Below are 288,358 nucleotides of genomic sequence, written 5' to 3'. Positions count from 1 at the left end.
TGTGATGCCCTGGTCCCTTCATGGGATGATCTCTGATGCACTGGTCCCTTCATGGGATGATCTCTGAAGCACTGGTCCCTTCATGGGATGATCTTGCATACCTCTAATCATAGTGCTGTGATGCACTGGTCCCTTCATGGTATGATCTTGCATACCTCTAATCATAGTGCTGTGATGCACTGGTCCCTTCATGGGATGATCTTGCATACCTCTAATCATAGTGCTGTGATGCCCTTGTCCCTTCATGGGATGATCTATGGGATGATATCTGATACCATGATCCATTCATGGGATGATCTCTGATGCCCTGTTCCCTTCATGGGATGATCTCTGATGCCCTGTTCCCTTCATGGGATGATCTCTGATGCCCTGTTCCCTTCATGGGATGATCTCTGATGCCCTGGTCCCTTCATGGGATGATCTCTGATGCCCTGGTCCCTTCATGGGATGATCTCTGATGCCCTGGTCCCTTCATGGGATGATCTCTGATGCCCTGTTCCCTTCATGGGATGATCTCTGATGCCCTGTTCCCTTCATGGGATGATCTCTGATGCCCTGTTCCCTTCATGGGATGATCTCTGATGCACTGGTCCCTTCATGGGATGATCTTGCATGCCTCTAATCATAGTGCTGTGATGCCCTGGTCCCTTCATGGGATGATCTCTGATGCACTGGTCCCTTCATGGGATGATCTCTGATGCACTGGTCCCTTCATGGGATGATCTCTGATGCACTGGTCCCTTCATGGGATGATCTCTGATGCACTGGTCCCTTCATGGGATGATCTCTGATGCACTGGTTCCTTCATGGGATGATGTCTGATGCCCTGGTCCCTTCATGGGATGATCTTGCATACCTCTAATCATAGCGCTGTGATGCCCAGGTCCCTTCATGGGATGATCTGATGCACTGGTCCCTTCATGGGATGATCTGATGCACTGGTCCCTTCATGGGATGATCTGATGCACTGGTCCCTTCATGGGATGATCTGATGCACTGGTCCCTTCATGGGATGATCTGATGCACTGGTCCCTTCATGGGATGATCTGATGCACTGGTCCCTTCATGGGATGATCTGATGCACTGGTCCCTTCATGGGATGATGTCTGATGCACTGGTCCCTTCATGGGATGATGTCTGATGCACTGGTCCCTTCATGGGATGATCTCTGATGCACTGGTCCCTTCATGGGATGATCTCTGATGCACTGGTCCCTTCATGGGATGATCTCTGATGCACTGCTCCCTTCATGGGATGATCTTTGATGCACTGCTTCCTTCATGGGATGATCTCTGATGCACTGGTCCCTTCATGGGATGATCTTGCATACCTCTAATCATAGTGCTGTGATGCACTGGTCCCTTCATGGGATGATCTTGCATACCTCTAATCATAGTGCTGTGATGCCCTGGTCCCTTCATGGGATGATCTCTGATGCACTGGTCCCTTCATGGGATGATCTCTGATGCACTGGTCCCTTCATGGGATGATCTCTGATGCACTGGTCCCTTCATGGGATGATCTCTGATGCACTGGTCCCTTCATGGGATGATCTTTGATGCACTGCTCCCTTCATGGGATGATGTCTGATGCACTGCTCCCTTCATGGGATGATGTCTGATGCCCTGCTCCCTTCATGGGATGATCTCTGATGCCCTGGTCCCTTCATGGGATGATCGCTGATGCCCTGGTCCCTTCATGGGATGATCGCTGATGCCCTGGTCCCTTCATGGGATGATCGCTGATGCCCTGGTCCCTTCATGGGATGATCGCTGATGCCCTGGTCCCTTCATGGGATGATCTCTGATGCCCTGGTCCCTTCATGGGATGATCTCTGATGCCCTGGTCCCTTCATGGGATGATCTCTGATGCCCTGGTCCCTTCATGGGATGATCTCTGATGCCCTGGTCCCTTCATGGGATGATCTCTGATGCCCTGGTCCCTTCATGGGATGATCTCTGATGCCCTGGTCCCTTCATGGGATGATCTCTGATGCCCTGGTCCCTTCATGGGATGATCTCTGATGCCCTGGTCCCTTCATGGGATGATCTCTGATGCCCTGGTCCCTTCATGGGATGATCTCTGATGCCCTGGTCCCTTCATGGGATGATCTCTGATGCCCTGGTCCCTTCATGGGATGATCTCTGATGCCCTGGTCCCTTCATGGGATGATCTCTGATGCCCTGGTCCCTTCATGGGATGATCTCTGATGCCCTGGTCCCTTCATGGGATGATCTCTGATGCCCTGGTCCCTTCATGGGATGATCTCTGATGCCCTGGTCCCTTCATGGGATGATCTCTGATGCCCTGGTCCCTTCATGGGATGATCTCTGATGCCCTGGTCCCTTCATGGGATGATCTCTGATGCCCTGGTCCCTTCATGGGATGATCTCTGATGCCCTGGTCCCTTCATGGGATGATCTCCGATGCACTGGTCCCTTCATGGGATGATCTTGCATACCTCTAATCATAGTGCTGTGATGCCCTGGTCCCTTCATGGGATGATCTCTGATGCCCTGGTCCCTTCATGGGATGATCTCTGATGCCCTGGTCCCTTCATGGGATGATCTCTGATGCCCTGGTCCCTTCATGGGATGATCTCTGATGCCCTGGTCCCTTCATGGGATGATCTCTGATGCCCTGGTCCCTTCATGGGATGATCTCTGATGCCCTGGTCCCTTCATGGGATGATCTCTGATGCCCTGGTCCCTTCATGGGATGATCTCTGATGCCCTGGTCCCTTCATGGGATGATCTCTGATGCCCTGGTCCCTTCATGGAATGATCTGATGCCCTGGTCCCTTCATGGAATGATCTCTGATGCCCTGGTCCCTTCATGGGATGATCTCTGATGCACTGGTCCCTTCATGGGATGATCTTTGATGCCCTGGTCCCTTCATGGGATGATCTTTGATGCCCTGGTCCCTTCATGGGATGATCTCTGATGCCCTGGTCCCTTCATGGGATGATCTCTGATGCACTGGTCCCTTCATGGGATGATCTCTGATGCACTGGTCCCTTCATGGGATGATGTCTGATGCACTAGTCCCTTCATTGGATGATCTTGCATACCTCTAATCATAGTGCTGTGATGCCCTGGTCCCTTCATGGGATGATGTCTGATGCACTGGTCCCTTCATGGGATGATCTCTGATGCACTGGTCCCTTCATGGGATGATCTCTGATGCACTGGTCCCTTCATGGGATGATCTCTGATGCACTGGTCACTTCATGGGATGATCTCTGATGCACTGCTCCCTTCATGGGATGATCTTTGATGCACTGGTCCCTTCATGGGATGATCTTTGATGCACTGGTCCCTTCATGGGATGATCTTTGATGCACTGGTCCCTTCATGGGATGATGTCTGATGCACTGGTCCCTTCATGGGATGATCTTGCATACCTCTAATCATAGTGCTGTGATGCACTTGTCCCTTCATGGGATGATCTCTGATGCACTGGTCCCTTCATGGGATGATCTCCGATGCCCTGGTCCCTTCATGGGATGATCTCTGATGCCCTGGTCCCTTCATGGGATGATCTCCGATGCCCTGGTCCCTTCATGGGATGATCTCCGATGCCCTGGTCCCTTCATGGGATGATCTCCGATGCCCTGGTCCCTTCATGGGATGATCTCCGATGCCCTGGTCCCTTCATGGGATGATCTCCGATGCCCTGGTCCCTTCATGGGATGATCTCCGATGCCCTGGTCCCTTCATGGGATGATCTCCGATGCCCTGGTCCCTTCATGGGATGATCTCCGATGCCCTGGTCCCTTCATGGGATGATCTCCGATGCCATGGTCCCTTCATGGGATGATCTCCGATGCCCTGGTCCCTTCATGGGATGATCTCCGATGCCCTGCTCCCTTCATGGGATGATCTCCGATGCCCTGCTCCCTTCATGGGATGATCTCCGATGCCCTGCTCCCTTCATGGGATGATCTCCGATGCCCTGCTCCCTTCATGGGATGATGTCTGATGCCCTGCTCCCTTCATGGGATGATGTCTGATGCACTGCTCCCTTCATGGGATGATGTCTGATGCACTGGTCCCTTCATGGGATGATCTTGCATACCTCTAATCATAGTGCTGTGATGCACTGGTCCCTTCATGGGATGATCTTGCATACCTCTAATCATAGTGCTGTGATGCCCTGGTCCCTTCATGGGATGATCTCTGATGCACTGGTCCCTTCATGGGATGATCTTGCATACCTCTAATCATAGAGCTGTGGTGCCCTGGTCCCTTCATGGGATGGTTGATGCACTGGTCCCTTCATCTGATGATCTCTGATGCACTGGTCCCTTCATGGGATGATCTCTGATGCACTGGTTCCTTCATGGGATGATCTCTGATGCACTGGTTCCTTATGCACTGGTTCCTTCATGGGATGATCTCTGATGCCCCGGTCCCTTCATGGGATGATCTCTGATGCCCCGGTCCCTTCATGGGATGATCTCTGATGCCCCGGTCCCTTCATGGGATGATCTCTGATGCCCCGGTCCCTTCATGGGATGATCTCTGATGCCCCGGTCCCTTCATGGGATGATCTCTGATGCCCCGGTCCCTTCATGGGATGATCTCTGATGCCCCGGTCCCTTCATGGGATGATCTCTGATGCCCCGGTCCCTTCATGGGATGATCTCTGATGCCCTGGTCCCTTCATGGGATGATCTCTGATGCCCTGGTCCCTTCATGGGATGATCTCTGATGCCCTGGTCCCTTCATGGGATGATCTCTGATGCCCTGGTCCCTTCATGGGATGATCTCTGATGCCCTGGTCCCTTCATGGGATGATCTCTGATGCCCTGGTCCCTTCATGGGATGATCTCTGATGCCCTGGTCCCTTCATGGGATGATCTTGCATACCTCTAATCATAGTGCTGTGATGCCCTGGTCCCTTCATGGGATGATCTGATGCCCTGGTCCCTTCATGGGATGATCTTGCATACCTCTAATCATAGTGCTGTGATGCCCTGCCTGGTCCCTTCATGGGATGATGTCTGATGCCCTGGTCCCTTCATGGGATGATGTCTGATGCCCTGGTCCCTTCATGGGAGGATCTCAGATGCCCTGGTCCCTTCATGGGAGGATCTCAGATGCCCTGGTCCCTTCATGGGAGGATCTCAGATGCCCTGGTCCCTTCATGGGAGGATCTCAGATGCCCTGGTCCCTTCATGGGAGGATCTCAGATGCACTGGTCCCTTCATGGGATGATGTCTGATGCACTGGTCCCTTCATGGGATGTTCTCTGATGCCCTGGTCCCTTCATGGGATGATCTCTGATGCCCTGGTCTCTTCATGGGATGATTTCTGATGCCCTGGTCCCTTCATGGGATGATCTCTGATGCCCTGGTCCCTTCATGGGAGGATCTCAGATGCCCTGGTCCCTTCATGGGAGGATCTCAGATGCCCTGGTCCCTTCATGGGAGGATCTCAGATGCACTGGTCCCTTCATGGGAGGATCTCAGATGCACTGGTCCCTTCATGGGATGATGTCTGATGCACTGGTCCCTTCATGGGATGATCTTTGATGCCCTGGTCCCTTAAAGGGATGATCTTTGATGCCCTGGTCCCTTCATGGGATGATGTCTGATGCCCTGGTCCCTTCATGGGATGATGTCTGATGCCCTGGCCCCTTCATGGGATGATCTCTGATGCCCTGGCCCCTTCATGGGATGATCTCTGATGCCCTGGTCCCTTCATGGGATGATCTCTGATGCACTGGTCCCTTAATGGGATGATCTTGCATACCTCTAATCATAGTGCTGTGATGCCCTGGTCCCTTCATGGGATGATCTCTGATGCCCTGGTCCCTTCATGGGATGATCTCTGATGCCCTGGTCCCTTCATGGGATGATCTCTGATGCCCTGGTCCCTTCATGGGATGATCTCTGATGCACTGGTCCCTTCATGGGATGATCTCTGATGCACTGGTCCCTTCATGGGATGATCTCTGATGCACTGGTCCCTTCATGGGATGATCTCTGATGCCCTGGTCCCTTCATGGGATGATTTCTGATGCCCTGGTCTCTTCATGGGATGATTTCTGATGCCCTGGTCTCTTCATGGGATGATCTCTGATGCCCTGGTCCCTTCATGGGATGATCTCTGATGCCCTGGTCCCTTCATGGGATGATCTCTGATGCCCTGGTCCCTTCATGGGATGATCTTGCATACCTCTAATCACAGTGCTGTGATGCCCTGGTCCCTTCATGGGATGATCTCTGATGCCCTGGTCCCTTCATGGGATGATCTCTGATGCCCTGGTCCCTTCATGGGATGATCTCTGATGCCCTGGTCCCTTCATGGGATGATCTCTGATGCCCTGGTCCCTTCATGGGATGATCTCTGATGCCCTGGTCCCTTCATGGGATGATCTCTGATGCCCTGGTCCCTTCATGGGATGATCTCTGATGCCCTGGTCCCTTCAAGGGATGATCTCTGCATACCTCTAATCATAGTGCTGTGATGCCCTGGTCCCTTCATGGGATGATCTCTGATGCCCTGGTCCCTTCATGGGATGATCTCCGATGCCCTGGTCCCTTCATGGGATGATCTCCGATGCCCTGGTCCCTTCATGGGATGATCTCCGATGCCCTGGTCCCTTCATGGGATGATCTCCGATGCCCTGGTCCCTTCATGGGATGATCTCCGATGCCCTGGTCCCTTCATGGGATGATCTCCGATGCCCTGGTCCCTTCATGGGATGATCTCCGATGCCCTGGTCCCTTCATGGGATGATCTCCGATGCACTGGTCCCTTCATGGGATGATCTCCGATGCACTGGTCCCTTCATGGGATGATCTCCGATGCACTGGTCCCTTCATGGGATGATCTCCGATTCCCTGGTCCCTTCATGGGATGATCTTGCATACCTCTAATCATAGTGCTGTGATGCCCTGGTCCCTTCATGGGATGATCTCTGATGCACTGGTCCCTTCATGGGATGATCTTGCATACCTCTAATCATAGTGCTGTGATGCCCTGGTCCCTTCATGGGATGATCTCCGATGCCCTGGTCCCTTCATGGGATGATCTCCGATGCACTGGACCCTTCATGGGATGATCTCCGATGCACTGGACCCTTCATGAGATGATCTTGCATACCTCTAATCATAGTGCTGTGATGCACTGGTCCCTTCATGGTATGATCTTGCATACCTCTAATCATAGTGCTGTGATGCACTGGTCCCTTCATGGGATGATCTTGCATACCTCTAATCATAGTGCTGTGATGCCCTTGTCCCTTCATGGGATGATCTATGGGATGATATCTGATACCATGGTCCCTTCATGGGATGATCTCTGATGCCCTGGTCCCTTCATGGGATGATCTCTGATGCCCTGGTCCCTTCATGGGATGATCTCTGATGTCCTGGTCCCTTCATGGGATGATCTCTGATGCCCTGGTCCCTTCATGGGATGATCTCTGATGCCCTGGTCCCTTCATGGGATGATCTCTGATGCCCTGGTCCCTTCATGGGATGATCTCTGATGCCCTGGTCCCTTCATGGGATGATCTCTGATGCCCTGGTCCCTTCATGGGATGATCTCTGATGCCCTGGTCCCTTCATGGGATGATCTCTGATGCCCTGGTCCCTTCATGGGATGATCTCTGATGCCCTGGTCCCTTCATGGGATGATCTCTGATGCCCTGGTCCCTTCATGGGATGATCTCTGATGCCCTGGTCCCTTCATGGGAGGATCTCTGATGCCCTGGTCCCTTCATGGGAGGATCTCAGATGCCCTGGTCCCTTCATGGGAGGATCTCAGATGCCCTGGTCCCTTCATGGGAGGATCTCAGATGCACTGGTCCCTTCATGGGATGATCTCTGATGCCCTGGTCCCTTCATGGGATGATCTCTGATGCCCTGGTCCCTTCATGGGATGATCTGATGCACTTGTCCCATCATGGGATGATCTTGCATACCTCTAATCATAGTACTGTGATGCACTGGTCCCTTCATGGGATGATCTCTGATGCACTGGTCCCTTCATGGGATGATCTCTGATGCACTGGTCCCTTCATGGGATGATCTCTGATGCACTGGTCCCTTCATGGGATGATCTCTAAAGCACTGGTCACTTCATGGGATGATCTCTGATGCACTGCTCCCTTCATGGGATGTCTGATGCCCTGGTCCCTTCATGGGATGATCTCTGATGCCCTGGTCCCTTCATGGGATGATCTCTGATGCCCTGGTCCCTTCATGGGATGATCTCTGATGCCCTGGTCCCTTCATGGGATGATCTCTGATGCCCTGGTCCCTTCATGGGATGATCTTGCATACCTCTAATCATAGTGCTGTGATGCCCTGCCTGGTCCCTTCATGGGATGATGTCTGATGCCCTGGTCCCTTCATGGGATGATGTCTGATGCCCTGGTCCCTTCATGGGATGATGTCTGATGCCCTGGTCCCTTCATGGGAGGATCTCAGATGCCCTGGTCCCTTCATGGGAGGATCTCAGATGCCCTGGTCCCTTCATGGGAGGATCTCAGATGCCCTGGTCCCTTCATGGGAGGATCTCAGATGCCCTGGTCCCTTCATGGGAGGATCTCAGATGCACTGGTCCCTTCATGGGATGATGTCTGATGCACTGGTCCCTTCATGGGATGATCTCTGATGCCCTGGTCCCTTCATGGGATGATCTCTGATGCCCTGGTCCCTTCATGGGATGATCTCTGATGCCCTGGTCCCTTCATGGGAGGATCTCAGATGCCCTGGTCCCTTCATGGGAGGATCTCAGATGCCCTGGTCCCTTCATGGGAGGATCTCAGATGCCCTGGTCCCTTCATGGGAGGATCTCAGATGCACTGGTCCCTTCATGGGATGATGTCTGATGCACTGGTCCCTTCATGGGATGATCTTTGATGCACTGGTCCCTTCATGGGATGATCTTTGATGCCCTGGTCCCTTAAAGGGATGATCTTTGATGCCCTGGTCCCTTCATGGGATGATGTCTGATGCCCTGGTCCCTTCATGGGATGATGTCTGATGCCCTGGCCCCTTCATGGGATGATCTCTGATGCCCTGGCCCCTTCATGGGATGATCTCTGATGCCCTGGTCCCTTCATGGGATGATCTCTGATGCACTGGTCCCTTAATGGGATGATCTTGCATACCTCTAATCATAGTGCTGTGATGCCCTGGTCCCTTCATGGGATGATCTCTGATGCCCTGGTCCCTTCATGGGATGATCTCTGATGCCCTGGTCCCTTCATGGGATGATCTCTGATGCCCTGGTCCCTTCATGGGATGATCTCTGATGCACTGGTCCCTTCATGGGATGATCTCTGATGCACTGGTCCCTTCATGGGATGATCTCTGATGCACTGGTCCCTTCATGGGATGATTTCTGATGCCCTGGTCCCTTCATGGGATGATTTCTGATGCCCTGGTCCCTTCATGGGATGATTTCTGATGCCCTGGTCTCTTCATGGGATGATTTCTGATGCCCTGGTCTCTTCATGGGATGATTTCTGATGCCCTGGTCCCTTCATGGGATGATCTCTGATGCCCTGGTCCCTTCATGGGATGATCTCTGATGCCCTGGTCCCTTCATGGGATGATCTTGCATACCTCTAATCACAGTGCTGTGATGCCCTGGTCCCTTCATGGGATGATCTCTGATGCCCTGGTCCCTTCATGGGATGATCTCTGATGCCCTGGTCCCTTCATGGGATGATCTCTGATGCCCTGGTCCCTTCATGGGATGATCTCTGATGCCCTGGTCCCTTCATGGGATGATCTCTGATGCCCTGGTCCCTTCAAGGGATGATCTCTGCATACCTCTAATCATAGTGCTGTGATGCCCTGGTCCCTTCATGGGATGATCTCTGATGCCCTGGTCCCTTCATGGGATGATCTCCGATGCCCTGGTCCCTTCATGGGATGATCTCCGATGCCCTGGTCCCTTCATGGGATGATCTCCGATGCCCTGGTCCCTTCATGGGATGATCTCCGATGCCCTGGTCCCTTCATGGGATGATCTCCGATGCACTGGTCCCTTCATGGGATGATCTCCGATGCACTGGTCCCTTCATGGGATGATCTCCGATTCCCTGGTCCCTTCATGGGATGATCTTGCATACCTCTAATCATAGTGCTGTGATGCCCTGGTCCCTTCATGGGATGATCTCTGATGCACTGGTCCCTTCATGGGATGATCTTGCATACCTCTAATCATAGTGCTGTGATGCCCTGGTCCCTTCATGGGATGATCTCCGATGCCCTGGTCCCTTCATGGGATGATCTCCGATGCACTGGACCCTTCATGGGATGATCTCCGATGCACTGGACCCTTCATGAGATGATCTTGCATACCTCTAATCATAGTGCTGTGATGCACTGGTCCCTTCATGGTATGATCTTGCATACCTCTAATCATAGTGCTGTGATGCACTGGTCCCTTCATGGGATGATCTTGCATACCTCTAATCATAGTGCTGTGATGCCCTTGTCCCTTCATGGGATGATCTATGGGATGATATCTGATACCATGGTCCATTCATGGGATGATCTCTGATGCCCTGGTCCCTTCATGGGATGATCTCTGATGCCCTGGTCCCTTCATGGGATGATCTCTGATGCCCTGGTCCCTTCATGGGATGATCTCTGATGTCCTGGTCCCTTCATGGGATGATCTCTGATGCCCTGGTCCCTTCATGGGATGATCTCTGATGCCCTGGTCCCTTCATGGGATGATCTCTGATGCCCTGGTCCCTTCATGGGATGATCTCTGATGCCCTGGTCCCTTCATGGGATGATCTCTGATGCCCTGGTCCCTTCATGGGATGATCTCTGATGCCCTGGTCCCTTCATGGGAGGATCTCTGATGCCCTGGTCCCTTCATGGGAGGATCTCAGATGCCCTGGTCCCTTCATGGGAGGATCTCAGATGCCCTGGTCCCTTCATGGGAGGATCTCAGATGCACTGGTCCCTTCATGGGATGATCTCTGATGCCCTGGTCCCTTCATGGGATGATCTCTGATGCCCTGGTCCCTTCATGGGATGATCTGATGCACTTGTCCCATCATGGGATGATCTTGCATACCTCTAATCATAGTACTGTGATGCACTGGTCCCTTCATGGGATGATCTCTGATGCACTGGTCCCTTCATGGGATGATCTCTGATGCACTGGTCCCTTCATGGGATGATCTCTGATGCACTGGTCCCTTCATGGGATGATCTCTAAAGCACTGGTCACTTCATGGGATGATCTTTGATGCACTGCTCCCTTCATGGGATGTCTGATGCACTGGTCCCTTCATGGGATGATCTTGCATACCTCTAATCATAGTGCTGTGATGCACTGGTCCCTTCATGGGATGATCTTTCATACCTCTAATCATAGTGCTGTGATGCCCTGGTCCCTTCATGGGATGATCTCCGATGACCTGGTCCCTTCATGGGATGATCTCCGATGACCTGGTCCCTTCATGGGATGATCTCTGATGCACTGGTCCCTTCATGGGATGATCTTGCATACCCCTAATCATAGTGCTGTGATGCCCTGGTCCCTTCATGGGATGATGGTTGATGCACTGGTCCCTTCATGGGATGGTTGATGCACTGGTCCCTTCATGGGATGGTTGATGCACTGGTCCCTTCATGGGATGGTTGATGCACTGGTCCCTTCATGGGATGATGGTTGATGCACTGGTCCCTTCATGGGATGATCTCTGATGCACTGGTCCCTTCATGGGATGATCTTGCATACCTCTAATCATAGTGCTGTGATGCCCTGGTCCCTTCATGGGATGATCTTGCATACCTCTAATCATAGTGCTGTGATGCACTGGTCCCTTCATGGGATGATCTCTGATGCCCTGGTCCCTTCATGGGATGATCTCTGATGCCCCGGTCCCTTCATGGGATGATCTCTGATGCCCCGGTCCCTTCATGGGATGATCTCTGATGCCCCGGTCCCTTCATGGGATGATCTCTGATGCCCTGGTCCCTTCATGGGATGATCTCTGATGCCCTGGTCCCTTCATGGGATGATCTCTGATGCCCTGGTCCCTTCATGGGATGATCTCTGATGCCCTGGTCCCTTCATGGGATGATCTCTGATGCCCTGGTCCCTTCATGGGATGATTTCTGATGCCCTGGTCCCTTCATGGGATGATTTCTGATGCCCTGGTCCCTTCATGGGATGATTTCTGATGCCCTGGTCCCTTCATGGGATGATTTCTGATGCCCTGGTCCCTTCATGGGATGATTTCTGATGCCCTGGTCCCTTCATGGGATGATTTCTGATGCCCTGGTCCCTTCATGGGATGATTTCTGATGCCCTGGTCCCTTCATGGGATGATTTCTGATGCCCTGGTCCCTTCATGGGATGATATCTGATGCCCTGGTCCCTTCATGGGATGATCTATGGGATGATATCTGATACCATGGAGCCTTCATGGGATGATATCTGATGCCCTGGTCCCTTCATGGGATGATATCTGATGCCCTGGTCCCTTCATGGGATGATCTCTGATGCCCTGGTCCCTTCATGGGATGATCTTGCATACCTCTAATCATAGTGCTGTGATGCCCTGGTCCCTTCATGGGATGATCTCTGATGCCCTGGTCCCTTCATGGGATGATCTCTGATGCCCTGGTCCCTTCATGGGATGATCTCTGATGCCCTGGTCCCTTCATGGGATGATCTCTGATGCCCTGGTCCCTTCATGGGATGGTCTCTGATGCCCTGGTCCCTTCATGGGATGATTTCTGATGCCCTGGTCCCTTCATGGGATGATTTCTGATGCCCTGGTCCCTCCATGGGATGATCTTTGATGCACTGGTCCCTTCATGGGATGATCTCTGATGCACTGGTCCCTTCATGGGATGATCTTGCATACCTCTAATCATAGTGCTGAGATGCCCTGGTCCCTTCATGGGATGATGTCTGATGCTCTGGTCCCTTCATGGGATGATGTCTGATGCTCTGGTCCCTTCATGGGATGATGTCTGATGCTCTGGTCCCTTCATGGGATGATGTCTGATGCTCTGGTCCCTTCATGGGATGATGTCTGATGCTCTGGTCCCTTCATGGGATGATGTCTGATGCTCTGGTCCCTTCATGGGATGATGTCTGATGCACTGGTCCCTTCATGGGATGATGTCTGATGCCCTGGTCCCTTCATGGGATGATCTCTGATGCACTGGTCCCTTCATGGGATGATCTCCGATGCACTGGTCCCTTCATGGGATGATCTCCGATGCACTGGTCCCTTCATGGGATGATCTCCGATGCACTGGTCCCTTCATGGGATGATCTCCGATGCACTGGTCCCTTCATGGGATGATCTCCGATGCACTGGTCCCTTCATGGGATGATCTCCGATGCACTGGTCCCTTCATGGGATGATCTCCGATGCACTGGTCCCTTCATGGGATGATCTCCGATGCACTGGTCCCTTCATGGGATGATCTCCGATGCACTGGTCCCTTCATGGGATGATCTCCGATGCACTGGTCCCTTCATGGGATGATCTCCGATGCACTGGTCCCTTCATGGGATGATCTCCGATGCACTGGTCCCTTCATGGGATGATCTCCGATGCACTGGTCCCTTCATGGGATGATCTCCGATGCACTGGTCCCTTCATGGGATGATCTCCGATGCACTGGTCCCTTCATGGGATGATCTCCGATGCACTGGTCCCTTCATGGGATGATCTCCGATGCACTGGTCCCTTCATGGGATGATCTCCGATGCACTGGTCCCTTCATGGGATGATCTCTGATGCACTGGTCCCTTAATGGGATGACCTTGCATACCTCTAATCATAGTGCTGTGATGCCCTGATCCCTTCATGGGAGGATTTCTGATGCACTGGTCCCTTCATGGGATGATCTTGCATACCTCTAATCATAGTGCTGTGATGCACTGGTCCCTTCATGGGATGATCTTGCATACCTCTAATCATAGTGCTGTGATGCCCTGGTCCCTTCATGGGATGATCTCTGATGCCCTGGTCCCTTCATGGGATGATCTCTGATGCCCTGGTCCCTTCATGGGATGATCTCAGATGCCCTGGTCCCTTCATGGGATGATCTCAGATGCCCTGGTCCCTTCATGGGATGATCTCAGATGCCCTGGTCCCTTCATGGGATGATCTCAGATGCCCTGGTCCCTTCATGGGATGATCTCAGATGCCCTGGTCCCTTCATGGGATGATGTCTGATGCCCTGGTCCCTTCATGGGATGATGTCTGATGCACTGATCCCTTCATGAGATGATCTTGCATACCTCTAATCATAGTGCTGTGATGCCCTGGTCCCTTCATGGGATGATGTCTGATGCACTGGTCCCTTCATGGGATGATGTCTGATGCACTGGTCCCTTCATGGGATGATGTCTGATGCACTGGTCCCTTCATGGGATGATGTCTGATGCACTGGTCCCTTCATGGGATGATCTTGCATACCTCTAATCATAGTGCTGTGATGCACTGGTCCCTTCATGGGATGATCTTGCATACCTCTAATCATAGTGCTGTGATGCCCTGGTCCCTTCATGGGATGATGTCTGATGCCCTGGTCCCTTCATGGGATGATGTCTGATGCACTGGTCCCTTCATGGGATGATGTCTGCACTGGTCCCTTCATGGGATGATCTCGCATACCTCTAATCATAGTGCTGTGATGCCCTGGTCCCTTCATGGGATGATCTCTGATGCCCTGGTCCCTTCATGGGATGATCTCTGATGCCCTGGTCCCTGCATGGGATGATCTCTGATGCCCTGGTCCCTTCATGGGATGATCTCTGATGCCCTGGTCCCTTCATGGGATGATCTCTGATGCCCTGGTCCCTTCATGGGATGATCTCTGATGCCCTGGTCCCTTCATGGGATGATCTCTGATGCCCTGGTCCCTTCATGGGATGATCTCTGATGCCCTGGTCCCTTCATGGGATGATCTCGCATGACTCTAATCATAGTGCTGTGATGCCCTGGTCCCTTCATGGGATGATTTCTGATGCCCTGGTCCCTTCATGGGATGATTTCTGATGCCCTGGTCCCTTCATGGGATGATTTCTGATGCCCTGGTCCCTTCATGGGATGATTTCTGATGCCCTGGTCCCTTCATGGGATGATTTCTGATGCCCTGGTCCCTTCATGGGATGATTTCTGATGCCCTGGTCCCTTCATGGGATGATCTCTGATGCACTGGTCCCTTCATGGGATGATCTCTGATGCACTGGTCCCTTCATGGGATGATCTCTGATGCACTGGTCCCTTCATGGGATGATCTCTGATGCACTGGTCCCTTCATGGGATGATCTCTGATGCACTGGTCCCTTCATGGGATGATCTTGCATACCTCTAATCATAGTGCTGAGATGCCCTGGTCCCTTCATGGGATGATCTCTGATGCCCTGGTCCCTTCATGGGATGATCTCTGATGCCCTGGTCCCTTCATGGGATGATCTCTGATGCCCTGGTCCCTTCATGGGATGATCTCTGATGCCCTGGTCCCTTCATGGGATGATCTTTGATGCCCTGGTCCCTTCATGGGATGATCTCTGATGCCCTGGTCCCTTCATGGGATGATCTCTGATGCCCTGGTCCCTTCATGGGATGATCTCTGATGCACTGGTCCCTTCATGGGATGATCTTGCATACCTCTAATCATAGTGCTGAGATGCCCTGGTCCCTTCATGGGATGATGTCTGATGCTCTGGTCCCTTAATGGGATGATGTCTGATGCTCTGGTCCCTTCATGGGATGATGTCTGATGCTCTGGTCCCTTCATGGGATGATGTCTGATGCACTGGTCCCTTCATGGGATGATGTCTGATGCACTGGTCCCTTCATGGGATGATGTCTGATGCACTGGTCCCTTCATGGGATGATGTCTGATGCACTGGTCCCTTCATGGGATGATGTCTGATGCACTGGTCCCTTCATGGGATGATCTCTGATGCCCTGGTCCCTTCACGGGATGATCTCTGATGCACTGGTCCCTTCACGGGATGATCTCCGATGCACTGGTCCCTTCACGGGATGATCTCCGATGCACTGGTCCCTTCATGGGATGATCTCCGATGCACTGGTCCCTTCATGGGATGATCTCCGATGCACTGGTCCCTTCATGGGATGATCTCTGATGCACTGGTCCCTTAATGGGATGACCTTGCATACCTCTAATCATAGTGCTGTGATGCCCTGATCCCTTCATGGGATGATGTCTGATGCACTGGTCCCTTCATGGGATGATCTTGCATACCTCTAATCCTAGTGATCTGATGCACTGGTCCCTTCATGGGATGATCTTTCATACCTCTAATCATAGTGCTGTGATGCCCTGGTCCCTTCATGGGATGATCTCTGATGCCCTGGTCCCTTCATGGGATGATCTCTGATGCCCTGGTCCCTTCATGGGATGATCTCTGATGCCCTGGTCCCTTCATGGGATGATCTCTGATGCCCTGGTCCCTTCATGGGATGATCTCTGATGCCCTGGTCCCTTCATGGGATGATCTCTGATGCCCTGGTCCCTTCATGGGATGATCTCTGATGCCCTGGTCCCTTCATGGGATGATCTTGCATACCTCTAATCATAGTGCTGAGATGCCCTTGTCCCTTCATGGGATGATCTATGGGATGATATCTGATACCATGGTCCATTCATGGGATGATCTCTGATACCATGGTCCCTTCATGGGATGATCTCTGATGCCCTGGTCCCTTCATGGGATGATCTCTGATGCCCTGGTCCCTTCATGGGATGATCTCTGATGCCCTGGTCCCTTCATGGGATGATCTCTGATGCCCTGGTCCCTTCATGGGATGATCTCTGATGCCCTGGTCCCTTCATGGGATGATCTCTGATGCCCTGGTCCCTTCATGGGATGATCTCTGATGCCCTGGTCCCTTCATGGGATGATCTCTGATGCCCTGGTCCCTTCATGGGATGATCTCTGATGCCCTGGTCCCTTCATGGGATGATCTCTGATGCCCTGGTCCCTTCATGGGATGATCTCTGATGCCCTGGTCCTGTCATGGGATGATCTCTGATGCCCTGGTCCCTTCATGGGATGATCTCTGATGCCCTGGTCCCTTCATGGGATGATCTCTGATGCCCTGGTCCCTTCATGAGATGATCTCTGATGCCCTGGTCCCTTCATGGGATGATCTCTGATGCCCTGGTCCCTTCATGGGATGATCTCTGATGCCCTGGTCCCTTCATGGGATGATCTCCGATGCACTGGTCCCTTCATGGGATGATTTTGCATACCTCTAATCATAGTGCTGTGATGCCCTGGTCCCTTCATGGGATGATCTCTGATGCCCTGGTCCCTTCATGGGATGATCTGATGCACTTGTCCCATCATGGGATGATCTTGCATACCTCTAATCATAGTACTGTGATGCACTGGTCCCTTCATGGGATGATCTCTGATGCACTGGTCCCTTCATGGGATGATCTCTGATGCACTGGTCCCTTCATGGGATGATCTCTAAAGCACTGGTCACTTCATGGGATGATCTTTGATGCACTGCTCCCTTCATGGGATGTCTGATGCACTGGTCCCTTCATGGGATGATCTTGCATACCTCTAATCATAGTGCTGTGATGCACTGGTCCCTTCATGGGATGATCTTTCATACCTCTAATCATAGTGCTGTGATGCCCTGGTCCCTTCATGGGATGATCTCCGATGACCTGGTCCCTTCATGGGATGATCTCCGATGACCTGGTCCCTTCATGGGATGATCTCTGATGCACTGGTCCCTTCATGGGATGATCTTGCATACCCCTAATCATAGTGCTGTGATGCCCTGGTCCCTTCATGGGATGATGGTTGATGCACTGGTCCCTTCATGGGATGGTTGATGCACTGGTCCCTTCATGGGATGATGGTTGATGCACTGGTCCCTTCATGGGATGATCTCTGATGCACTGGTCCCTTCATGGGATGATCTTGCATACCTCTAATCATAGTGCTGTGATGCCCTGGTCCCTTCATGGGATGATCTTGCATACCTCTAATCATAGTGCTGTGATGCACTGGTCCCTTCATGGGATGATCTCTGATGCCCTGGTCCCTTCATGGGATGATCTCTGATGCCCTGGTCCCTTCATGGGATGATCTCTGATGCCCCGGTCCCTTCATGGGATGATCTCTGATGCCCCGGTCCCTTCATGGGATGATCTCTGATGCCCCGGTCCCTTCATGGGATGATCTCTGATGCCCCGGTCCCTTCATGGGATGATGTCTGATGCTCTGGTCCCTTCATGGGATGATGTCTGATGCTCTGGTCCCTTCATGGGATGATGTCTGATGCCCTGGTCCCTTCATGGGATGATCTCTGTAGCCCTGGTCCCTTCATGGGATGATCTCTGATGCCCTGGTCCCTTCATGGGATGATCTCTGATGCCCTGGTCCCTTCATGGGATGATCTCTGATGCCCTGGTCCCTTCATGGGATGATCTCTGATGCCCTGGTCCCTTCATGGGATGATCTCTGATGCCCTGGTCCCTTCATGGGATGATCTCTGATGCCCTGGTCCCTTCATGGGATGATTTCTGATGCCCTGGTCCCTTCATGGGATGATTTCTGATGCCCTGGTCCCTTCATGGGATGATTTCTGATGCCCTGGTCCCTTCATGGGATGATTTCTGATGCCCTGGTCCCTTCATGGGATGATTTCTGATGCCCTGGTCCCTTCATGGGATGATTTCTGATGCCCTGGTCCCTTCATGGGATGATATCTGATGCCCTGGTCCCTTCATGGGATGATCTATGGGATGATATCGGATGCCCTGGTCCCTTCATGGGATGATATCTGATGCCCTGGTCCCTTCATGGGATGATATCTGATGCCCTGGTCCCTTCATGGGATGATATCTGATGCCCTGGTCCCTTCATGGGATGATCTTGCATACCTCTAATCATAGTGCTGTGATGCCCTGGTCCCTTCATGGGATGATCTCTGATGCCCTGGTCCCTTCATGGGATGATCTCTGATGCCCTGGTCCCTTCATGGGATGATCTCTGATGCCCTGGTCCCTTCATGGGATGGTCTCTGATGCCCTGGTCCCTTCATGGGATGATCTCTGATGCCCTGGTCCCTTCATGGGATGATTTCTGATGCCCTGGTCCCTCCATGGGATGATCTTTGATGCACTGGTCCCTTCATGGGATGATCTCTGATGCACTGGTCCCTTCATGGGATGATCTTGCATACCTCTAATCATAGTGCTGAGATGCCCTGGTCCCTTCATGGGATGATGTCTGATGCTCTGGTCCCTTCATGGGATGATGTCTGATGCTCTGGTCCCTTCATGGGATGATGTCTGATGCTCTGGTCCCTTCATGGGATGATGTCTGATGCTCTGGTCCCTTCATGGGATGTCTGATGCTCTGGTCCCTTCATGGGATGATGTATGATGCTCTGGTCCCTTCATGGGATGATGTCTGATGCACTGGTCCCTTCATGGGATGATGTCTGATGCACTGGTCCCTTCATGGGATGATGTCTGATGCACTGGTCCATTCATGGGATGATGTCTGATGCCCTGGTCCCTTCATGGGATGATGTCTGATGCCCTGGTCCCTTCATGGGATGATGTCTGATGCCCTGGTCCCTTCATGGGATGATGTCTGATGCCCTGGTCCCTTCATGGGATGATCTCTGATGCCCTGGTCCCTTCATGGGATGATCTCCGATGCACTGGTCCCTTCATGGGATGATCTCCGATGCACTGGTCCCTTCATGGGAAGATCTCCGATGCACTGGTCCCTTCATGGGATGATCTCCGATGCACTGGTCCCTTCATGGGATGATCTCCGATGCACTGGTCCCTTCATGGGATGATCTCCGATGCACTGGTCCCTTCATGGGATGATCTCCGATGCACTGGTCCCTTCATGGGATGATCTCCGATGCACTGGTCCCTTCATGGGATGATCTCCGATGCACTGGTCCCTTCATGGGATGATCTCCGATGCACTGGTCCCTTCATGGGATGATCTCCGATGCACTGGTCCCTTCATGGGATGATCTCCGATGCACTGGTCCCTTCATGGGATGATCTCTGATGCACTGGTCCCTTAATGGGATGACCTTGCATACCTCTAATCATAGTGCTGTGATGCCCTGATCCCTTCATGGGAGGATTTCTGATGCACTGGTCCCTTCATGGGATGATCTTGCATACCTCTAATCATAGTGCTGTGATGCACTGGTCCCTTCATGGGATGATCTCTGATGCCCTGGTCCCTTCATGGGATGATGTCTGATGCCCTGGTCCCTTCATGGGATGATGTCTGATGCCCTGGTCCCTTCATGGGATGATGTCTGATGCACTGATCCCTTCATGAGATGATCTTGCATACCTCTAATCATAGTGCTGTGATGCCCTGATCCCTTCATGGGATGATGTCTGATGCACTGGTCCCTTCATGGAATGATGTCTGATGCACTGGTCCCTTCATGGGATGATGTCTGATGCACTGGTCCCTTCATGGGATGATGTCTGATGCACTGGTCCCTTCATGGGATGATCTTGCATACCTCTAATCATAGTGCTGTGATGCACTGGTCCCTTCATGGGATGATCTTGCATACCTCTAATCATAGTGCTGTGATGCCCTGGTCCCTTCATGGGATGATGTCTGATGCCCTGGTCCCTTCATGGGATGATGTCTGATGCACTGGTCCCTTCATGGGATGATGTCTGATGCACTGGTCCCTTCATGGGATGATGTCTGATGCACTGGTCCCTTCATGGGATGATGTCTGATGCCCTGGTCCCTGCATGGGATGATCTCTGATGCCCTGGTCCCTGCATGGGATGATCTCTGATGCCCTGGTCCCTGCATGGGATGATCTCTGATGCCCTGGTCCCTGCATGGGATGATCTCTGATGCCCTGGTCCCTTCATGGGATGATCTCTGATGCCCTGGTCCCTTCATGGGATGATCTCTGATGCCCTGGTCCCTTCATGGGATGATCTCTGATGCCCTGGTCCCTTCATGGGATGATCTCTGATGCCCTGGTCCCTTCATGGGATGATCTCTGATGCCCTGGTCCCTTCATGGGATGATCTCTGATGCCCTGGTCCCTTCATGGGATGATCTCTGATGCCCTGGTCCCTTCATGGGATGATCTGATGCCCTGGTCCCTTCATGGGATGATCTCGCATACCTCTAATCATAGTGCTGTGATGCCCTGGTCCCTTCATGGGATGATTTCTGATGCCCTGGTCCCTTCATGGGATGATTTCTGATGCCCTGGTCCCTTCATGGGATGATTTCTGATGCCCTGGTCCCTTCATGGGATGATTTCTGATGCCCTGGTCCCTTCATGGGATGATTTCTGATGCCCTGGTCCCTTCATGGGATGATTTCTGATGCCCTGGTCCCTTCATGGGATGATTTCTGATGCCCTGGTCCCTTCATGGGATGATTTCTGATGCCCTGGTCCCTTCATGGGATGATTTCTGATGCCCTGGTCCCTTCATGGGATGATCTCTGATGCACTGGTCCCTTCATGGGATGATCTCTGATGCACTGGTCCCTTCATGGGATGATCTCTGATGCACTGGTCCCTTCATGGGATGATCTTGCATACCTCTAATCATAGTGCTGAGATGCCCTGGTCCCTTCATGGGATGATCTCTGATGCCCTTGTCCCTTCATGGGATGATCTCTGATGCCCTTGTCCCTTCATGGGATGATCTCTGATGCCCTGGTCCCTTCATGGGATGATCTCTGATGCCCTGGTCCCTTCATGGGATGATCTCTGATGCCCTGGTCCCTTCATGGGATGATCTCTGATGCCCTGGTCCCTTCATGGGATGATCTCTGATGCCCTGGTCCCTTCATGGGATGATCTTTGATGCCCTGGTCCCTTCATGGGATGATCTTTGATGCCCTGGTCCCTTCATGGGATGATCTCTGATGCCCTGGTCCCTTCATGGGATGATCTCTGATGCACTGGTCCCTTCACGGGATGATCTCTGATGCACTGGTCCCTTCACGGGATGATCTCTGATGCACTGGTCCCTTCATGGGATGATCTCTGATGCACTGGTCCCTTAATGGGATGACCTTGCATACCTCTAATCATAGTGCTGTGATGCCCTGATCCCTTCATGGGATGATGTCTGATGCACTGGTCCCTTCATGGGATGATCTTTCATACCTCTAATCATAGTGCTGTGATGCCCTGGTCCCTTCATGGGATGATCTCTGATGCCCTGGTCCCTTCATGGGATGATCTCTGATGCCCTGGTCCCTTCATGGGATGATCTCTGATGCCCTGGTCCCTTCATGGGATGATCTCTGATGCCCTGGTCCCTTCATGGGATGATCTCTGATGCCCTGGTCCCTTCATGGGATGATCTCTGATGCCCTGGTCCCTTCATGGGATGATCTTGCATACCTCTAATCATAGTGCTGAGATGCCCTGGTCCCTTCATGGGATGATGTCTGATGCTCTGGTCCCTTCATGGGATGATCTCCGATGCACTGGTCCCTTCATGGGATGATCTCCGATGCACTGGTCCCTTCATGGGATGATCTCCGATGCACTGGTCCCTTCATGGGATGATCTCCGATGCTCTGGTCCCTTCATGGGATGATCTCCGATGCACTGGTCCCTTCATGGGATGATCTCCGATGCACTGGTCCCTTCATGGGATGATCTCTGATGCACTGGTCCCTTAATGGGATGACCTTGCATGCCTCTAATCATAGTGCTGTGATGCCCTGATCCCTTCATGGGATGATGTCTGATGCACTGGTCCCTTCATGGGATGATCTTGCATACCTCTAATCATAGTGCTGTGATGCACTGGTCCCTTCATGGGATGATCTTTCATACCTCTAATCATAGTGCTGTGATGCCCTGGTCCCTTCATGGGATGATCTCCGATGCCCTGGTCCCTTCATGGGATGATCTCCGATGCCCTGGTCCCTTCATGGGATGATCTCCGATGCCCTGGTCCCTTCATGGGATGATCTCCGATGCCCTGGTCCCTTCATGGGATGATCTCCGATGCCCTGGTCCCTTCATGGGATGATCTCCGATGCCCTGGTCCCTTCATGGGATGATCTCCGATGCCCTGGTCCCTTCATGGGATGATCTCCGATGCCCTGGTCCCTTCATGGGATGATCTCCGATGCCCTGGTCCCTTCATGGGATGATCTCCGATGCCCTGGTCCCTTCATGGGATGATCTCCGATGCCCTGGTCCCTTCATGGGATGATCTCCGATGCCCTGGTCCCTTCATGGGATGATCTCCGATGCCCTGGTCCCTTCATGGGATGATCTCTGATGCCCTGGTCCCTTCATGGGATGATGTCTGATGCACTGATCCCTTCATGAGATGATCTTGCATACCTCTAATCATAGTGCTGTGATGCCCTGGTCCCTTCATGGGATGATGTCTGATGCACTGGTCCCTTCATGGAATGATGTCTGATGCACTGGTCCCTTCATGGAATGATGTCTGATGCACTGGTCCCTTCATGGGATGATGTCTGATGCACTGGTCCCTTCATGGGATGATCTTGCATACCTCTAATCATAGTGCTGTGATGCACTGGTCCCTTCATGGGATGATCTTGCATACTTCTAATCATAGTGCTGTGATGCCCTGGTCCCTTCATGGGATGATGTCTGATGCCCTGGTCCCTTCATGGGATGATGTCTGATGCACTGGTCCCTTCATGGGATGATGTCTGATGCACTGGTCCCTTCATGGGATGATCTTGCATACCTCTAATCATAGTGCTGTGATGCCCTGGTCCCTTAATGGGATGATCTCTGATGCCCTGGTCCCTTAATGGGATGATCTCTGATGCCCTGGTCCCTTCATGGGATGATCTCTGATGCCCTGGTCCCTTCATGGGATGATCTCTGATGCCCTGGTCCCTTCATGGGATGATCTCTGATGCCCTGGTCCCTTCATGGGATGATCTCTGATGCCCTGGTCCCTTCATGGGATGATCTCGCATACCTCTAATCATAGTGCTGTGATGCCCTGGTCCCTTCATGGGATGATCTCTGATGCCCTGGTCCCTTCATGGGATGATTTCTGATGCCCTGGTCCCTTCATGGGATGATTTCTGATGCCCTGGTCCCTTCATGGGATGATTTCTGATGCCCTGGTCCCTTCATGGGATGATTTCTGATGCCCTGGTCCCTTCATGGGATGCTCTCTGATGCCCTGGTCCCTTCATGGGATGATCTCTGATGCACTGGCCCCTTCATGGGATGATCTCTGATGCACTAATCCCTTCATGGGATGATCTCTGATGCACTGGTCCCTTCATGGGATGATCTTGCATACCTCTAATCATAGTGCTGAGAGGCTCTGGTCCCTTCATGGGATGATGTCGGATGCTCTGGTCCCTTCATGGGATGATGTCGGATGCTCTGGTCCCTTCATGGGATGATGTCGGATGCTCTGGTCCCTTCAGGGGTTGATGTCTGATGCACTGGTCCCTTCATGGGATGATGTCTGATGCATTGGTCCCTTCATGGGATGATGTCTGATGCACTGGTCCCTTCATGGGATGATCTTGCATACCTCTAATCATAGTGCTGTGATGCCCTGGTCCCTTCATGGGATGATCTCTGATGCCCTGGTCCCTTCATGGGATGATCTCTGATGCCCTGGTCCCTTCATGGGATGATCTCTGATGCCCTGGTCCCTTCATGGGATGATCTCTGATGCCCTGGTCCCTTCATGGGATGATTTCTGATGCCCTGGTCCCTTCATGGGATGATTTCTGATGCCCTGGTCCCTTCATGGGATGATTTCTGATGCCCTGGTCCCTTCATGGGATGATTTCTGATGCCCTGTTCCCTTCATGCGATGATCTTTGATGCACTGGTCCCTTCATGGGATGATCTGATGCACTGGTCCCTTCATGGGATGATCTTGCATACCTCTAATCATAGTGCTGAGATGCCCTGGTCCCTTCATGGGATGATCTCTGATGCCCTGGTCCCTTCATGGGATGATCTCTGATGCCCTGGTCCCTTCATGGGATGATCTCTGATGCACTGGTCCCTTCATGGGATGATCTCTGATGCACTGGTCTCTTCATGGGATGATCTTGCATACCTCTAATCATAGTGCTGAGATGCTCTGGTCCCTTCATGGGATGATCTCTGATGCACTGGTCCCTTCATGGGATGATCTCTGATGCACTGGTCCCTTCATGGGATGATCTCCGATGCACTGGTCCCTTCATGGGATGATCTCCGATGCACTGGTCCCTTCATGGGATGATCTCCGATGCACTGGTCCCTTCATGGGATGTCTGCACTGGTCCCTTCATGGGATGATCTTGCATACCTCTAATCAGTGCTGTGATGCCCTGGTCCCTTCATGGAATGATCTCTGATGCCCTGGTCCCTTCATGGGATGATCTCTGATGCACTGGTGCACTGGTCACTTCATGGGATGATCTCTGATGCACTGGTCTCTTCATGGGATGATCTTGCATACCTCTAATCATAGTGCTGAGATGCTCTGGTCCCTTCATGGGATGATGTCTGATGCTCTGGTCCCTTCATGGGATGATGTCTGATCTACTGGTCCCTTCATGGGATGATGTCTGATGCACTGGTCCCTTCATGGGATGATGTCTGATGCACTGGTCCCTTCATGGGATGATGTCTGATGCCCTGGTCCCTTCATGGGATGTCTGATGCCCTGGTCCCTTCATGGGATGATCTCCGATGCACTGGTCCCTTCATGGGATGATCTCCGATGCACTGGTCCCTTCATGGGATGATCTTGCATACCTCTAATCATAGTGCTGAGAGGCTCTGGTCCCTTCATGGGATGATGTCGGATGCTCTGGTCCCTTCATGGGATGTCGGATGCTCTGGTCCCTTCATGGGATGATGTCGGATGCTCTGGTCCCTTCATGGGATGATGTCGGATGCTCTGGTCCCTTCATGGGATGATGTCTGATGCATTGATCCCTTCATGGGATGATGTCTGATGCACTGGTCCCTTCATGGGATGATCTCGCATACCTCTAATCATAGTGCTGTGATGCCCTGGTCCCTTCATGGGATGATCTCGCATACCTCTAATCATAGTGCTGTGATGCCCTGGTCCCTTCATGGGATGATCTCTGATGCCCTGGTCCCTTCATGGGATGATCTCTGATGCCCTGGTCCCTTCATGGGATGATTTCTGATGCCCTGGTCCCTTCATGGGATGATTTCTGATGCCCTGGTCCCTTCATGGGATGATTTCTGATGCCCTGGTCCCTTCATGGGATGATTTCTGATGCCCTGGTCCCTTCATGGGATGATTTCTGATGCCCTGGTCCCTTCATGGGATGATCTTTGATGCACTGGTCCCTTCATGGGATGATCTCTGATGCACTGGTCCCTTCATGGGATGATCTTGCATACCTCTAATCATAGTGCTGAGATGCCCTGGTCCCTTCATGGGATGATGTCTGATGCCCTGGTCCCTTCATGGGATGATGTCTGATGCCCTGGTCCCTTCATGGGATGATCTCTGATGCCCTGGTCCCTTCATGGGATGATCTCTGATGCCCTGGTCCCTTCATGGGATGATCTCTGATGCCCTGGTCCCTTCATGGGATGATCTCTGATGCCCTGGTCCCTTCATGGGATGATCTCTGATGCACTGGTCTCTTCATGGGATGATCTTGCATACCTCTAATCATAGTGCTGAGATGCTCTGGTCCCTTCATGGGATGATCTCCGATGCACTGGTCCCTTCATGGGATGATCTCCGATGCACTGGTCCCTTCATGGGATGATGTCTGCACTGGTCCCTTCATGGGATGATCTTGCATACCTCTAATCATAGTGCTGTGATGCCCTGGTCCCTTCATGGGATGATCTTGCATACCTCTAATCATAGTGCTGAGATGCTCTGGTCCCTTCATGGGATGATGTCTGATGCTCTGGTCCCTTCATGGGATGATGTCTGATGCACTGGTCCCTTCATGGGATGATGTCTGATGCACTGGTCCCTTCATGGGATGATGTCTGATGCCCTGGTCCCTTCATGGGATTATCTGATGCCCTGGTCCCTTCATGGGATGATCTGATGCCCTGGTCCCTTCATGGGATGATCTGATGCCCTGGTCCCTTCATGGGATGATCTGATGCCCTGGTCCCTTCATGGGATGATCTCTGATGCACTGGTCCCTTCATGGGATGATCTCTGATGCACTGGTCCCTTCATGGGATGATCTCTGATGCACTGGTCACTTCATGGGATGATCTCTGATGCACTGGTCCCTTCATGGGATGATCTCTGATGCACTGGTCTCTTCATGGGATGATCTTGCATACCTCTAATCATAGTGCTGTGATGCCCTGGTCCCTTCATGGGATGATCTCTGATGCTCTGGTCCCTTCATGCGATGATGTCTGATGCACTGGTCCCTTCATGGGATGATGTCTGATGCACTGGTCCCTTCATGGGATGATGTCTGATGCACTGGTCCCTTCATGGGATGATGTCTGATGCACTGGTCCCTTCATGGGATGATGTCTGATGCACTGGTCCCTTCATGGGATGATGTCTGATGCACTGGTCCCTTCATGGGATGATGTCTGATGCACTGGTCCCTTCATGGGATGATGTCTGATGCACTGGTCCCTTCATGGGATGATGTCCGATGCACTGGTCCCTTCATGGGATGATCTCCGATGCCCTGGTCCCTTCATGGGATGATCTCCGATGCACTGGTCCCTTCATGGGATGATCTCCGATGCACTGGTCCCTTCATGGGATGATCCCCGATGCACTGGTCCCTTCATGGGATGATCTCCGATGCACTGGTCCCTTCATGGGATGATCTTGCATACCTCTAATCATAGTGCTGTGATGCACTGGTCCCTTCATGGGATGATCTTGCATACCTCTAATCATAGTGCTGTGATGCCCTGGTCCCTTCATGGGATGATCTCCGATGCCCTGGTCCCTTCATGGGATGATCTCCGATGCCCTGGTCCCTTCATGGGATGATCTCCGATGCCCTGGTCCCTTCATGGGATGATCTCCGATGCCCTGGTCCCTTCATGGGATGATCTCCGATGCCCTGGTCCCTTCATGGGATGATCTCCGATGCCCTGGTCCCTTCATGGGATGATCTCCGATGCCCTGGTCCCTTCATGGGATGATCTGATGCCCTGGTCCCTTCATGGGATGATCTGATGCCCTGGTCCCTTCATGGGATGATCTCTGATGCACTGGTCCCTTCATGGAATGATCTCTGATGCACTGGTCCCTTCATGGAATGATCTCTGATGCACTGGTCCCTTCATGGAATGATCTCTGATGCACTGGTCCCTTCATGGAATGATCTCTGATGCACTGGTCTCTTCATGGAATGATGTCTGATGCACTGGTCCCTTCATGGGATGATCTTGCATACCTCTAATCATAGTGCTGTGATGCACTGGTCCCTTCATGGGATGATCTTGCATACCTCTAATCATAGTGCTGTGATGCCCTGGTCCCTTCATGGGATGATCTCTGATGCCCTGGTCCCTTCATGGGATGATCTCTGATGCCCTGGTCCCTTCACGGGATGATCTCTGATGCCCTGGTCCCTTCATGGGATGATCTCTGATGCACTGGTCCCTTCATGGAATGATCTCTGATGCACTGGTCCCTTCATGGAATGATGTCTGATGCACTGGTCCCTTCATGGGATGATCTTGCATACCTCTAATCATAGTGCTGTGATGCACTGGTCCCTTCATGGGATGATCTTGCATACCTCTAATCATAGTGCTGTGATGCCCTGGTCCCTTCATGGGATGATCTCTGATGCCCTGGTCCCTTCATGGGATGATCTCTGATGCCCTGGTCCCTTCATGGGATGATCTCTGATGCCCTGGTCCCTTCATGGGATGATCTCTGATGCCCTGGTCCCTTCATGGGATGATCTCTGATGCCCTGGTCCCTTCATGGGATGATCTCTGATGCCCTGGTCCCTTCATGGGATGATCTCTGATGCCCTGGTCCCTTCATGGGATGATGTCTGATGCACTGGTCCCTTCATGGGATGATGTCTGATGCACTGGTCCCTTCATGGGATGATCTTGCATACCTCTAATCATAGTGCTGTGATGCCCTGGTCCCTTCATGGGATGATCTCTGATGCACTGGTGCACTGGTCACTTCATGGGATGATCTCTGATGCACTGGTCATTTCAGGGGATGATGTCTGATGCACTGGTCCCTTCATGGGATGATCTTGCATACCTCTAATCATAGTGCTGTGATGCACTGGTCTCCATGGGATGATCTCTGATGCCCTGGTCCCTTCATGGGATGATCTCTGATGCCCTGGTCCCTTCATGGGATGATCTCTGATGCCCTGGTCCCTTCATGGGATGATCTCTGATGCCCTGGTCCCTTCATGGGATGATCTCTGATGCCCTGGTCCCTTCATGGGATGATCTCTGATGCCCTGGTCCCTTCATGGGATGATCTCTGATGCCCTGGTCCCTTCATGGGATGATCTCTGATGCCCTGGTCCCTTCATGGGATGATCTCTGATGCACTGGTCCCTTCATGGGATGATGTCTGATGCCCTGGTCCCTTCATGGGATGATCTCTGATGCCCTGGTCCCTTAATGGGATGATCTATGGGATGATCTCTGATGCCCTGGTCCCTTAATGGGATGATCTATGGGATGATCTCTCATGCCCTGGTCCCTTCATGGGATGATCTCCGATGCCCTGGTCCCTTCATGGGATGATCTCCGATGCCCTGGTCCCTTCATGGGATGATCTCTGATGCCCTGGTCCCTTCCTGGGATGATCTCTGATGCCCTGGTCCCTTCATGGGATGATCTCTGATGCCCTGGTCCCTTCATGGGATGATCTCTGATGCCCTGGTCCCTTCATGGGATGATCTCTGATGCCCTGGTCCCTTCATGGGATGATCTCTGATGCCCTGGTCCCTTCATGGGATGATCTCTGATGCCCTGGTCCCTTCATGGGATGATCTCTGATGCCCTGGTCCCTTCATGGGATGATCTCTGATGCCCTGGTCCCTTCATGGGATGATCTCTGATGCCCTGGTCCCTTCATGGGATGATCTCTGATGCCCTGGTCCCTTCATGGGATGATCTCTGATGCCCTGGTCCCTTCATGGGATGATCTCTGATGCCCTGGTCCCTTCATGGGATGATCTCTGATGCCCTGGTCCCTTCATGGGATGATCTCTGATGCCCTGGTCCCTTCATGGGATGATCTCTGATGCCCTGGTCCCTTCATGGGATGATCTCTGATGCCCTGGTCCCTTCATGGGATGATCTCTGATGCCCTGGTCCCTTCATGGGATGATCTCTGATGCCTTGGTCCCTTCATGGGATGATCTCTGATGCCCTGGTCCCTTCATGGGATGATCTCTGATGCCCTGGTCCCTTCATGGGATGATCTCCGATGCACTGGTCCCTTCATGGGATGATCTTGCATACCTCTAATCATAGTGCTGTGATGCCCTGGTCCCTTCATGGGATGATCTTGCATACCTCTAATCATAGTGCTGTGATGCACTGGTCCCTTCATGGGATGATCTTGCATACCTCTAATCATAGTGCTGTGATGCCCTGGTCCCTTCATGGGATGATCTCCGATGCCCTGGTCCCTTCATGGGATGATCTCCGATGCCCTGGTCCCTTCATGGGATGATCTCCGATGCCCTGGTCCCTTCATGGGATGATCTCCGATGCCCTGGTCCCTTCATGGGATGATCTCCGATGCCCTGGTCCCTTCATGGGATGATCTGATGCCCTGGTCCCTTCATGGGATGATCTGATGCCCTGGTCCCTTCATGGGATGATCTCTGATGCACTGGTCCCTTCATGGAATGATCTCTGATGCACTGGTCCCTTCATGGAATGATCTCTGATGCACTGGTCCCTTCATGGAATGATCTCTGATGCACTGGTCCCTTCATGGAATGATCTCTGATGCACTGGTCTCTTCATGGAATGATGTCTGATGCACTGGTCCCTTCATGGGATGATCTTGCATACCTCTAATCATAGTGCTGTGATGCACTGGTCCCTTCATGGGATGATCTTGCATACCTCTAATCATAGTGCTGTGATGCCCTGGTCCCTTCATGGGATGATCTCTGATGCCCTGGTCCCTTCATGGGATGATCTCTGATGCCCTGGTCCCTTCACGGGATGATCTCTGATGCCCTGGTCCCTTCATGGGATGATCTCTGATGCACTGGTCCCTTCATGGAATGATCTCTGATGCACTGGTCCCTTCATGGAATGATGTCTGATGCACTGGTCCCTTCATGGGATGATCTTGCATACCTCTAATCATAGTGCTGTGATGCACTGGTCCCTTCATGGGATGATCTTGCATACCTCTAATCATAGTGCTGTGATGCCCTGGTCCCTTCATGGGATGATCTCTGATGCCCTGGTCCCTTCATGGGATGATCTCTGATGCCCTGGTCCCTTCATGGGATGATCTCTGATGCCCTGGTCCCTTCATGGGATGATCTCTGATGCCCTGGTCCCTTCATGGGATGATCTCTGATGCCCTGGTCCCTTCATGGGATGATGTCTGATGCACTGGTCCCTTCATGGGATGATGTCTGATGCACTGGTCCCTTCATGGGATGATCTTGCATACCTCTAATCATAGTGCTGTGATGCCCTGGTCCCTTCATGGGATGATCTCTGATGCACTGGTGCACTGGTCACTTCATGGGATGATCTCTGATGCACTGGTCATTTCAGGGGATGATGTCTGATGCACTGGTCCCTTCATGGGATGATCTTGCATACCTCTAATCATAGTGCTGTGATGCACTGGTCTCTTCATGGGATGATCTCTGATGCCCTGGTCCCTTCATGGGATGATCTCTGATGCCCTGGTCCCTTCATGGGATGATCTCTGATGCCCTGGTCCCTTCATGGGATGATCTCTGATGCCCTGGTCCCTTCATGGGATGATCTCTGATGCCCTGGTCCCTTCATGGGATGATCTCTGATGCCCTGGTCCCTTCATGGGATGATCTCTGATGCCCTGGTCCCTTCATGGGATGATCTCTGATGCCCTGGTCCCTTCATGGGATGATCTCTGATGCACTGGTCCCTTCATGGGATGATCTCTGATGCACTGGTCCCTTCATGGGATGATGTCTGATGCCCTGGTCCCTTCATGGGATGATCTCTGATGCCCTGGTCCCTTAATGGGATGATCTATGGGATGATCTCTGATGCCCTGGTCCCTTAATGGGATGATCTATGGGATGATCTCTCATGCCCTGGTCCCTTCATGGGATGATCTCTCATGCCCTGGTCCCTTCATGGGATGATCTCCGATGCCCTGGTCCCTTCATGGGATGATCTCTGATGCCCTGGTCCCTTCATGGGATGATCTCTGATGCCCTGGTCCCTTCATGGGATGATCTCTGATGCCCTGGTCCCTTCATGGGATGATCTCTGATGCCCTGGTCCCTTCATGGGATGATCTCTGATGCCCTGGTCCCTTCATGGGATGATCTCTGATGCCCTGGTCCCTTCATGGGATGATCTCTGATGCCCTGGTCCCTTCATGGGATGATCTCTGATGCCCTGGTCCCTTCATGGGATGATCTCTGATGCCCTGGTCCCTTCATGGGATGATCTCTGATGCCCTGGTCCCTTCATGGGATGATCTCTGATGCCCTGGTCCCTTCATGGGATGATCTCTGATGCCCTGGTCCCTTCATGGGATGATCTCTGATGCCCTGGTCCCTTCATGGGATGATCTCTGATGCCCTGGTCCCTTCATGGGATGATCTCTGATGCCCTGGTCCCTTCATGGGATGATCTCTGATGCCCTGGTCCCTTCATGGGATGATCTCTGATGCCCTGGTCCCTTCATGGGATGATCTCTGATGCCCTGGTCCCTTCATGGGATGATCTCTGATGCCTTGGTCCCTTCATGGGATGATCTCTGATGCCCTGGTCCCTTCATGGGATGATCTCTGATGCCCTGGTCCCTTCATGGGATGATCTCCGATGCACTGGTCCCTTCATGGGATGAGGTCTGCACTGGTCCCTTCATGGGATGATCTTGCATACCTCTAATCATAGTGCTGTGATGCACTGGTCCCTTCATGGGATGATCTTGCATACCTCTAATCATAGTGCCGTGATGCCCTGGTCCCTTCATGGGATGATCTCTGATGCCCTGGTCCCTTCATGGGATGATCTCTGATGCCCTGGTCCCTTCATGGGATGATCTCTGATGCCCTGGTCCCTTCATGGGATGATCTCTGATGCACTGGTGCACTGGTCACTTCATGGGATGATCTCTGATGCACTGGTCACTTCAGGGGATGATGTCTGATGCACTGGTCCCTTCATGGGATGATCTTGCATACCTCTAATCATAGTGCTGTGATGCCCTGGTCCCTTCATGGGATGATCTCTGATGCCCTGGTCCCTTCATGGGATGATCTCTGATGCCCTGGTCCCTTCATGGGATGATGTCTGATGCCCTGGTCCCTTCATGGGATGATGTCTGATGCCCTGGTCCCTTCATGGGATGATGTCTGATGCCCTGGGCCCTTCATGGGATGATGTCTGATGCCCTGGTCCCTTCATGGGATGATGTCTGATGCCCTGGTCCCTTCATGGGATGATGTCTGATGCCCTGGTCCCTTCATGGGATGATGTCTGATGCACTGGTCCCTTCATGTGATGATCTTGCATACCTCTAATCATAGTGCTCTGATGCCCTGGTCCCTTCATGGGATGATCTCTGATGCCCTGGTCCCTTCATGGGATGATCTCTGATGCCCTGGTCCCTTCATGGGATGATCTCTGATGCCCTGGTCCCTTCATGGGATGATCTCTGATGCCCTGGTCCCTTCATGGGATGATCTCTGATGCCCTGGTCCCTTCATGGGATGATCTCTGATGCCCTGGTCCCTTCATGGGATGATCTCTGATGCCCTGGTCCCTTCATGGGATGATCTCTGATGCCCTGGTCCCTTCATGGGATGAGGTCTGATGCACTGGTCCCTTCATGGGATGATCTTGCATACCTCTAATCAGAGTGCTGTGATGCACTGGTCCCCTCATGGGATGATCTTGCATACCTCTAATCAGAGTGCTGTGATGCCCTGGTCCCTTCATGGGATGATCTCTGATGCCCTGGTCCCTTCATAGGATGATCTCTGATGCCCTGGTCCCTTCATAGGATGATCTCTGATGCCCTGGTCCCTTCATAGGATGATCTCTGATGCCCTGGTCCCTTCATGGGATGATCTTTGATGCACTGGTCCCTTCATGGGATGATCTTTGATGCCCTGGTCCCTTCATGGGATGATCTTGCATACCTCTAATCATAGTGCTCTGATGCCCTGGTCCCTTCATGGGATGATCTTTGATGCCCTGGTCCCTTCATGGGATGATCTTTGATGCCCTGGTCCCTTCATGGGATGATCTTTGATGCCCTGGTCCCTTCATGGGATGATCTTTGATGCCCTGGTCCCTTCATGGGATGATCTTTGATGCCCTGGTCCCTTCATGGGATGATCTTTGATGCCCTGGTCCCTTCATGGGATGATCTTTGATGCCCTGGTCCCTTCATGGGATGATCTGTGATGCCCTGGTCCCTTCATGGGATGATCTCTGATGTACTGGTCCCTTCATGGAATGATCTCTGATGTACTGGTCCCTTCATGGGATGATCTCTGATGCACTGGTCCCTTAATGGGATTATCTTGCATACCTCTAATCATAGTGCTGTGATGCCCTGGTCCCTTCATGGGATGATCTCTGATGCACTGGTCCCTTCATGGGATGATCTCTGATGCACTGGTCCCTTCATGGGATGATCTCTGATGCACTGGTCCCTTCATGGGATGATCTCTGATGCCCTGGTCCCTTCATGGGATGATCTCTGATGCCCTGGTCCCTTCATGGGATGATCTCTGATGCCCTGGTCCCTTCATGGGATGATCTCTGATGCCCTGGTCCCTTCATGGGATGATGTCTGATGCATTGGTCCCTTCATGGGATGATGTCTGATGCACTGGTCCCTTCATGGGATGATCTTGCATACCTCTAATCATAGTGCTGAGATGCCCTGGTCCCTTCATGGGATGATCTCTGATGCCCTGGTCCCTTCATGGGATGATCTCTGATGCCCTGGTCCCTTCATGGGATGATCTCTGATGCCCTGGTCCCTTCATGGGATGATCTGATGCCCTGGTCCCTTCATGGGATGATCTCTGATGCCCTGGTCCCTTCATGGAATGATCTCTGATGCCCTGGTCCCTTCATGGGATGATCTCTGATGCCCTGGTCCCTTCATGGGATGATCTCTGATGCCCTGGTCCCTTCATGGGATGATCTCTGATGCCCTGGTCCCTTCATGGGATGATCTCTGATGCCCTGGTCCCTTCATGGGATGATCTCTGATGCCCTGGTCCCTTCATGGGATGATCTCTGATGCCCTGGTCCCTTCATGGGATGATCTCTGATGCCCTGGTCCCTTCATGGGATCTATGGGATGATGTCTGATGCCCTGGTCCCGTCATGGGATGATGTCCGATGCCCTGGTCCCGTCATGGGATGATGTCTGATGCCCTGGTCCCGTCATGGGATGATGTCTGATGCCCTGGTCCCGTCATGGGATGATGTCTGATGCCCTGGTCCCGTCATGGGATGATGTCTGATGCCCTGGTCCCGTCATGGGATGATGTCTGATGCCCTGGTCCCGTCATGGGATGATGTCTGATGCCCTGGTCCCGTCATGGGATGATGTCTGATGCCCTGGTCCCGTCATGGGATGATGTCTGATGCCCTGGTCCCTTCATGGGATGATGTCTGATGCCCTGGTCCCTTCATGGGATGATGTCTGATGCACTGGTCCCTTCATGGGATGATGTCTGATGCACTGGTCCCTTCATGGGATGATGTCTGATGCACTGGTCCCTTCATGGGATGATCTCTGATGCACTGGTCCCATAATGGGATTATCTTGCATACCTCTAATCATAGTGCTGTGATGCCCTGGTCCCTTCATGGGATGCTCTCTGATGCCCTGGTCCCTTCATGGGATGCTCTCTGATGCCCTGGTCCCTTCATGGGATGATCTCTGATGCCCTGGTCCCTTCATGGGATGATCTCTGATGCCCTGGTCCCTTCATGGGATGATCTCTGATGCCCTGGTCCCTTCATGGGACGATCTCTGATGCCCTGGTCCCTTCATGGGATGATCTATGGGATGATATCTGATACCATGGTCCCTTCATGGGATGATCTTTGATGCCCTGGTCCCTTCATGGGATGATCTTTGATGCCCTGGTCCCTTCATGGGATCTATGGGATGATGTCTGATGCCCTGGTCCCTTCATGGGATGATGTCTGATGCCCTGGTCCCTTCATGGGATGATGTCTGATGCCCTGGTCCCTTCATGGGATGATGTCTGATGCCCTGGTCCCTTCATGGGATGATGTCTGATGCCCTGGTCCCTTCATGGGATGATGTCTGATGCCCTGGTCCCTTCATGGGATGATGTCTGATGCCCTGGTCCCTTCATGGGATGATGTCTGATGCCCTGGTCCCTTCATGGGATGATGTCTGATGCCCTGGTCCCTTCATGGGATGTCTGATGCCCTGGTCCCTTCATGGGATGATCTCTGATGCACTGGTCCCATAATGGGATTATCTTGCATACCTCTAATCATAGTGCTGTGATGCCCTGGTCCCTTCATGGGATGCTCTCTGATGCCCTGGTCCCTTCATGGGATGCTCTGATGCCCTGGTCCCTTCATGGGATGCTCTGATGCCCTGGTCCCTTCATGGGATGATCTCTGATGCCCTGGTCCCTTCATGGGACGATCTCTGATGCCCTGGTCCCTTCATGGGATGATCTCTGATGCCCTGGTCCCTTCATGGGATCTATGGGATGATGTCTGATGCCCTGGTCCCTTCATGGGATGATGTCTGATGCCCTGGTCCCTTCATGGGATGATGTCTGATGCCCTGGTCCCTTCATGGGATGATGTCTGATGCCCTGGTCCCTTCATGGGATGATGTCTGATGCCCTGGTCCCTTCATGGGATGATGTCTGATGCCCTGGTCCCTTCATGGGATGATGTCTGATGCCCTGGTCCCTTCATGGGATGATGTCTGATGCCCTGGTCCCTTCATGGGATGATGTCTGATGCCCTGGTCCCTTCATGGGATGATGTCTGATGCCCTGGTCCCTTCATGGGATGATGTCTGATGCCCTGGTCCCTTCATGGGATGATGTCTGATGCCCTGGTCCCTTCATGGGATGATGTCTGATGCCCTGGTCCCTTCATGGGATGATGTCTGATGCCCTGGTCCCTTCATGGGATGATGTCTGATGCCCTGGTCCCTTCATGGGATGATGTCTGATGCCCTGGTCCCTTCATGGGATGATGTCTGATGCCCTGGTCCCTTCATGGGATGATGTCTGATGCCCTGGTACCTTCATGGGATGATGTCTGATGCCCTGGTACCTTCATGGGATGATGTCTGATGCCCTGGTCCCTTCATGGGATGATGTCTGATGCCCTGGTCCCTTCATGGGATGATGTCTGATGCCCTGGTCCCTTCATGGGATGATGTCTGATGCCCTGGTCCCTTCATGGGATGATGTCTGATGCCCTGGTCCCTTCATGGGATGATGTCTGATGCCCTGGTCCCTTCATGGGATGATCTCGGATGCCCTGGTCCCTTCATGGGATGATCTCGGATGCACTGGTCCCTTCATGGGATGATGTCTGCACTGGTCCCTTCATGGGATGATCTTGCATACCTATAATCATAGTGCTGAGATGCCCTGGTCCCTTCATGGGATGATCTCCGATGCCCTGGTCCCTTCATGGGATGATCTCTGATGCACTGGTCCCTTCACAGGCTGATCTTGCATACCTCTAATGTACATGCTGTGGTGTACTGGTCCCTTCATGGGATGATCTTTGATGCACTGGTCCCTTCATGGGATGATCTCTGATGCACTGGTCCCTTCATGGGATGTCTGATGCACTGGTCCCTTCATGGGATGATGTCTGATGCACTGGTCCCTTCATGGGATGATGTCTGATGCACTGGTCCCTTCATGGGATGATGTCTGATGCACTGGTCCCTTCATGGGATGATGTCTGATGCACTGGTCCCTTCATGGGATGATCTTGCATACCTCTAATTATAGTGCTGTGATGCCCTGGTCCCTTCATGGGATGATCTCCGATGCCCTGGTCCCTTCATGGGATGATCTCCGATGCCCTGGTCCCTTCATGGGATGATCTCCGATGCCCTGGTCCCTTCATGGGATGATCTCCGATGCCCTGGTCCCTTCATGGGATGATCTCCGATGCCCTGGTCCCTTCATGGGATGATCTCCGATGCCCTGGTCCCTTCATGGGATGATCTCCGATGCCCTGGTCCCTTCATGGGATGATCTCCGATGCCCTGGTCCCATCATGGGATGATCTCCGATGCCCTGGTCCCTTCATGGGATGATCTCCGATGCCCTGGTCCCTTCATGGGATGATCTCCGATGCCCTGGTCCCTTCATGGGATGATCTCCGATGCCCTGGTCCCTTCATGGGATGATCTCCGATGCCCTGGTCCCTTCATGGGATGATCTCTGATGCCCTGGTCCCTTCATGGGATGATCTCTGATGCCCTGGTCCCTTCATGGGATGATCTCTGATGCCCTGGTCCCTTCATGGGATGATCTCTGATGCCCTGGTCCCTTCATGGGATGATCTCTGATGCCCTGGTCCCTTCATGGGATGATCTCTGATGCCCTGGTCCCTTCATGGGATGATCTCTGATGCCCTGGTCCCTTCATGGGATGATCTCTGATGCCCTGGTCCCTTCATGGGATGATCTCTGATGCCCTGGTCCCTTCATGGGATGATCTCTGATGCCCTGGTCCCTTCATGGGATGATCTCTGATGCCCTGGTCCCTTCATGGGATGATCTCTGATGCCCTGGTCCCTTCATGGGATGATCTCTGATGCCCTGGTCCCTTCATGGGATGATCTCTGATGCCTTGGTCCCTTCATGGGATGATCTCTGATGCCTTGGTCCCTTCATGGGATGATCTCTGATGCCCTGGTCCCTTCATGGGATGATCTCTGATGCCCTGGTCCCTTCATGGGATGATCTCCGATGCACTGGTCCCTTCATGGGATGAGGTCTGCACTGGTCCCTTCATGGGATGATCTTGCATACCTCTAATCATAGTGCTGTGATGCACTGGTCCCTTCATGGGATGATCTTGCATACCTCTAATCATAGTGCCGTGATGCCCTGGTCCCTTCATGGGATGATCTCTGATGCCCTGGTCCCTTCATGGGATGATCTCTGATGCCCTGGTCCCTTCATGGGATGATCTCTGATGCCCTGGTCCCTTCATGGGATGATCTCTGATGCACTGGTGCACTGGTCACTTCATGGGATGATCTCTGATGCACTGGTCACTTCAGGGGATGATGTCTGATGCACTGGTCCCTTCATGGGATGATCTTGCATACCTCTAATCATAGTGCTGTGATGCCCTGGTCCCTTCATGGGATGATCTCTGATGCCCTGGTCCCTTCATGGGATGATCTCTGATGCCCTGGTCCCTTCATGGGATGATGTCTGATGCCCTGGTCCCTTCATGGGATGATGTCTGATGCCCTGGTCCCTTCATGGGATGATGTCTGATGCCCTGGGCCCTTCATGGGATGATGTCTGATGCCCTGGTCCCTTCATGGGATGATGTCTGATGCCCTGGTCCCTTCATGGGATGATGTCTGATGCCCTGGTCCCTTCATGGGATGATGTCTGATGCACTGGTCCCTTCATGTGATGATCTTGCATACCTCTAATCATAGTGCTCTGATGCCCTGGTCCCTTCATGGGATGATCTCTGATGCCCTGGTCCCTTCATGGGATGATCTCTGATGCCCTGGTCCCTTCATGGGATGATCTCTGATGCCCTGGTCCCTTCATGGGATGATCTCTGATGCCCTGGTCCCTTCATGGGATGATCTCTGATGCCCTGGTCCCTTCATGGGATGATCTCTGATGCCCTGGTCCCTTCATGGGATGATCTCTGATGCCCTGGTCCCTTCATGGGATGAGGTCTGATGCACTGGTCCCTTCATGGGATGATCTTGCATACCTCTAATCAGAGTGCTGTGATGCACTGGTCCCCTCATGGGATGATCTTGCATACCTCTAATCAGAGTGCTGTGATGCCCTGGTCCCTTCATGGGATGATCTCTGATGCCCTGGTCCCTTCATAGGATGATCTCTGATGCCCTGGTCCCTTCATAGGATGATCTCTGATGCCCTGGTCCCTTCATAGGATGATCTCTGATGCCCTGGTCCCTTCATGGGATGATCTTTGATGCACTGGTCCCTTCATGGGATGATCTTTGATGCCCTGGTCCCTTCATGGGATGATCTTGCATACCTCTAATCATAGTGCTCTGATGCCCTGGTCCCTTCATGGGATGATCTTTGATGCCCTGGTCCCTTCATGGGATGATCTTTGATGCCCTGGTCCCTTCATGGGATGATCTTTGATGCCCTGGTCCCTTCATGGGATGATCTTTGATGCCCTGGTCCCTTCATGGGATGATCTTTGATGCCCTGGTCCCTTCATGGGATGATCTTTGATGCCCTGGTCCCTTCATGGGATGATCTTTGATGCCCTGGTCCCTTCATGGGATGATCTTTGATGCCCTGGTCCCTTCATGGGATGATCTGTGATGCCCTGGTCCCTTCATGGGATGATCTCTGATGTACTGGTCCCTTCATGGAATGATCTCTGATGTACTGGTCCCTTCATGGGATGATCTCTGATGCACTGGTCCCTTAATGGGATTATCTTGCATACCTCTAATCATAGTGCTGTGATGCCCTGGTCCCTTCATGGGATGATCTCTGATGCACTGGTCCCTTCATGGGATGATCTCTGATGCACTGGTCCCTTCATGGGATGATCTCTGATGCCCTGGTCCCTTCATGGGATGATCTCTGATGCCCTGGTCCCTTCATGGGATGATCTCTGATGCCCTGGTCCCTTCATGGGATGATCTCTGATGCCCTGGTCCCTTCATGGGATGATGTCTGATGCATTGGTCCCTTCATGGGATGATGTCTGATGCACTGGTCCCTTCATGGGATGATCTTGCATACCTCTAATCATAGTGCTGAGATGCCCTGGTCCCTTCATGGGATGATCTCTGATGCCCTGGTCCCTTCATGGGATGATCTCTGATGCCCTGGTCCCTTCATGGGATGATCTCTGATGCCCTGGTCCCTTCATGGGATGATCTGATGCCCTGGTCCCTTCATGGGATGATCTCTGATGCCCTGGTCCCTTCATGGAATGATCTCTGATGCCCTGGTCCCTTCATGGGATGATCTCTGATGCCCTGGTCCCTTCATGGGATGATCTCTGATGCCCTGGTCCCTTCATGGGATGATCTCTGATGCCCTGGTCCCTTCATGGGATGATCTCTGATGCCCTGGTCCCTTCATGGGATGATCTCTGATGCCCTGGTCCCTTCATGGGATGATCTCTGATGCCCTGGTCCCTTCATGGGATGATCTCTGATGCCCTGGTCCCTTCATGGGATCTATGGGATGATGTCCGATGCCCTGGTCCCGTCATGGGATGATGTCCGATGCCCTGGTCCCGTCATGGGATGATGTCCGATGCCCTGGTCCCGTCATGGGATGATGTCTGATGCCCTGGTCCCGTCATGGGATGATGTCTGATGCCCTGGTCCCGTCATGGGATGATGTCTGATGCCCTGGTCCCGTCATGGGATGATGTCTGATGCCCTGGTCCCGTCATGGGATGATGTCTGATGCCCTGGTCCCGTCATGGGATGATGTCTGATGCACTGGTCCCGTCATGGGATGATGTCTGATGCACTGGTCCCGTCATGGGATGATGTCTGATGCACTGGTCCCTTCATGGGATGATGTCTGATGCACTGGTCCCTTCATGGGATGATGTCTGATGCACTGGTCCCTTCATGGGATGATGTCTGATGCACTGGTCCCTTCATGGGATGATGTCTGATGCACTGGTCCCTTCATGGGATGATCTCTGATGCACTGGTCCCATAATGGGATTATCTTGCATACCTCTAATCATAGTGCTGTGATGCCCTGGTCCCTTCATGGGATGCTCTCTGATGCCCTGGTCCCTTCATGGGATGCTCTCTGATGCCCTGGTCCCTTCATGGGATGATCTCTGATGCCCTGGTCCCTTCATGGGATGATCTCTGATGCCCTGGTCCCTTCATGGGATGATCTCTGATGCCCTGGTCCCTTCATGGGACGATCTCTGATGCCCTGGTCCCTTCATGGGATGATCTATGGGATGATATCTGATACCATGGTCCCTTCATGGGATGATCTTTGATGCCCTGGTCCCTTCATGGGATGATCTTTGATGCCCTGGTCCCTTCATGGGATCTATGGGATGATGTCTGATGCCCTGGTCCCTTCATGGGATGATGTCTGATGCCCTGGTCCCTTCATGGGATGATGTCTGATGCCCTGGTCCCTTCATGGGATGATGTCTGATGCCCTGGTCCCTTCATGGGATGATGTCTGATGCCCTGGTCCCTTCATGGGATGATGTCTGATGCCCTGGTCCCTTCATGGAATGATGTCTGATGCCCTGGTCCCTTCATGGGATGATGTCTGATGCCCTGGTCCCTTCATGGGATGATGTCTGATGCCCTGGTCCCTTCATGGGATGTCTGATGCCCTGGTCCCTTCATGGGATGATCTCTGATGCACTGGTCCCATAATGGGATTATCTTGCATACCTCTAATCATAGTGCTGTGATGCCCTGGTCCCTTCATGGGATGCTCTCTGATGCCCTGGTCCCTTCATGGGATGCTCTGATGCCCTGGTCCCTTCATGGGATGCTCTGATGCCCTGGTCCCTTCATGGGATGATCTCTGATGCCCTGGTCCCTTCATGGGACGATCTCTGATGCCCTGGTCCCTTCATGGGATGATCTCTGATGCCCTGGTCCCTTCATGGGATCTATGGGATGATGTCTGATGCCCTGGTCCCTTCATGGGATGATGTCTGATGCCCTGGTCCCTTCATGGGATGATGTCTGATGCCCTGGTCCCTTCATGGGATGATGTCTGATGCCCTGGTCCCTTCATGGGATGATGTCTGATGCCCTGGTCCCTTCATGGGATGATGTCTGATGCCCTGGTCCCTTCATGGGATGATGTCTGATGCCCTGGTCCCTTCATGGGATGATGTCTGATGCCCTGGTCCCTTCATGGGATGATGTCTGATGCCCTGGTCCCTTCATGGGATGATGTCTGATGCCCTGGTCCCTTCATGGGATGATGTCTGATGCCCTGGTCCCTTCATGGGATGATGTCTGATGCCCTGGTCCCTTCATGGGATGATGTCTGATGCCCTGGTCCCTTCATGGGATGATGTCTGATGCCCTGGTCCCTTCATGGGATGATGTCTGATGCCCTGGTCCCTTCATGGGATGATGTCTGATGCCCTGGTACCTTCATGGGATGATGTCTGATGCCCTGGTACCTTCATGGGATGATGTCTGATGCCCTGGTCCCTTCATGGGATGATGTCTGATGCCCTGGTCCCTTCATGGGATGATGTCTGATGCCCTGGTCCCTTCATGGGATGATGTCTGATGCCCTGGTCCCTTCATGGGATGATGTCTGATGCCCTGGTCCCTTCATGGGATGATGTCTGATGCCCTGGTCCCTTCATGGGATGATCTCGGATGCCCTGGTCCCTTCATGGGATGATCTCGGATGCACTGGTCCCTTCATGGGATGATCTCGGATGCACTGGTCCCTTCATGGGATGATCTCTGATGCACTGGTCCCTTCATGGGATGATGTCTGCACTGGTCCCTTCATGGGATGATCTTGCATACCTATAATCATAGTGCTGAGATGCCCTGGTCCCTTCATGGGATGATCTCCGATGCCCTGGTCCCTTCATGGGATGATCTCTGATGCACTGGTCCCTTCACAGGCTGATCTTGCATACCTCTAATGTACATGCTGTGGTGTACTGGTCCCTTCATGGGATGATCTTTGATGCACTGGTCCCTTCATGGGATGATCTCTGATGCACTGGTCCCTTCATGGGATGTCTGATGCACTGGTCCCTTCATGGGATGATGTCTGATGCACTGGTCCCTTCATGGGATGATGTCTGATGCACTGGTCCCTTCATGGGATGATGTCTGATGCACTGGTCCCTTCATGGGATGATGTCTGATGCACTGGTCCCTTCATGGGATGATCTTGCATACCTCTAATTATAGTGCTGTGATGCCCTGGTCCCTTCATGGGATGATCTCCGATGCCCTGGTCCCTTCATGGGATGATCTCCGATGCCCTGGTCCCTTCATGGGATGATCTCCGATGCCCTGGTCCCTTCATGGGATGATCTCCGATGCCCTGGTCCCTTCATGGGATGATCTCCGATGCCCTGGTCCCTTCATGGGATGATCTCCGATGCCCTGGTCCCTTCATGGGATGATCTCCGATGCCCTGGTCCCTTCATGGGATGATCTCCGATGCCCTGGTCCCTTCATGGGATGATCTCCGATGCCCTGGTCCCTTCATGGGATGATCTCCGATGCCCTGGTCCCTTCATGGGATGATCTCCGATGCCCTGGTCCCTTCATGGGATGATCTCCGATGCCCTGGTCCCTTCATGGGATGATCTCCGATGCCCTGGTCCCTTCATGGGATGATCTCCGATGCCCTGGTCCCTTCATGGGATGATCTCCGATGCCCTGGTCCCTTCATGGGATGATCTCCGATGCACTGGTCCCTTCATGGGATGATCTTGGATGCACTGGTCCCTTCATGGGATGATCTTGGATGCACTGGTCCCTTCATGGGATGATCTTGGATGCACTGGTCCCTTCATGGGATGATCTTGGATGCCCTGGTCCCTTCATGGGATTATCTCTGATGCCCTGGTCCCTTCATGGGATTATCTCTGATGCCCTGGTCCCTTCATGGGATTATCTCTGATGCCCTGGTCCCTTCATGGGATGATCTCCGATGCCCTGGTCCCTTCATGGGATGATCTCCGATGCCCTGGTCCCGTCATGGGATGATCTCCGATGCCCTGGTCCCGTCATGGGATGATCTCCGATGCCCTGGTCCCGTCATGGGATGATCTCCGATGCCCTGGTCCCGTCATGGGATGATCTCCGATGCCCTGGTCCCGTCATGGGATGATCTCCGATGCCCTGGTCCCGTCATGGGATGATCTCCGATGCCCTGGTCCCGTCATGGGATGATCTCCGATGCCCTGGTCCCGTCATGGGATGATCTCCGATGCCCTGGTCCCGTCATGGGATGATCTCCGATGCCCTGGTCCCGTCATGGGATGATCTCCGATGCCCTGGTCCCGTCATGGGATGATCTCCGATGCCCTGGTCCCGTCATGGGATGATCTCCGATGCCCTGGTCCCGTCATGGGATGATCTCCGATGCCCTGGTCCCGTCATGGGATGATCTCCGATGCCCTGGTCCCTTCATGGGATGCTCTGATGCCCTGGTCCCTTCATGGGATGCTCTCTGATGCCCTGGTCCCTTCATGGGATGCTCTCTGATGCCCTGGTCCCTTCATGGGATGCTCTGATGCCCTGGTCCCTTCATGGGATGATCTGATGCCCTGGTCCCTTCATGGGACGATCTCTGATGCCCTGGTCCCTTCATGGGATGATCTATGGGATGATATCTGATACCATGGTCCCTTCATGGGATGATGTCTGATGCCCTGGTCCCTTCATGGGATGATGTCTGATGCCCTGGTCCCTTCATGGGATGATGTCTGATGCCCTGGTCCCTTCATGGGATGATGTCTGATGCCCTGGTCCCTTCATGGGATGATGTCTGATGCCCTGGTCCCTTCATGGGATGATGTCTGATGCCCTGGTCCCTTCATGGGATGATGTCTGATGCCCTGGTCCCTTCATGGGATGATGTCTGATGCCCTGGTCCCTTCATGGGATGATGTCTGATGCCCTGGTCCCTTCATGGGATGATGTCTGATGCCCTGGTCCCTTCATGGGATGATGTCTGATGCCCTGGTCCCTTCATGGGATGATGTCTGATGCCCTGGTCCCTTCATGGGATGATGTCTGATGCCCTGGTCCCTTCATGGGATGATGTCTGATGCCCTGGTCCCTTCATGGGATGATGTCTGATGCCCTGGTCCCTTCATGGGATGATTTCTGATGCACTGGTCCCATAATGGGATTATCTCTGATGCACTGGTCCCATAATGGGATTATCTTGCATACCTCTAATCATAGTGCTGTGATGCCCTGGTCCCTTCATGGGATGCTCTGATGCCCTGGTCCCTTCATGGGATGATCTCTGATGCCCTGGTCCCTTCATGGGACGATCTCTGATGCCCTGGTCCCTTCATGGGATGATCTATGGGATGATATCTGATACCATGGTCCCTTCATGGGATGATCTCTGATGCCCTGGTCCCTTCATGGGATCTATGGGATGATGTCTGATGCCCTGGTCCCTTCATGGGATGATGTCTGATGCCCTGGTCCCTTCATGGGATGATGTCTGATGCCCTGGTCCCTTCATGGGATGATGTCTGATGCCCTGGTCCCTTCATGGGATGATGTCTGATGCCCTGGTCCCTTCATGGGATGTCTGATGCCCTGGTCCCTTCATTGGATGATGTCTGATGCCCTGGTCCCTTCATTGGATGATGTCTGATGCCCTGGTCCCTTCATTGGATGATGTCTGATGCCCTGGTCCCTTCATTGGATGATGTCTGATGCCCTGGTCCCTTCATGGGATGATGTCTGATGCCCTGGTCCCTTCATGGGATGATGTCTGATGCCCTGGTCCCTTCATGGGATGATGTCTGATGCCCTGGTCCCTTCATGGGATGATGTCTGATGCCCTGGTCCCTTCATGGGATGATGTCTGATGCCCTGGTCCCTTCATGGGATGATGTCTGATGCCCTGGTCCCTTCATGGGATGATCTCGGATGCACTCGTCCCTTCATGGGATGATCTCGGATGCGCTGGTCCCTTCATGGGATGATCTCTGATGCGCTGGTCCCTTCATGGGATGATGTCTGCACTGGTCCCTTCATGGGATGATCTTGCATACCTCTAATCATAGTGCTGTGATGCACTGGTCCATTCATGGGATGATCTTGCATACCTCTAATCATAGTGCTGTGATGCCCTGGTCCCTTCATGGGATGATCTCCGATGCCCTGGTCCCTTCATGGGATGATCTCTGATGCACTGGTCCCTTCACAGGCTGATCTTGCATACCTCTAATGTACATGCTGTGGTGTACTGGTCCCTTCATGGGATGATCTTTGATGCACTGGTCCCTTCATGGGATGATCTCTGATGCACTCGTCCCTTCATGGGATGATCTCTGATGCACTGGTCCCTTCATGGGATGATGTCTGATGCACTGGTCCCTTCATGGGATGATGTCTGATGCACTGGTCCCTTCATGGGATGATCTCTGATGCCCTGGTCCCTTCATGGGATGATCTCTGATGCCCTGGTCCCTTCATGGGATGATCTCTGATGCCCTGGTCCCTTCATGGGATGATCTTGCATACCTCTAATCATAGTGCTGTGATGCCCTGGTCCCTTCATGGGATGATGTCTGATGCCCTGGTCCCTTCATGGGATGATGTCTGATGCCCTGGTCCCTTCATGGGATGATGTCTGATGCCCTGGTCCCTTCATGGGATGATGTCTGATGCCCTGGTCCCTTCATGGGATGATGTCTGATGCCCTGGTCCCTTCATGGGATGATCTCTGATGCCCTGGTCCCTTCATGGGATGATCTCTGATGCCCTGGTCCCTTCATGGGATGATCTCTGATGCCCTGGTCCCTTCATGGGATGATCTCTGATGCCCTGGTCCCTGCATGGGATGATCTCTGATGCCCTGGTCCCTTCATGGGATGATGTCTGATGCACTGGTCCCTTCATGGGATGATGTCTGATGCACTGGTCCCTTCATGGGATGATGTCTGATGCACTGGTCCCTTCATGGGATGATGTCTGATGCACTGGTCCCTTCATGGGATGATCTCTGATGCACTGGTCCCTTCATGGGATGATCTTGCATACCTCTAATTATAGTGCTGTGATGCCCTGGTCCCTTCATGGGATGATCTCCGATGCCCTGGTCCGTTCATGGGATGATCTCCGATGCCCTGGTCCCTTCATGGGATGATCTTGGATGCACTGGCTCGTCATGGGATGATCTTGGATGCACTGGTCCCTTCATGGGATGATCTTGGATGCACTGGTCCCTTCATGGGATGATCTTGGATGCACTGGTCCCTTCATGGGATGATCTTGGATGCACTGGTCCCTTCATGGGATGATCTCGGATGCACCGGTCCCTTCATGGGATGATCTCGGATGCACCGGTCCCTTCATGGGATGATCTCGGATGCACCGGTCCCTTCATGGGATGATCTCGGATGCACCGGTCCCTTCATGGGATGATCTCGGATGCACCGGTCCCTTCATGGGATGATCTCGGATGCACTGGTCCCTTCGTGGGATGATCTCGGATGCACCGGTCCCTTCATGGGATGATCTCTGATGCACCGGTCCCTTCATGGGATGATCTCGGATGCACCGGTCCCTTCATGGGATGATCTCGGATGCACCGGTCCCTTCATGGGATGATCTCGGATGCACCGGTCCCTTCATGGGATGATCTCGGATGCACCGGTCCCTTCATGGGATGATCTCGGATGCCCTGGTCCCTTCATGGGATGATCTCGGATGCCCTGGTCCCTTCATGGGATGATCTCGGATGCCCTGGTCCCTTCATGGGATGATCTCGGATGCCCTGGTCCCTTCATGGGATGATCTCGGATGCCCTGGTCCCTTCATGGGATGATCTCCGATGCCCTGGTCCCTTCATGGGATGATCTCCGATGCCCTGGTCCCTTCATGGGATGATGTCTGATGCCCTGGTCCCTTCATGGGATGATGTCTGATGCCTGATGCCCTGGTCCCTTCATGGGATGATGTCTGATGCACTGGTCCCTTCATGGGATGATGTCTGATGCCTGATGCCCTGGTCCCTTCATGGGATGATGTCTGATGCCCTGGTCCCTTCATGGGATGATGTCTGATGCCTGATGCCCTGGTCCCTTCATGGGATGATGTCTGATGCACTGGTCCCTTCATGGGATGATCTTGCATACCTCTAATCATAGTGCTGTGATGCCCTGGTCCCTTCATGGGATGATATCTGATGCCCTGGTCCCTTCAAGGGATGATCTCCGATGCCCTTTCATGGGATGATCTCTGATGCCCTGGTCCCTTCATGGGATGATCTCCGATGCCCTGGTCCCTTCATGGGATGATCTCCGATGCCCTGGTCCCTTCATGGGATGATCTCCGATGCCCTGGTCCCTTCATGGGATGATGTCTGATGCACTGGTCCCTTCATGGGATGATGTCTGATGCACTGGTCCCTTCATGGGATGATCTTGCATACCTCTAATCATAGTGCTGAGAGGCTCTGGTCCCTTCATGGGATGATGTCGGATGCTCTGGTCCCTTCATGGGATGATGTCTGATGCACTGGTCCCTTCATGGGTTTATGTCTGATGCACTGGTCCCTTCATGGGATGATGTCTGATGCATTGGTCCCTTCATGGGATGATGTCTGATGCACTGGTCCCTTCATGGGATGATCTCGCATACCTCTAATCATAGTGCTGTGATGCCCTGGTCCCTTCATGGGATGATCTCTGATGCCCTGGTCCCTTCATGGGATGATTTCTGATGCCCTGGTCCCTTCATGGGATGATTTCTGATGCCCTGGTCCCTTCATGGGATGATCTCTGATGCCCTGGTCCCTTCATGGGATGATCTCTGATGCCCTGGTCCCTTCATGGGATGATCTTTGATGCCCTGGTCCCTTCATGGGATGATCTTTGATGCCCTGGTCCCTTCATGGGATGATCTTTGATGCCCTGGTCCCTTCATGCGATGATCTTTGATGCACTGGTCCCTTCATGGAATGATCTCTGATGCACTGGTCCCTTCATGGGATGATCTTGCATACCTCTAATCATAGTGCTGAGATGCCCTGGTCCCTTCATGGGATGATGTCTGATGCCCTGGTCCCTTCATGGGATGATGTCTGATGCCCTGGTCCCTTCATGGGATGATGTCTGATGCCCTGGTCCCTTCATGGGATGATGTCTGATGCCCTGGTCCCTTCATGGGATGATGTCTGATGCCCTGGTCCCTTCATGGGATGATGTCTGATGCCCTGGTCCCTTCATGGGATGATGTCTGATGCCCTGGTCCCTTCATGGGATGATGTCTGATGCCCTGGTCCCTTCATGGGATGATCTATGGGATGATCTCTGATGCCCTGGTCCCTTAATGGGATGATCTATGGGATGATCTCTGATGCCCTGGTCCCTTCATGGGATGATCTCTGATGCCCTGGTCCCTTCATGGGATGATCTCTGATGCCCTGGTCCCTTCATGGGATGATCTCTGATGCCCTGGTCCCTTCATGGGATGATCTCTGATGCCCTGGTCCCTTCATGGGATGATCTCTGATGCCCTGGTCCCTTCATGGGATGATCTCTGATGCCCTGGTCCCTTCATGGGATGATCTCTGATGCCCTGGTCCCTTCATGGGATGATCTCTGATGCCTTCATGGGATGATCTCCGATGCCCTGGTCCCTTCATGGGATGATCTCCGATGCCCTGGTCCCTTCATGGGATGATCTCCGATGCACTGGTCCCTTCGTGGGATGATCTCTGATGCACTGGTCCCTTCGTGGGATGATCTCTGATGCACTGGTCCCTTCGTGGGATGATCTCTGATGCACTGGTCCCTTCATGGAATGATCTCCGATGCACTGGTCCCTTCATGGAATGATGTCTGATGCACTGGTCCCTTCATGGGATGATCTTGCATACCTCTAATCAGTGCTGTGATGCACTGGTCCCTTCATGGGATGATCTTGCATACCTCTAATCATAGTACTGTGATGCACTGGTCCCTTCATGGGATGATCTCTGATGCACTGGTCCCTTCATGGGATGATCTCTGATGCACTGGTCCCTTCATGGGATGATCTCTAAAGCACTGGTCACTTCATGGGATGATCTTTGATGCACTGCTCCCTTCATGGGATGTCTGCACTGGTCCCTTCATGGGATGATCTTGCATACCTCTAATCATAGTGCTGTGATGCACTGGTCCCTTCATGGGATGATCTTTCATACCTCTAATCATAGTGCTGTGATGCCCTGGTCCCTTCATGGGATGATCTCCGATGACCTGGTCCCTTCATGGGATGATCTCCGATGACCTGGTCCCTTCATGGGATGATCTCTGATGCACTGGTCCCTTCATGGGATGATCTTGCATACCCCTAATCATAGTGCTGTGATGCCCTGGTCCCTTCATGGGATGATGGTTGATGCACTGGTCCCTTCATGGGATGGTTGATGCACTGGTCCCTTCATGGGATGATGGTTGATGCACTGGTCCCTTCATGGGATGATCTCTGATGCACTGGTCCCTTCATGGGATGATCTTGCATACCTCTAATCATAGTGCTGTGATGCCCTGGTCCCTTCATGGGATGATCTTGCATACCTCTAATCATAGTGCTGTGATGCCCTGGTCCCTTCATGGGATGATGTCTGATGCACTGGTCCCTTCATGGAATGATGTCTGATGCACTGGTCCCTTCATGGGATGATCTTGCATACCTCTAATTCATAGTGCTGTGATGCCCTGGTCCCTTCATGGGATGATCTCTGATGCCCTGGTCCCTTCATGGGATGATCTCTGATGCACTGGTCCCTTCATGGAATGATGTCTGATGCACTGGTCCCTTCATGGGATGATCTTGCATACCTCTAATCATAGTGCTGTGATGCCCTGGTCCCTTCATGGGATAATCTCTGATGCCCTGGTCCCTTCATGGGATGATCTGATGCCCTGGTCCCTTCATGGGATGATCTCCGATGCACTGGTCCCTTCTTGGGCTGATCTTGCATACCTCTAATGTAAGTGCTGTGGTGTACTGGTCCCTTCATGGGATGATCTCTGATCCCTTCATGGGATGATCTTCGATGCTCTGGTCCCTTCATGGGATGATCTTTGATGCCCTGGTCCCTTCTTGGGATGATCTCTGATGCCCTGGTCCCTTCATGGGATGATCTCTGATGCCCTGGTCCCTTCATGGGATGATCTCTGATGCACTGGCCCCTTCATGGGATGATCTCTGATGCACTGGCCCCTTCATGGGCTGATCTTGCATACCTCTAATGTAAGTGCTGTGGTGTACTGGTCCCTTCATGGGATGATCTCTGATGCACTGGTCCCTTCATGGGATGATCTTGCATACCTCTAATCATAGTGCTGTGATGCCCTGGTCCCTTCATGGGATGATCTCGGATGCCCTGGTCCCTTCATGGGATGATCTCGGATGCCCTGGTCCCTTCATGGGATGATCTCGGATGCCCTGGTCCCTTCATGGGATGATCTCGGATGCCCTGGTCCCTTCATGGGATGATCTCGGATGCCCTGGTCCCTTCATGGGATGATCTCGGATGCCCTAGTCCCTTCATGGGATGATCTCGGATTCCCTGGTGTCGTACTTTGATATTTGGGACCGCGTAGGAGACAGGGCCCTACCCCTGTTTATTCATGTATTAGCAAACCGCGATTGGTCAATGCGGTATTTACAAGCGCTTTGCATAACGTCCCATTGCCAAATGCACTATGTATACGTTATTATACATTGACTCCGTGGGTTCCATCTTGGAGCGGTGGCCATCTTAATAGTTGCCCTCACATAGACAAACACATTATAAGCAAGTACGGGCCTTTAGAATACATGTACTTTCTGCTTGACTTCTCCATGACCTGGGCAGCTGGTCTCCGCTGCCCCAGGTCAGTCCGATCTCACGAGCTCCCCATCCTCCGGCCACCTGTGATTAGCATCAGGGCATGACACACCATAAAACCTTTTTCATCCCACACAAGCCTCCGGCTAATCTTTCACACCTGACTGTTCCTGCTTTATGGCCTGTTTTTCTAAACAGGAGATGCCCGTGTTCAACTAGGGCCTGTTGATATCTGATCTGGGATCTGAGCCTTGCTGGGTAAATAATTGCGGGCTGGCTTAACTGGAATGTGGGATGGTCATCATGACTCTGCTCTTTCGTTTGTAATATATACTTTTGAATGACCATACCATAAACTGAAGAATGTGTGCCTGAAGCACAAGAATGTGTATATAAGGGAAGACTGTTTTTTGTTCTGTAGACTGCCTCATTCAGTTGCTAAGGCTTCTGTGCGACATAGTCTCACTGATTTGAGTTTAATAAAGATTTATTTTCATATTTCAGCTTCTGTTGCCAAGTTCTTTGTGATATTATCAAGATATGCAGAATCTTAAAATACCACATCAGGAAGTACTCGAAGTCATAGGGTGCTACCCCTAGCACCTCTGGGGTCTCAAAAATTGGAGTACTTCACTGGTCCCTTCATGGGATGATCTCGGATGCCCTGGTCCCTTCAGGGGATGATCTCTGATGCCCTGGTCCCTTCAGGGGATGATCTCTGATGCCCTGGTCCCTTCAGGGGATGATTTCTGATGCCCTGGTCCCTTCAGGGGATGATTTCTGATGCCCTGGTCCCTTCAGGGGATCATTTCTGATGCCCTGGTCCCTTCAGGGGATGATGTCTGATGCCCTGGTCCCTTCATGGGATGATCTCTGATGCCCTGGTCCCTTCATGGGATGATCTCTGATGCCCTGGTCCCTTCATGGGATGATGTCTGATGCCCTGGTCCCTTCATGGGATGATCTCTGTTGATCTCTGATGCACTGGTCCCTTCATGGGCTGATCTTGCATACCTCTAATGTAAGTGCTGTGGTGTACTGGTCCCTTCATGGGATGATCTCTGATCCCTTCATGGGATGATGTCTGATGCCCTGGTCCCTTCATGGGATGATGTCTGATGCCCTGGTCCCTTCATGGGATGATGTCTGATGCCCTGGTCCCTTCATGGGATGATCTCTGATGCACTGGTCCCTTCATGGGATGATCTCTGATGCCCTGGTCCCTTCATGGGATGATCTCTGATGCCCTGGTCCCTTTATGGGATGATCTCTGATGCCCTGGTCCCTTCATGGGATGATCTCTGATGCCCTGGTCCCTTCATGGGATGATCTCTGATGCCCTGGTCCCTTCATGGGATGATCTCTGATGCCCTGGTCCCTTCATGGGATGATCTCCGATGCACTGGTCCCTTCTTGGGATGATCTTGCATACCTCTAATCATAGTGCTGTGGTGCCCTGGTCCCTTCATGGGATGATCTCTGATGCCCTGGCCCCTTCATGGGATGATCTCGGATGCCCTGGTCCCTTCATGGGATGATCTCTGATGCACTGGTCCCTTCATGGGCTGATCCTGCATACCTCTAATGTAAGTGCTGTGGTGTACTGGTCCCTTCATGGGATGATCTCTGATCCCTTCATGGGATGATCTTTGATGCTCTGGTCCCTTCATGGGATGATCTCTGATGCACTGGTCCCTTCATGGGATGATCTGATGCACTGGTCCCTTCATGGGATGATCTGATGCACTGGTCCCTTCATGGGATGATCTCTGATGCACTGGTCCCTTCATGGGATCATGTTGCATACCTCTAATCATAGTGCTGTGATGCCCTGGTCCCTTCAGGGGATGATCTTTGATGCCCTGGTCCCTTCAGGGGATGATCTTTGATGCCCTGGTCCCTTCAGGGGATGATCTCTGATGCCCTGGTCCCTTCAGGGGATGATCTCTGATGCCCTGGTCCCTTCATGGAATGATGTCTGATGCACTGGTCCCTTCATGGGATGATCTTGCATACCTCTAATCATAGTGCTGTGATGCCCTGGTCCCTTCATGGGATAATCTCTGATGCCCTGGTCCCTTCATGGGATGATCTGATGCCCTGGTCCCTTCATGGGATGATCTGATGCCCTGGTCCCTTCATGGGATGATCTGATGCCCTGGTCCCTTCATGGGATGATCTCTGATGCCCTGGCCCCTTCATGGGATAATCTGATGCCCTGGCCCCTTCATGGGATGATCTCTGATGCCCTTGTCCCTTCATGGGATGATTTCTGATGCACTGGTCCCTTCATGGGCTGATCTTGCATACCTCTAATGTAAGTGCTGTGGTGTACTGGTCCCTTCATGGGATGATCTCTGATCCCTTCATGGGATGATCTTTGATGCTCTGGTCCCTTCATGGGATGATCTTTGATGCCCTGGTCCCTTCTTGGGATGATCTCTGATGCCCTGGTCCCTTCATGGGATGATCTCTGATGCACTGGTCCCTTCATGGGATGATCTCTGATGCACTGGTCCCTTCATGGGATGATCTCTGATGCACTGGTCCCTTCATGGGATGATCTCTTCATGGGATGATCTCAGATGCTCTGGTCCCTTCATGGGATGATCTCTGATGCCCTGGTCCCTTCATGGGATGATGTCTGATGCCCTGGTCCCTTCATGGGATGATCTGATGCCCTGGTCCCTTCATGGGATGATCTCCGATGCACTGGTCCCTTCATGGGATGATCTCCGATGCCCTGGTCCCTTCATGGGATGATCTCTGATGCCCTGGCCCCTTCATGGGATGATCTCTGATGCCCTGGCCCCTTCATGGGATGATCTGATGCACTGGTCCCTTCATGGGCTGATCTTGCATACCTCTAATGTAAGTGCTGTGGTGTACTGGTCCCTTCATGGGATGATCTCTGATGCACTGGTCCCTTCATGGGATGATCTCTGATCCCTTCATGGGATGATCTCTGATGCACTGGTCCCTTCATGGGATGATCTCTGATGCACTGGTCCCTTCATGGGATGATCTCTGATGCACTGGTCCCTTCATGGGATGATCTCTGATGCACTGGTCCCTTCATGGGATGATGTTGCATACCTCTAATCATAGTGCTGTGATGCCCTGGTCCCTTCATGGGATGATCTCTGATGCCCTGGTCCCTTCATGGGATGATCTCTGATGCCCTGGTCCCTTCATGGGATGATCTCTGATGCCCTGGTCCCTTCATGGGATGATCTCTGATGCACTGGTCCCTTCATGGGATTATGTCTGATGCCCTGGTCCCTTCATGGGATGATGTCTGATGCCCTGGTCCCTTCATGAGATGATGTCTGATGCCCTGGTCCCTTCATGAGATGATGTCTGATGCCCTGGTCCCTTCATGAGATGTCTGATGCCCTGGTCCCTTCATGAGATGATCTCTGATGCACTGGTCACTTCATGGGATGAGCTCTGATGCACTGGTCCCTTCATTGAATGATCTCTGATGCACTGGTTCCTTCATGGGATTATGTCTGATGCACTGGTCCCTTCATGGGATGATCTTGCATACCTCTAATCATAGTGCTGTGGTGCCCTGGTCCCTTCATGGGATGATCTCTGATGCCCTGTTCCCTTCATGGGATGATCTCTGATGCACTGGTCCCTTCATGGGATGATCTTGCATACCTCTAATCATAGTGCTGTGATGCTCTGGTCCCTTCATGGGATGATCTTGCATACCTCTAATCATAGTGCTGTGATGCCCTGGTCCCTTCATGGCATAATCTCTGATGCCCTGGTCCCTTCATGGGATGATCTGATGCCCTGGTCCCTTCATGGGATGATCTGATGCCCTGGTCCCTTCATGGGATGATCTCCGATGCATTGGTCCCTTCATGGGATGATCTTGCATACCTCTAATCATAGTGCTGTGGTGCCCTGGTCCCTTCATGGGATGATCTCTGATGCCCTGGTCCCTTCATAGGATGATCTCTGATGCCCTGGTCCCTTCATGGGATGATCTCTGATGCACTGGCCCCTTCATGGGCTGATCTTGCATACCTCTAATGTAAGTGCTGTGGTGTACTGGTCCCTTCATGGGATGATCTCTGATGCACTGGTCCCTTCATGGGATGATCTCTGATCCCTTCATGGGATGATCTTTGATGCTCTGGTCCCTTCATGGGATGATCTTTGATGCTCTGGTCCCTTCATGGGATGATCTCTGATGCCCTGGTCCCTTCATGGGATGATCTCTGATGCCCTGGTCCCTTCATGGGATGATCTCTGATGCCCTGGTCCCTTCATGGGATGATCTCTGATGCCCTGGTCCCTTCATGGGATGATCTCAGATGCACTGGTCCCTTCATGGGATGATCTCTGATGCACTGGTCCCTTCATGGGATGATCTTGCATACCTCTAACCATAGTGCTGTGATGCCCTGGTCCCTTCATGGGATGATCTCTGATGCACTGTTCCCTTCATGGGATGATCTTTGATGCACTGGTCCCTTCATGGGATGATCTTTGATGCACTGGTCCCTTCATGGGATGATCTTTGATGCCCTGGTCCCTTCATGGGATGATCTCTGATGCCCTGGTCCCTTAATGGGATGATCTCCGATGCCCTGGTCCCTTCATGGGATGATCTCCGATGCCCTGGTCCCTTCATGGGATGATCTCCGATGCCCTGGTCCCTTCATGGGATGATCTCCGATGCCCTGGTCCCTTCATGGGATGATCTCCGATGCCCTGGTCCCTTCATGGGATGATCTCCGATGCCCTGGTCCCTTCATGGGATGATCTCCGATGCCCTGGTCCCTTCATGGGATGATCTCCGATGCCCTGGTCCCTTCATGGGATGATGTCTGATGCCCTGGTCCCTTCATGGGATGATGTCTGATGCCCTGGTCCCTTCATGGGATGATGTCTGATGCCCTGGTCCCTTCATGGGATGATCTTGCATACCTCTAATCATAGTGCTGTGGTGCCCTGGTCCCTTCATGGGATGATCTCTGATGCCCTGGCCCCTTCATGGGATGATCTCTGATGCCCTGGTCCCTTCATGGGATGATCTCTGATGCACTGGTCCCTTCATGGGCTTATCTTGCATACCTCTAATGTAAGTGCTGTGGTGTACTGGTCTCTTCATGGGATGATCTCTGATGCACTGGTCCCTTCATGGGATGATCTTGCATACCTCTAATCATAGTGCTCTGATGCCCTGGTCCCTTCATGGGATGATCTCTGATGCCCTGGTCCCTTCATGGGATGATCTCTGATGCCCTGGTCCCTTCATGGGATGATGTTGCATACCTCTAATCATAGTGCTGTGATGCCCTGGTCCCTTCATGGGATGATCTTTGATGCCCTGGTCCCTTCATGGGATGATCTCTGATGCCCTGGTCCCTTCATGGGATGATCTCTGGTGCCCTGGTCCCTTCATGGGATGATCTCTGATGCCCTGGTCCCTTCATGGGATGATCTCTGATGCCCTGGTCCCTTCATGGGATGATCTCTGATGCCCTGGTCCCTTCATGGGATGATCTCTGATGCCCTGGTCCCTTCATGGGATGATCTCTGATGCACTGGTCCCTTCATGGGATGATCTCTGATGCACTGGTCCCTTCATGGGATGATCTCTGATGCACTGGTCCCTTCATGGCATGATCTCTGATGCCCTGGTCCCTTCATGGGATGATCTCTGATGCCCTGGTCCCTTCATGGGATGATCTTGCATACCTCTAATCATAGTGCTGTGATGCCCTGGTCCCTTCATGGGATGATCTGTGATGCCCTGTTCCCTTCATGGGATGATGTCTGATGCCCTGGTCTCTTCATGGGATGATGTCTGATGCCCTGGTCCCTTCATGGGATGATGTCTGATGCCCTGGTCCCTTCATGGGATGATGTCTGATGCTCTGGTCCCTTCATGGGATGATGTCTGATGCCCTGGTCCCTTCATGGGATGATGTCTGATGCCCTGGTCCCTTCATGGGATGATGTCTGATGCCCTGGTCCCTTCATGGGATGATCTTTGATGTCCTGGTCCCTTCATGGGATGATCTCCGATGCCCTGGTGCCTTCATGGGATGATCTCCGATGCCCTGGTGCCTTCATGGGATGATCTCCGATGCCCTGGTGCCTTCATGGGATGATCTCCGATGCCCTGGTGCCTTCATGGGATGATCTCCGATGCCCTGGTGCCTTCATGGGATGATCTCTGATGCACTGGTCCCTTCATGGGATGATCTCTGATGCACTGGTCCCTTCATGGGATGATCTCTGATGCACTGGTCCCTTCATGGGATGATCTCTGATCCCTTCATGGGATGATCTTTGATGCTCTGGTCCCTTCATGGGATGATCTGATGCTCTGGTCCCTTCATGGGATGATCTGATGCTCTGGTCCCTTCATGGGATGATCTCTGATGCACTGGTCCCTTAATGGGATGATCTTGCAAACCTCTAATCATAGCGCTGTGATGCACTGGTCCCTTCATGGGATGATGTCTGATGCACTGGTCCCTTCATGGGATGATGTCTGATGCCCTGGTCCCTTCTTGGGATGATCTCTGATGCCCTGGTCCCTTCTTGGGATGATCTGATGCCCTGGTCCCTTCTTGGGATGATCTCTGATGCCCTGGTCCCTTCTTGGGATGATCTCTGATGCCCTGGTCCCTTCATGGGATGATGTCTGATGCACTGGTTCCCTTCATGGGATGATCTTGCATACCTCTAATCATAGTGCTGTGATGCCGTGGTCCCTTCATGGGATGATGTCTGATCCTCTGGTCCCTTCATGGGATGATGTCTGATCCTCTGGTCCCTTCATGGGATGATGTCTGATGCACTGGTCCCTTCATGGGATGATATCTGATGCACTGGTCCCTTCATGGGATGATCTTTGATGCACTGGTCCCTTCATGGGATGATCTTGCATACCTCTAATCATAGTGCTGTGATGCACTGGTCCATTCATGGGATGATCTCTGATCCACTGGTCACTTCATGGGATGATCTTTGATGCACTGGTCCCTTCATTGGATGATCTCTGCACTGGTCCCTTCATGGGATGATCTTGTATACTTCTAATCATAGTGCTGTGATGCCCTGGTCCCTTCATGGGATGATCTCTGATGCCCTGGTCCCTTCATGGGATGATCTCTGATGCCTGGTCCCTTCATGGGATGATCTCTGATGCCCTTGTCCCTTCATGGGATGATCTCTGATGCCCTGGTCCCTTCATGGGATGATATTGCATACCTCTAATCATAGTGCTGTGATGCCCTGGTACCTTCATGGGATGATCTTGCATACCTCTAATCATAGTTCTGTGATGCCCTGGTCCCTTCATGGGATGATCTCTGATGCCCTGGTCCCTTCATGGGATGATCTCTGATGCCCTGGTCCCTTCATGGGATCATCTCTGATGCCCTGCTCCCTTTTTGGGATGATGTCTGATGCCCTGGTCCCTTCATGGGATGATGTCTGATGCCCTGGTCCCTTCATGGGATGATGTCTGATGCCCTGGTCCCTTCATGGGATGATGTCTGATGCCCTCGTCCCTTCATGGGATGATGTCTGATGCCCTGGTCCCTTCATGGGATGATGTCTGATGCCCTGAATGATGTCTGATGCCCTGGTCCCTTCATGGAATGATGTCTGATGCCCTGGTCCCTTCATGGAATGATCTCTGATGCACTGGTTCCTTCATGGGATTATGTCTGATGCACTGGTCCCTTCATGGGATGATCTTGCATACCTCTAATCATAGTGCTGTGGTGCCCTGGTCCCTTCATGGGATGATCTCTGATGCCCTGGTCCCTTCATGGGATGATGTCTGATGCCCTGGTCCCTTCATGGGATGATCTCTGATGCCCTGGTCCCTTCATGGGATGATCTCAGATGCACTGGTCCCTTCATGGGATGATCTCAGATGCCCTGGTCCCTTTATGGCATGATCTCTGATGCACTGGTCCCTTCATGGGATGATCTCTGATGCACTGGTCCCTTCATGGGATGATCTTGCATACCTCTAATCATAGTGCTGTGATGCCTTGGTCCCTTCATGGGATGATCTCTGATGCCTTGGTCCCTTCATGGGATGATCTCTGATGCCTTGGTCCCTTCATGGGATGATCTCTGATGCCTTGGTCCCTTCATGGGATGATCTCTGATGCCCTGGTCCCTTCATGGGAGGATCTCTGATGCACTGGTCCCTTCATGGGATGATCTCTGATGCCCTGGTCCCTTCATGGGATGATCTCTGATGCCCTGTTCCCTTCATGGGATGATCTCTGATGCCCTGTTCCCTTCATGGAATGATCTCTGATGCCCTGGTCCCTTCATGGGATGATCTCTGATGCCCTGGTCCCTTCATGGGATGATCTCTGATGCCCTGGTCCCTTCATGGGATGATCTCTGATGCACTGGTCCCTTCATGGGATGATCTTGCATACCTCTAATCATAGTGCTGTGATGCCCTGGTCCCTTCATGGGATGATCTCTGATGCACTGGTCCCTTCGTGGGATGATCTCTGATGTCCTGGTCCCTTCGTGGGATGATCTCTGATGTCCTGGTCCCTTCGTGGGATGATCTCTGATGTCCTGGTCCCTTCGTGGGATGATCTCTGATGTCCTGGTCCCTTCGTGGGATGATCTCTGATGCCCTGGTCCCTTCATGGGATGATGTCTGATGCCCTGGTCCCTTCATGGGATGATGTCTGATGCCCTGGTCCCTTCATGGGATGATGTCTGATGCCCTGGTCCCTTCATGGGATGATGTCTGATGCCCTGGTCCCTTCATGGGATGATGTCTGATGCCCTGGTCCCTTCATGGGATGATGTCTGATGCCCTGGTCCCTTCATGGGATGATGTCTGATGCACTGCTGCCTTCATGGGATGATGTCTGATGCACTGCTGCCTTCATGGGATGATGTCTGATGCACTGCTGCCTTCATGGGATGATCTCTGATGCACTGGTCCCTTCATGGGATGATCTCTGATGCACTGGTCCCTTCATGGGATGATCTCTGATGCACTGGTCCCTTCATGGGATGATCTCTGATGCACTGGTCCCTTCATGGGATGATCTCTGGTCCCTTCATGGGATTATCTTTGATGCACTGGTCCCTTCATGGGATGATCTCTGATGCACTGGTCCCTTCATGGGATGATCTCTGATGCACTGGTCCCTTCATGGGATGATCTTGCATACCTCTAATCATAGTGCTGTGATGCCCTGGTCCCTTCATGGGATGATCTTTGATGCACTGGTCCCTTCATGGGATGATCGTTGATGCCCTGGTCCCTTCATGGGATGACGTCTGATGCCCTGGTCCCTTCATGGGATGACGTCTGATGCCCTGGTCCCTTCATGGGATGACGTCTGATGCCCTGGTCCCTTCATGGGATGACGTCTGATGCCCTGGTCCCTTCATGGGATGATGTCTGATGCCCTGGTCCCTTCATGGAATGATCTCTGATGCACTGGTTCCTTCATGGGATTATGTCTGATGCACTGGTCCCTTCATGGGATGATCTTGCATAACTCTAATCATAGTGCTGTGGTGCCCTGGTCCCTTCATGGGATGATCTCTGATGCCCTGGTCCCTTCATGGGATGATCTCAGATGCACTGGTCCCTTCATGGGATGATCTCTGATGCACTGGTACCTTCATGGGATGATCTTGCATACCTCTAATCATAGTGCTGTGATGCCCTGGTCCCTTCATGGGATGATGTCTGATGCACTGGTCCCTTCATGGGATGATCTTGCATACCTCTAATCATAGTGCTGTGATGCCCTGGTCCCTTCATGGGATGATCTCCGATGCCCTGGTCCCTTCATGGGATGATCTCCGATGCCCTGGTCCCTTCATGGGATGATCTCCGATGCCCTGGTCCCTTCATGGGATGATCTCTGATGCCCTGGTCCCTTCATGGGATGATCTCTGATGCCCTGCTCCCTTTTTGGGATGATGTCTGATGCCCTGGTCCCTTCATGGGATGATGTCTGATGCCCTGGTCCCTTCATGGGATGATGTCTGATGCCCTGGTCCCTTCATGGGATGATGTCTGATGCCCTGGTCCCTTCATGGGATGATGTCTGATGCCCTGGTCCCTTCATGGGATGATGTCTGATGCCCTGGTCCCTTCATGGGATGATGTCTGATGCCCTGGTCCCTTCATGGGATGATGTCTGATGCCCTGAATGATGTCTGATGCCCTGGTCCCTTCATGGAATGATGTCTGATGCCCTGGTCCCTTCATGGAATGATCTCTGATGCACTGGTTCCTTCATGGGATTATGTCTGATGCACTGGTCCCTTCATGGGATGATCTTGCATACCTCTAATCATAGTGCTGTGGTGCCCCGGTCCCTTCATGGGATGATCTCTGATGCCCTGGTCCCTTCATGGGATGATCTCTGATGCCCTGGTCCCTTCATGGGATGATCTCAGATGCACTGGTCCCTTCATGGGATGATCTCCGATGTCCTGGTCCCTTCATGGGATGATCTGTGATGCCCTGGTCCCTTCATGGGATGATGTCTGATGCCCTGGTCCCTTCATGGGATGATGTCTGATGCCCTGGTCCCTTCATGGGATGATGTCTGATGCCCTGGTCCCTTCATGGGATGATGTCTGATGCCCTGGTCCCTTCATGGGATGATGTCTGATGCCCTGGTCCCTTCATGGGATGATGTCTGATGCCCTGGTCCCTTCATGGGATGATGTCTGATGCCCTGGTCCCTTCATGGGATGATGTCTGATGCCCTGGTCCCTTCATGGGATGATGTCTGATGCCCTGGTGCCTTCATGGGATGATGTCTGATGCCCTGGTGCCTTCATGGGATGATCTCCGATGCCCTGGTGCCTTCATGGGATGATCTCCGATGCCCTGGTGCCTTCATGGGATGATCTCCGATGCCCTGGTGCCTTCATGGGATGATCTCCGATGCCCTGGTGCCTTCATGGGATGATCTCTGATGCACTGGTCCCTTCATGGGATGATCTCTGATGCACTGGTCCCTTCATGGGATGATCTCTGATGCACTGGTCCCTTCATGGGATGATCTCTGATCCCTTCATGGGATGATCTTTGATGCTCTGGTCCCTTCATGGGATGATCTGATGCTCTGGTCCCTTCATGGGATGATCTGATGCTCTGGTCCCTTCATGGGATGATCTCTGATGCACTGGTCCCTTAATGGGATGATCTTGCAAACCTCTAATCATAGCGCTGTGATGCACTGGTCCCTTCATGGGATGATGTCTGATGCACTGGTCCCTTCATGGGATGATGTCTGATGCCCTGGTCCCTTCTTGGGATGATCTCTGATGCCCTGGTCCCTTCTTGGGATGATCTCTGATGCCCTGGTCCCTTCTTGGGATGATCTCTGATGCCCTGGTCCCTTCTTGGGATGATCTCTGATGCCCTGGTCCCTTCATGGGATGATGTCTGATGCACTGGTTCCCTTCATGGGATGATCTTGCATACCTCTAATCATAGTGCTGTGATGCCCTGGTCCCTTCATGGGATGATGTCTGATCCTCTGGTCCCTTCATGGGATGATGTCTGATCCTCTGGTCCCTTCATGGGATGATGTCTGATGCACTGGTCCCTTCATGGGATGATATCTGATGCACTGGTCCCTTCATGGGATGATCTTTGATGCACTGGTCCCTTCATGGGATGATCTTGCATACCTCTAATCATAGTGCTGTGATGCACTGGTCCATTCATGGGATGATCTCTGATCCACTGGTCACTTCATGGGATGATCTTTGATGCACTGGTCCCTTCATTGGATGATCTCTGCACTGGTCCCTTCATGGGATGATCTTGTATACTTCTAATCATAGTGCTGTGATGCCCTGGTCCCTTCATGGGATGATCTCTGATGCCCTGGTCCCTTCATGGGATGATCTCTGATGCCCTGGTCCCTTCATGGGATGATCTCTGATGCCCTTGTCCCTTCATGGGATGATCTCTGATGCCCTGGTCCCTTCATGGGATGATATTGCATACCTCTAATCATAGTGCTGTGATGCCCTGGTACCTTCATGGGATGATCTTGCATACCTCTAATCATAGTTCTGTGATGCCCTGGTCCCTTCATGGGACGATCTCTGATGCCCTGGTCCCTTCATGGGATGATCTCTGATGCCCTGGTCCCTTCATGGGATGATCTCTGATGCCCTGGTCCCTTCATGGGATGATCTCTGATGCCCTGCTCCCTTTTTGGGATGATGTCTGATGCCCTGGTCCCTTCATGGGATGATGTCTGATGCCCTGGTCCCTTCATGGGATGATGTCTGATGCCCTCGTCCCTTCATGGGATGATGTCTGATGCCCTGGTCCCTTCATGGGATGATGTCTGATGCCCTGAATGATGTCTGATGCCCTGGTCCCTTCATGGAATGATGTCTGATGCCCTGGTCCCTTCATGGAATGATCTCTGATGCACTGGTTCCTTCATGGGATTATGTCTGATGCACTGGTCCCTTCATGGGATGATCTTGCATACCTCTAATCATAGTGCTGTGGTGCCCTGGTCCCTTCATGGGATGATCTCTGATGCCCTGGTCCCTTCATGGGATGATCTCTGATGCCCTGGTCCCTTCATGGGATGATCTCTGATGCCCTGGTCCCTTCATGGGATGATCTCTGATGCCCTGGTCCCTTCATGGGATGATCTCTGATGCCCTGGTCCCTTCATGGGATGATCTCTGATGCCCTGGTCCCTTCATGGGATGATCTCAGATGCACTGGTCCCTTCATGGGATGATCTCAGATGCCCTGGTCCCTTCATGGGATGATCTCTGATCCCTTCATGGGATGATCTTTGATGCTCTGGTCCCTTCATGGGATGATCTGATGCCCTGGTCCCTTCATGGGATGATGTCTGATGCCCTGGTCCCTTCATGGGATGATGTCTGATGCCCTGGTCCCTTCATGGGATGATGTCTGATGCCCTGGTCCCTTCATGGGATGATGTCTGATGCCCTGGTCCCTTCATGGGATGATGTCTGATGCCCTGGTCCCTTCATGGGATGATGTCTGATGCCCTGGTCCCTTCATGGGATGATCTCTGATGCACTGGTCCCTTTATGGCATGATCTCTGATGCACTGGTCCCTTCATGGGATGATCTCTGATGCACTGGTCCCTTCATGGGATGATCTTGCATACCTCTAATCATAGTGCTGTGATGCCTTGGTCCCTTCATGGGATGATCTCTGATGCCTTGGTCCCTTCATGGGATGATCTCTGATGCCTTGGTCCCTTCATGGGATGATCTCTGATGCCTTGGTCCCTTCATGGGATGATCTCTGATGCCCTGGTCCCTTCATGGGAGGATCTCTGATGCACTGGTCCCTTCATGGGATGATCTCTGATGCCCTGTTCCCTTCATGGGATGATCTCTGATGCCCTGTTCCCTTCATGGGATGATCTCTGATGCCCTGTTCCCTTCATGGAATGATCTCTGATGCCCTGTTCCCTTCATGGGATGATCTCTGATGCCCTGGTCCCTTCATGGGATGATCTCTGATGCCCTGGTCCCTTCATGGGATGATCTCTGATGCCCTGGTCCCTTCATGGGATGATCTCTGATGCACTGGTCCCTTCATGGGATGATCTTGCATACCTCTAATCATAGTGCTGTGATGCCCTGGTCCCTTCATGGGATGATCTCTGATGCACTGGTCCCTTCATGGGATGATCTCTGATGCACTGGTCCCTTCATGGGATGATCTCTGATGCACTGGTCCCTTCGTGGGATGATCTCTGATGTCCTGGTCCCTTCGTGGGATGATCTCTGATGTCCTGGTCCCTTCGTGGGATGATCTCTGATGTCCTGGTCCCTTCGTGGGATGATGTCTGATGCCCTGGTCCCTTCATGGGATGATGTCTGATGCCCTGGTCCCTTCATGGGATGATGTCTGATGCCCTGGTCCCTTCATGGGATGATGTCTGATGCCCTGGTCCCTTCATGGGATGATGTCTGATGCCCTGGTCCCTTCATGGGATGATGTCTGATGCCCTGGTCCCTTCATGGGATGATGTCTGATGCACTGCTGCCTTCATGGGATGATGTCTGATGCACTGCTGCCTTCATGGGATGATGTCTGATGCACTGCTGCCTTCATGGGATGATGTCTGATGCACTGCTGCCTTCATGGGATGATGTCTGATGCACTGGTCCCTTCATGGGATGATCTCTGATGCACTGGTCCCTTCATGGGATGATCTCTGATGCACTGGTCCCTTCATGGGATGATTTCTGATGCACTGGTCCCTTCATGGGATGATCTCTGATGCACTGGTCCCTTCATGGGATGATCTCTGGTCCCTTCATGGGATGATCTCTGATGCACTGGTCCCTTCATGGGATGATCTCTGATGCACTGGTCCCTTCATGGGATGATCTTGCATACCTCTAATCATAGTGCTGTGATGCCCTGGTCCCTTCATGGGATGATCTTTGATGCACTGGTCCCTTCATGGGATGATCGTTGATGCCCTGGTCCCTTCATGGGATGATCGTTGATGCCCTGGTCCCTTCATGGGATGACGTCTGATGCCCTGGTCCCTTCATGGGATGACGTCTGATGCCCTGGTCCCTTCATGGGATGACGTCTGATGCCCTGGTCCCTTCATGGGATGACGTCTGATGCCCTGGTCCCTTCATGGGATGACGTCTGATGCCCTGGTCCCTTCATGGGATGATGTCTGATGCCCTGGTCCCTTCATGGAATGATCTCTGATGCACTGGTTCCTTCATGGGATTATGTCTGATGCACTGGTCCCTTCATGGGATGATCTTGCATAACTCTAATCATAGTGCTGTGGTGCCCTGGTCCCTTCATGGGATGATCTCTGATGCCCTGGTCCCTTCATGGGATGATCTCTGATGCCCTGGTCCCTTCATGGGATGATCTCTGATGCCCTGGTCCCTTCATGGGATGATCTCAGATGCACTGGTCCCTTCATGGGATGATCTCTGATGCACTGGTACCTTCATGGGATGATCTTGCATACCTCTAATCATAGTGCTGTGATGCCCTGGTCCCTTCATGGGATGATGTCTGATGCACTGGTCCCTTCATGGGATGATCTTGCATACCTCTAATCATAGTGCTGTGATGCCCTGGTCCCTTCATGGGATGATCTCCGATGCCCTGGTCCCTTCATGGGATGATCTCCGATGCCCTGGTCCCTTCATGGGATGATCTCCGATGCCCTGGTCCCTTCATGGGATGATCTCTGATGCCCTGCTCCCTTCATGGGATGATGTCTGATGCCCTGCTCCCTTTTTGGGATGATGTCTGATGCCCTGGTCCCTTTTTGGGATGATGTCTGATGCCCTGGTACCTTCATGGGATGATGTCTGATGCCCTGGTCCCTTCATGGGATGATGTCTGATGCCCTGGTCCCTTCATGGGATGATGTCTGATGCCCTGGTCCCTTCATGGGATGATGTCTGATGCCCTGGTCCCTTCATGGGATGATGTCTGATGCCCTGAATGATGTCTGATGCCCTGGTCCCTTCATGGAATGATCTCTGATGCACTGGTTCCTTCATGGGATTATGTCTGATGCCCTGGTCCCTTCATGGAATGATCTCTGATGCACTGGTTCCTTCATGGGATTATGTCTGATGCACTGGTCCCTTCATGGGATGATCTTGCATACCTCTAATCATAGTGCTGTGGTGCCCTGGTCCCTTCATGGGATGATCTCTGATGCCCTGGTCCCTTCATGGGATGATCTCTGATGCCCTGGTCCCTTCATGGGATGATCTCAGATACACTGGTCCCTTCATGGGATGATCTCCGATGTCCTGGTCCCTTCATGGGATGATCTCCGATGTCCTGGTCCCTTCATGGGATGATGTCTGACGCCCTGGTCCCTTCATGGGATGATGTCTGACGCCCTGGTCCCTTCATGGGATGATGTCTGACGCCCTGGTCCCTTCATGGGATGATGTCTGATGCCCTGGTCCCTTCATGGGATGATGTCTGATGCCCGGGTCCCTTCATGGGATGATGTCTGATGCCCTGGTCCCTTCATGGGATGATCTTTGATGCCCTGGTCCCTTCATGGGATGATCTCTGATGCCCTGGTCCCTTCATGGGATGATCTCTGATGCCCTGGTCCCTTCATGGGATGATCTCTGATGCCCTGGTCCCTTCATGGGATGATCTCTGATGCACTGGTCCCTTTATTGCATGATCTCTGATGCACTGGTCCCTTCATGGCATGATCTCTGATGCACTGGTCCCTTCATGGGATGATCTCTGATGCACTGGTCCCTTCATGGGATGATCTTGCATACCTCTAATCATAGTGCTGTGATGCCTTGGTCCCTTCATGGGATGATCTCTGATGCCTTGGTCCCTTCATGGGATGATCTCTGATGCCTTGGTCCCTTCATGGGATGATCTCTGATGCCTTGGTCCCTTCATGGGATGATCTCTGATGCCTTGGTCCCTTCATGGGATGATCTCTGATGCCCTGGTCCCTTCATGGGAGGATCTCTGATGCACTGGTCCCTTCATGGGATGATCTCTGATGCCCTGTTCCCTTCATGGGATGATCTCTGATGCCCTGTTCCCTTCATGGGATGATCTCTGATGCCCTGTTCCCTTCATGGAATGATCTCTGATGCCCTGTTCCCTTCATGGTATGATCTCTGATGCCCTGTTCCCTTCATGGGATGATCTCTGATGCCCTGGTCCCTTCATGGGATGATCTCTGATGCACTGGTCCCTTCATGGGATGATCTTGCATACCTCTAATCATAGTGCTGTGATGCCCTGGTCCCTTCATGGGATGATCTCTGATGCACTGGTCCCTTCGTGGGATGATCTCTGATGCCCTGGTCCCTTTATGGGATGATGTCTGATGCCCTGGTCCCTTCATGGGATGATGTCTGATGCCCTGGTCCCTTCATGGGATGATGTCTGATGCCCTGGTCCCTTCATGGGATGATGTCTGATGCCCTGGTCCCTTCATGGGATGATGTCTGATGCCCTGGTCCCTTCATGGGATGATGTCTGATGCCCTGGTCCCTTCATGGGATGATGTCTGATGCCCTGGTCCCTTCATGGGATGATGTCTGATGCCCTGGTCCCTTCATGGGATGATCTCTGATGCCCTGGTCCCTTCATGGGATGATCTCTGATGCCCTGGTCCCTTCATGGGATGATCTCTGATGCCCTGGTCCCTTCATGGGATGATCTCTGATGCACTGCTGCCTTCATGGGATGATCTCTGATGCACTGCTGCCTTCATGGGATGATCTCTGATGCACTGGTCCCTTCATGGGATGATCTCTGATGCACTGGTCCCTTCATGGGATGATCTCTGATGCACTGGTCCCTTCATGGGATGATCTCTGATGCACTGGTCCCTTCATGGGATGATCTCTGGTCCCTTCATGGGATGATCTTTGATGCTCTGGTCCCTTCATGGGATTATCTTTGATGCACTGGTCCCTTCATGGGATGATCTCTGATGCACTGGTCCCTTCATGGGATGATCTCTGATGCACAGGTCCCTTCATGGGATGATCTTGCATACCTCTAATCATAGTGCTGTGATGCCCTGGTCCCTTCATGGGATGATCTTTGATGCACTGGTCCCTTCATGGGATGATCGTTGATGCCCTGGTCCCTTCATGGGATGACGTCTGATGCCCTGGTCCCTTCATGGGATGACGTCTGATGCCCTGGTCCCTTCATGGGATGACGTCTGATGCCCTGGTCCCTTCATGGGATGACGTCTGATGCCCTGGTCCCTTCATGGGATGACGTCTGATGCCCTGGTCCCTTCATGGGATGACGTCTGATGCCCTGGTCCCTTCATGGGATGACGTCTGATGCCCTGGTCCCTTCATGGAATGATGTCTGATGCCCTGGTCCCTTCATGGAATGATCTCTGATGCACTGGTTCCTTCATGGGATTATGTCTGATGCACTGATCCCTTCATGGGATGATCTTGCATACCTCTAATCATAATGCTGGGATGCCCTGGTCCCTTCATGGGATGATCTCTGATGCACTGGTCCCTTCATGGGATGATCTCTGATGCACTGGTCCCTTCATGGGATGATCTCTGATGCACTGGCCCCTTCATGGGCTGATCTTGCATACCTCTAATGTAAGTGCTGTGGTGTACTGGTCCCTTCATGGGATGATCTCTGATGCACTGGTCCCTTCATGGGATGATCTTGCATACCTCTAATCATAGTGCTGGGATGCCCTGGTCCCTTCATGGGATGATCTCGGATGCCCTGGTCTCTTCATGGGATGATCTCTGATGCACTGGTCCCTTCATGGGATGATCTCTGATGCACTGGTCCCTTCATGGGATGATCTTGCATACCTCTAATCATAGTGCTGTGATGCCCTGATCCCTTCATGGGATGATCTCTGATGCACTGATCCCTTCATGGGATGATCTTGCATACCTCTAATCATAGTGCTGTGATGCCCTGGTCCCTTCATGGGATGATCTCTGATGCCCTGCTCCCTTCATGGGATGATGTCTGATGCCCTGCTCCCTTCATGGGATGATGTCTGATGCCCTGCTCCCTTCATGGGATGATGTCTGATGCCCTGCTCCCTTCATGGGATGATGTCTGATGCCCTGCTCCCTTCATGGGATGATGTCTGATGCCCTGCTCCCTTCATGGGATGATGTCTGATGCCCTGGTCCCTTCAAGGAATGATGTCTGATGCCCTGGTCCCTTCATGGGATTATGTCTGATGCCCTGGTCCCTTCATGGGATGACGTCTGATGCCCTGGTCCCTTCATGGGATGACGTCTGATGCCCTGGTCCCTTCATGGAATGATCTTGCATACCTCTAATCATAATGCTGGGATGCCCTGGTCCCTTCATGGGATGATCTCTGATGCACTGGTCCCTTCATGGGATGATCTCTGATGCACTGGTCCCTTCATGGGATGATCTCTGATGCACTGGCCCCTTCATGGGCTGATCTTGCATACCTCTAATGTAAGTGCTGTGGTGTACTGGTCCCTTCATGGGATGATCTCTGATGCACTGGTCCCTTCATGGGATGATCTTGCATACCTCTAATCATAGTGCTGGGATGCCCTGGTCTCTTCATGGGATGATCTCGGATGCCCTGGTCTCTTCATGGGATGATCTCTGATGCACTGGTCCCTTCATGGGATGATCTCTGATGCACTGGTCCCTTCATGGGATGATCTTGCATACCTCTAATCATAGTGCTGTGATGCCCTGATCCCTTCATGGGATGATCTCTGATGCACTGATCCCTTCATGGGATGATCTTGCATACCTCTAATCATAGTGCTGTGATGCCCTGGTCCCTTCATGGGATGATCTATGATGCCCTGCTCCCTTCATGGGATGATCTATGATGCCCTGCTCCCTTCATGGGATGATGTCTGATGCCCTGCTCCCTTCATGGGATGATGTCTGATGCCCTGCTCCCTTCATGGGATGATGTCTGATGCCCTGCTCCCTTCATGGGATGATGTCTGATGCCCTGCTCCCTTCATGGGATGATGTCTGATGCCCTGCTCCCTTCATGGGATGATGTCTGATGCCCTGCTCCCTTCATGGGATGATGTCTGATGCCCTGCTCCCTTCATGGGATGATGTCTGATGCCCTGCTCCCTTCACGGGATGATGTCTGATGCCCTGGTCCCTTCACGGGATGATGTCTGATGCCCTGGTCCCTTCATGGGATGATGTCTGATGCCCTGGTCCCTTCATGGGATGATGTCTGATGCCCTGGTCCCTTCATGGGATGATGTCTGATGCCCTGGTCCCTTCATGGGATGATGTCTGATGCCCTGGTCCCTTCATGGGATGATGTCTGATGCCCTGGTCCCTTCATGGGATGATGTCTGATGCCCTGGTCCCTTCATGGGATGATCTCTGATTCCCTGGTCCCTTCATGGGATGATCTCCGATGCCCTGGTCCCTTCATGGGATGATCTCCGATGTCCTGGTCCCTTCATGGGATGATCTCTGATGCCCTGGTCCCTTCATGGGATGATCTCCGATGCCCTGGTCCCTTCATGGGATGACGTCTGATGCCCTGGTCCCTTCATGGGATGACGTCTGATGCCCTGGTCCCTTCATGGGATGATGTCTGATGCCCTGGTCCCTTCATGGGATGATCTCTGATGCCCTGGTCCCTTCATGGGATGATCTCTGATGCACTGGTCCCTTCATGGGATGATCTTTGATGCACTGGTCCCTTCATGGGATGATCTTTGATGCACTGGTCCCTTCATGGGATGATCTCTGATGCACTGGTCCCTTCATGGGATGATCTCTGATGCACTGGTCCCTTCATGGGATGATCTCTGATGCACTGGTCCCTTCATGGGATGATCTCTGATGCACTGGTCCCTTCATGGGATGATCTTGCATACCTCTAATCATAGTGCTGTGATGCCTTGGTCCCTTCATGGGATGATCTCTGATGCCCTGGTCCCTTCATGGGATGATCTCTGATGCCCTGTTCCCTTCATGGGATGATCTCTGATGCCCTGTTCCCTTCATGGAATGATCTCTGATGCCCTGTTCCCTTCATGGTATGATCTCTGATGCCCTGGTCCCTTCATGGGATGATCTCTGATGCACTGGTCCCTTCATGGGATGATCTTGCATACCTCTAATCATAGTGCTGTGATGCCCTGGTCCCTTCATGGGATGATCTGATGCACTGGTCCCTTCATGGGATGATCTCTGATGTCCTTTTCCCTTCATGGGATGATCTCTGATGTCCTGGTCCCTTCATGGGATGATTTCTGATGCCCTGGTCCCTTCATGGGATGATTTCTGATGCCCTGGTCCCTTAATGGCATGATCTCTGATGCACTGGTCCCTTCATGGGATGATCTCTGATGCCCTGGTCCCTTCATGGGATGATTTCTGATGCCCTGGTCCCTTAATGGCATGATCTCTGATGCCCTGGTCCCTTCATGGGATGATCTCTGATGCCCTGGTCCCTTCATGGGATGATCTCTGATGCCCTGGTCCCTTCATGGGATGATCTCTGATGCCCTGGTCCCTTCATGGGATGATCTCTGATGCACTGGTCCCTTCATGGGATGATGTCTGATGCACTGGTCCCTTCATGGGATGATGTTGCATACCTCTAATCATAGTGCTCTGGTGCCCTGGTCCCTTCATGGGATGATCTCTGATGCCCTGGTCCCTTCATGGGATGATGTCTGATGCCCTGGTCCCTTCATGGGATGATGTCTGATGCCCTGGTCCCTTCATGGGATGATGTCTGATGCCCTGGTCCCTTCATGGGATGATGTCTGATGCCCTGGTCCCTTCATGGGATGATGTCTGATGCCCTGGTCCCTTCATGGGATGATGTCTGATGCCCTGGTCCCTTCATGGGATGATGTCTGATGCCCTGGTCCCTTCATGGAATGATCTCTGATGCACTGGTCCCTTCATTGGATGATCTCTGCACTGGTCCCTTCATGGGATGATCTTGTATACCTCTAATCATAGTGCTGTGATGCCCTGGTCCCTTCATGGGATGATCTCTGATGCCCTGGTCCCTTCATGGGATGATCTCTGATGCCCTGGTCCCTTCATGGGATGATCTCTGATGCCCTGGTCCCTTCATGGGATGATCTCTGATGCCCTGGTCCCTTCATGGGATGATATTGCATACCTCTAATCATAGTGCTGTGATGCCCTGGTACCTTCATGGGATGATCTTGCATACCTCTAATCATAGTGCTGTGATGCCCTGGTCCCTTCATGGGATGATCTCTGATGCCCTGCTCCCTTCATGGGATGATCTCTGATGCCCTGGTCCCTTCATGGGATGATGTCTGATGCCCTGCTCCCTTCATGGGATGATGTCTGATGCCCTGCTCCCTTCATGGGATGATGTCTGATGCCCTGCTCCCTTCATGGGATGATGTCTGATGCCCTGCTCCCTTCATGGGATGATCTCTGATGCCCTGTTCCCTTCATGGATGATCTCTGATGCCCTGTTCCCTTCATGGTATGATCTCTGATGCCCTGTTCCCTTCATGGTATGATCTCTGATGCCCTGGTCCCTTCATGGGATGATCTCTGATGCACTGGTCCCTTCATGGGATGATCTTGCATACCTCTAATCATAGTGCTGTGATGCCCTGGTCCCTTCATGGGATGATCTGATGCACTGGTCCCTTCATGGGATGATCTCTGATGTCCTTTTCCCTTCATGGGATGATCTCTGATGTCCTGGTCCCTTCATGGGATGATTTCTGATGCCCTGGTCCCTTCATGGGATGATTTCTGATGCCCTGGTCCCTTAATGGCATGATCTCTGATGCACTGGTCCCTTAATGGCATGATCTCTGATGCACTGGTCCCTTCATGGGATGATCTCTGATGCCCTGGTCCCTTCATGGGATGATTTCTGATGCCCTGGTCCCTTAATGGCATGATCTCTGATGCCCTGGTCCCTTCATGGGATGATCTCTGATGCCCTGGTCCCTTCATGGGATGATCTCTGATGCCCTGGTCCCTTCATGGGATGATCTCTGATGCCCTGGTCCCTTCATGGGATGATCTCTGATGCACTGGTCCCTTCATGGGATGATGTCTGATGCACTGGTCCCTTCATGGGATGATGTTGCATACCTCTAATCATAGTGCTCTGGTGCCCTGGTCCCTTCATGGGATGATCTCTGATGCCCTGGTCCCTTCATGGGATGATGTCTGATGCCCTGGTCCCTTCATGGGATGATGTCTGATGCCCTGGTCCCTTCATGGGATGATGTCTGATGCCCTGGTCCCTTCATGGGATGATGTCTGATGCCCTGGTCCCTTCATGGGATGATGTCTGATGCCCTGGTCCCTTCATGGGATGATGTCTGATGCCCTGGTCCCTTCATGGGATGATGTCTGATGCCCTGGTCCCTTCATGGGATGATGTCTGATGCCCTGGTCCCTTCATGGGATGATGTCTGATGCCCTGGTCCCTTCATGGAATGATCTCTGATGCACTGGTCCCTTCATTGGATGATCTCTGCACTGGTCCCTTCATGGGATGATCTTGTATACCTCTAATCATAGTGCTGTGATGCCCTGGTCCCTTCATGGGATGATCTCTGATGCCCTGGTCCCTTCATGGGATGATCTCTGATGCCCTGGTCCCTTCATGGGATGATCTCTGATGCCCTGGTCCCTTCATGGGATGATCTCTGATGCCCTGGTCCCTTCATGGGATTATCTTGCATACCTCTAATCATAGTGCTGTGATGCCCTGGTCCCTTCATGGGATGATCTCTGATGCCCTGCTCCCTTCATGGGATGATGTCTGATGCCCTGCTCCCTTCATGGGATGATGTCTGATGCCCTGCTCCCTTCATGGGATGATGTCTGATGCCCTGCTCCCTTCATGGGATGATGTCTGATGCCCTGCTCCCTTCATGGGATGATGTCTGATGCCCTGCTCCCTTCATGGGATGATGTCTGATGCCCTGCTCCCTTCATGGGATGATGTCTGATGCCCTGCTCCCTTCATGGGATGATGTCTGATGCCCTGCTCCCTTCATGGGATGATGTCTGATGCCCTGCTCCCTTCATGGGATGATGTCTGATGCCCTGCTCCCTTCATGGGATGATGTCTGATGCCCTGGTCCCTTCATGGGATGATGTCTGATGCCCTGGTCCCTTCAAGGAATGATGTCTGATGCCCTGGTCCCTTCATGGGATTATGTCTGATGCACTGGTCCCTTCATGGGATGATCTTGCATACCTCTAATCATAGTGCTGTGGTGCCCTGGTCCCTTCATGGGATGATCTCTGATGCCCTGGTCCCTTCATGGGATGATCTCCGATGCCCTGGTCCCTTCATGGGATGATCTCCGATGCCCTGGTCCCTTCATGGGATGATCTCCGATGCCCTGGTCCCTTCATTGGATGATCTCCGATGTCCTGGTCCCTTCATGGGATGATCTCTGATGCACTGGTCCCTTCATGGGATGATCTCTGATGCACTGGTCCCTTCATGGGATGAACTCTGATGCACTGGTCCCTTCATGGGATGATCTTGCATACCTCTAATCATAGTGCTGTGATGCCCTGGTCCCTTCATGGGATGATCTCTGATGCCTTGGTCCCTTCATGGGATGATCTCTGATGCCCTGGTCCCTTCATGGGAGGATCTCTGATGCACTGGTCCCTTCATGGGATGATCTTGCATACCTCTAATCATAGTGCTGTGATGCCCTGTTCCCTTCATGGGATGATCTCTGATGCCCTGTTCCCTTCATGGGATGATCTCTGATGCCCTGTTCCCTTCATGGTATGATCTCTGATGCCCTGTTCCCTTCATGGTATGATCTCTGATGCCCTGGTCCCTTCATGGGATGATCTCTGATGCACTGGTCCCTTCATGGGATGATCTTGCATACCTCTAATCATAGTGCTGTGATGCCCTGGTCCCTTCATGGGATGATCTCTGATGCACTGGTCCCTTCATGGGATGATCTCTGATGCACTGGTCCCTTCATGGGATGATCTCTGATGTCCTGGTCCCTTCATGGGATGATCTCTGATGCCCTGGTCCCTTCATGGGATGATCTCTGATGCCCTGGTCCCTTCATGGGATGATCTCTGATGCCCTGGTCCCTTCATGGGATGATCTCTGATGCCCTGGTCCCTTCATGGGATGATCTCTGATGCCCTGGTCCCTTCATGGGATGATCTCTGATGCCCTGGTCCCTTCATGGGATGATCTCTGATGCCCTGGTCCCTTCATGGGATGATCTCTGATGCCCTGGTCCCTTCATGGGATGATCTCTGATGCCCTGGTCCCTTCATGGGATGATCTCTGATGCCCTGGTCCCTTCATGGGATGATCTTTGATGCACTGGTCCCTTCATGGGATTATGTCTGATGCCCTGGTCCCTTCATGGGATGATGTCTGATGCCCTGGTCCCTTCATGGGATGATGTCTGATGCCCTGGTCCCTTCATGGAATGATCTCTGATGCACTGGTTCCTTCATGGTTAGTCTGATGCACTGGTCCCTTCATGGGATGATCTTGCATACCTCTAATCATAGTGCTGTGGTGCCCTGGTCCCTTCATGGGATGATCTCTGATGCCCTGGTCCCTTCATGGGATGATCTCAGATGCACTGGTCCCTTCATGGGATGATCTCTGATGCACTGGTCCCTTCATGAAATGATCTTGCATACCTCTAATCATAGTGCTGTGATGCCCTGGTCCCTTCATGGGATGATCTTGCATACCTCTAATCATAGTGCTGTGATGCCCTGGTCCCTTCATGGGATGATCTCCGATGCCCTGGTCCCTTCATGGGATGATCTCCGATGCCCTGGTCCCTTCATGGGATGATCTCCGATGCCCTGGTCCCTTCATGGGATGATCTCCGATGCCCTGGTCCCTTCATGGGATGATCTCCGATGCCCTGGTCCCTTCATGGGATGATCTCCGATGCCCTGGTCCCTTCATGGGATGATCTCCGATGCCCTGGTCCCTTCATGGGATGATCTCCGATGCCCTGGTCCCTTCATGGGATGATCTCCGATGCCCTGGTCCCTTCATGGGATGATCTCCGATGCCCTGGTCCCTTCATGGGATGATCTCCGATGCCCTGGTCCCTTCATGGGATGATCTCCGATGCCCTGGTCCCTTCATGGGATGATCTCCGATGCCCTGGTCCCTTCATGGGATGATCTCCGATGCCCTGGTCCCTTCATGGGATGATCTCCGATGCCCTGGTCCCTTCATGGGATGATCTCCGATGCCCTGGTCCCTTCATGGGATGATCTCCGATGCCCTGGTCCCTTCATGGGATGATCTCCGATGCCCTGGTCCCTTCATGGGATGATCTCCGATGCCCTGGTCCCTTCATGGGATGATCTCCGATGCCCTGGTCCCTTCATGGGATGATCTCCGATGCCCTGGTCCCTTCATGGGATGATGTCTGATGCACTGGTCCCTTCATGGAATGATCTCTGATGCCCTGGTCCCTTCATGGGATGATGTCTGATGCACTGGTCCCTTCATGGAATGATGTCTGATGCACTGGTCCCTTCATGGGATGATCTTTCATACCTCTAATCACAGTGCTGTGATGCCCTGGTCCCTTCATGGGATGATCTCGGATGCCCTGGTCCCTTCATGGGATGATTTCTGATGCACTGGTCCCTTCATGGGATGATCTTTGATGCCCTGGTCCCTTCATGGGATGATCTTTGATGCCCTGGTCCCTTCATGGGATGATCTTTGATGCCCTGGTCCCTTCATGGGATGATCTTTGATGCCCTGGTCCCTTCATGGGATGATCTTTGATGCCCTGGTCCCTTCATGGGATGATCTCTGATGCACTGGTCCCTTCATGGGATGATCTCTGCTGCACAGGTCCCTTAATGGGATGATCTCTGATGCACTGGTCCCTTAATGGCATGATCTCTGATGCACTGGTCCCTTCATGGGATGATCTCTGATGCACTGGTCCCTTCATGGGATGATCTTGCATACCTCTAATCATATTGCTGTGATGCCCTGGTCCCTTCATGGGATGATCTCTGATGCCTTGGTCCCTTTATGGGATGATCTCTGATGCCCTGGTCCCTTCATGGGATGATCTCTGATGCACTGGTCCCTTCATGGGATGATCTTGCATACCTCTAATCATAGTGCTGTGATGCACTGTTCCCTTCATGGGATGATCTCTGATGCCCTGGTCCCTTCATGGGATGATCTCTGATGCCCTGGTCCCTTCATGGGATGATCTCTGATGCCCTGGTCCCTTCATGGGATGATCTCTGATGCACTGGTCCCTTCATGGGATGATCTCTGATGCACTGGTCCCTTCATGGGATGATCTCTGATGCACTGGTCCCTTCATGGGATGATCTCTGATGCCCTGGTCCCTTCATGGGATGATTTCTGATGCCCTGGTCCCTTCATGGGATGATTTCTGATGCCCTGGTCCCTTCATGGGATGATGTCTGATGCCCTGGTCCCTTCAAGGAATGATGTCTGATGCCCTGGTCCCTTCATGGAATGATGTCTGATGCCCTGGTCCCTTCATGGGATTATGTCTGATGCACTGGTCCCTTCATGGGATGATCTTGCATACCTCTAATCATAGTGCTGTGGTGCCCTGGTCCCTTCATGGGATGATCTCTGATGCCCTGGTCCCTTCATGGGATGCTCTCTGATGCCCTGGTCCCTTCATGGGATGCTCTCTGATGCCCTGGTCCCTTCATGGGATGCTCTCTGATGCCCTGGTCCCTTCATGGGATGCTCTCTGATGCCCTGGTCCCTTCATGGGATGATCTCTGATGCCCTGGTCCCTTCATGGGATGATCTCTGATGCCCTGGTCCCTTCATGGGATGATCTCTGATGCCCTGGTCCCTTCATGGGATGATCTCCGATGTCCTGGTCCCTTCATGGGATGATCTCTGATGCCCTGGTCCCTTCATGGGATGATCTCTGATGCCCTGGTCCCTTCATGGGATGATCTCTGATGCCCTGGTCCCTTCATGGGATGATCTCTGATGCCCTGGTCCCTTCATGGGATGATCTTTGATGCCCTGGTCCCTTCATGGCATGATCTCTGATGCACTGGTCCCTTCATGGCATGATCTCTGATGCACTGGTCCCTTCATGGCATGATCTCTGATGCACTGTTCCCTTCATGGGATGATCTTGCATACCTCTAATCATAGTGCTGTGATGCCCTGGTCCCTTCATGGGATGATCTCTGATGCCTTGGTCCCTTCATGGGATGATCTCTGATGCCCTGGTCCCTTCATGGGAGGATCTCTGATGCACTGGTCCCTTCATGGGATGATCTTGCATACCTCTAATCATAGTGCTTTGATGCCCTGTTCCCTTCATGGGATGATCTCTGATGCCCTGTTCCCTTCATGGGATGATCTCTGATGCCCTGTTCCCTTCATGGTATGATCTCTGATGCCCTGTTCCCTTCATGGTATGATCTCTGATGCCCTGGTCCCTTCATGGTATGATCTCTGATGCCCTGGTCCCTTCATGGGATGATCTCTGATGTTCTGGTCCCTTCATGGGATGATCTTGCATACCTCTAATCATAGTGCTGTGATGCCCTGGTCCCTTCATGGGATGATCTCTGATGCACTGGTCCCTTCATGGGATGATCTCTGATGTCCTGGTCCCTTCATGGGATGATCTCTGATGTCCTGGTCCCTTCATGGGATGATTTCTGATGCCCTGGTCCCTTCATGGGATGATTTCTGATGCCCTGGTCCCTTCATGGGATGATCTCTGATGCCCTGGTCCCTTCATGGGATGATCTCCGATGCCCTGGTCCCTTCATTGGATGATCTCTGATGCCCTGGTCCCTTCATGGGATGATCTTTGATGCCCTGGTCCCTTCATGGGATGATCTTTGATGCCCTGGTCCCTTCATGGGATGATCTCTGATGCACTGGTCCCTTCATGGGATGATCTTGCATACCACTAATCATAGTGCTGTGGTGCCCTGGTCCCTTCATGGGATGATCTCCGATGCACTGGTCCCTTCATGGGATGATCTCCGATGCACTGGTCCCTTCATGGGATGATGTCTGATGCACTGGTCCCTTCATGGGATGATGTCTGATGCCCTGGTCCCTTCATGGGATGATGTCTGATGCCCTGGTCCCTTCATGGGATGATCTCTGATGCCCTGGTCCCTTCATGGGATGATGTCTGATGCACTGGTCCCTTCATGGGATGATCTTTCATACCTCTAATCATAGTGCTGTGATGCCCTGGTCCCTTCATGGGATGATCTCTGATGCACTGGTCCCTTCATGGGATGATCTCTGATGCACTGGTCCCTTCATGGGATGATCTCTGATGTCCTGGTCCCTTCATGGGATGATTTCTGATGCCCTGGTCCCTTCATGGGATGATTTCTGATGCCCTGGTCCCTTCATGGGATGATTTCTGATGCCCTGGTCCCTTCATGGGATGATCTCTGATGCACTGGCCCCTTCATGGGCTGATCTTGCATACCTCTAATGTAAGTGCTGTGGTGTACTGGTCCCTTCATGGGATGATCTCTGATGCACTGGTCCCTTCATGGGATGATGTCTGATGCCCCGGTCCCTTCATGGGATGATGTCTGATGCCCCGGTCCCTTCATGGGATGATCTCGGATGCCCTGGTCCCTTCATGGGATGATCTCGGATGCCCTGGTCCCTTCATGGGATGATCTCGGATGCCCTGGTCCCTTCATGGGTTGATCTCTGATGCCCTGGTCCCTTCATGGGTTGATCTCTGATGCCCTGGTCCCTTCATGGGATGATTTCTGATGCCCTGTTCCCTTCATGGGATGATCTCTGATGCCCTGTTCCCTTCATGGGATGATCTCTGATGCCCTGGTCCCTTCATGGGATGATCTCTGATGCCCTGGTCCCTTCATGGGATGATCTCTGATGCCCTGGTCCCTTCATGGGATGATCTCTGATGCACTGGTCCCTTCATGGGATGATCTTGCATACCTCTAATCATAGTGCTGTGATGCCCTGATCCCTTCATGGGATGATCTCTGATGCACTGATCCCTTCATGGGATGATCTTGCATACCTCTAATCGTAGTGCTGTGATGCCCTGGTCCCTTCATGGGATGATCTCTGATGCCCTGGTCCCTTCATGGGATGATCTCTGATGCTCTGGTCCCTTCATGGGATGATCTCTGATGCTCTGGTCCCTTCATGGGATGATTTCTGATGCACTGGTCCCTTCATGGGATGATTTCTGATTCACTGGTCCCTTCATGGGATGATCTCTGATGCCCTGGTCCCTTCATGGGATGATCTCTGATGCACTGGTCTCTTCATGGGATGATCTCTGATGCACTGGTCCCTTCATGGGATGATCTCTGATGCACTGGTCCCTTCATGGGATGATCTCTGATGCACTGGTCCCTTCATGGGATGATCTCTGATGCACTGGTCCCTTCATGGGATGATCTTGCATACCTCTAATCATAGTGCTGTGATACCCTGGTCCCTTCATGGGATGATCTCTGATGCCTTGGTCCCTTCATGGGATGATCTCTGATGCCCTGGTCCCTTCATGGGATGATCTCTGATGCACTGGTCCCTTCATGGGATGATCTTGCATACCTCTAATCATAGTGCTGTGATGCTCTGTTCCCTTCATGGGATGATCTCTGATGCCCTGGTCCCTTCATGGGATGATCTCTGATGCCCTGGTCCCTTCATGGGATGATCTCTGATGCCCTGGTCCCTTCATGGGATGATCTCTGATGCCGTGGTCCCTTCATGGGATGATCTCTGATGCCGTGGTCCCTTCATGGGATGATCTCTGATGCACTGGTCCCTTCATGGGATGATCTTGCATACCTCTAATCATAGTGCTGTGATGCCCTGGTCCCTTCATGGGATGATGTCTGATGCACTGGTCCCTTCATGGGATGATCTCTGATGCACTGGTCCCTTCATGGGATGATCTCTGATGCACTGGTCCCTTCATGGGATGATCTCTGATGCACTGGTCCCTTCATGGGATGATCTTTGATGCACTGGTCCCTTCATGGGATGATCTCTGATGCCCCGGTCCCTTCATGGGATGATGTCTGATGCCCTGTTCCCTTCATGGGATGATGTCTGATGCCCCGGTCCCGCCCCGGTCCCTTCATGGGATGATGTCTGATGCCCCGGTCCCTTCATGGGATGATGTCTGATGCCCCGGTCCCTTCATGGGATGATGTCTGATGCCCTGGTCCCTTCATGGGATGATCTCTGATGCACTGGTCCCTTCATGGGATGATCTCTGATGCACTGGTCCCTTCATGGGATGATCTTTGATGCACTGGTCCCTTCATGGGATGATCTCTGATGCCCCGGTCCCTTCATGGCATGATGTCTGATGCCCCGTTCCCTTCATGGGATGATGTCTGATGCCCCGGTCCCGCCCCGGTCCCTTCATGGGATGATGTCTGATGCCCCGGTCCTTTCATGGGATGATGTCTGATGCCCCGGTCCTTTCATGGGATGATGTCTGATGCCCTGGTCCCTTCATGGGATGATGTCTGATGCCCTGGTCCCTTCATGGGATGATGTCTGATGCCCTGGTCCCTTCATGGGATGATGTCTGATGCCCTGGTCCCTTCATGGAATGATCTCTGATGCACTGGTTCCTTCATGGGATTATGTCTGATGCACTGGTCCCTTCATGGGATGATCTTGCATACCTCTAATTATAGTGCTCTGGTGCCCTGGTCCCTTCATGGGATTATCTCTGATGCACTGGTCCCTTCATGGGATGATCTCTGATGCACTGGTCCCTTCATGGGATGATGTCTGATGCACTGGTCCCTTCATGGGATGATCTTGCATACCTCTAATCATAGTGCTGTGATGCCCTGGTCCCTTCATGGGATGATCTCCGATGCCCTGGTCCCTTCATGGGATGATCTCCGATGCCCTGGTCCCTTCATGGGATGATCTCCGGTGCCCTGGTCCCTTCATGGGATGATCTCCGGTGCCCTGGTCCCTTCATGGGATGATCTCCGGTGCCCTGGTCCCTTCATGGGATGTCTGATGCACTGGTCCCTTCATGGGATGATGTCTGATGCACTGGTCCCTTCATGGAATGATGTCTGATGCACTGGTCCCTTCATGGGATGATCTTGCATACCTCTAATTCATAGTGCTGTGATGCCCTGGTCCCTTCATGGGATGATCTCTGATGCCCTGGTCCCTTCATGGGATGATCTCTGATGCACTGGTCCCTTCATGGGAGGATCTCTGATGCACTGGTTCTTTCATGGGATGATCTCTGATGCACTGGCCCCTTCATGGGCTGATCTTGCATACCTCTAATGTAAGTGCTGTGGTGTACTGGTCCCTTCATGGGATGATCTCTGATGCACTGGTCCCTGCATGGGATGATCTTGCATACCTCTAATCATAGTGCTGTGATGCCCTGGTCCCTTCATGGGATGATCTCTGATGCCCTGGTCCCTTCATGGGATGATCTCTGATGCACTGGTCCCTTCATGGGATGATCTTGCATACCTCTAATCATAGTGCTGTGATGCCCTGGTCCCTTCATGGGATGATCTGATGCCCTGGTCCCTTCATGGGATGATCTCCGATGCACTGGTCCCTTCATGGGATGATCTTGCATACCTCTAATCATAGTGCTGTGGTGCCCTGGTCCCTTCATGGGATGATCTCTGATGCCCTGGTCCCTTCATGGGATGATCTCTGATCCCTTCATGGGATGATCTTTGATGCTCTGGTCCCTTCATGGGATGATCTGATGCACTGGTCCCTTCATGGGATGATCTCTGATGCACTGGTCCCTTGATGTTGCATACCTCTAATCATAGTGCTGTGATGCACTGTTCCCTTCATGGGATGATCTCTGATGCCCTGGTCCCTTCATGGGATGATCTCTGATGCCCTGGTCCCTTCATGGGATGATCTCTGATGCCCTGGTCCCTTCATGGGATGATCTCTGATGCCCTGGTCCCTTCATGGGATGATCTCTGATGCCCTGGTCCCTTCATGGGATGATCTCTGATGCACTGGTCCCTTCATGGGATGATGTCTGATGCCCTGGTCCCTTCATGGGATGATGTCTGATGCCCTGGTCCCTTCATGGGATGATGTCTGATGCCCTGGTCCCTTCATGAGATGATCTCTGATGCCCTGGTCCCTTCATGGGATGATCTCTGATGCACTGGTCCCTTCATTGAATGATCTCTGATGCACTGGTTCCTTCATGGGATTATGTCTGATGCACTGGTCCCTTCATGGGATGATCTTGCATACCTCTAATCATAGTGCTGTGGTGCCCTGGTCCCTTCACGGGATGATCTCTGATGCCCTGGTCCCTTCATGGGATGATCTCTGATGCCCTGGTCCCTTCATGGGATGATCTCTGATGCCCTGGTCCCTTCATGGGATGATCTCTGATGCCCTGGTCCCTTCATGGGATGATCTCTGATGCTCTGGTACCTTCTTGGGATGATCTCTGATGCCCTGGTCCCTTCATGGGATGATCTTGCATACCTCTAATCATAGTGGTGTGATGCCCTGGTCCCTTCATGGGATGATCTCTGATGCACTGGTCCCTTCATGGGATGATGTCTGATGCACTGGTCCCTTCATGGGATGATCTTGCATACCTCTAATCATGGTGCTGTGATGCCCTGGTCCCTTCATGGGATGATCTCTGATGCACTGGTCCCTTCATGGGATGATGTCTGATGCACTGGTCCCTTCATGGGATGATGTTGCATACCTCTAATCATAGTGCTGTGGTGCCCTGGTCCCTTCATGGGATGATCTCTGATGCCGTGGTCCCTTCATGGGATGATCTCTGATGCACTGGTCCCTTCATGGGATGATCTCTGATCCCTTCATGGGAAGATCTCTGATGCCCTGGTCCCTTCATGGAATGATCTCTGATGCCCTGGTCCCTTCATGGGATGATCTCTGATGCACTGGTCCCTTCATTGAATGATCTCTGATGCACTGGTTCCTTCATGGGATTATGTCTGATGCACTGGTCCCTTCATGGGATGATCTTGCATACCTCTAATCATAGTGCTGTGATGCACTGGTCTCTTCATGGGATGATCTGATGCCCTGGTCCCTTCATGGGATGATGTCTGATGCACTGGTCCCTTCATGGGATGATCTGGCATACCTCTAATCGTAGTGCTGTGATGCCCTGGTCCCTTCATGGGATGATCTCTGATGCACTGGTCCCTTCATGGGCTGATCTTGCATACCTCTAATGTAAGTGCTGTGGTGTACTGGTCCCTTCATGGGATGATCTCTGATGCACTGGTCCCTTCATGGGATGATCTTGCATACCTCTAATCATAGTGCTGTGATGCCCTAGTCCCTTCATGGGATGATGTCTGATGCCCTGGTCCCTTCATGGGATGATGTCTGATGCCCTGGTCCCTTCATGGGATGATGTCTGATGCCCTGGTCCCTTCATGGGATGATGTCTGATGCCCTGGTCCCTTCATGGGATGATGTCTGATGCCCTGGTCCCTTCATGGGATGATGTCTGATGCCCTGGTCCCTTCATGGGATGATGTCTGATGCCCTGGTCCCTTCATGGGATGATGTCTGATGCCCTGGTCCCTTCATGGGATGATGTCTGATGCCCTGGTCCCTTCATGGGATGATCTCTGATGCCCTGGTCCCTTCATGGGATGATCTCTGATGCCCTGGTCCCTTCATGGGATGATCTCTGATGCACTGGTCCCTTCATGGGATGATCTTGCATACCTCTAACCATAGTGCTGTGATGCCCTGGCCCCTTCATGGGATGATCTCTGATGCACTGTTCCCTTCATGGGATTATGTCTGATGCCCTGGTCCCTTCATGGGATGATCTCCGATGCACTGGTCCCTTCATGGGATGATCTTGCATACCTCTAATCATAGTGCTGTGGTGCCCTGGTCCCTTCATGGGATGATCTCTGATGCCCTGGCCCCTTCATGGGATGATCTCTGATGCACTGGTCCCTTCATGGGATGATGTTGCATACCTCTAATCATAGTGCTGATATGCCCTGGTCCCTTCATGGGATGATCTCTGGTCCCTTCATGGGATGATCTTTGATGCTCTGGTCCCTTCATGGGATGATCTCTGATGCACTGGTCCCTTCATGGGATGATCTTGCATACCTCTAATCATAGTGCTCTGATGCCCTGGTCCCTTCATGGGATGATCTCTGATGCCCTGGTCCCTTCATGGGATGATCTGATGCCCTGGTCCCTTCATGGGATGATCTCTGATGCCCTGGTCCCTTCATGGGATGATCTGATGCACTGGTCCCTTCATGGGCTGATCTTGCATACCTCTAATGTAAGTGCTGTGGTGTACTGGTCCCTTCATGGGATGATCTCTGAAGCACTGGTCCCTTCATGGGATGATCTCTGGTCCCTTCATGGGATGATCTCTGATGCCCTGGTCCCTTCATGGGATGATCTCTGATGCCCTGGTCCCTTCATGGGATGATCTCTGATGCCCTCGTCCCTTCATGGGATGTTCTCTGATGTCCTGGTCCCTTCATGAGATGTCTGATGCCCTGGTCCCTTCATGGGATAATCTCTGATGCCCTGGTCCCTTCATGGGATGATCTGATGCCCTGGTCCCTTCATGGGATGATCTCCGATGCACTGGTCCCTTCATGGGATGATCTTGCATACCTCTAATCATAGTGCTGTGGTGCCCTGGTCCCTTCATGGGATGATCTCTGATGCCCTGGCCCCTTCATGGGATGATCCCTGATGCCCTGGTCCCTTCATGGGATGATCTCTGATGCACTGGTCCCTTCATGGGCTGATCTTGCATACCTCTAATGTAAGTGCTGTGGTGTACTGGTCCCTTCATGGGATGATCTCTGATGCACTGGTCCCTTCATGGGATGATCTCTGGTCCCTTCATGGGATGATCTTTGATGCTCTGGTCCCTTCATGGGATGATCTCTGATGCACTGGTCCCTTCATGGGATGATCTCTGATGCCCTGGTCCCTTCATGGGATGATCTCTGATGCCCTGGTCCCTTCATGGGATGATCTCTGATGCCCTGGTCCCTTCATGGGATGATGTCTGATGCCCTGGTCCCTTCATGGGATGATGGCTGATGCCCTGGTCCCTTCATGGGATGATGGCTGATGCCCTGGTCCCTTCATGGGATGATGTCTGATGCCCTGGTCCCTTCATGGGATTATCTCTGATGCACTGGTCCCTTCATGGGATGATCTTGCATACCTCTAATCATAGTGCTCTGATGCACTGGTCCCTTCATGGGATGATCTCTGATGCACTGGTCCCTTCATGGGATGATGTCTGATGCACTGGTCCCTTCATGGGATGATCTTGCATACCTCTAATCATAGTGCTGTGATGCCCTGGTCCCTTCATGGGATGATCTCCGATGCCCTGGTCCCTTCATGGGATGATCTCCGATGCCCTGGTCCCTTCATGGGATGATCTCCGATGCCCTGGTCCCTTCATGGGATGATCTCCGATGCCCTGGTCCCTTCATGGGATGATCTCCGATGCCCTGGTCCCTTCATGGGATGATCTCCGATGCCCTGGTCCCTTCATGGGATGATCTCCGATGCCCTGGTCCCTTCATGGGATGATCTCCGATGCCCTGGTCCCTTCATGGGATGATCTCCGATGCCCTGGTCCCTTCATGGGATGATCTCCGATGCCCTGGTCCCTTCATGGGATGATCTCCGATGCCCTGGTCCCTTCATGGGATGATCTCCGATGCCCTGGTCCCTTCATGGGATGATCTCCGATGCCCTGGTCCCTTCATGGGATGATCTCCGATGCCCTGGTCCCTTCATGGGATGATCTCCGATGCCCTGGTCCCTTCATGGGATGATCTCCGATGCCCTGGTCCCTTCATGGGATGATCTCCGATGCCCTGGTCCCTTCATGGGATGATCTCCGATGCCCTGGTCCCTTCATGGGATGATCTCCGATGCCCTGGTCCCTTCATGGGATGATCTCCGATGCCCTGGTCCCTTCATGGGTTGATCTCCGATGCCCTGGTCCCTTCATGGGATGATCTCTGATGCCCTGGTCCCTTCATGGGATGATCTCTGATGTCCTGGTCCCTTCATGGGATGATCTCTGATGCCCTGGTCCCTTCATGGGATGATGTCTGATGCACTGGTCCCTTCATGGGATGATCTTGCATACCTCTAATTCATAGTGCTGTGTTGTACTGGTCCCTTCATGGGATGATCTCCGATGCACTGGTCCCTTCATGGAATGATGTCTGATGCACTGGTCCATTCATGGGATGATCTTGCATACCTCTAATCATAGTGCTGTGATGCCCTGGTCCCTTCATGGGATAAGATCTGATGCCCTGGTCCCTTCATGGGATGATCTGATGCCCTGGTCCCTTCATGGGATGATCTCCGATGCACTGGTCCCTTCATGGGATGATCTTGCATACCTCTAATCATAGTGCTGTGGTGCCCTGGCCCCTTCATGGGATGATCTCTGATGCCCTGGCCCCTTCATGGGATGATCTCTGATGCCCTGGCCCCTTCATGGGATGATCTCTGATGCCCTGGCCCCTTCATGGGATGATCTCTGATGCCCTGGTCCCTTCATGGGATGATCTGATGCACTGGTCCCTTCATGGGCTGATCTTGCATACCTCTAATGTAAGTGCTGTGGTGTACTGGTCCCTTCATGGGATCTCTGATGCACTGGTCCCTTCATGGGATGATCTCTGATCCCTTCATGGGATGATCTTTGATGCACTGGTCCCTTCATGGGATGATCTTTGATGCACTGGTCCCTTCATGGGATGATCTTTGATGCACTGGTCCCTTCATGGGATGATCTTTGATGCACTGGTCCCTTCATGGGATGATCTTTGATGCACTGGTCCCTTCATGGGATGATCTTTGATGCACTGGTCCCTTCATGGGATGATCTTTGATGCTCTGGTCTCTTCATGGGATGATCTCTGATGCACTGGTCCCTTCATGGGATGATCTCTGATGCACTGGTCCCTTCATGGGTTTATGTTGCATACCTCTAATCATAGTGCTGTGATGCCCTGGTCCCTTCATGGGATGATCTCTGATGCCCTGGTCCCTTCATGGGATGATCTCTGATGCCCTGGTCCCTTCATGGGATGATCTGATGCCCTGGTCCCTTCATGGGATGATGTCTGATGCCCTGGTCCCTTCATGGGATGATCTGATGCCCTGGTCCCTTCATGGGATGATCTCCGATGCACTGGTCCCTTCATGGGATGATCTTGCGTACCTCTAATCATAGTGCTGTGGTGCCCTGGCCCCTTCATGGGATGATCTCGGATGCCCTGGCCCCTTCATGGGATGATCTCGGATGCCCTGGCCCCTTCATGGGATGATCTCTGATGCCCTGGCCCCTTCATGGGATGATCTCTGATGCCCTGGCCCCTTCATGGGATGATCTCTGATGCCCTGGTCCCTTCATAGGATGATCTCTGATGCACTGGTCCCTTCATGGGCTGATTTTGCATACCTCTAATGTAAGTGCTGTGGTGTACTGGTCCCTTCATGGGATGATCTCTGATGCACTGGTCCCTTCATGGGATGATCTCTGATCCCTTCATGGGATGATCTCTGATGCACTGGTCCCTTCATGGGATGATCTCTGATGCACTGGTCCCTTCATGGGATGATCTGATGCACTGGTCCCTTCATGGGATGATGTTGCATACCTCTAATCATAGTGCTGTGATGCCCTGGTCCCTTCATGGGATGATCTCTGATGCCCTGGTCCCTTCATGGGATGATGTCTGATGCCCTGGTCCCTTCATGGGATGATGTCTGATGCCCTGGTCCCTTCATGGGATGATGTCTGATGCCCTGGTCCCTTCATGGGATGATGTCTGATGCCCTGGTCCCTTCATGGGATGATGTCTGATGCCCTGGTCCCTTCATGGGATGATGTCTGATGCCCTGGTCCCTTCATGGGATGATGTCTGATGCCCTGGTCCCTTCATGGGATGATGTCTGATGCCCTGGTCCCTTCATGGGATGATGTCTGATGCCCTGGTCCCTTCATGGGATGATGTCTGATGCCCTGGTCCCTTCATGGGATGATGTCTGATGCCCTGGTCCCTTCATGGGATGATCTCTGATGCACTGGTCCCTTCATGGGATGATCTCTGATGCACTGGTCCCTTCATTGAATGATCTCTGATGCACTGGTTCCTTCATGGGATTATGTCTGATGCACTGGTCCCTTCATGGGATGATCTTGCATACCTCTAATCATAGTGCTGTGGGGCCCTGGTCCCTTCATGGGATGATCTCTGATGCCCTGGTCCCTTCATGGGATGATCTCTGATGCACTGCTCCCTTAATGGGATGATCTTGCATACCTCTAATCATAGTGCTGTGATGCCCTGGTCCCTTCATGGGATGATCTTGCATACCTCTAATCATAGTGCTGTGGTGCCCTGGCCCCTTCATGGGATGATCTCTGATGCCCTGGCCCCTTCATGGGATGATCTGATGCCCTGGCCCCTTCATGGGATGATCTCTGATGCCCTGGCCCCTTCATGGGATGATCTCTTATGCCCTGGTCCCTTCATGGGATGATCTCTTATGCCCTGGTCCCTTCATGGGATGATGTCTGATGCCCTGGTCCCTTCATGGGATGATGTCTGATGCCCTGGTCCCTTCATGGGATGTCTGATGCCCTGGTCCCTTCATGGGATGATGTCTGATGCCCTGGTCCCTTCATGGGATGATGTCTGATGCCCTGGTCCCTTCATGGGATGATGTCTGATGCCCTGGTCCCTTCATGGGATGATCTCTGATGCACTGGTCCCTTCATTGAATGATCTCTGATGCACTGGTCCCTTCATGGGATTATGTCTGATGCACTGGTCCCTTCATGGGATTATGTCTGATGCACTGGTCCCTTCATGGGATGATCTTGCATACCTCTAATCATAGTGCTGTGGTGCCCTGGTCCCTTCATGGGATGATCTCTGATGCCCTGGTCCCTTCATGGGATGATCTCTGATGTCCTGGTCCCTTCATGGGATGATCTCTGATGCCCTGGTCCCTTCATGGGATGATCTCTGATGCCCTGGTCCCTTCATGGGATGATCTCCGATGCCCTGGTCCCTTCATGGGATGATCTCCGATGCCCTGGTCCCTTCATGGGATGATCTCCGATGCCCTGGTCCCTTCATGGGATGATCTCCGATGCCCTGGTCCCTTCATGGGATGATCTCCGATGCCCTGGTCCCTTCATGGGATGATCTCCGATGCCCTGGTCCCTTCATGGGATGATCTCCGATGCCCTGGTCCCTTCATGGGATGATCTCCGATGCCCTGGTCCCTTCATGGGGTGATCTCCGATGCCCTGGCCCCTTCGTGGGATGATCTCTGATGCCCTGGTCCCTTCGTGGGAGGATCTCTGATGCCCTGGTCCCTTCGTGGGAGGATCTCTGATGCCCTGGTCCCTTCGTGGGATGATCTCTGATGCCCTGGTCCCTTCGTGGGATGATCTCTGATGCCCTGGTCCCTTCGTGGGATGATCTCTGATGCCCTGGTCCCTTCGTGGGATGATCTCTGATGCCCTGGTCCCTTCATGGAATGATCTCTGATGCACTGGTCCCTTCATGGGATGATCTTGCATACCTCTAATCATAGTGCTGTGGTGCCCTGGTCCCTTCATGGGATGATCTTGCATACCTCTAATCATAGTGCTGTGATGCCCTGGTCCCTTCATGGGATGATCTCTGATGCCCTGGTCCCTTCATGGGATGATCTGATGCCCTGGTCCCTTCATGGGATGATCTGATGCCCTGGTCCCTTCATGGGATGATCTCTGATGCCCTGGTCCCTTCATGGGATGTTCTCTGATGCCCTGGTCCCTTCATGGGATGATGTCTGATGCCCTGGTCCCTTCATGGGATGATCTCTGATGCCCTGGTCCCTTCATGGGATGATCTCTGATAACCTGGTCCCTTCATGGGATGATCTTGCATTCCTCTAATCATAGTGCTGTGATGCCCTGGTCCCTTCATGGGATGATCTCCGATGCCCTGGTCCCTTCATGGGATGATCTCCGATGCCCTGGTCCCTTCATGGGATGATCTCCGATGCCCTGGTCCCTTCATGGGATGATCTCCGATGCCCTGGTCCCTTCATGGGATGATCTCCGATGCCCTGGTCCCTTCATGGGATGATCTCTGATGCCCTGGTCCCTTCATGGGATGATCTCTGATGCCCTGGTCCCTTCATGGGATGATCTCTGATGCCCTGGTCCCTTCATGGGATGATCTCTGATGCCCTGGTCCCTTCATGGGATGATCTCTGATGCCCTGGTCCCTTCATGGGATGATCTCTGATGCACTGGTCCCTTCATGGGATGATCTCTGATCCCTTCATGGGATGATCTTTGATGCTCTGGTCCCTTCATGGGATGATCTCTGATGCACTGGTCCCTTCATGGGATGATCTCTGATCCCTTCATGGGATGATCTCTGATGCACTGGTCCCTTCATGGGATGATCTTGCATACCTCTAATCATTGTGCTCTGATGCCCTGGTCCCTTCATGGGATGATCTCTGATGCCCTGGTCCCTTCATGGGATGATCTCTGATGCCCTGGTCCCTTCATGGGATGATCTCTGATGCCCTGGTCCCTTCATGGGATGATCTCTGATGCCCTGGTCCCTTCATGGGATGATCTGATGCCCTGGTCCCTTCATGGGATGATCTCTGATGCCCTGGTCCCTTCATGGGATGATCTCTGATAACCTGGTCCCTTCATGGGATGATCTTGCATACCTCTAATCATAGTGCTGTGATGCCCTGGTCCCTTCATGGGATGATCTTGCATACCTCTAATCTTAGTGCTGTGATGGCCTGGTCCCTTCATGGGATGATGTCTGATGCCCTGGTCCCTTCATGGGATGATCTCTGATGCACTGGTCCCTTCATGGGATGATCTCTGATGCACTGGTCCCTTCATGGGATGATCTCTGATCCCTTCATGGGATGATCTTTGATGCACTGGTCCCTTCATGGGATGATCTCTGATGCACTGGTCCCTTCATGGGATGATCTCTGATGCACTGGTCCCTTCATGGGATGATCTGAGATGCACTGGTCCCTTCATGGGATGATCTTGCATACCTCTAATCATAGTGCTGTGATTCCCTGGTCCCTTCATGGGATGATCTGATGCCCTGGTCCCTCCATGGGATGATCTGATGCCCTGGTCCCTCCATGGGATGATCTGTGATGCCCTGGTCCCTTCATGGGATGATGTCTGATGCCCTGGTCCCTTCATGGGATGATGTCTGATGCCCTGGTCCCTTCATGGGATGATGTCTGATGCCCTGGTCCCTTCATGGGATGATGTCTGATGCCCTGGTCCCTTCATGGGATGATGTCTGATGCCCTGGTCCCTTCATGGGATGATGTCTGATGCCCTGGTCCCTTCATGGGATGTCTGATGCCCTGGTCCCTTCATGGGATGATCTTTGATGCCCTGGTCCCTTCATGGGATGATATTGGATGCCCTGGTCCCTTCATGGGATGATCTTTGATGCCCTGGTCCCTTCATGGGATGATGTCTGATGCCTTGGTGCCTTCATGGGATGATCTCTGATGCCCTGGTCCCTTCATGGGATGATCTCTGATGCACTGGTCCCTTCATGGGATGATCTCTGATCCCTTCATGGGATGATCTTTGATGAAATGGTCCCTTCATGGGATGATCTTTGATGCACTGGTCCCTTCATGGGATGATCTTTGATGCACTGGTCCCTTCATGGGATGATCTTTGATGCCCTGGTCCCTTCATGGGATGATCTCTGATGCCCTGGCCCCTTCATGGGATGATCTCTGATGCCCTGGCCCCTTCATGGGATGATCTCTGATGCCCTGGCCCCTTCATGGGATGATCTCTGATGCCCTGGTCCCTTCATAGGATGATCTCTGATGCACTGGTCCCTTCATGGGCTGATCTTGCATACCTCTAATGTAAGTGCTGTGGTGTACTGGTCCCTTCATGGGATGATCTCTGATGCCCTGGCCCCTTCATGGGATGATCTCTGATGCCCTGGCCCCTTCATGGGATGATCTCTGATGCCCTGGTCCCTTCATGGGATGATCTCTGATGCCCTGGCCCCTTCATGGGATGATCTCTGATGCCCTGGTCCCTTCATAGGATGATCTCTGATGCACTGGTCCCTTCATGGGCTGATCTTGCATACCTCTAATGTAAGTGCTGTGGTGTACTGGTCCCTTCATGGGATGATCTCTGATGCACTGGTCCCTTCATGGGATGATCTCTGATCCCTTCATGGGATGATCTCTGATGCACTGGTCCCTTCATGGGATGATCTCTGATGCACTGGTCCCTTCATGGGATGATCTCTGATGCACTGGTCCCTTCATGGGATGATGTTGCATACCTCTAATCATAGTGCTGTGATGCCCTGGTCCCTTCATGGGATGATGTCTGATGCCCTGGTCCCTTCATGGGATGATGTCTGATGCCCTGGTCCCTTCATGGGATGATGTCTGATGCCCTGGTCCCTTCATGGGATGATGTCTGATGCCCTGGTCCCTTCATGGGATGATGTCTGATGCCCTGGTCCCTTCATGGGATGATGTCTGATGCCCTGGTCCCTTCATGGGATGATGTCTGATGCCCTGGTCCCTTCATGGGATGATGTCTGATGCCCTGGTCCCTTCATGGGATGATGTCTGATGCCCTGGTCCCTTCATGGGATGATGTCTGATGCCCTGGTCCCTTCATGGGATGATGTCTGATGCCCTGGTCCCTTCATGGGATGATGTCTGATGCCCTGGTCCCTTCATGGGATGATGTCTGATGCCCTGGTCCCTTCATGGGATGATGTCTGATGCACTGGTCCCTTCATGGGATGATCTCTGATGCACTGGTCCCTTCATTGAATGATCTCTGATGCACTGGTTCCTTCATGGGATTATGTCTGATGCACTGGTCCCTTCATGGGATGATCTTGCATACCTCTAATCATAGTGCTGTGGTGCCCTGGTCCCTTCATGGGATGATCTCTGATGCCCTGGTCCCTTCATGGGATGATCTCTGATGCACTGCTCCCTTCATGGGATGATCTTGCATACCTCTAATCATAGTGCTGTGATGCCCTGGTCCCTTCATGGGATGATCTTGCATACCTCTAATCATAGTGCTGTGGTGCCCTGGTCCCTTCATGGGATGATCTCTGATGCCCTGGCCCCTTCATGGGATGATCTCTGATGCCCTGGCCCCTTCATGGGATGATCTCTGATGGCCTGGCCCCTTCATGGGATGATCTCTGATGGCCTGGCCCCTTCATGGGATGATCTCTGATGGCCTGGCCCCTTCATGGGATGATCTCTGATGGCCTGGCCCCTTCATGGGATGATCTCTGATGCCCTGGTCCCTTCATGGGATGATGTCTGATGCCCTGGTCCCTTCATGGGATGATGTCTGATGCCCTGGTCCCTTCATGGGATGATCTCTGATGCACTGGTCCCTTCATTGAATGATCTCTGATGCACTGGTCCCTTCATGGGATTATGTCTGATGCACTGGTCCCTTCATGGGATTATGTCTGATGCACTGGTCCCTTCATGGGATGATCTTGCATACCTCTAATCATAGTGCTGTGGTGCCCTGGTCCCTTCATGGGATGATCTCTGATGCCCTGGTCCCTTCATGGGATGATCTCTGATGTCCTGGTCCCTTCATGGGATGATCTCTGATGCCCTGGTCCCTTCATGGGATGATCTCTGATGCCCTGGTCCCTTCATGGGATGATCTCTGATGCCCTGGTCCCTTCATGGGATGATCTCCGATGCCCTGGTCCCTTCATGGGATGATCTCCGATGCCCTGGACCCTTCATGGGATGATCTCCGATGCCCTGGTCCCTTCATGGGATGATCTCCGATGCCCTGGTCCCTTCATGGGATGATCTCCGATGCCCTGGTCCCTTCATGGGATGATCTCCGATGCCCTGGTCCCTTCATGGGATGATCTCCGATGCCCTGGCCCCTTCATGGGATGATCTCCGATGCCCTGGCCCCTTCATGGGATGATCTCCGATGCCCTGGCCCCTTCATGGGATGATCTCCGATGCCCTGGCCCCTTCATGGGATGATCTCCGATGCCCTGGCCCCTTCATGGGATGATCTCCGATGCCCTGGCCCCTTCATGGGATGATCTCCGATGCCCTGGCCCCTTCATGGGATGATCTCCGATGCCCTGGCCCCTTCATGGGAGGATCTGATGCCCTGGTCCCTTCATGGGATGATCTCTGATGCCCTGGTCCCTTCATGGGATGTTCTCTGATGCCCTGGTCCCTTCATGGGATGATGTCTGATGCCCTGGTCCCTTCATGGGATGATCTCTGATGCCCTGGTCCCTTCATGGGATGATCTCTGATAACCTGGTCCCTTCATGGGATGATCTTGCATACCTCTAATCATAGTGCTGTGATGCCCTGGTCCCTTCATGGGATGATCTCTGATCCCTTCATGGGATGATCTGTGATGCCCTGGTCCCTTCATGGGATGATCTGTGATGCCCTGGTCCCTTCATGGGATGATCTGTGATGCCCTGGTCCCTTCATGGGATGATCTCTGATGCCCTGGTCCCTTCATGGGATGATCTCTGATGCCCTGGTCCCTTCATGGGATGATCTCTGATGCCCTGGTCCCTTCATGGGATGATCTCTGATGCCCTGGTCCCTTCATGGGATGATCTCTGATGCCCTGGTCCCTTCATGGGATGATCTCTGATGCCCTGGTCCCTTCATGGGATGATCTCTGATGCACTGGTCCCTTCATGGGATGATCTCTGATCCCTTCATGGGATGATCTTTGATGCTCTGGTCCCTTCATGGGATGATCTCTGATGCACTGGTCCCTTCATGGGATGATCTCTGATCCCTTCATGGGATGATCTCTGATGCACTGGTCCCTTCATGGGATGATCTTGCATACCTCTAATCATAGTGCTGTGATGCCCTGGTCCGTTCATGGGATGATCTCTGATGCCCTGGTCCCTTCATGGGATGATCTCTGATGCCCTGGTCCCTTCATGGGATGATCTCTGATGCCCTGGTCCCTTCATGGGATGATCTCTGATGCCCTGGTCCCTTCATGGGATGATCTCTGATGCCCTGGTCCCTTCATGGGATGATCTCTGATAACCTGGTCCCTTCATGGGATGATCTTGCATACCTCTAATCATAGTGCTGTGATGCCCTGGTCCCTTCATGGGATGATCTTGCATACCTCTAATCTTAGTGCTGTGATGGCCTGGTCCCTTCATGGGATGATGTCTGATGCCCTGGTGCCTTCATGGGATGATCTCTGATGCCCTGGTGCCTTCATGGGATGATCTCTGATGCACTGGTCCCTTCATGGGATGATCTCTGATGCACTGGTCCCTTCATGGGATGATCTCTGATGCACTGGTCCCTTCATGGGATGATCTCTGATCCCTTCATGGGATGATCTTTGATGCACTGGTCCCTTCATGGGATGATCTCTGATGCACTGGTCCCTTCATGGGATGATCTCTGATGCCCTTCATGGGATGATCTCTGATGCCCTGGTCCCTTCATGGGATGATCTCTGATGCCCTGGTCCCTTCATGGGATGATCTCTGATGCACTGGTCCCTTCATGGAATGATCTCTGATGCACTGGTCCCTTCATGGGATGATCTGTGATGCACTGGTCCCTTCATGGGATGATCTCTGATGCCCTGGTCCCTCCATGGGATGATCTCTGATGCCCTGGTCCCTCCATGGGATGATCTGTGATGCCCTGGTCCCTTCATGGGATGATCTGTGATGCCCTGGTCCCTTCATGGGATGATCTGTGATGCCCTGGTCCCTTCATGGGATGATGTCTGATGCCCTGGTCCCTTCATGGGATGATGTCTGATGCCCTGGTCCCTTCATGGGATGATGTCTGATGCCCTGGTCCCTCCATGGGATGATCTGTGATGCCCTGGTCCCTTCATGGGATGATCTGTGATGCCCTGGTCCCTTCATGGGATGATCTGTGATGCCCTGGTCCCTTCATGGGATGATGTCTGATGCCCTGGTCCCTTCATGGGATGATGTCTGATGCCCTGGTCCCTTCATGGGATGATGTCTGATGCCCTGGTCCCTTCATGGGATGATCTTTGATGCCCTGGTCCCTTCATGGGATGATCTTTGATGTCCTGGTCCCTTCATGGGATGATCTTTGATGCCCTGGTCCCTTCATGGGATGATGTCTGATGCCTTGGTGCCTTCATGGGATGATCTCTGATGCCCTGGTCCCTTCATGGGATGATCTCTGATGCACTGGTCCCTTCATGGGATGATCTCTGATCCCTTCATGGGATGATCTTTGATGCACTGGTCCCTTCATGGGATGATCTTTGATGCACTGGTCCCTTCATGGGATGATCTTTGATGCCCTGGTCCCTTCATGGGATGATCTCTGATGCCCTGGTCCCTTCATGGGATGATCTCTGATGCCCTGGTCCCTTCATGGGATGATCTCTGATGCCCTGGTCCCTTCATGGGATGATCTCTGATGCCCTGGTCCCTTCATGGGATGATCTCTGATGCCCTGGTCCCTTCATGGGATGATCTCTGATGCCCTGGTCCCTTCATGGGATGATCTCCTATGCCCTGGTCCCTTCATGGGATGATATCCTATGCCCTGGTCCCTTCATGGGATGATATCCTATGCCCTGGTCCCTTCATGGGATGATATCCTATGCCCTGGTCCCTTCATGGGATGATATCCTATGCCCTGGTCCCTTCATGGGATGATATCCGATGCCCTGGTCCCTTCATGGGATGATATCCGATGCCCTGGTCCCTTCATGGGATGATATCCGATGCCCTGGTCCCTTCATGGGATGATATCCGATGCCCTGGTCCCTTCATGGGATGATATCCGATGCCCTGGTCCCTTCATGGGATGATATCCGATGCCCTGGTCCCTTCATGGGATGATATCCGATGCCCTGGTCCCTTCATGGGATGATATCCGATGCCCTGGTCCCTTCATGGGATGATATCCGATGCCCTGGTCCCTTCATGGGATGATATCCGATGCCCTGGTCCCTTCATGGGATGATATCCGATGCCCTGGTCCCTTCATGGGATGATATCCGATGCCCTGGTCCCTTCATGGGATGATATCCGATGCCCTGGTCCCTTCATGGGATGATATCCGATGCCCTGGTCCCTTCATGGGATGATATCCGATGCCCTGGTCCCTTCATGGGATGATATCCGATGCCCTGGTCCCTTCATGGGATGATATCCGATGCCCTGGTCCCTTCATGGGATGATATCCGATGCCCTGGTCCCTTCATGGGATGATATCCGATGCCCTGGTCCCTTCATGGGATGATCTCTGATGCCCTGGTCCCTTCATGGAATGATCTCTGATGCCCTGGTCCCTTCATGGAATGATCTCTGATGCCCTGGTCCCTTCATGGAATGATCTCAGATGCACTGGTCCCTTCATGGGATGATCTTGCATACCTCTAATCATAGTGCTGTGGTGCCCTGGTCCCTTCATGGGATGATCTCCGATGCACTGGTCCCTTCATGGGATGATCTTGCATACCTCTAATCATAGTGCTGTGATTCCCTGGTCCCTTCATGGGATGATCTCTGATGCCCTGGTCCCTCCATGGGATGATCTCTGATGCCCTGGTCCCTCCATGGGATGATCTCTGATGCCCTGGTCCCTTCATGGGATGATCTGTGATGCCCTGGTCCCTTCATGGGATGATCTGTGATGCCCTGGTCCCTTCATGGGATGATGTCTGATGCCCTGGTCCCTTCATGGGATGATGTCTGATGCCCTGGTCCCTTCATGGGATGATGTCTGATGCCCTGGTCCCTTCATGGGATGATGTCTGATGCCCTGGTCCCTTCATGGGATGATGTCTGATGCCCTGGTCCCTTCATGGGATGATCTTTGATGTCCTGGTCCCTTCATGGGATGATCTTTGATGCCCTGGTCCCTTCATGGGATGATGTCTGATGCCTTGGTGCCTTCATGGGATGATCTCTGATGCCCTGGTCCCTTCATGGGATGATCTCTGATGCACTGGTCCCTTCATGGGATGATCTTTGATGCCCTGGTCCCTTCATGGGATGATCTCTGATGCCCTGGTCCCTTCATGGGATGATCTCTGATGCCCTGGTCCCTTCATGGGATGATCTCTGATGCACTGGTCCCTTCATGGGATGATCTTTGATGCTCTGATCCCTTCATAGGATGATCTTTGATGCTCTGGTCCCTTCATGGGATGATCTCTGATGCACTGGTCCCTTCATGGGATGATCTCTGATCCCTTCATGGGATGATCTCTGATGCACTGGTCCCTTCATGGGATGATCTTGCATACCTCTAATCATAGTGCTGTGATGCACTGATCCCTTCATGGGATGATCTTGCATACCTCTAATCATAGTGCTGTGATGCCCTGGTCCCTTCATGGGATGATCTCTGATGCCCTGGTCCCTTCATGGGATGATCTCTGATGCCCTGGTCCCTTCATGGGATGATCTCTGATGCCCTGGTCCCTTCATGGGATGATCTCTGATGCCCTGGTCCCTTCATGGGATGATCTCTGATGCCCTGGTCCCTTCATGGGATGATCTCTGATGCCCTGGTCCCTTCATGGGATGATCTCTGATGCCCTGGTCCCTTCATGGGATGATCTCTGATGCCCTGGTCCCTTCATGGGATGATCTCTGATGCCCTGGTCCCTTCATGGGATGATCTCTGATGCCCTGGTCCCTTCATGGGATGATCTCTGATGCCCTGGTCCCTTCATGGGATGATCTCTGATAACCTGGTCCCTTCATGGGATGATCTTGCATACCTCTAATCATAGTGCTGTGATGCCCTGGTCCCTTCATGAGATGATCTTGCATACCTCTAATCTTAGTGCTGTGATGGCCTGGTCCCTTCATGGGATGATGTCTGATGCCCTGGTGCCTTCATGGGATGATCTCTGATGCACTGGTCCCTTCATGGGATGATCTCTGATGCACTGGTCCCTTCATGGGATGATCTCTGATCCCTTCATGGGATGATCTTTGATGCTCTGGTCCCTTCATGGGATGATCTTTGATGCACTGGTCCCTTCATGGGATGATCTCTGATGCCCTGGTCCCTTCATGGGATGATCTCTGATGCCCTGCTCCCTTCATGGGATGATCTGATACCCTGGTCCCTTCATGGGATGATCTCTGATGCCCTGGTCCCTTCATGGGATGATCTCTGATGCCCTGGTCCCTTCATGGGATGATCTCTGATGCCCTGGTCCCTTCATGGGATGATCTCTGATGCCCTGGTCCCTTCATGGGATGATCTCCGATGCACTGGTCCCTTCATGGGATGATCTTGCATACCTCTAATTATAGTGCTGTGGTGCCCTGGTCCCTTCATGGGATGATCTCTGATGCCCTGCTCCCTTCATGGGATGATCTCTGATGCCCTGGTCCCTTCATGGGATGATCTCTGATGCCCTGGTCCCTTCATGGGATGATCTCTGATGCCCTGGTCCCTTCATGGGATGATCTCTGATGCCCTGGTCCCTTCATGGGATGATCTCTGATGCTCTGGTCCCTTCATGGGATGATCTCTGATGCTCTAGTCTCTTCATGGGATGATCTCTGATGCACTGGTCCCTTCATGGGATGATTTCTAATGCCCTGGTCCCTTCATGGGATGATCTCTGATGCCCTGGTCCCTTCATGGGATGATCTCTGATGCCCTGGTCCCTTCATGGGATGATCTCTGATGCCCTGGTCCCTTCATGGGATGATCTCTGATGCCCTGGTCCCTTCATGGGATGATCTCTGATGCCCTGGTCCCTTCATGGGATGATCTCTGATGCCCTGGTCCCTTCATGGGATGATCTCTGATGCTCTGGTCCCTTCATGGGATGATCTCTGATGCTCTAGTCTCTTCATGGGATGATCTCTGATGCACTGGTCCCTTCATGGGATGATTTCTGATCCACTGGTCCCTTCATGGGATGATTTCTGATGCACTGGTCCCTTCATGGGATGATCTTTGATGCCCTGGTCCCTTCATGGGATGATCTTTGATGCCCTGGTCCCTTCATGGGATGATCTTTGATGCCCTGGTCCCTTCATGGGAAGATCTTTGATGCCCTGGTCCCTTCATGGGATGAAATCTGATGCGCCCTGGTCCCTTCATGGGATGATCTCTGATGCCCTGGTCCCTTCATGGGATGATCTCTGATGCACTGGTCCCGGGATGATCTCTGATGCACTGGTCCCTTCATGGGATGATCTGTGATGCACTGGTCCCTTCATGGGATGATCTTGCATACCTCTAATCATAGTGCTGTGATGCCCTGGTCCCTCCATGGGATGATCTCTGATGCCCTGGTCCCTCCATGGGATGATCTCTGATGCCCTGGTCCCTCCATGGGATGATCTCTGATGCCCTGGTCCCTCCATGGGATGATCTGTGATGCCCTGGTCCCTCCATGGGATGATCTGTGATGCCCTGGTCCCTCCATGGGATGATCTGTGATGCCCTGGTCCCTTCATGGGATGATCTTTGATGCCCTGGTCCCTTCATGGGATGATCTTTGATGCCCTGGTCCCTTCATGGGATGATCTTTGATGTCCTGGTCCCTTCATGGGATGATCTTTGATGCCCTGGTCCCTTCATGGGATGATGTCTGATGCCTTGGTGCCTTCATGGGATGATCTCTGATGCCCTGGTCCCTTCATGGGATGATCTCTGATGCACTGGTCCCTTCATGGGATGATCTTTGATGCACTGGTCCCTTCATGGGATGATCTTTGATGCACTGGTCCCTTCATGGGATGATCTTTGATGCACTGGTCCCTTCATGGGATGATCTCTGATGCCCTGGTCCCTTCATGGGATGATCTCTGATGCCCTGGTCCCTTCATGGGATGATCTCTGATGCCCTGGTCCCTTCATGGGATGATCTCTGATGCCCTGGTCCCTTCATGGGATGATCTCTGATGCCCTGGTCCCTTCATGGGATGATCTCTGATGCCCTGGTCCCTTCATGGGATGATCTCTGATGCCCTTGTCCCTTCATGGGATGATCTCTGATGCCCTGGTCCCTTCATGGGATGATATCCGATGCCCTGGTCCCTTCATGGGATGATCTCCGATGCCCTGGTCCCTTCATGGGATGATCTCCGATGCCCTGGTCCCTTCATGGGATGATCTCCGATGCCCTGGTCCCTTCATGGGATGATCTCCGATGCCCTGGTCCCTTCATGGGATGATCTCCGATGCCCTGGTGCCTTCATGGGATGATCTCCGATGCCCTGGTGCCTTCATGGGATGATCTCCGATGCCCTGGTGCCTTCATGGGATGATCTCTGATGCCCTGGTGCCTTCATGGGATGATCTCTGATGCACTGGTCCCTTCATGGGATGATCTCTGGTCCCTTCATGGGATGATCTTTGATGCACTGGTCCCTTCATGGGATGATCTCTGATGCACTGGTCCCTTCATGGGATGATCTCTGATGCACTGGTCCCTTCATGGGATGATCTTGCATACCTCTAATCATAGTGCTGTGATGCCCTGGTCCCTTCATGGGATGATCTCTGATGCCCTGGTCCCTTCATGGGATGATCTCTGATGCCCTGGTCCCTTCATGGGATGATCTCTGATGCCCTGGTCCCTTCATGGGATGATCTGATGCACTGGTCCCTTCATGGGATGATCTTGCATACCTCTAATCATAGTGCTGTGATGCCCTGGTCCCTTCATGGGATGATCTCTGATGCACTGGTCCCTTCATGGGATGATCTCTGATGCACTGGTCCCTTCATGGAATGATGTCTGATGCACTGGTCTCTTCATGGGATGATCTTGCATACCTCTAATCATAGTGCTGTGATGCCCTGGTCCCTTCATGGGATGATCTCTGATGCCCTGGTCCCTTCATGGGATGATCTCTGATGCCCTGGTCCCTTCATGGGATGATCTGATGCACTGGTCCCTTCATGGGATGATCTTGCATACCTCTAATCATAGTGCTGTGATGCCCTGGTCCCTTCATGGGATGATCTCTGATGCACTGGTCCCTTCATGGGATGATCTCTGATGCACTGGTCCCTTCATGGGATGATCTCTGATGCCCTGGTCCCTTCATGGGATGATGTCTGATGCCCTGGTCCCTTCATGGGATGATGTCTGATGCCCTGGTCCCTTCATGGGATGATGTCTGATGCCCTGGTCCCTTCATGGGATGATGTCTGATGCACTGGTCCCTTCATGGGATGATCTCTGATGCACTGGTCCCTTCATGGGATGATCTCTGATGCACTGGTCCCTTCATTGAATGATCTCTGATGCACTGGTTCCTTCATGGGATTATGTCTGATGCACTGGTCCCTTCATGGGATGATCTTGCATACCTCTAATCATAGTGCTGTGGTGCCCTGGTCCCTTCATGGGATGATCTCTGATGCCCTGGTCCCTTCATGGGATGATCTCTGATGCACTGCTCCCTTCATGGGATGATCTTGCATACCTCTAATCATAGTGCTGTGATGCCCTGGTCCCTTCATGGGATGATCTTGCATACCTCTAATCATAGTGCTGTGGTGCCCTGGTCCCTTCATGGGATGATCTCTGATGCCCTGGCCCCTTCATGGGATGATCTCTGATGCCCTGGCCCCTTCATGTGATGATCTCTGATGGCCTGGCCCCTTCATGGGATGATCTCTGATGCCCTGGCCCCTTCATGGGATGATCTCTTATGCCCTGGTCCCTTCATGGGATGATGTCTGATGCCCTGGTCCCTTCATGGGATGATGTCTGATGCCCTGGTCCCTTCATGGGATGATGTCTGATGCCCTGGTCCCTTCATGGGATGATCTCTGATGCACTGGTCCCTTCATTGAATGATCTCTGATGCACTGGTCCCTTCATGGGATTATGTCTGATGCACTGGTCCCTTCATGGGATTATGTCTGATGCACTGGTCCCTTCATGGGATGATCTTGCATACCTCTAATCATAGTGCTGTGGTGCCCTGGTCCCTTCATGGGATGATCTCTGATGCCCTGGTCCCTTCATGGGATGATCTCTGATGCCCTGGTCCCTTCATGGGATGATCTCTGATGCCCTGGTCCCTTCATGGGATGATCTCCGATGCCCTGGTCCCTTCATGGGATGATCTCCGATGCCCTGGTCCCTTCATGGGATGATCTCCGATGCCCTGGTCCCTTCATGGGATGATCTCCGATGCCCTGGTCCCTTCATGGGATGATCTCCGATGCCCTGGTCCCTTCATGGGATGATCTCCGATGCCCTGGCCCCTTCATGGGATGATCTCCGATGCCCTGGCCCCTTCATGGGATGATCTCCGATGCCCTGGCCCCTTCATGGGATGATCTCCGATGCCCTGGCCCCTTCATAGGATGATCTCCGATGCCCTGGCCCCTTCATGGGAGGATCTCCGATGCCCTGGCCCCTTCGTGGGAGGATCTCTGATGCCCTGGTCCCTTCGTGGGATGATCTCTGATGCCCTGGTCCCTTCGTGGGATGATCTCTGATGCCCTGGTCCCTTCGTGGGATGATCTCCGATGCCCTGGTCCCTTCGTGGGATGATCTCTGATGCCCTGGTCCCTTCATGGAATGATCTCTGATGCCCTGGTCCCTTCATGGAATGATCTCTGATGCCCTGGTCCCTTCATGGAATGATCTCAGATGCACTGGTCCCTTCATGGGATGATCTTGCATACCTCTAATCATAGTGCTGTGGTGCCCTGGTCCCTTCATGGGATGATCTCCGATGCACTGGTCCCTTCATGGGATGATCTTGCATACCTCTAATCATAGTGCTGTGATGCCCTGGTCCCTTCATGGGATGATCTCTGATGCCCTGGTCCCTTCATGGGATGATCTGATGCCCTGGTCCCTTCATGGGATGATCTCTGATGCCCTGGTCCCTTCATGGGATGTTCTCTGATGCCCTGGTCCCTTCATGGGATGATGTCTGATGCCCTGGTCCCTTCATGGGATGATGTCTGATGCCCTGGTCCCTTCATGGGATGATCTCTGATGCCCTGGTCCCTTCATGGGATGATCTCTGATAACCTGGTCCCTTCATGGGATGATCTTGCATACCTCTAATCATAGTGCTGTGATGCCCTGGTCCCTTCATGGGATGATCTCTGATGCCCTGGTCCCTTCATGGGATGGTCTCTGATGCCCTGGTCCCTTCATGGGATGATCTCTGATGCCCTGGTCCCTTCATGGGATGATCTCTGATGCCCTGGTCCCTTCATGGGATGATCTCTGATGCCCTGGTCCCTTCATGGGATGATCTCTGATGCCCTGGTCCCTTCATGGGATGATCTCTGATGCCCTGGTCCCTTCATGGGATGATCTGATGCCCTGGTCCCTTCATGGGATGATCTCTGATGCACTGGTCCCTTCATGGGATGATCTCTGATCCCTTCATGGGATGATCTTTGATGCTCTGGTCCCTTCATGGGATGATCTCTGATGCACTGGTCCTTTCATGGGATGATCTCTGATCCCTTCATGGGATGATCTCTGATGCACTGGTCCCTTCATGGGATGATCTTGCATACCTCTAATCATAGTGCTGTGATGCCCTGGTCCGTTCATGGGATGATCTCTGATGCCCTGGTCCCTTCATGGGATGATCTCTGATGCCCTGGTCCCTTCATGGGATGATCTCTGATGCCCTGGTCCCTTCATGGGATGATCTCTGATGCCCTGGTCCCTTCATGGGATGATCTCTGATAACCTGGTCCCTTCATGGGATGATCTTGCATACCTCTAATCATAGTGCTGTGATGCCCTGGTCCCTTCATGGGATGATCTTGCATACCTCTAATCTTAGTGCTGTGATGGCCTGGTCCCTTCATGGGATGATGTCTGATGCCCTGGTGCCTTCATGGGATGATCTCTGATGCCCTGGTGCCTTCATGGGATGATCTCTGATGCACTGGTCCCTTCATGGGATGATCTCTGATGCACTGGTCCCTTCATGGGATGATCTCTGATCCCTTCATGGGATGATCTTTGATGCACTGGTCCCTTCATGGGATGATCTCTGATGCACTGGTCCCTTCATGGGATGATCTCTGATGCCCTTCATGGGATGATCTCTGATGCCCTGGTCCCTTCATGGGATGATCTCTGATGCCCTGGTCCCTTCATGGGATGATCTCTGATGCACTGGTCCCTTCATGGGATGATCTCTGATGCACTGGTCCCTTCATGGGATGATCTGTGATGCACTGGTCCCTTCATGGGATGATCTTGCATACCTCTAATCATAGTGCTGTGATTCCCTGGTCCCTTCATGGGATGATCTCTGATGCCCTGGTCCCTCCATGGGATGATCTCTGATGCCCTGCTCCCTCCATGGGATGATCTGTGATGCCCTGGTCCCTTCATGGGATGATCTGTGATGCCCTGGTCCCTTCATGGGATGATCTGTGATGCCCTGGTCCCTTCATGGGATGATCTGTGATGCCCTGGTCCCTTCATGGGATGATGTCTGATGCCCTGGTCCCTTCATGGGATGATGTCTGATGCCCTGGTCCCTTCATGGGATGATGTCTGATGCCCTGGTCCCTTCATGGGATGATGTCTGATGCCCTGGTCCCTTCATGGGATGATGTCTGATGCCCTGGTCCCTTCATGGGATGATCTTTGATGCCCTGGTCCCTTCATGGGATGATCTTTGATGTCCTGGTCCCTTCATGGGATGATCTTTGATGCCCTGGTCCCTTCATGGGATGATCTTTGATGCCTTGGTGCCTTCATGGGATGATCTCTGATGCCCTGGTCCCTTCATGGGATGATCTCTGATGCCCTGGTCCCTTCATGGGATGATCTCTGATGCACTGGTCCCTTCATGGGATGATCTCTGATCCCTTCATGGGATGATCTTTGATGCACTGGTCCCTTCATGGGATGATCTTTGATGCACTGGTCCCTTCATGGGATGATCTTTGATGCCCTGGTCCCTTCATGGGATGATCTCTGATGCCCTGGTCCCTTCATGGGATGATCTCTGATGCCCTGGTCCCTTCATGGGATGATCTCTGATGCCCTGGTCCCTTCATGGGATGATCTCTGATGCCCTGGTCCCTTCATGGGATGATCTCTGATGCCCTGTTCCCTTCATGGGATGATCTCTGATGCCCTGGTCCCTTCATGGGATGATCTCTGATGCCCTGGTCCCTTCATGGGATGATATCCTATGCCCTGGTCCCTTCATGGGATGATCTTGCGTACCTCTAATCATAGTGCTGTGGTGCCCTGGTCCCTTCATGGGATGATCTCCGATGCACTGGTCCCTTCATGGGATGATCTTGCATACCTCTAATCATAGTGCTGTGATTCCCTGGTCCCTTCATGGGATGATCTCTGATGCCCTGGTCCCTCCATGGGATGATCTCTGATGCCCTGGTCCCTCCATGGGATGATCTGTGATGCCCTGGTCCCTTCATGGGATGATCTGTGATGCCCTGGTCCCTTCATGGGATGATCTGTGATGCCCTGGTCCCTTCATGGGATGATGTCTGATGCCCTGGTCCCTTCATGGGATGATGTCTGATGCCCTGGTCCCTTCATGGGATGATGTCTGATGCCCTGGTCCCTTCATGGGATGATGTCTGATGCCCTGGTCCCTTCATGGGATGATGTTTGATGCCCTGGTCCCTTCATGGGATGATCTTTGATGTCCTGGTCCCTTCATGGGATGATCTTTGATGCCCTGGTCCCTTCATGGGATGATGTCTGATGCCTTGGTGCCTTCATGGGATGATCTCTGATGCCCTGGTCCCTTCATGGGATGATCTCTGATGCACTGGTCCCTTCATGGGATGATCTTTGATGCCCTGGTCCCTTCATGGGATGATCTCTGATGCCCTGGTCCCTTCATGGGATGATCTCTGATGCCCTGGTCCCTTCATGGGATGATCTCTGATGCACTGGTCCCTTCATGGGATGATCTTTGATGCTCTGGTCCCTTCATGGGATGATCTTTGATGCTCTGGTCCCTTCATGGGATGATCTCTGATGCACTGGTCCCTTCATGGGATGATCTCTGATCCCTTCATGGGATGATCTCTGATGCACTGGTCCCTTCATGGGATGATCTTGCATACCTCTAATCATAGTGCTGTGATGCACTGATCCCTTCATGGGATGATCTTGCATACCTCTAATCATAGTGCTGTGATGCCCTGGTCCCTCCATGGGATGATCTCTGATGCCCTGGTCCCTCCATGGGATGATCTCTGATGCCCTGGTCCCTCCATGGGATGATCTCTGATGCCCTGGTCCCTTCATGGGATGATCTCTGATGCCCTGGTCCCTTCATGGGATGATCTCTGATGCCCTGGTCCCTTCATGGGATGATCTCTGATGCCCTGGTCCCTTCATGGGATGATCTCTGATGCCCTGGTCCCTTCATGGGATGATCTCTGATGCCCTGGTCCCTTCATGGGATGATCTCTGATGCCCTGGTCCCTTCATGGGATGATCTCTGATGCCCTGGTCCCTTCATGGGATGATCTCTGATGCCCTGGTCCCTTCATGGGATGATCTCTGATGCCCTGGTCCCTTCATGGGATGATCTCTGATGCCCTGGTCCCTTCATGGGATGATCTCTGATGCCCTGGTCCCTTCATGGGATGATCTCTGATGCCCTGGTCCCTTCATGGGATGATCTCTGATAACCTGGTCCCTTCATGGGATGATCTTGCATACCTCTAATCATAGTGCTGTGATGCCCTGGTCCCTTCATGAGATGATCTTGCATACCTCTAATCTTAGTGCTGTGATGGCCTGGTCCCTTCATGGGATGATGTCTGATGCCCTGGTGCCTTCATGGGATGATCTCTGATGCACTGGTCCCTTCATGGGATGATCTCTGATGCACTGGTCCCTTCATGGGATGATCTCTGATCCCTTCATGGGATGATCTTTGATGCTCTGGTCCCTTCATGGGATGATCTTTGATGCACTGGTCCCTTCATGGGATGATCTCTGATGCCCTGGTCCCTTCATGGGATGATCTCTGATGCCCTGGTCCCTTCATGGGATGATCTCTGATGCCCTGGTCCCTTCATGGGATGATCTCTGATGCCCTGCTCCCTTCATGGGATGATCTCTGATGCCCTGGTCCCTTCATGGGATGATCTCTGATGCCCTGGTCCCTTCATGGGATGATCTCTGATGCCCTGGTCCCTTCATGGGATGATCTCTGATGCCCTGGTCCCTTCATGGGATGATCTCCGATGCACTGGTCCCTTCAGGGGATGATCTTGCATACCTATAATTATAGTGCTGTGGTGCCCTGGTCCCTTCATGGGATGATCTCTGATGCCCTGCTCCCTTCATGGGATGATCTCTGATGCCCTGGTCCCTTCATGGGATGATCTCTGATGCCCTGGTCCCTTCATGGGATGATCTCTGATGCCCTGGTCCCTTCATGGGATGATCTCTGATGCCCTGGTCCCTTCATGGGATGATCTCTGATGCTCTGGTCCCTTCATGGGATGATCTCTGATGCTCTAGTCTCTTCATGGGATGATCTCTGATGCACTGGTCCCTTCATGGGATGATTTCTGATCCACTGGTCCCTTCATGGGATGATTTCTGATGCACTGGTCCCTTCATGGGATGATCTTTGATGCCCTGGTCCCTTCATGGGATGATCTTTGATGCCCTGGTCCCTTCATGGGATGATCTTTGATGCCCTGGTCCCTTCATGGGATGATCTTTGATGCCCTGGTCCCTTCATGGGATGAAATCTGATGCGCCCTGGTCCCTTCATGGGATGATCTCTGATGCCCTAGTCCCTTCATGGGATGATCTCTGATGCACTGGTCCCGGGATGATCTCTGATGCACTGGTCCCTTCATGGGATGATCTGTGATGCACTGGTCCCTTCATGGGATGATCTTGCATACCTCTAATCATAGTGCTGTGATGCCCTGGTCCCTCCATGGGATGATCTCTGATGCCCTGGTCCCTCCATGGGATGATCTCTGATGCCCTGGTCCCTCCATGGGATGATCTGTGATGCCCTGGTCCCTCCATGGGATGATCTGTGATGCCCTGGTCCCTTCATGGGATGATCTTTGATGCCCTGGTCCCTTCATGGGATGATCTTTGATGCCCTGGTCCCTTCATGGGATGATCTTTGATGTCCTGGTCCCTTCATGGGATGATCTTTGATGCCCTGGTCCCTTCATGGGATGATGTCTGATGCCTTGGTGCCTTCATGGGATGATCTCTGATGCCCTGGTCCCTTCATGGGATGATCTCTGATGCACTGGTCCCTTCATGGGATGATCTCTGATGCACTGGTCCCTTCATGGGATGATCTTTGATGCACTGGTCCCTTCATGGGATGATCTTTGATGCACTGGTCCCTTCATGGGATGATCTCTGATGCACTGGTCCCTTCATGGGGTGATCTCTGATGCCCTGGTCCCTTCATGGGATGATCTCTGATGCCCTGGTCCCTTCATGGGATGATCTCTGATGCCCTGGTCCCTTCATGGGATGATCTCTGATGCCCTGGTCCCTTCATGGGATGATCTCTGATGCCCTGGTCCCTTCATGGGATGATCTCTGATGCCCTGGTCCCTTCATGGGATGATCTCTGATGCCCTGGTCCCTTCATGGGATGATCTCTGATGCCCTGGTCCCTTCATGGGATGATATCCGATGCCCTGGTCCCTTCATGGGATGATCTCCGATGCCCTGGTCCCTTCATGGGATGATCTCCGATGCCCTGGTCCCTTCATGGGATGATCTCCGATGCCCTGGTCCCTTCATGGGATGATCTCCGATGCCCTGGTCCCTTCATGGGATGATCTCCGATGCCCTGGTGCCTTCATGGGATGATCTCCGATGCCCTGGTGCCTTCATGGGATGATCTCCGATGCCCTGGTGCCTTCATGGGATGATCTCTGATGCCCTGGTGCCTTCATGGGATGATCTCTGATGCCCTGGTGCCTTCATGGGATGATCTCTGATGCACTGGTCCCTTCATGGGATGATCTCTGGTCCCTTCATGGGATGGTCTTTGATGCACTGGTCCCTTCATGGGATGATCTTTGATGCACTGGTCCCTTCATGGGATGATCTCTGATGCACTGGTCCCTTCATGGGATGATCTTGCATACCTCTAATCATAGTGCTGTGATGCCCTGGTCCCTTCATGGGATGATCTCTGATGCCCTGGTCCCTTCATGGGATGATCTCTGATGCCCTGGTCCCTTCATGGGATGATCTGATGCACTGGTCCCTTCATGGGATGATCTTGCATACCTCTAATCATAGTGCTGTGATGCCCTGGTCCCTTCATGGGATGATCTCTGATGCACTGGTCCCTTCATGGGATGATCTCTGATGCACTGGTCCCTTCATGGAATGATGTCTGATGCACTGGTCTCTTCATGGGATGATCTTGCATACCTCTAATCATAGTGCTGTGAGTCCCTGGTCCCTTCTTGGGATGATCTCTGATGCCCTGGTCCCTTCATGGGATGATCTCTGATGCCCTGGTCCCTTCATGGGATGATCTCTGATGCCCTGGTCCCTTCATGGGATGATCTCTGATGCACTGGTCCCTTCATGGGATGATCTGATGCACTGGTCCCTTCATGGGATGATCTCTGATGCACTGGTCCCTTCATGGGATGATCTTGCATACCTCTAATCATAGTGCTGTGATGCCCTGGTCCCTTCATGGGATGATCTTTGATGCCCTGGTCCCTTCATGGGATGATCTTTGATGCCCTGGTCCCTTCATGGGATGATCTTTGATGCACTGGTCCCTTCATGGGATGATCTCTGATACCCTGGTCCCTTCATGGGATGATCTCTGATGCCCTGGTCCCTTCATGGGATGATCATTGATGCACTGGTCCCTTCATGGGATGATCTTTGATGCACTGGTCCCTTCATGGGATGATCTTTGATGCACTGGTCCCTTCATGGGATGATCTTTGATGCACTGGTCCCTTCATGGGATGATCTCTGATGCCCTGGTCCCTTCATGGGATGATCTTGCATACTTCTAATCATAGTGCTGTGATGCCCTGGTCCCTTCATGTGATGATCTGATGCCCTGGTCCCTTCATGGGATTATCTCTGATGCACTGGTCCCTTCATGGGATGATCTGATACCCTGGTCCCTTCATGGGATGATCTCTGATGCCCTGGTCCCTTCATGGGATGATCTCTGATGCCCTGGTCCCTTCATGGGATGATCTCTGATGCCCTGGTCCCTTCATGGGATGATCTCTGATGCCCTGGTCCCTTCATGGGATGATCTCTGATGCACTGGTCCCTTCATGGGATGATCTTGCATACCTCTAATCATAGTGCTGTGATGCCCTGGTCCCTTCTTGGGATGATCTCTGATGCCCTGGTCCCTTCATGGGATGATCTCTGATGCACTGGTCCCTTCATGGGCTGATCTTGCATACCTCTAATGTAAGTGCTGTGGTGTACTGGTCCCTTCATGGGATGATCTGATGCCCTGGTCCCTTCATGGGATGATCTGATGCCCTGGTCCCTTCATGGATGATCTCTGATGCCCTGGTCCCTTCATGGGATGATGTCTGATGCACTGGTCCCTTCATGGGATGATCTTGCATACCTCTAATCATAGTGCTGTGATGCACTGTTCCCTTCATGGGATGATCTCTGATGCCCTGGTCCCTTCATGTGATGATCTCTGATGCCCTGCTCCCTTCATGGGATGATCTCTGATACCCTGGTCCCTTCATGGGATGATCTCTGATGCACTGGTCCCTTCATGGGCTGATCTTGCATACCTCTAATGTAAGTGCTATGGTGTACTGGTCCCTTCATGGGATGATCTGATGCCCTGGTCCCTTCATGGATGATCTCTGATGCCCTGGTCCCTTCATGGATGATCTCTGATGCCCTGGTCCCTTCATGGGATGTCTGATGCACTGGTCCCTTCATGGGATGATCTTGCATATCTCTAATCATAGTGCTGTGATGCACTGTTCCCTTCATGGGATGATCTCTGATGCCCTGCTCCCTTCATGGGATGATCTCTGATGCCCTGCTCCCTTCATGGGATGATCTGATACCCTGGTCCCTTCATGGGATGATCTCTGATACCCTGGTCCCTTCATGGGATGATCTCTGATGCCCTGGTCCCTTCATGGGATGATCTGATGCACTGGTCCCTTCATGGGATGATCTTGCATACCTCTTATCATAGTGCTGTGATGCCCTGGTCCCTTCATGGGATGATCTCTGATGCACTGGTCCCTTCATGGGATGATCTCTGATGCACTGGTCCCTTCATGGGATGATCTTGCATACCTCTAATCATAGTGCTGTGATGCACTGATCCCTTCATGGGATGATCTTGCATACCTCTAATCATAGTGCTGTGATGCCCTGGTCCCTTCATGGGATGATCTCTGATGCCCTGGTCCCTTCATGGGATGATCTCTGATGCCCTGGTCCCTTCATGGGATGATCTCTGATGCCCTGGTCCCTTCATGGGATGATATCCGATGCCCTGGTCCCTTCATGGGATGATATCCGATGCCCTGGTCCCTTCATGGGATGATCTCCGATGCCCTGGTCCCTTCATGGGATGATCTCCGATGCCCTGGTCCCTTCATGGGATGATCTCCGATGCCCTGGTCCCTTTATGGGATGATCTCTGATGCCCTGGTCCCTTCATGGGATGATCTCTGATGCCCTGGTCCCTTCATGGGATGATGTCTGATGCACTGGTCCCTTCATGGGATGATCTTGCATATCTCTAATCATAGTGCTGTGATGCACTGTTCCCTTCATGGGATGATCTCTGATGCCCTGCTCCCTTCATGGGATGATCTCTGATGCCCTGCTCCCTTCATGGGATGATCTCTGATACCCTGGTCCCTTCATGGGATGATCTCTGATGCACTGGTCCCTTCATGGGATGATCTTGCATACCTCTAATCATAGTGCTGTGATGCACTGATCCCTTCATGGGATGATCTTGCATACCTCTAATCATAGTGCTGTGATGCCCTGGTCCCTTCATGGGATGATCTCCGATGCCCTGGTCCCTTCATGGGATGATCTCCGATGCCCTGGTCCCTTCATGGGATGATCTTTGATGCCCTGATCCCTTCATGGGATGAAATCTGATGCGCCCTGGTCCCTTCATGGGATGATCTCTGATGCCCTGGTCCCTTCATGGGATGATCTCTGATGCACTGGTCCCGGGATGATCTCTGATGCACTGGTCCCTTCATGGGATGATCTGTGATGCACTGGTCCCTTCATGGGATGATCTTGCATACCTCTAATCATAGTGCTGTGATTCCCTGGTCCCTTCATGGGATGATCTCTGATGCCCTGGTCCCTCCATGGGATGATCTGTGATGCCCTGGTCCCTCCATGGGATGATCTGTGATGCCCTGGTCCCTCCATGGGATGATCTGTGATGCCCTGGTCCCTCCATGGGATGATCTGTGATGCCCTGGTCCCTCCATGGGATGATCTGTGATGCCCTGGTCCCTCCATGGGATGATCTCTGATGCACTGGTCCCTTCATGGGATGATCTGATGCACTGGTCCCTTCATGGGATGATCTCTGATGCACTGGTCCCTTCATGGGATGATCTTGCATACCTCTAATCATAGTGCTGTGATGCCCTGGTCCCTTCATGGGATGATCTTTGATGCCCTGGTCCCTTCATGGGATGATCTTTGATGCCCTGGTCCCTTCATGGGATGATCTTTGATGCCCTGGTCCCTTCATGGGATGATCTTTGATGCACTGGTCCCTTCATGGGATGATCTCTGATACCCTGGTCCCTTCATGGGATGATCTCTGATGCCCTGGTCCCTTCATGGGATGATCTCTGATGCCCTGGTCCCTTCATGGGATGATCATTGATGCACTGGTCCCTTCATGGGATGATCTTTGATGCACTGGTCCCTTCATGGGATGATCTCTGATGCACTGGTCCCTTCATGGGATGATCTCTGATGCACTGGTCCCTTCATGGGATGATCTCTGATGCACTGGTCCCTTCATGGGATGATCTCTGATGCACTGGTCCCTTCATGGGATGATCTCTGATGCACTGGTCCCTTCATGGGATGATCTCTGATGCACTGGTCCCTTCATGGGATGATCTTGCATACCTCTAATCATAGTGCTGTGATGCCCTGGTCCCTTCATGGGATGATCTTTGATGCACTGGTCCCTTCATGGGATGATCTTTGATGCACTGGTCCCTTCATGGGATGATCTCTGATGCCCTGGTCCCTTCATGGGATGATCTCTGATGCCCTGGTCCCTTCATGGGATGATCTTTGATGCCCTGGTCCCTTCATGGGATGATCTTTGATGCCCTGGTCCCTTCATGGGATGATCTCTGATGCCCTGGTCCCTTCATGGGATGATCTCTGATGCCCTGGTCCCTTCATGGGATGATCTCTGATGCCCTGGTCCCTTCATGGGATGATCTCTGATGCCCTGGTCCCTTCATGGGATGATCTCTGATGCCCTGGTCCCTTCATGGGATGATCTCTGATGCCCTGGTCCCTTCATGGGATGATCTCTGATGCCCTGGTCCCTTCATGGGATGATCTCTGATGCCCTGGTCCCTTCATGGGATGATATCCGATGCCCTGGTCCCTTCATGGGATGATATCCGATGCCCTGGTCCCTTCATGGGATGATCTCCGATGCCCTGGTCCCTTCATGGGATGATCTCCGATGCCCTGGTCCCTTCATGGGATGATCTCCGATGCCCTGGTCCCTTCATGGGATGATCTCCGATGCCCTGGTCCCTTCATGGGATGATCTCCGATGCCCTGGTGCCTTCATGGGATGATCTCTGATGCACTGGTGCCTTCATGGGATGATCTCTGATGCACTGGTCCCTTCATGGGATGATCTCTGGTCCCTTCATGGGATGATTTTTGATGCACTGGTCGCTTCGTGGGATGATCTTTGATGCACTGGTCCCTTCATGGGATGATCTCTGATGCACTGGTCCCTTCATGGGATGATCTCTGATGCACTGGTCCCTTCATGGGATGATCTTGCATACCTCTAATCATAGTGCTGTGATGCCCTGGTCCCTTCATGGGATGATCTTTGATGCACTGGTCCCTTCATGGGATGATCTTTGATGCACTGGTCCCTTCATGGGATGATCTCTGATGCCCTGGTCCCTTCATGGGATGATCTCTGATGCCCTGGTCCCTTCATGGGATGATCTGATGCACTGGTCCCTTCATGGGATGATCTTGCATACCTCTAATCATAGTGCTGTGATGCCCTGGTCCCTTCATGGGATGATCTCTGATGCACTGGTCCCTTCATGGGATGATCTCTGATGCACTGGTCCCTTCATGGAATGATGTCTGATGCACTGGTCTCTTCATGGGATGATCTTGCATACCTCTAATCATAGTGCTGTGATGCCCTGGTCCCTTCATGGGATGATCTCTGATGCCCTGGTCCCTTCATGGGATGATCTCTGATGCCCTGGTCCCTTCATGGGATGATCTCTGATGCCCTGGTCCCTTCATGGGATGATCTCTGATGCCCTGGTCCCTTCATGGGATGATCTCTGATGCCCTGGTCCCTTCATGGGATGATCTCTGATGCCCTGGTCCCTTCATGGGATGATCTCTGATGCCCTGGTCCCTTCATGGGATGATCTCTGATGCACTGGTCCCTTCATGGGATGATCTGATGCACTGGTCCCTTCATGGGATGATCTGATGCACTGGTCCCTTCATGGGATGATCTGATGCACTGGTCCCTTCATGGGATGATCTTGCATACCTCTAATCATAGTGCTGTGATGCCCTGGTCCCTTCATGGGATGATCTCTGATGCCCTGGTCCCTTCATGGGATGATCTCTGATGCCCTGGTCCCTTCATGGGATGATCTCTGATGCCCTGGTCCCTTCATGGGATGATCTCTGATGCCCTGGTCCCTTCATGGGATGATCTCTGATGCCCTGGTCCCTTCATGGGATGATCTCTGATGCCCTGGTCCCTTCATGGGATGATCTCTGATGCCCTGGTCCCTTCATGGGATGATCTGATGCACTGGTCCCTTCATGGGATGATCTCTGATGCACTGGTCCCTTCATGGGATGATCTTGCATACCTCTAATCATAGTGCTGTGATGCCCTGGTCCCTTCATGGGATGATCTTTGATGCCCTGGTCCCTTCATGGGATGATCTTTGATGCCCTGGTCCCTTCATGGGATGATCTTTGATGCACTGGTCCCTTCATGGGATGATCTCTGATACCCTGGTCCCTTCATGGGATGATCTCTGATGCCCTGGTCCCTTCATGGGATGATCATTGATGCCCTGGTCCCTTCATGGGATGATCATTGATGCCCTGGTCCCTTCATGGGATGATCTTTGATGCACTGGTCCCTTCATGGGATGATCTTTGATGCACTGGTCCCTTCATGGGATGATCTTTGATGCACTGGTCCCTTCATGGGATGATCTCTGATGCCCTGGTCCCTTCATGGGATGATCTTGCATACTTCTAATCATAGTGCTGTGATGCACTGTTCCCTTCATGTGATGATCGGATGCCCTGGTCCCTTCATGGGATTATCTCTGATGCACTGGTCCCTTCATGGGATGATCTGATACCCTGGTCCCTTCATGGGATGATCTCTGATGCCCTGGTCCCTTCATGGGATGATCTCTGATGCCCTGGTCCCTTCATTGGATGATCTCTGATGCCCTGGTCCCTTCATGGGATGATCTCTGATGCCCTGGTCCCTTCATGGGATGATCTCTGATGCACTGGTCCCTTCATGGGATGATCTTGCATACCTCTAATCATAGTGCTGTGATGCCCTGGTCCCTTCTTGGGATGATCTCTGATGCCCTGGTCCCTTCATGGGATGATCTCTGATGCACTGGTCCCTTCATGGGCTGATCTTGCATACCTCTAATGTAAGTGCTGTGGTGTACTGGTCCCTTCATGGGATGATCTGATGCCCTGGTCCCTTCATGGGATGATCTGATGCCCTGGTCCCTTCATGGATGATCTCTGATGCCCTGGTCCCTTCATGGGATGATGTCTGATGCACTGGTCCCTTCATGGGATGATCTTGCATACCTCTAATCATAGTGCTGTGATGCACTGTTCCCTTCATGGGATGATCTCTGATGCCCTGCTCCCTTCATGGGATGATCTCTGATGCCCTGCTCCCTTCATGGGATGATCTCTGATGCCCTGCTCCCTTCATGGGATGATCTCTGATACCCTGGTCCCTTCATGGGATGATCTCTGATGCACTGGTCCCTTCATGGGCTGATCTTGCATACCTCTAATGTAAGTGCTGTGGTGTACTGGTCCCTTCATGGGATGATCTGATGCCCTGGTCCCTTCATGGATGATCTCTGATGCCCTGGTCCCTTCATGGGATGTCTGATGCACTGGTCCCTTCATGGGATGATCTTGCATATCTCTAATCATAGTGCTGTGATGCACTGTTCCCTTCATGGGATGATCTCTGATGCCCTGCTCCCTTCATGGGATGATCTCTGATGCCCTGCTCCCTTCATGGGATGATCTCTGATGCCCTGGTCCCTTCATGGGATGATCTCTGATACCCTGGTCCCTTCATGGGATGATCTCTGATACCCTGGTCCCTTCATGGGATGATCTCTGATGCCCTGGTCCCTTCATGGGATGATCTGATGCACTGGTCCCTTCATGGGATGATCTTGCATACCTCTTATCATAGTGCTTTGATGCCCTGGTCCCTTCATGGGATGATCTCTGATGCACTGGTCCCTTCATGGGATGATCTCTGATGCACTGGTCCCTTCATGGGATGATCTTGCATACCTCTAATCATAGTGCTGTGATGCACTGATCCCTTCATGGGATGATCTTGCATACCTCTAATCATAGTGCTGTGATGCCCTGGTCCCTTCATGGGATGATCTCCGATGCCCTGGTCCCTTCATGGGATGATCTCCGATGCCCTGGTCCCTTCATGGGATGATCTCCGATGCCCTGGTCCCTTCATGGGATGATCTCTGATGCCCTGCTCCCTTCATGGGATGATCTCTGATGCCCTGCTCCCTTCATGGGATGATCTCTGATAGCTGATAGCTGATCTGTGCAGGTTGTCAATGCACTGTAGGAACCGAGCTGCTGCTCGTTTTTAACACTGCCTTGTTTCTGTCTTTTATTTTATTATTTTTATTTGTTATACCCTGTTTTTAACTTGCGCTCAGTGTACCTGGCCCCTACTTGCACTTAAATTGGGACACTCACCGCTGTTTGGCGGGTCCGCTTCCCGGCGCAGGTTCGTTTTCAGCGCCATCTTGGATAGGGATGGTTCAGCGCTAACGCTGATTGGCTGGTATCGCGCTCTAGTCGCCAGGAGGACGCTAGGCGGATACTTAAGAGAGGTAAATGCTCTGCTCTCTCTCTATAGCTGATAGCTGATCTGTGCAGGTTGTCAATGCACTGTAGGAACCGAGCTGCTGCTCGTTTTTAACACTGCCTTGTTTCTGTCTTTTATTTTATTATTTTTATTTGTTATACCCTGTTTTTAACTTGCGCTCAGTGTACCTGGCCCCTACTTGCACTTAAATTGGGACACTCACCGCTGTTTGGCGGGTCCGCTTCCCGGCGCAGGTTCGTTTTCAGCGCCATCTTGGATAGGGATGGTTCAGCGCTAACGCTGATTGGCTGGTATCGCGCTCTAGTCGCCAGGAGGACGCTAGGCGGATACTTAAGAGAGGTAAATGCTCTGCTCTCTCTCTATAGCTGATAGCTGATCTGTGCAGGTTGTCAATGCACTGTAGGAACCGAGCTGCTGCTCGTTTTTAACACTGCCTTGTTTCTGTCTTTTATTTTATTATTTTTATTTGTTATACCCTGTTTTTAACTTGCGCTCAGTGTACCTGGCCCCTACTTGCACTTAAATTGGGACACTCACCGCTGTTTGGCGGGTCCGCTTCCCGGCGCAGGTTCGTTTTCAGCGCCATCATGGATAGGGATGGTTCAGCGCTAACGCTGATTGGCTGGTATCGCGCTCTAGTCGCCAGGAGGACGCTAGGCGGATACTTAAGAGAATCATGCATCCGCGTTGCGGATACGCGCTGCGGGGACGCCAGATTGACGCCGGAGTTACGCCAGAGTTCAGCCCGTCTGCGCCCGTCCGCGTTGAGGACGCGCTGCAGGACGGGCTGGACCCTGGGTCCCCCGACGTTCATTCTCCCTCTCTATTAGAGAATCTGTATGATACTCTTCTTTCTTTGAGACCTAGTGCACTTTGTTGCCATCACCGGCTTAGACCTGAAGTTCTGAGCTGGGCCCGTTTATGTCCCTCTTGCAACAGCTGTTTTACCAGTCCTACTCAATCTGGTACTCGTACTACCCCTCCTCAGTCCACTAGCCACATTAGTCAATCCAAACAGGGTTTTTTGGTTAATGCTCGTTCCTTGATTAAACATGGGATCGAATTTCATGACTTCGTCAGTTTGAGGAATCCAGACTGGGTCTTCATTACTGAAACGTGGGCCTCTGAGTCCGCTGGTCATGATCTGCTTTTGGCTATACCTAAAGGATACACCTTTTTAAGATTAGACAGAGAACGTTGTAGAGGAGGTGGCATAGCCATTCTTTTTAAATCTACTCTCTCTTGCACAATAAAACCTGTTTCAGTTTCTACAGATCCTTTTGAAGCGCTTTATTTTTGTATTACGCACACTCCGATGAGTTCTTTTTCTGGCATATTACTCTATAGACCCCCTGGGTCTAGAGTCAATTTCTGCCCAGAGCTTTTTAGAATTTTAGAACCCTATTTTGGTAGGCCTTACTTTACCATTTTGGGCGACATTAATTTCCATTTAGAGGATTCTACATCAAAAGACACCTCCTCTCTTATTAATTCCTTGGAGGCATGTGATTTTGTCCAACTTGTTCTTCATCCGACTCACCTGGCGGGGCACACCCTTGACGGGATCTTTACCAACGATTCCAGACTGAAAGTCGGTTTGCCGGTACCAATTACATGGTCTGATCATTTAGCAGTCCCGCTGTCCCTAGACATTTCCGGTCCTGATGTCACGGCTGACACCGGTAAAAAACAATTCAAAAGGAGCTTCAAAAACTTTACTAAGGAGACACTTGCTCCTTTTATCCGTAACATCAGTATCTCAACTAAACAGAAGGTTGATGACTCGGCTCAGGATTTAACTGATGCCATTATCAAAGCTGCTGATGCACTAGCCCCTCCTTCCCTTAAACCTGCAGCTAGACAGAAGCCATCCGCCCCTTGGTTCTCTGCCGATCTGCGGTTGCTCAGACAAAAATGTAGACAGAAGGAACGTGGCTGGCGTAAATCCTGGGATTTAAAAGATAGAGAAGATTATAAGAGCCTATTACGGGAGTATAGAAAGCGAATCATTAAGGAAAAACAGGACTATTTTTCTAACTTAACCTGTTCGTTAACATCTTCTAGAGAGCTTTTTAAAATTGTAGACTCCCTCTGCTCCCTTCAGATTCCTGATCCAGTAGTTGCCTCCCAGGAGCTATGCGATGATATATCGAATTTTTTCTATACAAAGATAGACGATATTTACATAGCCCTAAAGACGCAGAGGAACTTACTCAGTCTGGAGGATTCCGTGCAAATCACACGATTAGAGGCCTGGAATGTAGATTCCTCTCAGTCCCTTGCACACTTTCCGGCTCTTACGCTAGAAGATCTCAATAGTTTGCTGGATAAAACTAAATCCTCATCTCCCCTTGACCCACTGCCCCTCAAGGTGCTTAAAAACTGCAGAGAAATCATTCTCCCTCCGATGCTTGAGGTAATGAATGGAGCCTTGGAACAGGGCATTTTTCCATCACTTTGGAAGAGAGCCATCGTGAAGCCGCTTTTGAAAAAGACCACCCTGGACCCTGGAGTGCTGAAAAATTTTAGACCCATCTCTCTGCTGCCTGCCCCTGCTAAGATGTTGGAGACCCACTTGAACTTCCATCTTTCGAACTTCCTCGACGCTTCTGGCTTCTTGGATGGGTCCCAACACGGCTTTAGAAAGCTACATAGCACGGAGTCTGCATTGACAAAAGTCATGGATAACATCCGCAGAAAAGTAGATTTGGGTCTTACTTCCGTATTGGTGCTGCTTGATCTTTCAGCAGCTTTCGACACCCTGTCTCCCCTGACTTTAACATCTAGGTTAAGGGAGGCAGGGGTAGTCGGATCAGCGCTCAGTCTCATTAGCTCCTTTTTACAACACCGAGAGCAACGTGTCATGCTAGGTGAATACCTCTCCCCTGTCAAGTCGTTGCAATGTGGGGTGCCACAAGGGTCGGCATTGAGTCCGACCCTGTTTAACATCTATGTGGCCCCCCTTGCAAGACTTGTAAGATCTCAGGGGATGGAGGTAGTGTCGTATGCGGACGACACGCAGATTATGGTATCCCTGACCCACTCTGTCAGTAAAACTGCCTCTAACTTTAGGGCCTGTATGCAACTTGTTGCAGATTGGATGGTTTCCAACTCCCTAAAGTTGAATGGGGACAAGACAGAGGTCCTGGTCTTTGGCAAGGACCAGGATATATGGTCAGATGATTGGTGGCCCCCCTCTTTAGGCAGCTGCCCTATACCTACCAAATCTGCTAGAAACCTAGGTGTCATCTTCGACACACAGCTCTCCATGGAGCTACAGGTGAATAGAACGGTGGCGACCTGCTGGGGTGTCATTAAGACCCTAAAAAGGATTGTGAACTATCTGTCCCCACAGGCGCGGAAACAGGTGGTGATTGCCCTTGTTGGCTCAAGGCTTGATTACTGTAACTCCGTGTACGCCGGGGCTAACAAGGGCCTGCTCCAGCGTCTACAGGTCATACAGAACGCTGCAGCGCGGTTCGCCCTTGCCTTGCCCTGGTTGTCATCAATGACCGTAGCGAGGAAGAACCTCCATTGGCTCCCCATTCCGTCAAGGATCACTTTTAAACTTCTTTGCCTTACATTTAAGGCTCTAACTGCAGGCTCAGCTGATGCTCTTGGTTCATTATTTACCAGATATGTTCCAAGTAGACATTTACGCTCCAGTGAACAATACCAACTGGTAATCCCTAGAGCCAAGAAGGCTAGATGGGGCTCTAAAGCCTTTTCCATATTAGCACCTCTTATGTGGAATTCACTCCCCCTTGAAATCAAGCGACTTCCTTCCCTTGACCTCTTTAGGAAGTCCTTGAAAACATGGCTCTTCGTTAAGGCATACCAGTAGGCTCTGTTTCTGTCTGCTATCAGCTACACATTTGGTTTAGGCGCCTTGACGCCCACTGGGCATAGCTGCGCATTACAAATAATATTTCATTCATTCATTCATTCATCTCCGATGCCCTGGTCCCTTCATGGGATGATCTCCGATGCCCTGGTCCCTTCATGGGATGATCTCCGATGCCCTGGTCCCTTCATGGGATGATCTCCGATGCCCTGGTCCCTTCATGGGATGATCTCCGATGCCCTGGTCCCTTCATGGGATGATCTCCGTTGCCCTGGTCCCTTCATGGGATGATCTCCGATGCCCTGGTCCCTTCATGGGATGATCTCCGATGCCCTGGTCCCTTCATGGGATGATCTCCGATGCCCTGGTCCCTTCATGGGATGATCTCCGATGCCCTGGTCCCTTCATGGGATGATCTCCGATGCACTGGTCCCTTCATGGGATGATCTCCGATGCACTGGTCCCTTTATGGGATGATCTCTGATGCACTGGTCCCTTTATGGGATGATCTCTGATGCACTGGTCCCTTCATGGGATGATCTCTGATGCCCTGGTCCCTTCATGGGATGATCTCTGATGCCCTGGTCCCTTCATGGGATGATCTCTGATGCCCTGGTCCCTTCATGGGATGATCTCTGATGCCCTGGTCCCTTCATGGGATGATCTCTGATGCCCTGGTCCCTTCATGGGATGATCTCTGATGCCCTGGTCCCTTCATGGGATGATGTCTGATGCCCTGGTCCCTTCATGGAATGATGTCTGATGCCCTGGTCCCTTCATGGGATGATGTCTGATGCACTGGTCCCTTCATGGGATGATGTCTGATGCACTGGTCCCTTCATGGGATGATCTCTGATGCACTGGTCCCTTCATGGGATGATGTCTGATGCACTGGTCCCTTCATGGGATGATCTTGCATACCTCTAATCATAGTGCTGTGATGCCCTGGTCCCTTCATGGGATGATCTCTGATGCCCTGGCCCCTTCATGGGATGATCTGATGCCCTGGTCCCTTCATGGGATGATCTCTGATGCCCTGGTCCCTTCATGAGATGATCTCTGATGCCCTGGTCCCTTCATGAGATGATCTCTGATGCACTGGTCCCTTCATGGGATGATCTCTGATGCACTGGTCCCTTCATGGGATTATGTCTGATGCACTGGTCCCTTCATGGGATGATCTTGCATACCTCTAATCATAGTGCTGTGGTGCCCTGGTCCCTTCATGGCATGATCTCTGATGCCCTGGTCCCTTCATGGGATGATCTCTGGTCCCTTCATGGGATGCTCTTTGATGCACTGGTCCCTTCATGGGATGATCTCTGATGCACTGGTCCCTTCATGGGATGATCTTGCATACCTCTAACCATAGTGCTGTGATGCCCTGGTCCCTTCATGGGATGATGTCTGATGCACTGGTCCCTTCATGGGATGATGTCTGATGTACTGGTCCCTTCATGGGATGATCTTGCATACCTCTAATCATAGTGCTGTGATGCCTGGGTCCCTTCATGGGATGATCTCTGATGCCCTGGTCCCTTCATGGGATGATCTCTGATGCCCTGGTCCCTTCATGGGATGATCTCTGATGCCCTGGTCCCTTCATGGGATGATCTCTGATGCCCTGGTCCCTTCATGGGATGATCTCTGATGCCCTGGTCCCTTCATGGGATGATCTCCGATGCCCTGGTCCCTTCATGGGATGATCTCCGATGCCCTGGTCCCTTCATGGGATGATCTCCGATGCCCTGGTCCCTTCATGGGATGATCTCCGATGCCCTGGTCCCTTCATGGGATGATCTCCGATGCCCTGGTCCCTTCATGGGATGACCTCCGATGCCCTGGTCCCTTCATGGGATGACCTCCGATGCCCTGGTCCCTTCATGGAATGATGTCTGATGCACTGGTCCCTTCATGGGATGATCTTGCATACCTCTAATCATAGTGCTGTGATGCCCTGGTCCCTTCATGGGATGATCTTGCATACTTCTAATCTTAGTGCTGTGATGCACTGTTCCCTTCATGGGATGATCTGATGCCCTGGTCCCTTCATGGGATTATCTCTGATGCACTGGTCCCTTCTTGGGATGATCTCTGATGCACTGGTCCCTTCTTGGGATGATCTCTGATGCACTGGTCCCTTCATGGGATGATCTCTGATGCACTGGTCCCTTCATGGGATGATCTTGCATACCTCTAATCATAGTGCTGTGATGCACTGATCCCTTCATGGGATGATCTTGCATACCTCTAATCATAGTGCTGTGATGCCCTGGTCCCTTCATGGGATGATCTCTGATGCCCTGGTCCGTTCATGGGATGATCTCCGATGCCCTGGTCCCTTCGTGGGATGATCTCCGATGCCCTGGTCCCTTCATGGGATGATCTCTTATGCCCTGGTCCCTTCATGGGATGATCTCTTATGCCCTGGTCCCTTCATGGGATGATCTGATGCACTGGTCCCTTCATGGGATGATCTTGCATACCTCTAATCATAGTGCTGTGATGCCATGGTACCTTCATTGTATGATCTTGCATACCTCTAATCTTAGTGCTGTGATGCCCTGGTCCCTTCATGGGAGGATCTCTGATGCCCTGGCCCCTTCATGGGATGATCTCTGATGCCCTGGTCCCTTCATGGGATGATTTCTGATGCCCTGGTCCCTTCATGGGATGATTTCTGATGCCCTGGTCCCTTCATGGGATGATTTCTGATGCACTGGTCCCTTCATGGGATGATCTCTGATCCCTTCATGGGATGATCTTTGATGCTCTGGTCCCTTCATGTGATGATCTCTGATGTACTGGTCCCTTCATGGGATGATCTCTGATGCACTGGTCCCTTCATGGGATGATCTCTGATGCACTGGTCCCTTCATGGGATGATCTTGCATACCTCTAATCATAGTGCTGTGATCCCCTGGTCCCTTCATGGGATGTTCTCTGATGCCCTGGTCCCTTCATGGGATGTTCTCTGATGCCCTGGTCCCTTCATGGGATGTTCTCTGATGCCCTGGTCCCTTCATGGGATGTTCTCTGATGCCCTGGTCCCTTCATGGGATGATCTCTGATGCCCTGGTCCCTTCATGGGATGATCTCTGATGCCCTGGTCCCTTCATGGGATGATCTCTGATGCCCTGGTCCCTTCATGGGATGATCTCTGATGCCCTGGTCCCTTCATGGGATGATTTCTGATGCCCTGGTCCCTTCATGGGATGATCTCTGATGCCCTGGTCCCTTCATGGGATGATCTCTGATGCCCTGGTCCCTTCATGGGATGATCTCTGATGCCCTGGTCCCTTCATGGGATGATCTCTGATGCCCTGGTCCCTTCATGGGATGATCTCTGATGCCCTGGTCCCTTCATGGGATGATCTCTGATGCACTGGTTCCTTCATGGGATTGTCTCTGATGCCCTGGTCCCTTCATGGGATGATCTCTGATGCCCTGGTGCCTTCATGGGATGATCTCCGATGCCCTGGTGCCTTCATGGGATGATCTCCGATGCCCTGGTGCCTTCATGGGATGATCTCCGATGCCCTGGTGCCTTCATGGGATGATCTCCGATGCCCTGGTGCCTTCATGGGATGATCTCCGATGCCCTGGTGCCTTCATGGGATGATCTCCGATGCCCTGGTGCCTTCATGGGATGATCTCCGATGCCCTGGTGCCTTCATGGGATGATCTCCGATGCCCTGGTGCCTTCATGGGATGATCTCAGATGCCCTGGTGCCTTCATGGGATGATCTCAGATGCCCTGGTGCCTTCATGGGATGATCTCAGATGCCCTGGTGCCTTCATGGGATGATCTCAGATGCCCTGGTGCCTTCATGGGATGATCTCAGATGCCCTGGTGCCTTCATGGGATGATCTCCGATGCCCTGGTGCCTTCATGGGATGATCTCCGATGCCCTGGTGCCTTCATGGGATGATCTCCGATGCCCTGGTGCCTTCATGGGATGATCTCCGATGCCCTGGTGCCTTCATGGGATGATCTCTGATGCCCCGGTCCCTTCATGGGATGAACTCTGATCCCTTCATGGGATGATCTTTGATGCTCTGGTCCCTTCATGGGATGAACTCTGATCCCTTCATGGGATGATCTTTGATGCTCTGGTCCCTTCATGGGATGATCTTTGATGTACTGGTCCCTTCATGGAATGATCTCTGATGCACTGGTCCCTTCATGGGATGATCTTGCATACCTCTAATCATAGTGCTGTGATGCCCTGGTCCCTTCATGGGATGATCTTTGATGTACTGGTCCCTTCATGGGATGATCTCTGATGCCCCGGTCCCTTCATGGGATGAACTCTGATCCCTTCATGGGATGATCTTTGATGCTCTGGTCCCTTCATGGGATGAACTCTGATCCCTTCATGGGATGATCTTTGATGCTCTGGTCCCTTCATGGGATGATCTTTGATGTACTGGTCCCTTCATGGAATGATCTCTGATGCACTGGTCCCTTCATGGGATGATCTTGCATACCTCTAATCATAGTGCTGTGATGCCCTGGTCCCTTCATGGGATGATCTCTGATGCCCTGGTCCCTTCATGGGATGATCTCTGATGCCCTGGTCCCTTCATGGGATGATGTCTGATGCCCTGGTCCCTTCATGGGATGATGTCTGATGCCCTGGTCCCTTCATGGGATGATGTCTGATGCCCTGGTCCCTTCATGGGATGATGTCTGATGCACTGGTCCCTTCATGGGATGATCTCTGATGCACTGGTCCCTTCATGGGATGATCTCTGATGCACTGGTCCCTTCATGGGATGATCTCTGATGTCCTGGTCCCTTCATGGGATGATATCTGATGCCCTCTTCCCTTCAAGGGATGATGTCTGATGCACCGCTGCCTTCATGGGATGATCTCTGATGCACTGGTCCCTTCATGGGATGATCTCTGATGCACTGGTCCCTTCATGGGATGATCTCTGATGCCCTGGTCCCTTCATGGGATGATCTGATGCACTGGTCCCTTCATGGGATGATCTGATGCACTGGTCCCTTCATGGGATGATCTTGCATACCTCTAATCATAGTGCTGTGATGCCCTGGTCCCTTCATGGGATGATCTCTGATGCACTGGTCCCTTCATGGGATGATCTATGATGCACTGGTCCCTTCATGGAATGATGTCTGATGCACTGGTCTCTTCATGGGATGATCTTGCATACCTCTAATCATAGTGCTGTGATGCCCTGGTCCCTTCATGGGATGATCTCTGATGCCCTGGTCCCTTCATGGGATGATCTGATGCACTGGTCCCTTCATGGGATGATCTGATGCACTGGTCCCTTCATGGGATGATCTCTGATGCCCTGGTCCCTTCATGGGATGATCTCTGATGCCCTGGTCCCTTCATGGGATGATCTGATGCACTGGTCCCTTCATGGGATGATCTTGCATACCTCTTATCATAGTGCTGTGATGCCCTGGTCCCTTCATGGGATGATCTTGCATACCTCTAATCATAGTGCTGTGATGTCCTGGTCCCTTCATGGGATGATCTCTGATGCCCTGGTCCCTTCATGGGATGATCTCTGATGCCCTGGTCCCTTCATGGGATGATCTCTGATGCCCTGGTCCCTTCATGGGATGATCTCTGATGCACTGGTCCCTTCATGGAATGATCTCTGCACTGGTCCCTTCATGGGATGATCTTGCACACCTCTAATCATAGTGCTCTGATGCCCTGGTCCCTTCATGAGATGTCTTATGCCCTGGTGCCTTCATGGGATGATCTCTGATGCACTGGTCCCTTCATGGGATGATCTCTGATTCACTGGTCCCTTCATGGGATGATCTCTGATCCCTTCATGGGATGATCTTTGATGCTCTGGTCGCTTCATGGGATGATCTTTGATGCACTGGTCCCTTCATGGGATGATCTCTGATGCCCTGGTCCCTTCATGGGATGATGTCTGATGCACTGGTCCCATCATGGGATGATCTTGCATACCTCTAATCATAGTGCTGTGATGCACTGTTCCCTTCATGGGATGATCTCTGATACCCTGTTCCCTTCATGGGATGATCTCTGATACCCTGTTCCCTTCATGGGATGATTTCTGATGCCCTGGTCCCTTCATGGGATGATCTCTGATGCACTGGTCCCTTCATGGGATGATCTTGCATACCTCTAATCATAGTGCTGTGATGCCCTGGTCCCTTCATGGGATGATTTCTGATGCCCTGGTCCCTTCATGGGATGATTTCTGATGCCCTGGTCCCTTCATGGGATGATCTCTGATGCCCTGGTCCCTTCATGGGATGATCTCTGATGCCCTGGTCCCTTCATGGGATGATGTCTGATGCCCTGGTCCCTTCATGGGATGATGTCTGATGCCCTGGTCCCTTCATGGGATGATGTCTGATGCACTGGTCCCTTCATGGGATGATCTGATGTCCTGGTCCCTTCATGGGATGATCTCTGATGTCCTGGTCCCTTCATGGGATGATATCTGATGCCCTCTTCCCTTCAAGGGATGATGTCTGATGCACCGCTGCCTTCATGGGATGATCTCTGATGCACTGGTCCCTTCATGGGATGATCTCTGATGCACTGGTCCCTTCATGGGATGATCTCTGATGCACTGGTCCCTTCATGGGATGATCTCTGATGCACTGGTCCCTTCATGGGATGATCTCTGATGCACTGGTCCCTTCATGGGATGATCTTGCATACCTCTAATCATAGTGCTGTGATGCCCTGGTCCCTTCATGGGAAGATCCTTGATGCCCCGGTCCCTTCATGGGATGATCTCTGATGCCCCAGTCCCTTCATGGGATGATGTCTGATGCCCCGGTCCCTTCATGGGGTGTCTGATGCCCCGGTCCCTTCATGGAATGATGTCTGATGCCCTGGTCCCTTCATGGGATGATGTCTGATGCCCTGGTCCCTTCATGGGATGATGTCTGATGCCCTGGTCCCTTCATGGGATGATGTCTGATGCCCTGGTCCCTTCATGGGATGATGTCTGATGCCCTGGTCCCTTCATGGGATGATGTCTGATGCCCTGGTCCCTTCATGGGATGATGTCTGATGCCCTGGTCCCTTCATGGATAATGTCTGATGCCCTGGTCCCTTCATGGAATGATCTCTGATGCACTGGTTCCTTCATGGGATTATGTCTGATGCACTGGTCCCTTCATGGGATGATCTTGCATACCTCTAATCATAGTGCTGTGGTGCCCTGGTCCCTTCATGGGATGATCTGATGCCCTGGTCCCTTCATGGGATGATCTGATGCCCTGGTCCGTTCATGGGATGATCTCTGATGCACTGGTCCCTTCATGGGATGATCTCTGATGCACTGGTCCCTTCATGGGATGATCTTGCATACCTCTAATCATAGTGCTGTGATGCCCTGGTCCCTTCATGGGATGATCTCTGATGCACTGGTCCCTTCATGGGATGATGTATGATGCCCTGGTCCCTTCATGGGATGATCTCCGATGCCCTGGTCCCTTCATGGGATGATCTCCGATGCCCTGGTCCCTTCATGGGATGATCTCCGATGCCCTGGTCCCTTCATGGGATGATCTCCGATGCCCTGGTCCCTTCATGGGATGATCTCCGATGCCCTGGTCCCTTCATGGGATGATCTCCGATGCCCTGGTCCCTTCATGGGATGATCTCCGATGCCCTGGTCCCTTCATGGGATGATCTCCGATGCCCTGGTCCCTTCATGGGATGATCTCCGATGCCCTGGTCCCTTCATGGGATGATCTCCGATGCCCTGGTCCCTTCATGGGATGATCTCCGATGCCCTGGTCCCTTCATGGGATGATGTCTGATGCACTGGTCCCTTCATGAAATGATGTCTGATGCACTGGCCCCTTCATGGGATGATCTTGCATACCTCTAATCATAGTGCTGTGATGCCCTGGTCCCTTCATGGGATGATCTCTGATGCCCTGGTCCCTTCATGGGATGATCTCTGATGCACTGGTTCTTTCATGGGATGATCTCTGATGCACTGGCCCCTTCATGGGCTGATCTTGCATACCTCTAATGTAAGTGCTGTGGTGTACTGGTCCCTTCATGGGATGATCTCTGATGCACTGGTCCCTTCATGGGATGATCTTGCATACCGCTAATCATAGTGCTGTGATGCCCTGGTCCCTTCATGGGATGATCTCGGATGCCCTGGTCCCTTCATGGGATGATCTCGGATGCCCTGGTCCCTTCATGGGATGATCTCGGATGCCCTGGTCCCTTCATGGGATGATCTCTGATGCCCTGGTCCCTTCATGGGATGATCTCTGATGCACTGGTCCCTTCATGGGATGATCTCTGATGCACTGGTCCCTTCATGGGATGATCTCTGATGCACTGGTCCCTTCATTGGATGATCTTTGATGCTCTGATCCCTTCATTGGATGATCTTTGATGCTCTGGTCCCTTCATGGGATGATCTTTGATGCTCTGGTCCCTTCATGGGATGATCTCTGATGCACTGGTCCCTTCATGGGATGATCTCTGATGCACTGGTCCCTTCATGGGATGATCTTGCATACCTCTAATCATAGTGCTGTGATGCCCTGGTCCCTTCATGGGATGGTCTTTGATGCACTGGTCCCTTCATGGGATGATCTGATGCCCCAGTCCCTTCATGGGATGATGTCTGATGCCCCGGTCCCTTCATGGGATGATGTCTGATGCCCTGGTCCCTTCATGGGATGATGTCTGATGCCCCGGTCCCTTCATGGGATGATGTCCGATGCCCTGGTCCCTTCATGGAATGATGTCTGATGCCCTGGTCCCTTCATGGAATGATCTTTGATGCCCTGGTCCCTTCATGGAATGATCTTTGATGCACTGGTCCCTTCATGGGATGATCTCTGATGCACTGGTCCCTTCATGGGATGATCTTGCATACCTCTAATCATAGTGCTGTGATGCCCTGGTCCCTTCATCGGATGATCTTGCATACCTCTAATCATAGTGCTGTGATGCCCTGGTCCCTTCATGGGATGATCTCTGATGCCCTGGTCCCTTCATGGGATGATCTCTGATGCCCTGGTCCATCCATGGGATGATCTCTGATTCCCTGGTCCCTTCATGGGATGATCTCTGATGCCCTGGTCCCTTCATGGGATGATCTCTGATGCCCTGGTCCCTTCATGGGATGATGTCTGATGCACTGGTCCCATCATGGGATGATCTTGCATACCTCTAATCATAGTGCTGTGATGCACTGTTCCCTTCATGGGATGATCTCTGATACCCTGTTCCCTTCATGGGATGATCTCTGATGCCCTGGTCCCTTCATGGGATGATCTCTGATGCACTGGTCCCTTCATGGGATGATCTTGCATACCTCTAATCATAGTGCTGTGATGCCCTGGTCCCTTCATGGGATGATTTCTGATGCCCTGGTCCCTTCATGGGATGATTTCTGATGCCCTGGTCCCTTCATGGGATTATCTCTGATGCCCTGGTCCCTTCATGGGATGATCTCTGATGCCCTGGTCCCTTCATGGGATGATCTCTGATGCCCTGGTCCCTTCATGGAATGATGTCTGATGCCCTGGTCCCTTCATGGGATGATGTCTGGTGCACTGGTCCCTTCATGGGATGATCTCTGATGCACTGGTCCCTTCATGGGATGATCTCTGATGTCCTGGTCCCTTCATGGGATGATATCTGATGCCCTCTTCCCTTCAAGGGATGATGTCTGATGCACCGCTGCCTTCATGGGATGATCTCTGATGCACTGGTCCCTTCATGGGATGATCTCTGATGCACTGGTCCCTTCATGGGATGATCTCTGATGCACTGGTCCCTTCATGGGATGATCTCTGATCCCTTCATTGGATGATCTTTGATGCTCTGGTCCCTTCATGGGATGATCTCTGATGCACTGGTCCCTTCATGGGATGATCTCTGATGCACTGGTCCCTTCATGGGATGATCTTGCATACCTCTAATCATAGTGCTGTGATGCCCTGGTCCCTTCATGGGAAGATCTTTGATGCCCCGGTCCCTTCATGGGATGATCTCTGATGCCCCAGTCCCTTCATGGGATGATGTCTGATGCCCCGGTCCCTTCATGGGGTGTCTGATGCCCCGGTCCCTTCATGGAATGATGTCTGATGCCCTGGTCCCTTCATGGGATGATGTCTGATGCCCTGGTCCCTTCATGGGATGATGTCTGATGCCCTGGTCCCTTCATGGGATGATGTCTGATGCCCTGGTCCCTTCATGGGATGATGTCTGATGCCCTGGTCCCTTCATGGGATGATGTCTGATGCCCTGGTCCCTTCATGGAATGATCTCTGATGCACTGGTTCCTTCATGGGATTATGTCTGATGCACTGGTCCCTTCATGGGATGATCTTGCATACCTCTAATCATAGTGCTGTGGTGCCCTGGTCCCTTCATGGGATGATCTGATGCCCTGGTCCCTTCATGGGATGATCTGATGCCCTGGTCCCTTCATGGGATGATCTGATGCCCTGGTCCCTTCATGGGATGATCTGATGCCCTGGTCCCTTCATGGGATGATCTCTGATGCACTGGTCCCTTCATGGGATGATCTTGCATACCTCTAATCATAGTGCTGTGATGCCCTGGTCCCTTCATGGGATGATCTCTGATGCACTGGTCCCTTCATGGGATGATGTATGATGCCCTGGTCCCTTCATGGGATGATCTCCGATGCCCTGGTCCCTTCATGGGATGATCTCCGATGCCCTGGTCCCTTCATGGGATGATCTCCGATGCCCTGGTCCCTTCATGGGATGATCTCCGATGCCCTGGTCCCTTCATGGGATGATCTCCGATGCCCTGGTCCCTTCATGGGATGATCTCCGATGCCCTGGTCCCTTCATGGGATGATCTCCGATGCCCTGGTCCCTTCATGGGATGATCTCCGATGCCCTGGTCCCTTCATGGGATGATCTCCGATGCCCTGGTCCCTTCATGGGATGATCTCCGATGCCCTGGTCCCTTCATGGGATGATCTCCGATGCCCTGGTCCCTTCATGGGATGATCTCCGATGCCCTGGTCCCTTCATGGGATGATCTCCGATGCCCTGGTCCCTTCATGGGATGATCTCTGATGCCCTGGTCCCTTCATGGGATGATATCTGATGCCCTGGTCCCTTCATGGGATGATGTCTGATGCACTGGTCCCTTCATGAAATGATGTCTGATGCACTGGTCCCTTCATGGGATGATCTTGCATACCTCTAATCATAGTGCTGTGATGCCCTGGTCCCTTCATGGGATGATCTCTGATGCCCTGGTCCCTTCATGGGATGATCTCTGATGCACTGGTTCTTTCATGGGATGATCTCTGATGCACTGGCCCCTTCATGGGCTGATCTTGCATACCTCTAATGTAAGTGCTGTGGTGTACTGGTCCCTTCATGGGATGATCTCTGATGCACTGGTCCCTTCATGGGATGATCTTGCATACCTCTAATCATAGTGCTGTGATGCCCTGGTCCCTTCATGGGATGATCTCGGATGCCCTGGTCCCTTCATGGGATGATCTCGGATGCCCTGGTCCCTTCATGGGATGATCTCGGATGCCCTGGTCCCTTCATGGGATGATCTCGGATGCACTGGTCCCTTCATGGGATGATCTCTGATTCACTGGTCCCTTCATGGGATGATCTCTGATGCACTGGTCCCTTCATGGGATGATCTCTGATCCCTTCATTGGATGATCTTTGATGCTCTGGTCCCTTCATGGGACGATCTTTGATGCTCTGGTCCCTTCATGGGATGATCTCTGATGCACTGGTCCCTTCATGGGATGATCTCTGATGCACTGGTCCCTTCATGGGATGATCTTGCATACCTCTAATCATAGTGCTGTGATGCCCTGGTCCCTTCATGGGATGGTCTTTGATGCACTGGTCCCTTCATGGGATGATCTCTGATGCCCCAGTCCCTTCATGGGATGATGTCTGATGCCCCGGTCCCTTCATGGGATGATGTCTGATGCCCCGGTCCCTTCATGGGATGATGTCTGATGCCCCGGTCCCTTCATGGGATGATGTCTGATGCCCCGGTCCCTTCATGGGATGATGTCTGATGCCCTGGTCCCTTCATGGAATCATGTCTGATGCCCTGGTCCCTTCATGGAATCATGTCTGATGCCCTGGTCCCTTCATGGAATGATGTCTGATGCCCTGGTCCCTTCATGGAATGATCTCTGATGCACTGGTTCCTTCATGGGATTATGTCTGATGCACTGGTCCCTTCATGGGATGATCTTGCATACCTCTAATCATAGTGCTGTGGTGCCTTGGTCCCTTCATGGGATGATCTGATGCCCTGGTCCCTTCATGGGATGATCTCAGATGCACTGGTCCCTTCATGGGATGATCTCTGATGCACTGGTCCCTTCATGGGATGATCTTGCATACCTCTAATCATAGTGCTGTGATGCCCTGGTCCCTTTCATGGGATGATCTCTGATGCACTGGTCCCTTCATGGGATGATCTCTGATGCCCTGGTCCCTTCATGGGATGATGTCTGATGCCCTGGTCCCTTCATGGGATGATGTCTGATGCCCTGGTCCCTTCATGGGATGATCTCCGATGCCCTGGTCCCTTCATGGGATGATCTCCGATGCCCTGGTCCCTTCATGGGATGATCTCCGATGCCCTGGTCCCTTCATGGGATGATCTCCGATGCCCTGGTCCCTTCATGGGATGATCTCCGATGCCCTGGTCCCTTCATGGGATGATCTCCGATGCCCTGGTCCCTTCATGGGATGATCTCCGATGCCCTGGTCCCTTCATGGGATGATCTCCGATGCCCTGGTCCCTTCATGGGATGATCTCCGATGCCCTGGTCCCTTCATGGGATGATCTTGCATACCTCTAATCATAGTGCTGTGATGCCCTGGTCCCTTCATGGGATGATCTCTGATGCCCTGGTCCCTTCATGGGATGATCTCTGATGCACTGGTTCTTTCATGGGATGATCTCTGATGCACTGGCCCCTTCATGGGCTGATCTTGCATACCTCTAATGTAAGTGCTGTGGTGTACTGGTCCCTTCATGGGATGATCTCTGATGCACTGGTCCCTTCATGGGATGATCTTGCATACCTCTAATCATAGTGCTGTGATGCCCTGGTCCCTTCATGGGATGATCTCGGATGCCCTGGTCCCTTCATGGGATGATCTCGGATGCCCTGGTCCCTTCATGGGATGATCTCGGATGCCCTGGTCCCTTCATGGGATGATCTCGGATGCCCTGGTCCCTTCATGGGATGATCTCGGATGCCCTGGTCCCTTCATGGGATGATCTCGGATGCCCTGGTCCCTTCATGGGATGATCTCGGATGCCCTGGTCCCTTCATGGGATGATCTCGGATGCCCTGGTCCCTTCATGGGATGATCTCGGATGCCCTGGTCCCTTCATGGGATGATCTCGGATGCCCTGGTCCCTTCATGGGATGATCTCGGATGCCCTGGTCCCTTCATGGGATGATCTCGGATGCCCTGGTCCCTTCATGGGATGATCTCTGATGCCCTGGTCCCTTCATGGGATGATCTCTGATGCACTGGTCCCTTCATGGGATGATCTTGCATACCTCTAATCATAGTGCTGTGATGCCCTGGTCCCTTCATGGGATGATCTCTGATGCACTGGTCCCTTCATGGGATGATCTTGCATACCTCTAATCATAGTGCTGTGATGCACTGATCCCTTCATGGGATGATCTTGCATACCTCTAATCATAGTGCTGTGATGCCCTGGTCCCTTCATGGGATGATCTTTGATGCACTGGTCCCTTCATGGGATGATCTCTGATGCACTGGTCCCTTCATGGGATGATCTCTGATGCACTGGTCCCTTCATGGGATGATCTCTGGTGCACTGGTCCCTTCATGGGATGATTTCTGATGCACTGGTCCCTTCATGGGATGATCTTGCATACCTCTAATCATAGTGCTGTGATGCCCTGGTCCCTTCATGGGATGATCTCTGATGCCCTGGTCCCTTCATGGGATGATCTCTGATGCCCTGGTCCCTTCATGGGATGATCTCCGATGCCCTGGTCCCTTCATGGGATGATCTCCGATGCCCTGGTCCCTTCATGGGATGATCTCCGATGCCCTGGTCCCTTCATGGGATGATCTCTGATGCCCTGGTCCCTTCATGGGATGATCTCTGATGCCCTGGTCCCTTCATGGGATGATCTCCGATGCCCTGGTCCCTTCATGGGATGATCTCCGATGCCCTGGTCCCTTCATGGGATGATCTCCGATGCCCTGGTCCCTTCATGGGATGATCTCCGATGCCCTGGTCCCTTCATGGGATGATCTCCGATGCCCTGGTCCCTTCATGGAATGATCTCTGATGCCCTGGTCCCTTCATGGAATGATGTCTGATGCACTGGTCCCTTCATGGGATGATCTTGCATACCTCTAATCATAGGGCTGTGATGCCCTGGTCCCTTCATGGGATGATCTTGCATACCTCTAATCATAGTGCTGTGATGCCCTGGTCCCTTCATGGGATGATCTCTGATGCCCTGGTCCCTTCATGGGATGATCTCTGATGCCCTGGTCCCTTCATGGGATGATCTCTGATGCACTGGTCCCTTCATGGGATGATCTTGCATACCTCTAATCATAGTGCTGTGATGCCCTGGTCCCTTCATGGGATGATTTCTGATGCCCTGGTCCCTTCATGGGATGATTTCTGATGCCCTGGTCCCTTCATGGGATGATTTCTGATGCCCTGGTCCCTTCATGGGATGATTTCTGATGCCCTGGTCCCTTCATGGGATGATTTCTGATGCCCTGGTCCCTTCATGGGATGATCTTTGATGCCCTGGTCCCTTCATGGGATGATCTCTGATGCCCTGGTCCCTTCATGGGATGATCTCTGATGCACTGGTCCCTTCATGGGATGATCTCTGATGCACTGGTCCCTTCATGGGATGATCTCTGATGCACTGGTCCCTTCATGGGATAATCTTGCATACCTCTTATCATAGTGCTGTGATCCCCTGGTCCCTTCATGGGATGATCTCTGATGCCCTGGTCCCTTCATGGGATGATCTCTGATGCCCTGGTCCCTTCATGGGATGATGTCTGATGCCCTGGTCCCTTCATGGGATGATGTCTGATGCCCTGGTCCCTTCATGGGATGATGTCTGATGCCCTGGTCCCTTCATGGGATGATGTCTGATGCCCTGGTCCCTTCATGGGATGATGTCTGATGCCCTGGTCCCTTCATGGGATGATGTCTGATGCCCTGGTCCCTTCATGGGATGATGTCTGATGCCCTGGTCCCTTCATGGGATGATGTCTGATGCCCTGGTCCCTTCATGGGATGATGTCTGATGCCCTGGTCCCTTCATGGGATGATGTCTGATGCCCTGGTCCCTTCATGGGATGATCTTTGATGCCCTGGTCCCTTCATGGGATGATCTTTGATGCCCTGGTCCCTTCATGGGATGATCTTTGATGCCCTGGTGCCTTCATGGGATGATCTCCGATGCCCTGGTCCCTTCATGGGATGATCTCCGATGCCCTGGTCCCTTCATGGGATGATCTCCGATGCCCTGGTCCCTTCATGGGATGATCTCTGATGCCCTGGTCCCTTCATGGGATGATCTCTGATGCCCTGGTCCCTTCATGGGATGATCTTTGATGCCCTGGTCCCTTCATGGGATGATCTTTGATGCCCTGGTCCCTTCATGGGATGATCTCTGATGCCCTGGTCCCTTCATGGGATGATCTCCGATGCCCTGGTCCCTTCATGGGATGATCTCCGATGCCCTGGTCCCTTCATGGGATGATCTCCGATGCCCTGGTGCCTTCATGGGATGATCTCCGATGCCCTGGTGCCTTCATGGGATGATCTCTGATGCCCTGGTCCCTTCATGGGATGATCTCTGATGCCCTGGTCCCTTCATGGGATGATCTCTGATGCCCTGGTCCCTTCATGGGATGATCTCTGATGCCCTGGTCCCTTCATGGGATGATCTCTGATGCCCTGGTCCCTTCATGGGATGATCTCTGATGCCCTGGTCCCGTCATGGGATGATCTCTGATGCCCTGGTCCCTTCATGGGATGATCTTTGATGCCCTGGTCCCTTCATGGGATGATCTCTGATGCACTGGTCCCTTCATGGGATGATCTCTGCTGCACTGGTCCCTTCATGGGATGATCTCTGATCCCTTCATGGGATGATCTTTGATGCACTGGTCCCTTCATGGGATGATCTTTGATGCACTGGTCCCTTCATGACATGATCTCTGATGCACTGGTCCCTTCATGGGATGATCTCTGATGCACTGGTCCCTTCATGGGATGATCTTGCATACCTCTAATCATAGTGCTGTGATGCCCTGGTCCCTTCATGGGATGATGTCTGATGCCCTGGTCCCTTCATGGGATGATGTCTGATGCACTGGTTCCTTCATGGGATGATGTCTGATGCACTGGTTCCTTCATGGGATGATGTCTGATGCACTGGTTCCTTCATGGGATTGTCTGATGCCCTGGTCCCTTCATGGGATGATCTCTGATGCCCTGGTCCCTTCATGGGATGATCTCTGATGCCCTGGTCCCTTCATGGGATGATCTCTGATGCCCTGGTCCCTTCATGGGATGATCTCTGATGCCCTGGTCCCTTCATGGGATGATCTCTGATGCCCTGGTCCCTTCATGGGATGATCTCTGATGCCCTGGTCCCTTCATGGGATGATCTCTGATGCCCTGGTCCCTTCATGGGATGATCTCCGATGCCCTGGTCCCTTCATGGGATGATCTCCGATGCCCTGGTGCCTTCATGGGATGATCTCCGATGCCCTGGTGCCTTCATGGGATGATCTCCGATGCCCTGGTGCCTTCATGGGATGATCTCCGATGCCCTGGTGCCTTCATGGGATGATCTCCGATGCCCTGGTGCCTTCATGGGATGATCTCCGATGCCCTGGTGCCTTCATGGGATGATCTCTGATGCCCTGGTCCCTTCATGGGATGATCTCTGATGCCCTGGTCCCTTCATGGGATGATCTCTGATGCCCTGGTCCCTTCATGGGATGATCTCTGATGCCCTGGTCCCTTCATGGGATGATGTCTGATGCACTGGTCCCTTCATGGGATGATCTTGCATACCTCTAATCATAGTGCTGTGATGCACTGATCCCTTCATGGGATGATCTTGCATACCTCTAATCTTAGTGCTGTGATGCCCTGGTCCCTTCATGGGAGGATCTCTGATGCCCTGGTCCCTTCATGGGATGATCTCTGATGCCCTGGTCCCTTCATGGGAGGATCTCTGATGCCCTGTTCCCTTCATGGGATGATCTCTGATGCCCTGGTCCCTTCATGGGATGATTTCTGATGCCCTGGTCCCTTCATGGGATGATCTCCGATGCCCTGGTCCCTTCATGGGATGATCTCCGATGCCCTGGTCCCTTCATGGGATGATCTCCGATGCCCTGGTCCCTTCATGGGATGATCTCCGATGCCCTGGTCCCTTCATGGAATGATCTCCGATGCCCTGGTCCCTTCATGGAATGATCTCCGATGCCCTGGTCCCTTCATGGGATGATCTCCGATGCCCTGGTCCCTTCATGGGATGATCTCTGATGCCCTGGTCCCTTCATGGGATGATCTCTGATGCCCTGGTCCCTTCATGGGATGATCTCTGATGCCCTGGTCCCTTCATGGGATGATCTCTGATGCACTGGTCCCTTCATGGGATGATCTCTGATCTCTGATGCACTGGTCCCTTCATGGGATGATCTCTGATGCCCTGGTCCCTTCATGGGATGATCTCTGATGCCCTGGTGCCTTCATGGGATGATCTCTGATGCCCTGGTGCCTTCATTTTTTTCCTTCATGGGATGATCTCTGATGCACTGGTCCCTTCATGGGATGATCTCTGATGCCCTGGTCCCTTCATGGGATGATCTCTGATGCCCTGGTCCCTTCATGGGATGATCTCTGATGCCCTGGTCCCTTCATGGGATGATCTCTGATGCCCTGGTCCCTTCATGGGATGATCTCTGATGCCCTGGTCCCTTCATGGGATGATCTCTGATGCACTGGTCCCTTCATGGGATGATCTTGCATACCTCTGATCATAGTGCTGTGATGCCCTGGTCCCTTCATGGGATGATCTCTGATGCCCTGGTCCCTTCATGGGATGATCTCTGATGCCCTGGTCCCTTCATGGGATGATCTCTGATGCCCTGGTCCCTTCATGGGATGATCTCTGATGCCCTGGTCCCTTCATGGGATGATCTCTGATGCCCTGGTCCCTTCATGGGATGATCTCTGATGCCCTGGTCCCTTCATGGGCTGATCTTGCATACCTCTAATGAAAGTGCTGTGGTGTACTGGTCCCTTCATGGGATGATCTCTGATGCCCTGGTCCCTTCATGGGATGATCTCTGATGCCCTGGTCCCTTCATGGGATGATGTCTGATGCCCTGGTCCCTTCATGGGATGATCTTGCATACCTCTAATCATAGTGCTGTGATGCCCTGGTCCCTTGATGGGATGATCTCTGATGCCCTGGTCCCTTGATGGGATGATCTCTGATGCCCTGGTCCCTTGATGGGATGATCTCTGATGCCCTGGTCCCTTGATGGGATGATCTCTGATGCCCTGGTCCCTTGATGGGATGATCTCTGATGCCCTGGTCCCTTGATGGGATGATCTCTGATGCCCTGGTCCCTTGATGGGATGATCTCTGATGCCCTGGTCCCTTCATGGGATGATCTCTGATGCCCTGGTCCCTTCATGGTATGATCTCTGATGCACTCGTCCCTTCATGGGATGATCTCTGATGCACTGGTCCCTTCGTGGGATGATCTCTGATGCACTGGTCCCTTCGTGGGATGATCTTGCATACCTCTAATCATAGTGCTCTGATGCCCTGGTGCCTTCATGGGATGATCTTGTATACCTCTAATCATAGTGCTCTGATGCCCTGGTGCCTTCATGGGATGATCTCTGATGCCCTGGTGCCTTCATGGGATGATCTCTGATGCCCTGGTCCCTTCATGGGATGATCTCTGATGCCCTGGTCCCTTCATGGGATGATCTCTGATGCCCTGGTCCCTTCATGGGATGATCTCTGATGCCCTGGTCCCTTCATGGGATGATCTCTGATGCCCTGGTCCCTTCATGGGATGATCTCTGATGCCCTGGTCCCTTCATGGGATGATCTCTGATGCCCTGGTCCCTTCATGGGATGATCTCTGATGCACTGGTCCCTTCATGGGATGATCTTGCATACCTCTAATCATAGTGCTGTGATGCCCTGGTCCCTTCATGGGATGATCTCTGATGCCCTGGTCCCTTCATGGGATGATCTCTGATGCCCTGGTCCCTTCATGGGATGATCTCTGATGCCCTGGTCCCTTCATGGGATGATCTCTGATGCCCTGGTCCCTTCATGGGATGATCTCTGATGCCCTGGTCCCTTCATGGGATGATCTCTGATGCCCTGGTCCCTTCATGGGATGATCTGATGCACTGGTCCCTTCATTGGATGATCTTGCATACCTCTAATCATAGTGCTGTGATGCACTGGTCCCTTCATGGGATGATCTCTGATGCACTGGTCCCTTCATGGGATGATCTCTGATGCACTGGTCCCTTCATGGGATGATCTTGCATACCTCTAATCATAGTGCTGTGATGCCCTGGTCCCTTCATGGGATGATATCCGATGCCCTGGTCCCTTCATGGGATGATATCCGATGCCCTGGTCCCTTCATGGGATGATATCCGATGCCCTGGTCCCTTCATGGGATGATATCCGATGCCCTGGTCCCTTCATGGGATGATATCCGATGCCCTGGTCCCTTCATGGGATGATATCCGATGCCCTGGTCCCTTCATGGGATGATATCCGATGCCCTGGTCCCTTCATGGGATGATATCCGATGCCCTGGTCCCTTCATGGGATGATATCCGATGCCCTGGTCCCTTCATGGGATGATATCCGATGCCCTGGTCCCTTCATGGGATGATATCCGATGCCCTGGTCCCTTCATGGGATGATATCCGATGCCCTGGTCCCTTCATGGGATGATATCCGATGCCCTGGTCCCTTCATGGGATGATATCCGATGCCCTGGTCCCTTCATGGGATGATATCCGATGCCCTGGTCCCTTCATGGGATGATATCCGATGCCCTGGTCCCTTCATGGGATGATATCCGATGCCCTGGTCCCTTCATGGGATGATATCCGATGCACTGGTCCCTTCATGGGATGATCTCTGATGCACTGGTCCCTTCATGGGATGATCTTTGATGCACTGGTCCCTTCATGGGATGATCTTTGATGCACTGGTCCCTTCATGGGATGATCTCTGCACTGGTCCCTTCTTGGGATGATCTTGCATACCTCTAATCATAGTGCTCTGATGCTCTGGTCCCTTCATGAGATGATCTTGCATACCTCTAATCATAGTGCTGTGATGCACTGGTCCCTTCATGGGATGATCTTGCATACCTCTAATCATAGTGCTGTGATGCCCTGGTGCCTTCATGGGATGATCTCTGATGGCCTGGTGCCTTCATGGGATGATCTCTGATGCACTGGTCCCTTCATGGGATGATCTCTGATGCACTGGTCCCTTCATGGCATGATGTCTGATGCACTGGTCCCTTCATGGGATGATCTTGCATACCTCTAATCATAGTGCTGTGATGCCCTGGTCCCTTGATGGGATGATCTCTGATGCCCTGGTCCCTTGATGGGATGATCTCTGATGCCCTGGTCCCTTGATGGGATGATCTCTGATGCCCTGGTCCCTTGATGGGATGATCTCTGATGCCCTGGTCCCTTGATGGGATGATCTCTGATGCACTGGTCCCTTCATGGGGTGATCTTGCATACCTCTAATCATAGTGCTGTGATGCCCTGGTCCCTTCATGGGATGATCTCTGATGCACTGGTCCCTTCATGGGGTGATCTCTGATGCCCTGGTCCCTTCATGGGATGATGTCTGATGCACTGGTCCCTTCATGGGATGATCTCCGATGCCCTGGTCCCTTCATGGTATGATCTCTGCACTGGTCCCTTCATGGGTTGATCTGGCATACCTCTAATCATAGTGCTGTGATGCCCCGGTCCCTTCATGGGATGATCTCCGATGCCCTGGTCCCTTCATGGGATGATCTCTGATGCCCTGGTCCCTTCATGGGATGATCTCTGATGCCCTGGTCCCTTCATGGGATGATCTCTGATGCCCTGGTCCCTTCATGGGATGATCTCTGATGCCCTGGTCCCTTCATGGGATGATCTCTGATGCCCTGGTCCCTTCATGGGATGATCTCTGATGCCCTGGTCCCTTCATGGGATGATCTCTGATGCCCTGGTCCCTTCATGGGATGATCTCTGATGCCCTGGTCCCTTCATGGGATGATGTCTGATGCACTGGTCCCTTCATGGGATGATCTTGCATACCTCTAATCATAGTGCTGTGATGCCCTGGTCCCTTCATGGGATGATCTCTGATGCACTGGTCCCTTCATGGGATGATCTTGCATACCTCTAATCATAGTGATGTGATGCCCTGGTCCCTTCATGGGATGCTCTGGTGCCCTGGTCCCTTCATGGGATGCTCTGGTGCCCTGGTCCCTTCATGGGATGCTCTGATGCCCTGGTCCGTTCATGGGATGATCTCTGATGCTCTGGTCCCATCATGGGATGATCTTGCATACCTCTAATCATAGTGCTGTGATGCACTGGTCCCTTCATGGGATGATCTTGCATACCTCTAATAATAGTGCTGTGATGCCCTGGTCCCTTCATGGGATGATCTCTGATGCCCTGGTCCCTTCGTGGGATGATCTCTGATGCCCTGGTCCCTTCATGGGATGATCTCCGATGCCCTGGTCCCTTCATGGGATGATCTCCGATGCCCTGGTCCCTTCATGGGATGATCTCCGATGCCCTGGTCCCTTCATGGGATGATCTCCGATGCCCTGGTCCCTTCATGGGATGATCTCCGATGCCCTGGTCCCTTCATGGGATGATCTCCGATGCCCTGGTCCCTTCATGGGATGATCTCCGATGCCCTGGTCCCTTCATGGGATGATCTCCGATGCCCTGGTCCCTTCATGGGATGATCTCCGATGCCCTGGTCCCTTCATGGGATGATCTCCGATGCCCTGGTCCCTTCATGGAATGATCTCCGATGCCCTGGTCCCTTCATGGAATGATCTCCGATGCACTGGTCCCTTCATGGGATGATCTTGCATACCTCTAATCATAGTGGTGTGATGCCCTGGTCCCTTCATGGGATGATCTCCGATGCCCTGGTCCCTTCATGGGATGATCTCCGATGCCCTGGTCCCTTCATGGGATGATCTCCGATGCCCTGGTCCTTTCATGGGATGATCTCCGATGCCCTGGTCCCTTCATGGAATGATCTCTGCACTGGTCCATTCATGGGATGATCTTGCACACCTCTAATCCTAGTGTTCTGATGCCCTGGTCCCTTCAAGAGATGTCTTATGCCCTGGTGCCTTCATGGGATGATCTCTGATGCACTGGTCCCTTCATGGGATGATCTCTGATGCACTGGTCCCTTCATGGGATGATCTCTGATTCACTGGTCCCTTCATGGGATGATCTCTGATCCCTTCATGGGATGATCTTTGATGCACTGGTCCCTTCATGGGACGATCTTTGATGCACTGGTCCCTTCATGGGATGATCTCTGATGCACTGGTCCCTTCATGGGATGATCTCTGACGCACTGGTCCCTTCATGGGATGATCTTGCATACCTCTAATCATAGTGCTGTGATGCCCTGGTCCCTTCATGGGATGATCTCTGATGCACTGGTCCCTTCATGGGGTGATCTCTGATGCCCTGGTCCCTTCATGGGATGATCTCCGATGCCCTGGTCCCTTCATGGGATGATCTCCGATGCCCTGGTCCCTTCATGGGATGATATCTGATGCCCTGGTCCCTTCATGGGATGATATCTGATGCCCTGGTCCCTTCATGGGATGATCTCTGATGCCCTGGTCCCTTCATGGGATGATCTCTGATGCACTGGTCCCTTCATGGGATGATCTCTGATGCACTGGTCCCTTCATGGGATGATTTCTGATGCACTGGTCCCTTCATGGGATGATCTCTGATGCACTGGTCCCTTCATGGGATGATCTCTGATGCACTGGTCCCTTCATGGGATGATCTTGCATGCCTCTAATCATAGTGCTGTGATGCACTGATTCCTTCATGGGATGATCTTGCATACCTCTAATCATAGTGCTGTGATGCCCTGGTCCCTTCATGGGATGATCTCTGATGCCCTGGTCCCTTCATGGGATGATCTTTGATGCACTGGTCCCTTCATGGGATGATCTCTGATGCACTGGTCCCTTCATGGGATGATCTCTGATGCACTTGTCCCTTCATGGGATGATCTCTGATGCACTGGTCCCTTCACGGGATGGTCTCTGATGCACTGGTCCCTTCATGGGACGATCTCTGATGCACTGGTCCCTTCATGGGATGATCTTTGATGCACTGGTCCCTTAATGGGATGATCTTGCATACCTCTAATCATAGTGCTGTGATGCCCTGGTCCCTTCATGGGATGATCTGATGCCCTGGTCCCTTCATGGGATGATCTCTGATGCCCTGGTCCCTTCATGGGATGATCTCTGATGCCCTGGTCCCTTCATGGGATGATCTCTGATGCACTGGTCCCTTCATGGGATGATCTTGCATACCTCTAATCATAGTGCTGTGATGCCCTGGTCCCTTCATGGGATGATCTCTGGTGCCCTGGTCCCTTCATGGGATGCTCTGATGCCCTGGTCCGTTCATGGGATGATCTCTGATGCACTGGTCCCATTATGGGATGATCTTGCATACCTCTAATCATAGTGCTGTGATGCACTGGTCCCTTCATGGGATGATCTTGCATACCTCTAATCATAGTGCTGTGATGCCCTGGTCCCTTCATGGGATGATCTCTGATGCCCTGGTCCCTTCGTGGGATGATCTCCGATGCCCTGGTCCCTTCGTGGGATGATCTCCGATGCCCTGGTCCCTTCATGGGATGATCTCCGATGCCCTGGTCCCTTCATGGGATGATCTCCGATGCCCTGGTCCCTTCATGGGATGATCTCTGATGCCCTGGTCCCTTCATGGGATGATCTCTGATGCCCTGGTCCCTTCATGGGATGATCTGATGCCCTGGTCCCTTCATGGGATGATCTCTGATGCCCTGGTCCCTTCATGGGATGATCTCTGATGCCCTGGTCCCTTCATGGGATGATCTCTGATGCCCTGGTCCCTTCATGGGATGATCTCTGATGCCCTGGTCCCTTCATGGCATGATCTCTGATGCACTGGTCCCTTCATGGCATGATGTCTGCTGCACTGGTCCCTTCATGGGATGATCTTGCATACCTCTAATCATAGTGCTGTGATGCACTGGTCCCTTCATGGGATGATCTTGCATACCTCTAATCATAGTGCTGTGATGCCCTGGTCCCTTCATGGGATTATCTCGGATGCCCTGGTCCCTTCATGGGATGATCTCCGATGCCCTGGTCCCTTCATGGGATGATCTCCGATGCCCTGGTCCCTTCATGGGATGATCTCCGATGCCCTGGTCCCTTCATGGGATGATCTCTGATGCCCTGGTCCCTTCATGGGATGATCTCTGATGCCCTGGTCCCTTCATGGGATGATCTCTGATGCCCTGGTCCCTTCATGGGATGATCTCTGATGCACTGGTCCCTTCATGGGATGATCACTGATGCACTGGTCCCTTCATGGAATGATCTCTGATGCACTGGTTCCTTCATGGGATTATGTCTGATGCACTGGTCCCTTCATGGGATTATCTTGCATAACTCTAATCATAGTGCTGTGGTGCCCTGGTCCCTTCATGGGATGATCTCAGATGCACTGGTCCCTTCATGGGATGATCTCTGATGCACTGGTCCCTTCATGGGATGATCTTGCATACCACTAATCATAGTGCTGTGGTGCCCTGGTCCCTTCATGGGATGATCTCTGATGCACTGGTCCCTTCATGGGATGATGTCTGATGCACTGGTCCCTTCATGGGATGATCTTGCATACCTCTAATCATAGTGCTGTGATGCCCTGGTCCCTTCATGGGATGATCTCCCATGCCCTGGTCCCTTCATGGGATGATCTCCCATGCCCTGGTCCCTTCATGGGATGATCTCCCATGCCCTGGTCCCTTCATGGGATGATCTCCCATGCCCTGGTCCCTTCATGGGATGATCTCCCATGCCCTGGTCCCTTCATGGGATGATCTCCCATGCCCTGGTCCCTTCATGGGATGATCTCCCATGCCCTGGTCCCTTCATGGGATGATCTCCCATGCCCTGGTCCCTTCATGGGATGATCTCCCATGCCCTGGTCCCTTCATGGGATGATCTCCCATGCCCTGGTCCCTTCATGGGATGATCTCCCATGCCCTGGTCCCTTCATGGGATGATCTCCCATGCCCTGGTCCCTTCATGGGATGATCTCCCATGCCCTGGTCCCTTCATGGGATGATCTCCCATGCCCTGGTCCCTTCATGGGATGATCTCCCATGCCCTGGTCCCTTCATGGGATGATCTCCCATGCCCTGGTCCCTTCATGGGATGATCTCCCATGCCCTGGTCCCTTCATGGGATGATCTCCCATGCCCTGGTCCCTTCATGGGATGATCTCCCATGCCCTGGTCCCTTCATGGGATGATCTCCCATGCCCTGGTCCCTTCATGGGATGATCTCCCATGCCCTGGTCCCTTCATGGGATGATCTCCCATGCCCTGGTCCCTTCATGGGATGATCTCCCATGCCCTGGTCCCTTCATGGGATGATCTCCCATGCCCTGGTCCCTTCATGGGATGATCTCCCATGCCCTGGTCCCTTCATGGGATGATCTCCCATGCCCTGGTCCCTTCATGGGATGATCTCCCATGCCCTGGTCCCTTCATGGGATGATCTCCCATGCCCTGGTCCCTTCATGGGATGATCTCCCATGCCCTGGTCCCTTCATGGGATGGTCTGATGCCCTGGTCCCTTCACGGGATGATGTCTGATGCCCTGGTCCCTTCATGGGCTGATCTTGCATACCTCTAATCATAGTGCTGTGGTGCCCTGGTCCCTTCATGGGATGATCTCTGATGCCCTGGCCCCTTCATGGGATGATCTCTGATGCCCTGGTCCCTTCATGGGATGATCTCTGATGCACTGGTCCCTTCATGGGCTGATCTTGCATACCTCTAATGTAAGTGCTGTGATGCCCTGGTCCCTTCATGGGATGATCTCTGATGCCCTGGTCCCTTCATGGGATGATCTCTGATGCCCTGGTCCTTTCATGGGATGATGTCTGATGCACTGGTCCCTTCATGGGATGATCTTGCACACCTCTAATCATAGTGCTGTGATGCACTGTTCCCTTCATGGGATGATCTCTGATGCCCTGGTCCCTTCATGGGATGATCTCTGATGCCCTGGTCCCTTCATGGGATGATCTCTGATGCCCTGGTCCCTTCATGGGATGATCTCTGATGCCCTGGTCCCTTCATGGGATGATCTCTGATGCACTGGTCCCTTCATGGGATGATCTTGCATACCTCTAATCATAGTGCTGTGATGCACTGGTCCCTTCATGGGATGATCTTGCATACCTCTAATCATAGTGCTGTGATGCCCTGGTCCCTTCATGGGATGATCTTGCATACCTCTAATCATAGTGCTGTGATGCACTGGTCCCTTCATGGGATGATCTCTGAAGCACTGGTCCCTTCATGGGATGATCTCTGATGCACTGGTCCCTTCATGGGATGATCTTGCATACCTCTAATCATAGTGCTGTGATGCACTGGTCCCTTCATGGGATGATCTTGCATACCTCTAATCATAGTGCTGTGATGCCCTGGTCCCTTCATGGGATGATGTCTGATGCCCTGGTCCCTTCATGGGATGATGTCTGATGCCCTGGTCCCTTCATGGGATGTCGTCTGATGCCCTGGTCCCTTCATGGGATGATGTCCGATGCCCTGGTCCCTTCATGGGATGATGTCTGATGCCCTGGTCCCTTCATGGGATGATGTCTGATGCACTGGTCCCTTCATGGGATGATGTCTGATGCACTGGTCCCTTCATGGGATGATGTCTGATGCACTGGTCCCTTCATGGGATGATGTCTGATGCACTGGTCCCTTCATGGGATGATGTCTGATGCCCTGGTCCCTTCATGGGATGATGTCTGATGCCCTGGTCCCTTCATGGGATGATGTCTGATGCCCTGGTCCCTTCATGGGATGATGTCTGATGCCCTGGTCCCTTCATGGGATGATGTCTGATGCCCTGGTCCCTTCATGGGATGATGTCTGATGCCCTGGTCCCTTCATGGGATGATCTCTGATGCACTGGTCCCTTCATGGGATGATCTTGCATACCTCTAATCATAGTGCTGTGATGCCCTGGTCCCTTCATGGGATATTCTCTGATGCACTGGTCCCTTCATGGGATGATCACTGATGCACTGGTCCCTTCATGGAATGATCTCTGATGCACTGGTTCCTTCATGGGATTATGTCTGATGCACTGGTCCCTTCATGGGATTATCTTGCATACCTCTAATCATAGTGCTGTGGTGCCCTGGTCCCTTCATGGGATGATCTCTGATGCCCTGGTCCCTTCATGGGATGATCTCTGATGCCCTGGTCCCTTCATGGGATGATCTCTGATGCCCTGGTCCCTTCATGGGATGATCTCTGATGCCCTGGTCCCTTCATGAGATGATCTCTGATGCCCTGGTCCCTTCATGGGATGATCTCAGATGCACTGGTCCCTTCATGGGATGATCTCTGATGCACTGGTCCCTTCATGGGATGATCTTGCATACCTCTAATCATAGTGCTGTGATGCCCTGGTCCCTTCATGGGATGATCTCTGATGCACTGGTCCCTTCATGGGATGATGTCTGATGCATTGGTCCCTTCATGGGATGATCTTGCATACCTCTAATCATAGTGCTGTGATGCCCTGGTCCCTTCATGGGATGATCTCTGATGCCCTGGTCCCTTCATGGGATGATCTTCTGATGCCCTGGTCCCTTCATGGGATGATCTCCCATGCCCTGGTCCCTTCATGGGATGATCTCCCATGCCCTGGTCCCTTCATGGGATGATCTCCCATGCCCTGGTCCCTTCATGGGATGATCTCCCATGCCCTGGTCCCTTCATGGGATGATCTCCCATGCCCTGGTCCCTTCATGGGATGATCTCCCATGCCCTGGTCCCTTCATGGGATGATCTCCCATGCCCTGGTCCCTTCATGGGATGATCTCCCATGCCCTGGTCCCTTCATGGGATGATCTCCCATGCCCTGGTCCCTTCATGGGATGATCTCCCATGCCCTGGTCCCTTCATGGGATGATCTCCCATGCCCTGGTCCCTTCATGGGATGATCTCCCATGCCCTGGTCCCTTCATGGGATGATCTCCCATGCCCTGGTCCCTTCATGGGATGATCTCCCATGCCCTGGTCCCTTCATGGGATGATGTCTGATGCCCTGGTCCCTTCTTGGGATGATCTTGCATACCTCTAATCATAGTGCTGTGATGCCCTGGTCCCTTCATGGGATGATCTCTGATGCCCTGGTCCCTTCACGGGATGATCTGATGCACTGGTCCCTTCATGGGATGATGTCTGATGCACTGGTACCTTCATGGGATGATCTTGCATACCTCTAATCATAGTGCTTTGGTGCCCTGGCCCCTTCATGGGATGATCTCTGATGCCCTGGCCCCTTCATGGGATGATCTCTGATGCCCTGGCCCCTTCATGGGATGATCTCTGATGCCCTGGCCCCTTCATGGGATGATCTCTGATGCCCTGGTCCCTTCATGGGATGATCTCTGATGCACTGGTCCCTTCATGGGCTGATCTTGCATACCTCTAATCATAGTGCTGTGATGCACTGTTCCCTTCATGGGATGATTTCTGATGCCCTGGTCCCTTCATGGGATGATTTCTGATGCCCTGGTCCCTTCATGGGATGATCTCTGATGCCCTGGTCCCTTCATGGGATGATCTCTGATGCACTGGTCCCTTCATGGGATGATCTTGCATACCTCTAATCATAGTGCTGTGATGCCCTGGTCCCTTCATGGGATGATCTCTGATGCACTGGTCCCTTCATGGGCTGATCTTGCATACCTCTAATCATAGTGCTGTGATGCACTGATCCCTTCATGGGATGATCTTGCATACCTCTAATCATAGTGCTGTGATGCCCTGGTCCCTTCATGGGATGATCTCTGATGCCCTGGTCCCTTCATGGGATGATCTCTGATCCCCTGGTCCCTTCATGGGATGATCTCTGATGCACTGGTCCCTTCATGGGATGATCTCTGATGCACTGGTCCCTTCATGGGATGATCTTGCATACCTCTAATCATAGTGCTGTGATGCTCTGATCCCTTCATGGCATGATCTTGCATACCTTTAATCATAGTGCTGTGATGCCCTGGTCCCTTCATGGGATGATATTGCATACCTCTAATCATAGTGCTGTGATGCCCTGGTCTCTTCATGGGATGATCTCTGATGCTCTGGTCCCTTCATGGGATGATCTCTGATGCACTGGTCCCTTCATGTGATGATTTCTGATGCACTGGTCCCTTCATGGGATTTTCTTTGATGCCCTGGTTCCTTCATGGGATGATCTTTGATGCCCTGGTTCCTTCATGGGATGAGCTTTGATGCCCTGGTCCCTTCATGGGATGATCTCTGATGCACTGGTACCTTCATGGGATGATCTCTGATGCACTGGTCCCTTCATGGGATGATCTTGCATACCTCTTATCATAGTGCTGTGATGCCCTGGTCCCTTCATGGGATGATCTTGCATACCTCTAATCATAGTGTTGTGATGCCCTGGTCCCTTCATGGGATGATCTCTGATGCCCTGGTCCCTTCATGGGATGATCTCTGATGCCCTGGTCCCTTCATGGGATTATCTCTGATGCCCTGGTCCCTTCATGGGATTATCTCTGATGCCCTGGTCCCTTCATGGGATGATCTCTGATGCCCTGGTCCCTTCATGGGATGATCTCTGATGCCCTGGTCCCTTCATGGATGATCTCTGATACCCTGGTCCCTTCATGGGATGATCTCTGATACCCTGGTCCCTTCATGGGATGATCTCTGATGCACTGGTCCTTTCATGGTCTGATCTGATGCACTGGTCCCTTCATGGGATGATCTTGCATACCTCTAAACATAGTGCTGTGATGCCCTGTTCCCTTCATGGGATGATCTCTGATGCACTGGTCCCTTCATGGGATGATCTCTGATGCACTGGTCCCTTCATGGGATGATCTTGCATACCTCTAATCATAGTGCTGTGATGCCCTGGTCCCTTCATGGGATGATCTTGCATACCTCTAATCATAGTGCTGTGATGCCCTGGTCCCTTCATGGGATGATCTCCGATGCACTGGTCCCTTCATGGGATGATCTCCGATGCCCTGGTCCCTTCATGGGATGATCTCCGATGCCCTGGTCCCTTCATGGGATGATCTCCGATGCCCTGGTCCCTTCATGGGATGATCTTTGCACTGGTCCCTTCATGGGATGATCTCTGATGCCCTGGTCCCTTCATGGGATGATCTCTGATGCCCTGGTCCCTTCATGGGATGATCTCTGATGCCCTGGTCCCTTCATGGGATGATCTCTGATGCCCTGGTCCCTTCATGGGATGATGTCTGATGCACTGGTCCCTTCATGGGATGATCTTGCATACCTCTAATCATAGTGCTGTGATGCCCTGGTCCCTTCATGGGATGATCTCTGATGCCCTGGTCCCTTCATGGGATGATCTCTGATGCACTGGTCCCTTCATGGGATGATCTTGCATACCTCTAATCATAGTGCTGTGATGCCCTGGTCCCTTCATGGGATGATCTCTGGTGCCCCGGTCCCTTCATGGGATGCTCTGATGCCCTGGTCCCTTCATGGGATGATCTCTGATGCACTGGTCCCTTCATGGGATGAGCTTGCATACCTCTAATCATAGAGCTGTGATGCCCTGGTCCCTTCATGGGATGATCTCCGATGCCCTGGTCCCTTCATGGGATGATCTCCGATGCCCTGGTCCCTTCATGGGATGATCTCCGATGCACTGGTCCCTTCATGGGATGATCTCCGATGCACTGGTCCCTTCATGGGATGATCTCCGATGCACTGGTCCCTTCATGGGATGATCTCTGATGCACTGGTCCCTTCATGGGATGATCTTGCATACCTAATCATAGTGCTGTGATGCCCTGGTCCCTTCATGGGGTGATCTCGGATGCCCTGGTCCCTTAATGGGATGATCTCTGATGCCCTGGTCCCTTCATGGGATCCTTGATGCCCTGGTCCCTTCATGGGATGATCTCTGATTTCCTGGTCCCTTCATGGGATGATCTCTGATGCACTGGTCCCTTCATGGGATGATCTCTGATGCCCTGGTCCCTTCATGGGATGATCTCTGATGCCCTGGTCCCTTCATGGGATGATCTCTGCACTGGTCCCTTCATGGGATGATCTTGCATACCTCTAATCATAGTGCTGTGATGCCCTGGTCCCTTCATGGGATGATCTCAGGTGCCCTGGTCCCTTCATGGGACGATCTTGCATACCTCTAATCATAGTGCTGTGATGCCCTGGTCCCTTCATGGGATGATCTCTGATGCCCTGGTCCCTTCATGGGATGATCTCTGATGCCCTGGTCCCTTCATGGGATGATCTCTGATGCCCTGGTCCCTTCATGGGATGATCTCTGATGCCCTGGTCCCTTCATGGGATGATCTCTGATGCCCTGGTCGCTTCATGGGATGATCTCCGATGCACTGGTCCCTTCACGGGATGATCTCCGATGCACTGGTCCCTTCATGGGATGATCTCCGATGCACTGGTCCCTTCATGGGATGATCTCTGATGCACTGGTCCCTTCATGGGATGATCTTGCATACCTCTAATCATAGTGCTGTGATGCCCTGGTCCCTTCATGTGATGATCTCTGATGCACTGGTCCCTTCATGGGATGATCTTGCATACCTCTAATCATAGTGCTGTGATGCACTGGTCCCTTCATGGGATGATCTTGCATACCTCTAATCATAGTGCTGTGATGCCCTGGTCCCTTCATGGGATGATCTCCGATGCCCTGGTCCCTTCATGGGATGATCTCCGATGCCCTGGTCCCTTCATGGGATGATCTCCGATGTCCTGGTCCCTTCATGGGATGATCTCCGATGTCCTGGTCCCTTCATGGGATGATCTCCGATGTCCTGGTCCCTTCATGGGATGATCTCCGATGCCCTGGTCCCTTCAAGGAATGATCTCCGATGCACTGGTCCCTTCATGGAATGATCTCCGATGCACTGGTCCCTTCATGGAATGATGTATGATGCACTGGTCCCTTCATGGGATGATCTTGCATACCTCTAATCATAGTGCTGTGATGCACTGGTCCCTTCATGGGATGATCTTGCATATCTCTAATCATAGTGCTGTGATGCCCTGGTCCCTTCATGGGATGATCTCTGATGCCCTGGTCCCTTCATGGGATGATCTTGCATACCTCTAATCATAGTGTTGTGATGCCCTGGTCCCTTCATGGGATGATGTCTGATGCCCTGGTCCCTTCATGGAATGATCTCTGATGCCCTGGTCCCTTCATGGGATGATCTCTGATGCCCTGGTCCCTTCATGGGATGATCTCTGATGCCCTGGTCCCTTCATGGGATGATGTCTAATGCACTGGTCCCTTCATGGGATGATCTTGCATACCTCTAATCATAGTGCTGTGATGCCCTGGTCCCTTCATGGGATGATCTCTGATGCACTGGTCCCTTCATGGGATGATCTTGCATACCTCTAATCATAGTGCTGTGATGCCCTGGTCCCTTCATGGGATGATCTCTGATGCCCTGGTCCCTTCATGGGATGATCTCTGATGCCCTGGTCCCTTCATGGGATGATCTCTGATGCCCTGGTCCCTTCATGGGATGATCTCTGATGCCCTGGTCCCTTCATGGGATGATGTCTGATGCACTGGTCCCTTCATGGGATGATCTTGCATACCTCTAATCATAGTGCTGTGATGCCCTGGTCCCTTCATGGGATGATCTCTGATGCCCTGGTCCCTTCATGGGATGATCTCTGATGCCCTGGTCCCTTCATGGGGTGATCTCTGATGCCCTGGTTCCTTCATGGGGTGATGTCTGATGCACTGGTCCCTTCATGGGATGATCTTGCATACCTCTAATCATAGTGCTGTGATGCCCTGGTCCCTTCATGGGATGATCTCTGATGCACTGGTCCCTTCATGGGATGATCTTGCATACCTCTAATCATAGTGTTGTGATGCCCTGGTCCCTTCATGGGACGATCTCTGATGCCCTGGTCCCTTCATGGGATGATCTTTGATGCCCTGGTCCCTTCATGGGATGATCTTTGATGCACTGGTCCCTTCATGGGATGATCTTGCATACCTCTAATCATAGTGCTGTGATGCACTGGTCCCTTCATGGGATGATCTCTGATGCCCTGGTCCCTTCATGAGATGATCTCTGATGCCCTGGTCCCTTCATGGGATGATCTCTGATGCCCTCGTCCCTTCATGGGATGATCTCTGATGCCCTGGTCCCTTCATGGGATGATGTCTGATGCCCTGGTCCCTTCACGGGATGATGTCTGATGCCCTGGTCCCTTCACGGGATGATGTCTGATGCCCTGGTCCCTTCACGGGATGATGTCTGATGCCCTGGTCCCTTCACGGGATGATGTCTGATGCCCTGGTCCCTTCACGGGATGATGTCTGATGCCCTGGTCCCTTCACGGGATGATGTCTGATGCCCTGGTCCCTTCACGGGATGATGTCTGATGCCCTGGTCCCTTCACGGGATGATGTCTGATGCCCTGGTCCCTTCACGGGATGATGTCTGATGCCCTGGTCCCTTCACGGGATGATGTCTGATGCCCTGGTCCCTTCACGGGATGATGTCTGATGCCCTGGTCCCTTCACGGGATGATGTCTGATGCCCTGGTCCCTTCACGGGATGATGTCTGATGCCCTGGTCCCTTCACGGGATGATGTCTGATGCCCTGGTCCCTTCACGGGATGGTCTCTGATGCACTGGTTCCTTCATGGGACGGTCTCTGATGCACTGGTTCCTTCATGGGACGGTCTCTGATGCACTGGTCCCTTCATGGGATGATCTTTGATGCACTGGTCCCTTAATGGGATGATCTTGCATACCTCTAATCATAGTGCTGTGATGCCCTGGTCCCTTCCTGGGATGATCTCTGATGCACTGGTCCCTTCCTGGGATGATCTCTGATGCACTGGTCCCTTCATGGGATGATCTCTGATGCCCTGGTCCCTTCATGGGATGATCTCTGATGCCCTGGTCCCTTCATGGGATGATCTCTGATGCCCTGGTCCCTTCATGGGATGATCTCTGATGCCCTGGTCCCTTCATGGGATGATCTCTGATGCCCTGGTCCCTTCATAGGATGATCTCTGATGCCCTGGTCCCTTCATGGGATGATCTCTGATGCCCTGGTCCCTTCATGGGATGATCTCTGATGCCCTGGTCCCTTCATGGGACGATCTCTGATGCCCTGGTCCCTTCATGGGATGATCTCTGATGCCCTGGTCCCTTCATGGGACGATCTCTGATGCCCTGGTCCCTTCATGGGATGATCTCTGATGCCCTGGTCCCTTCATGGGATGATCTCTGATACCCTGGTCCCTTCATGGGATGATGTCTGATGCACTGGTGCCTTCATGGGATGATCTTGCATACCTCTAATCATAGTGCTGTGATGCACTGGTCCCTTCATGGGAAGATCTTGCATACCTCTAATCATAGTGCTGTGATGCCCTGGTCCCTTCATGGGATGATCTCCGATGCCCTGGTCCCTTCATGGGATGATCTCCGATGCCCTGGTCCCTTCATGGGATGATCTCCGATGCCCTGGTCCCTTCATGGGATGATCTCCGATGCCCTGGTCCCTTCATGGGATGATCTGATACCCTGTTCCCTTCATGGGATGATCTGATGCCCTGGTTCCTTCATGGGATGAACTCTGATGCCCTGGTCCCTTCATGGGATGATCTCTGATGCACTGATCCCTTCATGGGATGATCTCCGATGCCCTGGTCCCTTCATGGGATGATCTCCGATGCCCTGGTCCCTTCATGGGATGATCTCCGATGCCCTGGTCCCTTCATGGGATGATCTCCGATGCCCTGGTCCCTTCATGGGATGATCTCCGATGCCCTGGTCCCTTCATGGGATGATCTCCGATGCCCTGGTCCCTTCATGGGATGATCTCTGATGCCCTGGTCCCTTAATGGGATGATCTCTGATGCCCTGGTCCCTTCATGGGATGATCTCTGATGCACTGGTCCCTTCATGGGATGATCTCTGATGCCCTGGTCCCTTCATGGGATGATCTCTGATGCCCTGGTCCCTTCATGGGATGATCTCTGATGCCCTGGTCCCTTCATGGGATGATCTCTGATGCCCTGGTCCCTTCATGGGATGATCTCTGATGCCCTGGTCCCTTCATGGGATGATCTCTGATGCCCTGGTCCCTTCATGGGATGATCTCTGATGCCCTGGTCCCTTCATGGGATGATCTCTGATGCCCTGGTCCCTTCATGGGATGATCTCTGATGCCCTGGTCCCTTCATGGGATGATGTCTGATGCACTGGTCCCTTCATGGGATGATCTTGCATACCTCTAATCATAGTGCTGTGATGCCCTGGTCCCTTCATGGGATGATCTGATGCACTGGTCCCTTCATGGGATGATCTTGCATACCTCTAATCATAGTGCTGTGATGCCCTGGTCCCTTCATGGGATGATCTCTGGTGCCCTGGTCCCTTCATGGGATGCTCTGATGCCCTGGTCCCTTCATGGAATGATCTCTGATGCACTGGTCCCTTAATGGGATGATCTTGCATACCTCTAATCATAGTGCTGTGATGCACTGGTCCCTTCATGGGATGATCTTGCATACCTCTAATCATAGTGCTGTGATGCCCTGGTCCCTTCGTGGGATGATCTCCGATGCCCTGGTCCCTTCGTGGGATGATCTCCGATGCCCTGGTCCCTTCGTGGGATGATCTCCGATGCCCTGGTCCCTTCGTGGGATGATCTCCGATGCCCTGGTCCCTTCGTGGGATGATCTCCGATGCCCTGGTCCCTTCGTGGGATGATCTCCGATGCCCTGGTCCCTTCGTGGGATGATCTCCGATGCCCTGGTCCCTTCGTGGGATGATCTCCGATGCCCTGGTCCCTTCGTGGGATGATCTCCGATGCCCTGGTCCCTTCGTGGGATGATCTCCGATGCCCTGGTCCCTTCGTGGGATGATCTCCGATGCCCTGGTCCCTTCGTGGGATGATCTCCGATGCCCTGGTCCCTTCGTGGGATGATCTCCGATGCCCTGGTCCCTTCATGGGATGATCTCCGATGCCCTGGTCCCTTCATGGGATGATCTCCGATGCACTGGTCCCTTCATGGGATGATCTCCGATGCACTGGTCCCTTCATGGGATGATCTCTGATGCACTGGTCCCTTCATGGAATGATCTCCGATACACTGGTCCCTTCATGGGATGATCTCTGATGCACTGGTCCCTTCATGGGATGATCTTGCATACCTCTAATCATAGTGCTGTGATGCTCTGGTCCCTTCATGGGATGATCTTGCATACCTTTAATCATAGTGCTGTGATGCCCTGGTCCCTTCATGGGATGGTATTGCATACCTCTAATCATAGTGCTGTGATGCCCTGGTCTCTTCATGGGATGATCTCTGATGCTCTGGTCCCTTCATGGGATGATCTCTGATGCTCTGGTCCCTTCATGGGATGATCTTTGATGCCCTGGTCCCTTCATGGGATGATCTTTGATGCCCTGGTTCCTTCATGGGATGAGCTTCGATGCCCTGGTTCCTTCATGGGATGATCTTTGATGCACTGGTCCCTTCATGGGATGACCTCTGATGCACTGGTCCCTTCATGGGATGATCTCTGATGCACTGGTCCCTTCATGGGATGATCTCTGATGCACTGGTCCCTTCATGGGATGATCTCTGATGCACTGGTCCCTTCATGGGATGATCTTGCATACCTCTAATCATAGTGCTGTGATGCCCTGGTCCCTTCATGGGATGATCTTGCATACCTCTAATCATAGTGCTGTGATGCCCTGGTCCCTTCATGGGATGATCTCTGATACCCTGGTCCCTTCATGGGATGATCTGATACCCTGGTCCCTTCATGGGATGATCTGATACCCTGGTCCCTTCATGGGATGATCTGATACCCTGGTCCCTTCATGGGATGATCTCTGATGCACTGGTCCCTTCATGGTCTGATCTGATGCACTGGTCCCTTCATGGGATGATCTTGCATACCTCTAAACATAGTGCTGTGATGTCCTGGTCCCTTCATGGGATGATCTCTGATGCCCTGGTCCCTTCATGGGATGATCTCTGATGCCCTGGTCCCTTCATGGGATGATCTCTGATGCCCTGGTCCCTTCATGGGATGATGTCTGATGCACTGGTCCCTTCATGGGATGATCTTGCATACCTCTAATCATAGTGCTGTGATGCCCTGGTCCCTTCATGGGATGATCTCTGGTGCCCTGGTCCCTTCATGGGATGCTCTGATGCCCTGGTCCCTTCATGGGATGATCTCTGATGCACTGGTCCCTTCATGGGATGATCTTGCATACCTCTAATCATAGTGCTGTGATGCACTGGTCCCTTCATGGGATGATCTTGCATACCTCTAATCATAGTGCTGTGATGCCCTGGTCCATTCATGGGATGATCTCTGATGCCCTGGTCCCTTCGTGGGATGATCTCTGATGCCCTGGTCCCTTCGTGGGATGATCTCTGATGCCCTGGTCCCTTCGTGGGATGATCTCTGATGCCCTGGTCCCTTCGTGGGATGATCTCTGATGCCCTGGTCCCTTCGTGGGATGATCTCTGATGCCCTGGTCCCTTCATGGGATGATCTCTGATGCCCTGGTCCCTTCATGGGATGATCTCCGATGCCCTGGTCCCTTCATGGGATGATCTCCGATGCCCTGGTCCCTTCATGGGAATATCTCCGATGCACTGGTCCCTTCATGGGATGATCTTGCATACCTCTAATCATAGTGCTGTGATGCACTGGTCCCTTCATGGGATGATCTCTGATGCCCTGGTCTCTTCATGGGATGATCTCTGATGCACTGGTCCCTTTTCATGGGATGATGTCTGATGCACTGGTCCCTTCATGGGATGATCTTGCATACTTTTAATCATAGTGCTGTGATGCCCTGGTCCCTTCATGGGATGATCTCTGATGCACTGGTCCCTTCATGGGATGATCTTGCATACCTCTAATCATAGTGTTGTGATGCCCTGGTCCCTTCATGGGATGATCTCTGATGCCCTGGTCCCTTCATGGGATGATCTCTGATGCCCTGGTCCCTTCATGGGATGATCTCTGATGCCCTGGTCCCTTCATGGGATGATCTCTGATGCCCTGGTCCCTTCATGGGATGATCTCTGATGCCCTGGTCCCTTCTTGGGATGATCTCTGATGCCCTGGTCCCTTCATGGGATGATCTGATGCCCTGGTCCCTTCATGGAATGATCTCCGATGCACTGGTCCCTTCATGGAATGATGTCTGATGCACTGGTCCCTTCATGGGATGATCTTGTATGCCTCTAATCATAGTGCTGTGATGCCCTGGTCCCTTCATGGGATGATCTCTGATGCCCTGGTCCCTTCATGGGATGATCTTGCATACCTCTAATCATAGTGTTGTGATGCCCTGGTCCCTTCATGGGATGATGTCTGATGCCCTGGTCCCTTCATGGGATGATGTCTGATGCCCTGGTCCCTTCATGGGATGATCTCTGATGCCCTGGTTCCTTCATGGGATGATGTCTGATGCACTGGTCCCTTCATGGGATGATCTTGCATACCTCTAATCATAGTGCTGTGATGCCCTGGTCCCTTCATGGGATGATCTCTGATGCACTGGTCCCTTCATGGGATGATCGTGCATACCTCTAATCATAGTGCTGTGATGCCCTGGTCCCTTCATGGGATGATCTCTGATGCCCTGGTCCCTTCATGGGATGATCTCTGATGCCCTGGTCCCTTCATGGGATGATCTCTGATGCCCTGGTCCCTTCATGGGATGATCTCTGATGCCCTGGTCCCTTCATGGGATGATGACTGATGCACTCTTCCCTTCATGGGATGACCTTGCATACTTCTAATCATAGTGCTGTGATGCCCTGGTCCCTTCATGGGATGATCTCTGATGCCCTGGTCCCTTCATGGGATGATCTCTGATGCCCTGGTCCCTTCATGGGGATGATGTCTGATGCACTGGTCCCTTCATGGGATGATCTTGCATTCCTCTAATCATAGTGCTGTGATGCCCTGGTCCCTTCATGGGATGATCTCTGATGCACTGGTCCCTTCATGGGATGATCTTGCATACCTCTAATCATAGTGTTGTGATGCCCTGGTCCCTTCATGGGATGATCTTTGATGCCCTGGTCCCTTCATGGGATGATCTTGCATACCTCTAATCATAGTGCTGTGATGCACTGGTCCCTTCATGGGATGATCTCTGATGCCCTGGTCCCTTCACGGGATGATGTCTGATGCCCTGGTCCCTTCACGGGATGATGTCTGATGCCCTGGTCCCTTCACGGGATGATGTCTGATGCCCTGGTCCCTTCACGGGATGATGTCTGATGCCCTGGTCCCTTCACGGGATGATGTCTGATGCCCTGGTCCCTTCAGGGGATGATGTCTGATGCCCTGGTCCCTTCACGGGATGATGTCTGATGCCCTGGTCCCTTCACAGGATGGTCTCTGATGCACTGGTCCCTTCACTGGATGGTCTCTGATGCACTGGTCCCTTCACGGGACGGTCTCTGATGCACTGGTTCCTACATGGGACGGTCTCTGATGCACTGGTCCCTTCATGGGATGATCTCTGATGCACTGGTCCCTTCATGGGATGATCTTGCATACCTTTAATCATAGTGCTGTGATGCCCTGGTCCCTTCATGGGATGATATTGCATACCTCTAATCATAGTGCTGTGATGCCCTGGTCTCTTCATGGGATGATCTCTGATGCTCTGGTCCCTTCATGGGATGATCTCTGATACACTGGTCCCTTCATGGGATGATCTCTGATGCACTGGTCCCTTCATGGGATGATTTCTGATGCACTGGTCCCTTCATGGGATTTTCTTTGATGCCCTGGTTCCTTCATGGGATGAGCTTTGATGCCCTGGTTCCTTCATGGGATGATCTCTGATGCACTGGTCCCTTCATGGGATGATCTCTGATGCACTGGTCCCTTCATGGGATGATCTCTGATGCACTGGTCCCTTCATGGGATGATCTTGCATACCTCTAATCATAGTGCTGTGATGCCCTGGTCCCTTCATGGGATGATCTTGCATACCTCTAATCATAGTGCTGTGATGCCCTGGTCCCTTCATGGGATGATCTCTGATGCTCTGGTCCCTTCATGGATGATCTCTGATACCCTGGTCCCTTCATGGGATGATCTGATACCCTGGTCCCTTCATGGGATGATCTCTGATGCACTGGTCCCTTCATGGTCTGATCTGATGCACTGGTCCCTTCATGGGATGATCTTGCATACCTCTAAACATAGTGCTGTGATGTCCTGGTCCTTTCATGGGAGGATCTCTGATGCCCTGGTCCCTTCATGGGATGATCTCTGATGCACTGGTCCCTTCATGGGATGATCTCTGGTGCCCTGGTCCCTTCATGGGATGATCTCTGGTGCCCTGGTCCCTTCATGGGATGCTCTGATGCCCTGGTCCCTTCATGGGATGATCTCTGATGCACTGGTCCCTTCATGGGATGATCTTGCATACCTCTAATCATAGTGCTGTGATGCACTGGTCCCTTCATGGGATGATCTTGCATACCTCTAATCATAGTGCTGTGATGCCCTGGTCCATTCATGGGATGATCTCCGATGCCCTGGTCCCTTCGTGGGATGATCTCTGATGCCCTGGTCCCTTCGTGGGATGATCTCTGATGCCCTGGTCCCTTCATGGGATGATCTCCGATGCCCTGGTCCCTTCATGGGATGATCTCCGATGCCCTGGTCCCTTCATGGGATGATCTCCGATGCCCTGGTCCCTTCATGGGATGATCTCCGATGCCCTGGTCCCTTCATGGGATGATCTCCGATGCCCTGGTCCCTTCATGGGATGATCTCCGATGCCCTGGTCCCTTCATGGAATGATCTCCGATGCACTGGTCCCTTCATGGAATGATGTCTGAGGCACTGGTCCCTTCATGGGATGATCTTGCATACCTCTAATCATAGTGCTGTGATGCACTGGTCCCTTCATGGGATGATCTTGCATATCTCTAATCATAGTGCTGTGATGCCCTGGTCTCTTCATGGGATGATCTCTGATGCCCTGGTCTCTTCATGGGATGATCTCTGATGCACTGGTCCCTTCATGGGATGATCTTGCATACTTTTAATCATAGTGCTGTGATGCCCTGGTCCCTTCATGGGATGATCTCTGATGCCCTGGTTCCTTCATGGGATGATCTCTGATGCCCTGGTTCCTTCATGGGATGATCTCTGATGCCCTGGTCCTTTCATGGGATGATCTCTGATGCCCTGGTCCCTTCATGGGATGATCTCTGATGCCCTGGTCCCTTCATGGGATGATCTCTGATGCCCTGGTCCCTTCATGGGATGATCTCTGATGCCCTGGTCCCTTCATGGGATGATGTCTGATGCACTGGTCCCTTCATAGGATGATGTCTGATGCACTGGTCCCTTCATGGGATGATCTTGCATACCTCTAATCGTAGTGCTGTGATGCACTGGTCCCTTCATGGGATGATCTTGCATACCTCTAATCATAGTGCTGTGATGCCCTGGTCCCTTCATGGGATGATCTCCGATGCCATGGTCCCTTCATGGGATGATCTCCGATGCCCTGGTCCCTTCGTGGGATGATCTCTGATGCCCTGGTCCCTTCGTGGGATGATCTCTGATGCCCTGGTCCCTTCATGGGATGATCTCCGATGTCCTGGTCCCTTCATGGGATGATCTCCGATGCCCTGGTCCCTTCATGGGATGATCTCCGATGCCCTGGTCCCTTCATGGAATGATCTCCGATGCCCTGGTCCCTTCATGGAATGATCTCCGATGCACTGGTCCCTTCATGGAATGATCTCCGATGCACTGGTCCCTTCATGGAATGATCTCCGATGCACTGGTCCCTTCATGGAATGATGTCTGAGGCACTGTTCCCTTCATGGGATGATCTTGCATACCTCTAATCATAGTGCTGTGATGCACTGGTCCCTTCATGGGATGATCTTGCATATCTCTAATCATAGTGCTGTGATGCCCTGGTCCCTTCATGGGATGATCTCTGATGCCCTGGTCCCTTCATGGGATGATCTTGCATACCTCTAATCATAGTGTTGTGATGCCCTGGTCCCTTCATGGGATGATGTCTGGTGCCCTGGTCCCTTCATGGGATGATGTCTGATGCCCTGGTCCCTTCATGGGATGATATCTGATGCCCTGGTCCCTTCATGGGATGATGTCTGATGCACTGGTCCCTTCATGGGATGATCTTGCATACCTCTAATCATAGTGCTGTGATGCCCTGGTCCCTTCATGGGATGATCTCTGATGCACTGGTCCCTTCATGGGATGATCTTGCATACCTCTAATCATAGTGCTGTGATGCCCTGGTCCCTTCATGGGATGATCTCTGATGCCCTGGTCCCTTCATGGGATGATCTCTGATGCCCTGGTCCCTTCATGGGATGATCTCTGATGCCCTGGTCCCTTCATGGGATGATCTCTGATGCCCTGGTCCCTTCATGGGATGATCTCTGATGCCCTGGTCCCTTCATGGGATGATGTCTGATGCACTCGTCCCTTCATGGGATGATCTTGCATACTTCTAATCATAGTGCTGTGATGCCCTGGTCCCTTCATGGGATGATCTCTGATTCCCTGGTCCCTTCATGGGATGATCTCTGATGCCCTGGTCCCTTCATGGGATGATCTCTGATGCCCTGGTCCCTTCATGGGATGATGTCTGATGCACTGGTCCCTTCATGGGATGATCTTGCATACCTCTAATCATAGTGCTGTGATGCCCTGGTCCCTTCATGGGATGATCTCTGATGCACTGGTCCCTTCATGGGATGATCTTTGATGCACTGGTCCCTTCATGGGATGATCTTGCATACCTCTAATCATAGTGCTGTGATGCACTGGTCCCTTCATGGGATGATCTCTGATGCCCTGGTCCCTTCATGGGATGATCTCTGATGCCCTGGTCCCTTCATGGGATGATCTTGCATACCTCTAATCATAGTGCTGTGATGCCCTGGTCCATTCATGGGATGATCTCCGATGCCCTGGTCCCTTCGTGGGATGATCTCTGATGCCCTGGTCCCTTCGTGGGATGATCTCTGATGCCCTGGTCCCTTCATGGGATGATCTCCGATGCCCTGGTCCCTTCATGGGATGATCTCCGATGCCCTGGTCCCTTCATGGGATGATCTCCGATGCCCTGGTCCCTTCATGGGATGATCTCCGATGCCCTGGTCCCTTCATGGGATGATCTCCGATGCCCTGGTCCCTTCATGGGATGATCTCCGATGCCCTGGTCCCTTCATGGGATGATCTCCGATGCACTGGTCCCTTCATGGAATGATGTCTGAGGCACTGGTCCCTTCATGGGATGATCTTGCATACCTCTAATCATAGTGCTGTGATGCACTGGTCCCTTCATGGGATGATCTTGCATATCTCTAATCATAGTGCTGTGATGCCCTGGTCTCTTCATGGGATGATCTCTGATGCCCTGGTCTCTTCATGGGATGATCTCTGATGCACTGGTCCCTTCATGGGATGATCTTGCATACTTTTAATCATAGTGCTGTGATGCCCTGGTCCCTTCATGGGATGATCTCTGATGCACTGGTCCCTTCATGGGATGATCTTGCATACCTCTAATCATAGTGTTGTGATGCCCTGGTCCCTTCATGGGATGATCTCTGATGCCCTGGTTCCTTCATGGGATGATCTCTGATGCCCTGGTTCCTTCATGGGATGATCTCTGATGCCCTGGTCCCTTCATGGGATGATGTCTGATGCCCTGGTCCCTTCATGGGATGATGTCTGATGCCCTGGTCCCTTCATGGGATGATGTCTGATGCCCTGGTCCCTTCATGGGATGATGTCTGATGCCCTGGTCCCTTCATGGGATGATGTCTGATGCACTGGTCCTTCATAGGATGATGTCTGATGCACTGGTCCCTTCATGGGATGATCTTGCATACCTCTAATCATAGTGCTGTGATGCACTGGTCCCTTCATGGGATGATCTTGCATACCTCTAATCATAGTGCTGTGATGCCTTGGTCCCTTCATGGGATGATCTCCGATGCCATGGTCCCTTCATGGGATGATCTCCGATGCCATGGTCCCTTCATGGGATGATCTCCGATGCCCTGGTCCCTTCGTGGGATGATCTCCGATGCCCTGGTCCCTTCGTGGGATGATCTCCGATGCCCTGGTCCCTTCATGGGATGATCTCCGATGCCCTGGTCCCTTCATGGGATGATCTCCGATGCCCTGGTCCCTTCATGGAATGATCTCCGATGCACTGGTCCCTTCATGGAATGATGTCTGAGGCACTGGTCCCTTCATGGGATGATCTTGCATACCTCTAATCATAGTGCTGTGATGCACTGGTCCCTTCATGGGATGATCTTGCATATCTCTAATCATAGTGCTGTGATGCCCTGGTCCCTTCATGGGATGATCTCTGATGCCCTGGTCCCTTCATGGGATGATCTTGCATACCTCTAATCATAGTGTTGTGATGCCCTGGTCCCTTCATGGGATGATGTCTGATGCCCTGGTCCCTTCATGGGATGATGTCTGATGCCCTGGTCCCTTCATGGGATGATGTCTGATGCCCTGGTCCCTTCATGGGATGATGTCTGATGCCCTGGTCCCTTCATGGGATGATGTCTGATGCCCTGGTCCCTTCATGGGATGATGTCTGATGCACTGGTGCCTTCATGGGATGATGTCTGATGCACTGGTGCCTTCATGGGATGATCTTGCATACCTCTAATCATAGTGCTGTGATGCCCTGGTCCCTTCATGGGATGATCTCTGATGCACTGGTCCCTTCATGGGATGATCTTGCATACCTCTAATCATAGTGCTGTGATGCCCTGGTCCCTTCATGGGATGATCTCTGATGCCCTGGTCCCTTCATGGGATGATCTCTGATGCCCTGGTCCCTTCATGGGATGATCTCTGATGCCCTGGTCCCTTCATGGGATGATCTCTGATGCCCTGGTCCCTTCATGGGATGATCTCTGATGCCCTGGTCCCTTCATGGGATGATCTCTGATGCCCTGGTCCCTTCATGGGATGATCTCTGATGCCCTGGTCCCTTCATGGGATGATCTCTGATGCCCTGGTCCCTTCATGGGATGATCTCTGATGCCCTGGTCCCTTCATGGGATGATGTCTGATGCACTCGTCCCTTCGTGGGATGATCTTGCATACTTCTAATCATAGTGCTGTGATGCCCTGGTCCCTTCATGGGATGATCTCTGATTCCCTGGTCCCTTCATGGGATGATCTCTGATTCCCTGGTCCCTTCATGGGATGATCTCCGATGCCCTGGTCCCTTCATGGGATGATCTCTGATGCCCTGGTCCCTTCATGGGATGATGTCTGATGCACTGGTCCCTTCATGGGATGATCTTGCATACCTCTAATCATAGTGCTGTGATGCCCTGGTCCCTTCATGGGATGATCTCTGATGCACTGGTCCCTTCATGGGATGATCTTTGATGCACTGGTCCCTTCATGGGATGATCTTGCATACCTCTAATCATAGTGCTGTGATGCACTGGTCCCTTCATGGGATGATCTCTGATGCCCTGGTCCCTTCATGGGATGATCTCTGATGCCCTGGTCCCTTCATGGGATGATCTCTGATGCCCTGGTCCCTTCATGGGATGATCTCTGATGCCCTGGTCCCTTCATGGGATGATCTCTGATGCCCTGGTCCCTTCACGGGATGATGTCTGATGCCCTGGTCCCTTCACGGGATGATGTCTGATGCCCTGGTCCCTTCACGGGATGATGTCCGATGCCCTGGTCCCTTCACGGGATGATGTCCGATGCCCTGGTCCCTTCACGGGATGATGTCTGATGCCCTGGTCCCTTCACGGGATGGTCTCTGATACACTGGTCCCTTCACGGGATGGTCTCTGATGCACTGGTCCCTTCACGGGACGGTCTCTGATGCACTGGTTCCTTCATGGGACGGTTTCTGATGCACTGGTCCCTTCATGGGATGATCTTTGATGCACTGGTCTCTTAATGGGATGATCTTGCATACCTCTAATCATAGTGCTGTGATGCCCTGGTCCCTTCCTGGGATGATCTCTGATGCACTGGTCCCTTCATGGGATGATCTCTGATGCACTGGTCCCTTCATGGGATGATCTCTGATGCCCTGGTCCCTTCATGGGATGATCTCTGATGCCCTGGTCCCTTCATGGGACAATCTTGCATACCTCTAATCATAGTGCTGTGATGCCCTGGTCCCTTCATGGGATGATCTCTGATGCCCTGGTCCCTTCATGGGATGATCTCTGATGCCCTGGTCCCTTCATGGGATGATCTCTGATGCCCTGGTCCCTTCATGGGATGATCTCTGATGCCCTGGTCCCTTCATGGGATGATCTCTGATGCCCTGGTCCCTTCATGGGATGATCTCTGATGCCCTGGTCCCTTCATGGGATGATCTCTGATGCCCTGGTCCCTTCATGGGATGATGTCTGATGCACTGGTGCCTTCATGGGATGATCTTGCATACCTCTAATCATAGTGCTGTGATGCACTGGTCCCTTCATGGGATGATCTTGCATACCTCTAATCATAGTGCTGTGATGCCCTGGTCCCTTCATGGGATGATCTCCGATGCCCTGGTCCCTTCATGGGATGATCTCCGATGCCCTGTTCCCTTCATGGGATGATCTGATACCCTGTTCCCTTCATGGGATGATCTGATGCCCTGGTTCCTTCATGGGATGATCTCTGATGCCCTGGTCCCTTAATGGGATGATCTCTGATGCCCTGGTCCCTTCATGGGATGATCTCTGATGCACTGGTCCCTTCATGGGATGTCTGATGCACTGGTCCCTTCATGGGATGATCTTGCATACCTCTAATCATAGTGCTGTGATGCACTGATCCCTTCATGGGATGATCTTGCATACCTCTAATCATAGTGCTGTGATGCCCTGGTCCCTTCATGGGATGATCTCCGATGCCCTGGTCCCTTCATGGGATGATCTCCGATGCCCTGGTCCCTTCATGGGATGATCTCCGATGCCCTGGTCCCTTCATGGGATGATCTCCGATGCCCTGGTCCTGATGAATACAGGCCTCAGCTAGGCCCGCAGGACACAAGGGTTCGCTCTCCTGCAATGGAATCTATAAGGAAGTTGGCACGGAAACTGCAAAGTACAAAGACAAAGTTTATTAACCCTTAAGGGTGGTCCTACAATCCATACAATACCCTTCAGTATTGCATAGAGTAGCACAAAGAACTTGCGTACACGGTCCCCTTTTATACACAACAGAGGGGCTCATAAGTGGGAGGATACAACATGAGGCAAGGAATGTTACCTTTTATGGACATTTTCGATACAAGATCAATATGTGGGTGGAGCTGACATACTCCTTGAGCCCGCGAAAACATGGTCAAGCAAGGACTAACTGATAACAGATGTGGTCAAGCCTGGGCATGCGCCAGGCGGACAAAGGAACTATTTATAGACTGTTACTAGGCGGATTACAAGAGCAACTAACACGGAGAGCAAGTGGAGACATGACAATACAAAATGGAGTCCAAACTTCAGTCAACATAACGAAAGAGACATGTCTAAGGGAGGAGAATTCATGTCTTTAGTAAATGCTTAATCACATCGTAGTTTCAATTTACAACAGTCCCTTCATGCGATGATCTCCGATGCCCTGGTCCCTTCATGGGATGATCTCCGATGCACTGGTCCCTTCATGGGATGATCTTGCATACCTCTAATCATAGTGCTGTGATGCCCTGGTCCCTTAATGGGATGATCTGTGATGCCCTGGTCCCTTAATGGGATGATCTCTGATGCCCTGGTCCCTTAATGGGATGATCTCTGATGCCCTGGTCCCTTCATGGGATCCTTGATGCCCTGGTCCCTTCATGGGATGATCTCTGATGCACTGGTCCCTTCATGGGATGATCTCTGATGCCCTGGTCCCTTCATGGGATGATCTCTGATGCCCTGGTCCCTTCATGGGATGATCTCTGATGCCCTGGTCCCTTCATGGGATGATCTCTGATGCCCTGGTCCCTTCCTGGGATGATCTCTGATGCCCTGGTCCCTTCATGGGATGATCTCTGATGCCCTGGTCCCTTCATGGGATGATCTCTGATGCCCTGGTCCCTTCATGAGATGATGTCTGATGCACAGGTCCCTTCATGGGATGATCTTGCATACCTCTAATCATAGTGCTGTGATGCCCTGGTCCCTTCATGGGATGATCTCTGATGCACTGGTCCCTTCATGGGATGATCTTGCATACCTCTAATCATAGTGTTGTGATGCCCTGGTCCCTTCATGGGATGATCTCTGATGCCCTGGTCCCTTCATGGGATGATCTCTGATGCCCTGGTCCCTTCATGGGATGATCTTGCATACCTCTAATCATAGTGCTGTGATGCCCTGGTCCCTTCATGGGATGAACTCTGATGCACTGGTCCCTTCATGGGATGATCTTGCATACCTCTAATCATAGTGCTGTGATGCCCTGGTCCCTTCATGGGATGATCTCTGATGCCCTGGTCCCTTCATGGGATGATGTCTGATGCCCTGGTCCCTTCATGGGATGATGTCTGATGCCCTGGTCCCTTCACGGGATGATGTCTGATGCCCTGGTCCCTTCACGGGATGATGTCTGATGCCCTGGTCCCTTCACGGGATGATGTCTGATGCCCTGGTCCCTTCACGGGATGATGTCTGATGCCCTGGTCCCTTCACGGGATGATGTCTGATGCCCTGGTCCCTTCACGGGATGATGTCTGATGCCCTGGTCCCTTCACGGGATGATGTCTGATGCCCTGGTCCCTTCATGGGATGATCTCTGATGCACTGGTCCCTTCATGGGATGATCTCTGATGCCCTGGTCTCTTCATGGAATGTCTGATGCACTGGTCCCTCCATGGGATGATCTTGCATACCTCTAATCATAGTGCTGTGATGCACTGGTCCCTTCGTGGGATGATCTCCGATGCCCTGGTCCCTTCATGGATGATCTCCGACGCCCTGGTCCCTTCATGGGATGATCTCCGACGCCCTGGTCCCTTCATGGGATGATCTCCGATGCCCTGGTCCCTTCATGGGATGATCTCCGATGCCCTGGTCCCTTCATGGGATGATCTCCGATGCCCTGGTCCCTTCATGGGATGATCTCCGATGCACTGGTCCCTTCATGGAATGATGTCTGATGCGCTGGTCCCTTCATGGGATGATCTTGCATACCTCTAATCATAGTGCTGTGATGCCCTGGTCCCTTCATGGGATGATCTCTGATGCCCTGGTCCCTTCATGGGATGATCTCTGATGCCCTGGTCCCTTCATGGGATGTTGTCTGATGCCCTGGTCCCTTCACGGGATGATGTCTGATGCCCTGGTCCCTTCACGGGACGATGTCTGATGCCCTGGTCCCTTCACGGGACGATGTCTGATGCCCTGGTCCCTTCACGGGACGGTCTCTGATGCCCTGGTCCCTTCACGGGACGGTCTCTGATGCCCTGGTCCCTTCATGGGACGGTCTCTGATGCCCTGGTCCCTTCATGGGACGGTCTCTGATGCCCTGGTCCCTTCATGGGACGGTCTCTGATGCACTGGTCCCTTCATGGGACGGTCTCTGATGCACTGGTCCCTTCATGGGACGGTCTCTGATGCACTGGTTCCTTCATGGGACGGTCTCTGATGCACTGGTCCCTTCATGGGATGATCTTTGATGCACTGGTCCCTTAATGGGATGATCTTGCATACCTCTAATCATAGTGCTGTGATGCCCTGGTCCCTTCATGGGATGATCTCTGATGCACTGGTCCCTTCATGGGATGATCTCTGATGCACTGGTCCCTTCATGGGATGATCTCTGATGCCCTGGTCCCTTCATGGGATGATCTCTGATGCCCTGGTCCCTTCATGGGATCGTCTGATGCCCTGGTCCCTTCATGGGATGATCTTGCATACCTCTAATCATAGTGCTGTGATGCACTGGTCCCTTCATGGGATGATCTTGCATACCTCTAATCATAGTGCTCAGATGCCCTGGTCCCTTCATGGGATGATCTCTGATGCCCTGGTCCCTTCATGGGATGATCTCTGATGCACTGGTCACTTCATGGGATGATCTGATGCACTGGTCCCTTCATGGGATGATGTCTGATGCACTGGTCCCTTCATGGGATGATCTTGCATACCTCTAATCATAGTGCTGTGATGCCCTGGTCCCTTCATGGGATGATCTCTGATGCCCTGGTCCCTTCATGGGATGATCTTGCATACCTCTAATCATAGTGCTGTGAGGCCCTGGTCCCTTCATGGGATGATCTCTGGTGCCCTGGTCCCTTCATGGGATGATCTCTGGTGCCCTGGTCCCTTCATGGGATGATCTCTGATGCCCTGGTCCCTTCATGGGATGATCTCTGATGCACTGGTCCCTTCATGGGATGATCTTGCATACCTCTAATCATAGTGCTGTGATGCCCTGGTCCCTTCATGGGATGATGTCTGATGCACTGGTCCCTCCATGGGATGATCTTGCATACCTCTAATCATAGTGCTGTGATGCACTGGTCCCTTCGTGGGATGATCTCCGATGCCCTGGTCCCTTCGTGGGATGATCTCCGATGCCCTGGTCCCTTCATGGATGATCTCCGATGCCCTGGTCCCTTCATGGGATGATCTCCGACGCCCTGGTCCCTTCATGGGATGATCTCCGATGCCCTGGTCCCTTCATGGGATGATCTCCGATGCCCTGGTCCCTTCATGGGATGATCTCCGATGCCCTGGTCCCTTCATGGGATGATCTCCGATGCACTGGTCCCTTCATGGAATGATGTCTGATGCGCTGGTCCCTTCATGGGATGATCTTGCATACCTCTAATCATAGTGCTGTGATGCCCTGGTCCCTTCATGGGATGATCTCTGATGCCCTGGTCCCTTCATGGGATGATCTCTGATGCCCTGGTCTCTTCATGGGATGTTGTCTGATGCCCTGGTCCCTTCATGGGATGATGTCTGATGCCCTGGTCCCTTCATGGGATGATGTCTGATGCCCTGGTCCCTTCATGGGATGATGTTTGATGCCCTGGTCCCTTCATGGGATGATCTCTGATGCCCTGGTCCCTTCATGGGATGATCTCTGATGCACTGGTCCCTTCATGATATGATCTCTGATGCCCTGGTCCCTTCATGGGATGATCTTGCATACCTCTAATCATAGTGCTGTGATGCCCTGGTCCCTTCATGGGATGATCTTGCATACCTCTAATCATAGTGCTGTGATGCCCTGGTCCCTTCATGGGATGATCTCTGATGCCCTGGTCCCTTCATGGGATGATCTCTGATGCCCTGGTCCCTTCATGGGATGATCTTGCATACCTCTAATCATAGTGCTGTGATGCACTGGTCCCTTCATGGGATGATCTCTGATGCCCTGGTCCCTTCATGGGATGATATCTGATGCCCTGGTCCCTTCATGGGATGATATCTGATGCCCTGGTCCCTTCATGGGATGATATCTGATGCCCTGGTCCCTTCATGGGATGATATCTGATGCCCTGGTCCCTTCATGGGATGATATCTGATGCCCTGGTCCCTTCATGGGATGATCTCTGATGCCCTGGTCCCTTCATGGGATGATCTCTGATGCCCTGGTCCCTTCATGGGATGATCTCTGATGCACTGGTCCCTTCATGGGATGATCTTGCATACCTCTAATCATAGTGCAGTGGTGCCCTGCTCCCTTCATGGGATGATCTCTGATGCCCCGCTCCCTTCATGGGATGATCTCTGATGCCCCGCTCCCTTCATGGGATGATCTCTGATGCCCTGCTCCCTTCATGGGATGATCTCTGATGCCCTGCTCCCTTCATGGGATGATCTCTGATGCCCTGCTCCCTTCATGGGATGATCTCTGATGCCCTGGTCTCTTCATGGGATGATCTCTGATGCCCTGGTCCCTTCATGGGATGATCTCTGATGCCCTGGTCCCTTCATGGGATGATCTCTGATGCCCTGGTCCCTTCATGGGATGATCTGATGCCCTGGTCCCTTCATGGGATGATCTGATGCCCTGGTCCCTTCATGGGATGATCTTGCATACCTCTTATCATAGTGCTGTGACGCCCTGGTCCCTTCATGGGATGATGTCTGATGCACTGGTCCCTTCATGGGATGATCTCTGACTCACTGGTCCCTTCATGGGATGATCTCTGACGCACTGGTCCCTTCATGGGATGATCTCTGATGCACTGGTCCCTTCATGGGATGATCTCTGATGCACTGGTCCCTTCATGGGATGATCTTGCATACATCTAATCATAGTGCTGTGATGCACTGGTCCCTTCATGGGATGATGTCTGATGCACTGGTCCCTTCATGGGATGATGTCTGATGCACTGGTCCCTTCATGGGATGATGTCTGATGCACTGGTCCCTTCATGGGATGATGTCTGATGCACTGGTCCCTTCATGGGATGATGTATGATGCACTGGTCCCTTCATGGGATGATCCCAGATGCACTGGTCCCTTCATGGGATGATCCCAGATGCACTGGTCCCTTCATGGAATGATCCCAGATGCACTGGTCCCTTCATGGGATGATCCCAGATGCACTGGTCCCTTCATGGGATGATCCCAGATGCACTGGTCCCTTCATGGGATGGTCCCAGATGCACTGGTCCCTTCATGGGATGGTCCCAGATGCACTGGTCCCTTCATGGGATGGTCCCAGATGCACTGGTCCCTTCATGGGATGGTCCCAGATGCACTGGTCCCTTCGTGGTATGGTCCCAGATGCACTGGTCCCTTCGTGGGATGATCCCAGATGCCCTGGTCCCTTCGTGGGATGATCCCAGATGCCCTGGTCCCTTCGTGGGATGATCTCCGATGCCCTGGTCCCTTCGTGGGATGATCTCTGAGGCACTGGTCCCTTCATGGGATGATCTTGCATACCTCAAATCATAGTGCTGTGATGCACTGGTCCCTTCATGGGATGATCTTGCATATCTCTAATCATAGTGCTGTGATGCCCTGGTCTCTTCATGGGATGATCTCTGATGCCCTGGTCTCTTCATGGGATGATCTCTGATGCACTGGTCCCTTCATGGGATGATGTCTGATGCACTGGTCCCTTCATGGGATGATCTTGCATACTTTTAATCATAGTGCTGTGATGCCCTGGTCCCTTCATGGGATGATCTCTGATGCACTGGTCCCTTCATGGGATGATCTTGCATACCTCTAATCATAGTGCAGTGGTGCCCTGCTCCCTTCATGGGATGATCTCTGATGCCCCGCTCCCTTCATGGGATGATCTCTGATGCCCCGCTCCCTTCATGGGATGATCTCTGATGCCCTGCTCCCTTCATGGGATGATCTCTGATGCCCTGCTCCCTTCATGGGATGATCTCTGATGCCCTGCTCCCTTCATGGGATGATCTCTGATGCCCTGGTCTCTTCATGGGATGATCTCTGATGCCCTGGTCCCTTCATGGGATGATCTCTGATGCCCTGGTCCCTTCATGGGATGATCTCTGATGCCCTGGTCCCTTCATGGGATGATCTGATGCCCTGGTCCCTTCATGGGATGATCTGATGCCCTGGTCCCTTCATGGGATGATCTTGCATACCTCTTATCATAGTGCTGTGACGCCCTGGTCCCTTCATGGGATGATGTCTGATGCACTGGTCCCTTCATGGGATGATCTCTGACTCACTGGTCCCTTCATGGGATGATCTCTGACGCACTGGTCCCTTCATGGGATGATCTCTGATGCACTGGTCCCTTCATGGGATGATCTCTGATGCACTGGTCCCTTCATGGGATGATCTTGCATACATCTAATCATAGTGCTGTGATGCACTGGTCCCTTCATGGGATGATGTCTGATGCACTGGTCCCTTCATGGGATGATGTCTGATGCACTGGTCCCTTCATGGGATGATGTCTGATGCACTGGTCCCTTCATGGGATGATGTCTGATGCACTGGTCCCTTCATGGGATGATGTCTGATGCACTGGTCCCTTCATGGGATGATGTATGATGCACTGGTCCCTTCATGGGATGATCCCAGATGCACTGGTCCCTTCATGGGATGATCCCAGATGCACTGGTCCCTTCATGGGATGATCCCAGATGCACTGGTCCCTTCATGGGATGATCCCAGATGCACTGGTCCCTTCATGGGATGGTCCCAGATGCACTGGTCCCTTCATGGGATGGTCCCAGATGCACTGGTCCCTTCGTGGGATGGTCCCAGATGCACTGGTCCCTTCGTGGGATGATCCCAGATGCCCTGGTCCCTTCGTGGGATGATCCCAGATGCCCTGGTCCCTTCGTGGGATGATCTCCGATGCCCTGGTCCCTTCGTGGGATGATCTCTGAGGCACTGGTCCCTTCATGGGATGATCTTGCATACCTCAAATCATAGTGCTGTGATGCACTGGTCCCTTCATGGGATGATCTTGCATATCTCTAATCATAGTGCTGTGATGCCCTGGTCTCTTCATGGGATGATCTCTGATGCCCTGGTCTCTTCATGGGATGATCTCTGATGCACTGGTCCCTTCATGGGATGATGTCTGATGCACTGGTCCCTTCATGGGATGATCTTGCATACTTTTAATCATAGTGCTGTGATGCCCTGGTCCCTTCATGGGATGATCTCTGATGCCCTGGTCCCTTCATGGGATGATCTCTGATGCCCTGGTCCCTTCATGGGATGATCTCTGATGCCCTGGTCCCTTCATGGGATGATCTCTGATGCCCTGGTCCCTTCACGGGATGATGTCTGATGCCCTGGTCCCTTCACGGGATGATGTCTGATGCCCTGGTCCCTTCACGGGATGATGTCTGATGCCCTGGTCCCTTCACGGGATGATGTCTGATGCCCTCGTCCCTTCACGGGATGATGTCTGATGCCCTGGTCCCTTCATGGGATGGTCTCCGATGCACTGGTCCCTTAATGGGATGATCTCTGATGCACTGGTCCCTTAATGGGATGATCTTGCATACCTCTAATCATAGTGCTGTGATGCCCTGGTCCCTTCATGGGATGATCTCTGATGCACTGGTCCCTTCCTGGGATGATCTCTGATGCACTGGTCCCTTCATGGGATGATCTCTGATGCCCTGGTCCCTTCATGGGATGATCTCTGATGCCCTGGTCCCTTCATGGGATGGTCTCTGATGCCCTGGTCCCTTCATGGGATGATCTTGCATACCTCTAATCATAGTGCTGTGATGCAATGGTCCCTTCATGGGATGATCTTGCATACCTCTAATCATAGTGCTCAGATGCCCTGGTCCCTTCATGGGATGATCTCTGATGCCCTGGTCCCTTCATGGGATGATCTCTGATGCCCTGGTCCCTTCATGGGATGATCTCTGATACCCTGGTCCCTTCATGGGACGATCTCTGATGCACTGGTCCCTTCATGGGATGATCTCTGATGCCCTGGTCCCTTCGTGGGATGATCTCTGATGCCCTGGTCCCTTCATGGGACGATCTCTGATGCACTGGTACCTTCATGGGATGATCTGATGCACTGGTCCCTTCATGGGATGATGTCTGATGCACTGGTCCCTTCATGGGATGATCTTGCATACCTCTAATCATAGTGCTGTGATGCACTGGTCCCTTCATGGGATGATCTCTGATGCCCTGCTCCCTTCATGGGATGATCGCTGATGCCCTGCTCCCTTCATGGGATGATCGCTGATGCCCTGCTCCCTTCATGGGATGATCGCTGATGCCCTGCTCCCTTCATGGGATGATCGCTGATGCCCTGCTCCCTTCATGGGATGATCGCTGATGCCCTGCTCCCTTCATGGGATGATCTCTGATGCCCTGGTCCCTTCATGGGATGATCTCTGATGCCCTGGTCCCTTCATGGGATGATCTCTGCTGCCCTGGTCCCTTCATGGGATGATCTCTGCTGCCCTGGTCCCTTCATGGGATGATCTCTGCTGCCCTGGTCCCTTCATGGGATGATCTGATGCCCTGGTCCCTTCATGGGATGATCTTGCATACCTCTTATCATAGTGCTGTGACGCCCTGGTCCCTTCATGGGATGATGTCTGATGCACTGGTCCCTTCATGGGATGATCTCTGACTCACTGGTCCCTTCATGGGATGATCTCTGACGCTCTGGTCCCTTCATGGGATGATCTCTGATGCACTGGTCCCTTCATGGGATGATCTCTGATGCACTGGTCCCTTCATGGGATGATCTTGCATACATCTAATCATAGTGCTGTGATGCACTGGTCCCTTCATGGGATGATGTCTGATGCACTGGTCACTTCATGGGATGATGTCTGATGCACTGGTCCCTTCATGGGATGATCCCAGATGCACTGGTCCCTTCATGGGATGATCCCAGATGCACTGGTCCCTTCATGGGATGGTCCCAGATGCACTGGTCCCTTCATGGGATGGTCCCAGATGCACTGGTCCCTTCATGGGATGATCCCAGATGCCCTGGTCCCTTCGTGGGATGATCCCAGATGCCCTGGTCCCTTCGTGGGATGATCCCAGATGCCCTGGTCCCTTCGTGGGATGATCCCAGATGCCCTGGTCCCTTCGTGGGATGATCTCCGATGCCCTGGTCCCTTCGTGGGATGATCTCCGATGCCCTGGTCCCTTCATGGGATGATCTCCGATGCCCTGGTCCCTTCATGGGATGATCTCCGATGCCCTGGTCCCTTCATGGAATGATCTCTGAGGCACTGGTCCCTTCATGGGATGATCTTGCATACCTCTAATCATAGTGCTGTGATGCACTGGTCCCTTCATGGGATGATCTTGCATATCTCTAATCGTAGTGCTGTGATGCCCTGGTCTCTTCATGGGATGATCTCTGATGCCCTGGTCTCTTCATGGGATGATCTCTGATGCACTGGTCCCTTCATGGGATGATGTCGTCTGCACTGGTCCCTTCATGGGATGATCTTGCATACTTTTAATCATAGTGCTGTGATGCCCTGGTCCCTTCATGGGATGATCTCTGATGCACTGGTCCCTTCATGGGATGATCTTGCATACCTCTAATCATAGTGTTGTGATGCCCTGGTCCCTTCATGGGATGATCTCTGATGCCCTGGTCCCTTCATGGGATGATCTCTGATGCCCTGGTCCCTTCATGGGATGATCTCTGATGCCCTGGTCCCTTCATGGGATGATCTCTGATGCCCTGGTCCCTTCATGGGATGATCTCTGATGCCCTGGTCCCTTCATGGGATGATCTCTGATGCCCTGGTCCCTTCATGGGATGATCTCTGATGCCCTGGTCCCTTCATGGGATGATGTCTGATGCACTGGTCCCTTCATGGGATGATCTTGCATACCTCTAATGTAAGTGCTGTGGTGTACTGGTCCCTTCATGGGATGATCTTGCATACCTCTAATCATAGTGCTGTGATGCACTGGTCCCTTCATGGGATGATCTCTGATGCCCTGGTCCCTTCATGGGATGGTCTCTGATGCCCTGGTCCCTTCATGGGATGATCTTGCATACCTCTAATCATAGTGCTGTGATGCACTGGTCCCTTCACGGGATGATGTCTGATGCCCTGGTCCCTTCACGGGATGATGTCTGATGCCCTGGTCCCTTCACGGGATGATGTCTGATGCCCTGGTCCCTTCACGGGATGGTCTCTGATGCACTGGTCCCTTCACGGGATGGTCTCTGATGCACTGGTCCCTTCATGGGATGGTCTCTGATGCACTGGTCCCTTCATGGGATGGTCTCTGATGCACTGGTCCCTTCATGGGATGGTCTCTGATGCACTGGTCCCTTCATGGGATGGTCTCTGATGCACTGGTCCCTTCATGGGATGATCTCTGATGCACTGGTCCCTTCATGGGATGATCTCTGATGCACTGGTCCCTTCATGGGATGATCTTTGATGCACTGGTCACTTAATGGGATGATCTTGCATACCTCTAATCATAGTGCTGTGATGCCCTGGTCCCTTCATGGGATGATCTCTGATGCACTGGTCCCTTCATGGGATGATCTCTGATGCACTGGTCCCTTCATGGGATGATCTCTGATGCCTTGGTCCCTTCATGGGATGATCTCTGATTCCCTGGTCCCTTCATGGGATGGTCTCTGATGCCCTGGTCCCTTCATGGGATGATCTTGCATACCTCTAATCATAGTGCTGTGATGCACTGGTCCCTTCATGGGATGATCTCTGATGCACTGGTCCCTTCATGGGATGATCTTGCATACCTCTAATCATAGTGCTGTGATGCCCTGGTCCCTTCGTGGGATGATCTCCGATGCCCTGGTCCCTTCGTGGGATGATCTCCGATGCCCTGGTCCCTTCATGGGATGATCTCTGGTGCCCTGGTCCCTTCATGGGATGATCTCTGGTGCCCTGGTCCCTTCATGGGATGATCTCTGGTGCCCTGGTCCCTTCATGGGATGATCTCTGATGCCCTGGTCCCTTCATGGGATGATCTCTGATGCCCTGGTCTTTTCATGGGATGATGGCTGATGCACTGGTCCCTTCATGGGATGATCTTGCATACCTCTAATCATAGTGCTGTGATGCCCTAGTCCCTTCATGGGATGATGTCTGATGTACTGGTCCCTTCATGGGATGATCTTGCATACCTCTAATCATAGTGCTGTGATGCCCTGGTCCCTTCGTGGGATGATCTCCGATGCCCTGGTCCCTTCATGGGATGATCTCCGATGCCCTGGTCCCTTCATGGGATGATCTCCGATGCCCTGGTCCCTTCATGGGATGATCTCCGATGCCCTGGTCCCTTCATGGGATGATCTCCGATGCCCTGGTCCCTTCATGGGATGATCTCCGATGCCCTGGTCCCTTCATGGGATGATCTCCGATGCCCTGGTCCCTACATGGGATGATCTCCGATGCCCTGGTCCCTACATGGGATGATCTCCGATGCCCTGGTCCCTACATGGGATGATCTCCGATGCCCTGGTCCCTACATGGGAGGATCTCCGATGCCCTGGTCCCTTCATGGGAGGATCTCCGATGCCCTGGTCCCTTCATGGGAGGATCTCCGATGCCCTGGTCCCTTCATGGGAGGATCTCCGATGCCCTGGTCCCTTCATGGGAGGATCTCCGATGCCCTGGTCCCTTCATGGGATGATCTCCGATGCCCTGGTCCCTTCATGGGATGATGTCTGATGCACTGGTCCCTTCATGGGATGATCTTGCATACCTCTAATCATAGTGCTGTGATGCACTGGTCCCTTCATGGGATGATCTTGCATATCTCTAATCATAGTGCTGTGAATGATGCCCTGGTCCCTTCATGAGATGATCTCTGATGCCCTGGTCTCTTCATGGGATGATCTCTGATGCCCTGGTCTCTTCATGGGATGATCTCTGATGCCCTGGTCCCTTCATGGGATGATCCCTGATGCCCTGGTCCCTCCATGGGATGATCCCAGATGCCCTGGTCCCTTCATGGGATGATCCCAGATGCCCTGGTCCCTTCATGGGATGATCCCAGATGCCCTGGTCCCTTCATGGGATGATCCCAGATGCACTGGTCCCTTCATGGGATGATCCCAGATGCACTGGTCCCTTCATGGGATGATCCCAGATGCACTGGTCCCTTCATGGGATGATCTTGCATACCTCTAATCATAGTGCTGTGGTGCCCCGCTCCCTTCATGGGATGATCTCTGATGCCCTGCTCCCTTCATGGGATGATCTCTGATGCCCTGCTCCCTTCATGGGATGATCTCTGATGCCCTGGTCCCTTCATGGGATGATCTCTGATGCCCTGGTCCCTTCATGGGATGATCACTGATGCCCTGGTCCCTTCATGGGATGATCTTGCATACCTCTTATCATAGTGCTGTGACACCCTGGTCCCTTCATGGGATGATGTCTGATGCACTGGTCCCTTCATGGGATGATCTTGCATATCTCTAATCGTAGTGCTGTGATGCACTGGTCCCGTCATGGGATGATCTCTGATGCACTGGTCCCTTCATGGGATGATCTCTGACGCACTGGTCCCTTCATGGGATGATCTCTGATGCACTGGTCCCTTCATGGGATGATCTTGCATACATCTAATCATAGTGCTGTGATGCACTGGTCCCGTCATGGGATGATCTCTGATGCACTGGTCCCTTCATGGGATGATGTCTGATGCACTGGTCCCTTCATGGGATGATCCCAGATGCACTGGTCCCTTCATGGGATGATCCCAGATGCACTGGTCCCTTCATGGGATGATCCCAGATGCACTGGTCCCTTCATGGGATGATCCCAGATGCACTGGTCCCTTCATGGGATGATCCCAGATGCACTGGTCCCTTCATGGGATGATCCCAGATGCACTTGTCCCTTCATGGGATGATCCCAGATGCACTTGTCCCTTCATGGGATGATCCCAGATGCACTGGTCCCTTCATGGGATGATCCCAGATGCACTGGTCCCTTCATGGGATGATCCCAGATGCACTGGTCCCTTCATGGGATGATCCCAGATGCACTGGTCCCTTCATGGGATGATCCCTGATGCACTGGTCCCTTTATGGGATGATCCCTGATGCACTGGTCCCTTTATGGGATGATCCCTGATGCCCTGGTCCCTTCATGGGATGATCTGATGCCCTGGTCCCTTCATGGGATGATCTGATGCCCTGGTCCCTTCATGGGATGATCTGATGCCCTGGTCCCTTCATGGGATGATCTGATGCCCTGGTCCCTTCATGGGATGATCTGATGCCCTGGTCCCTTCATGGGATGATCTCTGATGCACTGGTCCCTTCATGATATGATCTCTGATGCCCTGGTCCCTTCATGGGATGATCTTGCATACCTCTAATCATAGTGCTGTGATGCCCTGGTCCCTTCATGGGATGATCTTGCATACCTCTAATCATAGTGCTGTGATGCCCTGGTCCCTTCATGGGATGATATCTGATGCCCTGGTCCCTTCATGGGATGATATCTGATGCCCTGGTCCCTTCATGGGATGATATCTGATGCCCTGGTCCCTTCATGGGATATCTGATGCCCTGGTCCCTTCATGGGATGATATCTGATGCCCTGGTCCCTTCATGGGATGATCTCTGATGCACTGGTCCCTTCATGGGATGATCTCTGATGCACTGGTCCCTTCATGGGATGATCTTGCATACCTCTAATCATAGTGCTGTGGTGCCCTGCTTTCATGAGATGATCTCTGATGCCCTGCTTTCATGAGATGATCTCTGATGCCCTGCTCCCTTCATGGGATGACCTCTGATGCCCTGCTCCCTTCATGGGATGATCTCTGATGCCCTGCTCCCTTCATGGGATGATCTCTGATGCCCTGCTCCCTTCATGGGATGATCTCTGATGCCCTGCTCCCTTCATGGGATGATCTCTGATGCCCTGCTCCCTTCATGGGATGATCTCTGATGCCCTGCTCCCTTCATGGGATGATCTCTGATGGCCTGGTCCCTACATGGGATGATCTCTGATGCCCTGGTCCCTTCATGGGATGATCTTGCATACCTCTTATCATAGTTCTGTGACGCCCTGGTCCCTTCATGGGATGATGTCTGATGCACTGGTCCCTTCATGGGATGATCTTGCATACCTCTAATCATAGTGCTGTGATGCCCTGGTCCCTTCATGGGATGATCTCTGGTGCCCTGGTCCCTTCATGGGATGCTCTGATGCCCTGGTCCCTTCATGGGATGATCTCTGATGCCCTGGTCCCTTCATGGGATGATCTCTGATGCACTGGTCCCTTCATGGGATGATCTTGCATACCTCTAATCATAGTGCTGTGATGCCCTGGTCCCTTCATGGGATGATCTCTGGTGCCCTGGTCCCTTCATGGGATGCTCTGATGCCCTGGTCCCTTCATGGAATGATGTCTGATGCACTGGTCCCTTCATGGGATGATCTTGCATACCTCTAATCATAGTGCTGTGATGCACTGGTCCCTTCATGGGATGATCTGATGCCCTGGTCTCTTCATGGGATGATCTCTGATGCCCTGGTCTCTTCATGGGATGATCTCTGATGCCCTGGTCCCTTCATGGGATGATGTCTGATGCCCTGGTCCCTCCATGGGATGATCCCAGATGCCCTGGTCCCTTCATGGGATGATCCCAGATGCCCTGGTCCCTTCATGGGATGATCCCAGATGCACTGGTCCCTTCATGGGATGATCCCAGATGCACTGGTCCCTTCATGGGATGATCCCAGATGCACTGGTCCCTTCATGGGATGATCCCAGATGCACTGGTCCCTTCATGGGATGATCTTGCATACCTCTAATCATAGTGCTGTGGTGCCCCGCTCCCTTCATGGGATGATCTCTGATGCCCTGCTCCCTTCATGGGATGATCTCTGATGCCCTGCTCCCTTCATGGGATGATCTCTGATGCCCTGCTCCCTTCATGGGATGATCTCTGATGCCCTGCTCCCTTCATGGGATGATCTCTGATGCCCTGGTCCCTTCATGGGATGATCTCTGATGCCCTGGTCCCTTCATGGGATGATCTTGCATACCTCTTATCATAGTGCTGTGACACCCTGGTCCCTTCATGGGATGATGTCTGATGCACTGGTCCCTTCATGGGATGATCTTGCATATCTCTAATCGTAGTGCTGTGATGCCCTGGTCCCTTCATGGGATGAACTCTGACTCACTGGTCCCTTCATGGGATGATCTCTGACGCACTGGTCCCTTCATGGGATGATCTCTGATGCACTGGTCCCTTCATGGGATGATCTTGCATACATCTAATCATAGTGCTGTGATGCACTGGTCCCGTCATGGGATGATCTCTGATGCACTGGTCCCTTCATGGGATGATGTCTGATGCACTGGTCCCTTCATGGGATGATCCCAGATGCACTGGTCCCTTCATGGGATGATCCCAGATGCACTGGTCCCTTCATGGGATGATCCCAGATGCACTGGTCCCTTCATGGGATGATCCCAGATGCACTGGTCCCTTCATGGGATGATCCCAGATGCACTGGTCCCTTCATGGGATGATCCCAGATGCACTGGTCCCTTCATGGGATGATCCCAGATGCACTGGTCCCTTCATGGGATGATCCCAGATGCACTGGTCCCTTCATGGGATGATCCCAGATGCACTTGTCCCTTCATGGGATGATCCCAGATGCACTTGTCCCTTCATGGGATGATCCCAGATGCACTGGTCCCTTCATGGGATGATCCCAGATGCACTGGTCCCTTCATGGGATGATCCCAGATGCACTGGTCCCTTCATGGGATGATCCCAGATGCACTGGTCCCTTCATGGGATGATCCCTGATGCACTGGTCCCTTTATGGGATGATCCCTGATGCACTGGTCCCTTTATGGGATGATCCCTGATGCCCTGGTCCCTTCATGGGATGATCTGATGCCCTGGTCCCTTCATGGGATGATCTGATGCCCTGGTCCCTTCATGGGATGATCTCTGATGCACTGGTCCCTTCATGATATGATCTCTGATGCCCTGGTCCCTTCATGGGATGATCTTGCATACCTCTAATCATAGTGCTGTGATGCCCTGGTCCCTTCATGGGATGATCTTGCATACCTCTAATCATAGTGCTGTGATGCCCTGGTCCCTTCATGGGATGATATCTGATGCCCTGGTCCCTTCATGGGATGATATCTGATGCCCTGGTCCCTTCATGGGATGATATCTGATGCCCTGGTCCCTTCATGGGATATCTGATGCCCTGGTCCCTTCATGGGATGATATCTGATGCCCTGGTCCCTTCATGGGATGATCTCTGATGCACTGGTCCCTTCATGGGATGATCTCTGATGCACTGGTCCCTTCATGGGATGATCTTGCATACCTCTAATCATAGTGCTGTGGTGCCCTGCTTTCATGAGATGATCTCTGATGCCCTGCTTTCATGAGATGATCTCTGATGCCCTGCTCCCTTCATGGGATGACCTCTGATGCCCTGCTCCCTTCATGGGATGATCTCTGATGCCCTGCTCCCTTCATGGGATGATCTCTGATGCCCTGCTCCCTTCATGGGATGATCTCTGATGCCCTGCTCCCTTCATGGGATGATCTCTGATGCCCTGCTCCCTTCATGGGATGATCTCTGATGCCCTGCTCCCTTCATGGGATGATCTCTGATGGCCTGGTCCCTACATGGGATGATCTCTGATGCCCTGGTCCCTTCATGGGATGATCTTGCATACCTCTTATCATAGTTCTGTGACGCCCTGGTCCCTTCATGGGATGATGTCTGATGCACTGGTCCCTTCATGGGATGATCTTGCATACCTCTAATCGTAGTGCTGTGATGCCCTGGTCCCTTCATGGGATGATCTCTGACTCACTGGTCCCTTCATGGGATGATCTCTGATGCCCTGGTCCCTTCATGGGATGATCTCTGATGCACTGGTCCCTTCATGGGATGATCTTGCATACCTCTAATCATAGTGCTGTGATGCCCTGGTCCCTTCATGGGATGATCTCTGATGCACTGGTCCCTTCATGGGATGATCTCTGATGCACTGGTCCCTTCATGGGATGATGTCTGATGCCCTGGTCCCTTCATGGGATGATGTCTGATGCCCTGGTTCCTTGATGGGATGATCCCAGATGCCCTGGTTCCTTGATGGGATGATCCCAGATGCCCTGGTTCCTTGATGGGATGATCCCAGATGCCCTGGTTCCTTGATGGGATGATCCCAGATGCCCTGGTTCCTTGATGGGATGATCCCAGATGCCCTGGTTCCTTGATGGGATGATCCCAGATGCCCTGGTTCCTTGATGGGATGATCCCAGATGCCCTGGTTCCTTGATGGCATGATCCCAGATGCCCTGGTTCCTTCATGGGATGATCCCAGATGCCCTGGTCCCTTCATGGGATGATCCCAGATGCCCTGGTCCCTTCATGGGATGATCCCAGATGCCCTGGTCCCTTCATGGGATGATCCCAGATGCCCTGGTCCCTTCATGGGATGATCCCAGATGCCCTGGTCCCTTCATGGGATGATCCCAGATGCACTGGTCCCTTCATGGGATGATCCCAGATGCACTGGTCCCTTCATGGGATGATCCCAGATGCACTGGTCCCTTCATGGGATGATCCCAGATGCACTGGTCCCTTCATGGGATGATCCCAGATGCACTGGTCCCTTCATGGGATGATCCCAGATGCACTGGTCCCTTCATGGGATGATCCCAGATGCACTGGTCCCTTCATGGGATGATCCCAGATGCACTGGTCCCTTCATGGGATGATCGTGCATACCTCTAATCATAGTGCTGTGATGCCCTGGTCCCTTCATGGGATGATCTCTGATGCCCTGGTCCCTTCATGGGATGATCTCTGATGCCCTGGTCCCTTCATGGGATGATCTCTGATGCCCTGGTCCCTTCATGGGATGATGTCTGATGCCCTGGTCCCTTCATTGGATGATGTCTGATGCCCTGGTCCCTTCATGGGATGATATCTGATGCCCTGGTCCCTTCATGGGATGATCTCTGATGCCCTGGTCCCTTCATGGGATGATCTCGGATACCCTGGTCTCTTCATGGGATGATCTCTGATGCACTGGTCCCTTCATGAGATGATCTTGCATACCTCTAATCATAGTGCTGTGGTGCCCTGCTCCCTTCATGGGATGATCTCTGATGCCCTGCTCCCTTAATGGGATGATCTCTGATGCCCTGCTCCCTTAATGGGATGATCTCTGATGCCCTGCTCCCTTCATGGGATGATCTCTGATGCCCTGGTCCCTTCATGGGATGATCTCTGATGCCCTGGTCCCTTCATGGGATGATCTCTGATGCCCTGGTCCCTTCATGGGATGATCTCTGATGCACTGGTCCCTTCATGGGATGATCTCTGATGCACTGGTCCCTTCATGGGATGATCTTGCATACCTCTAATCATAGTGCTGTGATGCCCTGGTCCCTTCATGGGATGATCTCCGATGCCCTGGTCCCTTCATGGGATGATCTGATTAGGGGTGGGCGGAATTTGCGGAATTAACCTTCGCAAATTATCGCGAGAATGTTTAAAATTATCGCAAACAAGCAGAAATATCGCGAAGATGCGGAAGTTTTTTTCCGGCACGTTCGCGAGATTTTCTGCATGGTTGCGGGTCGCCAACTTACCCATGTGGTTGCTTGCGGGCGCGGCCATCTTGTTTTGAGTTGTTCTCGCGGTGCATGATCGCGAGAAGAAAGACGTGATCGCGCGACGCATGACGTCACTGCGGGCGCGAACTGTCGCGAGACAGCGCAAATGGCTAAAAACAATACAACATCTCATGGAGAACGCGACCGGATCAAGAAAACTTGTCAGCGAACGCAGGGATTCAGGTAAGGCGATCGCGCGCGCGCGAGAATGTATCATTTTACAGCGCGAGCAAGAAACAAATTATCGCCAAGCTGCGGAAACCGGAATTTTTGACATTTTCGCGCTCTCCGCGGAACGCAAAAATGTCAAATTATCGCAATTTCCGCGAACGGAACGAAATTTTTGCCCAGGCCTAGATCTGATGCCCTGGTCCCTTCATGGGATGATCTCTGATGCACTGGTCCCTTCATGGGATGATCTCTGATGCCCTGGTCCCTTCATGGGATGATCTCTGATGCCCTGGTCCCTTCATGGGATGATCTTTGATGCACTGGTCCCTTCATGGGATGAACTTGCCTACCTCTAATGTAAGTGCTGTGGTGTACTGGTCCCTTCATGGGATGATCTTGCATACCTCTAATCATAGTTCTGTGATGCACTGGTCCCTTCATGGGATAATCTCTGATGCACTGGTCCCTTCATTGGATGATCTTGCATACCTCTGATCATAGTGCTGTGATGCCCTGGTCCCTTCATGGGATGATCTCTGATGCACTGGTCCCTTCATGGGATGATCTCTGATGCACTGGTCCCTTCATGGGATGATCTTGCATACCTCTTATCATAGTGCTGTGACGCCCTGGTCCCTTCATGGGACGATCTCTGATGCCCTGGTCCCTTCATGGGATGATCTCTGATGCCCTGGTCCCTTCATGGGATGATCTCTGATGCCCTGGTCCCTTCATGGGATGATCTCTGATGCCCTGGTCCCTTCATGGGATGATGTCTGATGCCCCGGTCCCTTCACGGGATGATGTCTGATGCCCTGGTCCCTTCATGGGATGATCTCTGATGCACTGGTCCATTAATGGGATGATCTTGCATACCTCTAATCATAGTGCTCTGATGCCCTGGTCCCTTCATGGGATGATCTTTGATGCACTGGTCCCTTCATGGGATGATCTCTGATGCCCTGGTCCTTTCATGGGATGATCTCTGATGCCCTGGTCCCTTCATGGGATGATCTTGCATACCTCTAATCATAGTGCTGTGATGCCCTGGTCCCTTCATGGGATGATCTTTGATGCACTGGTCCCTTCATGGGATGATCTTTGATGCACTGGTCCCTTCATGGGATGATCTCTGATGCCCTGGTCCCTTCATGGGATGATCTCTGATGCACTGGTCCCTTCATGGGATGATCTTGCATACCTCTAATCATAGTGCTCTGATGCCCTGGTCCCTTCATGGGATGATCTTTGATGCACTGGTCCCTTCATGGGATGATCTCTGATGCCCTGGTCCTTTCATGGGATGATCTCTGATGCCCTGGTCCCTTCATGGGATGATCTCTGATGCACTGGTCCATTAATGGGATGATCTTGCATACCTCTAATCATAGTGCTCTGATGCCCTGGTCCCTTCATGGGATGATCTTTGATGCACTGGTCCCTTCATGGGATGATCTCTGATGCCCTGGTCCTTTCATGGGATGATCTCTGATGCCCTGGTCCCTTCATGGGATGATCTTGCATACCTCTAATCATAGTGCTGTGATGCCCTGGTCCCTTCATGGGATGATCTCTGATGCACTGGTCCCTTCATGGGATGATCTCTGATGCCCTGGTCCCTTCATGGGATGTTCTCTGATGCCCTGGTCCCTTCATGGGATGATCTCTGATGCCCTGGTCCCTTCATGGGATGATCTTTGATGCACTGGTCCCTTCATGGGATGATCTTGCATACCTCTAATCAAAGTGCTCTGATGCCATGGTCCCTTCATAAGATGATCTCTGATGCCCTGGTCCCTTCATGGGATGATCTCTGATGCCCTGGTCCCTTCATGGGATGATCTTTGATGCACTGGTCCCTTCATGGGATGATCTTGCATACCTCTAATCATAGTGCTGTGATGCCCTGGTCCCTTCACGGGATGATGTCTGATGCCCTGGTCCCTTCACGGGATGATGTCTGATGCCCTGGTCCCTTCACGGGATGATGTCTGATGCCCTGGTCCCTTCACGGGATGATGTCTGATGCCCTGGTCCCTTCACGGGATGATGTCTGATGCCCTGGTCCCTTCACGGGATGATGTCTGATGCCCTGGTCCCTTCACGGGATGATGTCTGATGCCCTGGTCCCTTCATGGGATGTCGTCTGATGCCCTGGTCCCTTCACGGGATGATGTCTGATGCCCTGGTCCCTTCACGGGATGATGTCTGATGCCCTGGTCCCTTCACGGGATGATGTCTGATGCCCTGGTCCCTTCACGGGATGATGTCTGATGCCCTGGTCCCTTCACGGGATGATGTCTGATGCCCTGGTCCCTTCATGGGATGATCTCTGATGCCCTGGTCCCTTCATGGGATGATCTCCGATGCCCTGGTCCCTTCATGGGATGAACTTGCCTACCTCTAATGTAAGTGCTGTGGTGTACTGGTCCCTTCATGGGATGATCTTGCATACCTCTAATCATAGTTCTGTGATGCACTGATCCCTTCATGGGATAATCTCTGATGCACTGGTCCCTTCATTGGATGATCTTGCATACCTCTGATCATAGTGCTGTGATGCCCTGGTCCCTTCATGGGATGATCTCTGATGCACTGGTCCCTTCATGGGATGATCTCTGATGCACTGGTCCCTTCATGGGATGATCTTGCATACCTCTGATCATAGTGCTGTGACGCCCTGGTCCCTTCATGGGATGATCTCCGATGCCCTGGTCCCTTCATGGGATGATCTCCGATGCCCTGGTCCCTTCATGGGATGATCTCCGATGCCCTGGTCCCTTCATGGGATGATCTCCGATGCCCTGGTCCCTTCATGGGATGATCTCCGATGCCCTGGTCCCTTCATGGGATGATCTCCGATGCCCTGGTCCCTTCATGGGATGATCTCCGATGCCCTGGTCCCTTCATGGGATGATCTCCGATGCACTGGTCCCTTCATGGGATGATCTCCGATGCCCTGGTCCCTTCATGGGATGATCTCCGATGCACTGGTCCCTTCATGGAATGATCTCCGATGCACTGGTCCCTTCATGGGATGATCTTGCATACCTTTAATCATAGTGCTGTGATGCCCTGGTCTCTTCATGGGATGATCTCTGATGCCCTGGTCCCTTCATGGGATGATCTTTGATGCACTGGTCCCTTCACGGGATGTCTGATGCCCTGGTCCCTTCACGGGATGATGTCTGATGCCCTGGTCCCTTCACGGGATGATGTCTGATGCCCTGGTCCCTTCACGGGATGATGTCTGATGCCCTGGTCCCTTCACGGGATGATGTCTGATGCCCTGGTCCCTTCACGGGATGATGTCTGATGCCCTGGTCCCTTCACGGGATGATGTCTGATGCCCTGGTCCCTTCACGGGATGATGTCTGATGCCCTGGTCCCTTCACGGGATGATGTCTGATGCCCTGGTCCCTTCACGGGATGATGTCTGATGCCCTGGTCCCTTCACGGGATGATGTCTGATGCCCTGGTCCCTTCACGGGATGATGTCTGATGCCCTGGTCCCTTCACGGGATGATGTCTGATGCCCTGGTCCCTTCACGGGACGATGTCTGATGCACTGGTCCCTTCACGGGACGATGTCTGATGCACTGGTCCCTTCATGGGACGGTCTCTGATGCACTGGTCCCTTCATGGGACGGTCTCTGATGCACTGGTCCCTTCATGGGATGATCTTGCATACCTCTAATCCTAGTGCTGTGATGCCCTGGTCCCTTCATGGGATGATCTCTGATGCCCTGGTCCCTTCATGGGATGATCTCTGATGCCCTGGTCCCTTCATGGGATGATCTTGCATACCTCTAATCATAGTGCTGTGATGCACTGGTCCCTTCATGGGATGAGCTTGCATACCTCTAATCGTAGTGCTCTGATGCCCTGGTCCCTTCATGGGATGATCTCTGATGCCCTGGTCCCTTCATGGGATGATCTTTGATGCACTGGTCCCTTCATGGGATGATCTTGTATACCTCTAATCATAGTGCTCTGATGCCCTGGTCCCTTCATGGGATAATCTTTGATGCCCTGGTCCCTTCATGGGATGATCTTTGATGCACTGGTCCCTTCATGGGATGATCTTGCATACCTCTAATCATAGTGCTGTGATGCCCTGGTCCCTTCATGGGATGATCTCTGATGCCCTGGTCCCTTCATGGGATGATCTCTGATGCCCTGGTCCCTTCATGGGATGATCTCTGATGCCCTGGTCTGGTCCCTTCATGGGATGATCTCTGATGCCCTGGTCCCTTCATGGGATGATCTCTGATGCCCTGGTCCCTTCATGGGATGATGTCTGATGCCCTGGTCCCTTCACGGGATGATGTCTGATGCCCTGGTCCCTTCACGGGATGATGTCTGATGCCCTGGTCCCTTCACGGGATGATGTCTGATGTCCTGGTCCCTTCACGTGATGATGTCTGATGCCCTGGTCCCTTCACGGGATGATGTCTGATGCCCTGGTCCCTTCACGGGATGATGTCTGATGCCCTGGTCCCTTCACGGGATGATGTCTGATGCCCTGGTCCCTTCACGGGATGATGTCTGATGCCCTGGTCCCTTCACGGGATGATGTCTGATGCCCTGGTCCCTTCATGGGATGATCTCTGATGCCCTGGTCCCTTCATGTGATGATCTCTGATGCCCTGGTCCCTTCATGGGATGATCTTGCATACCTCTAATCATAGTGCTCTGATGCCCTGGTCCCTTCATGGGATGATCTCTGATGCCCTGGTCCCTTCATGGGATGATCTCTGATGCCCTAGTCCCTTCATGGGATGATCTCTGATGCCTTGGTCCCTTCATGGGATGATCTCTGATGCCCTGGTCCCTTCATGGGATGATCTCTGATGCCCTGGTCCCTTCATGGGATGATCTCTGATGCCCTGGTCCCTTCATGGGATGATCTCTGATGCACTGGTCCCTTCATGGGATGATCTCTGATGCACTGGTCCCTTCATGGGATGATCTCTGATGCACTGGTCCCTTCATGGGATGATCTCTGATGCACTGGTCCCTTCATGGGATGATGTCTGATGCACTGGTCCCTCCATGGGATGATCTTGCATACCTCTAATCATAGTGCTGTGATGCACTGGTCCCTTCATGGGATGATCTCTGATGCCCTGGTCCCTTCATGGGATGATCTCTGATGCCCTGGTCCCTTCACGGGATGATGTCTGATGCACTGGTCCCTTCATGGGATGATCTTGCATACCTCTAATCATAGTGCTGTGATGCCCTGGTCCCTTCATGGGATGATCTTGCATACCTCTAATCATAGTGCTGTGATGCCCTGGTCCCTTCATGGGATGATCTCTGGTGCCCTGGTCCCTTCATGGGATGATCTCTGGTGCCCTGGTCCCTTCATGGGATGCTCTGATGCCCTGGTTCCTTCATGGGATGATCTCTGATGCACTGGTCCCTTCATGGGATGATCTTGCATACCTCTAATCATAGTGCTGTGATGCACTGGTCCCTTCATGGGATGATTTTGCATACCTCTAATCATGGTGCTGTGATGCCCTGGTCCCTTCATGGGATGATCTCCGACGCCCTGGTCCCTTCATGGGATGATCTCCGACGCCCTGGTCCCTTCATGGGATGCTCTGATGCCCTGGTTCTTTCATGGGATGATCTCTGATGCACTGGTCCCTTCATGGGATGATCTTGCATACCTCTAATCATAGTGCTGTGATGCACTGGTCCCTTCATGGGATGATCTTGCATACCTCTAATCATGGTGCTGTGATGCCCTGGTCCCTTCATGGGATGATCTTGCATACCTCTAATCATAGTGCTGTGATGCCCTGGTCTCTTCATGGGATGATCTCTGATGCCCTGGTCCCTTCATGGGATGATCTCTGATGCCCTGGTCCCTTCATGGGATGATCTCTGATGCCCTGGTCCCTTCATGGGATGATCTCCGATGCCCTGGTCCCTTCATGGGATTATCTCTGATGCCCTGGTCCCTTCATGGGATGATCTCTGATGCCCTGGTCCCTTCATGGGATGATCTTGCATACCTCTAATGTAAGTGCTGTGGTGTACTGGTCCCTTCATGGGATGATCTTGCATACCTCTAATCATAGTGCTGTGATGCACTGGTCCCTTCATGGGATGATCTCTGATGCCCTGGTCCCTTCATGGGATGATCTCTGATGCCCTGGTCCCTTCATGGGATGATCTCTGATGCCCTGGTCCCTTCATGGGATGATCTCTGATGCCCTGGTCCCTTCATGGGATGATCTCTGATGCCCTGGTCCCTTCATGGGATGATCTCTGATGCCCTGGTCCCTTCATGGGATGGTCACTGATGCCCTGGTCCCTTCATGGGACGGTCACTGATGCCCTGGTCCCTTCATGGGACGATCTCTGATGCCCTGGTCCCTTCATGGGACGATCTCTGATGCCCTGGTCCCTTCATGGGACGATCTCTGATGCCCTGGTCCCTTCATGGGACGATCTCTGATGCCCTGGTTCCTTCATGGGATGATCTCTGATGCCCTGGTTCCTTCATGGGATGATCTCTGATGCCCTGGTCCCTTCATGGGATGATATTTGATGCACTGGTCCCTTCATGGGATGATCTTGCATACCTCTAATCATAGTGCTGTGATGCACTGGTCCCTTCATGGGATGATCTTGCATATCTCTAATCGTAGTGCTGTGATGCCCTGGTCTCTTCATGGGATGATCTCTGATGCCCTGGTCTCTTCATGGGATGATCTCTGATGCCCTGGTCTCTTCATGGGATGATCTCTGATGCACTGGTCCCTTCATGGGATGATGTCTGATGCACTGGTCCCTTCATGGGATGATCTTGCATACCTCTAATCATAGTGCTGTGATGCCCTGGTCCCTTCATGGGATGATCTCTGATGCACTGGTCCCTTCATGGGATGATCTTGCATACCTCTAATCATAGTGCTGTGATGCCCTGGTCCCTTCATGGGATGATCTCTGATGCCCTGGTCCCTTCATGGGGTGATCTCTGATGCCCTGGTCCCTTCATGGGATGATCTCTGATGCCCTGGTCCCTTCATGGGATGATCTCTGATGCCCTGGTCCCTTCATGGGATGATCTCTGATGCCCTGGTCCCTTCATGGGATGATCTCTGATGCCCTGGTCCCTTCATGGGGATGATCTCTGATGCCCTGGTCCCTTCATGGGATGATCTCCGATGCCCTGGTCTCTTCATGGGATGATCTCCGATGCCCTGGTCTCTTCATGGGAAGGTCACTGATGCCCTGGTCCCTTCATGGGACGATCTCTGATGCCCTGGTCCCTTCATGGGATGATCTCTGATGCCCTGGTCCCTTCATGGGATGATCTTTTATGCACTGGTCCCTTCATGGGATGATCTTGCATACCTCTAATGTAAGTGCTGTGGTGTACTGGTCCCTTCATGGGATGATCTTGCATACCTCTAATCATAGTGCTGTGATGCACTGGTCCCTTCATGGGATGATCTTGCATACCTCTAATCATAGTGCTGTGATGCCCTGGTCCCTTAATGGGATGATCTCCGATGCCCTGGTCCCTTAATGGGATGATCTCCGATGCCCTGGTCCCTTAATGGGATGATCTCCGATGCCCTGGTCCCTTCATGGGATGATCTCCGATGCCCTGGTCCCTTCATGGGATGATCTCCGATGCCCTGGTCCCTTCATGGGATGATCTCCGATGCCCTGGTCCCTTCATGGGATGATCTCCGATGCCCTGGTCCCTTCATGGGATGATCTCCGATGCCCTGGTCCCTTCATGGGATGATCTCCGATGCCCTGGTCCCTTCATGGGATGATCTCCGATGCCCTGGTCCCTTCATGGGATGATCTCCGATGCCCTGGTCCCTTCATGGGATGATCTCCGATGCCCTGGTCCCTTCATGGGATGATCTCCGATGCCCTGGTCCCTTCATGGGATGATCTCCGATGCCCTGGTCCCTTCATGGGATGATCTCCGATGCCCTGGTCCCTTCATGGGATGATCTCCGATGCCCTGGTCCCTTCATGGAATGATCTCCGATGCCCTGGTCCCTTCATGGAATGATGTCTGATGCACTGGTCCCTTCATGGGATGATCTTGCATACCTCTAATCATAGTGCTGTGTTGCACTGGTCCCTTCATGGGATGATCTTGCATATCTCTTATAGTGCTGTGATGCCCTGGTCTCTTCATGGGATGATCTCTGATGCCCTGGTCTCTTCATGGGATGATCTCTGATGCACTGGTCCCTTCATGGGATGATGTCTGATGCACTGGTTCCTTCATGGGATGATCTTTCATCCCTCTAATCATAGTGCTGTGATGCACTGGTCCCTTCATGGGATGATCTCTGATGCCCTGGTCCCTTCATGGGATAATCTCTGATGCCCTGGTCCCTTCATGGGATGATCTCTGATGCCCTGGTCCCTTCATGGGATGATCTCTGATGCCCTGGTCCCTTCATGGGATGATCTCTGATGCCCTGGTCCCTTCATGGGATGATCTCTGATGCCCTGGTCCCTTCATGGGATGATCTCTGATGCACTGGTCCCTTCATGGGATGATCTCTGATGCACTGGTCCCTTTATGGGATGATCTTGCATACCTCTAATCATAGTGCTGTGATGCCCTGGTCCCTTCATGGGATGATCTCCGATGCCCTGGTCTCTTCATGGGATGATCTCCGATGCCCTGGTCTCTTCATGGGATGATCTCCGATGCCCTGGTCCCTTCATGGGATGATCTCCGATGCCCTGGTCCCTTCATGGGATGATCTCCGATGCCCTGGTCCCTTCATGGGATGATCTCCGATGCCCTGGTCCCTTCATGGGATGATCTCCGATGCCCTGGTCCCTTCATGGGATGATCTCCGATGCCCTGGTCCCTTCATGGGATGATCTCTGATGCCCTGGTCCCTTCATGGGATGATCTCTGATGCCCTGGTCCCTTCATGGGATGATCTTGCATGCCTCTAATGTAAGTGCTGTGGTGTACTGGTCCCTTGATGGGATGATCTCTGATGCCCTGGTCCCTTGATGGGATGATCTCTGATGCCCTGGTCCCTTGATGGGATGATCTCTGATGCCCTGGTCCCTTCGTGGGATGATCTCTGATGCCCTGGTCCCTTCGTGGGATGATCCCAGATGCACTGGTCCCTTCGTGGGATGATCCCAGATGCACTGGTCCCTTCACGGGATGATGTCTGAAGCCCTGGTCCCTTCACGGGATGATGTCTGATGCCCTGGTCCCTTCACGGGATGATGTCTGATGCCCTGGTCCCTTCACGGGATGATGTCTGATGCCCTGGTCCCTTCACGGGATGATGTCTGATGCCCTGGTCCCTTCACGGGATGATGTCTGATGCCCTGGTCCCTTCACGGGATGATGTCTGATGCCCTGGTCCCTTCACGGGATGATGTCTGATGCCCTGGTCCCTTCACGGGATGATGTCTGATGCCCTGGTCCCTTCACGGGATGATGTCTGATGCCCTGGTCCCTTCACGGGATGATGTCTGATGCCCTGGTCCCTTCACGGGATGATGTCTGATGCCCTGGTCCCTTCACGGGATGATGTCTGATGCCCTGGTCCCTTCACGGGATGATGTCTGATGCCCTGGTCCCTTCACGGGATGATCTCTGATGCACTGGTCCCTTCACGGGATGATCTCTGATGCACTGGTCCCTTCACGGGATGATCTCTGATGCACTGGTCCCTTCATGGGATGATCTTGCATACCTCTAATCATAGTGCTGTGATGCCCTGGTCCCTTCATGGGATGATCTCTGATGCCCTGGTCCCTTCATGGGATGATCTCTGATGCCCTGGTCCCTTCATGGGATGATCTTGCATACCTCTAATGTAAGTGCTGTGGTCTACTGGTCCCTTCATGGGATGATCTTGCATACCTCTAATCATAGTGCTGTGATGCATTGATCCCTTCATGGGATGATCTCCGATGCCCTGGTCCCTTCATGGGATGATCTCCGATGCCCTGGTCCCTTCATGGGATGATCTCTGATGCCCTGGTCCCTTCATGGGATGATCTCTGATGCCCTGGTCCCTTCATGGGATGATCTCTGATGCCCTGGTCCCTTCATGGGATGATCTCTGATGCCCTGGTCCCTTCATGGGATGATCTCTGATGCCCTGGTCCCTTCATGGGATGATCTCTGATGCACTGGTCCCTTCATGGGATGATCTCTGATGCCCTGGTCCCTTCATGGGATGATCTCTGATGCCCTGGTCCCTTCATGGGATGATCTCTGATGCCCTGGTCCCTTCATGGGATGATCTTGCATACCTCTAATGTAAGTGCTGTGGTGTACTGGTCCCTTCATGGGATGATCTTGCATACCTCTAATCATAGTGCTCTGATGCCCTGGTCCCTTCATGGGATGATCTCTGATGCCCTGGTCCCTTCATGGGATGATCTCTGATGCCCTGGTCCCTTCATGGGATGATCTCTCATGCACTGGTCCCTTCATGGGATGATCTTGCATACCTCTAATCATAGTGCTGTGATGCCCTGGTCCCTTCATGGGATGATCTCTGGTGCCCTGGTCCCTTCATGGGATGCTCTGGTGCCCTGGTCCCTTCATGGGATGATCTCTGATGCCCTGGTCCCTTCATGGGATGATCTCTGATGCACTGGTCCCTTCATGGGATGATCTTGCATACCTCTAATCATAGTGCTGTGATGCCCTGGTCCCTTCATGGGATGATCTCTGGTGCCCTGGTCCCTTCATGGGATGCTCTGATGCCCTGGTCCCTTCATGGAATGATGTCTGATGCACTGGTCCCTTCATGGGATGATCTTGCATACCTCTAATCATAGTGCTGTGATGCACTGGTCCCTTCATGGGATGATCTTGCATATTTCTAATCATAGTGCTGTGATGCCCTGGTCTCTTCATGGGATGATCTCTGATGCCCTGGTCCCTTCATGGGATGATGTCTGATGCACTGGTCCCTTCACGGGATGATGTCTGATGCACTGGTCCCTTCATGGGATGGTCTCTGATGCACTGGTCCCTTCATGGGACGGTCTCTGATGCACTGGTCCCTTCATGGGATGATCTCTGATGCACTGGTCCATTAATGGGATGATCTTGCATACCTCTAATCATAGTGCTGTGATGCCCTGGTCCCTTCATGGGATGATCTCTGATGCCCTGGTCCCTTCATGGGATGATCTCTGATGCCCTGGTCCCTTCATGGGATGATCTTGCATACCTCTAATCCTAGTGCTGTGACGCACTGGTCCCTTCATGGGATGAGCTTGCATACCTCTAATCATAGTGCTCTGATGCCCTGGTCCTTTCATGGGATGATCTCTGATGCCCTGGTCCCTTCATGGGATGATCTTTGATGCACTGGTCCCTTCATGGGATGATCTTGCATACCTCTAATCATAGTGCTCTGATGCCCTGGTCCTTTCATGGGATGATCTCTGATGCCCTGGTCCCTTCATGGGATGATCTTTGATGCACTGGTCCCTTCATGGGATGATCTTGCATACCTCTAATCATAGTGCTCTGATGCCATGGTCCCTTCATGGGATGATCTCTGATGCCCTGGTCCCTTCATGGGATGATCTTGCATACCTCTAATCATAGTGCTCTGATGCCCTGGTCCCTTCATGGGATGATCTTTGATGCCCTGGTCCCTTCATGGGATGATCTTTGATGCACTGGTCCCTTCATGGGATGATCTTGCATACCTCTAATCATAGTGCTGTGATGCACTGGTCCCTTCATGGGATGATCTCTGATGCCCTGGTCCCTTCATGGGATGATCTCTGATGCCCCGGTCCCTTCATGGGATGATCTCTGATGCCCTGGTCCCTTCATGGGATGATGTCTGATGCCCTGGTCCCTTCATGGGATGATGTCTGATGCCCTGGTCCCTTCACGGGATGTCTGATGCCCTGATCCCTTCACGGGATGATGTCTGATGCCCTGGTCCCTTCACGGGATGATGTCTGATGCCCTGGTCCCTTCACGGGATGATGTCTGATGCCCTGGTCCCTTCACAGGATGATGTCTGATGCCCTGGTCCCTTCACGGGATGATGTCTGATGCCCTGGTCCCTTCACGGGATGATGTCTGATGCCCTGGTCCCTTCACGGGATGATGTCTGATGCCCTGGTCCCTTCACGGGATGATGTCTGATGCCCTGGTCCCTTCACGGGATGATGTCTGATGCCCTGGTCCCTTCACGGGATGATGTCTGATGCCTTGGTCCCTTCATGGGATGATCTCTGCTGCCCTGGTCCCTTCATGGGATGATCTCTGATGCCCTGGTCCCTTCATGGGATGATCTTGCATACCTCTAATCATAGTGCTCTGATGCCCTGGTCCCTTCATGGGATGATCTCTGATGCCCTGGTCCCTTCATGGGATGATCTCTGATGCCCTGGTCCCTTCATGGGATGATCTCTGATGCCCTGGTCCCTTCATGGGATGATCTCTGATGCACTGGTCCCTTCATGGGATGATCTCTGATGCACTGGTCCCTTCATGGGATGATCTCTGATGCACTGGTCCCTTCATGGGATGATCTCTGATGCACTGGTCCCTTCATGGGATGATGTCTGATGCACTGGTCCCTCCATGGGATGATCTTGCATACCTCTAATCATAGTGCTGTGATGCACTGGTCCCTTCATGGGATGATCTCGGATGCCCTGGTCCCTTCATGGGATGATCTCTGATGCCCTGGTCCCTTCATGGGATGATCTCTGATGCCCTGGTCCCTTCATGGGATGATCTCTGATGCCCTGGTCCCTTCATGGGATGATCTCTGATGCCCTGGTCCCTTCACGGGATGATGTCTGATGCCCTGGTCCCTTCACGGGATGATGTCTGATGCCCTGGTCCCTTCACAGGATGATGTCTGATGCCCTGGTCCCTTCACGGGATGATGTCTGATGCCCTGGTCCCTTCACGGGATGATGTCTGATGCCCTGGTCCCTTCACGGGATGATGTCTGATGCCCTGGTCCCTTCACGGGATGATGTCTGATGCCCTGGTCCCTTCACGGGATGATGTCTGATGCCCTGGTCCCTTCACGGGATGATGTCTGATGCCTTGGTCCCTTCATGGGATGATCTCTGCTGCCCTGGTCCCTTCATGGGATGATCTCTGATGCCCTGGTCCCTTCATGGGATGATCTTGCATACCTCTAATCATAGTGCTCTGATGCCCTGGTCCCTTCATGGGATGATCTCTGATGCCCTGGTCCCTTCATGGGATGATCTCTGATGCCCTGGTCCCTTCATGGGATGATCTCTGATGCCCTGGTCCCTTCATGGGATGATCTCTGATGCACTGGTCCCTTCATGGGATGATCTCTGATGCACTGGTCCCTTCATGGGATGATCTCTGATGCACTGGTCCCTTCATGGGATGATCTCTGATGCACTGGTCCCTTCATGGGATGATGTCTGATGCACTGGTCCCTCCATGGGATGATCTTGCATACCTCTAATCATAGTGCTGTGATGCACTGGTCCCTTCATGGGATGATCTCGGATGCCCTGGTCCCTTCATGGGATGATCTCTGATGCCCTGGTCCCTTCATGGGATGATCTCTGATGCACTGGTCCCTTCATGGGATGATCTTGCATACCTCTAATCATAGTGCTGTGATGCCCTGGTCCCTTCATGGGATGATCTCTGATGCACTGGTCCCTTCATGGGATGCTCTTGCATACCTCTAATCATAGTGCTGTGATGCCTTGGTCCCTTCATGGGATGATCTCTGGTACCCTGGTCCCTTCATGGGATGATCTCTGATGCCCTGGTCCCTTCATGGGATGCTCTGATGCCCTGGTCCCTTCATGGGATGATCTCTGATGCCCTGGTCCCTTCATGGGATGATCTCTGATGCCCTGGTCCCTTCATGGGATGATCTCTGATGCCCTGGTCCCTTCATGGGATGATCTTTGATGCACTGGTCCCTTCATGGGATGATCTTGCATACCTCTAATTATAGTGCTGTGATGATGCCCTGGTCCCTTCATGGGATGATCTTTGATGCACTGGTCCCTTCATGGGATGATCTCTGATGCCCTGGTCCTTTCATGGGATGATCTCTGATGCCCTGGTCCCTTCATGGGATGATCTTGCATACCTCTAATCATAGTGCTGTGATGCCCTGGTCCCTTCATGGGATGATCTCTGATGCACTGGTCCCTTCATGGGATGATCTCTGATGCCCTGGTCCCTTCATGGGATGATCTCTGATGCCCTGGTCCCTTCATGGGATGATCTCTGATGCCCTGGTCCCTTCATGGGATGATCTTTGATGCACTGGTCCCTTCATGGGATGATCTTGCATACCTCTAATCATAGTGCTCTGATGCCATGGTCCCTTCATGGGATGATCTCTGATGCCCTGGTCCCTTCATGGGATGATCTCTGATGCCCTGGTCCCTTCATGGGATGATCTTTGATGCACTGGTCCCTTCATGGGATGATCTTGCATACCTCTAATCATAGTGCTGTGATGCCCTGGTCCCTTCACGGGATGATGTCTGATGCCCTGGTCCCTTCACGGGATGATGTCTGATGCCCTGGTCCCTTCACGGGATGATGTCTGATGCCCTGGTCCCTTCACGGGATGATGTCTGATGCCCTGGTCCCTTCACGGGATGATGTCTGATGCCCTGGTCCCTTCACGGGATGATGTCTGATGCCCTGGTCCCTTCACGGGATGATGTCTGATGCCCTGGTCCCTTCACGGGATGATGTCTGATGCCCTGGTCACTTCACGGGATGATGTCTGATGCCCTGGTCACTTCACGGGATGATGTCTGATGCCCTGGTCCCTTCACGGGATGATGTCTGATGCCCTGGTCCCTTCACGGGATGATGTCTGATGCCCTGGTCCCTTCACGGGATGATGTCTGATGCCCTGGTCCCTTCACGGGATGATGTCTGATGCCCTGGTCCCTTCACGGGATGATGTCTGATGCCCTGGTCCCTTCACGGGATGATGTCTGATGCCCTGGTCCCTTCACGGGATGATGTCTGATGCCCTGGTCCCTTCACGGGATGATCTCTGATGCCCTGGTCCCTTCACGGGATGATCTCTGATGCCCTGGTCCCTTCATGGGATGATCTCTGATGCCCTAGTCCCTTCATGGGATGATCTCTGATGCCCTGGTCCCTTCATGGGATGATCTCCGATGCCCTGGTCCCTTCATGGGATGAACTTGCCTACCTCTAATGTAAGTGCTGTGGTGTACTGGTCCCTTCATGGGATGATCTTGCATACCTCTAATCATAGTTCTGTGATGCACTGATCCCTTCATGGGATAATCTCTGATGCACTGGTCCCTTCATTGGATGATCTTGCATACCTCTGATCATAGTGCTGTGATGCCCTGGTCCCTTCATGGGATGATCTCTGATGCACTGGTCCCTTCATGGGATGATCTCTGATGCCCTGGTCCCTTCATGGGATGATCTTGCATACCTCTGATCATAGTGCTGTGACGCCCTGGTCCCTTCATGGGATGATCTCCGATGCCCTGGTCCCTTCATGGGATGATCTCCGATGCCCTGGTCCCTTCATGGGATGATCTCCGATGCCCTGGTCCCTTCATGGGATGATCTCCGATGCCCTGGTCCCTTCATGGGATGATCTCCGATGCCCTGGTCCCTTCATGGGATGATCTCCGATGCCCTGGTCCCTTCATGGGATGATCTCCGATGCACTGGTCCCTTCATGGAATGATCTCCGATGCACTGGTCCCTTCATGGGATGATCTTGCATACCTTTAATCATAGTGCTGTGATGCCCTGGTCTCTTCATGGGATGATCTCTGATGCCCTGGTCCCTTCATGGGATGATCTCTGATGCCCTGGTCCCTTCATGGGATGATCTCTGATGCCCTGGTCCCTTCATGGGATGATCTCTGATGCCCTGGTCCCTTCACGGGATGTCTGATGCCCTGGTCCCTTCACGGGATGTCTGATGCCCTGGTCCCTTCACGGGATGTCTGATGCCCTGGTCCCTTCACGGGATGATGTCTGATGCCCTGGTCCCTTCACGGGACGATGTCTGATGCCCTGGTCCCTTCACGGGACGATGTCTGATGCCCTGGTCCCTTCACGGGACGATGTCTGATGCCCTGGTCCCTTCACGGGATGATGTCTGATGCACTGGTCCCTTCACGGGACGATGTCTGATGCACTGGTCCCTTCACGGGACGATGTCTGATGCACTGGTCCCTTCATGGGACGGTCTCTGATGCACTGGTCCCTTCATGGGACGGTCTCTGATGCACTGGTCCCTTCATGGGATGATCTTGCATACCTCTAATCATAGTGCTGTGATGCCCTGGTCCCTTCATGGGATGATCTCTGATGCCCTGGTCCCTTCATGGGATGATCTCTGATGCCCTGGTCCCTTCATGGGATGATCTTGCATACCTCTAATCATAGTGCTGTGATGCACTGGTCCCTTCATGGGATGAGCTTGCATACCTCTAATCGTAGTGCTCTGATGCCCTGGTCCCTTCATGGGATGATCTCTGATGCCCTGGTCCCTTCATGGGATGATCTTTGATGCACTGGTCCCTTCATGGGATGATCTTGTATACCTCTAATCATAGTGCTCTGATGCCCTGGTCCCTTCATGGGATAATCTTTGATGCCCTGGTCCCTTCATGGGATGATCTTTGATGCACTGGTCCCTTCATGGGATGATCTTGCATACCTCTAATCATAGTGCTGTGATGCCCTGGTCCCTTCATGGGATGATCTCTGATGCCCTGGTCCCTTCATGGGATGATCTCTGATGCCCTGGTCTGGTCCCTTCATGGGATGATCTCTGATGCCCTGGTCCCTTCATGGGATGATGTCTGATGCCCTGGTCCCTTCATGGGATGATCTCTGATGCCCTGGTCCCTTCATGGGATGATGTCTGATGCCCTGGTCCCTTCAAGGGATGATGTCTGATGCCCTGGTCCCTTCACGGGATGATGTCTGATGCCCTGGTCCCTTCACGGGATGATGTCTGATGCCCTGGTCCCTTCACGGGATGATGTCTGATGCCCTGGTCCCTTCACGGGATGATGTCTGATGCCCTGGTCCCTTCACGGCATGATGTCTGATGCCCTGGTCCCTTCACGGGATGATGTCTGATGCCCTGGTCCCTTCACGGGATGATGTCTGATGCCCTGGTCCCTTCACGGGATGATGTCTGATGCCCTGGTCCCTTCACGGGATGATGTCTGATGCCCTGGTCCCTTCACGGGATGATGTCTGATGCCCTGGTCCCTTCACGGGATGATGTCTGATGCCCTGGTCCCTTCACGGGATGATGTCTGATGCCCTGGTCCCTTCATGGGATGATCTCTGATGCCCTGGTCCCTTCATGGGATGATCTCTGATGCCCTGGTCCCTTCATGGGATGATCTTGCATACCTCTAATCATAGTGCTCTGATGCCCTGGTCCCTTCATGGGATGATCTCTGATGCCCTGGTCCCTTCATGGGATGATCTCTGATGCCCTGGTCCCTTCATGGGATGATCTCTGATGCCCTAGTCCCTTCATGGGATGATCTCTGATGCCCTGGTCCCTTCATGGGATGATCTCTGATGCCCTGGTCCCTTCATGGGATGATCTCTGATGCCCTGGTCCCTTCATGGGATGATCTCTGATGCCCTGGTCCCTTCATGGGATGATCTCTGATGCCCTGGTCCCTTCATGGGATGATCTCTGATGCCCTGGTCCCTTCATGGGATGATCTCTGATGCCCTGGTCCCTTCATGGGATGATCTCTGATGCACTGGTCCCTTCATGGGATGATCTCTGATGCACTGGTCCCTTCATGGGATGATCTCTGATGCACTGGTCCCTTCATGGGATGATGTCTGATGCACTGGTCCCTCCATGGGATGATCTTGCATACCTCTTATCATAGTGCTGTGATGCACTGGTCCCTTCATGGGATGATCTCTGATGCCCTGGTCCCTTCATGGGATGATCTCTGATGCCCTGGTCCCTTCACGGGATGATGTCTGATGCACTGGTCCCTTCATGGGATGATCTTGCATACCTCTAATCATAGTGCTGTGATGCCCTGGTCCCTTCATGGGATGATCTTGCATACCTCTAATCATAGTGCTGTGATGCCCTGGTCCCTTCATGGGATGATCTCTGGTGCCCTGGTCCCTTCATGGGATGATCTCTGGTGCCCTGGTCCCTTCATGGGATGCTCTGATGCCCTGGTTCCTTCATGGGATGATCTCTGATGCACTGGTCCCTTCATGGGATGATCTTGCATACCTCTAATCATAGTGCTGTGATGCACTGGTCCCTTCATGGGATGATCTTGCATACCTCTAATCATGGTGCTGTGATGCCCTGGTCCCTTCATGGGATGATCTCCGACGCCCTGGTCCCTTCATGGGATGATCTCCGATGCCCTGGTCCCTTCATGGGATGATCTCCAATGCCCTGGTCCCTTCATGGGATGATCTCCGATGCACTGGTCCCTTCATGGAATGATCTCCGATGCACTGGTCCCTTCATAGAATGATGTCTGATGCACTGGTCCCTTCATGGGATGATCTTGCATACCTTTAATCATAGTGCTGTGATGCCCTGGTCTCTTCATGGGATGATCTCTGATGCCCTGGTCCCTTCATGGGATGATCTCTGATGCCCTGGTCCCTTCATGGGATGATCTCTGATGCCCTGGTCCCTTCATGGGATGATCTCTGATGCCCTGGTCCCTTCATGGGTTTATCTCTGATGCCCTGGTCCCTTCATGGGATGATCTCTGATGCCCTGGTCCCTTCATGGGATGATCTTGCATACCTCTAATGTAAGTGCTGTGGTGTACTGGTCCCTTCATGGGATGATCTTGCATACCTCTAATCATAGTGCTGTGATGCCCTGGTCCCTTCATGGGATGATCTCTGATGCCCTGGTCCCTTCATGGGATGATCTCTGATGCCCTGGTCCCTTCATGGGATGATCTCTGATGCCCTGGTCCCTTCATGGGATGATCTCTGATGCCCTGGTCCCTTCATGGGATGATCTCTGATGCCCTGGTCCCTTCATGGGATGATCTCTGATGCCCTGGTCCCTTCATGGGATGATATTTGATGCACTGGTCCCTTCATGGGATGATCTTGCATACCTCTAATCATAGTGCTGTGATGCACTGGTCCCTTCATGGGATGATCTTGCATATCTCTAATCGTAGTGCTCTGATGCCCTGGTCTCTTCATGGGATGATCTCTGATGCCCTGGTCTCTTCATGGGATGATCTCTGATGCCCTGGTCTCTTCATGGGATGATCTCTGATGCACTGGTCCCTTCATGGGATGATGTCTGATGCACTGGTCCCTTCATGGGATGATCTTGCATACCTCTAATCATAGTGCTGTGATGCCCTGGTCCCTTCATGGGATGATCTCTGATGCACTGGTCCCTTCATGGGATGATCTTGCATACCTCTAATCATAGTGCTGTGATGCCCTGGTCCCTTCATGGGATGATCTGATGCCCTGGTCCCTTCATGGGATGATCTCTGATGCCCTGGTCCCTTCATGGGATGATCTCTGATGCCCTGGTCCCTTCATGGGATGATCTCTGATGCCCTGGTCCCTTCATGGGATGATCTCTGATGCCCTGGTCCCTTCATGGGATGATCTCTGATGCCCTGGTCCCTTCATGGGGATGATCTCTGATGCCCTGGTCCCTTCATGGGATGATCTTGCATACCTCTAATCATAGTGCTGTGATGCCCTGGTCCCTTCATGGGACGATCTCGGATGCACTGGTCCCTTCATGGGAAGGTCACTGATGCACTGGTCCCTTCATGGGAAGGTCACTGATGCCCTGGTCCCTTCATGGGACGATCTCTGATGCCCTGGTCCCTTCATGGGATGATCTCTGATGCCCTGGTCCCTTCATGGGATGATCTTTGATGCACTGGTCCCTTCATGGGATGATCTTGCATACCTCTAATGTAAGTGCTGTGGTGTACTGGTCCCTTCATGGGATGATCTTGCATACCTCTAATCATAGTGCTGTGATGCACTGGTCCCTTCATGGGATGATCTTGCATACCTCTAATCATAGTGCTGTGATGCCCTGGTCCCTTCGTGGGATGATCTCCGATGCCCTGGTCCCTTCATGGGATGATCTCCGATGCCCTGGTCCCTTCATGGGATGATCTCCGATGCCCTGGTCCCTTCATGGGATGATCTCCGATGCCCTGGTCCCTTCATGGGATGATCTCCGATGCCCTGGTCCCTTCATGGGATGATCTCCGATGCCCTGGTCCCTTCATGGGATGATCTCCGATGCCCTGGTCCCTTCATGGGATGATCTCCGATGCCCTGGTCCCTTCATGGGATGATCTCCGATGCCCTGGTCCCTTCATGGGATGATCTCCGATGCCCTGGTCCCTTCATGGGATGATCTCCGATGCCCTGGTCCCTTCATGGGATGATCTCCGATGCCCTGGTCCCTTCATGGGATGATCTCCGATGCCCTGGTCCCTTCATGGGATGATCTCCGATGCCCTGGTCCCTTCATGGAATGATCTCCGATGCACTGGTCCCTTCATGGAATGATCTCCGATGCACTGGTCCCTTCATGGAATGATGTCTGATGCACTGGTCCCTTCATGGGATGATCTTGCATACCTCTAATCATAGTGCTGTGTTGCACTGGTCCCTTCATGGGATGATCTTGCATATCTCTTATAGTGCTGTGATGCCCTGGTCTCTTCATGGGATGATCTCTGATGCCCTGGTCTCTTCATGGGATGATCTCTGATGCACTGGTCCCTTCATGGGATGATGTCTGATGCACTGGTTCCTTCATGGGATGATCTTTCATCCCTCTAATCATAGTGCTGTGATGCACTGGTCCCTTCATGGGATAATCTCTGATGCCCTGGTCCCTTCATGGGATGATCTCTGATGCCCTGGTCCCTTCATGGGATGATCTCTGATGCCCTGGTCCCTTCATGGGATGATCTCTGATGCCCTGGTCCCTTCATGGGATGATCTCTGATGCCCTGGTCCCTTCATGGGATGATCTCTGATGCACTGGTCCCTTCATGGGATGATCTCTGATGCACTGGTCCCTTTATGGGATGATCTTGCATACCTCTAATCATAGTGCTGTGATGCCCTGGTCCCTTCATGGGATGATCTCCGATGCCCTGGTCTCTTCATGGGATGATCTCCGATGCCCTGGTCCCTTCATGGGATGATCTCCGATGCCCTGGTCCCTTCATGGGATGATCTCCGATGCCCTGGTCCCTTCATGGGATGATCTCCGATGCCCTGGTCCCTTCATGGGATGATCTCCGATGCCCTGGTCCCTTCATGGGATGATCTCCGATGCCCTGGTCCCTTCATGGGATGATCTCCGATGCCCTGGTCCCTTCATGGGATGATCTCCGATGCCCTGGTCCCTTCATGGGATGATCTCCGATGCCCTGGTCCCTTCATGGGATGATCTCCGATGCCCTGGTCCCTTCATGGGATGATCTCTGATGCCCTGGTCCCTTCATGGGATGATCTTGCATGCCTCTAATGTAAGTGCTGTGGTGTACTGGTCCCTTCATGGGATGATCTCTGATGCCCTGGTCCCTTGATGGGATGATCTCTGATGCCCTGGTCCCTTCGTGGGATGATCTCTGATGCCCTGGTCCCTTCACGGGATGATGTCTGATGCCCTGGTCCCTTCACGGGATGATGTCTGATGCCCTGGTCCCTTCACGGGATGATGTCTGATGCCCTGGTCCCTTCACGGGATGATGTCTGATGCCCTGGTCCCTTCATGGGATGATGTCTGATGCCCTGGTCCCTTCACGGGATGATGTCTGATGCCCTGGTCCCTTCACGGGATGATGTCTGATGCCCTGGTCCCTTCACGGGATGATGTCTGATGCCCTGGTCCCTTCACGGGATGATGTCTGATGCCCTGGTCCCTTCACGGGATGATGTCTGATGCCCTGGTCCCTTCACGGGATGATGTCTGATGCCCTGGTCCCTTCACGGGATGATGTCTGATGCCCTGGTCCCTTCACGGGATGATGTCTGATGCCCTGGTCCCTTCACGGGATGATGTCTGATGCCCTGGTCCCTTCACGGGATGATGTCTGATGCCCTGGTCCCTTCACGGGATGATGTCTGATGCCCTGGTCCCTTCACGGGATGATCTCTGATGCCCTGGTCCCTTCACGGGATGATCTCTGATGCACTGGTCCCTTCACGGGATGATCTCTGATGCACTGGTCCCTTCACGGGATGATCTCTGATGCACTGGTCCCTTCATGGGATGATCTTGCATACCTCTAATCATAGTGCTGTGATGCCCTGGTCCCTTCATGGGATGATCTCTGATGCCCTGGTCCCTTCATGGGATGATCTCTGATGCCCTGGTCCCTTCATGGGATGATCTTGCATACCTCTAATGTAAGTGCTGTGGTGTACTGGTCCCTTCATGGGATGATCTTGCATACCTCTAATCATAGTGCTGTGATGCATTGATCCCTTCATGGGATGATCTCCGATGCCCTGGTCCCTTCATGGGATGATCTCCGATGCCCTGGTCCCTTCTTGGGATGATCTCTGATGCCCTGGTCCCTTCATGGGATGATCTCTGATGCCCTGGTCCCTTCATGGGATGATCTCTGATGCCCTGGTCCCTTCATGGGATGATCTCTCATGCACTGGTCCCTTCATGGGATGATCTCTGATGCACTGGTCCCTTCATGGGATGATCTCTGATGCCCTGGTCCCTTCATGGGATGATCTCTGATGCCCTGGTCCCTTCATGGGATGATCTCTGATGCCCTGGTCCCTTCATGGGATGATCTCTGATGCCCTGGTCCCTTCATGGGATGATCTTGCATACCTCTAATGTAAGTGATGTGGTGTACTGGTCCCTTCATGGGATGATCTTGCATACCTCTAATCACAGTGCTCTGATGCCCTGGTCCCTTCATGGGATGATCTCTGATGCCCTGGTCCCTTCATGGGATGATCTCTGATGCCCTGGTCCCTTCATGGGATGATCTCTGATGCCCTGGTCCCTTCATGGGATGATCTCTCATGCACTGGTCCCTTCATGGGATGATCTTGCATACCTCTAATCATAGTGCTGTGATGCCCTGGTCCCTTCATGGGATGATCTCTGGTGCCCTGGTCCCTTCATGGGATGCTCTGATGCCCTGGTCCCTTCATGGGATGATCTCTGATGCCCTGGTCCCTTCATGGGATGATCTCTGATGCACTGGTCCCTTCATGGGATGATCTTGCATACCTCTAATCATAGTGCTGTGATGCCCTGGTCCCTTCATGGGATGATCTCTGGTGCCCTGGTCCCTTCATGGGATGCTCTGATGCCCTGGTCCCTTCATGGAATGATGTCTGATGCACTGGTCCCTTCATGGGATGATCTTGCATACCTCTAATCATAGTGCTGTGATGCACTGGTCCCTTCATGGGATGATCTCTGATGCCCTGGTCCCTTCATGGGATGATGTCTGATGCACTGGTCCCTTCATGGGATGATGTCTGATGCACTGGTCCCTTCATGGGATGATGTCTGATGCACTGGTCCCTTCACGGGATGATGTCTGATGCACTGGTCCCTTCATGGGATGGTCTCTGATGCACTGGTCCCTTCATGGGACGGTCTCTGATGCACTGGTCCCTTCATGGGATGATCTCTGATGCACTGGTCCATTAATGGGATGATCTTGCATACCTCTAATCATAGTGCTGTGATGCCCTGGTCCCTTCATGGGATGATCTCTGATGCCCTGGTCCCTTCATGGGATGATCTCTGATGCCCTGGTCCCTTCATGGGATGATCTTGCATACCTCTAATCCTAGTGCTGTGACGCACTGGTCCCTTCATGGGATGAGCTTGCATACCTCTAATCATAGTGCTCTGATGCCCTGGTCCTTTCATGGGATGATCTCTGATGCCCTGGTCCCTTCATGGGATGATCTTTGATGCACTGGTCCCTTCATGGGATGATCTTGCATACCTCTAATCATAGTGCTCTGATGCCCTGGTCCCTTCATGGGATGATCTTTGATGCCCTGGTCCCTTCATGGGATGATCTTTGATGCACTGGTCCCTTCATGGGATGATCTTGCATACCTCTAATCATAGTGCTGTGATGCACTGGTCCCTTCATGGGATGATCTCTGATGCCCTGGTCCCTTCATGGGATGATCTCTGATGCCCCGGTCCCTTCATGGGATGATCTCTGATGCCCTGGTCCCTTCATGGGATGATGTCTGATGCCCTGGTCCCTTCACGGGATGTCTGATGCCCTGGTCCCTTCACGGGATGTCTGATGCCCTGGTCCCTTCACGGGATGTCTGATGCCCTGGTCCCTTCACGGGATGATGTCTGATGCCCTGATCCCTTCACGGGATGATGTCTGATGCCCTGGTCCCTTCACGGGATGATGTCTGATGCCCTGGTCCCTTCACGGGATGATGTCTGATGCCCTGGTCCCTTCACGGGATGATGTCTGATGCCCTGGTCCCTTCACGGGATGATGTCTGATGCCCTGGTCCCTTCATGGGATGATGTCTGATGCCCTGGTCCCTTCATGGGATGATCTCTGATGCCTTGGTCCCTTCATGGGATGATCTCTGCTGCCCTGGTCCCTTCATGGGATGATCTCTGATGCCCTGGTCCCTTCATGGGATGATCTTGCATACCTCTAATCATAGTGCTCTGATGCCCTGGTCCCTTCATGGGATGATCTCTGATGCCCTGGTCCCTTCATGGGATGATCTCTGATGCCCTGGTCCCTTCATGGGATGATCTCTGATGCACTGGTCCCTTCATGGGATGATCTCTGATGCACTGGTCCCTTCATGGGATGATCTCTGATGCACTGGTCCCTTCATGGGATGATCTCTGATGCACTGGTCCCTTCATGGGATGATGTCTGATGCACTGGTCCCTCCATGGGATGATCTTGCATACCTCTAATCATAGTGCTGTGATGCACTGGTCCCTTCATGGGATGATCTCTGATGCCCTGGTCCCTTCATGGGATGATCTCTGATGCACTGGTCCCTTCATGGGATGATCTTGCATACCTCTAATCATAGTGCTGTGATGCCCTGGTCCCTTCATGGGATGATCTCTGATGCACTGGTCCCTTCATGGGATGCTCTTGCATACCTCTAATCATAGTGCTGTGATGCCTTGGTCCCTTCATGGGATGATCTCTGGTACCCTGGTCCCTTCATGGGATGATCTCTGATGCCCTGGTCCCTTCATGGGATGATCTCTGATGCCCTGGTCCCTTCATGGGATGATCTCTGATGCCCTGGTCCCTTCATGGGATGATCTCTGATGCCCTGGTCCCTTCATGGGATGATCTTTGATGCACTGGTCCCTTCATGGGATGATCTTGCATACCTCTAATTATAGTGCTGTGATGCCCTGGTCCCTTCATGGGATGATCTTTGATGCACTGGTCCCTTCATGGGATGATCTCTGATGCCCTGGTCCTTTCATGGGATGATCTCTGATGCCCTGGTCCCTTCATGGGATGATCTTGCATACCTCTAATCATAGTGCTGTGATGCCCTGGTCCCTTCATGGGATGATCTCTGATGCACTGGTCCCTTCATGGGATGATCTCTGATGCCCTGTTCCCTTCATGGGATGATCTCTGATGCCCTGGTCCCTTCATGGGATGATCTCTGATGCCCTGGTCCCTTCATGGGATGATCTTTGATGCACTGGTCCCTTCATGGGATGATCTTGCATACCTCTAATCATAGTGCTCTGATGCCATGGTCCCTTCATGGGATGATCTCTGATGCCCTGGTCCCTTCATGGGATGATCTCTGATGCCCTGGTCCCTTCATGGGATGATCTTTGATGCACTGGTCCCTTCATGGGATGATCTTGCATACCTCTAATCATAGTGCTGTGATGCCCTGGTCCCTTCACGGGATGATGTCTGATGCCCTGGTCCCTTCACGGGATGATGTCTGATGCCCTGGTCCCTTCACGGGATGATGTCTGATGCCCTGGTCCCTTCACGGGATGATGTCTGATGCCCTGGTCCCTTCACGGGATGATGTCTGATGCCCTGGTCCCTTCACGGGATGATGTCTGATGCCCTGGTCCCTTCACGGGATGATGTCTGATGCCCTGGTCCCTTCACGGGATGATGTCTGATGCCCTGGTCCCTTCACGGGATGATCTCTGATGCCCTGGTCCCTTCACGGGATGATCTCTGATGCCCTGGTCCCTTCATGGGATGATCTCTGATGCCCTGGTCCCTTCATGGGATGATCTCTGATGCCCTGGTCCCTTCATGGGATGATCTCTGATGCCCTGGTCCCTTCATGGGATGATCTCCGATGCCCTGGTCCCTTCATGGGATGAACTTGCCTACCTCTAATGTAAGTGCTGTGGTGTACTGGTCCCTTCATGGGATGATCTTGCATACCTCTAATCATAGTTCTGTGATGCACTGATCCCTTCATGGGATAATCTCTGATGCACTGGTCCCTTCATTGGATGATCTTGCATACCTCTGATCATAGTGCTTTGATGCCCTGGTCCCTTCATGGGATGATCTCTGATGCACTGGTCCCTTCATGGGATGATCTCTGATGCACTGGTCCCTTCATGGGATGATCTTGCATACCTCTGATCATAGTGCTGTGACGCCCTGGTCCCTTCATGGGATGATCTCCGATGCCCTGGTCCCTTCATGGGATGATCTCCGATGCCCTGGTCCCTTCATGGGATGATCTCCGATGCCCTGGTCCCTTCATGGGATGATCTCCGATGCCCTGGTCCCTTCATGGGATGATCTCCGATGCCCTGGTCCCTTCATGGGATGATCTCCGATGCCGTGGTCCCTTCATGGGATGATCTCCGATGCACTGGTCCCTTCATGGGATGATCTTGCATACCTTTAATCATAGTGCTGTGATGCCCTGGTCTCTTCATGGGATGATCTCTGATGCCCTGGTCCCTTCATGGGATGATCTCTGATGCCCTGGTCCCTTCACGGGATGATGTCTGATGCCCTGGTCCCTTCACGGGATGATGTCTGATGCCCTGGTCCCTTCACGGGATGATGTCTGATGCCCTGGTCCCTTCACGGGATGATGTCTGATGCCCTGGTCCCTTCACGGGATGATGTCTGATGCCCTGGTCCCTTCACGGGATGATGTCTGATGCCCTGGTCCCTTCACGGGATGATCTCTGATGCCCTGGTCCCTTCACGGGATGATCTCTGATGCCCTGGTCCCTTCATGGGATGATCTCTGATGCCCTGGTCCCTTCACGGGATGATGTCTGATGCCCTGGTCCCTTCACGGGATGATGTCTGATGCCCTGGTCCCTTCACGGGATGATGTCTGATGCCCTGGTCCCTTCACGGGATGATGTCTGATGCCCTGGTCCCTTCACGGGATGATGTCTGATGCCCTGGTCCCTTCACGGGATGATGTCTGATGCACTGGTCCCTTCACGGGATGATGTCTGATGCACTGGTCCCTTCACGGGATGATGTCTGATGCACTGGTCCCTTCACGGGATGATGTCTGATGCACTGGTCCCTTCACGGGATGGTCTCTGATGCACTGGTCCCTTCATGGGACGGTCTCTGATGCACTGGTCCCTTCATGGGACGGTCTCTGATGCACTGGTCCCTTCATGGGATGATCTTGCATACCTCTAATCATCGTGCTGTGATGCCCTGGTCCCTTGATGGGATGATCTCTGATGCCCTGGTCCCTTGATGGGATGATCTCTGATGCCCTGGTCCCTTGATGGGATGATCTCTGATGCCCTGGTCCCTTGATGGGATGATCTCTGATGCCCTGGTCCCTTGATGGGATGATCTCTGATGCCCTGGTCCCTTCACGGGATGATGTCTGATGCCCTGGTCCCTTCACGGGATGATGTCTGATGCCCTGGTCCCTTCACGGGATGATGTCTGATGCCCTGGTCCCTTCACGGGATGATGTCTGATGCCCTGGTCCCTTCACGGGATGATGTCTGATGCCCTGGTCCCTTCACGGGATGATGTCTGATGCCCTGGTCCCTTCACGGGATGATGTCTGATGCCCTGGTCCCTTCACGGGATGATGTCTGATGCCCTGGTCCCTTTACGGGATGATGTCTGATGCCCTGGTCCCTTTACGGGATGATGTCTGATGCCCTGATCCCTTCATGGGATGATCTCTGATGCCCTGGTCCCTTCATGGGATGATCTCTGATGCCCTGGTCCCTTCATGGGATGATCTCTGATGCCCTGGTCCCTTCATGGGATGATCTTGCATACCTCTAATCATAGTGCTCTGATGCCCTGGTCCCTTCATGGGATGATCTCTGATGCCCTGGTCCCTTCATGGGATGATCTCTGATGCCCTAGTCCCTTTATGGGATGATCTCTGATGCCCTGGTCCCTTCATGGGATGATCTCTGATGCCCTGGTCCCTTCATGGGATGAACTTGCCTACCTCTAATGTAAGTGCTGTGGTGTACTGGTCCCTTCATGGGATGATCTTGCATACCTCTAATCATAGTTCTGTGATGCACTGATCCCTTCATGGGATAATCTCTGATGCACTGGTCCCTTCATTGGATGATCTTGCATACCTCTGATCATAGTGCTGTGATGCCCTGGTCCCTTCATGGGATGATCTCTGATGCACTGGTCCCTTCATGGGATGATCTCTGATGCACTGGTCCCTTCATGGGATGATCTTGCATACCTCTGATCATAGTGCTGTGACGCCCTGGTCCCTTCATGGGATGATCTCCGATGCACTGGTCCCTTCATGGGATGATCTCCGATGCCCTGGTCCCTTCATGGGATGATCTCCGATGCACTGGTCCCTTCATGGAATGATCTCCGATGCACTGGTCCCTTCATGGGATGATCTTGCATACCTTTAATCATAGTGCTGTGATGCCCTGGTCTCTTCATGGGATGATCTCTGATGCCCTGGTCCCTTCATGGGATGATCTCTGATGCCCTGGTCCCTTCATGGGATGATCTCTGATGCCCTGGTCCCTTCACGGGATGATGTCTGATGCCCTGGTCCCTTCACGGGATGATGTCTGATGCCCTGGTCCCTTCACGGGATGATGTCTGATGCCCTGGTCCCTTCACGGGATGATGTCTGATGCCCTGGTCCCTTCACGGGATGATGTCTGATGCCCTGGTCCCTTCACGGGATGATGTCTGATGCCCTGGTCCCTTCACGGGATGATGTCTGATGCCCTGGTCCCTTCACGGGATGATGTCTGATGCCCTGGTCCCTTCACGGGATGATGTCTGATGCACTGGTCCCTTCACGGGATGGTCTCTGATGCACTGGTCCCTTCACGGGATGGTCTCTGATGCACTGGTCCCTTCATGGGACGGTCTCTGATGCACTGGTCCCTTCATGGGATGATCTTGCATACCTCTAATCATAGTGCTGTGATGCCCTGGTCCCTTCATGGGATGATCTCTGATGCACTGGTCCCTTCATGGGATGATCTCTGATGCACTGGTCCCTTCATGGGATGATCTCTGATGCACTGGTCCCTTCATGGGATGATGTCTGATGCACTGGTCCCTTCATGGGATGATCTCTGATGCCCTGGTCCCTTCATGGGATGATCTTTGATGCACTGGTCCCTTCACGGGATGTCTGATGCCCTGGTCCCTTCACGGGATGATGTCTGATGCCCTGGTCCCTTCACGGGATGATGTCTGATGCCCTGGTCCCTTCACGGGATGATGTCTGATGCCCTGGTCCCTTCACGGGATGATGTCTGATGCCCTGGTCCCTTCACGGGATGATGTCTGATGCCCTGGTCCCTTCACGGGATGATGTCTGATGCCCTGGTCCCTTCACGGGATGATGTCTGATGCCCTGGTCCCTTCACGGGATGATGTCTGATGCACTGGTCCCTTCACGGGATGATGTCTGATGCACTGGTCCCTTCACGGGATGATGTCTGATGCACTGGTCCCTTCACGGGATGGTCTCTGATGCACTGGTCCCTTCACGGGGACGGTCTCTGATGCACTGGTCCCTTCATGGGACGGTCTCTGATGCACTGGTCCCTTCATGGGATGATCTTGCATACCTCTAATCATAGTGCTGTGATGCCCTGGTCCCTTCATGGGATGATCTCTGATGCCCTGGTCCCTTCATGGGATGATCTTGCATACCTCTAATCATAGTGCTGTGATGCACTGGTCCCTTCATGGGATGAGCTTGCATACCTCTAATCATAGTGCTCTGATGCCCTGGTCCCGTCATGGGATGATCTCTGATGCCCTGGTCCCTTCATGGGATGATCTTTGATGCACTGGTCCCTTCATGGGATGATCTTGTATACCTCTAATCATAGTGCTCTGATGCCCTGGTCCCTTCATGGGATGATCTTTGATGCCCTGGTCCCTTCATGGGATGATCTTTGATGCACTGGTCCCTTCATGGGATGATCTTGCATACCTCTAATCATAGTGCTGTGATGCCCTGGTCCCTTCATGGGATGATCTCTGATGCCCTGGTCCCTTCATGGGATGATCTCTGATGCCCTGGTCCCTTCATGGGATGATCTCTGATGCCCTGGTCCCTTCATGGGATGATCTCTGATGCCCTGGTCCCTTCATGGGATGATGTCTGATGCCCTGGTCCCTTCACGGGATGATGTCTGATGCCCTGGTCCCTTCACGGGATGATGTCTGATGCCCTGGTCCCTTCACGGGATGATGTCTGATGCCCTGGTCCCTTCATGGGATGATCTTGCATACCTCTAATCATAGTGCTCTGATGCCCTGGTCCCTTCATGGGATGATCTCTGATGCCCTGGTCCCTTCATGGGATGATCTCTGATGCCCTAGTCCCTTCATGGGATGATCTCTGATGCCCTGGTCCCTTCATGGGATGATCTCTGATGCCCTGGTCCCTTCATGGGATGATCTCTGATGCCCTGGTCCCTTCATGGGATGATCTCTGATGCACTGGTCCCTTCATGGGATGATCTCTGATGCACTGGTCCCTTCATGGGATGATCTCTGATGCACTGGTCCCTTCATGGGATGATGTCTGATGCACTGGTCCCTTCATGGGATGATGTCTGATGCACTGGTCCCTTCATGGGATGATCTCTGATGCCCTGGTCCCTTCATGGGATGATCTCTGATGCCCTGGTCCCTTCATGGGATGATCTCTGATGCCCTGGTCCCTTCATGGGATGATGTCTGATGCACTGGTCCCTTCATGGGATGATCTTGCATACCTCTAATCATAGTGCTGTGATGCCCTGGTCCCTTCATGGGATGATCTTGCATACCTCTAATCATAGTGCTGTGATGCCCTGGTCCCTTCATGGGATGATCTCTGATGCCCTGGTCCCTTCATGGGATGATCTCTGATGCCCTGGTCCCTTCATGGGATGATGTCTGATGCCCTGGTCCCTTCATGGGATGATGTCTGATGCCCTGGTCCCTTCACGGGATGATGTCTGATGCCCTGGTCCCTTCACGGGATGATGTCTGATGCCCTGGTCCCTTCACGGGATGATGTCTGATGCCCTGGTCCCTTCACGGGATGATGTCTGATGCCCTGGTCCCTTCACGGGATGATGTCTGATGCCCTGGTCCCTTCACGGGATGATGTCTGATGCCCTGGTCCCTTCACGGGATGATGTCTGATGCCCTGGTCCCTTCACGGGATGATGTCTGATGCCCTGGTCCCTTCACGGGATGATCTCTGATGCCCTGGTCCCTTCATGGGATGATCTCTGATGCCCTGGTCCCTTCATGGGATGATCTCTGATGCCCTGGTCCCTTCATGGGATGATCTCTGATGCCCTGGTCCCTTCATGGGATGATCTTGCATACCTCTAATCATAGTGCTCTGATGCCCTGGTCCCTTCATGGGATGATCTCTGATGCCCTGGTCCCTTCATGGGATGATCTCTGATGCCCTAGTCCCTTCATGGGATGATCTCTGATGCCCTGGTCCCTTCATGGGATGATCTCTGATGCCCTGGTCCCTTCATGGGATGATCTCTGATGCCCTGGTCCCTTCATGGGATGATCTCTGATGCACTGGTCCCTTCATGGGATGATCTCTGATGCACTGGTCCCTTCATGGGATGATCTCTGATGCACTGGTCCCTTCATGGGATGATGTCTGATGCACTGGTCCCTCCATGGGATGATCTTGCATACCTCTAATCATAGTGCTGTGATGCACTGGTCCCTTCATGGGATGATCTCTGATGCCCTGGTCCCTTCATGGGATGATCTCTGATGCCCTGGTCCCTTCATGGGATGATGTCTGATGCACTGGTCCCTTCATGGGATGATCTTGCATACCTCTAATCATAGTGCTGTGATGCCCTGGTCCCTTCATGGGATGATCTTGCATACCTCTAATCATAGTGCTGTGATGCCCTGGTCCCTTCATGGGATGATCTCTGGTGCCCTGGTCCCTTCATGGGATGATCTCTGGTGCCCTGGTCCCTTCATGGGATGCTCTGATGCCCTGGTTCCTTCATGGGATGATCTCTGATGCACTGGTCCCTTCATGGGATGATCTTGCATACCTCTAATCATAGTGCTGTGATGCACTGGTCCCTTCATGGGATGATCTTGCATACCTCTAATCATGGTGCTGTGATGCCCTGGTCCCTTCATGGGATGATCTCCGATGCCCTGGTCCCTTCATGGGATGATCTCCGATGCCCTGGTCCCTTCATGGGATGATCTCCGATGCCCTGGTCCCTTCATGGGATGATCTCCGATGCCCTGGTCCCTTCATGGGATGATCTCCGATGCACTGGTCCCTTCATGGAATGATCTCCGATGCACTGGTCCCTTCATAGAATGATGTCTGATGCACTGGTCCCTTCATGGGATGATCTTGCATACCTTTAATCATAGTGCTGTGATGCCCTGGTCTCTTCATGGGATGATCTCTGATGCCCTGGTCCCTTCATGGGATGATCTCTGATGCCCTGGTCCCTTCATGGGATGATCTCTGATGCCCTGGTCCCTTCATGGGATGATCTCTGATGCCCTGGTCCCTTCATGGGATGATCTCTGATGCCCTGGTCCCTTCATGGGATGATCTCTGATGCCCTGGTCCCTTCATGGGATGATCTCTGATGCCCTGGTCCCTTCATGGGACGGTCACTGATGCCCTGGTCCCTTCATGGGACGGTCACTGATGCCCTGGTCCCTTCATGGGACGATCTCTGATGCCCTGGTCCCTTCATGGGATGATCTCTGATGCCCTGGTCCCTTCATGGGATGATCTCTGATGCCCTGGTCCCTTCATGGGATGATCTCTGATGCCCTGGTCCCTTCATGGGATGATATTTGATGCACTGGTCCCTTCATGGGATGATCTTACATACCTCTAATCATAGTGCTGTGATGCACTGGTCCCTTCATGGGATGATCTTGCATATCTCTAATCGTAGTGCTGTGATGCCCTGGTCTCTTCATGGGATGATCTCTGATGCCCTGGTCTCTTCATGGGATCATCTCTGATGCCCTGGTCTCTTCATGGGATGATCTCTGATGCACTGGTCCCTTCATGGGATGATGTCTGATGCACTGGTCCCTTCATGGGATGATCTTGCATACCTCTAATCATAGTGCTGTGATGCCCTGGTCCCTTCATGGGATGATCTCTGATGCACTGGTCCCTTCATGGGATGATCTTGCATACCTCTAATCATAGTGCTGTGATGCCCTGGTCCCTTCACGGGATGATGTCTGATGCCCTGGTCCCTTCACGGGATGATGTCTGATGCCCTGGTCCCTTCACGGGATGATGTCTGATGCCCTGGTCCCTTCATGGGATGATCTTGCATACCTCTAATCATAGTGCTGTGATGCCCTGGTCCCTTCATGGGATGATCTGATGCCCTGGTCCCTTCATGGGATGATCTGATGCCCTGGTCCCTTCATGGGATGATCTCTGATGCCCTGGTCCCTTCATGGGATGATCTCTGATGCCCTGGTCCCTTCATGGGATGATCTCTGATGCCCTGGTCCCTTCATGGGATGATCTCTGATGCCCTGGTCCCTTCATGGGATGATCTCTGATGCCCTGGTCCCTTCATGGGATGATCTCTGATGCCCTGGTCCCTTCATGGGGATGATCTCTGATGCCCTGGTCCCTTCATGGGATGATCTTGCATACCTCTAATCATAGTGCTGTGATGCCCTGGTCCCTTCATGGGACGATCTCGGATGCCCTGGTCCCTTCATGGGACGGTCACTGATGCCCTGGTCCCTTCATGGGACGGTCACTGATGCCCTGGTCCCTTCATGGGACGATCTCTGATGCCCTGGTCCCTTCATGGGATGATCTCTGATGCCCTGGTCCCTTCATGGGATGATCTTTGATGCACTGGTCCCTTCATGGGATGATCTTGCATACCTCTAATGTAAGTGCTGTGGTGTACTGGTCCCTTCATGGGATGATCTTGCATACCTCTAATCATAGTGCTGTGATGCACTGGTCCCTTCATGGGATGATCTTGCATACCTCTAATCATAGTGCTGTGATGCCCTGGTCCCTTAATGGGATGATCTCCGATGCCCTGGTCCCTTAATGGGATGATCTCCGATGCCCTGGTCCCTTCATGGGATGATCTCCGATGCCCTGGTCCCTTCATGGGATGATCTCCGATGCCCTGGTCCCTTCATGGGATGATCTCCGATGCCCTGGTCCCTTCATGGGATGATCTCCGATCCCTTGTCCCTTCATGGAATGATCTCCGATGCACTGGTCCCTTCATGGAATGATCTCCGATGCACTGGTCCCTTCATGGAATGATGTCTGATGCACTGGTCCCTTCATGGGATGATCTTGCATACCTCTAATCATAGTGCTGTTGCACTGGTCCCTTCATGGGATGATCTTGCATATCTCTTATAGTGCTGTGATGCCCTGGTCTCTTCATGGGATGATCTCTGATGCTCTGGTCTCTTCATGGGATGATCTCTGATGCACTGGTCCCTTCATGGGATGATGTCTGATGCACTGGTTCCTTCATGGGATGATCTTTCATCCCTCTAATCATAGTGCTGTGATGCACTGGTCCCTTCATGGGATGATCTCTGATGCCCTTGTCCCTTCATGGGATAATCTCTGATGCCCTGGTCCCTTCATGGGATAATCTCTGATGCCCTGGTCCCTTCATGGGATGATCTCTGATGCCCTGGTCCCTTCATGGGATGATCTCTGATGCCCTGGTCCCTTCATGGGATGATCTCTGATGCCCTGGTCCCTTCATGGGATGATCTCTGATGCCCTGGTCCCTTCATGGGATGATCTCTGATGCCCTGGTCCCTTCATGGGATGATCTCTGATGCCCTGGTCCCTTCATGGGATGATCTCTGATGCACTGGTCCCTTTATGGGATGATCTTGCATACCTCTAATCATAGTGCTGTGATGCCCTGGTCCCTTCATGGGATGATCTCCGATGCCCTGGTCTCTTCATGGGATGATCTCCGATGCCCTGGTCTCTTCATGGGATGATCTCCGATGCCCTGGTCTCTTCATGGGATGATCTCCGATGCCCTGGTCCCTTCATGGGATGATCTCCGATGCCCTGGTCCCTTCATGGGATGATCTCCGATGCCCTGGTCCCTTCATGGGATGATCTCCGATGCCCTGGTCCCTTCATGGGATGATCTCTGATGCCCTGGTCCCTTCATGGGATGATCTTGCATGCCTCTAATGTAAGTGCTGTGGTGTACTGGTCCCTTCATGGGATGATCTCTGATGCCCTTGTCCCTTCATGGGATAATCTCTGATGCCCTGGTCCCTTCATGGGATAATCTCTGATGCCCTGGTCCCTTCATGGGATGATCTCTGATGCCCTGGTCCCTTCATGGGATGATCTCTGATGCCCTGGTCCCTTCATGGGATGATCTCTGATGCCCTGGTCCCTTCATGGGATGATCTCTGATGCCCTGGTCCCTTCATGGGATGATCTCTGATGCACTGGTCCCTTCATGGGATGATCTCTGATGCACTGGTCCCTTTATGGGATGATCTTGCATACCTCTAATCATAGTGCTGTGATGCCCTGGTCTCTTCATGGGATGATCTCCGATGCCCTGGTCTCTTCATGGGATGATCTCCGATGCCCTGGTCTCTTCATGGGATGATCTCCGATGCCCTGGTCCCTTCATGGGATGATCTCCGATGCCCTGGTCCCTTCATGGGATGATCTCCGATGCCCTGGTCCCTTCATGGGATGATCTCCGATGCCCTGGTCCCTTCATGGGATGATCTCCGATGCCCTGGTCCCTTCATGGGATGATCTCCGATGCCCTGGTCCCTTCATGGGATGATCTCTGATGCCCTGGTCCCTTCATGGGATGATCTTGCATGCCTCTAATGTAAGTGCTGTGGTGTACTGGTCCCTTCATGGGATGATCTCTGATGCCCTGGTCCCTTGATGGGATGATCTCTGATGCCCTGGTCCCTTGATGGGATGATCCCAGATGCCCTGGTCCCTTCGTGGGATGATCCCAGATGCCCTGGTCCCTTCGTGGGATGATCCCAGATGCCCTGGTCCCTTCACGGGATGATGTCTGATGCCCTGGTCCCTTCACGGGATGATGTCTGATGCCCTGGTCCCTTCACGGGATGATGTCTGATGCCCTGGTCCCTTCACGGGATGATGTCTGATGCCCTGGTCCCTTCACGGGATGATGTCTGATGCCCTGGTCCCTTCACGGGATGATCTCTGATGCCCTGGTCCCTTCACGGGATGATCTCTGATGCCCTGGTCCCTTCACGGGATGATCTCTGATGCACTGGTCCCTTCACGGGATGATCTCTGATGCACTGGTCCCTTCACGGGATGATCTCTGATGCACTGGTCCCTTCATGGGATGATCTTGCATACCTCTAATCATAGTGCTGTGATGCCCTGGTCCCTTCATGGGATGATCTCTGATGCCCTGGTCCCTTCATGGGATGATCTCTGATGCCCTGGTCCCTTCATGGGATGATCTTGCATACCTCTAATCATAGTGCTGTGATGCACTGATCCCTTCATGGGATGATCTCCGATGCCCTGGTCCCTTCATGGGATGATCTCCGATGCCCTGGTCCCTTCTTGGGATGATCTCTGATGCCCTGGTCCCTTCATGGGATGATCTTGCATGCCTCTAATGTAAGTGCTGTGGTGTACTGGTCCCTTCATGGGATGATCTTGCATACCTCTAATCATAGTGCTCTGATGCCCTGGTCCCTTCATGGGATGATCTCTGATGCCCTGGTCCCTTCATGGGATGATCTCTGATGCCCTGGTCCCTTCATGGGATAATCTCTGATGCCCTGGTCCCTTCATGGGATAATCTCTGATGCCCTGGTCCCTTCATGGGATGATCTCTGATGCACTGGTCCCTTCATGGGATGATGTCTGATGCACTGGTCCCTTCCTGGGATGATCTTGCATACCTCTAATCATAGTGCTGTGATGCCCAGGTCCCTTCATGGGATGATCTCTGATGCACTGGTCCCTTCATGGGATGTCTGATGCACTGGTCCCTTCATGGGATGATCTTGCATACCTCTAATCATAGTGCTGTGATGCACTGGTCCCTTCACGGGATGATCTCTGATGCACTGGTCCCTTCATGGGATGATCTTGCATACCTCTAATCATAGTGCTGTGATGCCCTGGTCCCTTCATGGGATGATCTCTGGTGCCCTGGTCCCTTCATGGGATGCTCTGATGCCCTGGTCCCTTCATGGGATGATCTCTGATGCACTGGTCCCTTCATGGGATTATCTTGCATACCTCTAATCATAGTGCTGTGATGCACTGGTCCCTTCATGGGATGATCTTGCATACCTCTAATCATAGTGCAGCGATGCCCTGGTCCCTTCATGGGATGATCTCCGATTCCCTGGTCCCTTCGTGGGATGATCTCCGATTCCCTGGTCCCTTCGTGGGATGATCTCCGATGCACTGGTCCCTTCATGGAATGATCTTGCATACCTCTAATCATAGTGCTGTGATGCACTGGTCCCTTCATGGGATGATCTTGCATACCTCTAATCATAGTGCTGTGATGCACTGGTCCCTTCATGGGATGATCTTGCATATTTCTAATCATAGTGCTGTGATGCCCTGGTCTCTTCATGGGATGATCTCTGATGCCCTGGTCCCTTCATGGGATGATGTCTGATGCCCTGGTCCCTTCATGGGATGATGTCTGATGCACTGGTCCCTTCATGGGATGATGTCTGATGCACTGGTCCCTTCATGGGATGATGTCTGATGCACTGGTCCCTTCATGGGATGATCTCTGATGCCCTGGTCCCTTCATGGGATGATCTCTGATGCCCTGGTCCCTTCATGGGATGATCTCTGATGCCCTGGTCCCTTCATGGGATGATGTCTGATGCACTGGTCCCTTCATGGGATGATCTTGCATACCTCTAATCATAGTGCTGTGATGCCCTGGTCCCTTCATGGGATGATCTCTGATGCACTGGTCCCTTCATGGGATGATCTTGCATACCTCTAATCATAGTGCTGTGATGCATTGGTCCCTTCATGGGATGATCTCTGGTACCCTGGTCCCTTCATGGGATGATCTCTGATGCCCTGGTCCCTTCATGGGATGCTCTGATGCCCTGGTCCCTTCATGGGATGATCTCTGATGCCCTGGTCCCTTCATGGGATGATCTCTGATGCACTGGTCCCTTCATGGGATGATCTCTGATGCACTGGTCCCTTCATGGGATGATCTCTGATGCCCTGGTCCCTTCATGGGATGATCTTGCATGCCTCTAATGTAAGTGCTGTGGTGTACTGGTCCCTTCATGGGATGATCTTGCATACCTCTAATCATAGTGCTCTGATGCCCTGGTCCCTTCATGGGATGATCTCTGATGCCCTGGTCCCTTCATGGGATGATCTCTGATGCCCTGGTCCCTTCATGGGATGATCTCTGATGCCCTGGTCCCTTCATGGGATGATCTCTCATGCCCTGGTCCCTTCATGGGATGATCTCTCATGCACTGGTCCCTTCATGGGATGATCTCTGATGCACTGGTCCCTTCATGGGATGATGTCTGATGCACTGGTCCCTTCATGGGATGATCTTGCATACCTCTAATCATAGTGCTGTGATGCCCATGTCCCTTCATGGGATGATCTCTGATGCACTGGTCCCTTCATGGGATGTCTGATGCACTGGTCCCTTCATGGGATGATCTTGCATACCTCTAATCATAGTGCTGTGATGCACTGGTCCCTTCATGGGATGATCTTGCATACCTCTAATCATAGTGCTGTGATGCACTGGTCCCTTCACGGGATGATCTCTGATGCACTGGTCCCTTCATGGGATGATCTTGCATACCTCTAATCATAGTGCTGTGATGCCCTGGTCCCTTCATGGGATGATCTCTGGTGCCCTTGTACCTTCATGGGATGCTCTGATGCCCTGGTCCCTTCATGGGATGATCTCTGATGCACTGGTCCCTTCATGGGATTATCTTGCATACCTCTAATCATAGTGCTGTGATGCACTGGTCCCTTCATGGGATGATCTTGCATACCTCTAATCATAGTGCAGCGATGCCCTGGTCCCTTCATGGGATGATCTCCGATTCCCTGGTCCCTTCGTGGGATGATCTCCGATTCCCTGGTCCCTTCGTGGGATGATCTCCGATGCACTGGTCCCTTCATGGAATGATCTTGCATACCTCTAATCATAGTGCTGTGATGCCCTGGTCCCTTCATGGGATGATCTCTGATGCACTGGTCCCTTCATGGGATGATCTTGCATACCTCTAATCATAGTGCTGTGATGCCCTGGTCCCTTCATGGGATGATCTCTGCTGCCCTGGTCCCTTCATGGGATGATCTCTGATGCCCTGGTCCCTTCATGGGATGATCTCTGATGCCCTGGTCCCTTCATGGGATGATCTCTGATGCCCTGGTCCCTTCATGGGATGATCTCTGATGCCCTGGTCCCTTCATGGGATGATCTCTGATGCCCTGGTCCCTTCATGGGATGATCTCTGATGCCCTGGTCCCTTCATGGGATGATCTTGCATACCTCTAATCATAGTGCTGTGATGCCCTGGTCCCTTCATGGGACGATCTCGGATGCACTGGTCCCTTCATGGGACGGTCACTGATGCACTGGTCCCTTCATGGGACGGTCACTGATGCCCTGGTCCCTTCATGGGACGGTCACTGATGCCCTGGTCCCTTCATGGGATGATCTCTGATGCCCTGGTCCCTTCATGGGATGATCTTTGATGCACTGGTCCCTTCATGGGATGATCTTGCATACCTCTAATGTAAGTGCTGTGGTGTACTGGTCCCTTCATGGGATGATCTTGCATACCTCTAATCATAGTGCTGTGATGCACTGGTCCCTTCATGGGATGATCTTGCATACCTCTAATCATAGTGCTGTGATGCCCTGGTCCCTTCGTAGGATGATCTCCGATGCCCTGGTCCCTTCATGGGATGAACTCCGATGCCCGGGTCCCTTCATGGGATGATCTCCGATGCCCGGGTCCCTTCATAGGATGATCTCTGATGCACTGGTCCCTTCATGGGATGATCTCTGATGCACTGGTCCCTTCATGGGATGATCTCTGATGCACTGGTCCCTTCTTGGGATGATCTCTGATCCCTTCATGGGATGATCTTTGATGCTCTGATCCCTTCATGGGATGATCTTTGATGCTCTGATCCCTTCATGGGATGATCTTTGGTGCTCTGGTCCCTTCATGGGATGATCTCTGATGCCCTGGTCCCTTCATGGGATGATCTCTGATGCCCTGGTCCCTTCATGGGATGATCTCTGATGCCCTGGTCCCTTCATGGGATGATCTCTAATGCCCTGGTCCCTTCATGGGATGATCTTGCATACCTCTAATCATAGTGCTGTGATGCACTGATCCCTTCATTGGATGATCTTGCATACCTCTAATCATAGTGCTCTGATGCCCTGGTCCCTTCATGGGATGATCTCTGATGCCCTGGTCCCTTCATGGGATGATCTCTGATGCCCTGGTCCCTTCATGGGATGATCTCTGATGCCCTGGTCCCTTCATGGGATGATCTCTGATGCCCTGGTCCCTTCATGGGATGATCTCTGATGCCCTGGTCCCTTCATGGGATGATCTCTCATGCACTGGTCCCTTCATGGGATGATGTCTGATGCACTAGTCCCTTCATGGGATGATGTCTGATGCACTGGTCCCTTCACGGGATGATCCCTGATGCACTGGTCCCTTCACGGGATGATGTCTGATGCCCTGGTCCCTTCACGGGATGATGTCTGATGCCCTGGTCCCTTCACGGGATGATGTCTGATGCCCTGGTCCCTTCACGGGATGATGTCTGATGCCCTGGTCCCTTCACGGGATGATGTCTGATGCCCTGGTCCCTTCACGGGATGATGTCTGATGCCCTGGTCCCTTCACGGGATGATGTCTGATGCCCTGGTCCCTTCACGGGATGATGTCTGATGCCCTGGTCCCTTCACGGGATGATGTCTGATGCCCTGGTCCCTTCACGGGATGATGTCTGATGCCCTGGTCCCTTCACGGGATGATGTCTGATGCCCTGGTCCCTTCACGGGATGATGTCTGATGCCCTGGTCCCTTCACGGGATGATGTCTGATGCACTGGTCCCTTCACGGGATGATGTCTGATGCACTGGTCCCTTCACGGGATGATGTCTGATGCACTGGTCCCTTGACGGGATGATGTCTGATGCACTGGTCCCTTGACGGGATGATGTCTGATGCACTGGTCCCTTGACGGGATGATGTCTGATGCACTGGTCCCTTGACGGGATGATGTCTGATGCACTGGTCCCTTGACGGGATGATCTCTGATGCACTGGTCCCTTCGGGGGATGATCTCTGATGCACTGGTCCCTTCACGGGATGATCTCTGATGCACTGGTCCCTTCACGGTATGATCTCTGATGCACTGGTCCCTTCATGGGATGATCTTGCATACCTCTAATCATAGTGCTGTGATGCCCTGGTCCCTTCATGGGATGATCTCTGATGCCCTGGTCCCTTCATGGGATGATCTCTGATGCCCTGGTCCCTTCATGGGATGATCTTGCATACCTCTAATCATAGTGCTGTGATGCACTGATCCCTTCATGGGATGATCTCCGATGCCCTGGTCCCTTCATGGGATGATCTCCGATGCCCTGGTCCCTTCATGGGATGATCTCCGATGCCCTGGTCCCTTCTTGGGATGATCTCTGATGCCCTGGTCCCTTCATGGGATGATCTTGCATGCCTCTAATGTAAGTGCTGTGGTGTACTGGTCCCTTCATGGGATGATCTTGCATTCCTCTAATCATAGTGCTCTGATGCCCTGGTCCCTTCATGGGATGATCTCTGATGCCCTGGTCCCTTCATGGGATGATCTCTGATGCCCTGGTCCCTTCATGGGATGATCTCTGATGCCCTGGTCCCTTCATGGGATGATCTCTGATGCCCTGGTCCCTTCATGGGATGATCTCTGATGCACTGGTCCCTTCATGGGATGATGTCTGATGCACTGGTCCCTTCATGGGATGATCTTGCATACCTCTAATCATAGTGCTGTGATGCCCAGGTCCCTTCATGGGATGATCTCTGATGCACTGGTCCCTTCATGGGATGTCTGATGCACTGGTCCCTTCATGGGATGATCTTGCATACCTCTAATCATAGTGCTGTGATGCACTGGTCCCTCCACGGGATGATCTCTGATGCACTGGTCCCTTCATGGGATGATCTTGCATACCTCTAATCCTAGTGCTGTGATGCCCTGGTCCCTTCATGGGATGCTCTGATGCCCTGGTCCCTTCATGGGATGATCTCTGATGCACTGGTCCCTTCATGGGATTATCTTGCATACCTCTAATCATAGTGCTGTGATGCACTGGTCCCTTCATGGGATGATCTTGCATACCTCTAATCATAGTGCTGTGATGCCCTGGTCCCTTCGTGGGATGATCTCCGATGCCCTGGTCCCTTCGTGGGATGATCTCCGATTCCCTGGTCCCTTCGTGGGATGATCTCCGATTCCCTGGTCCCTTCATGGGATGATCTCCGATGCCCTGGTCCCTTCATGGGATGATCTCCGATGCCCTGGTCCCTTCATGGGATGATCTCCGATGCACTGGTCCCTTCATGGAATGATGTCTGATGCACTGGTCCCTTCATGGGATGATCTTGCATACCTCTAATCATAGTGCTGTGATGCACTGGTCTCTTCATGGGATGTTCTCTGATGCTCTGGTCTCTTCATGGGATGATCTCTGATGCCCTGGTCCCTTCATGGGATGATGTCTGATGCACTGGTCCCTTCATGGGATGATGTCTGATGCACTGGTCCCTTCACGGGATGATGTCTGATGCACTGGTCCCTTCATGGGATGGTCTCTGATGCACTGGTCCCTTCATGGGACGGTCTCTGATGCACTGGTCCCTTCATGGGATGATCTCTGATGCACTGGTCCATTAATGGGATGATCTTGCATACCTCTAATCATAGTGCTGTGATGCCCTGGTCCCTTCATGGGATGATCTCTGATGCCCTGGTCCCTTCATGGGATGATCTCTGATGCCCTGGTCCATTCATGGGATGATCTTGCATACCTCTAATCCTAGTGCTGTGATGCACTGGTCCCTTCATGGGATGAGCTTGCATACCTCTAATCATAGTGCTCTGATGCCCTGGTCCCTTCATGGGATGATCTCTGATGCCCTGGTCCCTTCATGGGATGATCTTTGATGCACTGGTCCCTTCATTGGATGATCTTGCATACCTCTAATCATAGTGCTCTGATGCCCTGGTCCCTTCATGGGATGATCTTTGATGCCCTGGTCCCTTCATGGGATGATCTTTGCACTGGTCCCTTCATGGGATGATCTTGCATACCTCTAATCATAGTGCTGTGATGCACTGGTCCCTTCATGGGATGATCTCTGATGCCCTGGTCCCTTCATGGGATGATCTCTGATGCCCCGGTCCCTTTATGGGATGATCTCTGATGCCCCGGTCCCTTCATGGGATGATCTCTGATGCCCTGGTCCCTTCATGGGATGATCTCTGATGCCCCGGTCCCTTCATGGGATGATCTCTGATGCCCTGGTCCCTTCATGGGATGATGTCTGATGCCCTGGTCCCTTCACGGGATGATGTCTGATGCCCTGGTCCCTTCACGGGATGATGTCTGATGCCCTGGTCCCTTCACGGGATGATGTCTGATGCCCTGGTCCCTTCACGGGATGATGTCTGATGCCCTGGTCCCTTCACGGGATGATGTCTGATGCCCTGGTCCCTTCACGGGATGATGTCTGATGCCCTGGTCCCTTCACGGGATGATGTCTGATGCCCTGGTCCCTTCACGGGATGATGTCTGATGCCCTGGTCCCTTCACGGGATGATGTCTGATGCCCTGGTCCCTTCACGGGATGATGTCTGATGCCCTGGTCCCTTCACGGGATGATGTCTGATGCCCTGGTCCCTTCACGGGATGATGTCTGATGCCCTGGTCCCTTCACGGGATGATGTCTGATGCCTTGGTCCCTTCATGGGATGATCTCTGATGCCCTGGTCCCTTCATGGCATGATCTTGCATACCTCTAATCATAGTGCTCTGATGCCCTGGTCCCTTCATGGGATGATCTTGCATGCCTCTAATGTAAGTGCTGTGGCGTACTGGTCCCTTCATGGGATGATCTTGCATGCCTCTAATCATAGTGCTGTGATGCACTGGTCCCTTCATGGGATGATCTCTGATGCACTGGTCCCTTCATGGGATGTCTGATGCACTGGTCCCTCCATGGGATGATCTTGCATACCTCTAATCATAGTGCTGTGATGCACTGGTCCCTTCATGGGATGATCTCTGATGCCCTGGTCCCTTCATGGGAGGATCTCTGATGCCCTGGTCCCTTCATGGGATGATCTCTGATGCCCTGGTCCCTTCATGGGATGATGTCTGATGCACTGGTCCCTTCATGGGATGATCTTGCATACCTCTAATCATAGTGCTGTGATGCCCTGGTCCCTTCATGGGATGATCTCTGATGCACTGGTCCCTTCATGGGATGATCTTGCATACCTCTAATCATAGTGCTGTGATACCTTGGTCCCTTCATGGGATGATCTCTGGTGCCCTGGTCCCTTCATGGGATGATCTCTTGTGCCCTGGTCCCTTCATGGGATGCTCTGATGCCCTGGTCCCTTCATGGGATGATCTCTGAACTGGTCCCTTCATGGGATGATCTTGCATACCTCTAATCATAGTTCTGTGATGCACTGGTCCCTTCATGGGATGATCTTGCATACCTCTAATCATGGTGCTGTGATGCCCTGGTCCCTTCATGGGATGATCTCCGATGCCCTGGTCCCTTCATGGGATGATCTCCGATGCCGTGGTCCCTTCATGGGATGATCTCCGATGCCCTGGTCCCTTCATGGGATGATCTCCGATGCACTGGTCCCTTCATGGGATGATCTCCGATGCACTGGTCCCTTCATGGGATGATCTCCGATGCACTGGTCCCTTCATGGAATGATCTCCGATGCACTGGTCCCTTCATAGAATGATGTCTGATGCACTGGTCCCTTCATGCGATGATCTTGCATACCTTTAATCATAGTGCTGTGATGCCCTGGTCTCTTCATGGGATGATCTCTGATGCCCTGGTCCCTTCATGGGATGATCTCTGATGCCCTGGTCCCTTCATGGGATGATCTCTGATGCCCTGGTCCCTTCATGGGATGATCTCTGATGCCCTGGTCCCTTCATGGGATGATCTCTGATGCCCTGGTCCCTTCATGGGATGATCTCTGATGCCCTGGTCCCTTCATGGGATGATCTCTGATGCCCTGGTCCCTTCATGGGATGATCTCTGATGCCCTGGTCCCTTCATGGGATGATCTTTGATGCACTGGTCCCTTCATGGGATGATCTTTGATGCACTGGTCCCTTCATGGGATGATCTTGCATACCTCTAATTATAGTGCTGTGATGCCCTGGTCCCTTCATGGGATGATCTCTGATGCCCTGGTCCCTTCATGGGATGATCTCTGATGCCCTGGTCCCTTCATGGGATGATCTCTGATGCCCTGGTCCCTTCATGGGATGATCTTGCATACCTCTAATGTAAGTGCTGTGGTGTACTGGTCCCTTCATGGGATGATCTTGCATACCTCTAATCATGGTGCTGTGATTAGGGGTGGGCGGAATTTGCGGAATTAACCTTAGCAAATTATCGCGAGAATGTTTAAAATTATCGCAAACAAGCAGAAATATCGCGAAGATGCGGAAGTTTTTTTCCGGCATGTTCGCGAGATTTTCTGCATGGTTGCGGGTCGCCAACTTACCCATGTGGTTGCTTGCGGGCGCGGCCATCTTGTTTTGAGTTGTTCTCGCGGTGCATGATCGCGAGAAGAAAGACGTGATCGCGCGACGCATGACGTCACTGCGGGCGCGAACTGTCGCGAGACAGCGCAAATGGCTAAAAACAATACAACATCTCATGGAGAACGCGACCGGATCAAGAAAACTTGTCGGCGAACGCAGGGATTCAGGTAAGGCGATCGCGCGCGCGCAAGAATGTATCATTTTACAGCGCGAGCAAGAAACAAAGTATCGCCAAGCTGCGGAAACCGTAATTTTTGACATTTTCGCGCTCTCCGCGGAACGCAAAAATGTCAAATTATCGCAATTTCCGCGAACGGAACGAAATTTTTGCCCAGGCCTAGCTGTGATGCCCTGGTCCCTTCATGGGATGATCTCCGATGCCCTGGTCCCTTCATGGGATGATCTCTGATGCCCTGGTCCCTTCATGGGATGATCTCTGATGCCCTGGTCCCTTCTTGGGATGATCTCTGATGCCCTGGTCCCTTCATGGGATGATCCCTGATGCCCTGGTCCCTTCATGGGATGATCTTGCATACCTCTAATCATAGTGCTGTGATGCACTGGTCTCTTCATGGGATGATCTCTGATGCCCTGGTCTCTTCATGGGATGATCTCTGATGCCCTGGTCTCTTCATGGGATGATCTCTGATGCACTGGTCCCTTCATGGGATGATCTCTGATGCACTGGTCTCTTCATGGGATGATCTCTGATGCACTGGTCCCTTCATGGGATGATCTTGCATACCTCTAATCATAGTGCTGTGATGCCCTGGTCCCTTCATGGGATGATCTGATGCACTGGTCCCTTCATGGGATGATCTTGCATACCTCTAATCATAGTGCTGTGATGCCCTGGTCCCTTCATGGGATGATCTGATGCCCTGGTCCCTTCATGGTATGATCTGATGCCCTGGTCCCTTCATGGGATGATCTCTGATGCCCTGGTCCCTTCATGGGATGATCTCTGATGCCCTGGTCCCTTCATGGGATGATCTCTGATGCCCTGGTCCCTTCATGGGATGATCTCTGATGCCCTGGTCCCTTCATGGGATGATCTTGCATACCTCTAATCATAGTGCTGTGATGCCCTGGTCCCTTCATGGGACGATCTCGGATGCCCTGGTCCCTTCATGGGACGATCTCGGATGCCCTGGTCCCTTCATGGGACGATCTCGGATGCCCTGGTCCCTTCATGGGACGGTCACTGATGCCCTGGTCCCTTCATGGGACGGTCACTGATGCCCTGGTCCCTTCATGGGACGGTCACTGATGCCCTGGTCCCTTCATGGGACGGTCACTGATGCCCTGGTCCCTTCATGGGACGGTCACTGATGCCCTGGTCCCTTCATGGGACGGTCACTGATGCCCTGGTCCCTTCACGGGACGGTCACTGATGCCCTGGTCCCTTCACGGGACGGTCACTGATGCCCTGGTCCCTTCACGGGACGGTCACTGATGCCCTGGTCCCTTCACGGGACGGTCTCTGATGCCCTGGTCCCTTCACGGGACGGTCTCTGATGCCCTGGTCCCTTCACGGGACGATGTCTGATGCCCTGGTCCCTTCACGGGATGATGTCTGATGCCCTGGTCCCTTCACGGGATGATGTCTGATGCCCTGGTCCCTTCACGGGATGATGTCTGATGCCCTGGTCCCTTCACGGGATGATGTCTGATGCCCTGGTCCCTTCACGGGATGATGTCTGATGCCCTGGTCCCTTCACGGGATGATGTCTGATGCCCTGGTCCCTTCACGGGATGATGTCTGATGCCCTGGTCCCTTCATGGGATGATCTCTGATGGACTGGTCCCTTCATGGGATGATGTCTGATGCCCTGGTCCCTTCATGGGATGATCTTGCATACCTCAAATCATAGTGCTGTGATGCCCTGGTCCCTTCGTGGGATGATCTCCGATGCCCTGGTCCCTTCGTGGGATGATCTCCGATGCCCTGGTCCCTTCGTGGGATGATCTCCGATGCCCTGGTCCCTTCGTGGGATGATCTCCGATGCCCTGGTCCCTTCGTGGGATGATCTCCGATGCCCTGGTCCCTTCATGGGATTATCTCCGATGCACTGGACCCTTCATGGAATGATCTTGCATACCTCTAACCATAGTGCTGTGATGCACTGGTCCCTTCATGGGATGATCTTGCATATTTCTAATCATAGTGCTGTGATGCCCTGGTCTCTTCATGGGATGATCTCTGATGCCCTGGTCTCTTCATGGGATGATCTCTGATGCACTGGTCCCTTCATGGGATGATGTCTGATGCACTGGTCCCTTCATGGGATGATCTTGCATACCTCTAATCATAGTGCTGTGATGCCCTGGTCCCTTCATGGGATGATCTCTGATGCACTGGTCCCTTCATGGGATGATCTTGCATACCTCTAATCATAGTGCTCTGATGCCCTGGTCCCTTCATGGGATGATCTCTGATGCCCTGGTCCCTTCATGGGATGATCTCTGATGCCCTGGTCCCTTCATGGGATGACCTCTGATGCCCTGGTCCCTTCATGGGATGATTTTGCATACCTCTAATCATAGTGCTGTGATGCACTGGTCCCTTCATGGGATGATCTTGCATATCTCTAATCATAGTGCTCAGATGCCCTGGTCCCTTCATGGGATGATCCCAGATGCACTGGTCCCTTCATGGGATCATGTCTGATGCCCTGGTCCCTTCACGGGATGATGTCTGATGCCCTGGTCCCTTCACGGGATGATGTCTGATGCCCTGGTCCCTTCACGGGATGATGTCTGATGCCCTGGTCCCTTCACGGGATGATCTCTAATGCACTGGTCCCTTCACGGGATGATCTCTGATGCACTGGTCCCTTCATGGGACGGTCTCTGATGCACTGGTCCCTTCATGGGACGGTCTCTGATGCACTGGTCCCTTCATGGGATGATCTCTGATGCCCTGGTCCCTTCATGGGATGATCTCTGATGCCCTGGTCCCTTCATGGGATGATCTCTGATGCCCTGGTCCCTTCATGGGATGATCTCTGATGCCCTGGTCCCTTCATGGGATGATCTTGCATACCTCTAATCATAGTGCTCAGATGCCCTGGTCCCTTCATGGGATGATCCCAGATGCACTGGTCCCTTCATGGGATCATGTCTGATGCCCTGGTCCCTTCATGGGATCATGTCTGATGCCCTGGTCCCTTCAGGGGATCATGTCTGATGCCCTGGTCCCTTCAGGGGATGATGTCTGATGCCCTGGTCCCTTCAGGGGATGATGTCTGATGCCCTGGTCCCTTCACGGGATGATGTCTGATGCCCTGGTCCCTTCACGGGATGATGTCTGATGCCCTGGTCCCTTCACGGGATGATCTCTAATGCACTGGTCCCTTCACGGGATGATCTCTGATGCACTGGTCCCTTCATGGGACGGTCTCTGATGCACTGGTCCCTTCATGGGACGGTCTCTGATGCACTGGTCCCTTCATGGGATGATCTTGCATACCTCTAATCATAGTGCTGTGATGCCCTGGTCCCTTCATGGGATGATCTCTGATGCCCTGGTCCCTTCATGGGATGATCTCTGATGCCCTGGTCCCTTCATGGGATGATCTCTAATGCCCTGGTCCCTTCATGGGATGATCTTGCATACCTCTAATCATAGTGCTGTGATGCACTGATCCCTTTATTGGATGATCTTGCATACCTCTAATCATAGTGCTCTGATGCCCTGGTCCCTTCATGGGATGATCTCTGATGCCCTGGTCCCTTCATGGGATGATCTCTGATGCCCCGGTCCCTTCATGGGATGATCTCTGATGCCCTGGTCCCTTCATGGGATGATCTCTCATGCACTGGTCCCTTCATGGGATGATCTCTCATGCACTGGTCCCTTCATGGGATGATCTCTCATGCACTGGTCCCTTCATGGGATGATGTCTGATGCACTGGTCCCTTCATGGGATGATGTCTGATGCACTGGTCCCTTCATGGGATGATCCCTGATGCCCTGGTCCCTTCACGGGATGATGTCTGATGCCCTGGTCCCTTCACGGGATGATGTCTGATGCCCTGGTCCCTTCACGGGATGATGTCTGATGCCCTGGTCCCTTCACGGGATGATGTCTGATGCCCTGGTCCCTTCACGGGATGATGTCTGATGCCCTGGTCCCTTCACGGGATGATGTCTGATGCCCTGGTCCCTTCACGGGATGATGTCTGATGCCCTGGTCCCTTCACGGGATGATGTCTGATGCCCTGGTCCCTTCACGGGATGATGTCTGATGCCCTGGTCCCTTCACGGGATGATGTCTGATGCCCTGGTCCCTTCACGGGATGATGTCTGATGCCCTGGTCCCTTCACGGGATGATGTCTGATGCCCTGGTCCCTTCACGGGATGATGTCTGATGCACTGGTCCCTTGACGGGATGATGTCTGATGCACTGGTCCCTTGACGGGATGATGTCTGATGCACTGGTCCCTTGACGGGATGATCTCTGATGCACTGGTCCCTTCGGGGGATGATCTCTGATGCACTGGTCCCTTCACGGGATGATCTCTGATGCACTGGTCCCTTCACGGTATGATCTCTGATGCACTGGTCCCTTCATGGGATGATCTTGCATACCTCTAATCATAGTGCTGTGATGCCCTGGTCCCTTCATGGGATGATCTCTGATGCCCTGGTCCCTTCATGGGATGATCTCTGATGCCCTGGTCCCTTCATGGGATGATCTTGCATACCTCTAATCATAGTGCTGTGATGCACTGATCCCTTCATGGGATGATCTCTGATGCCCTGGTCCCTTCATGGGATGATCTTGCATGCCTCTAATGTAAGTGCTGTGGTGTACTGGTCCCTTCATGGGATGATCTTGCATACCTCTAATCATAGTGCTCTGATGCCCTGGTCCCTTCATGGGATGATCTTTGATGCCCTGGTCCCTTCATGGGATGATCTTTGATGCACTGGTCCCTTCATGGGATGATCTTGCATACCTCTAATCATAGTGCTGTGATGCACTGGTCCCTTCATGGGATGATCTCTGATGCCCTGGTCCCTTCATGGGATGATCTCTGATGCCCTGGTCCCTTCACAGGATGTCTGATGCCCTGGTCCTTTCACGGGATGATGTCTGAAGCCCTGGTCCCTTCACGGGATGATGTCTGAAGCCCTGGTCCCTTCACGGGATGATGTCTGAAGCCCTGGTCCCTTCACGGGATGATGTCTGAAGCCCTGGTCCCTTCACGGGATGATGTCTGATGCCCTGGTCCCTTCACGGGATGATGTCTGATGCCCTGGTCCCTTCACGGGATGATGTCTGATGCCCTGGTCCCTTCACGGGATGATGTCTGATGCCCTGGTCCCTTCACGGGATGATGTCTGATGCCCTGGTCCCTTCACGGGATGATGTCTGATGCCCTGGTCCCTTCACGGGATGATGTCTGATGCCCTGGTCCCTTCACGGGATGATGTCTGATGCCCTGGTCCCTTCACGGGATGATGTCTGATGCCCTGGTCCCTTCACGGGATGATGTCTGATGCCCTGGTCCCTTCACGGGATGATGTCTGATGCACTGGTCCCTTCATGGGATGATCTCTGATGCACTGGTCTCTTCATGGGATGATGTCTGATGCACTGGTCCCTTCATGGGATGATCTTGCATACCTCTAATCATAGTGCTGTGATGCCCAGGTCCCTTCATGGGATGATCTCTGATGCACTGGTCCCTTCATGGGATGTCTGATGCACTGGTCCCTTCATGGGATGATCTTGCATACCTCTAATCATAGTGCTGTGATGCCCTGGTCCCTTCATGGGATGATCTCCGATGCCCTGGTCCCTTCGTGGGATGATCTCCGATGCCCTGGTCCCTTCGTGGGTTGATCTCCGATGCCCTGGTCCCTTCGTGGGATGATCTCCGATTCCCTGGTCCCTTCGTGGGATGATCTCCGATTCCCTGGTCCCTTCGTGGGATGATCTCCGATGCCCTGGTCCCTTCATGGGATGATCTCCGATGCCCTGGTCCCTTCATGGGATGATCTCCGATGCCCTGGTCCCTTCATGGGATGATCTCCGATGCGCTGGTCCCTTCATGGAATGATGTCTGATGCACTGGTCCCTTCATGGGATGATCTTGCATACCTCTAATCATAGTGCTGTGATGCACTGGTCCCTTCATGGGATGATCTTGCATATTTCTAATCATAGTGCTGTGATGCCCTGGTCTCTTCATAGGATGATCTGATGCCCTGGTCCCTTCATGGGATGATGTCTGATGCACTGGTCCCTTCATGGGATGATGTCTGATGCACTGGTCCCTTCACGGGATGATGTCTGATGCACTGGTCCCTTCATGGGATGGTCTCTGATGCACTGGTCCCTTCATGGGACGGTCTCTGATGCACTGGTCCCTTCATGGGATGATCTCTGATGCACTGGTCCATTAATGGGATGATCTTGCATACCTCTAATCATAGTGCTGTGATGCCCTGGTCCCTTCATGGGATGATCTCTGATGCCCTGGTCCCTTCATGGGATGATCTTGCATACCTCTAATCCTAGTGCTGTGATGCACTGGTCCCTTCATGGGATGAGCTTGCATACCTCTAATCATAGTGCTCTGATGCCCTGGTCCCTTCATGGGATGATCTCTGATACCCTGGTCCCTTCATGGGATGATATTTGATGCACTGGTCCCTTCATGGGATGATCTTGCATACCTCTAATCATAGTGCTCTGATGCCCTGGTCCCTTCATGGGATGATCTTTGATGCCCTGGTCCCTTCATGGGATGATCTTTGATGCACTGGTCCCTTCATGGGATGATCTTGCATACCTCTAATCATAGTGCTGTGATGCACTGGTCCCTTCATGGGATGATCTCTGATGCCCTGGTCCCTTCATGGGATGATCTCTGATGCCCTGGTCCCTTCATGGGATGATCTCTGATGCCCCGGTCCCTTCATGGGATGATCTCTGATGCCCTGGTCCCTTCACGGGATGTCTGATGCCCTGGTCCTTTCACGGGATGATGTCTGAAGCCCTGGTCCCTTCACGGGATGATGTCTGAAGCCCTGGTCCCTTCACGGGATGATGTCTGATGCCCTGGTCCCTTCACGGGATGATGTCTGATGCCCTGGTCCCTTCACGGGATGATGTCTGATGCCCTGGTCCCTTCACGGGATGATGTCTGATGCCCTGGTCCCTTCACGGGATGATGTCTGATGCCCTGGTCCCTTCACGGGATGATGTCTGATGCCCTGGTCCCTTCACGGGATGATGTCTGATGCCCTGGTCCCTTCACGGGATGATGTCTGATGCCCTGGTCCCTTCACGGGATGATGTCTGATGCCCTGGTCCCTTCACGGGATGATGTCTGATGCCCTGGTCCCTTCACGGGATGATGTCTGATGCCCTGGTCCCTTCATGGGATGATCTCCGATGCCCTGGTCCCTTCATGGGATGATCTCCGATGCCCTGGTCCCTTCATGGGATGATCTCTGATGCCTTGGTCCCTTCATGGGATGATCTCTGATGCACTGGTCCCTTCATGGGATGATCTCTGATGCACTGGTCTCTTCATGGGATGATCTCTGATGCACTGGTCCCTTCATGGGATGATGTCTGATGCACTGGTCCCTTCATGGGATGATCTTGCATACCTCTAATCATAGTGCTGTGATGCCCTGGTCCCTTCATGGGATGATCTGATGCACTGGTCCCTTCATGGGATGATCTTGCATACCTCTAATCATAGTGCTGTGATGCCCTGGTCCCTTCATGGGATGATCTGATGCCCTGGTCCCTTCATGGGATGATCTCTGATGCCCTGGTCCCTTCATGGGATGATCTCTGATGCCCTGGTCCCTTCATGGGATGATCTCTGATGCCCTGGTCCCTTCATGGGATGATCTCTGATGCCCTGGTCCCTTCATGGGATGATCTCTGATGCCCTGGTCCCTTCATGGGATGATCTCTGATGCCCTGGTCCCTTCATGGGATGATCTTGCATACCTCTAATCATAGTGCTGTGATGCCCTGGTCCCTTAATGGGACGATCTCTGATGCACTGGTCCCTTCATGGGACGGTCACTGATGCCCTGGTCCCTTCATGGGACGGTCACTGATGCCCTGGTCCCTTCATGGGACGGTCACTGATGCCCTGGTCCCTTCATGGGATGATCTCTGATGCCCTGGTCCCTTCATGGGATGATCTTTGATGCACTGGTCCCTTCATGGGATGATCTTGCATACCTCTAATGTAAGTGCTGTGGTGTACTGGTCCCTTCATGGGATGATCTTGCATACCTCTAATCATAGTGCTGTGATGCACTGGTCCCTTCATGGGATGATCTTGCATACCTCTAATCATAGTGCTGTGATGCCCTGGTCTCTTCATGGGATGATCTCTGATGCCCTGGTCTCTTCATGGGATGATCTCTGATGCCCTGGTCTCTTCATGGGATGATCTCTGATGCACTGGTTCCTTCATGGGATGATCTTTCATCCCTCTAATCATAGTGCTGTGATGCACTGGTCCCTTCATGGGATGATCTCTGATGCCCTGGTCCCTTCATGGGATAATCTCTGATGCCCTGGTCCCTTCATGGGATAATCTCTGATGCCCTGGTCCCTTCATGGGATGATCTCTGATACCCTGGTCCCTTCATGGGATGATCTCTGATACCCTGGTCCCTTCATGGGATGATCTCTGATGCCCTGGTCCCTTCATGGGATGATCTCTGATGCCCTGGTCCCTTCATGGGATGATCTCTGATGCCCTGGTCCCTTCATGGGATGATCTCTGATGCCCTGGTCCCTTCATGGGATGATCTCTGATGCACTGGTCCCTACATGGGATGATCTCTGATGCACTGGTCCCTTCATGGGATGATCTCTGATGCACTGGTCCCTTTATGGGATGATCTTGCATACCTCTAATCATAGTGCTGTGATGCCCTGGTCCCTTCATGGGATGATCTCCGATGCCCTGGTCCCTTCATGGGATGATCTCCGATGCCCTGGTCCCTTCATGGGATGATCTCCGATGCCCTGGTCCCTTCATGGGATGATCTCCGATGCCCTGGTCCCTTCATGGGATGATCTCTGATGCCCTGGTCCCTTCATGGGATGATCTTGCATGCCTCTAATGTAAGTGCTGTGGTGTACTGGTCCCTTCATGGGATGATCTCTGATGCCGTGGTCCCTTGATGGGATGATCTCTGATGCCCTGGTCCCTTCATGGGATGATGTCTGATGCCCTGGTCCCTTCATGGGATGATGTCTGATGCCCTGGTCCCTTCACGGGATGATGTCTGATGCCCTGGTCCCTTCACGGGATGATGTCTGATGCCCTGGTCCCTTCACGGGATGATGTCTGATGCCCTGGTCCCTTCACGGGATGATGTCTGATGCCCTGGTCCCTTCACAGGATGATGTCTGATGCCCTGGTCCCTTCACGGGATGATGTCTGATGCCCTGGTCCCTTCACGGGATGATGTCTGATGCCCTGGTCCCTTCACAGGATGATGTCTGATGCCCTGGTCCCTTCACGGGATGATGTCTGATGCCCTGGTCCCTTCACGGGATGATGTCTGATGCCCTGGTCCCTTCACGGGATGATGTCTGATGCCCTGGTCCCTTCACGGGATGATGTCTGATGCCCTGGTCCCTTCACGGGATGATGTCTGATGCCCTGGTCCCTTCACGGGATGATGTCTGATGCCCTGGTCCCTTCACGGGATGATGTCTGATGCCCTGGTCGCTTCACGGGATGATGTCTGATGCCCTGGTCCCTTCACGGGATGATGTCTGATGCCCTGGTCCCTTCACGGGATGATGTCTGATGCCCTGGTCCCTTCACGGGATGATGTCTGATGCACTGGTCCCTTCACGGGATGATGTCTGATGCACTGGTCCCTTCACGGGATGATCTCTGATGCACTGGTCCCTTCACGGGATGATCTCTGATGCACTGGTCCCTTCACGGGATGATCTCTGATGCACTGGTCCCTTCACGGGATGATCTCTGATGCACTGGTCCCTTCACGGGATGATCTCTGATGCACTGGTCCCTTCACGGGATGATCTCTGATGCACTGGTCCCTTCATGGGATGATCTTGCATACCTCTAATCATAGTGCTGTGATGCCCTGGTCCCTTCATGGGATGATCTCTGATGCCCTGGTCCCTTCATGGGATGATCTCTGATGCCCTGGTCCCTTCATGGGATGATCTCTGATGCCCTGGTCCCTTCATGGGATGATCTTGCATACCTCTAATGTAAGTGCTGTGGTGTACTGGTCCCTTCATGGGATGATCTTGCATACCTCTAATGTAAGTGCTGTGATGCCCTGGTCCCTTCATGGGATGATCTCTGATGCCCTGGTCCCTTCATGGGATGATATTTGATGCACTGGTCCCTTCATGGGAGGATCTTGCATACCTCTAATCATAGTGCTGTGATGCACTGGTCCCTTCATGGGATGATCTTGCATATCTCTAATCGTAGTGCTGTGATGCCCTGGTCCCTTCATGGGATGATCTCTGATGCACTGGTCCCTTCATGGGATGATGTCTGATGCACTGGTCCCTTCATGGGATGATCTTGCATACCTCTAATCATAGTGCTGTGATGCCCTGGTCCCTTCATGGGATGATCTGATGCACTGGTCCCTTCATGGGATGATCTTGCATACCTCTAATCATAGTGCTGTGATGCCCTGGTCCCTTCATGGGATGATCTGATGCCCTGGTCCCTTCATGGGATGATCTCTGATGCCCTGGTCCCTTCATGGGATGATCTCTGATGCCCTGGTCCCTTCATGGGATGATCTCTGATGCCCTGGTCCCTTCATGGGATGATCTCTGATGCCCTGGTCCCTTCATGGGATGATCTCTGATGCCCTGGTCCCTTCATGGGATGATCTCTGATGCCCTGGTCCCTTCATGGGATGATCTTGCATACCTCTAATCATAGTGCTGTGCTGTGATGCCCTGGTCCCTTAATGGGACGATCTCGGATGCACTGGTCCCTTCATGGGACGGTCACTGATGCACTGGTCCCTTCATGGGACGGTCACTGATGCCCTGGTCCCTTCATGGGACGGTCACTGATGCCCTGGTCCCTTCATGGGACGGTCACTGATGCCCTGGTCCCTTCATGGGATGATCTTTGATGCACTGGTCCCTTCATGGGATGATCTTGCATACCTCTAATGTAAGTGCTGTGGTGTACTGGTCCCTTCATGGGATGATCTTGCATACCTCTAATCATAGTGCTGTGATGCACTGGTCCCTTCATGGGATGATCTTGCATACCTCTAATCATAGTGCTGTGATGCCCTGGTCTCTTCATGGGATGATCTCTGATGCCCTGGTCTCTTCATGGGATGATCTCTGATGCACTGGTCCCTTCATGGGATGATGTCTGATGCACTGGTTCCTTCATGGGATGATCTTTCATCCCTCTAATCATAGTGCTGTGATGCACTGGTCCCTTCATGGGATGATCTCTGATGCCCTGGTCCCTTCATGGGATGATCTCCGATGCCCTGGTCCCTTCATGGGATGATCTCCGATGCCCTGGTCCCTTCATGGGATGATCTCCGATGCCCTGGTCCCTTCATGGGATGATCCCAGATGCCCTGGTCCCTTCACGGGATGATGTCTGATGCCCTGGTCCCTTCACGGGATGATGTCTGATGCCCTGGTCCCTTCACGGGATGATGTCTGATGCCCTGGTCCCTTCACGGGATGATGTCTGATGCCCTGGTCCCTTCACGGGATGATGTCTGATGCCCTGGTCCCTTCACGGGATGATGTCTGATGCCCTGGTCCCTTCACGGGATGATGTCTGATGCCCTGGTCCCTTCACGGGATGATGTCTGATGCCCTGGTCCCTTCACGGGATGATGTCTGATGCCCTGGTCCCTTCACGGGATGATGTCTGATGCCCTGGTCCCTTCACGGGATGATGTCTGATGCCCTGGTCCCTTCACGGGATGATGTCTGATGCCCTGGTCCCTTCACGGGATGATGTCTGATGCCCTGGTCCCTTCACGGGATGATGTCTGATGCCCTGGTCCCTTCACGGGATGATGTCTGATGCCCTGGTCCCTTCACGGGATGATGTCTGATGCCCTGGTCCCTTCACGGGATGATGTCTGATGCCCTGGTCCCTTCACGGGATGATGTCTGATGCCCTGGTCCCTTCACGGGATGATGTCTGATGCCCTGGTCCCTTCACGGGATGATGTCTGATGCCCTGGTCCCTTCACGGGATGATGTCTGATGCACTGGTCCCTTCACGGGATGATGTCTGATGCACTGGTCCCTTCACGGGATGATGTCTGATGCACTGGTCCCTTCACGGGATGATCTCTGATGCACTGGTCCCTTCACGGGATGATCTCTGATGCACTGGTCCCTTCATGGGATGATCTTGCATACCTCTAATCATAGTGCTGTGGTGCCCTGGTCCCTTCATGGGATGATCTCTGATGCCCTGGTCCCTTCATGGGATGATCTCTGATGCCCTGGTCCCTTCATGGGATGATCTTGCATACCTCTAATCATAGTGCTCTGATGCCCTGGTCCCTTCATGGGATGATCTCTGATGCCCTGGTCCCTTCATGGGATGATCTCTGATGCCCTGGTCCCTTCATGGGATGATCTCTGATGCACTGGTCCCTTCATGGGATGATCTCTGATGCACTGGTCCCTTCATGGGATGGTCTGATGCACTGGTCCCTTCATGGGATGATCCTGCATACCTCTAATCATAGTGCTGTGATGCCCAGGTCCCTTCATGGGATGATCTCTGATGCACTGGTCCCTTCATGGGATGTCTGATGCACTGGTCCCTTCATGGGATGATCTTGCATACCTCTAATCATAGTGCTGTGATGCACTGGTCCCTTCACGGGATGATCTCTGATGCACTGGTCCCTTCATGGGATGATCTTGCATACCTCTAATCATAGTGCTGTGATGCCCTGGTCCCTTCATGGGATGATCTCTGGTGCCCTGGTCCCTTCATGGGATGCTCTGATGCCCTGGTCCCTTCATGGGATGATCTCTGATGCACTGGTCCCTTCATAGGATGATCTTGCATACCTCTAATCATAGTGCTCTGATGCCCTGGTCCCTTCATGGGATGATCTCTGATGCCCTGGTCCCTTCATGGGATGATCTCTGATGCCCTGGTCCCTTCATGGGATGTTCTCTGATGCCCTGGTCCCTTCATGGGATGATCTCTGATGCCCTGGTCCCTTCATGGGATGATCTCTGATGCACTGGTCCCTTCATGGGATGATCTCTGATGCACTGGTCCCTTCATGGGATGATCTTTGATGCACTGGTCCCTTCATGGGATGATCTTGCATACCTCTAATCATAGTGCTGTGATGCACTGGTCCCTTCATGGGATGATCTTGCATACCTCTAATCAAAGTGCTGTGATGCCGTGGTTCCTTCGTGGGATGATCTCCGATGCCCTGGTTCCTTCGTGGGATGATCTCCGATGCCCTGGTTCCTTCGTGGGATGATCTCCGATGCCCTGGTCCCTTCATGGGATGATCTCTGATGCACTGGTCCCTTCATGGGATGATCTCTGATGCACTGGTCCCTTCATGGGATGATCTCTGATGCACTGGGCCCTTCATGGGATGATCTCTGATGCACTGGTCCCTTTATGGGATGATCTTGCATACCTCTAATCATAGTGCTGTGATGCCCTGGTCCCTTCATGGGATGATCTCCGATGCCCTGGTCCCTTCATGGGATGATCTCCGATGCCCTGGTCCCTTCATGGGATGATCTCCGATGCCCTGGTCCCTTCATGGGATGATCTCCGATGCCCTGGTCCCTTCATGGGATGATCTCCGATGCCCTGGTCCCTTCATGGGATGATCTTGCATGCCTCTAATGTAAGTGCTGTGGTGTACTGGTCCCTTCATGGGATGATCTCTGATGCACTGGTCCATTCACGGGATGATGTCTGATGCCCTGGTCCCTTCACGGGATGATGTCTGATGCCCTGGTCCCTTCACGGGATGATGTCTGATGCCCTGGTCCCTTCACGGGATGGTCTCTGATGCCCTGGTCCCTTCACGGGATGGTCTCTGATGCCCTGGTCCCTTCACGGGACGGTCTCTGATGCACTGGTCCCTTCACGGGACGGTCTCTGATGCACTGGTCAATTCATGGGACGGTCTCTGATGCACTGGTCCCTTCATGGGATTATCTTGCATACCTCTAATCATAGTGCTGTGATGCCCTGGTCCCTTGATGGGATGATCTCTGATGCCCTGGTCCCTTGATGGGATGATCTCTGATGCCCTGGTCCCTTGATGGGATGATCTCTGATGCCCTGGTCCCTTCACGGGATGATGTCTGATGCCCTGGTCCCTTCACGGGATGATGTCTGATGCCCTGGTCCCTTCACGGGATGATGTCTGATGCCCTGGTCCCTTCACGGGATGATGTCTGATGCCCTGGTCCCTTCACGGGATGATGTCTGATGCCCTGGTCCCTTCACGGGATGATGTCTGATGCCCTGGTCCCTTCACGGGATGATGTCTGATGCCCTGGTCCCTTCACGGGATGTCTGATGCCCTGGTCCCTTCACGGGATGATGTCTGATGCCCTGGTCCCTTCACGGGATGATGTCTGATGCCCTGGTCCCTTCACGGGATGGTCTCTGATGCCCTGGTCCCTTCACGGGATGGTCTCTGATGCCCTGGTCCCTTCACGGGACGGTCTCTGATGCACTGGTCCCTTCACGGGACGGTCTCTGATGCACTGGTCCCTTCATGGGACGGTCTCTGATGCACTGGTCCCTTCATGGGATTATCTTGCATACCTCTAATCATAGTGCTGTGATGCCCTGGTCCCTTCATGGGATGATCTCTGATGCCCTGGTCCCTTCATGGGATGATCTCTGATGCCCTGGTCCCTTCATGGGATGATCTCTGATGCACTGGTCCCTTCAAGGGATGATCTCTGATGCACTGGTCCCTTCATGGGATGATCTTTGATGCACTGGTCCCTTCATGGGATGATCTTGCATACCTCTAATCATAGTGCTGTGATGCACTGGTCCCTTCATGGGATGATCTTGCATACCTCTAATCATAGTGCTGTGATGCCGTGGTCCCTTCGTGGGATGATCTCTGATGCACTGGTCCCTTCATGGGATGATCTCTGATGCACTGGTTCCTTCATGGGATGATCTCTGATGCACTGGTCCATTCATGGGATGATCTCTGATGCACTGGTCCCTTCATGGGATGATCTCTGATGCACTGGTCCCTTTATGGGATGATCTTGCATACCTCTAATCATAGTGCTGTGATGCCCTGGTCCCTTCATGGGATGATCTCCGATGCCCTGGTCCCTTCATGGGATGATCTCCGATGCCCTGGTCCCTTCATGGGATGATCTCCGATGCCCTGGTCCCTTCATGGGATGATCTCCGATGCCCTGGTCCCTTCATGGGATGATCTCCGATGCCCTGGTCCCTTCATGGGATGATCTTGCATGCCTCTAATGTAAGTGCTGTGGTGTACTGGTCCCTTCATGGGATGATCTGATGCACTGGTCCATTCATGGGAGTATCTTGCATACCTCTAATCATAGTGCTGTGATGCCCTGGTCCCTTGATGGGATGATCTCTGATGCCCTGGTCCCTTGATGGGATGATCTCTGATGCCCTGGTCCCTTGATGGGATGATCTCTGATGCCCTGGTCCCTTGATGGGATGATCTCTGATGCCCTGGTCCCTTGATGGGATGATCCCAGATGCACTGGTCCCTTCATGGGACGGTCTCTGATGCACTGGTCCCTTCATGGGACGGTCTCTGATGCACTGGTCCCTTCATGGGACGGTCTCTGATGCACTGGTCCCTTCATGGGACGATCTTGCATACCTCTAATCATAGTGCTGTGATGCACTGGTCCCTTCACGGGATGATGTCTGATGCCCTGGTCCCTTCACGGGATGATGTCTGATGCCCTGGTCCCTTCACGGGATGATGTCTGATGCCCTGGTCCCTTCACGGGATGATGTCTGATGCCCTGGTCCCTTCACGGGATGATGTCTGATGCCCTGGTCCCTTCACGGGATGATGTCTGATGCCCTGGTCCCTTCACGGGATGATGTCTGATGCCCTGGTCCCTTCACGGGATGATGTCTGATGCCCTGGTCCCTTCACGGGATGATGTCTGATGCCCTGGTCCCTTCACGGGATGATGTCTGATGCCCTGGTCCCTTCACGGGATGATGTCTGATGCCCTGGTCCCTTCACGGGATGATGTCTGATGCCCTGGTCCCTTCACGGGATGATGTCTGATGCCCTGGTCCCTTCACGGGATGATGTCTGATGCCCTGGTCCCTTCACGGGATGATGTCTGATGCCCTGGTCCCTTCACGGGACGATCTCTGATGCCCTGGTCCCTTCATGGGACGGTCTCTGATGCACTGGTCCCTTCATGGGACGGTCTCTGATGCACTGGTCCCTTCATGGGACGGTCTCTGATGCCCTGGTCCCTTCATGGGATGATCTTGCATACCTCTAATCATAGTGCTCTGATGCCCTGGTCCCTTCATGGGATGATCTCTGATGCCCTGGTCCCTTCATGGGATGATCTCTGATGCCCTGGTCCCTTCATGGGATGATCTCTGATGCACTGGTCCCTTCATGGGATGATCTCTGATGCACTGGTCCCTTCATGGGATGGTCTGATGCACTGGTCCCTTCATGGGATGATCCTGCATACCTCTAATCATAGTGCTGTGATGCCCAGGTCCCTTCATGGGATGATCTCTGATGCACTGGTCCCTTCATGGGATGTCTGATGCACTGGTCCCTTCATGGGATGATCTTGCATACCTCTAATCATAGTGCTGTGATGCACTGGTCCCTTCACGGGATGATCTCTGATGCACTGGTCCCTTCATGGGATGATCTTGCATACCTCTAATCATAGTGCTGTGATGCCCTGGTCCCTTCATGGGATGATCTCTGGTGCCCTGGTCCCTTCATGGGATGCTCTGATGCCCTGGTCCCTTCATGGGATGATCTCTGATGCACTGGTCCCTTCATGGGATGATCTTGCATACCTCTAATCATAGTGCTGTGATGCACTGGTCCCTTGGGATGATCTTGCATACCTCTAATCATAGTGCTGTGATGCCCTGGTCCCTTCATGGGATGATCTCTGATGCCCTGGTCCCTTCATGGGATGATCTTGCATACCTCTAATCATAGTGCTCTGATGCCCTGGTCCCTTCATGGGATGATCTCTGATGCCCTGGTCCCTTCATGGGATGATCTCTGATGCCCTGGTCCCTTCATGGGATGTTCTCTGATGCCCTGGTCCCTTCATGGGATGATCTCTGATGCCCTGGTCCCTTCATGGGATGATCTCTGATGCACTGGTCCCTTCATGGGATGATCTCTGATGCACTGGTGCCTTCATGGGATGATCTTTGATGCACTGGTCCCTTCATGGGATGATCTTGCATACCTCTAATCATAGTGCTGTGATGCACTGGTCCCTTCATGGGATGATCTTGCATACCTCTAATCATAGTGCTGTGATGCCGTGGTTCCTTCGTGGGATGATCTCCGATGCCCTGGTTCCTTCATGGGATGATCTCCGATGCCCTGGTCCCTTCATGGGATGATCTCTGATGCACTGGTCCCTTCATGGGATGATCTCTGATGCACTGGTTCCTTCATGGGATGATCTCTGATGCACTGGTCCCTTCATGGGATGATCTCTGATGCACTGGGCCCTTCATGGGATGATCTCTGATGCACTGGTCCCTTTATGGGATGATCTTGCATACCTCTAATCATAGTGCTGTGATGCCCTGGTCCCTTCATGGGATGATCTCCGATGCCCTGGTCCCTTCATGGGATGATCTCCGATGCCCTGGTCCCTTCATGGGATGATCTCCGATGCCCTGGTCCCTTCATGGGATGATCTCCGATGCCCTGGTCCCTTCATGGGATGATCTCCGATGCCCTGGTCCCTTCATGGGATGATCTTGCATGCCTCTAATGTAAGTGCTGTGGTGTACTGGTCCCTTCATGGGATGATCTCTGATGCACTGGTCCATTCATGGGAGTATCTTGCATACCTCTAATCATAGTGCTGTGATGCCCTGGTCCCTTGATGGGATGATCTCTGATGCCCTGGTCCCTTGATGGGATGATCTCTGATGCCCTGGTCCCTTGATGGGATGATCTCTGATGCCCTGGTCCCTTGATGGGATGATCTCTGATGCCCTGGTCCCTTGATGGGATGATCTCTGATGCCCTGGTCCCTTGATGGGATGATCTCTGATGCCCTGGTCCCTTGATGGGATGATCTCTGATTCCCTGGTCCCTTCACGGGATGATGTCTGATGCCCTGGTCCCTTCACGGGATGATCTCTGATGCACTGGTCCCTTCATGGGATGATCTTTGATGCACTGGTCCCTTCATGGGATGATCTTGCATACCTCTAATCATAGTGCTGTGATGCACTGGTCCCTTCATGGGATGATCTTGCATACCTCTAATCATAGTGCTGTGATGCCGTGGTTCCTTGGTGGGATGATCTCCGATGCCCTGGTTCCTTCATGGGATGATCTCCGATGCCCTGGTCCCTTCATGGGATGATCTCTGATGCACTGGTCCCTTCATGGGATGATCTCTGATGCACTGGTTCCTTCATGGGATGATCTCTGATGCACTGGTCCCTTCATGGGATGATCTCTGATGCACTGGGCCCTTCATGGGATGATCTCTGATGCACTGGTCCCTTTATGGGATGATCTTGCATACCTCTAATCATAGTGCTGTGATGCCCTGGTCCCTTCATGGGATGATCTCCGATGCCCTGGTCCCTTCATGGGATGATCTCCGATGCCCTGGTCCCTTCATGGGATGATCTCCGATGCCCTGGTCCCTTCATGGGATGATCTCCGATGCCCTGGTCCCTTCATGGGATGATCTCCGATGCCCTGGTCCCTTCATGGGATGATCTTGCATGCCTCTAATGTAAGTGCTGTGGTGTACTGGTCCCTTCATGGGATGATCTCTGATGCACTGGTCCATTCATGGGAGTATCTTGCATACCTCTAATCATAGTGCTGTGATGCCCTGGTCCCTTGATGGGATGATCTCTGATGCCCTGGTCCCTTCACGGGATGAGCTCTGATGCCCTGGTCCCTTCACGGGATGATGTCTGATGCCCTGGTCCCTTCACGGGATGATGTCTGATGCCCTGGTCCCTTCACGGGATGATGTCTGATGCCCTGGTCCCTTCACGGGATGATGTCTGATGCCCTGGTCCCTTCACGGGATGATGTCTGATGCCCTGGTCCCTTCACGGGATGATGTCTGATGCCCTGGTCCCTTCACGGGATGATGTCTGATGCCCTGGTCCCTTCACGGGATGATGTCTGATGCCCTGGTCCCTTCACGGGATGATGTCTGATGCCCTGGTCCCTTCACGGGATGATGTCTGATGCCCTGGTCCCTTCACGGGATGGTCTCTGATGCCCTGGTCCCTTCACGGGATGGTCTCTGATGCCCTGGTCCCTTCACGGGACGGTCTCTGATGCACTGGTCCCTTCACGGGACGGTCTCTGATGCACTGGTCCCTTCACGGGATGGTCTCTGATGCACTGGTCCCTTCATGGGATGATCTTGCATACCTCTAATCATAGTGCTGTGATGCCCTGGTCCCTTCATGGGATGATCTCTGATGCCCTGGTCCCTTCATGGGATGATCTTGCATACCTCTAATCATAGTGCTCTGATGCCCTGGTCCCTTCATGGGATGATCTCTGATGCCCTGGTCCCTTCATGGGATGATCTCTGATGCCCTGGTCCCTTCATGGGATGTTCTCTGATGCCCTGGTCCCTTCATGGGATGATCTCTGATGCACTGGTCCCTTCATGGGATGATCTCTGATGCACTGGTCCCTTCATGGGATGATCTCTGATGCACTGGTCCCTTCATGGGATGATCTTTGATGCACTGGTCCCTTCATGGGATGATCTTGCATACCTCTAATCATAGTGCTGTGATGCACTGGTCCCTTCATGGGATGATCTTGCATACCTCTAATCATAGTGCTGTGATGCCGTGGTCCCTTCGTGGGATGATCTCCGATGCCCTGGTCCCTTCATGGGATGATCTCCGATGCCCTGGTCCCTTCATGGGATGATCTCTGATGCACTGGTCCCTTCATGGGATGATCTCTGATGCACTGGTTCCTTCATGGGATGATCTCTGATGCACTGGTCCCTTCATGGGATGATCTCTGATGCACTGGTCCCTTCATGGGATGATCTCTGATGCACTGGTCCCTTTATGGGATGATCTTGCATACCTCTAATCATAGTGCTGTGATGCCCTGGTCCCTTCATGGGATGATCTCCGATGCCCTGGTCCCTTCATGGGATGATCTCCGATGCCCTGGTCCCTTCATGGGATGATCTCCGATGCCCTGGTCCCTTCATGGGATGATCTCCGATGCCCTGGTCCCTTCATGGATGATCTCCGATGCCCTGGTCCCTTCATGGGATGATCTTGCATGCCTCTAATGTAAGTGCTGTGGTGTACTGGTCCCTTCATGGGATGATCTGATGCACTGGTCCATTCATGGGAGTATCTTGCATACCTCTAATCATAGTGCTGTGATGCCCTGGTCCCTTGATGGGATGATCTCTGATGCCCTGGTCCCTTGATGGGATGATCTCTGATGCCCTGGTCCCTTGATGGGATGATCTCTGATGCCCTGGTCCCTTCACGGGATGATGTCTGATGCCCTGGTCCCTTCACGGGATGATGTCTGATGCCCTGGTCCCTTCACGGGATGATGTCTGATGCCCTGGTCCCTTCACGGGATGATGTCTGATGCCCTGGTCCCTTCACGGGATGATGTCTGATGCCCTGGTCCCTTCACGGGATGATGTCTGATGCCCTGGTCCCTTCACGGGATGATGTCTGATGCCCTGGTCCCTTCACGGGATGATGTCTGATGCCCTGGTCCCTTCACGGGATGATGTCTGATGCCCTGGTCCCTTCACGGGATGATGTCTGATGCCCTGGTCCCTTCACGGGATGATGTCTGATGCCCTGGTCCCTTCACGGGACGATGTCTGATGCCCTGGTCCCTTCACGGGACGGTCTCTGATGCACTGGTCCCTTCACGGGACGGTCTCTGATGCACTGGTCCCTTCACGGGACGGTCTCTGATGCACTGGTCCCTTCACGGGACGGTCTCTGATGCACTGGTCCCTTCACGGGACGGTCTCTGATGCACTGGTCCCTTCATGGGACGGTCTCTGATGCACTGGTCCCTTCATGGGACGATCTTGCATACCTCTAATCATAGTGCTGTGATGCACTGGTCCCTTCACGGGATGATGTCTGATGCCCTGGTCCCTTCACGGGATGATGTCTGATGCCCTGGTCCCTTCACGGGATGATGTCTGATGCCCTGGTCCCTTCACGGGATGATGTCTGATGCCCTGGTCCCTTCACGGGATGATGTCTGATGCCCTGGTCCCTTCACGGGATGATGTCTGATGCCCTGGTCCCTTCACGGGATGATGTCTGATGCCCTGGTCCCTTCACGGGATGATGTCTGATGCCCTGGTCCCTTCACGGGATGATGTCTGATGCCCTGGTCCCTTCACGGGATGATGTCTGATGCCCTGGTCCCTTCACGGGATGATGTCTGATGCCCTGGTCCCTTCACGGGATGATGTCTGATGCCCTGGTCCCTTCACGGGATGATGTCTGATGCCCTGGTCCCTTCACGGGATGATGTCTGATGCCCTGGTCCCTTCACGGGACGATGTCTGATGCCCTGGTCCCTTCACGGGACGATCTCTGATGCACTGGTCCCTTCACGGGACGGTCTCTGATGCACTGGTCCCTTCATGGGACGGTCTCTGATGCACTGGTCCCTTCATGGGACGGTCTCTGATGCCCTGGTCCCTTCATGGGATGATCTTGCATACCTCTAATCATAGTGCTCTGATGCCCTGGTCCCTTCATGGGATGATCTCTGATGCCCTGGTCCCTTCATGGGATGATCTCTGATGCCCTGGTCCCTTCATGGGATGATCTCTGATGCACTGGTCCCTTCATGGGATGATCTCTGATGCACTGGTCCCTTCATGGGATGGTCTGATGCACTGGTCCCTTCATGGGATGATCCTGCATACCTCTAATCATAGTGCTGTGATGCCCAGGTCCCTTCATGGGATGATCTCTGATGCACTGGTCCCTTCATGGGATGTCTGATGCACTGGTCCCTTCATGGGATGATCTTGCATACCTCTAATCATAGTGCTGTGATGCACTGGTCCCTTCACGGGATGATCTCTGATGCACTGGTCCCTTCATGGGATGATCTTGCATACCTCTAATCATAGTGCTGTGATGCCCTGGTCCCTTCATGGGATGATCTCTGGTGCCCTGGTCCCTTCATGGGATGCTCTGATGCCCTGGTCCCTTCATGGGATGATCTCTGATGCACTGGTCCCTTCATGGGATGATCTTGCATACCTCTAATCATAGTGCTGTGATGCACTGGTCCCTTGGGATGATCTTGCATACCTCTAATCATAGTGCTGTGATGCCCTGGTCCCTTCATGGGATGATCTCTGATGCCCTGGTCCCTTCATGGGATGATCTTGCATACCTCTAATCATAGTGCTCTGATGCCCTGGTCCCTTCATGGGATGATCTCTGATGCCCTGGTCCCTTCATGGGATGATCTCTGATGCCCTGGTCCCTTCATGGGATGTTCTCTGATGCCCTGGTCCCTTCATGGGATGATCTCTGATGCCCTGGTCCCTTCATGGGATGATCTCTGATGCACTGGTCCCTTCATGGGATGATCTCTGATGCACTGGTCCCTTCATGGGATGATCTTTGATGCACTGGTCCCTTCATGGGATGATCTTGCATACCTCTAATCATAGTGCTGTGATGCACTGGGCCCTTCATGGGATGATCTCTGATGCACTGGTCCCTTTATGGGATGATCTTGCATACCTCTAATCATAGTGCTGTGATGCCCTGGTCCCTTCATGGGATGATCTCCGATGCCCTGGTCCCTTCATGGGATGATCTCCGATGCCCTGGTCCCTTCATGGGATGATCTCCGATGCCCTGGTCCCTTCATGGGATGATCTCCGATGCCCTGGTCCCTTCATGGGATGATCTCTGATGCCCTGGTCCCTTGATGGGATGATGTCTGATTCCCTGGTCCCTTCACGGGATGATGTCTGATGCCCTGGTCCCTTCACGGGATGATGTCTGATGCCCTGGTCCCTTCACGGGATGATGTCTGATGCCCTGGTCCCTTCACGGGATGATGTCTGATGCCCTGGTCCCTTCACGGGATGATGTCTGATGCCCTGGTCCCTTCACGGGATGATGTCTGATGCCCTGGTCCCTTCACGGGATGATGTCTGATGCCCTGGTCCCTTCACGGGATGATGTCTGATGCCCTGGTCCCTTCACGGGATGATGTCTGATGCCCTGGTCCCTTCACGGGACGGTCTCTGATGCCCTGGTCCCTTCACGGGACGGTCTCTGATGCCCTGGTCCCTTCACGGGACGGTCTCTGATGCACTGGTCCCTTCATGGGATGATCTTGCATACCTCTAATCATAGTGCTGTGATGCCCTGGTCCCTTCATGGGATGATCTCTGATGCCCTGGTCCCTTCATGGGATGATCTTGCATACCTCTAATCATAGTGCTCTGATGCCCTGGTCCCTTCATGGGATGATCTCTGATGCCCTGGTCCCTTCATGGGATGATCTCTGATGCCCTGGTCCCTTCATGGGATGTTCTCTGATGCCCTGGTCCCTTCATGGGATGATCTCTGATGCCCTGGTCCCTTCATGGGATGATCTCTGATGCACTGGTCCCTTCATGGGATGATCTCTGATGCACTGGTCCCTTCATGGGATGATCTTTGATGCACTGGTCCCTTCATGGGATGATCTTGCATACCTCTAATCATAGTGCTGTGATGCACTGGTCCCTTCATGGGATGATCTTGCATACCTCTAATCATAGTGCTGTGATGCCGTGGTCCCTTCGTGGGATGATCTCCGATGCCCTGGTCCCTTCATGGGATGATCTCCGATGCCCTGGTCCCTTCATGGGATGATCTCTGATGCACTGGTCCCTTCATGGGATGATCTCTGATGCACTGGTTCCTTCATGGGATGATCTCTGATGCCCTGGTCCCTTCATGGGATGATCTCTGATGCACTGGTCCCTTCATGGGATGCTCTGATGCCCTGGTCCCTTTATGGGATGATCTTGCATACCTCTAATCATAGTGCTGTGATGCCCTGGTCCCTTCATGGGATGATCTCCGATGCCCTGGTCCCTTCATGGGATGATCTCCGAAGCCCTGGTCCCTTCATGGGATGATCTCCGAAGCCCTGGTCCCTTCATGGGATGATCTCCGATGCCCTGGTCCCTTCATGGGATGATCTTCGATGCCCTGGTCCCTTCATGGGATGATCTTGCATGCCTCTAATGTAAGTGCTGTGGTGTACTGGTCCCTTCATGGGATGATCTGATGCACTGGTCCATTCATGGGAGTATCTTGCATACCTCTAATCATAGTGCTGTGATGCCCTGGTCCCTTGATGGGATGATCTCTGATGCCCTGGTCCCTTGATGGGATGATCTCTGATGCCCTGGTCCCTTGATGGGATGATCTCTGATGCCCTGGTCCCTTGATGGGATGATCTCTGATGCCCTGGTCCCTTCATGGGATGATCCCAGATGCACTGGTCCCTTCATGGGATGATCCCAGATGCACTGGTCCCTTCACGGGATGATGTCTGATGCCCTGGTCCCTTCACGGGATGATGTCTGATGCCCTGGTCCCTTCACGGGATGATGTCTGATGCCCTGGTCCCTTCACGGGATGATGTCTGATGCCCTGGTCCCTTCACGGGATGATGTCTGATGCCCTGGTCCCTTCACGGGATGATCTTGCATACCTCTAATCATAGTGCTGTGATGCACTGGTCCCTTCACGGGATGATGTCTGATGCCCTGGTCCCTTCACGGGATGATGTCTGATGCCCTGGTCCCTTCACGGGATGTCTGATGCCCTGGTCCCTTCACGGGATGATGTCTGATGCCCTGTTCCCTTCACGGGATGATGTCTGATGCCCTGGTCCCTTCACGGGATGATGTCTGATGCCCTGGTCCCTTCACGGGACGATGTCTGATGCACTGGTCCCTTCACGGGACGGTCTCTGATGCACTGGTCCCTTCACGGGACGGTCTCTGATGCACTGGTCCCTTCACGGGACGGTCTCTGATGCACTGGTCCCTTCATGGGACGGTCTCTGATGCACTGGTCCCTTCATGGGATGATCTTGCATACCTCTAATCATAGTGCTGTGATGCCCAGGTCCCTTCATGGGATGATCTCTGATGCACTGGTCCCTTCATGGGATGATCTTGCATACCTCTAATCATAGTGCTGTGATGCCCTGGTCCCTTCATGGGATGATCTCTGGTGCCCTGGTCCCTTCATGGGATGCTCTGATGCCCTGGTCCCTTCATGGGATGATCTCTGATGCACTGGTCCCTTCATGGGATGATCTTGCATACCTCTAATCATAGTGCTGTGATGCCCTGGTCCCTTCGTGGGATGATCTCCGATGCCCTGGTCCCTTCGTGGGATGATCTCCGATGCCCTGGTCCCTTCATGGGATGATCTCCGATGCACTGGTCCCTTCATGAAATGATCTTGCATAACTCTAATCATAGTGCTGTGATGCACTGGTCCCTTCATGGGATGATCTTGCATATTTCTAATCATAGTGCTGTGATGCCCTGGTCCCTTCATGGGATGATCTCTGATGCCCTGGTCCCTTCATGGGATGATCTTTGCACTGGTCCCTTCATGGGATGATCTTGCATACCTCTAATTATAGTGCTGTGATGCCCTGGTCCCTTCATGGGATGATCTCTGATACCCTGGTCCCTTCATGGGATGATCTCTGATACCCTGGTCCCTTCATGGGATGATCTCTGATACCCTGGTCCCTTCATGGGATGATGTCTGATGCCCTGGTCCCTTCACGGGATGATGTCTGATGCCCTGGTCCCTTCACGGGATGATGTCTGATGCCCTGGTCCCTTCACGGGATGATGTCTGATGCCCTGGTCCCTTCACGGGATGATGTCTGATGCCCTGGTCCCTTCACGGGATGATGTCTGATGCCCTGGTCCCTTCACGGGATGATGTCTGATGCCCTGGTCCCTTCACGGGATGATGTCTGATGCCCTGGTCCCTTCACGGGATGATGTCTGATGCCCTGGTCCCTTCACGGGATGATGTCTGATGCCCTGGTCCCTTCACGGGATGATGTCTGATGCCCTGATCCCTTCACGGGATGGTCTCTGATGCACTGGTCCCTTCACGGGATGATCTCTGATGCCCTGGTCCCTTCATGGGATGATCTCTGATGCCCTGGTCCCTTCATGGGATGATTTTGCATACCTCTAATCATAGTGCTGTGATGCCCTGGTCCCTTCATGGGATGATCTCCGATGCACTGGTCCCTTCATGAAATGATCTTGCATAACTCTAATCATAGTGCTGTGATGCACTGGTCCCTTCATGGGATGATCTTGCATATTTCTAATCATAGTGCTGTGATGCCCTGGTCCCTTCATGGGATGATCTCTGATGCCCTGGTCCCTTCATGGGATGATCTTTGCACTGGTCCCTTCATGGGATGATCTTGCATACCTCTAATTATAGTGCTGTGATGCCCTGGTCCCTTCATGGGATGATCTCTGATACCCTGGTCCCTTCATGGGATGATCTCTGATACCCTGGTCCCTTCATGGGATGATGTCTGATGCCCTGGTCCCTTCACGGGATGATGTCTGATGCCCTGGTCCCTTCATGGGATGATGTCTGATGCCCTGGTCCCTTCATGGGATGATGTCTGATGCCCTGGTCCCTTCACGGGATGATGTCTGATGCCCTGGTCCCTTCACGGGATGATGTCTGATGCCCTGGTCCCTTCATGGGATGATCTCTGATGCCCTGGTCCCTTCATGGGATGATCTCTGATGCCCTGGTCCCTTCATGGGATGATCTCTGATGCCCTGGTCCCTTCATGGGATGATCTCTGATGCCCTGGTCCCTTCATGGGATGATCTCTGATGCCCTGGTCCCTTCATGGGATGATCTCTGATGCCCTGGTCCCTTCATGGGATGATCTCTGATGCCCTGGTCCCTTCATGGGATGATCTCTGATGCCCTGGTCCCTTCATGGGATGATCTCTGATGCCCTGGTCCCTTCATGGGATGATCTCTGATGCCCTGGTCCCTTCATGGGATGATCTCTGATGCACTGGTCCCTTCATGGGTAGATGTCTGATGCACTGGTCCCTCCATGGGATGATCTTGCATACCTCTTATCATAGTGCTGTGATGCACTGGTGCCTTCATGGGATGATCTCTGATGCCCTGGTCCCTTCACGGGATGATGTCTGATGCCCTGATCCCTTCACGGGATGGTCTCTGATGCACTGGTCCCTTCACGGGATGGTCTCTGATGCACTGGTCCCTTCATGGGATCGTCTCTGATGCACTGGTCCCTTAATGGGATGATCTTGCATACCTCTAATCATAGTGCTGTGATGCCCTGGTCCCTTCATGGGATGATCTCTGATGCACTGGTCCCTTCATGGGATGATCTCTGATGCCCTGGTCCCTTCATGGGATGATCTCTGATGCCCTGGTCCCTTCATGGGATGATCTCTGATGCCCTGGTCCCTTCATGGGATGATCTCTGATGCCCTGGTCCCTTCACGGGATGATGTCTGATGCCCTGGTCCCTTCACGGGATGATGTCTGATGCCCTGGTCCCTTCACGGGATGATGTCTGATGCCCTGGTCCCTTCACGGGATGATGTCTGATGCCCTGGTCCCTTCACGGGATGATGTCTGATGCCCTGGTCCCTTCACGGGATGATGTCTGATGCCCTGGTCCCTTCACGGGATGATCTTGCATACCTCTAATCATAGTGCTGTGATGCCCTGGTCCCTTCATGGGATGATCTCTGATGCCCTGGTCCCTTCATGGGATGATCTCTGATGCCCTGGTCCCTTCATGGGATGATCTCTGATGCCCTGGTCCCTTCATGGGATGATCTCTGATGCCCTGGTCCCTCCATGGGATGATCTCTGATGCCCTGGTCCCTTCATGGGATGATCTCTGATGCCCTGGTCCCTTCATGGGATGATCTTGCATACCTCTAATCATAGTGCTCTGATGCCCTGGTCCCTTCATGGGATGATCTCTGATGCACTGGTCCCTTCATGGGATGATCTCTGATGCACTGGTCCCTTCATGGGATGATCTCTGATGCACTGGTCCCTTCATGGGTAGATGTCTGATGCACTGGTCCCTCCATGGGATGATCTTGCATACCTCTTATCATAGTGCTGTGATGCACTGGTGCCTTCATGGGATGATCTCTGATGCCCTGGTCCCTTCATGGGGATGATGTCTGATGCCCTGGTCCCTGCACGGGGATGATGTCTGATGCCCTGGTCCCTTCACGGGATGATGTCTGATGCCCTGGTCCCTTCACGGGATGATGTCTGATGCCCTGGTCCCTTCACGGGATGATGTCTGATGCCCTGGTCCCTTCACGGGATGATGTCTGATGCCCTGGTCCCTTCACGGGATGATGTCTGATGCCCTGGTCCCTTCACGGGATGATGTCTGATGCCCTGGTCCCTTCACGGGATGATGTCTGATGCCCTGGTCCCTTCACGGGATGATGTCTGATGCCCTGGTCCCTTCACGGGATGATGTCTGATGCCCTGGTCCCTTCACGGGATGGTCTCTGATGCCCTGGTCCCTTCATGGGACGGTCTCTGATGCACTGGTCCCTTCATGGGACGGTCTCTGATGCACTGGTCCCTTCATGGGACGGTCTCTGATGCACTGGTCCCTTCATGGGACGGTCTCTGATGCACTGGTCCCTTCATGGGACTGTCTCTGATGCACTGGTCCCTTCATGGGACGATCTTGCATACCTCTAATCATAGTGCTGTGATGCCCTGGTCCCTTCATGGGATGATCTCTGATGCACTGGTCCCTTCATGGGATGATCTCTGATGCCCTGGTCCCTTCATGGGATGATCTGATGCCCTGGTCCCTTCATGGGATGATCTCTGATGCCCTGGTCCCTTCATGGGATGATCTTGCATACCTCTAATCATAGTGCTGTGATGCACTGATCCCTTCATTGGATGATCTTGCATTCCTCTAATCATAGTGCTCTGATGCCCTGGTCCCTTCATGGGATGATCTCTGATGCCCTGGTCCCTTCATGGGATGATCTCTGATGCCCTGGTCCCTTCATGGGATGATCTCTGATGCCCTGGTCCCTTCATGGGATGATCTTGCATACCTCTAATCATAGTGCTGTGATGCCCTGGTCCCTTCATGGGATGATCCCAGATGCCCTGGTCCCTTCATGGGATGATCTCCGATTCCCTGGTCCCTTCATGGGATGATCTCCGATTCCCTGGTCCCTTCATGGGATGATCTCTGGCGCCCTGGTCCCTTCATGGGATGATCTCTGATGCCCTGGTCCCTTCATGGGATGATCTCTGATGCCCTGGTCCCTTCATGGGATGATCTCTGATGCCCTGGTCCCTTCATGGGATGATCTCTGATGCCCTGGTCCCTTCATGGGATGATCTTGCATACCTCTAATCATAGTGCTGTGATGCACTGATCCCTTCATTGGATGATCTTGCATACCTCTAATCATAGTGCTCCGATGCCCTGGTCCCTTCGTGGGATGATCTCCGATGCCCTGGTCCCTTCGTGGGATGATCTCCGATGCCCTGGTCCCTTCATGGGATCATCTCCGATGCCCTGGTCCCTTCATGGGATTATCTCCGATGCACTGGTCCCTTCATGGAATGATCTTGCATACCTCTAATCATAGTGCTGTGATGCACTGGTCCCTTCATGGGATGATCTTGCATATTTCTAATCATAGTGCTGTGATGCCCTGGTCTCTTCATGGGATGATCTCTGATGCCCTGGTCTCTTCATGGGATGATCTCTGATGCACTGGTCCCTTCATGGGATGATGTCTGATGCACTGGTCCCTTCATGGGATGATCTTGTATACCTCTAATCATAGTGCTGTGATGCCCTGGTCCCTTCATGGGATGATCTCTGATGCACTGGTCCCTTCATGGGATGATCTTGCATACCTCTAATCATAGTGCTCTGATGCCCTGGTCCCTTCATGGGATGATCTCTGATGCCCTGGTCCCTTCATGGGATGATCTCTGATGCCCTGGTCCCTTCATGGGATGATGATCTCTGATGCCCTGGTCCCTTCATGGGATGATCTCTGATGCCCTGGTCCCTTCATGGGATGATTTTGCATACCTCTAATCATAGTGCTGTGATGCACTGGTCCCTTCATGGGATGATCTTGCATATCTCTAATCATAGTGCTCAGATGCCCTGGTCCCTTCATGGGATGATCCCAGATGCACTGGTCCCTTCATGGGATCATGTCTGATGCCCTGGTCCCTTCACGGGATGATGTCTGATGCCCTGATCCCTTCACGGGATGATGTCTGATGCCCTGGTCCCTTCACGGGATGATGTCTGATGCCCTGGTCCCTTCACGGGATGATGTCTGATGCCCTGGTCCCTTCACGGGATGATGTCTGATGCCCTGGTCCCTTCACGGGATTATGTCTGATGCCCTGGTCCCTTCACGGGATTATGTCTGATGCCCTGGTCCCTTCACGGGATGGTCTCTGATGCACTGGTCCCTTCATGGGACGGTCTCTGATGCACTGGTCCCTTCATGGGATGATCTTGCATACCTCTAATCATAGTGCTGTGATGCCCTGGTCCCTTCAAGGGATGATCTCTGATGCCCTGGTCCCTTCATGGGATGATCTCTGATGCCCTGGTCCCTTCATGGGATGATCTCTGATGCCCTGGTCCCGTCATGGGATGATCTCTGATGCCCTGGTCCCTTCATGGGATGATCTCTGATGCCCTGGTCCCTTCATGGGATGATCTCTGATGCCCTGGTCCCTTCATGGGATGATCTCTGATGCCCTGGTCCCTTCATGGGATGATCTCTGATGCCCTGGTCCCTTCATGGGATGATCTCTGATGCCCTGGTCCCTTCATGGGATGATCTCTGATGCCCTTGTCCCTTCATGGGATGATCTTGCATACCTCTAATCATAGTGCTGTGATGCACTGATCCCTTCATTGGATGATCTTGCATACCTCTAATCATAGTGCTCTGATGCCCTGGTCCCTTCATGGGATGATCTCTCATGCACTGGTCCCTTCATGGGATGATCTCTCATGCACTGCTCCCTTCATGGGATGATCTCTCATGCACTGGTCCCTTCATGGGATGATCTCTCATGCACTGGTCCCTTCATGGGATGATGTCTGATGCACTGGTCCCTTCATGGGATGATGTCTGATGCACTGGTCCCTTCATGGGATGATCTTGCATACCTCTAATCATAGTGCTGTGATGCCCAGGTTCCTTCATGGGATGATCTCTGATGCACTGGTCCCTTCATGGGATGATCTTGCATACCTCTAATCATAGTGCTGTGATGCCCTGGTCCCTTCATGGGATGATCTCTGGTGCCCTGGTCCCTTCATGGGATGATCTCTGGTGCCCTGGTCCCTTCATGGGATGCTCTGATGCCCTGGTCCCTTCATGGGATGATCTCTGATGCCCTGGTCCCTTCATGGGATGATCTCTGATGCACTGGTCCCTTCATGGGATGATCTCTGATGCCCTGGTCCCTTCATGGGATGATCTCTGATGCCCTGGTCCCTTCATGGGATGATCTCTGATGCACTGGTCCCTTCATGGGATGATCTTTGATGCACTGGTCCCTTCATGGGATGATCTTGCATACCTCTAATTATAGTGCTGTGATGCCCTGGTCCCTTCATGGGATGATCTCTGATGCCCTGGTCCCCTCATGGGATGATGTCTGATGCCCTGGTCCCTTCACGGGATGATGTCTGATGCCCTGGTCCCTTCACGGGATGATGTCTGATGCCCTGGTCCCTTCACGGGATGATGTCTGATGCCCTGGTCCCTTCACGGGATGATGTCTGATGCCCTGGTCCCTTCACGGGATGATGTCTGATGCCCTGGTCCCTTCACGGGATGATGTCTGATGCCCTGATCCCTTCACGGGATGGTCTCTGATGCACTGGTCCCTTCATGGGATGGTCTCTGATGCACTGGTCCCTTCATGGGATGGTCTCTGATGCACTGGTTCCTTCATGGGATGATCTCTGATGCACTGGTCCCTTAATGGGATGATCTTGCATACCTCTAATCATAGTGCTGTGATGCCCTGGTCCCTTCATGGGATGATCTCTGATGCCCTGGTCCCTTCATGGGATGATCTCTGATGCCCTGGTCCCTTCATGGGATGATCTCTGATGCCCTGGTCCCTTCATGGGATGATCTCTGATGCCCTGGTCCCTTCATGGGATGATCTCTGATGCCCTGGTCCCTTCATGGGATGATCTCTGATGCCCTGGTCCCTTCATGGGATGATCTCTGATGCCCTGGTCCCTTCATGGGATGATCTCTGATGCCCTGGTCCCTTGATGGGATGATCCCAGATGCACTGGTCCCTTCATGGGATGATCCCAGATGCACTGGTCCCTTCATGGGATGATCCCAGATGCACTGGTCCCTTCATGGGATGATCCCAGATGCACTGGTCCCTTCATGGGATGATCCCAGATGCACTGGTCCCTTCATGGGATGATCCCAGATGCACTGGTCCCTTCATGGGATGATCCCAGATGCACTGGTCCCTTCATGGGATGATCCCAGATGCACTGGTCCCTTCATGGGATGATCCCAGATGCACTGGTCCCTTCATGGGATGATCCCAGATGCACTGGTCCCTTCACGGGATGATGTCTGATGCCCTGGTCCCTTCACGGGATGATGTCTGATGCCCTGGTCCCTTCACGGGATGATGTCTGATGCCCTGGTCCCTTCACGGGATGATGTCTGATGCCCTGGTCCCTTCACGGGATGATGTCTGATGCCCTGGTCCCTTCACGGGATAATCTCTGATGCACTGGTCCCTTCATGGGACGGTCTCTGATGCACTGGTCCCTTCATGGGATGATCTCTGATGCACTGGTCCCTTCATGGGATGATCTCTGATGCCCTGGTCCCTTCATCGGATGATCTCTGATGCCCTGGTCCCTTCATGGGATGATCTCTGATGCCCTGGTCCCTTCATGGGATGATCTTGCATACCTCTAATCATAGTGCTGTGATGCACTGATCCCTTCATGGGATGATCTTGCATACCTCTAATCATAGTGCTCTGATGCCCTGGTCCCTTCATGGGATGATCTGATGCCCTGGTCCCTTCATGGGATGATCTCTGATGCCCTGGTCCCTTCATGGGATGATCTCTGATGCCCTGGTCCCTTCATGGGATGATCTCTGATGCCCTGGTCCCTTCATGGGATGATCTCTGATGCCCTGGTCCCTTCATGGGATGATCTCTGATGCCCTGGTCCCTTCATGGGATGATCTCTCATGCCCTGGTCCCTTCATGGGATGATCTCTGATGACCTGGTCCCTTCATGGGATGATGTCTGATGCACTGGTCCCTTCATGGGATGATCTTGCATACCTCTAATCATAGTGCTGTGATGCCCAGGTCCCTTCATGGGATGATCTGATGCACTGGTCCCTTCATGGGATGATCTTGCATACCTCTAATCATAGTGCTGTGATGCCCTGGTCCCTTCATGGGATGATCTCTGGTGCCCTGGTCCCTTCATGGGATGCTCTGATGCCCTGGTCCCTTCATGGGATGATCTCTGATGCACTGGTCCCTTCATGGGATGATCTCTGATGCACTGGTCCCTTCATGGGATGATGTCTGATGCACTGGTCCCTCCATGGGATGATCTTGCATACCTCTAATCATAGTGCTGTGATGCCCTGGTCCCTTCATGGGATGATCTCTGATGCCCTGGTCCCTTCATGGGATGATCTCTGATGCCCTGGTCCCTTCATGGGATGATCTCTGATGCCCTGGTCCCTTCATGGGATGATCTCTGATGCCCTGGTCCCTTCATGGGATGATCTCTGATGCCCTGGTCCCTTCATGGGATGATCTCTGATGCCCTGGTCCCTTCATGGGATGATCTTGCATACCTCTAATCATAGTGCTGTGATGCCCTGGTCCCTTCATGGGATGATCTCTGATGCCCTGGTCCCTTCATGGGATGATCTCTGATGCCCTGGTCCCTTCATGGGATGATCTCTGATGCACTGGTCCCTTCATGGGATGATGTCTGATGCACTGGTCCCTCCATGGGATGATCTTGCATACCTCTAATCATAGTGCTGTGATGCCCTGGTCCCTTCATGGGATGATCTCTGATGCCCTGGTCCCTTCATGGGATGATCTCTGATGCACTGGTCCCTTCATGGGATGATGTCTGATGCACTGGTCCCTCCATGGGATGATCTTGCATACCTCTAATCATAGTGCTGTGATGCCCTGGTCCCTTCATGGGATGATCTCTGATGCCCTGGTCCCTTCATGGGATGATCTCTGATGCCCTGGTCCCTTCATGGGATGATCTCTGATGCCCTGGTCCCTTCATGGGATGATCTCTGATGCCCTGGTCCATTCATGGGATGATCTCTGATGCCCTGGTCCCTTCATGGGATGATCTCTGATGCCCTGGTCCCTTCATGGGATGATCTCTGATGACCTGGTCCCTTCATGGGATGATGTCTGATGCACTGGTCCCTTCATGGGATGATCTTGCATACCTCTAATCATAGTGCTGTGATGCCCAGGTCCCTTCATGGGATGATCTGATGCACTGGTCCCTTCATGGGATGATCTTGCATACCTCTAATCATAGTGCTGTGATGCCCTGGTCCCTTCATGGGATGATCTCTGGTGCCCTGGTCCCTTCATGGGATGCTCTGATGCCCTGGTCCCTTCATGGGATGATCTCTGATGCACTGGTCCCTTCATGGGATGATCTTGCATACCTCTAATCATAGTGCTGTGATGCCCTGGTCCCTTCGTGGGATGATCTCCGATGCCCTGGTCCCTTCGTGGGATGATCTCCGATGCCCTGGTCCCTTCGTGGGATGATCTCCGATGCCCTGGTCCCTTCGTGGGATGATCTCCGATGCCCTGGTCCCTTCGTGGGATGATCTCCGATGCCCTGGTCCCTTCGTGGGATGATCTCCGATTCCCTGGTCCCTTCGTGGGATGATCTCTGATGCCCTGGTCCCTTCGTGGGATGATCTCTGATGCCCTGGTCCCTTCGTGGGATTATCGCCGATGCACTGGTCCCTTCATGGAATGATCTCCGATGCACTGGTCCCTTCATGGAATGATGTCTGATGCACTGGTCCCTTCATGGGATGATCTTGCATATTTCTAATCGTAGTGCTGTGATGCCCTGGTCTCTTCATGGGATGATCTCTGATGCCCTGGTCTCTTCATGGGATGATCTCTGATGCACTGGTCCCTTCATGGGATGATCTTGCATACCTCTAATCATAGTGCTGTGATGCCCTGGTCCCTTCATGGGATGATCCCTGATGCACTGGTCCCTTCATGGGATGATCTTGCATACCTCTAATCATAGTGCTGTGATGCCCTGGTCCCTTCATGGGATGATCTCTGATGCCCTGGTCCCTTCATGGGATGATCTCTGATGCCCTGGTCCCTTCACGGGATGATCTCTGATGCCCTGGTCCCTTCACGGGATGATCTCTGATGCCCTGGTCCCTTCACGGGATGATCTCTGATGCCCTGGTCCCTTCACGGGATGATCTCTGATGCCCTGGTCCCTTCACGGGATGATCTCTGATGCCCTGGTCCCTTCATGGGATGATCTCTGATGCCCTGGTCCCTTCATGGGATGATCTCTGATGCCCTGGTCCCTTCATGGGATGATCTTTGATGCACTGGTCCCTTCATGGGATGATCTTGCATACCTCTAATCATAGTGCTGTGATGCCCTGGTCCCTTCATGGGATGATCTCTGATGCCCTGGTCCCTTCATGGGATGATCTCTGATGCCCTGGTCCCTTCATGGGATGATCTCTGATACCCTGGTCCCTTCATGGGATGATCTCTGATGCCGTGGTCCCTTCATGGGATGATCTCTGATGCCGTGGTCCCTTCATGGGATGATCTCTGATGCCCTGGTCCCTTCATGGGATGATCTTTGATGCACTGGTCCCTTCATGGGATGATCTTGCATACCTCTAATCATAGTGCTGTGATGCCCTGGTCCCTTCATGGGATGATGTCTGATGCCCTGGTCCCTTCATGGGATGATGTCTGATGCCCTGGTCCCTTCATGGGATGATGTCTGATGCCCTGGTCCCTTCATGGGATGATGTCTGATGCCCTGGTCCCTTCATGGGATGATGTCTGATGCCCTGGTCCCTTCATGGGATGATGTCTGATGCCCTGGTCCCTTCATGGGATGATGTCTGATGCCCTGGTCCCTTCATGGGATGATGTCTGATGCCCTGGTCCCTTCATGGGATGATGTCTGATGCCCTGGTCCCTTCATGGGATGATGTCTGATGCCCTGGTCCCTTCATGGGATGATGTCTGATGCCCTGGTCCCTTCACGGGATTATGTCTGATGCCCTGGTCCCTTCATGGGACGGTCTCTGATGCACTGGTCCCTTCATGGGACGGTCTCTGATGCACTGGTTCCTTCATGGGACGATCTCTGATGCACTGGTCCCTTCATGGGATGATCTCTGATGCACTGGTCCCTTAATGGGATGATCTTGCATACCTCTAATCATAGTGCTGTGATGCCCTGGTCCCTTCATGGGATGATGTCTGATGCCCTGGTCCCTTCATGGGATGATGTCTGATGCCATGGTCCCTTCATGGGATGTCTGATGCCCTGGTCACTTCACGGGATGTCTGATGCCCTGGTCCCTTGACGGGATGATGTCTGATGCCCTGGTCCCTTCATGGGATGGTCTCTGATGCACTGGTCCCTTCATGGGATGGTCTCTGATGCACTGGTCCCTTCATGGGACGATCTCTGATGCACTGGTCCCTTCATGGGATGATCTCTGATGCACTGGTCCCTTAATGGGATGATCTTGCATACCTCTAATCATAGTGCTGTGATGCCCTGGTCCCTTCATGGGATGATCTCTGATGCCCTGGTCCCTTCATGGGATGATCTCTGATGCCCTGGTCCCTTCATGGGATGATCTCTGATGCCCTGCTCCCTTCATGGGATGATCGCTGATGCCCTGCTCCCTTCATGGGATGATCGCTGATGCCCTGCTCCCTTCATGGGATGATCGCTGATGCCCTGGTCTCTTCATGGGATGATCGCTGATGCCCTGGTCCCTTCATGGGATGATCTTTGATGCACTGGTCCCTTCATGGGATGAACTTGCATACCTCTAATCATAGTGCTGTGATGCCCTGGTCCCTTCATGGGATGATGTCTGATGCCCTGGTCTCTTCATGGGATGATGTCTGATGCCCTGGTCTCTTCATGGGATGATGTCTGATGCCCTGGTCTCTTCATGGGATGATGTCTGATGCCCTGGTCCCTTCATGGGATGATGTCTGATGCCCTGGTCCCTTCATGGGATGATGTCTGATGCCCTGGTCCCTTCATGGGATGATGTCTGATGCCCTGGTCCCTTCACGGGATGTATGATGCCCTGGTCCCTTCATGGGATGATCTTTGATGCACTGGTCCCTTCATGGGATGATCTTGCATACCTCTAATGTAAGTGATGTGGTGTACTGGTCCCTTCATGGGATGATCTTGCATACCTCTAATCATAGTGCTGTGATGCCCTGGTCCCTTCATGGGATGATCTCTGATGCCCTGGTCCCTTCATGGGATGATCTCTGATGCCCTGGTCCCTTCATGGGATGATCTCTGATGCCCTGGTCCCTTCATGGGATGATCTCTGATGCCCTGGTCCCTTCATGGGATGATCTCTGATGCCCTGGTCCCTTCATGGGATGATCTCTGATGCCCTGGTCCCTTCATGGGATGATCTCTCATGCCCTGGTCCCTTCACGGGATGATGTCTGATGCCCTGGTCCCTTCACGGGATGATGTCTGATGCCCTGGTCCCTTCACGGGATGATGTCTGATGCCCTGGTCCCTTCATGGGATGGTCTCTGATGCACTGGTCCCTTCATGGGATGGTCTCTGATGCACTGGTTCCTTCATGGGACGATCTCTGATGCACTGGTCCCTTCATGGGATGATCTCTGATGCACTGGTCCCTTAATGGGATGATCTTGCATACCTCTAATCATAGTGCTGTGATGCCCTGGTCCTTTCATGGGATGATCTCTGATGCCCTGGTCCCTTCATGGCATGATCTCTGATGCCCTGGTCCCTTCATGGGATGATCTCTGATGCCCTGGTCCCTTCATGGGATGATCTCTGATGCCCTGCTCCCTTCATGGGATGATCTCTGATGCCCTGGTCTCTTCATGGGATGATCGCTGATGCCCTGGTCCCTTCATGGGATGATCTTTGATGCACTGGTCCCTTCAAGGGATGAACTTGCATACCTCTAATCATAGTTCTGTGATGCACTGGTCCCTTCATGGGATGATCTCTGATGCCCTGGTCCCTTCATGGGATGATCTCTGATGCCCTGGTCCCTTCATGGGATGATCTCTGATGCCCTGGTCCCTTCATGGGATGATCTCTTTTGCCCTGGTCCCTTCATGGGATGATCTCTGATGCCCTGGACCCTTCATGGGATGATCTCTGATGCCCTGGTCCCTTCACGGGATGATCTCTGATGCCCTGGTCCCTTCACGGGATGATCTCTGATGCACTGGTCCCTTCATGGGATAATCTCTGATGCACTGGTCCCTTCATGGGATGATCTTGCATACCTCTAATCATAGAGCTGTGATGCCCTGGTCCCTTCATGGGATGATCTTGCATACCTCTAATCATAGTGCTGTGATGCCCTGGTCCCTTCATGGGATGATCTCCGATGCCCTGGTCCCTTCATGGGATGATCTGATGCCCTGGTCCCTTCATGGGATAATCTCAGATGCCCTGGTCCCTTCATGGGATGATCTTGCATACCTCTAATGTAAGTGCTGTGGTGTACTGGTCCCTTCATGGGATGATCTCTGATGCACTGGTCCCTTCATGGGATGATCCCAGATGCACTGGTTCCTTCATGGGATGATCCCAGATGCACTGGTTCCTTCATCGGATGATCCCAGATGCACTGGTTCCTTCATGGGATGATCCCAGATGCACTGGTCCCTTCATGGGATGATCTCTGATGCCCTGGCCTCTTCATGGGATGATCTCTGATGGTCCCTTCATGGGATGATCTGATGCCCTGGTCCCTTCATGGGATGATCTGATGCCCTGGTCCCTTCATGGGATGATCTGATGCCCTGGTCCCTTCATGGGATGATCTCTGATGCGCTGGTCCATTCATGGGATGATCTTGCAGACCTCTAATCCTAGTGCTGTGATGCCCTGGTCCCTTCATGGGATGATGTCTGATGCCCTGGTCCCTTCATGGGATGATCTCTGATGCCCTGGTCCCTTCATGGGATGATCTCTGATGCCCTGGTCCCTTCATGAGATGATCTCTGATGCCCTGGTCCCTTCATGGGATGATCTTGCATACCTCTTATCATAGTGCTGTGACGCCCTGGTCCCTTCATGGGATGATGTCTGATGCACTGGTCCCTTCATGGGATGATGTCTGATGCACTGGTCCCTTCATGGGATGATCTTGCATACCTCTAATCATAGTGCTGTGATGTCCTGGTCCCTTCATGGGATGATGTCTGACTCACTGGTCCCTTCATGGGATGATGTCTGACTCACTGGTCCCTTCATGGGATGATGTCTGACTCACTGGTCCCTTCATGGGATGATGTCTGACTCACTGGTCCCTTCATGGGATGATCCCAGATGCACTGGTCCCTTCATGGGATGATCCCAGATGCACTGGTCCCTTCATGGGATGATCCCAGATGCACTGGTCCCTTCATGGGATGATCTCTGATGCCCTGGTCCCTTCATGGGATGATCTTTGATGCCCTGGTCCCTTCATGGGATGATCTTGCATACCTCTAATCATAGTGCTGTGATGCCCTGGTCCCTTCATGGGATGATGTCTGATGCCCTGGTCCCTTCATGGGATGATGTCTGATGCCCTGGTCCCTTCATGGGATGATGTCTGATGCCCTGGTCCCTTCACGGGATGATGTCTGATGCCCTGGTCCCTTCACGGGATGATGTCTGATGCCCTGGTCCCTTCAGGGGATGATGTCTGATGCCCTGGTCCCTTCATGGCATGATCTCTGATGCCCTGGTCCCTTCATGGCATGATCTCTGATGCCCTGGTCCCTTGATGGGATGATCTCTGATGCCCTGGTCCCTTGATGGGATGATCTCTGATGCCCTGGTCCCTTGATGGGATGATCTCTGATGCCCTGGTCCCTTCATGGGATGATCCCAGATGCACTGGTCCCTTCATGGGATGATGTCTGATGCCCTGGTCCCTTCATGGGATGATCTCTGATGCCCTGGTCCCTTCATGGGATGATCTCTGATGCCCTGGTCCCTTCATGGGATGATCGCTGATGCCCTGGTCCCTTCATGGGATGTCTGATGCACTGGTCCCTTCATGGGATGATCTTGCATACCTCTAATCATAGTGCTGTGATGCCCTTTTCCCTTCATGGGATAATCTCTGATGCACTGGTCCCTTCATGGGATGATCTTGCATACCTCTAATCACAGTGCTCTGATGCATTGGTCCCTTCATGGGATAATCTCTGATGCCCTGGTCTCTTCATGGGATGATCTCTGATGGTCCCTTCATGGGATGATCTGATGCCCTGGTCCCTTCATGGGATGATCTGATGCCCTGGTCCCTTCATGGGATGATCTGATGCCCTGGTCCCTTCATGGGATGATCTGATGCCCTGGTCCCTTCATGGGATGATCTCTGATGCGCTGGTCCCTTCATGGGATGATCTTGCAGACCTCTAATCATAGTGCTGTGATGCCCTGGTCCCTTCATGGGATGATGTCTGATGCCCTGGTCCCTTCATGGGATGATGTCTGATGCCCTGGTCCCTTCATGGGATGATGTCTGATGCCCTGGTCCCTTCATGGGATGATGTCTGATGCACTGGTCCCTTCATGGGATGATGTCTGATGCACTGGTCCCTTCATGGGATGATCTTGCATACCTCTAATCATAGTGCTGTGATGCCCTGGTCCCTTCATGGGATGTCTGATGCACTGGTCCCTTCATGGGATGATCTTGCATACCTCTAATCATAGTGCTGTGATGCCCTGGTCCCTTCATGGGATGATGTCTGATGCACTGGTCCCTTCATGGGATGATGTCTGATGCACTGGTCCCTTCATGGGATGATGTCTGGTGCACTGGTCCCTTCATGGGATGATGTCTTGTGCACTGGTCCCTTCATGGGATGATGTCTGATGCACTGGTCCCTTGATGGGATGATCTCTGATGCCCTGGTCCCTTGATGGGATGATCTCTGATGCCCTGGTCCCTTGATGGGATGATCTCTGATGCCCTGGTCCCTTGATGGGATGATCTCTGATGCCCTGGTCCCTTCATGGGATGATCCCAGATGCACTGGTCCCTTCATGGGATGATCCCAGATGCACTGGTCCCTTCATGGGATGATCCCAGATGCACTGGTCCCTTCATGGGATGATCCCAGATGCACTGGTCCCTTCATGGGATGATCCCAGATGCACTGGTCCCTTCATGGGATGATCCCAGATGCACTGGTCCCTTCATGGGATGATCCCAGATGCACTGGTCCCTTCATGGGATGATCCCAGATGCACTGGTCCCTTCATGGGATGATCCCAGATGCACTGGTCCCTTCATGGGATGATCCCAGATGCACTGGTCCCTTCATGGGATGATCCCAGATGCACTGGTCCCTTCATGGGATGATCCCAGATGCACTGGTCCCTTCATGGGATGATCCCAGATGCACTGGTCCCTTCATGGGATGATCCCAGATGCACTGGTCCCTTCATGGGATGATCCCAGATGCCCTGGTCCCTTCATGGGATGATATCTGATGCCCTGGTCCCTTCATGGGATGATGTCTGATGCCCTGGTCCCTTCATGGGATGATGTCTGATGCCCTGGTACCTTCATGGGATAATCTCTGATGCACTGGTCCCTTCATGGGATGATCTCTGATACCCTGGTCCCTTCATGGGATGATCTTGCATACCTCTAATCATAGTGCTCTGATGCACTGGTCCCTTCATGGGATAATCTCTGATGCACTGGTCCCTTCATGGGATGATCTTGCATACCTCTAATCACAGTGCTGTGATGCACTGGTCCCTTCATGGGATGATGTCTGATGCCCTGGTCCCTTCATGGGATGATGTCTGATGCCCTGGTCCCTTCATGGGATGATCTCTGATGCACTGGTCCCTTCATGGGATGATGGCTGATGCCCTGGTCCCTTCATGGGATGATGGCTGATGCCCTGGTCCCTTCATGGGATGATCTCTGAATCACTGCTCCCTTCATGGGATGATCTTGCATACCTCTAATCATAGTGCGTGCTGTGATGCACTGGTCCCTTCATGGGATGATGTCTGATGCCCTGGTACCTTCATGGGATAATCTCTGATGCACTGGTCCCTTCATGGGATGATCTCTGATACCCTGGTCCCTTCATGGGATGATCTTGCATACCTCTAATCATAGTGCTCTGATGCACTGGTCCCTTCATGGGATAATCTCTGATGCACTGGTCCCTTCATGGGATGATCTTGCATACCTCTAATCACAGTGCTGTGATGCACTGGTCCCTTCATGGGATGATGTCTGATGCCCTGGTCCCTTCATGGGATGATCTCTGATGCACTGGTCCCTTCATGGGATGATGGCTGATGCCCTGGTCCCTTCATGGGATGATGGCTGATGCCCTGGTCCCTTCATGGGATAATCTTTGATGAACTGCTCCCTTCATGAGATGATCTTGCATACCTCAAATCATAGTGCTGTGATGCCCTGGTCCCTTCATGGAATAATCTCTGATGCACTTGTCCCTTCATTGGATGATCTTGCATACTTCTGATCATAGTGCTGTGATGCCCTGGTCCCTTCATGGGATGATCTCTGATGCACTGGTCCCTTCATGGGATGATCTCTGATGCACTGGTCCCTTCATGGGATGATCTCTGATGCACTGGTCCCTTCATGGGATGATCTCTGATGCACTGGTCCCTTCATGGGATGATCTCTGATGCACTGGTCCCTTCATGGGATGATCTCTGATGCACTGGTCCCTTCATGGGATGATCTCTGATGCACTGGTCCCTTCATGGGATGATCTCTGATGCGCTGGTCCCTTCATGGGATGATCTCTGCTGCGATGGTCCCTTTATGGGATGATCTCTGCTGCGCTGGTCCCTTCATGGGATAATCTGATGCAATGGTCCCTTCATTGGATGATCTTGCATACCTCTAATCATAGTGCTGTGATGCCCTGGTCCCTTCATGGGATGATCTCTGATGCACTGGTCCCTTCATGGGATGATCTCTGATGCACTGGTCCCTTCATGGGATGACCTCTGGTGCACTGGTCCCTTCATGGGATGACCTCTGATGCACTGGTCCCTTCATGGGATGATCTCTGATGCACTTTTCCCTTCATGGGATGATCTCTGATGCACTGGTCCCTTCATGGGATGATCTCCGATGCACTGGTCCCTTCATGGGATGATCTCCGATGAACTGGTCCCTTCATGAGATGATCTCTGATGAACTGGTCCCTTCATTGGATGATCTCTGATGAACTGGTACCTTCATTGGATGATCTCCGATGCACTGGTCCCTTCATGGGATGATCTCTGAATCACTGGTCCCTTCATGGGATGATCTTGCATACCTTCATGGGATGGCCTCTGCACTGTTCCCTTCATGGGATGATCTCTGATGCACTGGTCCCTTCATGGGATGATCTCTGATATCCTGGTCCCATTATGGGATGATCTTGCATACCTCTAATCATAGTGCTCTGATGCACTGGTCCCTTCATGGGATAATCTCTGATGCACTGGTCCCTTCATGGGATGATCTTGCATACCTCTAATCACAGTGCTGTGATGCCCTGGTCCCTTCATGGGATGATCTCTGAATCACTGATCCCTTCATGGGATGATCTTGCATACCTCTAATCATAGTGCTCTGATGCATTGGTCCCTTCATGGGATAATCTCTGATGCACTGGTCCCTTCATGGGATGATCTTGCATACCTCTAATCATAGTGCTGTGATGCACTGGTCCCTTCATGGGATGATCTCTGATGCACTGGTCCCTTCATGGGATGATCTCTGATGCACTGGTCCCTTCATGGGATGGATTTGCAAACCTCTAATCATAGTGCTGTGATGCCCTGGTTCCTTCATGGGATGATCTCTGATGCACTGGTCCCTTCATGGGATGATTTTGCAAACCTCTAATCGTAGTGCTGTGATGCACTGGTCCCTTCATGGGATGATCTTGCATACCTCTAATCATAGTGCTGTGATGTCCTGGTCCCTTCATGGGATGATGTCTGACTCACTGGTCCCTTCATGGGATGATGTCTGACTCACTGGTACCTTCATGGGATGATGTCTGACTCACTGGTCCCTTCATGGGATGATCCCAGATGCACTGGTCCCTTCATGGGATGATCCCAGATGCACTGGTCCCTTCATGGGATGATCCCAGATGCACTGGTCCCTTCATGGGATGATCCCAGATGCACTGGTCCCTTCATGGGATGATCTCTGATGCCCTGGTCCCTTCATGGGATGATCTTTGATGCCCTGGTCCCTTCATGGGATGATCTTGCATACCTCTAATCATAGTGCTGTGATGCCCTGGTCCCTTCATGGGATGATGTCTGATGCCCTGGTCCCTTCATGGGATGATGTCTGATGCCCTGGTCCCTTCACGGGATGATGTCTGATGCCCTGGTCCCTTCACGGGATGATGTCTGATGCCCTGGTCCCTTCAGGGGATGATGTCTGATGCCCTGGTCCCTTCATGGCATGATCTCTGATGCACTGGTCCCTTCATGGCATGATCTCTGATGCCCTGGTCCCTTGATGGGATGATCTCTGATGCCCTGGTCCCTTGATGGGATGATCTCTGATGCCCTGGTCCCTTCATGGGATGATCCCAGATGCACTGGTCCCTTCATGGGATGATCCCAGATGCACTGGTCCCTTCATGGGATGATCTCTGATGCCCTGGTTCCTTCATGGGATGATCTCTGATGCCCTGGTTCCTTCATGGGATGATGTCTGATGCCCTGGTCCCTTCATGGGATGATGTCTGATGCCCTGGTCCCTTCATGGGATGATGTCTGATGCCCTGGTCCCTTCATGGGATGATGTCTGATGCCCTGGTCCCTTCATGGGATGATGTCTGATGCCCTGGTCCCTTCATGGGATGATCTCTGATGCCCTGGTCCCTTCATGGGATGATCTCTGATGCCCTGGTCCCTTCATGGGATGATCGCTGATGCCCTGGTCCCTTCATGGGATGTCTGATGCACTGGTCCCTTCATGGGATGATCTTGCATACCTCTAATCATAGTGCTGTGATGCCCTTTTCCCTTCATGGGATAATCTCTGATGCACTGGTCCCTTCATGGGATGATCTTGCATACCTCTAATCACAGTGCTCTGATGCATTGGTCCCTTCATGGGATAATCTCTGATGCCCTGGTCTCTTCATGGGATGATCTCTGATGGTCCCTTCATGGGATGATCTGATGCCCTGGTCCCTTCATGGGATGATCTGATGCCCTGGTCCCTTCATGGGATGATCTGATGCCCTGGTCCCTTCATGGGATGATCTCTGATGCGCTGGTCCCTTCATGGGATGATCTTGCAGACCTCTAATCATAGTGCTGTGATGCCCTGGTCCCTTCATGGGATGATGTCTGATGCCCTGGTCCCTTCATGGGATGATGTCTGATGCCCTGGTCCCTTCATGGGATGATGTCTGATGCCCTGGTCCCTTCATGGGATGATGTCTGATGCACTGGTCCCTTCATGGGATGATGTCTGATGCACTGGTCCCTTCATGGGATGATCTTGCATACCTCTAATCATAGTGCTGTGATGCCCTGGTCCCTTCATGGGATGATGTCTGATGCACTGGTCCCTTCATGGGATGATCTTGCATACCTCTAATCATAGTGCTGTGATGCCCTGGTCCCTTCATGGGATGATCTCTGATGCACTGGTCCCTTCATGGGATGATGTCTGATGCACTGGTCCCTTCATGGGATGATGTCTGATGCACTGGTCCCTTCATGGGATGATGTCTGGTGCACTGGTCCCTTCATGGGATGATGTCTGGTGCACTGGTCCCTTCATGGGATGATGTCTGGTGCACTGGTCCCTTCATGGGATGATGTCTGGTGCACTGGTCCCTTCATGGGATGATGTCTGATGCACTGGTCCCTTGATGGGATGATCTCTGATGCCCTGGTCCCTTGATGGGATGATCTCTGATGCCCTGGTCCCTTGATGGGATGATCTCTGATGCCCTGGTCCCTTGATGGGATGATCTCTGATGCCCTGGTCCCTTGATGGGATGATCCCAGATGCACTGGTCCCTTCATGGGATGATCCCAGATGCACTGGTCCCTTCATGGGATGATCCCAGATGCACTGGTCCCTTCATGGGATGATCTCTGATGCCCTGGTCCCTTCATGGGATGATATCTGATGCCCTGGTCCCTTCATGGGATGATGTCTGATGCCCTGGTCCCTTCATGGGATGATGTCTGATGCCCTGGTACCTTCATGGGATAATCTCTGATGCACTGGTCCCTTCATGGGATGATCTCTGATACCCTGGTCCCTTCATGGGATGATCTTGCATACCTCTAATCATAGTGCTCTGATGCACTGGTCCCTTCATGGGATAATCTCTGATGCACTGGTCCCTTCATGGGATGATCTTGCATACCTCTAATCACAGTGCTGTGATGCACTGGTCCCTTCATGGGATGATCTCTGATGCACTGGTCCCTTCATGGGATGATCTCTGATGCACTGGTCCCTTCATGGGATGATGGCTGATGCCCTGGTCCCTTCATGGGATGATGGCTGATGCCCTGGTCCCTTCATGGGATGATCTCTGAATCACTGCTCCCTTCATGGGATGATCTTGCATACCTCTAATCATAGTGCGTGCTGTGATGCACTGGTCCCTTCATGGGATGATGTCTGATGCCCTGGTACCTTCATGGGATAATCTCTGATGCACTGGTCCCTTCATGGGATGATCTCTGATACCCTGGTCCCTTCATGGGATGATCTTGCATACCTCTAATCATAGTGCTCTGATGCACTGGTCCCTTCATGGGATAATCTCTGATGCACTGGTCCCTTCATGGGATGATCTTGCATACCTCTAATCGCAGTGCTGTGATGCACTAGTCCCTTCATGGGATGATGTCTGATGCCCTGGTCCCTTCATGGGATGATCTCTGATGCACTGGTCCCTTCATGGGATGATGGCTGATGCCCTGGTCCCTTCATGGGATGATGGCTGATGCCCTGGTCCCTTCATGGGATAATCTTTGATGAACTGCTCCCTTCATGAGATGATCTTGCATACCTCAAATCATAGTGCTGTGATGCCCTGGTCCCTTCATGGAATAATCTCTGATGCACTTGTCCCTTCATTGGATGATCTTGCATACTTCTGATCATAGTGCTGTGATGCCCTGGTCCCTTCATGGGATGATCTCTGATGCACTGGTCCCTTCATGAGATGATCTCTGATGCACTGGTCCCTTCATGGGATGATCTTGAATACCTCTTATCATAGTGCTGTGACGCCCTGGTCCCTTCATGGGATGATCTCTGATGCACTGGTCCCTTCATGGGATGATCTCTGATGCACTGGTCCCTTCATGGGATGATCTCTGATGCACTGGTCCCTTCATGGGATGATCTCTGATGCACTGGTCCCTTCATGGGATGATCTCTGATGCGCTGGTCCCTTCATGGGATGATCTCTGCTGCGATGGTCCCTTTATGGGATGATCTCTGCTGCGCTGGTCCCTTCATGGGATAATCTGATGCAATGGTCCCTTCATTGGATGATCTTGCATACCTCTAATCATAGTGCTGTGATGCCCTGGTCCCTTCATGGGATGATCTCTGATGCACTGGTCCCTTCATGGGATGATCTCTGATGCACTGGTCCCTTCATGGGATGACCTCTGGTGCACTGGTCCCTTCATGGGATGACCTCTGATGCACTGGTCCCTTCATGGGATGATCTTGAATACCTCTTATCATAGTGCTGTGACGCCCTGGTCCCTTCATGGGATGATCTCTGATGCACTGGTCCCTTCATGGGATGATCTCTGATGCACTGGTCCCTTCATGGGATGATCTCTGATGCACTGGTCCCTTCATGGGATGATCTCTGATGCACTGGTCCCTTCATGGGATGATCTCTGATGCGCTGGTCCCTTCATGGGATGATCTCTGCTGCGATGGTCCCTTCATGGGATGATCTCTGATGCACTTTTCCCTTCATGGGATGATCTCCGATGCACTGGTCCCTTCATGGGATGATCTCCGATGCACTGGTCCCTTCATGGGATGATCTCCGATGAACTGGTCCCTTCATGAGATGATCTCTGATGAACTGGTCCCTTCATTGGATGATCTCTGATGAACTGGTACCTTCATTGGATGATCTCCGATGCACTGGTCCCTTCATGGGATGATCTCTGAATCACTGGTCCCTTCATGGGATGATCTTGCATACCTTCATGGGATGGCCTCTGCACTGTTCCCTTCATGGGATGATCTCTGATGCACTGGTCCCTTCATGGGATGATCTCTGATATCCTGGTCCCATTATGGGATGATCTTGCATACCTCTAATCATAGTGCTCTGATGCACTGGTCCCTTCA

The sequence above is a fragment of the Triturus cristatus genome, chromosome 9 (genome assembly GCF_964204655.1).
Source record: "Triturus cristatus chromosome 9, aTriCri1.1, whole genome shotgun sequence".
Lineage (NCBI taxonomy): Eukaryota > Metazoa > Chordata > Amphibia > Caudata > Salamandridae > Triturus > Triturus cristatus.
The sequence above is the reverse complement of the archived record's forward strand: the minus strand, read 5'-3'. Positions refer to the sequence as shown.